General features: G+C 36.0%; 4 protein-coding genes and 1 long non-coding RNA gene across 8 annotated transcripts; 2 read left to right on the top strand and 3 right to left on the bottom strand.

Annotated features, from left to right (window-relative positions):
* The first annotated feature begins 7,009 nt into the window (after nucleotides 1-7,009).
* Nucleotides 7,010-16,998, top strand: LOC123566572 (uncharacterized). Its single transcript, XM_045360802.2, has 3 exons — nucleotides 7,010-7,648; nucleotides 14,394-14,540; nucleotides 15,062-16,998. The coding sequence occupies exons 1-3, from the start codon at nucleotides 7,438-7,440 to the stop codon at nucleotides 15,238-15,240; spliced, it is 537 nt and encodes a 178-aa protein (XP_045216737.2). The 5' UTR covers nucleotides 7,010-7,437; the 3' UTR covers nucleotides 15,241-16,998.
* A 494-nt stretch (nucleotides 16,999-17,492) lies between these two features.
* LOC123566571 (cartilage oligomeric matrix protein-like) lies at nucleotides 17,493-98,313 on the bottom strand. Its single transcript, XM_045360801.2, has 23 exons — nucleotides 97,878-98,313; nucleotides 96,795-96,965; nucleotides 95,596-95,807; nucleotides 94,526-94,751; nucleotides 93,760-93,909; nucleotides 93,247-93,417; nucleotides 91,925-92,148; nucleotides 91,409-91,549; nucleotides 89,727-89,807; nucleotides 89,015-89,167; nucleotides 86,578-86,682; nucleotides 51,177-51,284; nucleotides 35,792-35,957; nucleotides 33,718-33,836; nucleotides 33,323-33,375; nucleotides 32,848-33,029; nucleotides 29,640-29,818; nucleotides 29,333-29,381; nucleotides 20,574-20,661; nucleotides 20,087-20,270; nucleotides 18,801-18,898; nucleotides 18,272-18,411; nucleotides 17,493-17,888 (listed from the first exon to the last, which is right to left on the bottom strand). Exons 1-23 carry the CDS (start codon nucleotides 97,945-97,947, stop codon nucleotides 17,659-17,661), a joined length of 3,300 nt encoding a protein of 1,099 aa, XP_045216736.1. The 5' UTR covers nucleotides 97,948-98,313; the 3' UTR covers nucleotides 17,493-17,658.
* A 17,227-nt stretch (nucleotides 98,314-115,540) lies between these two features.
* Nucleotides 115,541-166,572, bottom strand: LOC123566573 (neuronal acetylcholine receptor subunit alpha-5-like). 4 transcript variants are annotated; one of them, XM_045360803.2, is made up of 7 exons: nucleotides 166,279-166,572; nucleotides 129,611-129,776; nucleotides 123,667-123,800; nucleotides 122,253-122,297; nucleotides 120,515-120,624; nucleotides 119,668-120,209; nucleotides 115,541-117,728 (listed from the first exon to the last, which is right to left on the bottom strand). In XM_045360803.2, exons 2-7 carry the CDS (start codon nucleotides 129,696-129,698, stop codon nucleotides 116,896-116,898), a joined length of 1,752 nt encoding a protein of 583 aa, XP_045216738.2. In that variant the 5' UTR covers nucleotides 129,699-129,776; nucleotides 166,279-166,572; the 3' UTR covers nucleotides 115,541-116,895. The 4 variants fall into 4 exon arrangements, with proteins under 4 accessions (XP_045216738.2, XP_045216740.2, XP_045216739.2 ...); XM_045360805.2 differs by lacking the exon at nucleotides 166,279-166,572 and adding an exon at nucleotides 166,108-166,127; XM_045360804.2 differs by lacking the exon at nucleotides 166,279-166,572 and adding an exon at nucleotides 141,961-142,594.
* Nucleotides 166,573-171,277: 4,705 nt separating this feature from the next.
* On the bottom strand, nucleotides 171,278-172,186 carry LOC128558873 (ring-infected erythrocyte surface antigen-like). The gene has a single exon (XM_053549114.1). The coding sequence runs from the start codon at nucleotides 172,184-172,186 to the stop codon at nucleotides 171,278-171,280; it is 909 nt and encodes a 302-aa protein (XP_053405089.1).
* A 24,548-nt stretch (nucleotides 172,187-196,734) lies between these two features.
* On the top strand, nucleotides 196,735-197,345 carry LOC128559170 (uncharacterized). The gene is made up of 2 exons (XR_008372233.1): nucleotides 196,735-197,031; nucleotides 197,305-197,345. It is a non-coding gene; the product is annotated as an uncharacterized LOC128559170 (long non-coding RNA).
* The last annotated feature ends 16,844 nt before the right edge of the window (nucleotides 197,346-214,189 follow it).

Raw genomic sequence — 214,189 nt, 5'->3', positions numbered from 1 at the left:
CTTACACACAACTTGTATTGACCTAATATCTCGGTTACTTTCGAAAACTGACCTAATCACATCATGGGTTCCAGAGTTATGGCCCCTTAATGGGCCAAAATTTGCTATTTTGGTTTGAGAACACGATAGAGACCACATTCTGCAATTAATTTTAATGAAACTTGTACACAACTTGTATTGGCATGATGTCTTGGTTTCTTTCGAAAACTGGTCAGATCCTATTATTGGTACCAGAGTTATGGTCCCTTAAAGGGCCAAAATTTGCTTTTTTGGCTTTTGCAGCCATAGCGAGACTTCATTTTTGGTTTGATTTAATACAAATTTGCAAGATACCTTTAACAACAATAGATCTTGGATCCCATGATGAATCCGTCAGATTCAATCATAGGTTCCGGAGTTACGGCCCCTAATTGACCCATGAAAGAACCAAAATTTGTTAATTTTTACCTTGAACACGATAGAAGTGATATTTCACTTTTGATTTTAACCACACTTACGCACAACTTAAATCACAATAAGATTTCGGTTCTATTTTGGACCTTTCAGCCATACAGATGTTTTATTTATGTTTTGATTTGATACAAACTTGCACAGAATATTTATCTTGATGATCTCTAGTCAAATTCACAACTGGGTCATATGGGGTCAAAAACTAAGTCACCATGTCAAATCAAAGGAAAAGCTTGTTAACACCCTAGAGTCTACATTTATTACTCTATCTTCATGAAACTTAGTCAGAATGTTTATCTTGTATTGATAATCCTAAGCCAAGTTTGAAACTGGGTCATGTGGGTTCAAAAATTAGGTCAACCGCTCAAATCAAAGGAAAAGCTTGTTAACACTCTAGAGGCCACATTTGTGATCCTATCTTCATGAAACTTGGTAAGAATGTTAATCTTGATGATTCATACTGTGACATTTGGGATCAAAAACTATTCATCACTCAGATCAAAGGAAAAGCTTGTAAACACTCTTGATGCCACATTTATTACCCTATCTTCATGAAACTTGGTCAGAATGTTTATCTTGATGATTCCCAGGCCAACTTTGAAACTAGGTCATGTGGGGTCAAAAACTAGGTCACCTGCTCAAATCAAAGGAAAAGCTTGTTATCATTCTAGAGGCCATGTTTATGACCCTATCTTCAAGAAACTTGATCAGAATGTTTATCTTGATGATTTTTAGGCCAAGTGTAACAGGTTAGCGATATAGGGTCATCATGACCCTCTTGTGTAATATTTGATCATAATGCATATTTTAAAAATTTTCAGTTGCACTAAAGAGAGGTAAGACAAATCAATTACTTTATATCACTGCATTTTTGCGTGATGCAGTTATTATATTGATTTACTTGCACCATGTTTACACGTCTTTATATTATTACCGATACAAGGGCAATGACGTTAAGTGATTCTTGGAAATTGCCAATCCATCCCATTACAGCAACTACATACCTTTAGGTTGGACAAGTTTTTAGAAAATTGTTTCAGATTGAGAGCGGCAGTGTATAGACTTAACGACCTATAACTGTTTCGTAACAGTATTTTGTCACTGACTGCTGTATAAGAAATGCATCTGCACTTTGGCTCTGTTGAGTGTTAATAGTTTCATATTTTGACAATGTAATTGTTGTCTTTGTATGACGGATGTTAAACATAACCTGAACAGTGCTCTAAAGTCTCTACGTGTTGACCTTTTATACTGAATTAATGAGAGCGATAAAGAAAGGTATACTTACCCTAAAGTGAATATTTAATCATGTTAGGGGTTTTCTGTACTATAAGTTGTTCCAAGAAGTAGAAGAGGCTTTTATGAAATGATGTTCTGTGTGTGGAACAACAAACATCGTCATATAACGCATGTCCATTTAACTCTCCTCGTTCTATTTTGTAGAACATTTCTTTTTCATAGAATTTAATGTTTATTCTATAACTTTGTTTTAATTGTTTGTATAACAATTATCTAGGTATTCTTGTTATGGACACTGACTGACATTATTTTTTTTTAAATAAAACAGTATTTTGAAACTTTGACAGGCTGTTTAAATGTGCATGTTTTGTAACAATTTTAACTCCTGGAATTCCTGGAAAAATATGTTAAACCCAACAGTGTACCTTACATTACAAATTTCTGAACGTAAACACTCTTTTAACAGTATTAATACTTATAAAGCAACATGGCTGTTGTCAACTCGGTTGAACGTGCCTTTTTTCACGAAAGTCATTATTTTATTCCTCCGCATAGCTGTTTCCTTTAAAAACTGCACATGGAGAACTCGTAGAAAAATATTAAATCAACGAAAATGAAAACAAAACATATTTCTTTAAATTATGGTAAGGTCATTATTGCAAATACTTAAATTGTACACTTTGTGCAGTTCTGTAAGACTATAGTATCATATTTAAGCTTTGAAAAATCTGAAAGTGTGTCCTCTTTCTGTAGTCTTATTCTGGGTTCTAAGACAAATGTCAATAAAATGACATTTCTTCAGTAACAAAATTCTGTGGTTACCTGATATTCTGCTTAGCCTTGAAATGAGAACAACAGAAACGATTTTTTCCTTATTCAGTTGCATGATATATAGTACTTAATGTTAGTCGAAGGAAGTACTTCATCAAACTGAAAGCAAAGCAACCGAGTAAAGCTGACAATTGCGTGCATTGCCATTATTATGTACCGGTATTGACCATGATAGGAATTACAGTGCAACGAACTATATGCATGTCCCTGATTTCACATCAGATATTTCCAGCCTTTTAAACTTGTAATTAACAAGATGATTATTTCGTTTGTATGTGTGTCGGTTCGCAGCCAAACTTTATAAAAGTGCTCTTTGCCACTTTATCCACGAATCACACAGCATCAAGCTATCTTATAATGACATGAATAACTAGTATGCAGAAAAGTGCTACTCAAATATTCCAAAATAAATGTAACCACAAAGTCACCGTGTCCGAAAGTTCAAATGGAATATGGGTAATTTTATATAGGTTGAGCGTTATCACACTCAAGCATCAAGCATCACCACAATCCGACATCTCTACAATCGAAAAAAATGAACACAAAATTTCATTCAGCCTTTTTCAATAAGACGATCGTTAGTGAGTTCTGTTTATCGCTCAAGATCAATTACTCGTCAAATGCATTCATTAATAACTGTCTTTATTGAAATAATGAAAAACACACAGTATGCAATACTGGCTATTAAACTGATTCACAAATAGCACCAGATGAACAACATAATTTTATAAAGAAAATTTTACATATCTATAACTGTGTTGGTATTGATAGCAATCTGACTACGTGGCGGGATGGTTAAGGTCGCTGGCTTTGAATTACTTGTCCCTAGACTTGGGGCGTGGAATTATTCATGTAAGGAGGCCATCGAACTGGCTTTACGGAGTACCTGTGGTTCTACCCAGGTGCCGCCCGTGATTGAATCATACACGGAGAGACGCCTTGAGTCTTTCTTCACCACTAAAAGCTCGATAGTCGCCATATGACCTATAATTGTGTAGGTTTGACCCAGCAACAACAAATTCAACAACATAGAGGAAAAGACTTTTGTCACATAAGGCTTTAACAAATCATTTTCGTTCGAATGTTTGGTAGATACATCTTTCGAAAATTATCTTTGTTCCTTTTAGTGTTGTTTTCCACACCACAATCCCCCAACTGCACGTGCAAATATGCCAGCCCACTGATCACTCTTTGTGTATTTTACTCTTTTATATCCTGGTTCACATTCTTTCTAAATTTCAGACTTTTAACTTTAAAGAAAACGGGTGCAGCTATAGTTCTGAGGTCAAATATGACGTTAAAAACGACGTAATGATGGCGTCTTAGCGTTCCATGCGTAAGAAAATTTTCTGTTTTAAACGATTTTTTAGTCTTATTTAACTATAACACTATCCTTAATTGCGGCTGAGGTAACACTAGAAAAAGATATTTGTATAAAAGGGCCGTTTTTTAAACAGTACCTTTTATTGCAATAATGCATTCGGATCGACTATATGACATTGTAATAACATTGCAGATTAGGGTCTACTGTTATAATAACTCTATTTCATAGTGGGACTAAATCGCTAATTAAATATCAAATATTTTGTGCAGATCTATCACAAGTTTTTTTTTAAAATTTTTATGACAACTATAGAATTAATGTTCTCTTTGGAATGTTTGGAAAAAAAAAACTCAGAAGTACAACATTATTTGTTACACTGGTATTGTATAAAACCTGTTTTTTTCCTTATACAAAAGCTTAATATTTTGTGCTGGATGTACTTTCACGAAGACCTCTGTTTTCTTATTACATTCATAGTACCACATCCTTATCCACAAAGTACTGAATATTACAGGTGTCCATGAGTATTATATCGATTTATGAATATTTTTTTATCTTCCCACCATCAATTTCTTAAAAATCCACCCCTTCCTCATTTCTGCATGAAGTGTGAAAGTAGCAATATGCGTCCCTTTAAAGGTTCTGAAGCTAAGCATACCTTACTGTCAATTATCACATTGCTGCAATCAGTTTCATCAACAAACTAAATAACCTGGCGGACAACACACAAACATTTATTGTAAAAATGTTAGATAGGATGAATCAAGTGCACAAAACATATCTATTGTCCTTCTTTGGCCTGCTACGAGTGAGTGAAATATCATTAAATAATCGTGAAATCATGTTATTTGAAGATTTCGTGCAACTGCATTTCAAAACATCAAAACTGACCAATAGGCAAAGGTAGCTCAGCGAGAATCTATTTCACTGTACAGGATGTTGCCGTACTCAAATTGAGTTTACAGGAATACACGCGATGCAGATTGAATGGCAATTTCTATGCCACGAAAATGGAATATCTTTAACACAATATTAGTTTAAGCAGATGTTGCGTACTTGTTTGGGCCCATAGCTTTCAAAGCCACTCATTGAGGATGTAGCCATCACGCAATATGCGGGACCATCCTAGCGAAAGTCGGGTGTCCGAATTCCGGAGCCACCTCCGCCGTTCCGGAGAAAGAGGCAGCTGGTTGTTAATGGGCCCAATATATAACAACATTTCAATCAAAATCGCAATTTGGACCTTATATTAGTTTCTATGAAAAAATGCCTAGTCCTTGGCAGGGCTTGGTCTTCAATTTGCTCTCCTCCCGGCGCTTTGGCAATCTAGCGTATTTTATCTATTTACAATTGCGTCTTCGCAAAAACCACCGGCACTATAGATGAAAGCGATCTATTGATACTTATGACGTCTGCTTGCATATTTTAACTTTTTCTCAAATCTTACATTTTCGTGAAATAAATCTACGCAGGTGTATGGTGCCTTGTTTTTCGTGTCAGTCAGTCATAGCCAAAGCAATGACATCTCTTTACTATAATAATAAACAGATTATACTATTAAATGTAAACTTGTTAAGATATTGTCTCATTAAATCGGCAACTTGTAAATGAGTTTTTCATCTGTTTTTCATAATTATATCTTATAACTTTGTGTTTAGATATGTAGTTTGTCAGTGACTAAATTAAAGTGTTAATCATTTGTAAAGATCAAGCTGTCATTACATTGTATACTCGGGTTATTCCCTCCAATGTTATTTGCTGTTTTTCGGAAAAGCGATAAACATGATGACTGTGATTATATGAGAACCTTAAATAAATGATTATCAAAATTAGGGAAATTCATTCCACATGCCTTTATGTACTGAACACACGTGGAAAATCGTTGGATACAGCTGTTTTCTCCTTTTTTTGCTTATAACTGATTCATTTGGCTACTTGGTGGAATTTGATGAAATATCGCGCGGCTACAAGATAATAACTCTTGGAATTTAAACAATGTCTCTTGCACATGGTAACTATCCAGTTCTCACGCTATAAAAAATTTACATTTCTTGGAAAATTTTATAAAGTCTTATACGTTGAATGATGCAAAATTTCCAGATATATCCTTAGGATACCGGGCGCATTTTTATGCAATCTCGCAGGCATTTTGACAACTAGGAAAATGACGTCACTCGACATTAGTAAAGAAAATGAAAGTAGACATGTTTAACTTGAAAACGAAAGTCGCCTTTGCATTGGCCGATAGTCAGGGGTCACAGGGGTCACTCCGTCAAAATGTATGCGCGTGGACTTCTTTATTTTTTATTTATTTATTTATTTTGATAATGGGGAGTCAATTTTCTGCATTTTCTAACGATTTGAAAATACCTGGACTTAAGCACGACATATCAGCCTTTCGTCTATGAAAACATATGTTTTAACTCGGAATAGACACAAATCCGATAGGGGTCCGTAACAGAGTAAGGGTACATAAGAGATTTTTGGAACTTTCTCAAATCGCTCAAAAGGTCCTTTTTGATGTTGTCTGAAAGTGTCAGTATATGCCTCGGATGTAAGATATTTCCGTATTTGAGAGCTGCAGACCTAGACATTTCAGAAATATTTTCAAAATGAATTTCGTGTAATAAATGTTGATTTTACGGAAGCGTGAGAAGTTTTAACAGTTTTCTTTTCTTTTGACAATGAACATCTGACATCTTATTTTACATGCGTTATTTCACCAAACATTGAAAAGGAAATGAAAAGGGACGTCTTAAGTATCTGTAAACGAAACTCATAACTTATGTACTATTTAAGGTTTTAAACTTTTCATATCTGAGAAAAATAGTTTTATTTAAATCGGCAGAATTAAGCATGCATAGTGTTTACAAGTAGAATATAAAGATGTATACATTCCATTTCGTAGGTACCAGTGATAATGTTTATTTTCTTTGATCAGATCAGTTTGATCGTTAAAAATGAACACAACATTTGACGATACGGTAACGGACGTTTTATTCTCACGTCATAAAATTTGATTTATCTATTCAACACTGGTATCATCTTCCGATTGAATAGTTCGGATCAATAATCATTTCATTGAATATCAATAGCGATTTTATTCAGGGAGCTTCGATTTTTCTTTCGCATCTAAATAATGGTCGCTATTCATGCAATTGAATGAAATAAATATTGATGAATTAAAAGTAAATAAACATAAACAAACATCTGTTATTTACGTTCAGAGTGTTCATTGATTTTGTTAATAAGAGTTCAACGCGAATTTAGGTATAGAAAAGGAATTATTTGAAGGGTTTAAATTATTATAGCATTATATAGTTATGCGAGTGTTATTTAATAAGTTTTCATACGGAATGGTTTAATTGGTGATATGTACTTCAAACGTTCCAAAATGTAGGTAGTAAAAACTTTGAATATAAAAAAGCGATAAAAAAAGACAAAAAAATGTTGTTGACATAACTATATAAAATTAATATCAGTGTTGGCTTAAAAAGTAACTGTTTTTATTTATATAAATCATAAACGAGAGGATTAGTTATTGCAGTAAATCAGCCGATAAAAACATATTGAACTTGCCAGTCTTCGAAAAAATGGGGATGTGTGGAAATGCGTCATTTTGGGCCATTACTGCCTTGGTGGTGGTTATAATAGCAATGGTACTGGATATCGTTGGTTTTGCCACAATATCATGGATGGTCTATCAAATAACTACAAACAGTATTCGAGTCGGACTGTGGAAAATGAAATCCTGTGTGGCTGACGCATGCACGGAAGGAAGTGTGAGTTCAAGTCTCAAAAATGGTAAGACCTTTGTTGTTGTTTTTTTTGTTTATATATGAATAGATATACATTTTGTGTATATATTATTATATATGTAAACAAAATCAGTGAATATAATAAATAAAGCGAATTAAGTAAAACCTATTTTTGTCTTTGATTTAATGTGAAATGCAAGTTACAGCGTTCCAACAATGAAAATGAAATAGTTGAGAACGACTGACAAATGCAATTCATTATTACTTACATTGGCATGGAAGTGATTTCAAGGTTCGGGGAGTTTTCCTTATATACCCCTGCAAATGTTAGGCATTAACACAGACACGTACCTTAGCATGAAACAACTAATGTTTTATGTGGGCGTAGAACTGCGTGGAACTTGATCTAGTATATCTAACAGCGGTATGCATCCTTTAGGGTTAAACCCTACAACGCTTGTCCATAGTTTTACCAAAGTCTTTACGGGTGTGTCTTTTGGAACAATTATGCTTTTTTCGGATATGGCGATATGAGTGTAAAACAGTTGCTTGGTCAACTATGTCATCTTCCATAATATTTTCTTGCTAAAACGACTTGTACATTTATAATTGATTACGACAACCAAATGCAAGGACTTGTTTCGGATATATAACGAGTCATGCAAAAGTATGATCTTACAGATGTTATAACCATATACCTGTTGTATTCACACCCTATAAACGACAGTATTCCCCCTCTTCCTCTTGCGAGTGATCAAAACAATAAACAGACACGCAAAAGGTAAGAATCATCTTCCAATTCATTATTTGGCTTTACACTGTATGTGTATTTAAGTTAAAACGATAAGTCTAACATAAATGTGTGTATATGGTGATATGATAGATGAAACTGACAGGTGATGTTTAGAAAATGTCGACTGATCACACTCATTGCATGAAAATTAACTCGACCAAGTCACAAAAGTGATAAAAATTACGCCAAATTGATCTGTAATCGAATTATCCATGATGTTTTCTGTAATAAGTATGCATACTCCATAAATATATGTAAATAAAATGTTTCGTTTCTGTTGCGTTTTTGAATGAAATTATTTTTTATCTAGTCAGTGGAAAAACATTGACTGTATGCCGACTTGCCAATTTTGATATTTGATCTGAACGCGTATTTGCGAGTGATACTGTATTCCATCTTGCGAGTACAATAGGCGATTTATGTCCTTAAAAGGCGTAAATGAAATAAAAATATGCATACAAAGTTGTTTCTTTTGATCAGTCGTCATGTTTATAATGTCATTTAATGTCGAATCCCCCGTGCGATGCTTGTACTAATCCACTGGGATTGGGGTGGAGTGTCTGTGACTCGCTATCCTACTTAATTAAATAATTAATTGAATGCTTCAGCGTCGTTTACATGCAAGTAATCAGTGTTGGTTTTACACACATATACTATGATAAAATACGAATTAGAAACTGAATGTAGACACGGGGTCCCTACTATGTCATGCAAGAAATTAACCGTCGATTCCCTATGGAATTCACAGAAAGAAATGTTACCTTACGATTTCTAAATATCGATGAGATGAGACCGGAGAGGACTATAGGTTGACCTCCGTCTGTCTGTCCGTCTGCAACAAAATGATCCTCTGATTTAAAAAAAACTATTTCACCCGCAAGTATCTTGCGAATGGACGTATAAATAGAAAAAGATAACGAAAACATTATCGGAAAAGTCGATTAAGTCCTTATTAGTAATTCAGAGTTTACTTCATGGTAAGTCAGTCAACAAGATTCAAAAGTAGTACAATTATTTTGTCACGAATACCCGATTCCCCCTTCCTCAATAATAACATAAACATGTTATCGTTACAAATACCGTGCGCGAATAGAACAGCCGTTGTGTTTACTACCTGTCAAGATTTACCTCTATTTCTCATGTTAGAAATAATTTACATTTGATAGTGATAACGCACACACGCCGGGAATCTGTCCTTGCGGATTTGGCCGTTTTCATTGCTAGGCCTTGCTCAATCCACTTCCGTTGTTTTAAAAATGGCGTGAGTTGTACCTCGTCTTTGTTTCAGTATGATCGGCAAATTCCGACATTTATATCGAAAGCTGTATGTTATTTGGTAAGAATGAATATATTAGAAATGATTATCAAATCACAGCAGGTAGTCGTGGGTAGGCATTAGAGATATTGCCATATTTATGGCCGATAGAGAGTTAACAGGCTTTTCCTTTGATTTTATCTGGTGACCTAGTTTTTGTTCCCAATTGACTAAGATTTAAACATCACCTATAGATTATCAAGATCAATATTCTGACAAAGTTTCATTACGATATGGTCATAGGTGTGGCCTCTAGAGTGTTAACTCGCTTTTCCTTTGATTTGATTTGGTGACCAAGTTTTTGACCCATCTGACCCAGATTTGAACTCGACCTAAATATCATCAAAAACACATGTTGAAAAAAAAGTTTCATTAATAAATGGTCACAAATGTGGCCTCTAGAGTGTTAACTAGGTTTTCCTTTGATTTGACCTGGTGACCTAGTTTTTTAACCCAGATGACCCAATGTCAAACTGCACCAAGATTTTATTGAGGGTAATATTCGGACCAAGTTACATTAAGATTGGACCAAATTGTAATCTCTAGACTGTTAACAACCTTTTCCTTTGATTTGACCTAGTGACCAAATTTTTGAGCTCTGATGATCTAATATCGAACTCGTCCAAGATGCTACTGAGGGTAACATTCTGACCAAGTTTCATTAAGATTGGACCAAAAGTGTGACTTCTCAGTGTTAACCGTCAAATTGTTGACGACAGACGACAACGACAGACGACGGACACAGGGTGATCACAAAAGCTCACCTTGAGCACTTCTTGCTCAGGGGAGGTAATAAACTCTCATTTTCCCCTCTAATGGCACTCCTGCTTGTAAAATGGGAACTTATATAATTCGCAGAATGTATTTTCAGTAAAATAAGACAAGTTTCGTGTTAAAGTTCATGTGTTTATGGCAAATACAAAGACAAAACTAAAATAGGGCTGTTTACTGTGCGACGCTGTCAAGAAAGCTATCCACAAACGATTAGTGGATTCAGTCTGGCGCCGTTTCACTCCAAATCACCCCATTTACTGTTCATATTTTCACACCTTATTAATTGCAGTTGCGATTATATATTTGTTTCAATGGTTTGAAATTCTAGAAAATATAGTCTTGTTATGCGACACATCGTCGCATTACGGTCTCATGATGGTGAACATTTGTGCCAAGTTATTTCAAAATCCCTAAAAATGCATAAAGAAGTTATGGCACTGACACGAAAAACAGACCATGTTTTCACCTTTAGGTGTCACTTTAAAAAGATAAAGGAAAATGATAAGATGGACATTAACTGCATATGGCCGATATTTGTATGTAAACTTTGAGATAGGTGCAATAACATTGAAGTAAATGCACGACCAAATATATGAGGACACATATACAAACAGATCGAACAGACAGACCGCATGGTGACTGTTTTATACCACCCTCCTTCAAACATTGTTTGCGGGTTCTAAATATGAAGAAATACTACAGGAGCATAGGAAACGCCGATATTTTATAACGAAGTCACTCACAAACAGGCATACAGTCTTTTTACCAAACTCGCAAGCACTTGTACAGTAATTAAGCAAGCGTGCATACAGTCAGGAAATAACACCGAATCTTCTTTCATTTACGGTTATAAACAAATTGGAGAATTTATCAATGATTTTATTTTATTTTATCGAACTAGTATTGTTTCTTTATCCACGAAACAGTGGAATTTACATGTAGGTCATTCTTCAAGCAAGAAAATAAGTACTTTTGACGTCGACAATGTACAATTTCTGGACAAAATCAGTGATCAATCGAGTTTATTGTTATAATTCTACCTGTCATCAGACTAACACATTATATACAGAAACAAATCATGTTTAGCTTCCAATAAAATGTAAATATACATACCTTCAAAGCAAATCAGTCACTTTAAAATGCTGTTTTTCAACTTTTAGCTATAAGTTTATTGTTTTAATCACTCACAAGAGGAAGAGGGGGAATACAGTCGTTTATAGGGTGTGGTATTGGATATAGACAGAAAAAAGACGAACATGTCAAGACGTTAAATAACGCAGTTTCTAGCAGACAAATGTACAGATTTTAGTGAATTAATGCTATGCGATAATGGGCCTTGTGAACTTTGGAAATTAGGTAAAGATACTCAGTTATTAGACCGGTGCTGTATATCAGTAATAAGAGCGATGGGGATGTCCTTTTCATACAGATACGGTCATGTACTATCTATCTATCTTCCGTATAGTCAAACCCCTGCTGGGGACCTAGACTTTGCGCGTCAACTAGCAAGAATGTTAAAATGAGTAAAAAAAGTAGTAGTAAAAAGAAAGGAGAATGGTTAAAAACAGGTTAAAAATAGGGCAGGTGTATTTAAGGTGAGATGTGCTCAATCTGGCTTACAGCCTGACTGAACACTGGCCCAGACGAGTTGACAACATCTGAGGGCAAGGCATTCCAATGATATACTGTTCTAGGGAAGAATGAAAATTTATGATAGTTGGATGAGGGTGAAACTTGAACGAATGCCTGGGAATGAGTGGTTCTGGTTCTGGAAGATCTAGTGTTGGGTGTTAGTTAGTCCGGTAGTGGGATGGCGACAACCAAATGCAAGGACTTATTCCGGATATATAACGAGTCATGCAAAAGTATGATCTTACAGATGTAAGGGTGTGTAGTTCGTCCATCGATGTTCGATGATGATTATGACATTTTCTAAGCTGGCTGACGGGTCCAGGTTTGGCTCCCCTGCTGATACCGGTGCGACATTGACATCTTTTCAGAACAGTTTTTCCAGGTGTCTGTTTCTATGTCGAAACTTTTAAGCGACACTTTCAGATTGTCTTCGAACCGCTTCCTTTGGCCGCCCACTTGTTTCCCCCCAGATTTTAGTTCTCCGTAGAGGAGCTGTTTTGGAAGACATTCATCCGACATGCGAAAGACATGACCAGCCAAACGCACTTGGTGGTTCTGTAGAATCTCTCTGTATCTGGAACTTTGTCCTACATTATTACGTGTAGAAGTTTGCGCAAGCATGTGATGTGGAAGTTATTCAGTTTGCCTGCATGTCCACTGTAGACTGTCCATGATTCACAGACGTGCAGAAGCGTAGGGAGAACAAAGGCTCTGTAAATGTTGAGCTTTCCTCTACACTCCCGTACATTGGAATGGAGTCTACCAAAAGCTGAGCTGACTTTTATCATTCTGTAGTTGACCTCGTCAGCTGTGTGAACTTCTCTGGATAGGGTGCTACTTAAGTATGTAAATATTGGTGTAATTTATATGCAGTGATCACAAATCATAACGTGTCCAGGTACGAATCTACAAGTGCTATAGAAGATGTATTCAGCTAATGGTTCAGCCATATGTTTCAGGCCTTTGAAGAGACGACATTATCATACAGACCAAACTCGGTCATTATCAAATGCGTATAATATTTTCTCCAAGCGTCGAGTTATTTGTATTTACCTTAAGGAACTTCTATACAGAATATTTACAAGTGGTGACACTCCTGCCCACCCCATACATATACGCGCCCCGCTCCCTAACACACACACACGCACACGCACACGCACACACGCACACACACACCCCTAACCAACACAGAAAATGTACGCTGTAATTATTTGTTGGAAACAAATAAAATGTCAACTCCAAGATAATATTATTGTCAGATATATACTATTGCAGGTTCTATAATCGACTCTTACCATGCAAATGTGGAAGTGCGTATCAAAGGCCAATTAATTAGAAATACAACTCTTTGGAATTGTGAAAAATGATCAATTTGATACTATAATTTAATGCGTTAAGATCACAGCGGGAACACTCACTAGTTCACACTAATACACTTTCCATGTAATAACCTTAGGCAATAAAATCTATGATATGATCCTTTTGAAGCATAGAACGCAACCCAGCAACATAATAGCAGGTTTGATTGAAATAACAATAACAGCCCTCACGCCCCCTACCACCGGCTTAAGCGGAATTCAATCACAATAAAAACAAAATATAACCAAACTGAGTCCTGCCATTAATCTAATTTCTTTTTAAAACAAAACTTCAGACGAATATCTTTTTTCACTGCCGATTTATCAGACAGTATGATAAAAAAACACATCGCTCCAGAGTAAATTATATCAGGAACGCGTTGAAAAATCTAGCTCAAGTTGAAGTGGTTTACCACTTCAAGCGCTATAGTTTTTAATTTTCTAATTCAGTAAAGGCGTTCAATAGGCTTGCCTACTTGAACCATTAGCCTGATTAAGCGCAACATTTTCTCATGTAGCAAATAAAGTTAATGACATCTACTTTCATTACTGGTCACATTTCTACTTTTTTGAATTGTGTAGAAACTGAGAAAAGAAGGGGACTCCGTGACAGAGTGGTTAAGTTTACTGACTTTGGATTGCTTGCCTGTCACTGCTTGCCTGTCACTGCTTTGGTTCAAAACCTCGATTGAGGTGCATAATTCAACATTCAGCTGGTTTACAGAAGATCGGTGGCTCTACCAAGGGCTCGTCCGTGCTTGAAATAATGCCAAGAGGGGCCTCTGGGCTCTGCTTCCAGCACGAATAGATGGAAAGTGGCCACGTTATCTATTGTATCGGTGTTACTTGAGCCCAAACACAAAAAATAAATAAAATAAAAATAAAGGTAGCGTACGTTTTAAATTCATTGTTTTTCCAGGCAATTTCACAGCAACACAAGGATTTGAGATCATGACATTTATACTTCTTTTGCTTGCACCTATAGCCATAGGTGTTTATGTGTTCGTGCGGTCTATAAGAGGGACGTGTTTGGCATATACTGCAATGGTTTTATGTTTCTCTGCAGGTACGTTATTTAAACTCCTCGCATCATTATTCCCCACGAAAGCGGTGTAATTAGGATATGGTGGAAACAGTGTCTGGTTGACTGTTATAAAGGAATGTCCGACTATATTTTAATGCATATTTATGGTTCAAAGTCACTCATATATAAAAACCTTACCTGCAAACACATGCCATTGTCTTAACTTAATTCAACGGTAATAGTTTTTTCGTATAATGTGTTACATACAGTATCTTACCTCAATGCCTTAAACTGTTATTTTCATCTTAAACACTTAAAAGTCATTTTGGTAATGCAAGCAATAATTATAAGCAGCATATGAGGGCTTCATATAGGATGGTACAAACATATTTGGTGAAAAATATTTTGGAAGGATGACGACGTTCACAGTTCACATATATCATACTAGTGTGGTCAGATATGAAACCAAAAAGAGAATATCTTGATTATCACTCCATTAAATTGTATTTACTTACAAAACGTATACGTTTGTATATATATATATATCTAACATTCTGTTTCAGCATTTTTCGGTTTTGTGGGTATGGTATGCTGGCTGGCTTACGTACCGGATCCGTATGTTGTCTCATACTCTTTTGGACTTACGGTGCTGGCGTCTATACTCGCCTGTATCGCTGGGCTACTGCTCATACCGGATGTCCTAGATGACGGTAGACAGGTCACGCCTAACAGACGTTTCTGATAATGTCATGCAACACTAGTGGCAGACGTTACACTCAAAACTTTGTTAAGTTCCAAAAGTCACAAATCTAATGCATTTTCATTTACTATATAAAGATATTTATTTAAAATGTGCTGGTCATCAAATTAAGATTGATTGTTCTTTTCACGCTAAAGAACGACACACATCACAAAGCTACACAATTCACGATATTGAAAGTTTCAATTAGGACACAGTACGACATGACACTCGCAACAGTCGTGTTTTGTGTAGCGTCGTTATATGCCATTTTTCTTGTTTGAGGGATGTTCGGAAACAAATGCAACCAACAGGATTTCTGTGAAATGTGCAGGCTCGTTTGTGCTGCTATGCGCTTTGTCGTATGTACCTGGTATATTGTGGTGGTGATTTTTTTCGTATAAATGCTCTCAACTAATATAACAACGAACTTGTGTCCTAGTGGATCTCGCGTATTTATAATGTAAGATGAAACAATTTCAATACAGTGTATCTGGTGTCACTAACATCATTAAATCCTGAATAATTCAGTAAACCTAAGAATTTGACCTCAGAAATCTCTATAGCAACCATCGACGAACAGGCTGTTGAAAGTATTCACATCATATATTGCAAAATGCATATTGTCCATTTGTGGAAACATTTAAATGTATCATTATATAAGGAGTTAATATCTATCTCGGACGCCATCTCGTATAAATATTTTAACAGGAAAAATACATACTATTGAACCCGTTTTAAAGACTGTATCCGGAATAAAATCAAAGCTGTACAAGTTAAATTGACAGTAACCTTGTTATCAAACGTGGAATTTGACTTGCCTTAACACATGTTACATTAAATTACCATCTCTAATATTTTTGTTTAACAATTGTGTACATTGTATTTAATGTCAGCTCTATGGTTTAATTTTTATGTGAAGACTGACTGAAGACAATATGTCAAAAGTCATTTGTCTTCGACATCTTATTCATAAACGGAGTGTCATTTGTTGGCGTTTATTCTGTGTACAGAAAGTCAGAATTTTATACTTATCGCGATTGTCACATTTTATGTCATAATGCCACATGCAGGATTGTATAGACTAGCTCCTAGACTATGATATATCTTTTTACATTTTTATGATTGAATGTAGTGAACTGAGCCAGGCTATATCCTATATGCAATATCATAATTTTAACATCATTCCTCTGTGAATTTTTTTAAAATAGACTGGCTTTTGTCCCTACGAAATGGAATTAGACAAAAAAGGGGAAAAATGTAGAAATATATTATTATTAGTCTAGTGACTAGTCTAAGGATTGTGTTGTAGGCGTGTCCCGCACTAAGTATCAACAGAGACCCACACACATAATACCTGCTTAAATGTACCTGCTGGATACTGCTGTAAGCGATTCAAGCACCAAGTACCAGCAGGCCACTGATCTAGGCGATTCACACACCTAGACGCGAAAGGACACTCTTCTTGGCTCTGCATGAACCGTGTACCCGCAGGACATTATTCTGTGTAATTCATTCCAGTGGGACACTACTCTTGGTGTTTAAAGTATCCTCAGTACAATGGGCGCTTCACGTGCCAAGTACCAGCAAGACACTACTCTAGGCACTTCACGAGCTGGCTAAACGGAAGTAATACCTAAGAAACAGAAATATGCAATTGTATCAGACTTGGGCATATACTAAACAATTTAGTTGGGAGTTATTGTAATGTTTCCATAGTCTTTTTCGAAATATAATGACTATGTGTCGGTGGAAGAAAAATATCTTGTTGTTGTTGTTGTTGTCACTAAGTTTAAACACTTCTTCCAAGCATTTAGCATTCATGTTAATTTCAAAACAGAAACTTCTTTTGTTTTAAATATGGTGCTTATTTATTACCTCAAGCTATTAAAATATAAAAGCCTATTAATTTTAAAAAACTTGAATATTCTCATTACTTTTAACCTAAAACACTCACATCAACAGATAATACTATTTTTTTTCATTCGGATATTTAGATAAAAAATACATTTAAAGGGATATCATTTCCTCAATGTAACATGATGTATGTTGATAAGAAAGGTAATATTTCAGTAAAACATAAAGTGTTAATTGAAATGACGCTTTAACTGTATGCTTTATATGTTTTGAGGCTATACAATTTTCAAGGACAACTTATATCATTGTAAGTATGATAATAAAACATGTAATATGGACTTTTGTTGTAAATCAACAACTGTTACTCTTTCAGACAATAACCAGGATATTTCTATGGCTACTGATGCATCCTTCTCGGTGAATATTTATTCCGTACATATTTACATATATACATGCATATAATTTCAAAATATATAATGTTTTTCACACGACCGTATTCACTATGACATGGAAAAGACAACCTCTTCAACAAATACTCAAAAAAAGTAGCAAACTATATATAGACTACAAAGTTTCTGCCACTGTATCACCCTCTGTATCTCCTTTTCCTTCAACCGACTCTGGTTGTGCACGAGTCTTATTCTTTTTACGACGATTTTTCCTCTTTCCTCTTTCCTTTTTCGTGTTGTCTTGGATATCTTCCGTATATTCTGGTACATCTGTATCATCACTTGTGACAGGCTCGACCGGTAATGGTGCCGCTCCTTCTTCCAACATTGCTGGAGGCACGTATTCTGATAAATTCAACAATATAGATAGACTCTTTGCCGAAAAATACAAAAAAAATAAAATAAATATTAAAAGACGAAAATTAAATGGCCATTTTTAACTAAAATATTTTATCTTTAGATATTTACTTCAAATGTACAAAATCCTCAACAAATGTATTTTACAATTACAAAATATATCTTAAATTTGCATATAGAGCTAATCAAATTAACAGCTGATTGTTAAAAACAGCCAGTTTTTTTATTGGTAGTTTAAAATGCAATTCAACTAAGCGTGTGTGTTGATATTTCTAAATCGTAATAGTAATTGATTTGCTTCAAAGAAAGAAACGTTAGTAGATTAATCTTGAACTCGTCTTAGAGTGCAGACGAGAATCAAGAAAACTTACCATTGCACCTGTACACGAGATCAGACCAGATAATCATTTCTTGTGAGAAACAGAACACCCCTAAACGTCCACCGAGTAGTTCCGAGTTATATACGTTACCAGAGTCAGCTACCAGATTGGTCTCTTCAAACAGGAATACTCTAAAATGAGGGAAGTAATAGGCACACTAAGTGACATTTCATGACGCACACATCTACTCTGGTTTATGTGGTAAGTGCGTACTAATACATCATTTGCTGGCAAAACGCACAACACACGCAAGCGCACACGCACGCGCCCACGTACTCCCACACACGCAAGCACGCTACCGCCAGACTTATAGAATAATAATTTATTCAGACACGCGCACACACACGCGCACACACACTCATACGATAATAATTTCAAGAAGTTGCTATATCTTGCTTTAGCTCTTTTCAACGACACACAGTCTTTACTTCAACAACTTGTCAAAATAGTGAAGAAAAGTGATGAAAAAGCAAACTACGATTGAAATGCCCGTTATACAGCTAATATCAGGACATGTCACCTTATCAACCCCAGAGCTGGTCTATGTATGAGTTCCCATCTGTAAGCCACCCGCTCCTTCCATCCTACATTTCTTGGGTCTTGCCACAACAACTTCACCTACAACATCGTTTTAATCTCTGTTTCATTACTATACGATGTATTGTATGTATAATTACGTTAACAAAGTAGTGCACTGTATAATTATCCTCTGTTTTTTTCCATGATAAATTTTCATCACACTATATCAAATATGTTCTGACATCAACATGGAAAGGCCTTACAGTTCTGTGTGTGTACAGACCATTTAAATATTGGAACGTTATTCGTTGAAAAACTGGGAAAGCGATAGTTTATCATTACAGAATGTAAGCAATTAAAATCAAAAGTACATTTCAAGCGATTCTGCGAAGACGATAACATAGTACACTTAATCTTGGGGCGAAAAAAGCCTAAATTTGTATAACAGTAAACTACGCACTAAGTAACCGACGTTTAAAATCTGAAATATTTTAGATACTGTAATTTCTTTCTATCTTGTCATTGTTTGAATTAGCGTGGATTGTCATGAAACTTTGCGAAAGCAAGCCCTCTAAAGTGTAGTGCTAGGGTTTGAGAGATATTTGGGACCAGAACAGCTCGAGCTTCTTGCTCTGACCAAATGTACCTGTGTTTGGCTGCTTGCTGGTGATTTGGGACGGAAAAATGTTATTGTGCCAGAACTATGGGGAAATTAACAGACTGGATTTCAAGGGTAGTATATTATCTACATAATGTGTTTGCCAACCGATTCGATCATCGAGTACAGAAAATATCATACATCAGTTTGTTTCATCTTGTGTTTTACTTATGAAATAAAAGATTAAAGCGTCATTTAGTGTTGCGAAGCTATATTTGATTGCTTGCATGTTATTTTTTCAGTAAGTCCGAAACCAACTTTCAGTTATGTGTTTCACATGGGTTTGGACAATATTTTGTTATGAAAAACTTAACTGACACACTTTTGGTATTTTATTATTATAAGTTACATGCATATGACATAATACAGTGCAAATGATGCATTCAAAGACATAAATTGATCTCCAAATTATGGAACCGTTAAACTGTTATTATGTTACGTACAGTCGATATATTGTTTGATACATTTCATCTAGGCTACCTCCATGATAATTATTGTATGCAAATTTAAGGATTTCTTTATATAATCTACTGAGTATTAACAGATAAGAGAAAAAGATTTTAGTTTAAAGCAGTTTTAATGCATTGAAGCTTTATATGAGAAACGGAGCGTGCATGCAAGTACCAAACCTGGTTTGGTGTTGTTCCGGTATGCCAAAGAGCGTTGCGCATGACTTCACCCGGACCGGTATTGGATTTGACAAGTTTAAGCTGTATACCGGGTTCAGCTACTGCACGGAATGGTGTCGAGTGCCAGTAAGTTTGTCGTGCCTTCTTCCACATGACAACATAAAAGCTAGCACTGTCTTGGTAACTGTATATAGAAATATATAGTTTTTTTTTTTAAATAATTGGCGGATTTGTCATTCACGAAGAAATAATGATCCTTAGACCGAGATCACAGAAAAGTGGTGTCAGTTATAAGCAAGATTTATGGTATGTCTTTTTGCAGAATGGTAAATGGTTGTAAAGTCTAGTTCATTATAGCGTCGGCACGTTTTCGATGCCTGACTGCACTAAAAGTAGATTTTGATCAATAGTAAAAGTATTAGTTAACCTGGTGATATTATATGTGTAAGATAATTATTTTGTTATTTTACCGGTTATATAAGCTTACCTGAACAGAAATCCAGCGTAGTCATCATCGACGTCAGTGTTAACGAAAAACGTTCCGCTGAAATCTACACCATTGAATCCGCTATAGCCTTAATAAATAAAAATAGTAGATTAAAATTCAAAAATAAAACCAATACAAAATTGGAACACTTATAATTCTTTTTTCCAATTGTACGATTTGGTTAAACAAATACATGTAACTATGTTTCTATCAATATGTTTCTATCAAGTAACTAAAAATTTAATATCGAAAATACATAATGAAGCTATTTTTAACATATTTTATTGCCAATATATTCATGTATACCCTAGGGTAACCTCAAATCGTGATAATTTCATATCCTGATACCGGAAATGTTTACATGTAGGTCGAGCGCTGTTTTGTTTTCTGACGTTATAACCCGGAAGCCAACTTCTGAAGCGTCAAGTCATCTTCTGATCCCCACCCCCCACCACCACAAAAAATGCTCCGTGTAGTACTTGTAGGCGTAAGAAAACAGTCTTACTTCCCATACTAAGGTGAAGTAGTATAAAAATGTTAATGCAATAATGCACCTTAATTCTTTCATTCAATTTTATGGTATACACATGCCAGGATCCAGGGCCGGACCCAGGGGGTACCCGTGCCCACCCCTCCCCACTCCCAGTCGGCTGAGAAGTGAGTTTTAATAACCATCAAAGTTGCACCCAACTATTTTGGCAGAGGAATAAATTTATTTTTCAAAATTAAGACCAATAAATGCTCCAGAGGTCACAATTTCATACCTACATTTCAACCATTTCCAGAGGAAGATTCCATTGACACCTCTAAGACGGGGGAGATATCCACTCCTGTACCTCAAACTTTAGACCAAAATACATCAGAAGCCACCATTTCATACACATATTTCAAAAATGTCATGGGAGAAATTCCCGGAGGTACCCTCTCCTGTACTTCAAAATTTAGACCCAACACTGCATCAGACTAATAGAAAGGAGGTATCCCCTCCTCTACCACAAAATTAAGACCCCAAAAGGCACCAGGGGCCGCAATTTATACCTATATTTCAAAACTGTCCGAAGTAGGCTCCCCTGACCCTCCTTAATAGGAGGATTTGGGACCCTCTCCTGTACTCTAAAATTTAGACCAAAAACTGCAACAGAGGCCGCCATTTCATACCTATATTTAAAACAATCCAGAGGGGAACCCCCTGACCCCGCTAGCACAAGGGGGTGCCCCCTCCCGTACCTACCCCTACACGGCGCTTTGCGCCTCGCCGATGACGCATTCGTTCTAAACTGGTGGCCCCCCCCCCCCCCCCCCCATATTTTTTTCTGATCCGTGCCTGATACATCGAAGTTTCCAGCAGCCAGTTGTTTACATTTTTGATAAGAAGTCTCGACCTTGGAAGACTGGGTCCAAAGCTTATTAACGAAATAATTTAACGAAATGGAGAGAAAAGGTATTTCCTTATATGGCTAGAGACTCTAAAAAGACTTTTGTACAGTGTAATAAATCCTGAAGTATTGTTGTTTTATTAGAAGGTCGTGGTCATTTGTTTCAATTAAAGCATATTATCAATACACAGACAACGGTCATATTCATTGCTAGATAGATTCTTTATTATAAACTTCAGACCCAGATACTACCAACTTTAAAAACAATTAATAAGTAAAACATATTTGAATCAGATGTAATGAAATCTCAATTGATGCCAATTTGTTATGACGGTATTATGATTTGTTCTTAATACGATATATTCGCTACCTTTGCTTAATGAACTAGATTGAAGCTTGACTTGTTGAGCACAAACAGGACGGATATAGTTAGGTATCCCTACACAAGGGCTGAGTTAATAAATGAAGCCTCTGAATTTGTAACATGTCTTGGTAGGAGAGATAGAGGCAAACCCTTATCTTATAAGTGCTTTCATAGGTTGGAGGTCCCAGCTCAAAATTTCAACGACCAAAGATAGTACTAGTATCTGACATGAGTGAGGGCAGCTTCACAGTGAAGAGTCCAGGATTATTTCGCAGAGATACATAATATTCTCGTGAAGTACAATCTTATTTACAGTCCTGAATTAAAATAAATTGTCGACGAAAACGGTATTCAGAAAATTTTCAAGCCGTCCTTTGTTGTTGGTCCAACGACGAATGTCATCAACTCTGAGGTTGTTGGAATGCCATTGGACAGCAGATACCATATTTTGTATTCAGTTTAGCAGGTAAGCATTTTAAGGATACTCTCTCATAGAATGGCACTTTCCTTTTCACTTCATATGTGAATAGATTTCCTTAATATTTCAGGCGCAAGAAAAAAGTCAGAGTTACTGGAGGGTGCATCACCTTGCGCACGTGGGACAGTTTCTAAGAGTGGTTAGTCCGATTGGGAGGTGTTCAAAGCTATTAAGAAAAACTCATTTTATCAATTATGCTAATGGCAAACGTCCATTATTGTTACTTTATGACGGGCAACGTTCACACAGAGCAGGACAATATTTTGTCCGTTTGGCCTCCACATACATAGTTTAGTTTAAACATATTTTATTGCCAATATATACATATATAAACAGATTACTACGTCAATTGTACATATAATAGGCAAAAGGGTCGACCCACAAGTTCTCGCAACATTAGAAACGGGTATTCCCTAATGCAAATATTTACATATTTAATTTACAACAATGACAACTAATCAAGTACATGTGTGGTAATTAATTAATTTACAATATTACAGTTACAAAAAAAAAGGAAAGAAAAAAAAAGAGTTGAAATATAAGGTACAAGTACATGTGTACTTATATAAACAAACACATTTGTGACTAGTGGCAATGTATAGATAGATGTAAGAGTAAAAATGATGCAATTAATTTGCAATAACATGTACTACATTTGGGAAAAAGAACTTAAAAAAATGAGAAACGAGTACATGTGACTTATATAGACAAACATATTTGTGACTAGTCAGTGTACAAAAAGATGTAAAAGTACAAAAAACGATGCAATTCAATTGCATTAACATGTACAACATTTGGGGAAAAAGAACATAAAAAAGAAACAACTGGGGTCTTGTCAATAATAAACTTATATAATTATATATAAATAAATTGAATGATATTGCCTGCTAAATATGGTGAGTCTCAAAAGCGTTTGGTTGATTTTATGTAATGCTGGACTGAGCAAAATATGTTGCACTTGTCTACATATGACAATTCGTAATTACCAACTAAAAGAAGTTGGGTATTTAAAGGATAAAATTGCCTTAAATCGTGGAAAAGTTTAATCCTTTGATTTGTATATTTCGTACAAGTGAAAAGAAAATGTTTAACGTCTTCAATATCTTCTCCACAAGAACAGATTGAGTCCTGAGACAGATGGTTGCAAAATAAATGAAAATTCAAATTACTGCACGCGTTTCTGAGCCTTGCATGCATTAAAGAAAATTTTCTTTCTCCTCCAAGATACAATTTTGAAGTTTCTGTAGTTGGAAAAACGGTCGTTTTTAACAATCTTTTAAAGCTTGATAAGGTGTTTGTGGCTCTTAATTCAGGACTCAAATTGTTCCATATATCAATAGCAGAAGGCACAAAGGAATTAGAAAATATTTGCGTTCTTCGACTGAGGATTATGTAACTTTCATCGTTTCTTAAGTTGTGATGTGTAGAATTGCTGACAATGTTTGGAAAAATATTACTCAAATACTCGGGCGCATCACCGTTACGAATTCTAAATTTGATTAAAAGTTTTTGATATAATCGTCTGTCAGATAGTGAGAGCCAGTTAATTTCCTGATACAGTAAACCTCACTTACAAGGAACTCGGATATAAGGAACATTCGGTTATAAGGAACATTTTTCATTTCCCCGATCTAATTCCTTCTTTATTCAATGTAAAAATCCTCGGTTATAGGGAACTCGGTTATAAGGAACACTCGGTTATTAGGAACACTTTTTCCAGTCTCAAAGTATGAAATTCAGGGGAAAACCCCTCGGTTATAGCGAATAGACATAAAGAAAAAGAAATATTGAAGATCGGAAATAAATAAAAGAATCGCTGATGAGTAATCTCGGCACATTCCCTCGTTTTCATGCACTTGAATAAAAACAAAATTAAATGATGTCTATGATCTTTAGTTTGTTAATTCAAGGATGAAATAAAAAGAAAATATATAATATCATCATTAACATTTATCAAATACTACACAATAGTAGACTTGGGATTATAATATTGGTCATTATTAGTCTAGTTTAGTTACAATGGAAATATTCTTATAAATATGCTAATTACGCGTGATTAACAATGGCAAACAGTTCAGTTTACCTAATTTCCAATTGTAAAAATTATAGCAGGTGCTAAAATAGACAATGGCAAAACTGTAGGTATAATTTGCACTTTAATCCGTATTTAAGACGCTGTTGTCTAGTGTCTGCAAAATAGAAAATTGAACATTTATTTTATATTACTGTTGATGCCTATTCACATAACAAGCAGTAGAGCAAGGTAAGGGGCGTAACTGCAACTTTTCTTATAGTCATAATGTAGCGCTCTCTAAAAAAAAATAAAAATAAAATTCCCAATTTTGAGCAGTCGACCAAATAAATAAAAATAAAACGTCCAAAAGGATACATTGTTTTATTTTTTGTACGCCACAAGAAACAAAAGCTTGCAAGCTTAAATTGCATACACTCTCACAAATGTACTATTCTGAACTGGTTTATATCTCATCATCTCAGTATACTGTTATTTTCTTAATGTGTAGCTTGTATGAATATTGCCATTTTCAAAGTCACCAAGGATATGTATTATTTGTGTTTTTGTATGTATCTATTTTGTAATAAAAATAGACTTGTGGAAACATTTTTCATAATAAAATATACAGACACCACAGTTGACATATCATAAGAACATTGCCTAATGTTTATTATTTAAACATGATAAACATGAATAAAAACTGCTATTAAAATGGGGATATGCAAGGACAACTTTAGGTCTTCATACTGCATACATGCATATTAATTGGCCGGAGATGCAAAGTCTTAAAAGACAGGCACTGTCATACTAGAAAGCAAAAATTACAAATTGATAAAAATTATGCACACTGGCTTTAAAAATTTATGGCTTTGGTTAAGTTTCAATGACTTGGATATTGTTTTAAATAATTTTGCCGATTGTCAGTGCCACCTATATTGTACGACAAGTGGAAACAATCTGAATTTTGGTTCAGCTAAAATGTGTATAAAATAAAAACCTTATCGGCTGATGTTCAAACAACAGTATCGGAGATTTATAAGACTCTTCACTGAGATGGGACTTGGACTTAGTAAATTATGAGTCCGAAAAAAACATTTATTACTGGATATGTCATTATGTGTTCCTCAGTGTCAAAGGCACATGTGACATATAGTGTCTAAATGTCTGTCCCAAACATACTTTCAAAGGGTCTTCTTACAGAGTTTATCGACGTATACTTCAATTGAACATGTGAATGTTGCTGGGAGTTTCATGTTTGATAATTATCTTTTGAGTTACAGTACCTGGCTAGAACTTTAGTCAAACTAATTTGACGCGATCCTGATTAGATTGCCTGTCAAACATATTAAACAACCATTAATCTGACCAAAGAGCTATAAAAATAAAAATGTATTTTATATTTCTTTGATCTGACTGTCCAATTATTTTGACTACATCATGTACATGTAGTCTGAATTTTTATCACATGTATCTTTGTCAAGCATTTGTATGGACATGTGTCATTTTACATTGAAATTGCACTTTGTTTTGAACAGAACTACTGAAAATTGTGGTATTAGTTATTTTATCTTCTCTAACCCCCAAGACTTCAAAGTAAAAAAAAAATGTGTTTAGCAAGATGATACTCAGTTTTGCTCCTCCATTTTGCCATTTCTTTGGTTTCTTTCCTTTTTATCAATTGCGGTATTTTTCCGACAGTCCCACATGAATTTGATCGTCGTCCAGTTATAAATATACAGACAACAAATCTCGTACATGTGATACGCCAAAATTTTCAACATCTGGACGCTACGTTGATAGTGAAGGTCATTTTTCGTACGTGATTATTCCTAATGTTGAGCTTTAGGTGCTGTAATTTCTACTCAGATCCAATTTCTTTACAATACTTGTTATCTCTGCCAACTTATTCCAAAGATTATTGTCTGTTAACTTGTATATTTTTTCCTATTAATTTCACACAATTTACATTCATGGAGGCCGCCATTTTTCATGCGTCTGTTGATCTTGATTAAAAACCTCTACCTTACAGTTAAACTTTTATTTTTGGCAGCAGCAATTATGGACGGTCGGCGGGTAAAATGAAAATAAAAGTACTGAAAATGACTTTTATTTTTATTTTGTTTTGTCAAAAAATAGGGTCGGCGCTCCCTTAAACCAAAAAATTAAAAAATGCTGGCCCTATAGAAAAATATTCTAAAACAGGTCTTAAGAAAGATATATATATATATTTGGTAAAGAGTCTGTCTATTAAGAGTGTACTTTAATTTTCTCATCATGCCTAACAATTTTGAAGCTGATGTAGTTATTTGGTCAATGTGGTCATGCCATTTTCCATTTGAACTTAGTGTTAAACCTAAATGTTTATGACGTTCAACAAATCTAACAGGTACGTTATCAAATGTCAAATATGGTTTGTTGATATTTTGTTATAAAGTAAAAAGCATTGCTTCTGTTTTATTCGGATTAAAATCTACAAGCCATTTTTAGTCCAAGCATTTATCATAGCAATATCATGGTTAACAATTCCTTCAAGATCAGTCAAAGAAGATGTAGTACATGCTAAAGAAGTGTCTTCCGCAAAAAGACGTGCAATACATAACAAATTCTCAAGGATGTCATTAACATATACTAAAAAGGAAAGGGGCCCAAGGACTGAGCCTTGGAGCACCCCGGCATTGACGCTGAGAGGTTCAGATAAAGAAGAACCAACAAAAACTTTCTGGTTTCTGTTTTCAAGATAACCCTTGGTCCATTTTAACAAATTTCCTTTGATACCATTTAGTTGTAGTTTATAAAGGAGACCCTTGTGCCAAACTCTATCAATGGCCTTAGAGATGTCACAAAATACAATACAAGTATAAGTTTTGGTATCTAGAGATTGAACAATTTGATGGTACATATCTAATAATTGATAAACTGTAGAATGTCCTCCACATACATCACACATATTGCAGCCTACTGACTTTAAATGTTTTGTGCCTTTTTCTAAGGTTTATAGTAATGTATGAGGTAAATTTCAAAGGGAAACTGGCAAAATGGTTGACAGGTACCGTGTATGTATGATTGCGTGTAAGGCATATGCTACTGCATATTCAGTGAAAAATTTGCAGGGTGCTTTCAAAGAAGTATGCACTTATCTAGTTTGCCCAGATTCTGTTGGTACTGAACTCAGATGATAACTTCAGTCTAGTTTCGCTTAAGAGTTATGTCAGTCTGTAGCTCCTGATCATGTTCAACCCGAGTCGGATTCAGATGAAACCGTCCCATATGTTGATGAGGAATTTGTTGTTGTTCCGCTGATACAAGCTAGTGAGACTCAAAACAACAACAACAATAATTCTATTCCCACACAAGTTGATGATACAATTATCACTTTTTTTAAAAAAAGAAGACCAATATTCAAACCGTCATTAAGATAGAGTGAAGATCTATCAGCAAAATAATCGTTGGTAAGTAAATAACTGAGCTTGAAACGAGAAAAAAAGTAAAGAAGGAGTATTTAGAAGCTGTCATTACTCCAAAGAAATCGAAACCTGACCCAGTTAATAATAAAATGCCTTCATTCAATATCCCTGTCCGTGTAGAACTGTCTGTAAAAAGGCAACCAACCACTGTCTTAGAATACCAGTAGTATATAATGATTTGAATGCATCAGCTCAGTCAACCTCAGGTATTCAAAAGTCTGGTGGTCCTATTGATTTAAACACACCTTTGCAGTCTGAGGATATTTTACTGATGATGAGGACGATGAAAAATGTTGCATGTGCGGTAATTGCAGCCTGAAGAGTTTGCAAGCTGTCCTGGTATAGTGTTTGTTAAATGGGTACAGTGTGAGATTTGTAAACACTGGACACACTTGAATTATTACTCGAGTGTTAAAGTTGTAAAAACGGGTGATATTTTCAAGTGTCCACACTGTTAACAAAACTATTAACTTGTGAATGCTAATGAAATCATAACAACGAATGAATTTTGAGTGTTATTGCAGTACCTTTCATCCCGTTTGATTCAATCATTTCGTAAAGGTAACGGTAAACGGAAGTCAGTTCCGGTTGATGTCTAAATGGAGGCGCCCATCAGTTAGCAACACAAAATACATTTGGCACTGTTTGGATGAAACTAGGTAAGTTTCTCACTTTATTTCTAAGTAGAATAATTTTAGCTTAAACAACTATTATTCACGAAATGGCACGCTGTATCCTTACCGTCACGGAAACTGGTTACTCGAGGGTAGATAGATAGTTACATCATTTCTACAAATACCCGGCTAAGGGGTTGACCCACAAATTCTTTGCAACGGGTCTTTCCTATAGCAGCTATTTACAAATTTAATTTACAACAATGGCAACCAATTAAACATTATGTGAGGTAATTAATCAGTTAATAATATTTAAGCTACAAAAGATACAGTAACACGTATTCTTATGGAAACAAACACATTCGTTACTAATCGTAATATGCTGACAGATGTTTGAATAAAAAAGATGTCATTAACTTAGACTAACATGTACAATCTTTGGAACTTACTGACGGCGATTCCGGGATCACTGTTTAGCGTCTGTACTATTTCTGCACCCTGCAAGCGTAAGAGAAAGTCTGACTATATTCTATACGTAACTGTATATCTGACTAAATTCGGAAACGTGAGAGTTAAGCCTCAAAGTCTTAAACTAGCTTTAAACTTCAAATCAAAAGCACGCATATTATCATCCAGAGCGTTAATGTGTGCATGAAATTGAAAAAATGTATTAACATTTCTTATTACAAAAAATGTACTTGTATTAATGTTTTACTACAATGTGCGAATGCTAGAAAGTATCCCTTTAATACAAACGTCGTTCAGGATGACCCAGTTTGGATCGATCTGTGAGTCCCCAACAGGATCAAGTATAATGGTCTGGAAGGCCCGGAAGTCGGTTGCAAATAGATCACCATTATCAGGGCAGACATCAAAACTATCTGGATATCCGTCACCATCTGAATCATCCTCACATATGTCACCTCTCCCGTCAGCTGTTAAAAATATTTTATTTAGGAAGACAGACCTTATTTTAGACACACTTTATTGTTGACAAGGATTATGCTTATAGTAAAACTAGAAAATGAAAATTCTTATTTTGTTAATGTATATTAAACTTCTTTTGCACCGAATAGTTTCGTCTGGAACGAAACTGCACGGCACTTTCTATCTGTAAAGATCTGCACGTTTGATTAACTAGAAGTATTGGCATAGCGTCATTTAGCTGGATGACGTAGGATAAAGCCTGGACTCGGCATGCAGAAACGAAAATCAATTAATGAATAAATGGCAACCTGTGAGTAAAGTTATAAAAAAGGCAAAGTTACTATCTTTCCTATCTTAACATACAATATGATATTTATGCCCCCTCCCCCGCCCCCACGCCCCCTTCGAAGAAGAAGGGGTATATTGTTTTGCAGATGTCGGTCGGTCTGTCGGTCGGTCGCTGTCGGTCGGTAGGTCGGTATGTAGACCAATCCATTTCCGGATGATAACTCAAGAACTCTTGGGCCTAGGATCATGAAAGTTGATAGAGAGGTTGGTCATCACCAGCAGATGACCCCTATTGATTTTAAGATCTGTATGTCAAAGGTCAAGGTCAAAGTGACCCTGAACAGTTAAATGGTTTCCGGATGATAACTCAATTGATAGGAAGGTTGTTCATTTCCAGCAGATGACCCCTATTGATTTTGAGGTCAGTATGTCAAAGGTCAAGCTCACAGTGACCAAGAACAGTTAAACGGTTTCCTGATGATACCTCAAGATTGCTTGTGCCTAGGATCGTGAAAGTTGATAGGGAGGTTGGTCATCACCAGCAGATGACCCTTATTGATTTCGAGATCAGTAGGCCAAAGGTCAAGGTCCCAATGACCAGGAACAGTAAAACGGTTTATGGCGATAAGTCAAGAACGCTTGGGCCTTGGATCAGGAATATTGATAGGGAGATTGGTCATGCCAAGCAGATGACCCCTATTGATTTTGAGGTCAGTAGATCAAAGGTCAAGATTACACTGACCCGGAACATTTAAACCGTTTCCAGACAATTACTTGAGAACGCTTGAGCCTAGGATCATGAAACTTGATAGGGAGGTTGGCCGTGTCCAGTAGATAACCCTATAGATTTTGAGATCAGTAGGCCAAAGGTCAAGGTCACATTGACCCGGAACAGTTAAACTCTTTCCGGACCATACCTTGAGAATGCTTGGGCCTAGGATCACGAAACTTAATAGGGAGGTTGATCATGACCAGCAGATGATTTTGAGGTCAGTAGGTCAAGGGTCAAGGTCACATTGAACCAGAACAGTAAAATTTTTGTTTTGTTTACAGTGAGCATATAATTTCTGTTCCTTGTGCAATTACTGAATGCATCAAGGGGGGCATTTCTTGTTCGACGAGCTCTTGTTAAATGTTAAACATGTTACTTTAATAATTCGAAATAATGTCTCAAAATCGGCTTGAAATGTGCGAATCTCTTTCATCATGGTCAAATATCTTTAAAACAAACAAATTTACCTGTACATTTAATTTCACCACATTATAGCCCATTATATTAGTTTTTAATTGTGAAAAGTGTCATTGAAATCTACATTCTAGAAAAAAAATCGATTCGTGAAAATGTCATCAAATTTTATTTTTGCCATAAAAGCCGATTATGAAAACTTGTAACGCGTCCAACTTTTTCAAAGGAATCTAGCAAAACTCAACAGCACATGGCCCTATCTTTCTTATTATTATATTCTGAAGTTGTGAAAAATCATGATTAAATCAAATTCGACATTGTAGAAAAATCCACCCAAACCTGCCAAACTACCTTAAAGTAGACGCTTTAACGAAGGTAGAACACAATAACTCCGCAGACCAGACTTTTGGACATATCGCTTAAGGGATATGATTTAAAAACTAATAACACAGTCTGAAATGATTTAGGTTGCGACCTATCTTTGCGACAATTTAGGAAGTGACCTACTGTTATCATGGCGTTATAATGTTAGGTAGCGACCAACCGTTACGGCGATTTAGGTAGCGCCCTACCATTCAGTTGATTTAGGTATCGACCTACCCTTTAGGAAGATTTAGGCAGCGACCTACCGTTTTGGTATTTTAGGTAGCGCCCTACCTAAGGATGATTTAGCTAGCGACCTACCGTTTAGAATGATTCAGGTAGAGACCTACCGTTAAGATGCTTTAGGTAGCGACCTACCGTTAGGACGATTTAGGTACCGACTTACCGTTTGGGATGATTCAGGCAGAGACCTACCGTTAGGATGATTCAGGTAGCGACCTACCGTTAGGACGATTTAGGAATCGACCTACCATTAGGATGATTTAGGTAGCGACCTACCGTTTCTGGTAGTGAACAACCGTTTGGGGTGGATTAGGTAGCGACCTACTGTTATAGATAGCGCCCTACCGTTAGGATGATATAGGTATCGACCTACCGTTAGGATGATTTAGGTGGAGACTTACCATTAGGATGATTTAGATAGAGGTCTACCGGGAGGAAGACTTAGGTAGCGACCTACCGTTATGGTGATTAAGGCGGAGCCCTACCTGCATGGCGATTTAGGTAGCGCCCTACCGTTAGGATGATTTAGGTAGCGACCTATCGTTTGGGATGATTTAGGTAGCGACCTACCGTTATGGTGATTTAGGCGGAGCCCTACCTGCATGGTGATTTAGGTAGCGCCCTATCGTTAGGATGATTAAGGTAGCGACCTACCGTTTGTGATAATTTTGGTAAAGACCTACCGTTTGGGGTGATTTAGGTAGCACCCTACTGGTAGGATGATTTAGGTAGCGCCCTACCGTTAGAAAGATTTAAATAGCGACCTACCGTTAGGTTGATTTAGGTAGAGACCTATCGTTATGACGATTTAAAAAGAGACCTAACGTTATGGTGATTTAGGTCTCGACCTAAAGTCATTAAGTATCGCCCTACCGTTAGAATTATTTATGTGGCGCCCTACCGTTATGGTGATTTAGGTAGCGATCTACCGTTACGATGATTTGGGTAGCAACCTACCGTTATCATCTCTTTGATCAGAATTGGCCACATATGGGCAGTTATCTTCTACATCCGGGATACCATCATCGTCATCATCATCGTCACAAGCGTCTCCTTGACCGTCACGATCTGTGTCACGCTGATCGGCGTTCGTCATGTTTACACAATTATCTACTGTGTCTTCATGCCCATCTTTGTCTCTGTAAAATATTTACTGACTTTTTTCATATGTAGTAAGTGAGGATATTTCATGTAAAAACATATGAATTTCAAATCTGTTCTTGTTATGACTAATGTCGTTTGACAAGCACTTTTCTAAAATGTGTACTGGGATGCAACCATAGTATAAGAGAGTACAAAGTTGTTTTTTTTAAATTTCATTCCAGTACAGATGTAAATGATCTGTATTGTCATCCAAACATCAGTTTTAATAAAAGCTGAAGTTCCATTTTACTTTACTCCGACTTTGAGTGATTTCAGGATCTGAACTTACGTATCGCTGTTATTATCACAAACGTCTCCAAGAAGGTCATGGTCGGTGTCACGCTGTCAAACAAATAAAAGCACATACAATGACTTTTTTTTATAATTTTCAATTTTAAAGCTTGATAATTATTATAACTTTTGGTATAAAATATATAAGTGGTTCTAACAAAAGCTATGAATAGATATTATATGCTGTACTACTTTGATATTTGATATTTAATATTTCCACTTTTGTGTGTTTTCAAATCAAGTAAAGTTAAACGATTGAAAACGTTCGCAACTTCAGTGGAATCATTCTCTGCAAAAATAATGTAATCCAGCACGCTTTATAACTTTGGAATAATTAAGCAAAGTCAAACTGAGACGTGTACAATATAAAGCGAGACCAGTTGTTATTTTCACCTGATCTGGATTTTCTGTGCCAGGACAGTTATCACATATGTCACCGACTGAGTCTCCATCAAGATCAAGCTGGTCAGGATTTTGATCTTTAGGGCAGTTGTCCTCTTCATTTAGCACTCCTAAATTTATACAGATTGATTATGAAAGAGCATTATACCTGTTAAAAATCTTATGTTTGAGTAACGAAATATTTGTTAGACCTACCTTCAGCTAGTACCAGTTGTACTATTTACTCTAGTAGTGTTTATAGCTGACAGTGAAATGTCATTGTAAGTACTACGCACAGAGCTAGTTTGAATTAAGTGCTTGAACTGATCAATCTAGAGCACGCAATATATTTTGAATTATTGCAATTGATTCTTTCCCATCTTAATGAGCTTAAACTAGAGCTATCACTAAAGGTGATGAATGTACCCCCCGCATGCACTGACACAGTACATTGCAATTTGATGCACACAAGATTGCATAATTATGTGGACTGTATGTATATAGAATGTATGTATACAGTATAGTAACAAAAAACAAAGTCCCATAACTATGCAGAATATTTATCTAAAAGAATGTAACATGCACCATGCACAACTAGGGTTGGTACTGATCACTTTTGTGAAGTTTCATTAAATTGTGTCTAGGGGATGAGGAGATATGGTGCGCACAAGATTGTGTCTATGTATATAGTATAGTAACAAAAAAAACAAAGTCCCATAACTCTGCAAATTTTTTTTCTGAAAGAACCTAACATGCCCCATGCACAACTACTGTTGTTACTGATCACTTGTGTGAAGTTTCATTAAATTGTGTCAAGGGGATGAGGAGAGATGGTGTGCACAAGATTGTGTCTATGTATATAGCATAGTAACAAAAAAACAAAGTCCCATAACTCTGCAAATTTTTTTTTCTAAAAGAACCTAACATGCCCCATGCACAACTACTGTTGGTACTGATCACTTGTGTGAAGTTTCATTAAATTGTGTCAAGGGGATGAGGAGAGATGGTGCGCACAAGATTGTTTCTATGTATATAGTATAGTAACAAAAAAACAAAGTCCCATAACTCTGCAATTTTTTTTTCTAAAAGAACCTAACATGCCCCATGCACAACTAATGTTGGTACTGATCACTTGTGTGAAGTTTCATTAAATTGTGTCAAGGGGATGAGGAGAGATGGTGCGCACAAGGTTGTGTCTATGTATATAGTATAGTAACAAAAAAACAAAGTCCCATAACTCTGCAATTTTTTTTTCTAAAAGAACCTAACATGCCCCATGCACAACTACTGTTGGTACTGATCACCTGTGTGAAGTTTCATTAAATTCTGTCAAGGGGATAAGGAGAGATGGTGCGCACAAGATTGCGTCTACGGACAGACGGACAGACAGACAGACAGACAACCTGAAACCAGTATACCCCCCCTTACAACTTTGTTGTCGGGGGGTACAATAATAGGCTGTAATGAGGTTATCATCGTCCACTTTATAGTTTCAGCAAATATTATAAGATCTTTTACAAGATTGTTTGAAAACAATTTTCATGAAATGCAGCGTCGGAAACTTGGGGATTAGCAAGGTCAGTGAATTTATAACTATCATACTATGCACGAAATAATTTCTTACGACACATGCTTCCAATGCTATTAAAGAACACTCTTTGAATGGTTTATATTACATTTATTAAACCAGCGACGAAGCAAAAAGGCTGGTCTAAATGATATAGAGATATTTGTTTGTTTCAGTGTTAGACTGAAATATCTGCAATATTTTGACGAATGACATAGCCAAGAGTGAAATTATAAGATATTATGGTGTTCATGAGTGAAAGATATTTTGATCTTAAATGTAAACGAACAAATTTTCTTTTTTTTTCATGTTTTGACTAAGTTTACCCATTTTATAGTTTCTTACCAGTGGAAAATTCACTGTGAAAATAACAGATATATTTCACTCCAGTATTTCGATAATTCACTGAAAACATATGATAGAAGGTATTTTATCAATAATAACATATTATTTCATTTTCTGAAAGAATATTCAACAATAGAAGGCGATTCATAACTGTAACATGACAAAATAGTTTACCATCATTATCTATATCTGGGTCGCAAGCATCTCCTAGACCATCTTTGTCTGTATCCTCCTGGTTGGCGTTCGGTATATCAGGGCAGTTGTCGCAAGCATCACCAGAATCATCCGGTTCGTCCTCCGTATTGCTTTGGTCCGGGTTCACATGAAACGGACAGTTATCCTAAACATGATATTTAAGTATTAAGCCCTGATTATGTTATACACAATGTAATCCAATGCTACAGTGGCATAAAACTGTTATAAGGAGACAAGTATCTTCTATTTGACAGAAGCAGTAAGTTTCGGCTGGGAAAGTAATCAAATGACAAAACTGTCTGCTAACTGTTCTGCACGTTTGGTAAACACCGTTATTTAGCTGAATTACATAAAATACAGTTCCGACATACGAAAAGGAAAACATGCAACGACTGAACTGAAACCCGGTTGTCTGTCTACAAATTAGATTTATAATAAATATGTTGACTTTTACAATTATTTCGTATAATGTCATACAATCAGTTTTTACATGAATCAATCAATGCCGATAATATATTTATTTTGTCACGCGGCCGTAGCTGTATCGTCAATGAGTGTACTACACATATTGAAGTTACGAGTAATCCTGGAAACTTCTTCTAAATGGTATTCCTCTACTGTGTATGTTAATACAAATGTGACTGAAGTCGAAACGTGAAGAAAAATAATATCGATGACATGTAGTGAAACATTTATTGAATGACTTGCCGGTTAACAGTCACAAAACTTATAATCCTAGATTCTTCAGACCTCAAGCAATAATTTTTGACTATTGACCGGAAACCTTACAGTTGACTTCTTTGTTTACTGCTGTATACAAATAGCTACGCCCCTGAATGTATAGGATATTGCATGTTGTACTGTATGTCTAGCTACGCCCCTGAATGTATAGGATATTGCATGTTGTACTGTATGTCTAGCTACGCCCCTGAATGTATAGGATATTGCATGTTGTACTGTATGTCTAGCTACGCCCCTGAATGTATAGGATATTGCATGTTGTACTGTATGTCTAGCTACGCCCCTGAATGTATAGGATATTGCATGTTGTACTGTATGTCTAGCTACGCCCCTGAATGTATAGGATATTGCATGTTGTACTGTATGTCTAGCTACGCCCGTTTTACTTATGTTGGCTACTGTGCATACTGTTCTACACACACATGAAGCACTGATTCTTGCCTACCTATCGGGGAAAGTATACATTTAGCCAAGCACGCGCCGGGGATAGATATTCCTGTCTTTCCCTAGGGAAAAACCTTGTCTAAAAGAGCGTGCACTAAGGTGACGTCACATAGTACTGGTACCATTGTGACGTCATAAACTTTATAAATAATGTCAGGAAATACCAAAAACCTATTTGTCTCAACGATCTATTTTGAACATGATAGGCAAGAAAAATGATCTAACATGTCTGCCTGTGTAAGACAGCTGTTTTCCCTACCCGAGGGACAGTGTGGAATGGAAAACCGAGCGTTAGCAGGCCTCTTACACAGGCAGGCATGTAAGATCCTTATAATCTTCTGATATCCCTGTACGATGACTACTGTGTATGCTGCACTGCACGCTTATCTACGCTCCTGAATTTTGACTACTGTGTATGCTGCTCTACACATAAAGCTTCGCCCCTGTGCATGATGTAATGTACGAGTAGCTACGTCCCTGAATGTTGACTACTGTGCATGCTGCACTTCACGCTTATCTACGCCAATGAATGTTGACTGCTGTGTAAGCTGCTCTACACGTGTATTGACTACTGTGTATGCTGCTCTACACATGTATATACGCCCATGAATGTTGACTACTGTGTATGCTGCTCTACACATGTATATACGCCCATGAATGTTGACTACTGTGTATGCTGCTCTACACATGTAGCTACGCTCTGAAATGTTGACTACTGTGTATGCTGCTCTACACATGTAGCTACGCCTCTGAATGTTGACTACTCTGTGCCCTGCTCTACACATGAAGCTACGCTCCTGAATGTTGACTACTGTGTATGCTGCTCTACACATGAAACTACGCTCCTGAATGTTGATTACTGTGTATGCTGCTCAACACATGAAACTACGCTCCTGAATGTTGACTTCTGTGTATGCTGCTCTACACATGAAACTACGCTCCTGAATGTTGACTACTGTGTATGCTGCTCTACACATGTAGCTACGCCTCTGAATGTTGACTACTCTGTGCCTTGCTCTACACATGTAGCTACGCCTCTGAATGTTGACTACTCTGTGCCCTGCTCTACACATGTAGCTACGCTCCTGAATGTTGACTACTGTGTATGCTGCTCTACACATGAAACTACGCTCCTGAATGTTGACTACTGTGTATGCTGCTCTACACATGAAACTACGTTCCTGAATGTTGACTACTGTGTATGCTGCTCTACACATGAAACTACGCTCCTGAATGTTGACTACTGTGTATGCTGCTCTACACATGTAGCTACGCCTCTGAATGTTGACTACTCTGTGCCCTGCTCTACACATGTAGCTTCGCCTCTGAATGTTGACTACTCTGTGCCCTGCTCTACACATGTAGCTACGCTCCTGAATGTTGACTACTGTGTATGCTGCTCTACACATGAAAATACGCTCCTGAATGTTGACTACTGTGTATGCTGCTCTACACATGTAGCTACGTTCCTGAATGTTGACTACTGTGTATGCTGCTCTACACATGAAACTACGCTCCTGAATGTTGACTACTGTGTATGCTGCTCTACACATGTAGCTACGTTCCTGAATGTTGACTACTGTGTATGCTGCTCTACACATGAAACTACGCTCCTGAATGTTGACTACTGTGTATCCTGCTCTACACATGTAAATACGCCCCTAAATGTTGACTACTGTGCATGCTGCGCTACACGTCTAGCTGCGCTCTTCAATCTTGACTTATGTGCATGCTGCGCTGCACATCTAGCTGCGCCCCTAAATGTTGACTACTGTGCATGCTGCGCTGCTCATGTAGCTGCGCACCTAAATGATGGCTACTGTGCATGCTGCACTATACGTCTTGCTACGTCCCTAAACGTTGACTACTATGCATGCTGCGCTATACGTTTAGCTACGCCCTTAAATTATGTTGACTACTGTGCATGCTGCGCTAAACGTCTAGCTGCGCCCTTAAATGTTGACAACTGTGCATGCTGCGCTGCACATCTAGATACGCCCCTAAATGTTTACTACTATGCATGCTGCGCTATATGTCTAGCTACGCCCTTAAATGTTGACAACTGTGTATGCTGCGCTGCACGTCTAGCTACGTCCCTAAATGTTGACAACTGTGCATGCTGCGCTGCACGTCTAGCTACGCCCTTAAATTATGTTGACTACAGTGCGTGCTGCGCTACACGTCTAGCTACGCCCCTAAATGTTGACAACCGTGCATGCTGCGCTGCACGTCTAACTACGCCCTTAAATGTTGACAACTGTGCATGCTGCGCTGCACGTCTAGCTACGTCCCTAAATGTTGACAACCGTGCATGCTGCGCGGCACGTCTAGCTACGCCCTGAAATGTTTACAACTGTGCATGCTGCGCTATACGTCTAGCAACGTCCCTAAATGCTGATACTGTGCATTCTACACTATACGTCTAGCTACGAACTTAAATTATGTTGACTACTGTGCATGCTGCCCTGCACGTCTAGCTAAGCCCCTAAGGGTTGACTACTGTGCATGCTGCGCTATACGTCTAGCTACACCCCTAAATGTTGACTACTGTGCATGCTGCGCTATACGTCTAGCTACGCCCTTAAATGTTGGCAACTGTGCATGCTGCGCTTCACGTCTACACATGTAGCTCTACGCTCCTGAATGTTGACTACTGTTTATGCTGCTCTACACATGTAGCTACTCTCTAAAATGTTCACCACTGTGTTTGCTGAGCTACACATGTAGCTCTACGCTCCTGATTGTTGACTACTGTGTATGCTGCTCTACACATGTAGCTACGTTCCTGAATGTTGACTACTGTGAATGCTGTTCTACACATGTAGCGACGCTCTGAAATGTTGACTACTGTGTATGCTGCGCTGCACGTCTAGCTACGTCCCTAAATGTTGACAACCGTGCATGCTGCGCTGCACGTCTAGCTACGCCCTGAAATGTTTACAACTGTGCATGCTGCGCTATACGTCTAGCTACGTCCCTAAATGCTGATACTGTGCATTCTACACTATACGTCTATCTACGCCCTTAAATTATGTTGACTCTTGTGCATGCTGCCCTGCACGTCTAGCTACGCCCCTAAGGGTTGACTACTGTGCAGGATGCGCTATACGTCTAGCTACACCCCTAAATGTTGACTACTGTGCATGCTGCGCTATACGTCTAGCTACGCCCTTAAATGTTGGCAACTGTGCATGCTGCGCTTCACGTCTACACATGTAGCTCTACGCTCCTGAATGTTGACTACTGTTTATGTTGCTCTACACATGTAGCTACTCTCTAAAATGTTCACCACTGTGTTTGCTGAGCTACACATGTAGCTCTACGCTCCTGAAAGTTGACTACTGTGTATGCTGCTCTACACATGTAGCTACGCTCCTGAATGGTGACTACTGTGAATGCTGTTCTACACATGTAGCGACGCTCTGAAATGTTGACTACTGTGTATGCTGCGCTGCACGTCTATCTACGTCCCTAAATGTTGACTACTGTGTATGCTGCGCTATTCGTCTAGCTACGCCCTTAAATGTTGACAACTGTGCATGCTGCGCTATACGTCTAGCTACGTCCCTAAATGTTGACTACTGTGCATGCTGCGCTATAAGTTTAGCTGCGCCCCTAAATGTTGACTACTGTGCATGCTGCGCTATACGTTTAGCTGCGCCCCTAAATGTTGACTACTGTGCATGCTGCGCTATACGTCTTGCTACGTCCCTAAATGCTGATACTGTGCATGATGCGCTATACGTTTAGCTACGCCCTTAAATTATGTTGACTACTGTGCATGCTGCGTTGCACGTCTAGCTGCGCCCTTAAATGTTGACAACTGTGCATGCTTGCGCTGCATGTCTAGCTACGTCCCTAAATGTTGACAACTGTGCATGCTGCGCTACACGTCTGGCTACATCCCTAGATGTTGACAACTGTGCATGCTTTGCTATACGTCTAGCTACGTCCCTAAATGTTGACAACTGTGCATGCTGTGCTACACGTCTAGCTACGCCCCTAAATGTTAACTACTGTGCATGCTGCGCTATACGTCTAGCTACGTCCCAAAATGTTGACAACTGTGCATGCTGCGATACACGTCTGGCTACGTCCCTAAATGTTGACTACTGTGCATGCTGCGCTATACGTCTAGCTATGCCCTTAAATGTTGAAAACAGTGTATGCTGCGCTGCACGTATAGCTACGTCCCAAAATGTTGACAACTGTGCATGCTGCGATACACGTCTGGCTACGTCCCTAAATGTTGACTACTGTGCATGCTGCGCTATACGTCTAGCTACGCCCTTAAATGTTGAAAACAGTGTATGCTGCGCTGCACGTCTAGCTACGTCCCTAAATGTTAACTACTGTGCATGATGCGCTGTACGTCTAGCTACGCCCTTAAATGTTGACAACTGTGTGTGCTGCGCTGCACGTCTGGCTACGTCCCTAAATGTTGACAACTTTGCACGCATCTTCGCCCCTAAATGTTAACAACTTTGCATGCTGTTTTGACGTCTAGCTACGTTCCTAAATGTTGACAAATATGCATGCGGTGCTGTACGTCTGGCTACGCTCTTAAATATTAAGTACTGTGCATGCTGCGCTATACGTCTAGCTATGCCCCTAAATGTTTACTACTGTGCATGCTGCGCTATACGTCTAGCAAAGTTCCTAAATGTTGAACTGTGCATGCTGCCCTACACGTCTAGCTACGACCCTAAATGTTGACCACTGTGCATGCTGCGATATACGTCTAGTTACGTCCCTAAATGTTAACTACTATGCATGCTGCGCTAGACGTCTAGCTAAGTCTCTAAATGTTGAACTGTGCATGGTGCCCTACGCGTCTAGCTACATCCCTAAATCTTGACAACTGTGCATGCTGCGCTATACGCCAAGCTACGTCCCTAAATGTTGACTACTGTGCATGCTGCGCTATCCGTCTAGCTACGTCCCTAAATGTTGACTACTGTGCATGCTGCGCTATCCGTCTAGCTACGTCCCTAAATGTTGACTACTGTACATGCTGCGCTACACGTCTTGCTACGTCCCTAAATGTTGACAACTGTGCATGTTGCGCTAAATGTCTAGCTGCGCCCTTAAATGTTGACTACTGTGCATGCTGCTCTACACGTTTAGCTATGCCCTTAAATGTTGACTACTATACATGCTGCGCTACACGTCTAGCTACGTCCCTAAATGTTGACTAATGTGTATGCTGCGCTACACGTCTAGCTACGTCCCTAAATGTAAATTAATGTGTATGCTGCGCTACACGTCTTGCTACGTCCCTAAATGTTGACTACTGTGTATGCTGCGCTAAATGTCTAGCTGCGCCCTTAAATGTTGACTACAGTGCATGCTGCGCTAAACGTCTAGCTACGCACTTAAATGTTGACTACTGCGTATGCTGCGCTGCACGTCTAGCTACGTCCCTAAATGTTAACTACTGTGCATGATGCGCTATACGTCTAGCTACCTCCTTAAATGTTGACAACTGTGTATGCTGCGATGCATCAATGGCTATGTCCCTAAATGTTGACTACTTTTCACGCATCTTCGCTCCTAAATGTTAACAACTTTGCATGCTGTTTTCGGGTCTAGCTACGTCCCTAAATGTTGACTACAGTGCATGCTGCGCTATCCGTCTAGCTACGTCCCTAAATGTTGACTACTGTACATGCTGCGCTACACGTCTTGCTACGTCCCTAAATGTTGACAACTGTGCATGCTGCGCTAAATGTCTAGCTGCGCCCTTAAATGTTGACTACTGTGCATGCTGCTCTACACGTTTAGCTATGCCCTTAAATGTTGACTACTATACATGCTGCGCTACACGTCTAGCTACGTTCCTAAATGTTGACTAATGTGTATGCTGCGCTACACGTCTAGCTACGTCCCTAAATGTTGACTACTGTGCATGCTGCGCTACACGTCTAGCTACGTCACTAAATGTTGACAACTGTGCATGCTGCGCTAAATGTCTAGCTGTGCCCTTAAATGTTGACTACTGTGCATGCTGCTCTACACGTTTAGCCATGCCCTTAAATGTTGACTACTATACATGCTGCGCTACACGTCTAGCTACGTCCCTAAATGTTGACTAATGTGTATGCTGCGCTACACGTCTAGCTACGTCCCTAAATGTTGACTAATGTGTATGCTGCGCTACACGTCTTGCTACGTCCCTAAATGTTGACTACTGTGTATGCTGCGCTACACGTCTAGCTACGTCCCTAAACGTTGACTACTGTGCATGCTGCGCTACACGTCTAGCTACGTCACTAAATGTTGACAACTGTGCATGCTGCGCTAAATGTCTAGCTGTGCCCTTAAATGTTGACTACTGTGCATGCTGCGCTAAACGTCTAGCTACGCACTTAAATGTTGACTACTGCGTATGCTGCGCTGCACGTCTAGCTACGTCCCTAAATGTTAACTACTGTGCATGATGCGCTATACGTCTGGCTACCTCCTTAAATGTTGACAACTGTGTATGCTGCGCTGCATCAATGGCTATGTCCCTAAATGTTGACTACTTTGCACCCATCTTCGCTCCTAAATGTTAACAACTTTGCATGCTGCTTTCACGTCTAGCTACGTCCCTTAATGTGCATGCTGTGCTGTACGTCTGGCTACGCCCTTAAATATTTACTACTGTGCATGCTGCGCTATACATCTATCTACGCCCCTAAATGTTTACTACTGTGCATGCTGCGCTATACGTCTAGCTACGCCCTTAAATATTTACTACTGTGCATGCTGCGCTATACATCTAGCTACGCCCCTAAATGTTGACTACTGCATACTGCCCTACACGTCTAGCTACGTCCCTAAATGTTGACCACTGTGCATGCTGCGCTACACATCTAGCTGCGCCCCTAAATGTTGACTACAGTGCGTGCTTCGCTACACGCCTAGCTAAGTACCTAAATGTTGACAACTGTGCATGCTGCACTATACGTCTAGCTACGCTCTTAAATGTTGAAAAATGTGCATGCTGCGCTATACGTATAGCTGCGCCCTTAAATGATGACTACTGTGCATGCTGCGCAACAAGTCTAGCTATGCCCCTAAATGTTGACTACTGAGCATGCTGCGCTACACATATACCTACGCCCCTAAATGTTGACTACTGTACATGCTGCGTTACACGTCTAGCTGCGCCCTTAAATGTTGGCTACTGTACATGCTGCGCTACACGTCTATGTGCCCTTAAATGTTGACTTATGTGCATGCTGCGTTGCACATCTAGCTGTGCCCCTAAATGTTGACTACTGTGTATGCTGCGCTGCACCTCTAGCATCGACCCTAAATGATGACTACTGTGCATGCTTCACTGCACGTCTAGCTGCGCCACAAAATGTCGACTACTTTGCATGGTGCGCTGCACGTCTAGCTGTGCCCCAAAATGTTAACTACTGTGCTGCACGTCTAGCCGCGCCCCTAAATGTTGACTACTGTGCATGCTGCGCTATACGTCTAGCTGCGCCCTTAAATGTTGACTACTGTGCATGCTGCGCTGCACGTCTAGCTGCGCCCTCAAATGTTGATGTTAATGCGCATGCTGCGCTATACATCAAGCTACGTCCCTAAATGTTGACTACTGTGCATGCTGCGCTGCACGTCTAGCTGCGCCCTCAAATGTTGATGTTAATGCGCATGCTGCTCTATACATCAAGCTACGTCCCTAAATGTTGACAACTGTGCATGCTGCGCTACACGTCTAGCTACGTCCCTAAATGTTGACTACTGTGCATGCTGCGCTACACGTCTAGCTACGTCCCTAAATGTTGACTAATGTGTATGCTGCGCTGCACGTGTAGCTACGTCCCTAAATGTTGACTACTGCGTATGCTACGCTAAACGTCTAGCTACGCCCTTAAATGTTGACTACTGCGTATGCTGCGCTGGACGTCTAGCTACGTCCCTAAATGTTACCTACTATGCATGATGCGCTATACATCTAGCTACACCTTTAAATGTTGACTAATGTGTATGCTGCGCTGCACGTCTAGCTACGTCCCTAAATGTTGACTAATATGTATGCTGCGCTGCACGTCTAGCTACGTCCCTAAATGTTGACTACTGCGTATGCTACGCTAAACGTCTAGCTACGCCCTTAAATGTTGACTACTGCGTATGCTGCGCTGGACGTCTAGCTACGTGCCTAAATGTTACCTACTATGCATGATGCGCTATACGTCTAGCTACGCCCTTAAATGTTGACAACTGTGTATGCTGTGCTGCACGTCTGGCTACGTCCCTAAATGTTGACTACTTTGCACGCATTTTCGCCCCTAAATGTTAACAACTTTGCATGCGGCTTTGACGAAAGCTACCTCCCTAAATGTTGACAAATGTGCATGCTGTGCTGTACGTCTGGCTACGCCCTTAAATATTTAGTACTGTGCATGCTGCGCTATACGTCTAGCTACATCCCTAAATGTTGACCACTGTGCATGCTGCGATATACGTCTAGTTACTTCCCTAAATGTTAACTACTATGCATGCTGCGCTAGACGTCTAGCTAAGTCTCTAAATGTTGAACTGTGCATGGTGCCCTACGCGTCTAGCTACATCCCTAAATCTTGACAACTGTGCATGCTGCGCTATACGCCAAGCTACGTCCCTAAATGTTGACTACTGTGCATGCTGCGCTATCCGTCTAGCTACGTCCCTAAATGTTGACTACTGTGCATACTGCGCTATCCGTCTAGCTACGTCCCTAAATGTTGACTACTGTACATGCTGCGCTACACGTCTTGCTACGTCCCTAAATGTTGTCAACTGTGCATGCTGCGCTAAATGTCTAGTTGCGCCCTTAAATGTTGACTACTGTGCATGCTGCTCTACACGTTTAGCTATGCCCTTAAATGTTGACTACTATACATGCTGCGCTACACGTCTAGCTACGTCCCTAAATGTTGACTAATGTGTATGCTGCGCTACACGTCTAGCTACGTCCCTAAATGTAAATTAATGTGTATGCTGCGCTACACGTCTTGCTACGTCCCTAAATGTTGACTACTGTGTATGCTGCGCTACACGTCTAGCTACATCCCTAAATGTTGACTACTGTGCATGCTGCGCTACACGTCTAGCTACGTCACTAAATGTTGACAACTGTGCATGCTGCGCTAAATGTCTAGCTGCGCCCTTAAATGTTGACTACAGTGCATGCTGCGCTAAACGTCTAGCTACGCACTTAAATGTTGACTACTGCGTATGCTGCGCTGCACGTCTAGCTACGTCCCTAAATGTTAACTACTGTGCATGATGCGCTATACGTCTAGCTACCTCCTTAAATGTTGACAACTGTGTATGCTGCGCTGCATCAATGGCTATGTCCCTAAATGTTGACTACTTTGCACGCATCTTCGCTCCTAAATGTTAACAACTTTGCATGCTGCTTTCGGGTCTAGCTTCGTCCCTAAATGTTGACTACAGTGCATGCTGCGCTATCCGTCTAGCTACGTCCCTAAATGTTGACTACTGTACATGCTGCGCTACACGTCTTGCTACGTCCCTAAATGTTGACAACTGTGCATGCTGCGCTAAATGTCTAGCTGCGCCCTTAAATGTTGACTACTGTGCATGCTGCTCTACACGTTTAGCTATGCCCTTAAATGTTGACTACTATACATGCTGCGCTACACGTCTAGCTACGTTCCTAAATGTTGACTAATGTGTATGCTGCGCTACACGTCTAGCTACGTCCCTAAATGTTGACTACTGTGCATGCTGCGCTACACGTCTAGCTACGTCACTAAATGTTGACAACTGTGCATGCTGCGCTAAATGTCTAGCTGTGCCCTTAAATGTTGACTACTGTGCATGCTGCTCTACACGTTTAGCCATGCCCTTAAATGTTGACTACTATACATGCTGCGCTACACGTCTAGCTACGTCCCTAAATGTTGACTAATGTGTATGCTGCGCTACACGTCTAGCTACGTCCCTAAATGTTGACTAATGTGTATGCTGCGCTACACGTCTTGCTACGTCCCTAAATGTTGACTACTGTGTATGCTGCGCTACACGTCTAGCTACGTCCCTAAACGTTGACTACTGTGCATGCTGCGCTACACGTCTAGCTCCGTCACTAAATGTTGACAACTGTGCATGCTGCGCTAAATGTCTAGCTGCGCCCTTAAATGTTGACTACTGTGCATGCTGCGCTAAACGTCTAGCTACGCACTTAAATGTTGACTACTGCGTATGCTGCGCTGCACGTCTAGCTACGTCCCTAAATGTTAACTACTGTGCATGATGCGCTATACGTCTGGCTACCTCCTTAATGTTGAAACTGTGTATGCTGCGCTGCATCAATGGCTATGTCCTAAATGTGACTACTTTGCACCCATCTTCGCTCCTAAATGTTAAAACTTTGCATGCTGCTTTCACGTCTAGCTACGTCCCTTAATTGTGCATGCTGTGCTGTACGTCTGGCTATGCCCTTAAATATTTACTACTGTGCATGCTGCGCTATACATCTATCTACGCCCCTAAATGTTTACTACTGTGCATGCTGCGCTATACGTCTAGCTACGCTCTTAAATATTTACTACTGTGCATGCTGCGCTATACATCTAGCTACGCCCCTAAATGTTGACTACTGCATACTGCCCTACACGTCTAGCTACGTCCCTAAATGTTGACCACTGTGCATGCTGCGCTACACATCTAGCTGCGCCCCTAAATGTTGACTACAGTGCGTGCTTCGCTACACGCCTAGCTAAGTACCTAAATGTTGACAACTGTGCATGCTGCACTATACGTCTAGCTACGCTCTTAAATGTTGAAAAATGTGCATGCTGCGCTATACGTATAGCTGCGCCCTTAAATGATGACTACTGTGCATGCTGCGCAACAAGTCTAGCTATGCCCCTAAATGTTGACTACTGAGCATGCTGCGCTACACATATACCTACGCCCCTAAATGTTGACTACTGTACATGCTGCGTTACACGTCTAGCTGCGCCCTTAAATGTTGGCTACTGTACATGCTGCGCTACACGTCTATGTGCCCTTAAATGTTGACTTATGTGCATGCTGCGTTGCACATCTAGCTGCGCCCCTAAATGTTGACTACTGTGTATGCTGCGCTGCACCTCTAGCATCGACCCTAAATGATGACTACTGTGCATGCTGCACTGCACGTCTAGCTGCGCCACAAAATGTCGACTACTTTGCATGGTGCGCTGCACGTCTAGCTGTGCCCCAAAATGTTAACTACTGTGCTGCACGTCTAGCCGCGCCCCTAAATGTTGACTACTGTGCATGCTGCGCTATACGTCTAGCTGCGCCCTTAAATTGTTGACTACTGTGCATGCTGCGCTGCACGTCTAGCTGCGCCCTCAAATGTGATGTTAATTGCGCATGCTGCGCAATACATCAAGCTACGTCCCTAAATGTTGACTACTGTGCATGCTGCGCTGCACGTCTAGCTGCGCCCTCAAATGTTGATGTTAATGCGCATGCTGCTCTATACATCAAGCTACGTCCCTAAATGTTGACAACTGTGCATGCTGCGCTACACGTCTAGCTACGTCCCTAAATGTTGACTACTGTGCATGCTGCGCTACACGTCTAGCTACGTCCCTAAATGTTGACTAATGTGTATGCTGCGCTGCACGTCTAGCTACGTCCCTAAATGTTGACTACTGCGTATGCTACGCTAAACGTCTAGCTACGCCCTTAAATGTTGACTACTGCGTATGCTGCGCTGGACGTCTAGCTACGTCCCTAAATGTTACCTACTATGCATGATGCGCTATACGTCTAGCTACACCTTTAAATGTTGACTAATGTGTATGCTGCGCTGCACGTCTAGCTACGTCCCTAAATGTTGACTAATATGTATGCTGCGCTGCACGTCTAGCTACGTCCCTAAATGTTGACTACTGCGTTTGCTACGCTAAACGTCTAGCTACGCCCTTAAATGTTGACTACTGCGTATGCTGCGCTGGACGTCTAGCTACGTCCCTAAATGTTACCTACTATGCATGATGCGCTATACGTCTAGCTACGCCCTTAAATGTTGACAACTGTGTATGCTGTGCTGCACGTCTGGCTACGTCCCTAAATGTTGACTACTTTGCACGCATTTTCGCCCCTAAATTGTTAACAACTTTGCATGCGGCTTTGACGAAAGCTACCTCCCTAAATGTTGACAAATGTGCATGCTGTGCTGTACGTCTGGCTACGCCCTTAAATATTTAGTACTGTGCATGCTGCGCTATACGTTTAGCTACGCCCCTAAATGTTGACTACTGCATGCTGCGCTATACGTCTAGCTAAGTCCGTAAATTTTGAACTGTGCATGCTGCTCTACACGTCTAGTTACGTCCCTAAATGTTGACCACTGTGCATGCTGCGCTATTCGTCTAGCTACGTCCCTAAATTTTGAACTGTGCATGCTGCTCTACACGCCTAGCTACGTCCCTAAATGTTGACCACTGTACATGCTGCGCTATACGTCTAGCTAAGTCCCTAAATTTTGAACTGTGCATGCTGCTCTACACGTCTAGCTACGTCCCTAAATGTTGACCACTGTGCATGCTGCGCTATTCGTCTAGCTACGTCCCTAAATGTTTACTACTGTGCATGCTGCACTAGACGTCTAGCTAAGTCCCTAAATGTTGAACTGTGCATGGGGCCCTACACGTCTAGCTACGTTCCTAAATGTTGACCACTGTGCATGCTGCGCTACACATCTAGCTTCGCCCATAAATGTTGACTACAGTGCGTGCTGCGCTACACGCCTAGCTAAGTACCTAAATGTTGACAACTGTGCATGCTGCGCTATACGTCTAGCTACGCTCTTAAATGTTGACAACTGTGCATGCTGCGCTACACGTATAGCTGCGCCCTTAAATGTTGACTACTGTGCATGCTGCGCTACACGTCTAGCTATGCCCCTAAATGTTGACTACTGAGTATGCTGCGCTACACATCTACCTAGGCCCTAAATATTGACTACTGTGTATGCTGCGTTACACGTCTAGCTGCGCCCTTAATTGTTGGCTACTGTACATGCTGCGCTACACGCCTAGCTGCGCCCTTAAATGTTGACTTATGTGCATGCTCCTCTGTACATCTAGCTGCGCCCCTAAATGTCTAGCTAAGTCCCTAAATGTTAACTAATGTGCATGCTGCGCTATACATCTTGGTACCTCCCTAAATGTTGACTACTGTGCATGCTGCGCAACACGTATAGCTACGTCCCTAAATGTTGGTTACTGTGCATGCAGCGCTAAACGTCTAGCTACTTATGTGCATGCTGCGCTGCACATCTAGCTGCGCCCCTAAATGTTGACTGCTGTGCATGCTGCACTGTATACTCCTAGCCATGCCACTGAATGTTGACTACTGTACATGCTGCGCTACACGTCTAGCTACGTCACTAAATGTTGACAACTGTGCATGCAGCGCTAAACGTCTAGCTACTTATGTGCATGCTGCGCTGCACATCTAGCTGCGCCCCTAAATGTTGACTGCTGTGCATGCTGCACTGTATTCTCCTAGCCACGCCACTGAATGTTGACTACTGTGCATGCAGCGCTGCACGTCTAGCTACGTCTCTGGATGTTGACTACTGTGCATGCTGCACTGTATACTCCTAGCCACGCCATTGAATGTTGACTACTGTGCATGCTGCGCTACACGTCTAGCCACGCCATTGAATGTTGACTACTGTGCATGCTGCACTGTATACTCCTAGCCACGCCATTGAATGTTGACTACTGTGCATGCTGCACTGTACTCTTAGCTACGCCCCTGAATGGCATTGTGCATGTAGCGCATAACACATTAGCTAGACCCTGAATGTTGTCTATAGTGTATGCTGCACTGCACGCCGAGCCAACCCCCGAATGGCATGCTGTATTGCACGCCGAGCCAACCCCCGAATGGCATGCTGTATTGCACGCCGAGCTAACCCCCGAATGGCATGCTGTATTGCACGCCGAGCTAACCCCCGAATGGCATGCTGTATTGCACGCCGAGCTAACCCCCGAATGGCATGCTGTATTGCACGCCGAGCTAACCCCCGAATGGCATGCTGCACTGCACGCCGAGCTAACCCCCGAATGGCATGCTGTATTGCACGCCGAGCTAACCCCCGAATGGCATGCTGTATTGCACGCCGAGCTACCCCCCGAATGGCATGCTGTATTGCATTACATACCGGTGAATTTGGTATACCATCATTATCTTTGTCCGGGTCACAGGCATCACCTAAACCGTCATTATCTACATCTTCCTGTCCACTGTTTGGTACTTCAGGACAGTTGTCCTGAAAAAATATGAGAAGAACGTTATATTTTTTAAATTATAACTATAAAATATACACATTTGAATGAGTAAACAAATGCAAGAAAGAAGGATGCACTAACACATTATCGCTTTATACCTATCAAATTCTTTATCTACGGACTTTACACCCTGTGTTGATCGACCGAGCAACATCCTTCATTACATCATATACACAAAACTACATCCTATGTCCCTGTATATACCTAGACAAACCCTTAATCTCTCTGCACTGTACGTCTAGCTACGTCCCTACATCCTTTATTCTTTTATATTCCCTAACCACGCTTTTAACATCTGAATACTTTGCCTTGTTCTTTATACAGATAGGAAGGAAGTGACTAGGTGTTCGGGAATAAAGAACGTGACTGGGTATACAAAGATAAATAACGTGGGTGGTGGGGTATACAGTGATATTCCTAGGGATATCCTTCAGGAGCTGGAGGGGAGGTGGGGAGACTGGGAGGAGGAGGAGGGAATTAAAAAGCGCGTCCGTATTCGCTATATACCTTTGGTTACTTTGGCTGCGACAGAGCCTTTGGGACTTAAGATATTGACTTGTCTTGTTTAAAGATTTAAGATATTTTGTTGACAATATGCATACACAAAATTTGGTAGCGATATTTCATCGGATAGACTCCATGCACGATTTTGCCTATGTTAACTTTTTCAAAAAGGTTGTAGAATTTGAAGTTTGCCTTCTGTCGTTTGTGAAAATGATCAGTCTAAATTTTGCCTTAAATCAAGACACCAGATCTAGTAATAAATTCTGCTTCTGAATTAAAAGAATCAAGATTAACGATCTTCAGTTCTCTTACTATTTATGCAGGAAATTATACAAGCAACATACTTAACAAGAGCTGTCTGTATGACAGCACGATCGATTTTTCTTAGTGCTTGACTCTGAATTAGAGGCTTGCCAATTAAAGCGTCTTAACTCGATCAAATATATAATCAGAGTAATGGGAATTGTTTCTTCTGGTGTATAGTAGTAGACTCTGATAGTAAATAACTATTTTAAGTTTCACGTCAATAGCTTTGAAATTAACAGAGACTGGACGTTATATAAACTTTAACCAAAACATTCTAAGTTAAAAAGGGGCAATAACTCTGTCAAAATTCAAATCAGAGTTATGGGGATTGTTTCTCCTGGTGTTGAATTTGATAGTAAATAACTATTTTAAGTTTCAAGTCAAAAGCTTTGACAGTAACAGAGATATTTGACTATATCAAAAGCTTTAACAAAAAAAATTCTAAGTTTTAAAGGGGCATAATTCTGTCAAAATTTAATCAGAGTTATGGGGATTATTTCTCCTGGTGTAGACTTTGACAGTAAATAAGTGTTTTAAGCTTCAAGTCAAAAGCTTTGATAGTTTCAGAGATATTTGACTTTATCAAAAACTTTAACCAAAAAATTCTATGTTAAAAGGGGCATGATTCTGTCAAAACTCAAATCAGAGTTATGGAGATTGTTTCTTCTGGTGTAGACTTTGCTAGTAAATAACTATTTTAAGTTTCAAGTCAATAGCTTTGATAGTAACAGATTTTTGACTTGATCAAAAACTTTAACCAACGGCGACGCCGACGCTGGGGCGAGTGCAATTCTTCGAAATGTCGAGCTAAAAATGGTAGGCGTCGCCTCGAAAGGTCGATTTTGGAATGTTTCCTAAATCCCACCAAGAATGTTTTATTGTACTTTAACCCAAATTTATGGCAAGGTTAAAGAAATCCGAACTCATTTACTACTTTTCATTATTCCACAGGAGTTAGTCTTCAAAAGCCTAACATCTATATCTAATATCTAATTTGACACTATACACCAACTTTTGCGTGCAAGAAAATAATACAATTTTATGCTCATAACAAAAATATCGCAGCCACATTTTAATTAAAGGAATCATGACTCTTTAAAATAGTGTTTTTGCATAAATCAGACGTGTATATTGTAAATATTTCAATGATATTGATTTAACCAAAAAACTAATAAAGTGTATTTATGAGTTACTGATAAAACGTCCAAGTTCAGAACTGATAATGGTATTTGGAATAAAAATTATTTTCAAGTCAAGAGTTCGGACAATTGGTCAGCAGTGAAACCGCTGTGACTAAAACAGAAATCCAGTCATGAAAGCTCAACCGGCTGTTAGAAAATTATTTTTTGAAGAATCTCTCACAGGCTTTTGTAAATCATACAAAAGATAAAAGGTAAGGGTAGATTTCCCGGAAGCACGGATCACCCCAAACACAGTCATAGCCCCAAACACAGGAGGCCAACAACAAAAAGAATCTGTAACGAAAAAATATTGTAAACGGGTTGCTTAAAAAAATCCAACAAGTACATTTGAATTAAATTCAAAATACAGAAAAAGGGGGAGAGGTGAGGATTAGAAAAAAGCGGTCGGGTGAAGGGGGAAGTGGAGCAAGGATGAATATTCAAAAGGGTAAGCCACGTTCCTCAAAGGCAGCGACGTAAACTAAAACAGCACAGACACCCAAGTACAAAACACAAACACACACACAACTAACTTACACAGATAAATAAACAGACAAATAAGATAAACAACACTGGGTGGCACCGCCAAAGACAAACGCTCACACAAGCAGGAAACAAGAGGACCATGTTGGTCCTGAATCGCTTACATGTCAAAACGTAACCCAGTTCATTGGGGCTAAGTTTCATTGAAAACCACCAAGTAGTTTCAGAGCAGATGCCATAACAAAAATTGTTAACAGTCGGAAGGACAGACCATGGACAAAAGGCGATTTGACTAGTCCACCATCTGTAGATGGTTGGCTAATAAAGAGTAACCTCTCGGGTAATTTTGGGGCTCTGAGCCCAACAACTTCATAGTGATAACCACCAAGACCATTGCCCTCAGCGTTATCAATATGTCAGGACCAACAAGCCTGAAAAGTTTGGGAGACATAACGACTAATACTGATGTTTAAAGTTTTATTGACAAAATGTGTATTAGGAAAGTCATGTAAAGCAACATTGGACTAATCTTTGGTGACATCATTGTAATGTTACTTTTCACGGGTGTGACCTATCACTTTACTGTTGCATTTTATATTTGTGTTTTTATCAGCAGGTCACATGCTTTGTTTGGAAATAGATGACTAAAGTGAGATTATGGAAAGTGTGAAGTGTTAGTTCAAGGTTGCAAGACAAAAGATCGTCTTAAACAAAAGAAAACAAAAGATACTAAGACTACACCCAGTTTCGAACTTGAACTAGATATTATCAAGGTGAACATTCTGACCAATTTTCATGAAGATCCATTGAAAAATATGGCCTCTAGAGAGGTCACAAGGTTTTACTATTATTTGACCTAATGACCTAGTTTTTGAAGGCACGTGACCCAGTTTTAAACTTGACCTAGACATTATCAAGGTGAACATTCTCACCAATTTTCATGAAGATCTCCTAAAAAATATGGCCTCTAGAGAGGTCACAAGGTTTTTTCTATTTCTAGACCTACTGACCTAGAAAAAATATGGCCTCTAGAGAGGTCAAAGGGTTTTTCTATTTTTAGACCTACTGACCTAGTTTTTGACCGCAGTTGACCCAGTTTCGAACTGACCTAGATATCATCAAGATGAACATTCAGACCAACTTTCATACAGATCCCATGAAAAATATGGCCTCTAGAGAGGTCACAAGGTTTTTCTATTTTTAGACCTACTGACCTAGTTTTTGTCCGCAGTTGACCCAGTTTCGAACTTGACCTAGATATTATCAAGATAAACATTCTGACCAACTTTCATACAGATCCCATAAAAAATATGGCCTCTAGAGAGGTCACAAGGTTTTTATATTTTTACACCTACTGACCTAGTGTTTGATCGCACGTAACCCAGTTTCAAACATGACCTGGATATTATCAAGATGAACATTCTGACCAACTTTCATGAAGATCCATTGAAAAATATGGCCTCTAGAGAGGTCACAAGGTTTCTCTATTTTTAGACCTACTGACCTTGTTTTGGACCGCACGTAACCCAGTTTCGAACTTGACCTAGATATCATCAAGATAAACATTCTGACCAATTTTCATAAAGATCCCGTGAAAAATGTGACCTCTAGAGTGGTCACAAGCAAAAGTTTACGACGGATGACGGACGCCGCGCGATCACAAAAGCTTACCTTGTCACTTTGTGACAGGTGAGCTAAAAACAACAGTTGGGCACCGCCTAGAGACGGCCGACAACAAAAATTATGGTGCGTAGCCCTACTCATAGTAATAGGAGAGGGGGTGCAAATGCAAGGGAAAGGATGGGAGGGGTGGTGGGGGTAGTGAGGAGAAAGAGGAAAGAAACGCCAACGCCAAACAAGACAGCATACGCATCACAAAATACGAGACGGACAGAACACAAGTTGAAAATAGGGTCACAGCCTTGGAACGGTAAGTAGCCTATAGGAGACAGGCGGGGCGGGGGTTGGGGAGGGGGGTTAAACGCTTTTAGGGCAAGCCAATCTAGCACTTACCCTAATTTCGACATGTTAGACAACACAATGTAAATAAAATCACTCCCCGCCGAGAAAGGCTAACATTCGTGACAAAATACCAGATCATCAAGTAAAACATAAAATTAGGGTCAATCTAAAGCCCCCATCACACCAAACTAGTTCTCAAAACGTTCCAACCCGTCCTAAAATATTGTAAAACGGGCTGCGATCTGGCTAGAACGCTTGAAATTTGGCCGGAAAATATCCATAACGCGATCATAGTTAGTTCTTAAGCAGTTCTCGATACGTCCATTGCGTCTTTATCCTGTCTGAAGTACGTTTATAGTAAGTTCAGTTCGGAAATAATGCCCGTTCACCTCATGTGAACACCGTTTGTAGGCAGTCCAAGTCCGTCTGTTGTCAGATTAAAGAAGTTTGTAACTAGTCCTACTTCGTTCAGAGTATGTCGAAATACGTTCTAACTAGTTGTTAACTCGACCAACTCGTTCACAGACAGTTTAACTCGTTCTCGTTACGTCCTAATCTCTCCCTAGTACGTTCAGAACATAAATTGCAATCACGTTCTGGCCCGATGACTATTAAAAGCCATCACGTTTCGCCCAGTTCTCATTCTCGTTTTTCTTCAACCTCTCAAGCCAAAAAAATTTACAGAAATTTGGAGTAGTATAGAAAATGTTTGTGCGAAAACATTTAAACCCCAAAATTATTTTGCCCCGGGGCCAGGATGGTAAATCCCGGAAATTTTAAAAAAAAAAGGGTTTTTAAAAAAACCCGGGAAAAAAACCGATTTAAAAAAGTTTTAAATTTAAATTTAAACCCAAAATTATAATGAGTTTAAAAATAAAAAATATATTTTGAAAGAAAGAAAATTTATGATAATAAAAATTTCCTCACTATTTTAAAAGCAAAAATGGGAAAAGAATTTTAAAAGGCTCCCTTTCCCCTTCTTGTGGAAAAATAAAATAAAAAGTTTTTTTAAAGCTATAAGCGGGAAATTTTAAAGATTTTCATAAAAAAAATTTACCTTTATTCCCAAAAAAAGGGTTTAAACATTTCCCCGGATAAAAACTTTTTTTGGGGGGGGACCAGGAAACCCTTTAGAAAAGGCCCTCCTGCCCAACAAAAGGGATGCAGAAATGTAGGGGCCCTGATTTTTGCTATGACATTTGTGAAAAAAAGAGTCCCTTTTGAAAAGAAAAAGTTTTCCCAATTTAAATAAAAAAAAAAATAAAAAACATTTGGAGAAAAGTTTGCAAAACATTTTAGTTGAAAAACCTAAAATTAAAACAAAATTAAAAATTTTTGGGTTTTGGGGAAAAGGAAAAAACATTCCCCCAAATGGGTTAAACCCCCCCAGAAAAAAAACAAAGTCAAAAAGGGGAAAAAAGGGGGTAAAGTTTTAACCCCCGGAACACGGGGGAAAGTGATAAAATTAGCAAAAAATTTTACACAAACCAATTAAAAAAAAAAATTTAGGAAACGAAAAGGGGAAATTTAAAAGAAAATTAAAGAAATTTGGGTCCTTGATTTTTTGACTGCAAGCTTTTTCAAAAAACAATAAAGGAGAAAAAGAACTTTTTAAACCCCGTTATTGATAATTTAGTAAAAAAGCTTGGGTTTTTCCCATTGAAAACCCCTGGAGAATCTTTTACTGAAGCTTTTGAAAAAATAATTTTTAAAAGGGGCGATTCCCAAAAAAATTTATTTTTTGGATAAAGGGAAAAAAAATTTTTATAATAAAAAGTTTGAATCTTTTTTTGAATAAAAATAAGATTAATATGAAACATACATTTAATGAAAAAAAACCCTGTAGTAATTGAAAGATTCAATAGAACATTAAAAAGAATAATGGGGAAAAAATTTTTTCAAAAAAATCCCTTATAATTTTTTTTAAGGAAATTTTTAAGCAGGATATGGTTGAAAAATAAAACAAAAACAAAACAATCTGGATAAAAATTACCCCAAACCCCGAAGCCAGTAAAAAACTTAAAAAAAGGTACGTTTATTTTAAAATTTATAGGGTGATTAAAAGAAAACCAAAAGAGAAAAAGAAAAAATTTAAAAATTTGGGATCGAGTTGTTTAAAGGGCAAACTTAAAAGACATTCGAAAAAGGATATACCCCAAACGGGACAGAGGAAATTTTTTTAATTTTATAAAATTAATAAAAAAAACCCCAAACATACTCTTTTAAAAGATTAAAAAATAAAATAGTTCAAGGTTCATTTTACGGAAAAGGGAACTTTTACCTACTACACAAAAAGGGATTTTAAATTTTGAAAAAGTTATTTGACGAGACTAAAAGAAAAAAAAAAAAGCTTTAGTAAAAAAAAAGGGGTTTTATAGCGAAAAATTTTAAATTTGGGGTTTCCCCCTTTTAAAGCGATCTTAAAACAAATTTAATTTAGAAAAAAAAAAATTTTAAAATTAAAAAAATACAAAAAAAATCAAATTTTTTCTAATAAAAAGGGAAATAGAAAAAATAGATAAATTAATTTTTTCACTTAACTAAACTAGCGCTGCTTACAGAAAAATTTTAAAAATTTTTTTGTGGGAGAGTAAGTACTGGGTTTTATATTTACAGCGGGGTTCTTTGGTTTTTTCGGGCTTCATTAGCACTTTTTTTCCAGCTATTCCTGTATTTGTAGCATTGCTGGTCCCTGTTCCATCGAAATTTCCATTTTTAACTAAACAACAAAAATTGACGACAAAAAATTTTTTTTTTTAAAAAAAACACATCATCACAAAAAAAAACAACTTAAAACAAAAGCAGGGCGGGAAAAAGTAAAAAAGAAGCCCAAATAAAGTTATAAAGTTATTCAGGATATTTTTACAATACTATTAAAAAAGCAAAAAAAAAAAAATTTATTAAACCCCACCTTTTTAAAAGCATTGAAGGAATTTAAATTAAAAACGGTAAAAAAGAAAAAAAGAAGAAGAGCGGTATTAATTTTTAACTTTTAAAAAAAGATTTTTTCTATAAGTATTTTATATAAATGAGAAAAAAATTAAATTTAAAGGTAATATTGCATCGGGAAAAAAGGGTACTTTTTTTAGATATTTTTAAAGGGAATATAACCCCAAATTTTAAAAAAATTCCAGAACCAATTAAACGAATGGAAAAATGTTTTTTGGACCTAATTAAAATTTCAAAAAAACCCTTTTTTGAACTTGTCCCTCAAAACCTTCCAAATTTTTTTTTCCTTTTTTTCACAAACCCAACTTTAAATTCATAAAAAAAGTTATCTTCTGTAAACAGTTTGATGGTTTTTTCTGTTCTTGAACGTTTTAATTTAACAACAGAAACGTTTTTAAAAAAAAAAAACCCTCACGAAAAACGGTTTATAAAGGGGCCCCCGAGGGGGGGCGTATACAATCTTTTTTTAATTTAAAAATTAAAAAAAACCAAAAAGGAAAAAAACCCCCAATTTGAGGATTTGGGTTTTTTTTAAAACCGACCCAAAAAAAATTTTTTTAAAAACTTAAAAAAAGGAAACAGAAGGGAAAGGGGAAAACCAAAATTTGGGTTTTAAATTTAAATTTAGAAAAACAACACAAATTACCCGAAGAATGGTTAAACGAATTTTTCAAAAAGGTTTTAAAATTTTAACATTTTGAAAAAAAATTTAGAAAAAATGACTTTGAAATCTTATTCAAAAAAAAAAGGGGGAATAATAAAAAACAAATTCTAAAATTAAAAAAATTTTAAAATTAGGGCGTTTTAAAAAGATTTTTTTCAAAATAAGAAAATTATATTTAAAAGGTTAATAAAAAGGTAAGAAAAAAATGATTATCCCAAAAATTATCTAGCACTTTGGAGAAATAATAACCCAGAAAAAAATTTAAAATAAAAAAGTTCTTTAAAAGAAAAAATGTTTTTAAAATAAAACTTGAAAAAAATTGTTAGGATGAAAAAAAAAAACTTTGTAAATTAAAAAATTTCAAAATGTTATAGATCCTTCCCCTTTTTAAAAAAATTTTATTTGAAGGAAATGCGGTTTTTCTATTAACTGAAGGGGAAAAAGCTGAAAAATTATGTATTGCCCGGGCCAAAAATAATATTCGAAACAATCCAAAAAAAAGTTATTGTAACCGACTGTGTACTAATGGAAAAAAACATATAAAAGAAATTATGCAGCGTCAAAAGACTTGTTTTAAATTCGGGGTTAAAAACCCAATGTGCGAAAATGGAAAACCCCGAGTAAAATGTGGGAAATCAAAAAACAAATGGAAAAAGAAATAAGTTTAAATTTTTTAATTTTTTTAAAAAGAAAATTTTAAAAAACTTTATTTTTTTTATTTTTTTTTTTAATTTTTTTTTTTTTAATTTTTTTTTTTAACCCTTTTTTGTTTTAAAGGGAAATTTTTTTTTAAATTAATTTATAGATGGAAATCGAAAAAATTCCAAAAACAATTTTATAAAAAATTTTTGAAAAAAAAAAATTTAACATATAGACAAGATCCAAAGAACCCAAAATATATTTAACTAAAACGACTCTTATGAAATATTTTTAAATCTGAATTTAAAAACTTTAAAAGGAAATTAAAAAAAAAACGTTTTTTTTAAAAAAAAAATTTTGAAAAAAAATGGATAAAACGTTTCCAATATAAAAAACAGTTATTTTAAAATCAAGGCTTTAAAAAATTATTAACAAAAAAATGAAAAAAAAAAAAAATTTTAAACATCAAGTTTTTGTTTAAAAAAATTTTAAATAAAATTGGGTTTAAATTGGATTTCAAAAGGGAAAGGGGCCCTGGAAAAATGAGTCGGGTTGATGCCATTTATAAATAAAAAAATATTGCCCCTTTGGCTGCTTAAAGGTTTATTTAAATTACCAAATAAACAACAAAATTAAATTAAAAGGGTTTAATAAATATAAAAAAAACGTGAAAATAAAAATGTTTTAGAAGGTGTAAATTTAAGCTTAAAAAATTTCCCCTGTTAAAAAAAAACCCTATGGGAGTTTAAAAATAAAAAAAAATAAAAAACAAATCTTAAATTATACGGAAATTAAATTTCCTGTTACTTTTAAATAAAAATCCCCAAAAATAGAAGTTTTAAAAAAAATATCTTTTAAATTATTTGGAAATGAAAAACCCTAGGGGAATTTATCCATTGTACAAAATCAAAATATCAATACGAAGAACACTGTAAACATGTTGCAAAATTACAAATGTTTAAAATAACGATGATGACTTAAAAGGGGTTTAAAACCCCTGTAGGGCCAACATTTAATTTTGGGTAAAAGACTTTAATAAATTTAAAGAATAACAAAAAAAAAAAAATACAAACAAAAAAAAAAAATTTTTTTGTAGAACTTTTCCCGCAACATTTTAAATCAAGAAAGAAAATTTTAAAAGAAAACATACCCAAAAGTTTTGCTATTAATGGGATCCAAAGGTGAAAAAAACCAAAAGAGGGGGAAATAAAGTACAAATTTAAAAAAATTTTCAAAAAGGGGTTTGGGGTACCTTTTTTAATTTATGCTGATTTTGAATCAATAACAAAAAAATTTTTAAAATGCTTTACCTCAACTTAATCTTCATTTACTTTAACCTTTTCAAAAAAATTAGAAAATTTGGTTCGGGGTTTAAAGTTTTTTGTTTTCTATGACGATAAATATACTAAACCAACCCCGAAATTTTTAGAGGTCCTTTAAACAAATTTTTAAGTTTTTTTCAAAAGCTTGAGGGGAAAAAATATTGTAAAAAAATTTAAAGAACATTTTTAACAAAGAATTTAAAAATGGGCAAAAAAAAAGAAAGTGAAATTTAAAAAAAAAAAAGTTTTGTCATATTGTGAAAAAAAATATAAGGGAAAAAGAAAATCCCTTTCCGGGGGGATTGTTTAAATAACAGGAAAATTCAGGGGGAAAAAGGGGCCCCCTCAGAAAGTAATTTAAATTTTTGACTAACACAAAAAATTCCTGTTAAAAATTTTACAATTTAAGAGGTTATGCCCGGGCATTTTATTATGCAACAAATAGGGAAAAAATTTTAAAAAAAAAAAAATTAAAAGTTAAATTTCCAAAAATATGGAAAAAATAAAAGGCATTTATGATTTCTTTACTTGGCTTTAAAAAAATTTCCCGTTTAAAGTTCAAACATTGGATAACTTTGAAAAAAAAAATTCCTAAAATTTAAAAATTTAAACTCAAGAATTTATTTTGAAAGCATTAAAATTTTTTAAAAACAAAAAAGGGGTTAAAACCATATGAATACATGGATTTATTTAAAAAATTAAAAAAAACAAAAAAATTAACCCTTTTTAAAAAAAGATTTTTATTCATTTTTAAATAAACCCCCAAAAAAAAAAATATCAGGGCCCAAAGAATATGGCAACTAAAAAAAAACTGGGGAAAAAATTTTAAAAAAAAAACCCAAGGGAAAAATATCCTGAACTAATTTAAAAACTGAAAAGTATTACTTTTAAATGAAGTATTCGGGAAAAAATTTTTGAAAACTAAGTTTTGAGTACTACAAAAAAAATCCCCTTTTCATTATTTTATTTTCCCCGGGGTAGCTTGGGGTGCAATGTTTAAAAAAGAAATGGAAATTTAAAATAAAAATTTAATAACTGAAATTGATATGTATCTTTTTTGAAAAAGGGGCTGAAAAGGGGGAAAAGTTAAAAATTTTAAACAGATCAGTAAAGCAAACAATAAATAAATGAAAAATTATGATCCTAAAATTGACAGCAAATACATTTTTGGAAACCCCGAAAGCCCAAAAACCCCCTTCGGTTGGGCTAAGGTCAAACCTTTACCCCTGGAAACTTTTAAAATTTTTATCCGAAAAAAAAAATTTTTAAAAAAATTTTAAATTTCAAAAGGTAAAAGTAATTTTTTAAAATTAAAAGTGATCCCTTTAATATCCAAAAGAATTACTTAAAAAACCCCCAACGATTACCTTTAGCTCCTGAAAAAAAAATTAAAAATACCAGAAAGAATTTGGGTTTTCCCCAAATTTTAGAAAACTATTAAAGAAAATTTGAAATAGGGGGAAAATAATGTAAAAAAATTAGTTTTCCCAAATTTAAAAGAAAAAAAAAAAAAAAATGTAGTTTATTTAAAAATCTTGAAAATATATACACAATTGGGTTTTAAAAATAAAAAAATTTCATAAAATAAATTTAAATTTTTTACGAAAGTCCTTGGTTTAAAAAAATATATTGAAAATTTTTTTACTCAAAAAAGATCTAAAGCAAAAAATTTTATTTTAAAAAAAACTTTTTTAAGTTAATGAACCCAAGTATTCGGGAAGGGCGTGGAGAATTTACGAAAAAGGGTTAATATTAAAAAACTCAAGTTAAAAACCTTTTTTTAAAAATTTTATAGCCAAACCTTCAAAATTTTTAGTTCAACGAAGTTTAAAAAACCCCAAAACCCTTTTTGGGATTTATAGAATAAAAAAAAGTTTTTTTATTAAACAGGGCCTTGATGGGGGAAGTGCTTTTAGGGTTTTTCAAAAAAATTTAAAGTATGAATTTTTTTTTTAAAATTTCATTAAGGAAAAGTACGAGGGAAAAAGAAAATTTTTATTCCCCGACACGAAACATTTTGAAAAAAAATTTAAAAACCAAAAAATTTCATAGAGGTTTTTTTTTAAAGGGCAAAGGAAATTTTTTATAATATGATTAAAGAAAACAAAATCCCAAAAATTTTTTTTCGATAATAATAAAAAATTTAAATTTGGAAAAAAAAAAATGAAGCGCCGGCAATTCCCTTTTTGAAATTTGTCGGATTAAAAGTAAATGTATTTAATTTATTAGAAAAAGAAGTTAAAATTAAAAAAATTTTAAAAGGGAATTTAAAAAACCTTTTTGTTAAAAAAACAATAGTTCAAAAAAATTAAAAAAGTTTCTTTTTTTTAATTTTAACCCCCAAACTTTAATTCCCCCAACCCTTTTAAAAATTTTTCGTTCTGATAAACACAAATTTTTCCAGTTTATGTTAAAAAATAAAACAACCCTTTTTCATGTTAGACGATAAAAGATATATTCCTTTAAAATTGGGAAATTAAACCTTACTTATTCCTTTAAAATTTAAAAATTAAATTTGATCTTTAAAAATTAAAATTTTTAAATTAACTCTTTTAAAAAATAGAAAAACCCTAAAAATTTTTAAATGAATATTTTTTTGTTTTAAAGGGAAATTAAAAAAATAAAATCATTTTTTTTAAATTTTTTAAACAAAAATTAAAAAAAAAAATAGAATTTATTTTTTCTGTTATTTTTTACATCGTAACTTTTAAGGAAATTTCATTTTTTTTATTTTTTAATTGTAATTTAGCTTCTTTCCCTTTTTTAAAATTTAAAATTTCATCAACAAGAATAATTAAAAAAGCAATTAAAACAAAAAACTTACTTAAATTTCCATTTTGAACTTAAAAACCCGGGGCTACAAATTTTTGTTTTCCCCTTTTAAATCATCCCCTATCGGTATCTTCGGGATAAAATGTTTTAAAAACCAAAGGAGGTTTTCCCTTTTTAATTGTGCGGCTTCCAGCTCTCAAGGACGAGCCCTCTTTCTATTTTATTTACTTTTTAAATTTTTAAAATTTTTAAATATTCCCCCTTAAAAAAAATTATTCCAGTTAAAAAAAATGTCCTTAATTTGGGGGAAAAAAATTTTTTTTAAAATTTGTTCAATTTTTCTCTTGGATTAATTTAAATTTTTTGGATTTTATTTCAATAAAACATTTCAACGGCTTTTTCCCCGTAACAATTTAAAAAAAAAATAAACAATAATAACCCAAATGTATTGTTTTGTCTTGATAAAGAACAATTTTTTGTATTTTACAAATTTTGGGAAATACTTAATTACTTTTTTTCGGCGGGGGAAAAACCCCAAAAATTTGGATCGAAATACATTTTTATTTAAAATTTAAAAGACCCCAAAGTGTTCCAGGACCAAAAGATCTCCAGATTTTTAAAAAATTTCCCCACTCGTCCCTTTTTTTTTAATTTTTTTAAAAAATTATTTCTACTAAACACTCCCCCAAAGTTTTTAAAATTTTTTAAATTTTTTTACCCCTTGTTCCCCCCTTCCCCCCCCAAAATTTGAAAATTGGGTTTTTTATAAAAAATTTTTTTTTTTTTTTTTTACTATAGGGAAATTTGTCTGTAAGGTCTTTTCTGGAATCAATCTGTTGCCCTGGCCATTCCCTTACCATTTTTTCAAAAATGAAAACAAAGGTTTTCCCCCAGACTAGCAGCCAACAAAACCCAAATAAAGGCCTGAATGGCCGATTCGGTAATTATTTTATAATTCTGACGTTAAACTCCAGTTTTTAGGTTTTGTTTTTTTTTTTTTCTTAAAATTTTTATAAAAACAGCCATATTTACCGGTTTAAAATTTCCTCTTTTTTAAATTTTTCATAAAAAAATTGTTTCCCTTTTGCCAAACATAGCCATATACTTTCGATTTCAAAAACCCCAAGAAAAAAATTTTTAAAATTTAAAAAGTTTCGCCCATTTGTTTTTTTAACGAAAAATTTAAAATTAAAAAACATTTTTTTTATCAGTAGTAAATAAACAAACCAGTAAAGCTTCTTCTTCCGATAATTTAAAACCCTTTTAAATACTGAAAATTTAACCCACGGAAATTTTTTTTAGAAAACATACGAAGCGTTTTTACGTTTTAATGTTTTGGGGGAATTTTGGGGTGAACGGCAAAGTTTCCCCAACGCCCCCCCAAAACATTCAAATTTTTTTTTTAAAAAAACAAATTTTGGCGTTTTTTTGTAAATTTTTATATCGTTTTTAAAACGCTTAGAAAATTTTTAGACATGCTACTTGCATTATTTTTTATAAATAATTTAAAGCTAATACGCATTTTTTCTGGAGCCCCGCGGAACTATTTTTTGTCTTTCGCTGGATGTTACCCAAGCTTTTGAAAAACCTGCGCAAATTCTTAAAAGCAAAATTTATGCCCTTTAAAGAGTTACAAATTTGAGAATTGACAATTACAAGTAAAAAATTTGACAGTTTTCCCTTCGTTTTTATTGGGCAAAGCAAAGGGGAATTTACACAACCCTTAAAAATTCATTCCCCCGCAGTGGAAAATGTTTAAGTTTGGAAAAAAATCTAATGGAACCCCACTTTCCCTTTACTGTTTATTTGGTCCAATTTTTGAATTTGTTGGATAGCAAGGGGCTCGCAAAAGGCTTTCACCTTTAGCCGACCCCAAAAAAAACCCCCATTTTGTTTTTTTTTTTTTGTGTTAAAATTTTAAACACTCCCGATCCCCCCAAATTTTCTTTTTTTGATTGGTGTAAGATATGGGGAATCAAATTTCCTTATCATTAGCTACGAAATTTTTACCATTCCCCCAAGTAACTTACTGACAAACCCGTACAAACTAGTCCAGGGAAAAGGGGCCCCCAAAGCCTAGAGGGGGTAATAATTTTGGAGCTATTTTGTGCCATTGGGAAAAATTGGGTTTTTTCCCAACAAACCGCCAAAACTCCCAAAAATCCCCCATTTTGACCTTTACTGGACATTTGTTTTTTTTAAATTTTAATTTCAAATCCCTTTTTATTTGCAACAGCTTTTTAATTTGATTAATTTTTGTTTTTGTTAAAAGTAAAGGAAAGTTTCCATGTAATTGTTTCATGTTTTAATCTAAAAGTTTGTGGAATTTTATTATTATAAGCTTGTGCTAAATTTTTCTTTTGTCCATCTGTTAGGTTAACTTTATATTCAATATAATTTGATACCATTATATATAATTTATATTTATTTTATTTAAACAATAACAAGTTCATTTCCAAGTTTTTATTTCAACTGTTCCCTCATATAATACAATTGCGTAAATACAATCTTGCATGGGAAGTGTAGTTAACTTAATTGTTAATTTTAATCTGCTTAGGATCTTCTGTAGTTACTTTCCCTTTTTTTATTCCAAGTTAAAATGAACAATCCATACAAACTTTAAAATTTAAATCTATTTAAGAGACTTCCAGTAGTTTTGTTATTTTGTTTATAATAATAATTAATTACATCATCATATATTCTGATATACTTGTATATTCTGTTTCTAAAAAAAACCCCATTCCCAAATTTCAAGCGACAGGAGCTAAAAGTCAATTAAAATCATCATTTTCTGGCTTTAAATTTTTAAATGTTCTAAAAAAATGTGGATTATGTATTTTTTGCATTTTTTTTTATCGGGTCGTTGTAAAAAAAACCCCAAATACTGTTGGGGTTTTTTGTTACCCCACCCGTTATTCTAAAAGTTGTTTAAATTTGTTGTGTGTCCCCTTTTTTTGCTTCTCTTTTCCCAAGGTATAAACCATTTGCTTTTTTTAATCTATCAGAAATTTTTAATTAAGTCCAATTCTTTTAAAAAACCAAACGGGGAAACCCCCTAAAATTTAAATTTTTTGTTAAAATTTACCCTCCCTGGATCAGCCATTGCTCAAAAAATTTAAAACCCTTCATCACTGTCAGGGTAAGTGTTATTTAAATTTTTGATTTGGGAGGAAAAATTTTTGTTTCTCCCCCAAAAAAATTGAATAATTTTTTTAATGGAATTTTAGTTTTTACCTCAGCACCCACCTTCGTTTAAAAAATTTCCCTAGTAGAAAAACCTTCATTTTTATCCAGCTTGATCATTCCTACTCTCGGAAAACTTTGGGAATTATCAAAAGAGAAAATTTCCCATTTGTTCCAGTTGATTTTGCAAAATCTTAGATAGTTCCCCAAAACTTTTTACATTTACTCCTTATAAAAATTTTTTACAATCATAAAAAATTTTTCCATTTTTTTTAAACCTAATGATAAATTTAAAGGGAAGCTGCATTATTAATTAGAGAAATTTGGTCCCATCGCATAATTATTACCATTGGGAAAGCTTTTTTAACTTTAAAACTTACTTTAAAAATAACCTTTTAAACCAATAAAAAAATATGAATTCAATCATTATTTGTAAATGTTTTATCCGTTTTTTTTTTGTTTAAACCTTTTATTTCCCAGGACAGATTTTAAAGGCTGTTTAAATTTGAATAGGGAAAAATTCATTTCTTTCACAATATTTTTTTGTTCTAAAAAATGTTAAAATATTTTTTATTTTTTATTTTTTTTTTTAAAAATTTAAAAATTTAGTTTTTATAAATTAATTGTTAATACGTTTTTTCGCGTCCCCCATCCTGACATTAAACTAAATTTGTCTTTTATTAATATCCCCCCCCTCCCTTATTATTTTTATTTTTTTTTTTCTGTTATTTTTTTTGTAATTCCTTACAATTTAAAATTTTTTCCAAATGGGCCGGGCAGGGGTTTTTTTTTTAAATTTTTTCCCCCCAAAAAATTTTTTTCAGCAAATTTCCAACTTTTGTTCCAACCTTTTTTTTTTTCCCCTTTTTTAGTGGGGGTTTTCCTGCTTTTCTAATGCTTTTTTTCCAGCTGTGCCCAAATTTAAAGTGCAAATCCGCTTTTAAAAAAATTTCGTTTAAAAAAATGTCAAAAATACCTGTTCCCTGTATGAAATTTTTTCTTCGGGCTGAGCTAACAATAAATAAAAATTTCCCTTTTTTTTTGTCAATTTAAAATTTCTTGTACATTATATAAAACAAAATTTTTAAATTTTATAATTAATTAAATTTTTTTTAAAAAAATTTGTGGGAAAACTTTTTTTCAACCCCATTAAAATTAAAATTTTTCTACCCAAAAACATCTGTAATTATATTTCTTTTTAATTTATAATATATTTATTAATTTCAGAATATCCCCAAATCTTTTTGGTTTTTTTTGGGAAAGGAAAAACTCTTGTTAAATTGCAGTACTTTAAAACATAAAAAATCACTGAAAAAACCATCCAAAATTAATATCAAAAAGATCACAATAAAGTAATTTTTAAACCCAGAGTTTTTATATTTGGTGTTGGGAAATTCCCCATTTAGTATTTTCCAAATTTTTTTTTTTTAAATCCAAGCAATGTAATGAAAAATTTATTTTTTTTAAATCCAACATAAAAAATTTTTTTTAAATTTAAATCCCAAATTTTTTAAAACTACTTAAAAATTCCAAAAATTTCCCAAATTATTGGTGCAAAGTTGTTTTTCAAAATTTTAAACCCATTTCTTATTAATGTTTTTTTTTTTTTTTTTTTTTTTTTTTCCCCCAATTTTAATTATTAATTCTGTGTAACTTTAAAAACCATTTGTAAATATGATAAACTTTCCAATCCTTACAATTATAACCAAATTTTTTATTATCCTATTCATCACTAAATTATGCCAAGGTAGGTCAAAAGGTTTTTACTAAACCAAAACCCAAAATAATTTTTTTTTATTTTTAAATTTAAAAATTTAAAAAACCACTAAAAACCCAAATTTTAAAAACCTCGGAGTAAATTTTTTTTATCGTTTTTTAAAAAATGTTTTTGAAATTTTTACTATTTTTTGGGGTTTCCCTTTTTATATTTCCAAAAAAATTTTTTATTAACCCTTTTTATTTTTTTCTGGTAAGAGTTGTATTCAAATTTTTTTAATAATTTTATCCCACACCCTAATAACCCTTCAAAATTTTTTAAATTTTTTTTTCCCTTATTTTTAAAATTTTTTGCATCAATTTGAACCACAAAATTAAACCCCAAATCATTACCCCTTTTTTTGGATTACATGGAAAAAACGTTATAACCTTTGTCCCCCCTTTAAATTTTTTTTTAATTTCATTGAAACTTTTTTTTAAAAGGGAAAAACCCGACTTTTTTTTGTTTTTTAAATTCCCTTTTAAAAAAATTTTTTTTAGAATGAAATTTAATTTTTTTTTTTTTTATTAAAATTTTTATATCCCTTTTTTTTTTAAACAAATCAAACAAACATTAAACTATTCGTAAATTTAATTTCTTCTTTTTCAGTTCCCTTTTATCCTTTAGCAAAAAAAATTTTTTTTTTTGGGGACCATAAAGTTTTTTTTAAAATTTTTTAAATTAAATTTACCATATTGGGCCCCCTTTGGTGAAATTTTTTTAAAAATTTGGGTTTTTTTATGGTTTTTTTAAAATTTCCCTTTTCCCTTGTAGAAAATTTAAAAGATAAAATTTTAAAATGGAAAAAATTTAAAAAAATAATAAAAAAGAAAACCTTTGGGCTCGTAGTTTGGGAAAAATTTGCTAAACAAGGAGAATCCCAAACATGCTAATAACAGAATTTCTACTAAAAACCCAAGAAATTACAAAAAGGGAAAAAAAGCTTTTTTTTTAAAAAAAAAAGAAAAAAAAAATTAGCCCCAAAACAAAGGGAAAATGTTTAAAAAATCCCATCTGCTTTTTTAATTTTTGGGTACAACCAAAAAAGACCCTTTTATTTAAACTGAAAAAATTTTTCAAAATTAAAAAAAAGAAAGGAAAAAAAGAAGAAAGGGGTTTGAAAAAGTGGGGGGCATGAAATGTTTTTTTCTTCAATACTTAAAAAAACGTTTTTTTTTATTTACAAAAAAAGAAAAAGTTTTTTAAACCGTCATGGGGCCTGGAATTTATTCCCAAAATATGAAAAAACCCGAATTTGGTCTTGAAAAATATATAATTATTTTAAATTAAAAAACCCGGAATTTTTTTAGATTTTAAAGTTTTAAAAAAAATAAAAACCAAAAAAATAAAAATAAAATGTTTCCCCAAGTGCTTTTTTAGAGGTGGGGTTTTTTTTGGGCAAAAAAAACCCGGGAATTTTTTTATAATAAAAATTAGAATTTTATTAACGGGTTTTTGAACCCTTTGGCCCCAACCGTAAAAAAACCCACCCAAAAGGGCCCAAAAATCAAAAATTTATATTTTTTGGTGGTGGGGGTGATAAATGATGAATTTATCCAATTTTTGATTATTTCCCCCTTAACGTGTAAAAGGGAGCAGCCCCGGGGACCCAGGAACCAAAGGGTTCCCCTTAATATTTTATGTTAAGGGAAAAAAAATTTAAAAAATTTTAATTTTTTAAAACAAGGGGAAAAATTTTACATTTATCCTTTTTAAAAAATTTTAAAAATCTACAGAAAGTAAAAAATTTAAGCTTTTTTGAAAGGGTAGTTTTTAAACAGATTCCCCATATCGGATGTAAATTTTTTAAAAGAAACCTTTAATTTGTAAACCCAAAATTTTTTTAATTTAATTTTTTTTTTTTAAATTAAAAGGTTTTTTTATTTTTAAATGGAAAAATTAAAAATAATGGGAATATTCCATAAATACTTCAAAAAGGGGTATGTTTTTAAACATGTTAAAAAATTCCCCCTTTTGGTTAAAAAACTTTAAACGGGTTTTATTTATTTTTTATAAAAAAAAAGTATTTTTTGAAAAAATTTTAAAACCCTGTTTAAAACCCATTCCAAAAACTCCCCAAAAAGGTTTTTAAATGGGTGTTTTATTAAATCTTGGGGAATACTTGGGTTTAAAAAGGTTTTTTTAAAAAAACAAAAGCCGTTTTTCTGTACTTTTATTTTAAACCCCCACGCCAGGTTTTTAAATTTTTTTACGTTTCAAAACCCCACGGCCCCCGGGGGGAAAAAAATTTGGGCTTTTTTTCCCAATGACCTCATCTGTTGGGGTTTACCCTTCAAACTGGTTTTTTTTCCCAAAACCCTTTAAAACCCGGCCCCCGGTTTTTTGGGGAGCCCGAATCCCCCCCTTAACCCCAAATTTTTTCGTTGCCTCCCGAAACCCCTTTTTTAAACCCAGAGACAAGAAGAAAATAACCAAATTCCCGTGCTATTACAACTTTACGGAAAAAATTCTTTTTTGTGCAAAAACCATCAATGTATTAAAGCAGGCTGTAAACCCTTTAAAAAGAAAAAGGCGACCCCGTTAAAAACAACCATAAAGCAAGTACCTTTTTTTACAAAACAAGGAAAACGTCCCGATCGACTTCCGGGGAAATAAGCCCTAAAAAGAAAAAGACTCAATGATATTAAAGTTGAAACCGGTTATATATAGTGTATATTCTTTATTATAATAGTGTTATGGTTTTGAAATTATCATAATTTTATTTTCATGTGTTATAATTTATTCAATTACTTTTTGTTTTTAAATAACAACAACTCCTAAAGTAATTTTATTCTTCCAATATTAATTAAAATAATTTGTATGAATTTCAATTATCAAAGGGAGATATTACTTGTTTTTTTTTAATAAAAAGGGGGATAGATTTATAAATAACCTGACCTTGTTATATTTGTTATATTTAGCATTTGGTTTCCCGGTCTGTGTTATTTTTAGTTTGAAATTTTCTTGTTTCATGGATAATTATTAATGTATTTATTGGTATTGTGTACATTTTGTGTCATTTCTAATGTCTTTAACAGTTGTTTTATCTATGTAGAAGGATTACAAAACAAGGAAGTAAAAGAGTAATTTAAACAGAAAATAAATGTGGTCTAAATTCAACCACATTATATTTTACTTCCTGTATGTTATATAAGGCCAAACTTATTCTACATTTTGTCTCTCGGTGTAGTGTTTAAAGATTATTTAAAAGTTTTTAAGTGGAAACTATTTTTAAATAAAGACATATGTTTTCTTCATTTTAAATCATCTTTAGTTAAATCAGAGGTTTTTACCGGGTTTAAAACCTGTGGATTTTAAATTGTCCGGCATTGACCAGTCCTGACCAAGGGTCAAAAGGTCAAATGAGGTTATACTGTTTTCACACAAACAATTACTATACTACTAATAGGCGAGTATCAATATGACTCCAAAGAAAAGTGAAGCCAAACAGAGATAGGGTGTAAAGTGTTACAGCAGTAAAAGACCAATGCCGATACGGTCTCCTGAGTCAGACCCTGAACGTGTAAGCCGAGAGGATGAGTGTCGATATATATATTCCCTGCATCTTCTGACGACTCTGTCATCCAAGAGGATGAAGGAGGACAGAGTCAGAAACCAAAAGGCATAAACTTGGCTAAACCGTGTGCCCAAATCTTGAATCTGTACATCAACGGCATGTATTGATACCCTTACTTGTGTAATTGTACTACAGACGGGATCGACGTTGTAGGAACTGTGAATAAACGTACTAAACGTACTAAAAACGTGTGGAGCGTACTGAGAACGTATTGTAAACTCTTAGAACTGTTTTGAAACGTATTGCAAACATAGTATTTTATTTTGATCGTATTCAGATGGAATAACGACGCTCTAAGGATGTAATGCGGTCGAGTTAAGTCTTTCTGTGAACGGGTTAAACGAGCTACAAACGGATCCGGTCGGTGTGCACACGTACTTAAATTGACCCCCGATCGCATCACGTCATACCACGTCTCTAGTACGATCGAAGTACGGCGGTTCAGTCCTTAGTACGTCCATCTCGTTTTAAGTACGTTGTCAGTCCGTCTAACTGTAGGACCGAATGATCGGCAGAAATTTTTGAGTAGGCTCAAAGTTCTGGAGCACCATTCCCGTTCAGCTCCGTCCGAGCCAGTCCATAAAGTTCTTAGACAGACTGTAGAACGTCGCTACTACGTCTGCTCCGTTGCCACACAGTTTGAGCCCGTTCGGCTACATTTCTTAGAACGTACTGTAAACGAGCTTGGTGTGATGGGGGTAAAAGGTATAATTAAACCAATGTACTCAAATCAGAGTACCAAAGTCCTAACTTTTAAGGGCACGACTAAGCAAGCTGCTAGACAAAGTTCCACTCTTTTTATTAGTCATCGCACCATCAAATAGGAAAGCCACCAAACTTGCACTGTGCTGACCGATTTTCGCATTGTATCCTTTTTTGATAATGTTTAAGACATTTTACAAATATTTTATTAAAAAAGCATTATGTTGAATTTTCCGAATTTTATAAACAACATCTCTATAGTATACCGGGGTTTGTAAGACCAAGTTTTAAAAGTGTTTTAAGGTAAGTATTATATTTATAAGTTCGGACCATCTTTAGTAAAATTTAGTGAAAGCCTTCCGGAGTTTATGATATCGGTAACTCTTTTGTAAATTTTTGGTGATATGAAGATTTCTATCATTTAAATCCTCTCACTTTGAGCAAGCTCTTGCAAAACGAATATGTTGCTAAATATAGACACCTTATGATGTCGCTTGAGGTTGCGAAATTTTGAAGAAAGATTTATCAAAGTGTATGACCTTACAAACGAGTTTTGGTGTAAATACAGGTCATACATGTACATACTTGTAAAGATAAAACACAGGATATTCGTGTTAAGGCATACGTGTGTGGTTTATTTGCATTTGTGAAAAATCCTGCACTTGATTTAACATTTATTCTTTGGGACGATGTCAAATACGTTAAGACCAACCAGAATGTAAGTAAGTATTGTAATTATAAATTATATAAAACTTCCAATCTTATTCTGCTGTTAAATACTGTTTACGTTTTTGTTAGATTAGTCACATAATCCATTTACATTGTTCTATTGACATAAGATATTCAATTTAGTGAATTTATCTTATTTTTGACAGAGTCTGAAATGGACACTTTAGTAACATGGATAAGACTATTTCTGCTGACATTTGTCTGGCTCCCTGTAGAGGCGGTGAAACTGCTTCTAGCGAGATATGTATCGAAACGTTTGGATAGAGCTTACACAGAAGATACCGGCGTGATAATGAATGCGATTGGATGGGAAGAGAAAGATTATGAAGGAACGACATACTGTCTTGGATATTTAAACAATGGTACCGTTCAAGAACGTTAGACTTACTGAAAGAAGCTCAGTATGGACAAATGGCGCCAAATTCTCAAGTTATCTCCCTTGATGACCGGAAGACGCACAATATACTCAACTTTCAAACGGAGGGGAGACCACTTATTTTAAACTTTGGAAGCTGTACCTGACCTCCGTTTGTCGCGAAACTTTCCAAGTTTACACAACTTTTCGATGAGTTTAGCGACAAAGCAGACTTTCTTGTAATATATATAGAAGAAGCACATGCATCGGACGGTTGGAAATTTAGAAATAATTATGATATAGATATTCACCGGAGTATAGAAGACCGTCTTTCTGCTGCAAGAAAACTTGAAGAACTAGACCCACATTGCCGTGTTGTTGTTGATAAAATGGATGATAACGCAAATAAAGCTTATGGTGGATTATATGAGAGGTTATATATAGTTCTAAACGGGGTCATAGTGTACGAAGGTGGAAGAGGACCAATGTGGTATAAGGTCGAAGAAATTGAAGACTGGCTAAAAAGATACGTTAATTCGTAAGTCACACAATTCGAAGATCATTTTCTCTTTCCGTTTACCTACAAGCAGTACATTTTAAGAGAAAAGACATGTTTAAGCAACATGTTTTACTTTGCATAAATTGTTAACAGTGTGCGCGTCTACTCTATACACATGCGCATGATTACATTATACAAAGACTTATTGGGAGACAGGGATGTGGTATATACAGCATTTTATGACTAGATCGGCTCAAATTTAAAGGCGGATTTATGAAATACTTCTGTAACTACATTTCGGTTTCCTTATAGGTACAATTGTATTTTCGTTTCACATTCGAAGTTACTGTTTCTCAATTTTTGTATCATAATTCATCATTTTAAAGTATGTTTATGTTTTTAAAACATGTATTTACCTGTTTGTTTTTGTCTTATTATAAATGAAAGTTATGTAACTGACCTCATACTTGACAGTCATATTATTTTTATATTATTGTTATATTATTATCATCATCATTATTATTATTATATTATTATTCGTAAATAGAGAGCTTGAGCTTTGATTGGAGCAGTTTTGTTTAGAGCGGCTGTTACAAGTAGTGCTATGTGGCTGCGCACTGAACCATATGCGACAGTAAACTGTACATAAGGCTAGCCGTACTTGTGATGGCTGCTGCAGTACGCCATGCAGATTTTTTATATGGTGCTGCAGTAGTTAAAAACTGTCCAGGACATATGGCAGTATTATATTACTTGCTTTTTTACGCCTGTCTTGAAAAAAACAAACACACATATTATGTAATGGCGATTGCGTCTGTCCGCCTGTACGTCCGTCATAATTCGTGTCCGGAGTATGTAACTTCATAACCATTACAGGTATTGTCTTTAAACTTGGCATATAGATGGATGGCAATGAGGCAATGTGCAGTGCGCTTGAACCGGCTCTGTAGGTCAAAGGTCATTTTCAAAAATTGAGCTAAAAGGTCAAAACTGTCCATCATATTTTGTGTCCGAAGCATAATAAATAACCATGAAAGGTATCGACTTCAAACTTGGCATGTAGGTAGGTGGCGATAAGATGATGTGCAGAGCGTATAAACCGGGTCTGTAGATCAAAGGTCAAGGTCAAAAACTGAGCTCAAATGTCAAATATATCCGTCATATTTCGTGTCTGCAGCATAACGTATTAACTATTTAAGTTATTGACCTCAAACTTGGCATTTTGGGCTAGTAGTGACGAGATAATGTGCTTAGAACATGAACCTGATCTGTAAGTTTAAGGTCAAGGTAACAGATCGAGCTCAAATGTCAAATCTGTCCGTCATATTTAGTGTCCGGAGCATAACTTATTAACATTTCATGGAACTGACTTCCAACTTGTGATGTTAGTTGGTGGTGTTGAGACGATATCCAGAGTGCATGAACCAGGGTGGTAGGCCAAAGGTCAAGGTCACGACAAGGTCAAATCTGCCCATCATAGTTCGTGTCCACAACATACCTTAGTAAATACTAAAGGTATTGTCTTAAACTAGACTGTGGACAAAATGGTGATGGGACGATGTGCACACTGCAACAATCTACATTACAATCCCTTCCTCAAGCAAGGAGAAAACGGTGCACTGTTCATTTACGGTAGACAACAACAACATGACTTTTATTCACCCAGGTATTAAGAGATACAGCATTGGGTGTATAGAACAATATCAACATATATTACAGCCGGTACAAAGTTAAATCTTTTAAACAACAGGTTAGAAATAACTGAGAAACAGTTTTCTTAAAAAACTGATAACGAAGAATAATACAAAAATGACTTGATTCTAAAAACAATGCATATTCCGATAGGATGATTTTTCATGAATGAGTAATGTATGGTGGCCATTTTGTTTTCGTTTTTGTGTTTTTGCCCCGCAATCCCGCCAAGCGAAAACACTTGGTTTAAGAAGTTTAAATAGCGGGGTGCGGACAGAAAACTCACTTAACAGAGGGGCGCGCGATGAGAACACGCGAAATGTCGAGATTTTAAAATTAAAACTACGGGGCCGCGCAGTGAAAGGTCGACATAAATAGAAAGCTAATTAGCGGGGTTTTTTTTGTTTGCTCCGCGGCCCCGCCATAATGCTTCTTACATCTCGTCGTTTGACCCCGCGACCCTGATAGTTAGCGTCTTTTCGTCCCAAGCTCCCGCTGTTTAGCGAGTTCTCGCACCGCGACCCCGCCGTTTTATTCCATAAACCTCGACTTCCGCCCCGCGCCCCGCGCCCCGCCATTTAAACATCTTGTATCTCGTGTTTTCGCCCCGCGACTCTGTTGTTTAGCTGAGTCCCACAGCGAAAACCCGGTATCACAAAAAGTGTATAAATGGTAAAACAGTACCCCATAGGTCGCAATAAATATTGATTAGACACCGTAAGGAAATGTGACATCACTTGTAATACTATAAAAGCAGTCAATTTCGTGAGCATATAATTTTATGAATTGAGCAAAAACGACATTTTTTTCAGACATGGATTCATTGATTTAACGCAACCGATTTATGCAGAATCTGGCTGCTATCGCAAACTAAGGTTTACACATGTTTGTTTTCGTCTTTAAAATGCTGGTTTGCAAAGAAATATGTACGTTAAGCATATCATATTTTTTCTTAAACATTTTCACATCCATATACAACACATAGATGTATCGTAGCGCGTCCATATATTTACAGTAGCGTGTCTAAAAGTTACAATTATTTTCCAGTTCGTGAAAAGAAGATCTTGTGATGTATCAACCTATATTGAAACTTTGCCATACCAATGCAACGGTATGACCTTCTGGCAGAAAATAGATCTCCACCTGAAGCCTATCATCGTAGTTGTTCGGCTTCCCATGACAAATGACAAAAATAGTGATACTGTATATAATATAAAATCTCAGTCAATTATTCGACGAATGATTTATTATTTAATATTGATGTTTTATTTCATTTCGAATGTAAAGAGGCTATCCATGTCATTGGAGTAAATAATCGTTCATTTCATTTAGGAAGGATTTCATATAACTTATTACATATAAAATGGTCGAAATTACAGCCTATGTCTTGCAGTTTCAGGCAAGAAGATTTTTAAAGTTTTTTCCTATATAAGTCTACCTCCTGTGTGGGGCCTTTTCAACTACTGGGCATAATTTGAATAACTTTGGTAGAAGACCACTAGGCAATGCAACATACTAAATATCAAAAGCCTAGGCCTTGCAGTTTCAGAAAGGGGCACAATTTGAGCATTTTGCATAAAGGACCATTAGATGATGCGTCAAGCCAAATACCAAGGCTCTATGCCTTGCGGTTTTGAACAAGAAGATTTCCAATTTTTTCCGTTCAGTTGCCATGGCAACCAGAGTTCTGCATGGATTTCAATTCCTTGGGCAATTTTAAAAGGGGGCTACCCAAGAATCATTCCTGCGAAATATGGTGTAAATCTGCCTAGTGGTTTTCAAGAAGAAGACTGTTTTTAGAAATTGTTGACACACGACTGACGACGGACGACGGACATCGAGCGGTCACAAAAGCTCACCTTGAGCATTTGGCTCAAGTGATCTAATAAAACGACGGGGATGCGAGGCGAAAACTCGCTAAACAGCGGAGGCGCGGGACGAAACCACAAAATTGCACAAATCAGCCACCTTAGTAATGACGCGCCTAACTGTGCATAATCTCGGCACGTTCAGCTCCGGGTTATTTTTCTCAGAGTTTGTTTGTTCCGGCTTTGCTACAAAACTCCTTGCATTAGTTTAACGATTGCTATTACAAGAGTTACAAACTGTTACACATTTATCTAAACAATTGTACTGAAAATACTAAACGAGGCAAATAAAGGACCATAACTACAAAGTGACGTAGACAATCTAGTTCGTTAACGAACTTGTCCGAGATATTATGTCTATACACATTTTGACCAAAGAAGATCGAGTAAAGCCTTTAAACATGCTTTCAAGGTTAGACAGCGTATTATACAGACTAATTTGGCCAAATTTCGCAAATTAAAAGGTCATAACTTCCAACTATCTAGGGAGATCTAACCGGTTATCAAACTTGGCTGAGATATTATGGCTATAAACATTCTGATCATGTTTGGTGATAGGGTCAGACAACGTAATCAATTTACAGAAATATACAGAATATTCATGAGTGCCAAGTCAATACTTACTTAAAATTCTAAATTTGACCCTATCAATAAGCTCAATTCGTTTGTCTGCATAATCGACGCAGTGCAGTGAGCCACTAAAGTAGCCATATGAAAAATCCACTGAAAATTTCGCATGGCTTAATGCATCAGTAAATATTTAGAACTCACAAACCCTGAAATACAGAACTGAGGTAAATTAATATGAAAGAAAAGAATATCGACGAGATATACTTTATCATTATTTTAGTTAAAGAATAATACTATATACTTAAAGTTGAAAAAAAATAAATAAACGTTATCTTAAGCTAAAATTTCCAAATAATGAAATTATTTCTCGTTCTTTGCGAAGACAACTCAACAGCTTATGATTTTTTTAATATAACTACTGTCAAGTCTCCGTGCAGCATCATTTTGTTAACACATTGATGGAAATGTCGTAGCAACTGCTGCGCTAAGCCATACAAGTACCAGGCCCGGATCCAGAATTATTACATACGCCTGAATTTCATATCGGGTGCGTGACTTCATTTAATGTGTATCGTTGCATGGATTCTTTTATTTAGCTCAGTATTGTCAATCTTATTCCGACTATTGAACAAAATTTCATATATTTACATTATCTTTATACGCGTAGATTCGTATTATTATCTAAGTGTATGAAGTTGGCGAGAAATTCGACATTGAACATTGGATAACAGAACGACATTGGACATTTAAAGCGTGAATGAAGTTGGCGAGAAGTTAAACATTCGACACTGAACATTCGATTTCAGAACGGCATTGGACAATCAAACCAAGAACGACATTGGACATTCGAACCGAAAACGACGTTGGACATTCGAATCCAAAACGACATTGCACATTCGGTATCCAGGACGACATTGGACATTCGAACCCAGAACGACATTGGACATTCGAATCCAAAACGATATTGGACATTAGATATCAGAACGACATTGGACAATCAACCCAAGAACGACATTGGACATTCGATATCGGAACGATATCGGACATTAAATCCAAACGACATTGGACATTCGGTATCCAGAACAACATTGGACATTCGAACCCAGAACGAAATTGGACGTTCGAACCCAGAACGAAATTGGACAGTCGATTTCAGGACGACATTCGGACCAAGAACGAACATTTGACATTGGAATCCAAAACGGCATTGGACATTAGATATCAGAACGACATTGGACAATCAACCAAAGAACGATATTGGACATTCGATATCGGAACGATGTTGGACATTCGAACCCAAAACGACATTGGACATTCGAATCCAAAACAACATTGGACAATATTGGACATTCAAACCCTGAACGATATTGGACATTCGATTTTAAAGCGACATTTGACATTCGAACCCACAATGACACTGGACATTTGAATTCAGAACGACACTGGACATTCGAATCCAAACCGACATTGGACATTCGAACCCAGAGCGACATTGGATATTATATATCAGAACGACATTGGCAATTGATATCGGAACGATATTGGACATTCGAACCCAAAATGACATTGGACATTCGAATCCAAAACGACATTGGACATTCGAACCCAGAACGACATTGAATATTATATATCAGAACGACATTGGCAATTGATTGACATTCGAACCCAGAACGACATTGGATATTATATATCAGAACGACATTGGCAGTTGATATCGGAACGATATTGGACATTCGATACCAGAACGACATTGGATATTCAAACCTAGAACAACATAGGACATTTTCGATTTCAGAACGGTATTTGACATTCGAAACCAGAATGACACTGCACATTCGAATTCAGAACGACATTGGACATTCGAATCCAAACAGACATTGGACATTCGAACCCAGAACGACATTGGACATTATATATCAAAACGACATTAGACAATCAAACCAAGAACGACATTGGACATTCGATATCAAAACGACATTGGACATTCGATACGACATTGGACTTTCGAACACAGAACGAAATTGGACAATCGATTTCAGAACGACATTTGACGTTCGAACCCAGAACGACTATTGACATTTAAATTCAGAACGACACTGGACATTTGAATCTAAACCAACATTGGACATTCGAACCCAGAACGACATTGGACATTCGAATCCAAAACGACACTGGACATTAGATATCAGAACGACATTGGACAATCAACCAAAGAACGACATTAGACATTTGATATCGGAACGATATTGGACATTCGAACCCAAAACGACATTGGACATTCGAATCCAAAACGACATTGGACATTCGATACCAGAACGACATTGGACATTCAAACCTAGAACAACACTGGACATTCGATTTCAGAACAACATTTGACATTCGAAACCAGAATGACACTGCACATTCGAATTCAGAACGACATTGGACATTCGAGTCCAAACCGACATTGGACATTCGAACCCAGAACGACATTGAACATTATATATAAGAACGACATTGGACATTCGATATCAAAACGACATTGGACATTCGATACCAGAACGACATTGAACATTCGAACCCAAGACGATATTGGACATTTGAATCCAAAACGACATTTGACATTCGATACCAGAAGGACATTGGACATTCGAATCCAAAACGACATTGGACATTCGAATTCAAAACGACATTGGACACTCGATACCAGAACAACATTGGACATTCGAATCCAAAAAGAAATTGGACATTCGACAACAGAACGACATTGGACATTCGAATCCGTTCTGGTATCGAGTGCCTAATTTCGTTCTGAATTCGAATGTCCAATGTCGTTTTGGATTCGAATGTTCAACGTCGTTCTAGGTTCGAATGTCCAATGTCGTTCTGGTATCGAATGTCTAATGTCGTGCTTGATTCAAATGTCCAATGTCGTTCTGAAATCAAATGTCCAATGTCGTTCTGTTATTGAATGTCCAAGGTCGTTCTGGATTCAAATGTCCAATATCGTTCTGGGTTCAAATGCCCAATATCGTTCTGAAATCGAATGTCCAATGTCGTTTTGGGTTCGAATGTCCAATGTCGTTCTGGTATCGAATGTCCAATGTCGTTTTGGATTCGAAAGTCCAATGTCGTTTTGGGTTCGAATGTCCAATGTTGATCTAGGTTCGAATGTCCAATGTTGTTCTGGGTTCAAATGTTCAATATCTTTCCAGATTCGAAATTCCAGTGTCGTTTTGGGTTCGAATGTCCAATGTCGTTTAGAAATCGAATATCAAATGTCGTTCTGGTATTGAATGCCCAATGTCATTCTGGGTTCGAATGCTTAATGTCGTTCTAGGTTCGAATGTCCAATGTCGTTCTGGGTTCGAATGTTCAATGTCGTTCTAGGTTCGAATGTCCAATGTCGTTCTAGGTTCGAATGTCCAATGTCGTACTGGTATCGAATGTCCAATGTCGTTTTGGATTCGAAAGTCCAAAGTCGTTCTAATTCGAATGTCCAATATCGTTCTGAAATCGAATGTCCAATGTCGTTTTGGGTTCGAATGTCCAATGCCCTTCTGGTATCGAATGTCCAATGTCGTTTTGGATTCGAATGTCCAATGTCGTTTTGGGTTCGAATGTCCAATAATGTTCTAGGTTCGAATGTCCAATGTTGTTCTGGGTTCAAATGTTCAATGTCTTTCCAGGTTCGAAATTCCAGTGTCGTTTTGGGTTCGAATGTCCAATGTCGTTTAGAAATCGAATATCAAATGTCGTTCTGGTATTGAATGTCCAATGTCATTCTGGGTTCGAATGCTTAATGTCGTTCTAGGTTCGAATGTCCAATGTCGTTCTGGGTTCGAATGTTCAATGTCGTTCTAGGTTCGAATGTCCAATGTCGTTCTAGGTTCGAATGTCCAATGTCGTACTGGTATCGAATGTCCAATGTCGTTTTCGATTCGAAAGTCCAAAGTCGTTCTCATTCGAATGTCCAATGTCGTTCTGAGTTCGAATGTTTAATCTCGTTCTAGGTAAGAATGTCCAGTTTCGTTTTGGGTTCGAATGTCCAATGTCGTTGTAGGTTCGGATGTCCAATGTCGTTCTGGGTTCGAATGTTCAATGTCGTTCTACGTTCGAATGTCCAGTGTCGTTCTGGGATCGGATGTCCAATGTCGTTCTGAAATCGAATGTTGAGTGTTTAACTTCTCGCCAGCTTCACGCTTTAAATGTCCAATGTCGTTCTCTTATCAAATGATCAATGTCGAATGTTGAACTTCTCGCCAACTTCACACACTTATATCTTTGCGTCGGGAAATATGCACTCGTTCTTTAGCGGAAGGATATTGCGCTCCTAAAATCGTGCAATATTTCCGCTGCAGAACTCGTGCATATTTCCCGATACAACGCTAATAACCTATAAATATTTGACTGGGGCCACCAATGCCTACCAGTCTAGAAAGAAGATATCACCACCGAGGCGCATAGTGACATTAGCTGGTAGGTATGAGGAGTGGGTCAGGGGTCTCTCCCCCCGAGACAGTTTTGAAATACAGGTATGAAATGGTGGCCTCTGGTGCATTTTTGTGCGCGCCCCCCCCCCCCCCCCCCCCCAATGAGTGGTGAGGGCATATAGATTTGCTCTTGTCCGTGCATCCGTCCGTCCGTCCGAAGTTCGTGACGCGCCTAGCTCAAAAAGTATTTGATATAAATTGATGAAACCATGCATGAGTCTTTATCATGTTATGAACTAGCGCACCTTCTATTTTTCGTCTGGCTCCGCCCCCTAATTTTAGTGTTATGGCCACTGAAATAGTCAAAAATGCACATTTTCACTTTGTGACACGCCTAGCTCAAAAAGTATTTGATATAAATTGATGAAACCTTGCATGAGTCTAAACGGCCACCTTTACAGCTAAAGGCTTTAGTTTACACGATAAATTTGATTTCATGATTGAATTGTATAGTATGTACAAACACATATCTGAATGACATATTTGGCTTATGTATAATCAAGTAACTTCGACACTATAAATAAGCAGACAGGATGAATCAGAGCTAATTGTTTAAAGAATTAGTTAGGATCTTTATGATACACACACACCAATGCTGATCAGGATAAATAAGAAACTTGATTCATAATTCAATAAATTCTTTCTTTCTTTGATTCTATGAAAAACCTTGGATCAAGACCAGTTAATAAAACATGTGTGTGCGTGTTTTAGTAACATGTATGCTTTTTTAAGTTTGTTAAATTGCTCGGGTTTTTCTTTCCCATTGCCTGTCAAATACAGTATTGCTTAGTTTATTACTTTATTTTATCACGTTATAAAGAGTAAACTTCTAGACATGAAAGTTAAACAAAAGTACCGTTATGTGGACAAGAACAATCAGTCAAAATGGGAATTCATGTATCTTCACACAATTTTTGTTTTTCTCGAGGAAAATTATTATATATACATGTGTTTGTGGGAAAGCTCGTTTATGAAATAATTTTCGGATTTCAATGTTTGACGGAATTCAAAGTTTCAAAAGAAAATAAATTTATTTATATGTTTTCAGTTTCTGTTACGTGTCAACACGAATTTCGCAATGTCATAAGCTAACATAATGTTTTTTACAGAAATGTTTTACATCTTTACATGAATAATACTTCTATATGAATCTATAAAACAACATGATTTATATCAAAAACTGGCTACATGTTTTGTTGCTTTCTATGGAGTAACATGCGAGCTTAATTTCCGTGTATTACCTAAAGCAAAATATTAGATAAAATTCATGACAAAGAATTATTGACTTAGGTCATGAATGACACGACCTTAGCTAATGTAAGGGAGGCAATCCAGTTTGAAGGGAATTGCTTTAACACGGTCAATAATTAAGGGAGAGAATTCTTGCAAATTCTCGTTAAAAGCTGACCATGTTTTCATCTTGTGACACGCCTAGCTCAAAAAGTATTTGATATAGATTCATGAAACCTTGCATGAGTCTTAATCATGATATGAACTTGCGCATCTCCTATTTTTAATCTGGGTCCGCGCCCTATTCCTAGTGTTATGGCCCCTGAAATAGTCAAAAATGCACATTTTCACCTTGTGACTCGCCTAGCTCAAAAAGTATTTGATATAAATTGATGAAACCTTGCATGAGTCTTTATCATGATATGAACTTGCGCACCTACTATTCTTCATCTGGATCTGTTATGGCCCCTGAAGTAGTCAGAAAATGCACATTTTCACCTAATTATGTGCCTCACTCAGAAAGTATTTAATGTAAATTCATGAAACCTTGCTTGCGTCTTTATCATAATGTGACCTTGCACACTTGGCATTCTTCTTGAGAATTTAGCGTTTATTACAGAGTTATGGCCCTTGAAATAGCCAAAATAGTGGATTGTAACATGATTGTTTGTTTGTCATGCTCATAGCTCAAAATGTATATGGTATAGAATAATGAGTCCTTTTCATAATTTTTCTTTAGGCTATAAGACTGCAAACATTTGAATTATTTCCCCTTATTTGTGACAAATGTACCAGTTGGGGGCACACCCTGTGTCCTACAGACACATTCTAGTTAGGTTTATATTTTGAGGTTATGGAGGGGTTACTCCCCTCTTGATTTGGGGGTGGGGTCAGGGGGCTGAAAGGTTTGAAATACAGGTATGAAACGGTGGCCTCTGGTGCGTTTCTGGGTCGAAATTTTGAGAACATTTTATTCCTTTGCCTAAATAGTAGGGTGCATCTTTGATGATTATAGGTCACTTCTCAGCCAATGGGGTGCGATTGTGCACATAAAGGTAGTTCTACAACTATATTTTAGGTCACTCTGAAGGTGACACCTCATTCCTGATGGAAACCATCGCCACGAGGGTATGAGAGAAGAGGCCAGTTTCTGCCCTTTTAATGCTGAGCGCCAAGCAAGGGAGCCATTGGTACCATTTTTACGTCTTTGGTATGACGCGGCCGGGGATCGAACCCACGACCTCCCGCACTCGAAGCGGACGCTCTACCACTAGGCTATCGAGGCGGTAATAGCCTAGTGCATAATATGTACCTGCAGTACACAGAAAATGACGTCAGACGAGTTTCAGCTATTCCCGGAAGTAAAGAAAAAGTAAACTTGGAAAAGAAAGTCGCATTTGTACTGGTCTACATTCAAGGTTCACGCGCTGGAGTCACACTGTCTAAATGACTTTCATTAAATATTGATTCTACGGAAGCGTGAAAGGGCAATCAGACACTAATACGTTTTATCACGTTATAGGTACGGAAATAATATAACACACGTGTAAATACAATTATATCCTGGGTTAAGTGTGTTTTAACTCTATAGTGTCTGCCATTACATGAAATTTTGACATCCGGGGTAGTGCAAATGTCTGCGGTTTCCACTTGTATATACACACTCACAGTTTTACAACTCCTGTCTGCACATTGCGTAGCGAAATCAAGAGTTCAGTCAATACCTGTAACCGAGTTTAAGCTATAAACCTTTCTATAGCGCTCTTTTCAGTAAATGGAATGAAAGGGTATAGTATCAATGCTTGTATGCTTGTGTAATGTCTAATATATTCCGAGGTATATTGATGTCTGTATCTTACCTTTCGACAACGTTTGTCTGTACACGGGATAGCGTCATCTGGTGTACCATCAATATCTGTATCCCGGCTACATATCTTCCCGTCACCGGCGTATCCAACTGAGCACTGTACAAAGAAAATGGTGTTTTAATCAAACAATCAAAATTGACCACTACCATTCAAATGGGCTTCTGTCGCTAAATGAAATTTGAACTTACTACATAAGATTAATAGACCATTCGTTCATTTAAAAAAGATTACACAGTTCTGTGAATAGCAACTGTGTTAAACAAGAACCTTTACTTATTTAAAGCGCCCCTGGGGCGTTACTTTTTGCACCCAGAGTGCGTTCTGTACCAAAATACAAAAAAAACACTAAAATTTTGAAAAAGGACTTTGTTGTTTTATACTAAAAATGTCAAGTAAGTATTGTCCGTAAGTACTGACCTGGCACTCATGAATATTCCGTATACTTCCGTAAACTAACTCTCAGTGACCGAACATAATTAGCGAAAGAACTATTTCATATATACTTCTTAAATGATATACTGTCGCATGCGAACACAGTGTTTAGCTTCCAATATCATGGATGTGGGTTCGAGTCATACGTCTGCCATATCCTTTACCCTCAAATTTTGTATGAAGACTTACCACTTATTTGATCTAACGTATCATGATATTAAATTATTTATCTTTCATTTATTAAAAGTTTTCATATTTACCCGTTGTAAAAAAAAGTGTAATAAAATTGTTTTAAAAGTATCTTAGGTAAAAAGACTAATTACCTGTCACCAACGTTCCAGAAAATAAATACTGCAAGAGAATCATGAAATATGATACATAAAATAATGTAAAAATAAAACAGGTATCGATAACATTACATTAAAAATGATCTAGTAAGTGATTTCGAACCCGTGGTAACGTTCGTGGAAGTCAGACATCGTACCACTACGCCACCGTATCACTGGTTAACTTAGTTTACTAATATAGATATTTATTGCGTAAAATAACGAAAACGGCCGAAAATATTGGCAAATATTAATGAGTGCATAGTATGGTGGCTGATTTCTGCTATTTCGCGTTTTCGCCCCGCGTCCCCGCCGAGCGAAAAACACGAAAATTAACAAGTTAAAATGGCAAGGGCGCGGGGCGAAAACTCGCTAATTAGCGGGGGCCCGGAGCGGAAACACGATAATTAGCGGGGTCGCGGTGTGAGATTTAGTATCTGGTATGTCGGGGCGCGGGGCGAAAACACGATAATTAGCGCTGCTTAAACGTCGAGATGTCGCATTGCGCCCCCGACATTCCAGTTACTAAATATCGCCCCGCGACCTCGCTAATTATCGTGTTTTCGCTCGGCGCCCCCGATAACTAGCGAGTTTTCGCCCCGCGCCCAGCCATTTTAATTTGTTAATTCTCGTGTTTTCACTCGGCGGGGTCGCGGGGCGAAAACTCACTATTTAGCGGGGGCGCGGAGCGAAAACACGATAATTAGCGGGGTCGCGGGGCGAGATTTAGTAACTGGAATGTCGGGGTCGCGGTGCGAAAACTCGACGTTTAAACAGCGATAATAATCGTATTTTCGTCCCGCGCCCCCGACATACCAGATACTAAATCTCGCCCCACCATCCCGCTAATTAACGTGTTTTCGCTTCTCGACCCCGCTAAATAGCGAGTTTTCGCCCCGCACTCCCGCCAGTTTAACTTGTTAATTCTCGTGTTTTCGCTCGGCGGGGTCGCTAGGCGAAAACGCGAAATGGCAGAAATCAGCCACCATAGCCAGATCAATACTTACGGACAATATTTACGCTCCAACAACACAGTAAATCCGCTACCACTTTCAGTTGTTTCAGTTGAGTAAATACGGCAATAAGAATACACTGGCTATACATTGACCAGGTCGATCAATTTTCCACATGTACTGTACCATTCGATGCGTGAAATTGTTGCGCATAATTCCAGGGTCGCAGTGGGGTTTTATTTCACATATTGACCATGCATTGGAAGATATCGATAACTGTTAGTCGTTAACATGTAAATTTGCTGATATATGTCTATCTGTTTGTACATATGTTATGCTCGTAAGTAAAAGAATCAACCAATCATCCTCGGTTAGTAATATGTAATCTGCGGAGCGCGTTCAGTCAGAGAGTCGCCTTAATTAGGAAAGAATAAGTTTAACGTCAGAGGTTATTTCTAAGGTCACATACTTTGATTGGCCAGCTTGTAATTACAACAGATTTTTTAGGTCAGTTGCTCAGCCAAGTGTGACTTACCAATTCAAAGTGTTCCTTTTCAAGAGAAGGAACAATGATTACCAGGTACCATTTGTTCATATAACTTGCGTGAAGTCTTACGGGTTTGTCTTCGCGCACACACCGCATCAGCATATATCACCTGTTACTGTAGTTTATTCAGACAAGTTATGAATTTAATAATTAAAATATATCATATTTACCTGACATACGAAACCGTTAGATCCGGCTTTTGGTAAACATCTTGCGAATTCGCTACATTCGGTAAGGTCCGGACATAACGTTACTCGCCGGAGACACCCGATGGTTTGGTTTCCGGCAAATCCAATGAAACATTTTCCACAGTCGTAAGATCCCTAAAAATTAAATATGAAACACGTATCTTTTCTGAATTATATTGCAATATGACAGAAGAGAACAGCTTTATTATGGATCGAGTCGACAGGTCACTGCTCCATAGTCATTTCAGATAGATTGGAACATTATCATCAGACCAGACTTTTTTGGTATTTAACGTAGTCTTTTTTCTTTGTCTCTATATCTTTTGCCCAGTGAAAATAAAGTTTTTAGGTCAAAATTTGGAGGCCTACCGCCCATCCTGCTTCTACGTCTACCTTCAACTCAGATCTGTATATTTGGGACAATCATTAAGAAACAAGTTCTATGGAAGCTGGGACCGGCGATTTGGTTTCGGCAAAATTGCGTAGAGTAAAAAAAGATTTGTGCAAGGTTCATGATTATTTGACTGAAATACTCAGATGTAAGCGAAAATTGTCAGTCAAATGCAAGTACTTCATTAAAAACAGTTTGCGGTAATATATCTCACATGTTCTGGCTCGACGCTCTACATGCGTATTAAAGGAAATGTAGTCATGCGGATATACTTTTTGCATACATTTTATATTCTGTACTTACAATAGTGTTAAAGCACTCCGAATTTTCGACACATGGGCCACTCGGTGGAGACAACGCACATTCGTCCAAATCATTACATATCTGAAATAACAAACTTTCATATAAGTAAATTAATTGCACAAAGTTATTGAAAAAAATTGTGGATTAAGTGATGCATGTCGTTTAGTAGTTTACCTACTGTAAACATCATCATGTTATGTTGTGGACAAACAAGTCAAACGGTAAGCAAACTAATGACAAAATTACAAAATGTTACAAACGTATTGATCTAATTTGTATACGCCTATATGAAAAATTGATGGCAACTTTACTTCAGATAATAAATAGTACTACATGTACACCTAGGAGTAAAATCCATATACTATTATTGTTGTTAGACATTTGTATGATACATTAGTAGATGGATGCAATCGTGGTGTAACCAACTGGGCCAGTAAAGTGAAATCACTGTTAGAAAATTACGGTTTCGGTTATGTATGGAGAAACCCAGAGAGTGTTTCTTTACACAGCTTCCATTTACAATTTAAACAGAGGGTTATTGATGTATTTATTCAGTCTTGGAATAATAGCATATCAGAGAGTCAGAGTCTTTGTTTGTATAAATATTTTAAACGTATGTTTTGTTATGAAACATATCTGGACTTTGTACCTGTGAAATATAGAATTGCCTTGTCTAGATTACGATTATCGTCACACCAACTACGAATTGCTAATGTTAGATTACAGTAGTTATTTAGTTCATCCTCTTTATTTAAGATATTAACGAACATTCTTTGTTTCTCTATGCTATAATCAATAACATTTATATGTATTTTTTATGTTTTGTGTGCGAGTGTAACTATCTGTATGTGTATATATGTGTGTGTGTGTGTGTGTGTGTGTGTGTGTACGCGCGCGCGTGCGTACGTACGTGTTATTTGAATGTGTCACGTTGTATTTGTATTTGTTAATACATCTGTTTGTAACAAGATACTTCATGTATACGTTACAAGAAATAAACTTTGAATCTTGAACCTTGAATCTTGAAACTATTATTAGGCGACTCCTCCAAAAACGTGTGTGCGTGCGTATAGGCGTACGTGCGTGTGTGTGTTCCGGTTTAACGTCTTTGTTAACATTTTTTTCAGTCATATAAACGACGGTATCTACTTGTAGCAGTGAATACAATGCCCAACTTTATAGCGCTTTGCGCCTCACTGGTATATCAACCCGTAGACACATGACATGATAGCCCACCCAATTACATTATACTAACACCGGGCTGACCAGTCCTAGCACTATCCTCTTAATGCTGAGCACAAAGCGAGGAAGATATTAGTGTCATTTTTACGTCTTTGGTATGGTTATGACGCGGCCATTGATCGAATCCACGACCTCCACTCTCAAAGCGCTCACTCTAGTATTTGGCTACCGGGGCGGTCTCCTCCAAATAATTCCAGGATATTGAATATTCTCAAATTCTAGAAGCCTACCCTGCTATGTTGGCGTAGATCTGTAAAGCTACCTACATGGAACCTCGATTAAAAATCATGCCCCCCCTCCCCACCACCTCCCAAAAAAACATATGTGTAATTGTAATTGAAGGAACATTGAAGGAACATTGGCTACTGGTTTCGTAACTCGGAGTCTTTTCACACATGTATAACGTAATGAATCATGTTTTTAATGTAGCAAAGTTTTACCTGTTTCATTGTCTTGGCCTCTCCTAGCCCGACTCCCTCTATGTCCTCGCCGATATATCCTACAGGACAATCACCACACCGGAAACCACCAACAAAGTTGAAGCACGCGCTTTTATTGTAGCAAGGATCATGGAACATACACTGTAAGTACGTATTTAAACAAACACGTAGAAAACCATTTTTAAAACTTTTCTCCTACTTTTCAATCACAGTAACTTGATTTCTTGTCTTGAAAGGTAAACATACTTAAAGATGACTGTATACACTAGGCTGGTCACTCAATCACATGTTCGTATTAAAGACTAGGAGTACCGAATATTGTAACTAAGTTATTATCTGGCGAAATTTCTTTTAGTCCCTTCGAAAAAGTACTTGACGGAACTCAAAATACACACGTAACACTATAAAATGCACATGTATTTTATGGCCGCCGTAGTACGATATTCTTAGACGTAAAACTAGGATGCATTGTTTCAGAAATGCATTGCAGGCGAATATTGATATAGGTCATCTTACCTCATTAATATCATTACAATTTGTTCCATTTCCTGTATATCCTCTGGGACAGGGACCACACTGGAATCCGTCTGCGGTGTCGAGACATTTTACATCCCTGAAACAAGGGTTGCTTTCACAGCCAACCCTTGCAACTCTGCAATTGCCACGTCTTCCATCACCCGTCAGTCCGGGCGGACACGGACCACAGCGGTAACTACCGCCAACATTGAAACACTTTACTCCTGAAACAAGAAATCACTAGAATTGTTATATTGCGCCGAATTTTGACATGGAGCGAAGTTATAGTATTAGCAATACTTTAACGAAGTTTTTTCATTTATACTGATGTCATGTTTTGCGGACGTATAGACTTATTTACAGTCATACAGTTGTTGATTGATATAATACCTTGATTAATTGACACACTGGTGTTATGGAAAGTACGTTTCTTACACCGTTTTCTGCATGTATACGTAAGTGTTTTTCAGGGCCTCAAGTTGAAAAAGGGCGGTAGGTTATTATTTCGCGGATATATTTTCCTCGTGCTTTCCTCTGCTTTCTTCCTGGTTCACGATGATTTCTTACTTGTATTATTTACAATGTTTAATTAGACTCATCTGATGAGAATACAATATCATTTACAACTCCTGCTCGTGATGGCTATGATCAAGCAATGCACATCTAAAATTGTAGGAAACTGCTGAATATTTATATGTAAAATATATTACATTTGAATATTCATATTTAAAATTTTGTTGGACTAATTGTTTTTATTAATACGTGTTTGTCATTTTCGAATGACTGACCTACTTTTGAGTGTAACTTGAGAAAGTACTTATTGTTATAATAACTGCTGTACTGTATTTAGAGTCACACCAACACAATTTAAGTCATATTACGGCTTTCCCAGCTTTTAAGTTATACTAAATCGTTTTAGCTCGATTGCGATGAAAGCTTCAAGCCTATTAGAACCACTCTCGAGTCCACTTCCTGGAAAAAACCAGTACTGGTGTCATATGAGAAGTCATGGTCGTGACCCCAGTTGGGCTCGAACCCACGACTAATGGATTTAGCGGCCGGCACCTTATCCACTAGACCACCGTTCCCAGCTTTTGGTGATTGAGGAAGACCCCGAGATGCCCCTCTGGGCATTGTTTCGTCGCATGGGCTGACATCTAGGCAGATCAATAGTTTTTCCATAAACGAGCTACATGGCTTCCTCACATGAAAAATTCTACACCCATGTGACGTTTCGAACCCGCAATGGCGGAGAACAATCGACCGTGACCACTCGGCCATTGAGGTCCCTTTAAAGAGAGTAAATAATATTAGCTCGATACCTCTGTAGCATGGATTGTCTGCACATGTCGGTATTTTTGCGCATCTTGCACCATCACCATAATAACCACGTGGACATTCCCCGCAACGATAGCCTCGATCTGTATCTTGACACGTGACCCCCGCGAAGCACGGGTTGTCACGACACGTGGTAACCTTTCGGACTGGGGCAGCTAAAAGCAATTATCAAAACGTAGCTTTAGATATTATTGATTCAGAATAAACAAACGATGTATCACTGACACGTGTACATTAAACGAACTTTAAATTTTGTAGTGGTTCCGATGGTCGTTATAGCCATTTCAGTTGTTTGTTTAATAGTTACATTTTATCATAATGTTTACTAGTCTTATTTCTTTGAGATTTTTCCCTTTCAAATCCTAAAACGACAGTGTCAGGAAGCGGCTGAGGTAGGACTAGGTTTTGCAACGGGGCAAGTGTTCTACCATGTTACTCTAGAGTCAATACTTAGCACTTTCTAGGTTGAAGCGTATCTAGAGAGTGGAGATACCTACGTCTTTCTTGTCTTCTGCACATTTCACACTGCCTAAGAACCTCGTGCAGTTGTCTTGTTTCTCGTGCTTGCAATTGCATGTCTCTCTGCATCACTCGGATGGCCTGTGTCAGTTCTCGAAGAGACTGACTCAGTGTATAAAACATCGGATCTGTAATACAGTGGCACATGATCATGTTAACAGTAATATTGCAGATATGTTCAGTGAGTAACAAGAGTGGCCCAGAATTTATGGTTCCATTGATGCGGTATTGAGTGAAGACATGCTCGACACCTATTCACTTTCAGAGTCCGGAGGTCGGAACTTTATTTAACGGGGTATGTTTGAAGTGATACGCAACAACTCACAAAAAATATCTAACGTAAGTGTGATGGAAATAGTATCAGTTAAACCAATGCCACCTTGTCTAAGAGTGGGGGCGGGGCAAGAATGCGTATATACCAGTTGTGTCAGCTAATGAACTGAAAAAAAAATACTAAAAGGTACCGCTCTGAATCCAATGAGTAAGTGTCCAGTCTATGAAAAAAAAAACACTTTTTGTTGGCCTGGTATCCCAATCTGACACATTTTAACATGCCCATTCATTGAAAAATTCATTTGAAAATTGACAGGTTCACAATATCAGAAACTCAGATATTAGGTATGTTTGTAGACGAAGTATACATAACCAACGATTTTCCTGTCTTCAAGTTATGTCATTTTCGAGTTTAAGATCATGTTAGAATAACAAGGTTTCATTATTAAAGAGAACGAAGACATAATTTACCCGACTGGGGAATCCGGTTGTCCCTAGTTTCTTCTCGTATGCGGTTTCCGGCAGGAGAAATTCGAACGTTCGTGCCGCCAAGGTTCTGAAGATTTCTATCTCGTATCCAGTCTGGGAGGACTGGAAGTGTAGAAATAGGGATAGCTTCAATCGGGTCACAGTCCATGAATTGCAACATGGCCTGAAGATCCACGCGTGAATATAATCTGTATTTTTCATGGTTTTCCTGAAATTTACACAAAGATTTTTGAAACCGACTATTTCATTATCAAATACATTCATAAGTAATTTGTGTGCGTTCAGACGTTTGTAGAAAACGTATGATGGTATTGCTAAAAGAATAATGTTATGTAGATACGTCGGTGACTTACTAAACACAAACGGATACTTGTATCGTTATGACTTGTACTTGTTCAGATTTTTATGTTATTTAACGAAACAAAACATCATCACGGCATACTTTTACAGGAGCAGCAACATTCTGAGACGACTTTGTGAAAAAAGCATTTCATCCATTTCATCAATGTGTTATACTATGTTATATATCAAAACGACCCTATTTTCAAAGAAGCTGCATTTAGGACTAGCGTTGAATTCCATCCAGTTTGAAGATCTCGGTTAAAGTTTCAATAATAACTCGAAAATCAATAATATCAAAATAAGTATGAATTTCGATCTTCGAACTGGCTTTTATTTTAATTCCAGCTCGAAATTCGATTTGAATTTCTTTCTTCGAGTTCGCACGGAATTCAATGTCAGCTATCGATATTCCTTTGAAAATTAAATTTTGACCAGCTTAAAAAGTTTTGTGCCGGTCCGAAAGTCAGTTTTAAATAGCGGGGTGCTTTCGTCAACTTCTTTCATAAATTCAGTTTCTTTTTGTTGAGAAGATAACAGTTACTTTTCGTTCATGCTACTACAGGCAAATACATACCGGTAGGACCCAAACTGCGTCTACCCGACCACAGTAACGGTGAAAACAGTTGCGCAAGCGTTTCTTTTTTTTTTTTTTTTTCTTTTCTTTTTGTTTTTTGTTTGTTTTCAAGGGAATATGAAAGAAATGAAATTACCACAACGATTCTTCCTGTTAGTGCATCTCTGATGGGAACTTCCGTACTTTCTTCTCCAATAAGCTGACAGTCTATAAATAGCCGCAACCTGTTCGTTTCCCTGTTCAAATCCGCCATTTGTATGATGAGATCATGTTCACCCACCCCTAGGGGGCGCAGTTTAAAAGACGTTTGATAATTCCTTTGATCGCGCGTCCAAATAATCAAAAGTACTGGAAGATTGAAAAACTTTGTCAATACGACATATGGTAAAACAATCATCTTAATATTGTCACCAGAAACTAATTTAAAGTTAAAGTAAAGATCGTTTCCTAATTGCATTTACATCAACATAGATCTAGCATTTTCATGCGAAAACAGTTTTCATTTACCTTTTTACTGAAAAATTTTACGAGTCAAAATTTTTTTATTTCACTAAAATTGCCTTTTCTGTTCATTAAAGACCCTAATTCAAATTACATTTTCAATAACACAACGTGAATCTTGTCGCCATTGACTGAATGTCTGATTGATACATAGATTGACAGTCTAATACGATTTTTGAGAGGCAGGCACACACACATTACTTGTAAGTGTCAGCCGTCCCGTTCATTTTCTATGCAAGTGGTGTTTCATTTCTATCAACCCTGACAATCTTATCTTTGTAAACTGTCAGGCAAAAGGGTTATCAATGGCAAAGTGTTATTATGTTTCAACCAAATTTGCATTGTGTTTTGGTTAAATCTATACAAGCAATATCGAGGTTTACAACAAATTGCCAGTTTATGGTTTTAACTATTGACAGATCTATAGTTCAACACATGTTTAATAGGTGAAGTCAAAACTTGAGAAAGTGAGACATATAATTACGTCTGATGTCATATAGTAAAACACTAATTAGATAGCTTGAAAGTCAAAAGAATACACCTATTGATTAGCCTGTCGCCAAAAGTAAAACCATTTGCCTGAGGCATTAAATCAGAGTATTATAACTCTAACAGGACATACGTAATAAATTTCAAGTTTTATTTATCAAGTATTGACTTTACCCCGACAAACCTGTGCTGGTGCCTTGGTCGATATTCATATATCTCGCAGTGAACATTTTTCATATCACCCTCTCAGAAATGCAATATTTATATAATATACAGGCGGTAAGAAGAATATATGTGTCGAATTCCTAATATTCAATTCGTAAGGTTAAATATATATAAACTTACATGTTGCTGCCTGTGCGTCCCATCTAACCAAAAACGAGTTGTCTGGAGTTATTTGGTTTCGCCAGAAGTTTCTGACCTGGATCAGTGTATCGGACCTCTCACCTAGTATGGCACCGACCAAGTAGAGTTCTGGGTTCAATACGAAAGCATCAGGATAATCAGCTACAAGGACTGAGGAATAAATACAATCACGTACAATTATTGTACTTAACACAAAAAAGGTAAAATGCTCACTCAGTGATTCTAGTAACTTTTCAGGTACAGTAATGTTTGACAAGCTATTACCTGATAAGTGAATAATTAGGCAAAAATCACAACTACTGTTCGCATATTGTCTAAAATATAATGCTATGCTCCTTTTTTTTTTCTTAGAACGTAATTAATTAATGTTTTGTAAACTGTCTGATTAAGTCCGAGGAATAAGTTTTGGGACAACAGAGATGTGTGGATTGAAGATAGCAACCTTAACTGCCTTAAACTTGGTACACAGCAAATGAGCATTGCACCCTCAGGCGGTGCTCAATCTAGTTTGTGCAGTTAATTGAATACTGGAATCGATATGCTACTGACACCTCTCAGCTGTTTCATTAAAAAAATACATGTAGAATGAAAACATTACGACTAGCATTATTTCTAGTATTGTGTCCGAATTTTCTATCCTTGGCGTTTACTTAACAAATAGATAAGGCCCTCGCGTGGTTTGTCGTCTAATTTACCACGGTTCAGAGTTCAGATGCGTAGGACTTGAACCACGAGGGCGTTAGCTCCACTGAAGCATTTGATGAACCATAACAAACTAAACGATAAATCACAAGAAGGCCTTGACTGTTTTCATTCTGACATGCTGATTGACATATTTTAATAAATATTATGCTGGTCCGCGCGTCAACCGTTTTTTATCGCAGAACATACAGCGCTTGATTTCCTTCTTTGTTTAATAGGAATCAAATCGAGCCATGTTAGAATTCAATGTTATTTAGGATGAAGACGCATATTTTATATTGTTTACTTTTAATAAATTTCACCGGTCACGCAATAATAAAAAAAAATCTTTAATTGAAATAAAATGAAATCATCACTTACCCTGTTCAGGATCCTGTCCGCTTGATAAATTAACAAGAACAACAAAAAATATCACAGATAAAATATACATAGCTCCTTTTTAACTTAACGAATGTTTACAACAAATTTTCTTTGATATGTTTAAGAGAATAACGACGCATTTTGCTTGATTTCACTAAGGATAATCTCTAAATGCCGCGGTGTGTTTGGCCCTGTGAGGGGTCTACAGAATATAACATATATTTATTTAGGATAATGTTGTATTACTTGATTATATCCGTATTTGATACAAAAAGCATAAACTGTCAAATCAGAGCGTTTAAATAAGTATTATTCGTAAAGTATTTTCATCCAATTTGAAATATCTTTTTGAACTCATCAACTCATGTCGGTGAGATTCAATACAAATTCAATTGTCCGCTTCATGAATTTTCCCTCTCAGATCGTTAAAAAGAGAACACAAATACACTACACCCAGACTCGAATTTAAATGCAAAATCCGACAGATCAAAAGGGTTGGGACATGTGTTTTCAAAATAAACAACACATGTTTCAATTTCCCGTAAATTACACATAATGGACTTCGTGATAAACGGACTGGGAAAACTGAAACTGATACTTTATATTTGCAAGGTTTTATTTCTTTCACAAATATAAAGTGGATGGCAAATGTAGCATCGAGAAGATGGCACTGACATCGAAGATCGAAAATCGAAATTAAATTTCTAGCCAGCTTTAAATTTCGAGCCAGCTCGAAGATCGAAATTCAACATTGAATATCAATTTCGTGCTAGCTTTTAACTTCTAGCCAGCTCGAAGATCGAAATTCAACACAGAATTTCGAGCTGAAATTGAATTTCGAGCCAGCTCGAAGATCGAAATTCAGATTTTCTAAAACTTGAATATCGAGCTGGGGTTGAACTTCGAGCCAGCTCGAAGATCGAAATTCAGATTTAAAGAAAAAGTTGAATTTCAAGCTAGGGTTGAATTTCGAGCCAGCTCGAAGATCGAAATTCAGATTTAAAGAAAAAGTTGAATTTCGAGCTAGGGTTGAATTTCGAGCCAGCTCGAAGATCGAAATTCAGATTTTTTCAAAAAGTTGAATTTAGAGCTAGGGTTGAATTTCGAGCCAGCTCGAAGATCGAAATTCAGATTTTGAAAAAGTTGAATTTCGAGCTGGGGTTGAATTTCGAGCCAGCTCGAAGATCGAAATTCAAATGATCAAAAAGTTGAATTTCGAGCTGGGGTTGAATTTCGAGCCAGCTCGAAGATCGAAATTCAAATGATCAAAAAGTTGAATTTCGAGCTGAGGTTGAATTTCGAGCCAGCTCGAAGATCGAAATTCAGATTTTGAAAAAGTTGAATTTCGAGCTGGGGTTGAATTTCGAGCCAGCTCGAAAATCGAAATTCAAATTATCAAAAAGTTGAATTTCGAGCTGGGGTTGAATTTCGAGCCAGCTCGAAGATCGAAATTCAGATTTTGAAAAAGTTGAATTTCTTGCTGGGGTTGAATTTCGAGCCAGCTCGAAGATCGAAATTCAAATTATCTAAAAGTTGAATTTCGAGCTGGGGTTGAATTTCGAGCTAGCTCGAAGATCGAAATTCAGATTTTGAAAAAGTTGAATTTCTTGCTGGGGTTGAATTTCGAGCCAGCTCGAAGATCGAAATTCAAATTATCTAAAAGTTGAATTTCGAGCTGGGGTTGAATTTCGAGCCAGCTTGAAGATCGAAATTCAGATTTTGTAAAAGTTGAATTTCGAGCTGGGGTTGAATTTCGAGCAAGCTCGAAGATCGAAATTCAAATTATCAAAAAGTTGAATTTCGAGCTGGGGTTGAATTTCCAGCCAGCTCGAAGATCGAAATTCAGATTTTGAAAAAGTTGAATTTCGAGCTGGGGTGGAATTTCGAGCCAGCTCGAAGATCGAAATTCAAATTATCAAAAAGTTGAATTTCGAGCTGGGGTTGAATTTCGAGCCAGCTCGAAGATCGAAATTCAGATTTTCAAAAAGTTGAATTTCGAGCTGGGGTTGAATTTCGAGCCAGCTCGAAGATCGAAATTCAAATTTTGTAAAAGTTGAATTTCTTGCTGGGGTTGAATTTCGAGCCAGCTCGAAGATCGAAATTCAAATTATCAAAAAGTTGAATTTCGAGCTGGGGTTGAATTTCCAGCCAGCTCGAAGATCGAAATTCAGATTTTGAAAAAGTTGAATTTCTTGCTGGGGTTGAATTTCGAGCCAGCTCGAAGATCGAAATTCAAATTATCTTAAAGTTGAATTTCGAGCTGGGTTGAATTTCGAGCCAGCTCGAAGATCGAAATTCAGATTTTGTAAAAGTTGAATTTCGAGCTGGGGTTGAATTTCGAGCCAGCTCGAAGATCGAAATTCAAATTATCAAAAAGTTGAATTTCGAGCTGGGGTTGAATTTCGAGCCAGCTCGAAGATCGAAATTCAGATTTTCAAAAAGTTGAATTTCGAGCTGGGGTTGAATTTCAAGCCAGCTCGAAGATCGAAATTCAAATTATCAAAAAGTTGAATTTCGAGCTGGGGTTGAATTTCGAGCCAGCTCGAAGATCGAAATTCAGATTTTGAAAAAGTTGAATTTCGAGCCAGCTCGAAGATCGAAATTCAGATTTTGTTTAATCGAAATTCAGATTTTGAAAAAGTTGAATTTCGAGATGGGGTTGAATTTCGAGCCAGCTCGAAGATCGAAATTCAAATTATCAAAAAGTTGAATTTCGAGCTGGGGTTGAATTTCGAGCCAGCTCGAAGATCGAAATTCAGATTTTCAAAAAGTTGAATTTCGAGCTGGGGTTGAATTTCGAGCCAGCTCGAAGATCGAAATTCAGATTTTGAAAAAGTTGAATTTCGAGCTGGGGTTGAATTTCGAGCCAGCTCGAAGATCGAAATTCAAATTATCAAAAGGTTGAATTTCGAGCTGGGGTTGAATTTCGAGCCAGCTCGAAGATCGATATTCAGATTTTGTAAAAGTTGAATTTCGAGCTGGGGTTGAATTTCGAGCCAGCTCGAAGATCGAAATTCAGATTTTGAAAAAGTTGAATTTCGAGCCAGCTCGAAGATCGAAATTCAGATTTTCAAAAAGTTGAATTTCGAGCTGGGGTTGAATTTCGAGCCAGCTCGAAGATCGATATTCAGATTTTGTAAAAGTTGAATTTCGAGCTGGGGTTGAATTTCGAGCCAGCTCAAAGATCGAAATTCAGATTGTTTTGATAAAATTGAATTTCGTGCAGGGTTTGAATTTCGAGCCAGGTGGAAATTCGAAATTCGGATCTTTTTTTACAAAGTTGAATTTCGAGCTGGGGTTGGATTTCTTTCGAGACAATCATGAAACACCAGGCCAGTGTATGTCCTCCACAATATGTACTTTTCACTTGTAGAACAGTCTTGACATGCCCGTTACTTTTTCTAATGATAGACTGATACCTTTTTAGTGGTATGTGTACAACTGATACCTTACTGGAAAACTAGAATAGTCAGATTTTAAAAAATTTTCAAGGTTGATAGGTATAGAAATTCCTAGTAACATGTTTCTTGCGTCGTAAAGTAATCCATTCTAATTTATTCATGTTTTGTACATCTTGATAATTAGAGCAAAATGTTTATATACAGCGAAAATACACAGAAAAGTAGAGCTATAACACTGAAGGTGATGGATTACCCCGGCGCGAACTGACAGTACATTGCAACAAGATTGCATAATTATGTGGATTGTATGTATATAGTATAGTAACAAAAAACAAAGTCCCAACACTTTGCAGATTTTTTTTTCTAGAAGAACATAACATGCACTATGCACAAACAGGGTTAGTACTGAATACTACTGATCATTTGTGCTAAGTTTCAGTAAGTTGTATGTATGGGTTCATGAGATTAAGCGTGCACAAGATGGCATATGCAGACTATGTATAAAGTATAGTGACACAAAACAAAGTCCCGTAGCTCTGCAAAAAATACCATAAGAACCAACCACTACTGTAGTTACTGATCATTTGTGTGAAGTTTCATTACATTTTGTCAAGATTGAGTGCGCAAAAGACTGTGTCTACGGACAGACAGACGGACGGATGGAGACAGATAACACGAAAACATTATACCCCCTTATTCGTTGTTCGGGGGTACAAAAATACAACCAGATATTCAAAATAGATGGTGTTTGGACGTAATGTAGTATATGGATAAACTGTTATAATTATGAAACATGAAGAAACTGAGATCAGTTGAACCTTTCGCATGAAAAGACTGATCTTTCCTTTATAATGATTAAAATAAAAATTTCTCAAAAGTAACATTTTGTATTATGGCAATTTAAAGAGCTTTAGTAATCACTGAAGAATACTAATTTTGATTTCTTCACAATTTCATAGATTTAAAATTATAAATGTGTATTGCAATTCTGGCAAAGCAATGTATATAAATATACTGGCTGTACGTTACTACGATGTCAATAGAGGACGCAGTGTTCAGTTCTAACACTTTCAGTCTCCGAAACCAAGGATCATAAGTTCGAACTTTCGCTTCTTAAGCTGATAATTACCCCAATTCGGATGAAAGTCCAATTTACACCTGGTACGCTAAACAGTATACGGAGAATCTTCGTTATAGCTCGTTATCGTCCCTTTAAAATTACTAATAGTTTCTAGAGGACTTCCTTTTCATAGGAAATGAGTAAGTCTTACTACAAACAAACTCTGCAACACCACAATGAAGCCAGTGAATGAAGGCGTTCCCGACACTCTATACGTGAATAATTTGTGTGCATGTACAATTATGTAATGGATATTATGCCACGTGAATTTATTGAATGTTGTAAGTATTGCTATTAACCTATTGCACACTTGTTGGATCCTGATTTATATAGAGAAGACTTCGAAATTTTCATTTTAGTAATGTTTTGAACATGCACAATCTTCTTTAATGTATATCCTCTCAACATAAAAGATAACAGGCTCGCCTAAGACACCATACCTTAAAGCGGCTAACCCACACATCGTGGTGTGAGAACTTAGGAAATCAAACGTACTAGTAGTCTATAGTCAGCTGTTGTCTAAATAAGGTTAGTAAATCATGCTGATTTCCGTAATCGACAGACGAGTCTATAAGTAAAATTTTCAAACGTCAAAATAAAACTTTTATATAATGCTCTCTTAATTTTGAAATACAGAAACTGATCAACCATCAAATTTCATGTAAATGTATGAGACAGTGCACTTAGCCTTTCGGTGAAAACCTTTTCTTTATTATTGTAGAAATCACGAATTACAATGTATGGGTTAGTCGCTTTAAAGTTAATGCAGTTTATTTACAACGGGATTTAAAATTCAAAGGGTCTCGTGATATTATTGTGCTATTTTTAACCTGTCAAATGTGCATACATTATACGCTCTGTGCATTCCATGTTATAATATTCGGCCCAACTTCAGTGCTATCAGTATGTTTACGGAAAAATTTGTTTGGTTAAGTGTCTAAATATCATTATTAGTATAGTAAGTGAAACATGTACTCGTCGTTGGTATCGGTGGCTCAGTGGTTACAGAACATGGCTTGTATGCGGAGATATATGAGAAATAGAAAAAGAGATAAAAATAAAAAAAAATACTTGTGAAAATACAATAAAGGAAATATTGCATAAAATGTACATGTTCAAATTGCTTTTTGAAATTTGTGGAATAAAAACACAGACACAGAACGGTTTCGATCTTACGACCTCCAGATTTCAAGCTATAGACGATGACTATTGAGCTATCGTGATTTGCATACATCCATATACACGCTTTAAATATAAACCACTTTAATTGCTGGTTTCTTTCCGTATACTATACGGAATGTACCGAAAATCAACCGAAGATTAAAATAGTCTGTGCACCGCCCATGTGATTAATATGCATTTGACAGTTCAATCAAATAGGACAATGTAAGTATTGCACAGTATTGTATTATGGCGCTTTTGGGAAGCGTTGCCTTCCCGAAGTCGCTAAACTATACAAATTTATGCCGTTACTACATTTCTCCATACATGCGCTATAAAAGTAGTTCACTACTTCTATGAAATTCAAGGGTTTGAGAGTAAATAGATCGATACCATTTATTTAGCATATGCAATAAACGTGAACACATGATTTATAAATGAAAAATATGGCAAGGATTATAAGTTCGTGTAAAGAACTTTGTCTAAGCGTTCAACTCCTTTACGACGTAAGTATTTATCACGTGAGCAAGACCAAGAACACATGGTTCCGGTTCAGCGCTACCTTTCTCAATGCATGCGCCGTAAAAGTAGTTCGATACTTAAAAGGATTATTAGAGTAAACATACTGCCATGATCCTGCCATGATTGTCGAACATGCTTTCAGTCCAGTCCGTTTGATTTTCTTAGAACCTTGCCAAAAACATAAACAATTGACCTACTGATTTTGGTGTCGATGTCACAGCGACCTTTAAAGCCTTCGTCGGTTTTTACTGAAGATCAGATTTCATACATACATATAGACACTGGTTCCCTATTAGATCTCAAGTCAAGTCAAAGATTATGATTTGAGTAACTTTATTGACTTTGGTGCGGATATGGATTACTTTTTGGGTTCAATGATGTAAAAAAAATGGAAGCATTTAGTGAAATAATGCAATGGTGGAATCTTTTCATGCCTGGCTTCTTCTCGATTAAAATGCATACCAGTTCAGCTACACTTCCCCACCGTCCTCTCAGGGCTTTGTTTATTTATAGCAATTTGTTAATAAACAATCAGCAGTCAAAGAAATCTGAATTTCGATCTTCGAGCTGGCTCGAAATTCAACCCCAGCTCGAAATTCAACTTTTTGATAATTTGAATTTCGATCTTCGAGCTGGCTCGAAATTCAACCCCAGCTCGAAATTCAACCTTTTGAAAAAATCTGAATATCGATCTTCGAGCTGGCTCGAAATTCAACCCCAGCTCGAAATTCAACTTTTTCAAAATCTGAATATCGATCTTCGAGTTGGCTCGAAATTCAACCCCAGCTCGAAATTCAACTTTTTCAAAATCTGAATTTCGATCTTCGAGCTGGCTCGAAATTCAACCCCAGCTCGAAATTCAACTTTTACAAAATCTGAATTTCGATCTTCGAGCTGGCTCGAAATCCAACCCCAGCTCGAAATTCAACTTTTTCAAAATCTGAATTTCGATCTTCGAGCTGGCTCGAAATTCAACCCCAGCTCGAAATTCAACTTTTTGATAATTTGAATTTCGATCTACGAGCTGGCTCGAAATTCAACCCCAGCTCGAAATTCAACTTTTTGAAAAAATCTGAATATCGATCTTCGAGCTGGCTCGAAATTCAACCCCAGCTTGAAATTCAACTTTTTGAAAAAATCTGAATTTCGATCTTCGAGCTGGCTCGAAATTCAACCTCAGCTCGAAATTCAACTTTTTGATAATTTGAATTTCGATCTTCGAGCTGGCTCGAAATTCAACCCAAGCTCGAAATTCAACTTTTTCAAAATCTGAATTTCGATCTACGAGCTGGCTCGAAATTCAACCCCAGCTCGAAATTCAACTTTTTCAAAATCTGAATTTCGATCTTCGAGCTGGCTCGAAATTCAACCCCAGCTCGAAATTCAACTTTTACAAAATCTGAATTTCGATCTTCGAGCTGGCTCGAAATTCAACCCCAGCTCGAAAATCAACTTTTTCAAAATCTGAATTTCGATCTTCGAGCTGGCTCGAAATTCAACCCCAGCTCGAAATTCAACTTTTACAAAATTTGAATTTCGATCTTCGAGCTGGCTCGAAATTCAACCCAAGCTCGAAATTCAACTTTTTGAAAAAATCTGAATTTCGATCTTCGAGCTGGCTCGAAATTCAACCACAGCTCGAAATTCAACTTTTTGAAAAAATCTGAATTTCGATCTTCGAGCTGGCTCGAAATTCAACCCCAGCTCGAAATTCAACTTTTTGAAAAAATCTGAATTTCGATCTTCGAGCTGGCTCGAAATTCAACCCCAGCTCGAAATTCAACTTTTGAAAAAAATCTGAATTTCGATCTTCGAGCTGGCTCGAAATTCAACCCCAGCTCGAAATTCAACTTTTTGATAATTTGAATTTCGATCTTCGAGCTGGCTCGAAATTCAACCCAAGCTCGAAATTCACTTTTTCAAAATCTGAATTTCGAGCTGGCTCGAAATTCAACCCAGCTGGAAATTGAACTTTTTGATAATTTGAATTTCGATCTTCGAGCTGGCTCGAAATTCAACCCCAGCTCGAAATTCAACTTTTTGAAAAAATCTGAATTTCGATCTTCGAGCTGGCTCGAAATTCAACCACAGCTCGAAATTCAACTTTTTGAAAAAATCTGAATTTCGATCTACGAGCTGGCTCGGAATTCAACCCCAGCTCGAAATTCAACTTTTTGAAAAAATCTGAATTTCGATCTTCAAGCTGGCTCGAAATTCAACCCCAGCTCGAAATTCAACTTTTTGATAATTTGAATTTCGATCTTCGAGCTGGCTCGAAATTCAACCCCAGCTCGAAATTCAACTTTTTCAAAATCTGAATTTCGATCTTCGAGCTGGCTCGAAATCCAACCCCAGCTCGAAATTTCAACTTTTGAAAATCTGAATTTCGATCTTCGAGCTGGCTCGAAATTCAACACCAGCTCGAAATTCAACTTTTTGATAATTTGAATTTCGATCTTCGAGCTGGCTCGAAATTGAACCCCAGCTCGAAATTCAACCTTTTGAAAAAATCTGAATATCGATCTTCGAGCTGGCTCGAAATTCAACCCAAGCTCGAAATTCAACTTTTTCAAAATCTGAATATCGATCTTCAAGCTGGCTCGAAATTCAACCCCAGCTCGAAATTCAGCTTTTTCAAAATCTGAATTTCGATCTTCGAGCTGGCTCGAAATTCAACCCCAGCTCGAAATTCAACTTTTACAAAATCTGAATTTCGATCTTCGAGCTGGCTCGAAATTCAACCCCAGCTCGAAATTCAACTTTTTGATAATTTGAATTTCGATCTTCGAGCTGGCTCGAAATTCAGCCCCAGCTCGAAATTCAACTTTTTGAAAAAATCTGAATATCGATCTTCGAGCTGGCTCGAAATTCAACCACAGCTTGAAATTCAACTTTTTGAAAAAATCTGAATTTCGATCTTCGAGCTGGCTCGAAATTCAACCCCAGCTCGAAATTCAACTTTTACAAAATCTGAATTTCGATCTTCGAGCTGGCTCGAAATTCAACCCCAGCTCGAAATTCAACTTTTTCAAAATCTGAATTTCGATCTTCGAGCTGGCTCGAAATTCAACCCCAGCTCGAAATTCAATTTTTTCAAAATCTGAATTTCGATCTTCGAGCTGGCTCGAAATTCAACCCCAGCTCGAAATTCAACTTTTACAAAATTTGAATTTCGATCTTCGAGCTGGCTCGAAATTCAACCCCAGCTCGAAATTCAACTTTTTGAAAAAATCTGAATTTCGATCTTCGAGCTGGCTCGAAATTCAACCCCAGCTCGAAATTCAACTTTTTGAAAAAATCTGAATTTCGATCTTCGAGCTGGCTCGAAATTCAACCCCAGCTCGAAATTCAACTTTTGAAAAAATCTGAATTTCGATCTTCGAGCTGGCTCGAAATTCAACCCCAGCTCGAAATTCAACTTTTTGATAATTTGAATTTCGATCTTCGAGCTGGCTCGAAATTCAACCCAAGCTCGAAATTCAACTTTTTCAAAATCTGAATTTCGAGCTGGCTCGAAATTCAACCCCAGCTGGAAATTGAACTTTTTGATAATTTGAATTTCGATCTTCGAGCTGGCTCGAAATTCAACCCCAGCTCGAAATTCAACTTTTTGAAAAAATCTGAATTTCGATCTTCGAGCTGGCTCGAAATTCAACCACAGCTCGAAATTCAACTTTTTGAAAAAATCTGAATTTCGATCTACGAGCTGGCTCGGAATTCAACCCCAGCTCGAAATTCAACTTTTTGAAAAAATCTGAATTTCGATCTTCAAGCTGGCTCGAAATTCAACCCCAGCTCGAAATTCGACTTTTTGATAATTTGAATTTCGATCTTCGAGCTGGCTCGAAATTCAACCCCAGCTCGAAATTCAACTTTTTCAAAATCTGAATTTCGATCTTCGAGCTGGCTCGAAATCCAACCCCAGCTCGAAATTCAACTTTTTGAAAATCTGAATTTCGATCTTCGAGCTGGCTCGAAATTCAACACCAGCTCGAAATTCAACTTTTTGATAATTTGAATTTCGATCTTCGAGCTGGCTCGAAATTGAACCCCAGCTCGAAATTCAACCTTTTGAAAAAATCTGAATATCGATCTTCGAGCTGGCTCGAAATTCAACCCAAGCTCGAAATTCAACTTTTTCAAAATCTGAATATCGATCTTCAAGCTGGCTCGAAATTCAACCCCAGCTCGAAATTCAGCTTTTTCAAAATCTGAATTTCGATCTTCGAGCTGGCTCGAAATTCAACCCCAGCTCGAAATTCAACTTTTACAAAATCTGAATTTCGATCTTCGAGCTGGCTCGAAATTCAACCCCAGCTCGAAATTCAACTTTTTGATAATTTGAATTTCGATCTTCGAGCTGGCTCGAAATTCAGCCCCAGCTCGAAATTCAACTTTTTGAAAAAATCTGAATATCGATCTTCGAGCTGGCTCGAAATTCAACCACAGCTTGAAATTCAACTTTTTGAAAAAATCTGAATTTCGATCTTCGAGCTGGCTCGAAATTCAACCCCAGCTCGAAATTCAACTTTTACAAAATCTGAATTTCGATCTTCGAGCTGGCTCGAAATTCAACCCCAGCTCGAAATTCAACTTTTTCAAAATCTGAATTTCGATCTTCGAGCTGGCTCGAAATTCAACCCCAGCTCGAAATTCAATTTTTTCAAAATCTGAATTTCGATCTTCGAGCTGGCTCGAAATTCAACCCCAGCTCGAAATTCAACTTTTACAAAATTTGAATTTCGATCTTCGAGCTGGCTCGAAATTCAACCCCAGCTCGAAATTCAACTTTTTGAAAAAATCTGAATTTCGATCTTCGAGCTGGCTCGAAATTCAACCCCAGCTCGAAATTCAACTTTTTTGAAAAAATCTGAATATCGATCTTCGAGCTGGCTCGAAATTCAACCACAGCTCGAAATTCAACTTTTTGAAAAAATCTGAATTTCGATCTTCGAGCTGGCTCGAAATTCAACCCCAGCTCGAAATTCAACTTTTACAAAATTTGAATTTCGATCTTCGAGCTGGCTCGAAATTCAACCCAGCTCGAAATTCAACTTTTTGAAAAAATCTGAATTTCGATCTTCGAGCTGGCTCGAAATTCAACCCCAGCTCGAAATTCAACTTTTGAAAAAATCTGAATATCGATCTTCGAGCTGGCTCGAAATTCCAACCCCAGCTCGAAATTCAACTTTTTGAAAAAAATCTGAATTTCGATCTTCGAGCTGGCTCGAAATTCAACCCCAGCTCGAAATTCAACTTTTGAAAAAGTCTGAATTTCGATCTTCGAGCTGGCTCGAAATTCAACCCCAGCTCGAAATTCAACTTTTTGATAATTTGAATTTCGATCTTCGAGCTGGCTCGAAATTCAACCCAAGCTTGAAATTCAACTTTTTCAAAATCTGAATTTCGATCTTCGAGCTGGCTCGAAATTCAACCCCAGCTCGAAATTCAACTTTTACAAAATCTGAATTTCGATCTTCGAGCTGGCTCGAAATCCAACCCCAGCTCGAAATTCAACATTTTCAAAATCTGAATTTCGATCTCCGAGCTGGCTCGAAATCCAACCCCAGCTCGAAATTCAACTTTTTCAAAATCTGAATTTCGATGTTCGAGCTGGCTCGAAATTCAACCCCAGCTGGAAATTGAACTTTTTGATAATTTGAATTTCGATCTTCGAGCTGGCTCGAAATTCAACCCCAGCTCGAAATTCAACTTTTTGAAAAAATCTGAATATCAATCTTCGAGCTGGCTCGAAATTCAACCCCAGCTCGAAATTCAACTTTTTGAAAAAATCTGAATTTCGATCTTCGAGCTGGCTCGAAATTCAACCCCAGCTCGAAATTCAACTTTTTGAAAAAATCTGAATATCGATCTTCGAGCTGGCTCGAAATTCAACCCCAGCTCGAAATTCAACTTTTTGAAAAAATCTGAATTTCGATCTTCGAGCTGGCTCGAAATTCAACCCCAGCTCGAAATTCAACTTTTTGATAATTTGAATTTCGATCTTCGAGCTGGCTCGAAATTCAACCCCAGCTCGAAATTCAACTTTTTCAAAATCTGAATTTCGATCTTCGAGCTGGCTCGAAATTCAACCTCAGCTCGAAATTCAACTTTTTGATAATTTGAATTTCGATCTTCGAGCTGGCTCGAAATTCAACCCCAGCTCGAAATTAAGCTTTTTCAAAATCTGAATTTCGATCTTCGAGCTGGCTCGAAATTCAACCCTAGCTCTAAATTCAACTTTTTCTTTAAATCTGAATTTCGATCTTCGAGCTGGCTCGAAATTCAACCCCACCTCGATATTCAAGTTGTAGAAAATCTGAATTTCGATCTTCGAGCTGGCTCGAAATTCAACCCTAGCTCGAAATTCAACTTTTTCTTTAAATCTGAATTTCGATCTTCGAGCTGGCTCGAAATTCAACCCCAGCTCGATATTCAAGTTTTAGAAAGTCTGAATTTCGATCTTCGAGCTGGCTCGAAATTCAATTTCAGCTCGAAATTCTGTGTTGAATTTCGATCTTCGAGCTGGCTAGAAGTAAAAAGCTAGCACGAAATTGATATTCAATGTTGAATTTCGATCTTCGAGCTGGCTCGAAATTTAAAGCTGGCTAGAAATTTAATTTCGATTTTCGATCTTCGATGTCAGTGCCAACTTCTCGATGCTGGCAAATGTAAACAATATGCAATCTGCTATAATAGTGTAGTTTTTTATTAATAAAAAGTAGATTGCTTTATTATAAATCGACGGGCATGACTTTCCTAAAAATAGTTTCCGTAAAATTTGATACTGATGTTGTGCATCTTGGATTTTGATTTTGTTTGACTCAGCTCTACCAGAGTTATGGCGCTTTGTCGGAGTCAACATAACGGGCCTATAAGTTTGTGTCGCATGTTTCTAAAAAAGTATTTGATGTAGAGTCATGAAACTATATACTATAGTAGGAATATTATTCAGCATGTAAAGTTTAACTTTTGGCGTTTGTTTGCGATTTTAAAAGGCTAAAACTTAACGTCGCATGTATCTTGAAGAGTCATGAAGCTTTATAGAAATGTTGTTCAGCATTTAGCACTTGGGGTTTGGTTTTGTTTTGTTTGAGATTGCACTTAGTTGGACCAGAGTGATGGCCTTTGGCTTAAAAATATACATTACGGCCTAAAAGTTTGTGTTGCATTTATCTAAAAAGTATTTGATCTAGTCATGAAACTGTATTGGAATATCATTTAGCATGCGAGTTTAGTTGTGTTTCTTGTGTTTTGTTTGGGATTCCACTCTGCAAGACCAGAGTCTAAGGCTTTGACTTTGTCAATAATGCATTTTAGGCCTAAAAGTTTGTGTCACAAGTATCTTGAAAAGTATGTGACCTGCAGCCATGAAACTTTATATGAATGTTGTTCTGCATTAGAAGTTTTTGCACCCTTTGTTTTATTACCCCCGTCAAAGGCGGAGGGATATAGTTTTGGCGTTGTCAGTCCGTCCTTCCGTCAGTCTTTCCGTCCGTCCGTTCGGTGCCATATCTAGGAAGTGGTTAGGAATATTCAAATAAAACTTCATGTACATGTTTACCACTTATGAGATCATGCGGCCAGTCAAGTTTCAATCAGATTGCCCAAGTAACACCAGAGTTATAACCCTTAGAAGTTTCTAGTGTTAACTATATTTAAACTGAATTTAGATCACCATAATGTGGTTGTGCACACACAATTTCGTCAGGATCTCTTTAGTAACTTCAGAGTTATTGCCCTTTAATTTTTAAAAATCCACATATTTGTACATAACAAACTTACCATTTGGTAGAATTCCATTAAACTTCTTTCATTCTTTTCCATGAACATTTATTTTAAACATGTGAAGTTGTATATCCACAACTGGTCACCCCCTTGCCTTGGTCACACCCCCCCCCCCCCCACTATTTTTTTTTTCATCATTCCTTATTTTAATTTTTTTTTCAAACGTTCTATGAATATTCATCAACTTGCAAAGTTGTACCCTTCTCCCACCTGGCTCCTCCACCCAGTCAGCCCCATTCCCCCCCACCCCGCCCCCACACACCAAAAATATATTTTTCTACATTTATTATTCCTTTTTGTTTATTTTTTCCATGAATATTTATCAGCATGTTAAGTTGTAACCACACACGCACACCCACCCCTCACCCATGCTCTCTTCAAAGGACATTTGTTTTTTAAGTTCAGATGTACATGTTAAACAGCGACACTTGGTGCCAAACTACTCAAACTTCGTTCTAGTTACACTTCAAGGTCACATTTCAAATAACTCCATATACTTCTAAAAGCAAGCTTATTACAGAAAACATATTCCATTCAAAATAATATCATTAGTCAGGACCAAAACGTAACACACATTTAATTATTATGTACACTTAAAACATTTGTTTTCTGTTAAATTAATCCTGACTAATGGAATTATTTGCTTCTTAGTAACATCCTTAACTTTTTTCGGATATATTTCTTTGCCATTCTTCACCACAAACCCATTCGGCGGGAGATACCAATTAATCGAATTTGCTTGTTTAAGAAATATTTTATAGCAAAACCGTATTTTAACACTATTTATACACGATGGGCGTTATACGTCGGGCGTAATAGCCTCTTGAAATTATTTTGTACGACGTATAACCGTCCGAATGTATAAATAGTGTTCAAACACGGTTTTGCTTTAAATTAATTCGATTCTAATATATCTTTTGTTGTAAAATTTAGATAAAATAGAACTATTTATTGGCGCAAGTATAGCGAATGGTTTGAATGGTTTGAAATTTATTGGAAAACAAGCAAAAATAACTGTGAAATAAGAACATATCAAAGACAATACACTTGTTTGTAAGTAGGTACGGCTATGATGCCATGTCGTGCAGTGGGACGTGGGGTGTACTTCAAATATAAACTGATCCAGCTGAAGAGGTGATACTTTTCTAAGTTTTGAACATTTTTATTTAAAGGAAAAAAACAATGAATACCTTTTACTTGTCTTATCGGCCTAGTTGGAAAGTGTGGGAACAGCCAGATTATTGTTTATGTGCTTTCGAAGAAACTAAATAGAAAAACGACCACCCGCATACCAGTGTTCGAATTCATGAAGCTGCAGGTTCATGCTGAGAATCAGTCCGGTATTCTTGCATAAAAGCTTTCTTTTAGCCGATTTCGGATATGCACAAACAAGGAAAAAACGTGTACAAACAAGGAGATTCTCGTGAGCACGCGCTGTTGGAGAACGTTGTCCAACGTAGACAAAAAATGGACACCGAATCAGTTTTAGTCGAAGCCGGAAGATCCGGGACTAATAAAGTTTGAATTATTACGCATTTTTGACTCATAGTCGCAATTTAATCCCTGAAAATGATAGACAAACAACATGTAGAAAATATAGTTTCGTTTTTTAATTAATTTGAACGAGAAAGTTGACATGCCTACTTTATATCTTTCACTAAAAATTTAAAAAAGGTTTCTGTCCACTTTAGATATCTACACAGCATACTGACGGATGATGTGTAATGACTAATGTAAAGCATAAACAAGACGAAGCTGAAAACCAGAGTGAAGGATTTTTCCATAATCATTGAACATTTGATGAACAGCAGACATTTATATTATAATTTTCCAACCACGTTTGAGTTGATCAATCCAATCTGAGTTGATTATATCAATGTTGAAAAAATTCAATTTTTATTGTGTTTATCAAATTTTTATGGCGATGGGGCGGGATGCAACCTAAAGCAAATTTTTCTACGTTGCGTTATAAAATAAATAGGCTTAGAGATTTCATCTTTAAGGATATGAAGAATATGAGTATCGATTTCTGTTACATTTAGAAATGCGTAAGGGACTGGATGAACCAGGCAGAATTGTGTTCTGTCGGTACCTCACTAGACCTGCACGTTGTGTAAAGACAGGGTACCGTGTAAAGCTAAAGTTTTCTTTGTATACCGATATATTGTGACTGTAAGCCCCGGAAATGAATAAATAAAGCATGTGTTCATAACAACCTGAAACGGCCGACTTCGACAGGTGTAATGAAGTATTTCGACCCCCATAGAATAATGACCCCCGGTCATTATTCTATAGAAAAAGTGACCCCCCCGGTCATAGTATTATGACCTCCAGATCATAGTGCTATGACTCCCCCACGAGAAGTAAACTGAACCTCATGAAGAATATTGACTCCCATAAAAAAACGATCCCCGGTCATTTGGTCAAATTTAGTGATAACTCATGTATCTAAGGCCTAATTGCTGCATTTTATGCCCCCACTCGGGGGAGGGGGGCATATAGATTTGCCCTTGTCCGTCTGTCCTTCCGTTTGACCATTAGCCCCAGATAACATCACTTGACACAGAAATCAGAGCATTCCGCAACGGGAAAAGGGATTCTATTTCTAGACGCTGTATCTTGATGTATACATTTTTTTTTCAGGAAAATAACAATTCACAATACGTTCACAAAACACACCAGTGTCAATAATCCCTTTTAATAGCAATAGAAGTAGCGGCACTAGTAGTAGTAGTACAATCAAAATGTTAACTATTGGCAATGGAGGGTATTAGAGTTGTAGATCTAGTAAAAGTGTCCGTTAGGTTTGGTGGGGATCACTTTTTAATAGATATTATCGTCGAAAGTCTTTTTAGGAGCCGGTGTTTTACACGGAAAGAGTGACTTTTTTAAATAGAATAATGTCCGGGAATCGGTATTGTATGAGAGTTCGAATGTAGTAATTTCGGCAGTGAGTATTTTACATGGAAGAAGTCACTTTTTGTATAGAATAATAACCGGGGTCGTTATTCTATGAGATTCGAAGGGAGTCATCTTTAGGGAGTCAGTATTTTACTTGGAGGGGTCAGTTTTTCTATAGAATAATGACGGGGGGTCGTTATTCTATAGAGTTTTCAAAGGGAGTCAGTTTTTTATAAGGGGAGTCAATATTTTACAGGAAAGGAGTCACATTTTCGATAGAATAATGACCGGGGGTCGTTATTCTATGGGGGTCGAAATACTTCATTACACCGGCTCATGTCAGCTTAATAGTCTTTTTTTATATATTGCCAGCATGTTTTATGCAAGAACAGCGACAACACGCGTTTGTTTCGTGAAGCAACAATTGCAGAATCCCTCGGGCTATCTTGTTGCACTCGCCCTCCGGGTTCGTGCACCAGCCAATCCCTCGGGATTCTGCAGATGTTGTTACACGAAAAAACGTGCGTTAACCCTACATTTTTAATTTCATAACAACAGTGAAAAATTGCAGAACATTTTTCTGCTGACTTAATTGAGTATGTGTACAAAGCTGCAAACTTGTTACTGTATCTTGATTTTAACATTCAACCAATGAAAACGTTTCTAAAATATGCTCTTCGAAGGCAAACGTGCTTGTCGACATGGTTGTAACTATAGGAAATGCATGTGGCTTTTCAACTGTATGGAGTCGTAAACAAATAAGACCGATATACTGTCTATTTTTTATTCATTTATTTATTTATTTAGTTAGTTAGTTAGTTAGTTATTTCCTGTTTATCTAGCTCAACACGGAGTACTTCATCTTGTTTTTGCTTTGAGAAGACATTGTGAAGAATAAATAGTCCTGTTCGTTTTGGAAAAATGTTAGCTTAACTGAAACAGTCTTTACTTTATTTTTGGGGCGATTTTAGAGCACCAGAGTGAACAACACGGTTCAGATTCTCTTAATACCGCATGCCTAAGACCACAGTAAACAACTGCCCCCGAAATAGTCCTAACATTTCCGCAGAACAGTAATAACATGTACGGCATATAAATACATGTATGTATAGCCAAAATAAATAGAATACTATAATTTCTACGTAATTCTGTATATGATTATGTCATGCAGCTCTCTGTTTTCCTTTCAGATAATATTAGAAAATATTAAATAATGAAGGTAAGTTAATTCGCCCCCTATGAATGAAGTATCCGTATGAATGGAACTTTTTCGTCTTTGGTAAGGTAAACCTCAGTGACATAATACACACACTGTGTAATATGCAGAGATAAAGTAATAAATCATGCGAAATGTAAGACCTATTTAACAAAATATACAATACATATAATTAAAATTTTATCGAAACACTTAGATAATGTTTATGTTGTTTAAATGGAAGCGGGATTCCAGCGACAACTTCGTTATAACTTATGACCTCGGTCTATAAATAGCTCATCAAACAAGCACAGTTTCTTATTAATAAGTTCTTTGTTTACCATATAATGTATTTATTCATTTAGTCATAGATAAATTCATATGATTATTAATTAAACATAATTAATCTATAGTTTTTGTTTTCATGTTATCTCCCCGTCTAAGGCTGAGCACCTGACCCTCAATGTGCGCGATCACGCCCTAGATAGTATATAAGTCAGCTCAATCTACTTCAGGAAGATATAAATAGCAGAGTGAGGTCATTCCTTAAACTAAAACGTTTCTCATAAATACGTCAGTCTAAAATTAGAATCCAATATGGCCGCCGCACATGTCTACAGAGTTCATTTCTTATATGCAAATGAGTTACTATTTATAGTAACTAGGTCATCCAAGATGGCGCCCGTTTGTTTACACACAAAGAGCTGCCTATACTAATTATATGAATCTTTTAAGTAACAGAAGTTATAGCTTTATTTCAATGTTTTGCCAAAGCAATACCCTTTAATTTGTATTTGCTAAGATGTCTGCCTATTTTCGGAGGGGAACAGAAAAATTTCAAAGCCATATAAATATATAACTATATTACGACAGTATATAATGACCTGATACTTTCAGTGTTGTCGTGATAAATATTTTCTCCTGACTGCTTTATGCATATAAAGGAGTGACAACAAGAACTGAAAATATGGCAAGAAACATGATAATTATATAGAATAGAAATGTTATAGTATCTATAACATCAGCCACAAAATACCACTGGTATTTCTTAGAAATAGAAGCAATTACAGACTGTTCAGTAGTACTATTTTCAGGTTCTGTCTTCTCCATTACAGGACAGTACTGTTGTCCGAATCGAATAGCTTTCCGATAAGACGGCCTGTGTCCTGAGAAACCTTGACTGAACGACGTTTCTACAGAATCGCTGTCTTCATCCTGAAATGAATGGTTAATTTTCTCTAGCTTGCTTAGTACAGATAATTCGCTAGGTCTGTTTTTTAACAGCTTGTCAGTATAACTTGCTTCTTCAATAAAATTATCGTTATTGTTTGCAAAAGAAAATGAAGATTCCGTAGTTTTTGATCTAGCGAGGAAATAACGTTGGTGTTTGGCTTTTCTTCTTTCCTCGGGCGAGTATGACACTTCTATGGAAGTGTCGGAAGGAAGTTCCTTTAACTGAACATACTGCGTATTTGCAGAATCTGTTCTGTCCGTCATTACGAAACTGTCCACTGTAGAAAGTAACTGTACCCGGTTAGACTTATTTTCATGTATCAAACGATCTTCAGGATTTGAAGCGATCCGTTTCCAGTCCGATAGCCGCGCGCATATAAGTTTGCTAAGATAATTTTCACAAAGATTCAGAAGACGTTTTGGTACTTCCGGTGGGGGTTCAAGGTAGGATAGACGCTTGATGTTCATCACAATTGTAGCGGTGATCAGAGAAATACAGTTTAAAGACATCACAAGAAGCAGGAAAACGCCTGAAACATGAAATAATGGAACAGTGTTAAACAATCACTTATACAAGTAATGACTTTATTCAAGCTCTTTGTTAAATGAAAAGCTATCAATAAATAGGCAAAATGTGTAGTAAAAAGATTTCTCATTACATTAAATTGCGATTATAGAATGTGAATGAAATATTACCATGCAATACAAAGTCCCTTACTGGAAGGCCTCTAATTTTCTCTACTGTAGTATAGCATAATGATCTGATATCTGTCAATGATGTATAAACGCTATTATGCTATATAGCACAAAACTTGGATTAAAATTTACATGTACAAAGATCTACAGTTGTTGAATGTTTCATAATATCTATTTTGATAATATTTTGAAAAGTGGTGTGAAAATATTAGTACGAGAAAAAATGTAAGAAATCATCATATTAAAAGGAAGTAATTCGGAAGAAAATACACCATTTTTTTTCAATTGGGTCACATGAAACATGAGCTTATATAAAAATATTTTACAGACTGGACAGGAAAAGATCAATGTTGACTTTTGACCTTCAGGTGTAAGTTTGACCTTTCCACTAGGGGTCTGGGTATTGCACATGGCACATTGTCTCATTATGGTGAACATTTATTTCAAGTAATATTAAAATTCCTTAAATAAACCAGAAAGGAAAAACGTCCTATCGACCTTTGACCTCTGACAGTGACCTTGACCTTTGAGGTAATGATAAAGGGTTGCGTAAGACAAGTTTTCTCATTATGGAAGACCTTTGCGCTAAGTAATATTAAAATCCCTTCATGAATGTGTTATTGGTCATACACGAAAAAACCTATCGACCTTTGACCTCCAAGTGTGACCTTGACCTTTGAGTTAACGTTCTAGGTGTTGCGCTGGACAGATTGCCTTATCACATGGTACATTTATGCCAAGTAATATTAAAATCCCTTTAAGGATTGTTGAGTTACAGACCGGATAGGAAAAAAGTCATTTTAACCTTACAGCTAAGGGTGTGGGTTTTGCGCACGACATGCTGTCTCACTCAGGGGAAAATTTGTGCCAGCTGATATTTAAATCCTGTTTTGCATGACAAAGTTATAGACCGGATAGGGAAAAAAACACTGACCTCCAAATGTGACCTTGACCTTTAAGCTAGGGATCTGGGTTTGCGCATTACACGTTGTCTCATCATGTGGAACATTTGTGCCAAGTAATATTGTAATCTCTTGATGGATGACAGAGTTCTGGACCGGACACGAAACAGACCCTGTTCATGTTATGTTAACATTTAATTGCCAAGTGTGACCTTTACCTTTGAGCTAGGGGTGTAACGTTGTTCTTGACACATCGTCTTATTATGGGGTAGATTTGAGCCAAGTAATATTAAAATACCTTTAAGGATGGCAGTGTTATGGACCAGACAGGAAAAGGCCCTGTTGTCATTTGACCTCCAATTGTGACCTCGACCTTTAAGCTAGGGGTCAGGGTTTTGCGCTCGACATGCTGTCTTATCAAAGTGAACATTTGTGACAACTAATATTAAAATCCCTTGATGAATGACAGAGTTCTCGACCGGACATGAAACACACCCTGTTCATGTCATGTTACAATTTGACTACCATGTGACACCTTGACCTTTGGGCCAGGAATCTGAAATATTGTGCATGACAATTGTCTTATTATTGGGTACATTTGTGCCAAGTAATATTAAAATCCCTTCATGGATGGCAGAGTTATGGACAGGACAGTAAAAAGCCCTGTTGATCTTTGACCTCCAATTGTGACATTGACCTTTAAGCTAGGGGTCAGGGTTTTGCGCATAACACGTCGCCTCATCTTTGGAAACATTTATGCTAAGTAATATTAAAATCCCTTGATAAATGATAGTGTTATGGACCAGACACGAAATCGCGGACGGACGGAATGACGGAAGTGCTATCCTATAGTCTTGATAAGCATACTTACTTATTAAAGGCGTTGAACTTGTATCAGGAACATTTTCTGCAATCAATAGTTGTAGAACGTACAATGTCAGAAATACTGTAAGACCAATTGCTATCTTCCAGCCGCACTCGCAAGGTAACAGAAATGTAGCCAAAGTCAAAACACACAGATTCAGGGTAGGTGCTATTACAATGTAATCGTAATAGTTTGTTTTTCGTTTCAACCGGATATTTAGATGCACCATTGGATGTTTACAACCATGCAAGGAACTATTTATAACTCTCCGAGTCAGACTGGCTGAATCAATGTCAAATTCATTGTTGAGAACGTAGTTTGAAAGATCTGGTTTCCGACTTTGCAGTAATATATCTATTTGCGATATATCATAAATCCAGGAACCAAAGCGAATGTCACAAGTTTGTTTGTCGTATGGAAAAAAGGTCGCATCCACTGGGCATGCGCTTTTTATATGTAGCGGAACTGGCCACGTCACATTGCCGTCAGAGCGCACTAGCACATTCGTTCCGTTAGCGTTCACAAAACCGTCTAACGATTTTCCTGCGCTGAAATTAGAACAACAATAAATAAAAGGTATTTATCGAAAACTTACAAGTCGTGTTCGATTTCAATTTCAAAATGAACATTTGTTCTCGTAAAGAATCAGTCTTATATGTACATTTATAAACATTTTATATAGATCTTACTTGATTAAGTTCGAAAAAAAGCTGTGGACATTTTATTTTTGAAATCTATGGCGTATTTAATCAGACAAAATACTGTTAAAGAAATACTGGGGGTCCTTTTTGAAGAGAAATAAAGTTTAGTTAATTCTGATGATACATTTCAATTTCTAAGTGAATCTACTCACATGTTGAATATGTAAATGTCCGGGAGCCAGATATTATGAGCAGAAAACATTATTTTGTCTATTCCCTGGAAATCTTCTGGTTTCCATTTCAAATTCTCGTCATACCATGTCTGAAATGATTTGCTGATCTATCAAATTTGAAACACTCCCTGATTCCCATTAATTCTGCTTGAACGGTTTAACATCATTTCCCATTTTTGTTAGATTGTTTTTAAATGCGATATCTGAGATAGACAGTTCTGTGCTAAAATACTCCATCACATGTAAATGTGACTGATATTGTACAAAATTTAATTAATGCTTGTTGTTTTAGGACAGAGCGTAAGAGTTCCTTTCATACCATTTGGAAAGAACAGACAAAACAAGGAGTATTAAAAATGTACATGCAGACACAGACACTCGGGGGTCAGCACCCCTCCCCCTCCCATGCCGCCCCTGAAAACCCTCTGTCAATATATTTTTTGTTTTTTTAAAACAAACTGAGCACATGTTTTGATCATCCAACGACTTCTGTTACCATTTCAACATGTTTGAAAAATTCCCATACTCTATCAATGCTCAAAAAAACTAAAGACAACTTGCTTCGCAATGTAAACACTATTTTCTTGTCCAAGGAATAGGAGAATAGATGTTGCGCAGTCAAATTTACTATACAGAGCCGGGACACAGACGATATCGTTAGCGGTTAAAATAAAAATACTTGCTTAGAAAGTCAGTTGCTGCGATGATCGAAATAGTACAGACGCTGGTTCTAAAAGAAATTTTTTGGGCAGGGCCACGGGTTCGCTCCGCGCTTCGGGCATTTTTTTTTTAATATAATATTTTCATTTTCTTTTAAAACATTATATTCTCAAGATATAAAAAAAATATGTAAAAATAAAGATCGCCCATAGCGCGGAGCGAACCCGCTATGCGGCCCTGCCCAAATATAAGCTCATAGAACCAGCGTCTGTACTATTTCTGCCACCGCGGCAGTTGACGTCTTGAGCGAGTATTTTTATTTTAACCACTAACGATATTGTCTGTGTCCCGGCTCTGTGTAGTAAATTTGACTGCGCAACATCAAGCTGGGATCTATTCTCCTATTCCTTGGATGTTGAAAACGCTCGGAGTAAGTTGTCTTTAGTTTTTCTGAGCATTGATAGTATATGGGAGATTTTTTAAACATATTGAAATGGTAACAGAAGTTGTTGTATGATCGAGACATGTGCTCAGTTTGATTTAAAAAGCGAAAATATACTGGTGGAAGGTTGGCAGGGGCGGATTGGGAGGGAGGACAGGTTCTGACCCCCAAGTGTCTGTGCATGCAGATACAATATAAAGTGTTCAGGTATGTTTTTGTCTCAGCTGATACCTCATAGATACTGCTAGAAAATCGACGCAGTGTCTAATGTTCTCAATAGGTCATGGAGAATCAATAACAGAATCCGCTTATGAACAAAACAGAAATTACGAAATTAATAAGAGGAAATTTTATGTATATTATGAAATTAAGGGATGTTAAATACGCTTAGACAATGTAGTATGGACACTGGTATCCTTTCAAAATAGAAACAAGAAATTTCTTCATTCCTGGTTAAACTCCTGTATTTGTGTGATTTTAATATTTTTAATATTTGTATAATGACTTGTAAATTTACATGTACTATCATATATCAGCTGTTCATATTTCAAAATGTGCGACACCGTAGTAAGCATTAGTGAGATTGCAGATACAACGTGTAGATTAAAAACTTACTTCGTAAATCCAAACATAGGTTGACAGGACTTCATGTTTTGCGTCCTGCAAAATAAATGAAAAACATTGTGAGTTATGGCCAATAACACGAAAACAGCAAGAATTACTTTCCAGTTGCTCTCATGATTATAGTGTAACTAACTCGTGCAGGTATGGAGAACAGTGCAAAGGTTGTCAAGTATCACTGAAAGTTTTCCACAGGAAATCGAACGATACTTACAACGAGGCCGGAAAGTCTTGAATTGTTATACGGTATTTTCAATTTACACTGTACAGATAACGGCAACCGTTGACTCAGTACCACTACGGAGTCCCATTGTGCGATATATATATCGTCAGTTGGTATGTATTTATATATGTTTTAATAGAGTAACAGTGCAATTACTGTTACAGAGGGAAGTTAACTTTATAAGCTTTAACTACGAAGATGTGGTGCTATTTCCCTTTTTTATTCATAATAAATTAGCAACTTAATACAGGCTGCTGCTTTTGAATATCAATAACCGTTTTAGTAATGTTCAATAAATAATTGATTATGTTTCCTAATTGGAATAATCAAAATACTTAATTTTCAAATTTACATAATAACATGCGTGTTTTATATCACATTCTAACGTGGCTGGATTTGCTTAATAGATAAACAAAGAAGAAAGCCAAGTTCTGTATATTCTGCTATATACCAGGTTGACGTGCGAACCGGTAAGCAATCCTTATGTCGTCAAATTGCAGCAAGACGACCAGCTAATTATTACAAGCAAACTTTTTATTAAAATACTTCAATGATCATGTAAGAATGAAAACAATAATGGTCTTCTTGGTGTTTGTCGTCTAATTTACCACACACTTAATTCCTGCGCATGTAAACTATGAAAAAAACTGTCAATTTGAATTTCTGTAAATTTCGAAAAAAAATACTATTTCGCGTACTGTCTGTTTTCCAAGGAATTTATGAGTATATATATATGACCATCTTACATAGTGCCACGACAGACTGTAGATGAACAGTGTCTTATGTATGGAAGCTACATATTTTGGACCAGATGCATTAATAAACTAGGATATGATCAGTATTGTTACAGGGATCCGAGAGACCGATCGCCTGTCGGGCATGGACCTCGAACCAGTCACTGGTATTTTTCTTTTGAAGGATATTGCTTACTTGTCTACCTAGTGCATTTGTCAGCATTATTAATATTTTTCTTTAAACTTACAGGGCATTGGCTGTATTACAGGGAATTACATGGAGATTTGCTTCAATGGGACAAGATGTTGGTGTTGTTGTTGTTGATGATGTATCATTTTATTTATTTTGTTTTTCAATTTTATAACATATTTCAAGCTTTCCGTTTCGGCCGTCTATAGGGACAACACTCGTACATTACTTGAACAACACAAAGATTGAAAAGTAACAAACCAGTTCTAATATTTGGTTCAGGGCTATCGCAAACTGCAACTCTACATGCATCCAGGCGTGCCTCACTGGACGGGAAATAGAATTGTAACCGGATGTAAGGTTCTGAAAAAGCATCCTTTCACCTCCAGTTAGATCTGAAAAAAAGATGAAGATTCAAGAAGGAACAATTTATACGATGTGACTCCACGGTAAAAATAATCCATAACTCACATTCGTTGCACAAAGCAAGCATTTAAACTTAATTCCGACCGTCAGCCACAGCTAGATTGAGAAGAATTACTGGATTAAAAAAATCAACAGCTAAAAAATAGGAAAACGCTTGAAGAAAGAAAGTTATTAACGATCTGTTAAATATTTTTATTTATACAATTAATGTATGTATTACATAGAACTCTACTCTTTTTAAACACCGTTAAGTTAAAATGGAAACTCCAACGTCAATATTTTCCTTATTAGACAACTGACTATAAGCAGGCACTATAACCAGATATTTGCATGACATCTGTAGGTCCCCCAATGTAAAAATGGTTACAAATATGAAAACAGTCAGATTTGTAAAATAATTTAACAACATATGCAAAAACTATCCAACAGCGTGAAACCTAGTTTTTCTAAATGTGAAATAGACGCTGGTCACATGTATCATAAAAACGTCACAAATGTAAAAACATCGTACTGGTTACAAATTAAAAAATATATATATTCCTACAAATGTAAAAACGATTTTGAAATGTAAAAAATACAGCAGAGCAAAAACGTGCTTTAAAACAACAAGTCTTCAAATACACCATGTCTTCGCCACTGACGTGAACGTTGTTTACCGGATTTTGTATAATTATGTCTTGTTCTTTAATAGCTAAAGTCTGTACAGTTTAGCATTTTGGACGTCGCTTGTGTCATTCTTTTGTTACAAGATGTCTGTATCAATTTCATAAGGTGCTTTTCATACTATTGTGACAAACATTATACATTAAAGAGCCACCACTACAGAAGTGACATACTAATAGTACAGTCACAAAACAGGTATACTACAAAATGGCAGATGGAAAATTTAAGGCCCTGACTTAGTAATTATATCTTCACAACTTAATCTGCTTTTCTTTTTTAGCTGTTTTTATTTAGTGAATCTTTTTAAGGTTTTAAAACAATGTTACATAAATGTTTCACATCGTAGAGAAACGGCATATGACGTAAACTTGACTAGATAAACCAAGCACTGTACATACTGTTACATTACTTCCATAAAATGGTTAGATAGTGAAAGCACCCAAGTAGCACAGATCAACGGATATGACGGAACAAGGGTTATGGCTCCGCTGGGAATAATTTAATCAGAACATGACGATAATATGCACAACTACGCTTCACACTAATCACTTGTGAGATTTGGTGAAATTCAGCCTAATTGTTTACAGCAAGTAGGGTAAACACGGTAAAATATGACAAATCAAGGGCCACACCTCTGCCTAAAATGACTGAACCAGAACATACCGTGTGATATGTATAACTAGGATTAGCACTTATAAGTTATGTAAGCCTTAGTGGATATCTGCCCAGTGGTGTAAGAGAAGTTGAAAAAATATCATAAAATTTGACAAATGAAGGGCAATAACTCAACCTTAAAATCACATAACCGGAACATGCCAATAATAGGCATAATAAGAATTGTCATTGATCACTCCTGTAAGATTTGGTGGTAATCCGACCTATTGTATAAGAGAAGTGGCTAAACATCATAAAACTGACTAAATCAAGGGGCACAACTCTTCTGAAAAATATCGAACAGGAACATGCCTAGAATACGCAAAACTAGGCTTTGCAATAATCACTGTGAAGTTTAGTATAATTCCTCCTAGTAGTATCAAAGTAGTTGTCCGAACAAGGTAAATACAACAAACCATGGTCAAAACTCCACCGAAAATCACTGAACCCACATGTCAATAATATACTCAATGAGGCTTGGCACTGATCACTTCTGTAAGGTTTGGTGGATATCCACCCAATTATATAAGAGAAGTGACCAGAACATTACAAATTTTATGAATCAAATGCCATAACTTCGCTAAAATCATCAAATCGGAATATGCCGACGATATGCACAACTAGGCTAGGCTTCACTCTTGTGAAGTATGAATCTGTCCTGACAGACAGACGAAAAGCACTAAATTAATATGTCTCCCACATACCTCTGAATATGCATGCCAGTTTTCAAAGTAATGTAGCAGAAAATTGTCACTAGAATTGTTAAGGCTCTTCTTTATTAGTTTATTAGAGGGGTTCCACTGTTAATAATGATATAACTATTGCACAATACATAGAGCTAATTTATAATTGTTTCTACTTACTGCCGAGGAAGGAAATGCTTTTATTAAAGTAAAGATGGGAGAGAAAAGTTAATAAGTTTGATTCTCAGAATTCTGGTTCATGCACTTTGAATCCATCTCATTGCCGTTGTTTCAATTTTAACTTGTGTTGAACGGATGTACCATTACAATATCCCCTCCCGTTCCAAGAATCGTCCTCTGTTTCAGTAAATAAACAACACAGTATTTGGTGGAGACAAAACTTTCAAGGTGACTGCGAAAAACTGTTGCTACATTTGTTGGAATATGTTTTTACATTTTGACCAAAACAATGTTTTTACACTTGTGACGTTTTTATAACATGATGTGACAGCATCATTTTTACATTTAGAACCACTAGGTCTCACGTTTGTGGAAAGTTTTTACATATGTTGTTAAATTATTTTATGTTTGTGACTGCTTTCACACTTTACATCATTACAGACTTGATTAGGCCTGTGTCCTTTATATAAATTCGTAAACGACGATATTTTATAAGCAATGGAGTAATCCTCATTGTGTTTAGGTATATAATAAACAACACATTGAATGGCAATGTCGTTTCGTAAGTGGTTATTATAAGCACTCCTAAACCAATATTGGCAAATCGTGCAAACCTATCTTTTAAGTCGGGTCCGCCGTTGCCAAAAAAAGTGCATATTATAAAATATGCTGTAATATCATATATGTAACAAAACTGCATAGGACAGAATCCTGGTTTCCGGATTTTCATCGGTGCTAGAAAAACTCCGTCTTACGCCCTAGTAGAATAGGTATTAACTTAAATTTTTATGTAATGCAGGATAAAATGCCTTGATATTTGCGTTTTAATCATTATTAAAGTAGAATTATCGTTTGAGAGTATTATGCAAGATTACGGAAGAACTCTTAAGTTGTTGTGCATCTTAGAAACGCGATGCCAACATGTCTGTGTAAGGACGTATGTTGTCTGAAATACTAATTAAAATTTCCTTCCAATATTTCTAGAGAATGATATGGAATAACAAGGGGTTAATCATGTTGGTCCAAACTGTTTGTATTAAAATGTAATGAGATTATATTTCTTTATGGGAATAAATAACCTGATGTTTGCAGTATCCATTTTCTGCAGTTGTCTTATATCAATGGCATCCTTAAGCTGTTTGAGACGAACCTCAGAGCTAGTAAAATCTTCAATTCTGAGAATTATTTGAGTTACATTTGATCGCCACATTTAGCCCATGTAGGGCTTGATTAAGCAGACAATCTCACTGTCATTACACACCTCTTGATATTGCAAACATTCCAAAATAACTATTGAAGGATCATTCAAATTATTTCTTAAAACTTTAACATGTACGTAACGTGATATGTCATGTTAATTTAAAATGTTTTACGTATTTCATGCAATGATACCGTTTAAATTTGATAGAGATTGAATGAATACTAGGTATTTTCAAATTTATTCCGCAGCTGATTATGATGATGATGATGATGATGAAGATGCCACTTATGCTTGTGGATGATAGGCGATGATGATAACGATGCCGCTAATGTATGTGGTTGATTGGTGATAATGACGATGCTGCTAATGCTGATGGTTGATTGGTGATAATGATGATGATAATGACGATGCCGCTAATGCTGATGGTTGATTGGTGACGATGTTGATGACGATGCCGCTAATGCTGATGGTTGATTGGTGATAATGATGATGATAATGACGATGCCGCTAATGCGGATGGTTGATTTGTGACTATGATGTTGATGACGATGCCGCTAATGCTGATGGTTGATTGGTGATAATGATGATGATGACGACGATGCCGCTAATGCTGATGGTTGATTGGTGATAATGATGATGATGACGACGATGCAGCTAATGCGGATGGTTGTTTGGTGACAATGATGATAACGATGTTGCTAATGCGGATGGTTGATTGGTGATAATAATGATGATAATGACGATGCCGCTAATGCGGATGGTTGATTGGTGACGATGTTGATAACGATGCCGCTAATGCTGATGGTTGATTGGTGATAATGATGATGATGACGACGATGCAGCTAATGCGGATGGTTGTTTGGTGACGATGATGATAACGATGTTGCTAATGCGGATGGTTGATTGGTGATAATAATGACGATAATGACGATGCCGCTAATGCGGATGGTTGATTGGTGACGATGTTGATAACGATGCCGCTAATGCTGATGGTTGATTGGTGATAATGATGATGATGACGACGATGCCGCTAATGCGGATGGTTGATTTGTGACTATGATGATGATGACGATGCCGCTAATGCGGATGGTTGATTTGTGATAATGATGATGATGACGACGATGCCGCTAATGCGGATGGTTGATTTGTGACTATGATGTTGATGACGATGCCGCTAATGCTGATGGTTGATTGGTGATAATGATGATGATGACGACGATGCCGCTAATCCTGATGGTTGATTGGTGACGAAGATGATAACGATGCCGCTAATGCTGATGCTTGATTGGTGATAATGATGATGATGATGACGACGATGCCGCTAATGCTGATGGTTGACTGGTGACGATGTTGATGATGATGCCGCTAATGCTGATGGTTGATTGGTGATAATGATGATGATGACGACGATGCTGCCAATGCGGATGGTTGATTTGTGACTATGATGATGATGACGATGCCGCTAAATTAAATGCTGATGGTTGATTGGTGATAATGATGATGACGACGACGATGCCACTAATGCTGATGGTTGATTGGTGACGATGATGATAACGATGCCGATATTGCTGATGGTTGATTGGTGATAATGATGATGATGATGATGATGACGATGCCGCTAATGCTGATGGTTGATTGGTGACGATGATGATAATGACGATGCCGCTAATGCTGGTAGTTGATTGGTGATGACATGATCAAACATAACACTTATCAGATGATGACGTGTTTTGTTCTGTTGTGGTGGAAATGTTCTGGAAGAAAAAGATGATGGTGTTGATGACGATGTTGATGTTATTTGTCAAAGTAAATGACATGTTTGTAAATGTTATGTATGTGCTTTCAAAGCGTTCATGTTATCACAATGAAAGCACAATGAAGGTAAAACAAATTCGGTATCAGCATAATATTTTCATTACTTGTGCCTGACATTCTGAATTTTCTGAAATTTGACGTGTTTTGTATGTATTGTACATGTACCTTACTCATTCTCCGAAATACGAATCAGTCTTTGTTCACGCGTGCACAAGTAAATTCCTGTGTTTTAGCAATACCTATTTTATTTCTTACAAATGGTTTCGCGCAAACTTCTGCGGACAAAAATATGTTATGTAAGTGTTCTGACGATGACAATTTACATGTAATTTGTCAGAAGAATTGTCTAATATGCTTTGTCATAGTTACATACGTGCCCAATGTAGTTACATATATAATATGGTTACATAATTACGTGCCCAGACTTGTTCAAATGTAGCTCTGTTTGTTTAGTATCTGTTGCCGTGGTCATTTGTAAAATGTTGCATTTTACACCTAATGCTAGGTCTATGACTGCAATGAGGAAATATCTACAATTCATTAAAAAAAATTATGTTATGTACAAAAATATACAGTGCCTCACCATTAATTGTGTTTCCTTTCAAGCAAATGGCAAAATATGACAATATTCCCATTGTTATCCATGGTATATTTGTTTTGTCAGCCGCCATTGTCTGTCAAAGTGGACGATTTCGCATTTTATTTCCTACTGTCTACACAAGAAGACTATCCAGTTTGTCTCTGCCTCCCTGGAATAGTAACAAACCAAAATGAAAAACATCAATGTTACAGTTGTTATGTGCATATCTTTCCCCATTATGCTTCATTTTATTGTTTTATACTGATGACTCTTGAGACATCATAAGGCATCCGTGGCCGAGTGCTAAGGTCTCTGACTTCGAGCCTCACTCGGGGCGTTGAATTCTTCATGTGAGGAAGCCATCCAGCCGGCTTACGAAGGTCGGTGATTCTACCTAGGTGCCCGCCCGTGATGAAATAATGCACGAAGGGGCACCTGGTGTCTTCCTCTACCATCAAAGCTGGAAAGTCGGTGCAATGTTAAACCAAGCAAAATAAATAAATAAATCTTAAGACATCACGTATGTCAATAAGTTACTTATCTTCTATGGTTTTCTAGAAGGTTCCATCAACAGAGTGTTAACATTATTTCCAATTTTGGTATTTGCAGAATCTTCCTTTTATTCTTGGTGATACATGAAAGTGCTGAAACCTTCCATGATGCTGTCTGAGGACAAGGCAGAACCTAAATAAGATCTTATTGAAAAATCTTCCTGTATTTCTTCATAATAAAATATTACCAGCTTGGACATTTAACATTTGATTTACATTAACAGTGTGGATTTTGAAATCTATCTTTAAATAGGATTTATGTTCTTTGGATATACTAAATTCAGTTTGGATTCTGTGAGGAATCTGGAATTAATAGTGATTGGATTTAAATTGACCAGTTCAGGATTTGGACTTGCACTTTAGGATTGGACTTTACGACTAGTAAATATTATTAAGGTATTTGAATTGCTACTTTTCATAATAAACTTTGTTATTGTGAATAGTTGCTGGTTCGTTTTTCCGTTACCTTTAGCTATTGCTATCCTTAACACAGTTAAATCATTAGGAGCATTTTAAAGAGGGCGGACAGACTTCGGCGATTTATTCTGGTAGTGTTCTAACGGGGGAAATAGAGATTTTTACATTTTTATATTCATCTCAATAGCTGCCTGTGTAAACAGATAAATCATTTCATGCAGTTAGATTGGTGAGATTTTCAATAACACTATGTTCTGTTTGTACGATAAATGTGCTCGTGGTAAACTCATAATAAAGTTATCCGGCTCTGTAACTCACTTTCTCGAAAACATTGTAAGAGCATTATATCGAAACGTGTAATAAGATTAATTTAGTTTCTTATTTTTTTATTTGAAAGCACATACATGTACACACACATGCACGCACGCACGTACGCACACATACACCTTTTACTGTGATATATTTCAAGACAGACACGCCTGATCTGAGGATACACAAAGCAAAACAAAATTCCTTCTTGAATAAAGACATTATTTTACTAACAAGAACATATGTTTTAGCGGCAAGGTGGTATTATTGGCATTTAGGTTACAGATCATTAAAAAGTTCGGCGAAAGACAATTATTTTCTTTCATCAAGGGATGTAAGTCTGTATTTTCCTCTGATATAAGACTGATTAACTAATTGTTATTTGTGTTTCTCCCTAAATCAACACATTGTATCTCTTCTCAAACTATCGGGCTACATGGAGCTTTAGATTAACCGAAGAATCACGCAGCATAATGCTATATATTGTCATCTCATATTTTGTCAGCGTATCATTTTCTTCACCTAAATAATAATAATAACGATAATGATAATGCTAATAATAATAATTGTTATTATTATTATGTTGATGATGATGATAATGGATGTAATAACTGTTACAGTAATAGAAACAGTAACAGATTTTTACAAAATTAACATAAGAACAACGTTGCCTTTTCCTTTAATCCACAAAAATAATTATGTTAAAATGTAAACCCATTGAATGTTAGTTCCAAACTTGTAATATTTTGTTTTGAAGAAATACAGGGACGTTTTTCAATGTTAACACCTTATTTATCAGCACTTAAGAAGGAACATTCTAAAAAAAAACATAGAATATAAATAACTTATTGACACACATGATGTCTCAAAACTAGAACAGGTTAACAGTAAACAATGAGTCGTCAATATAAATAAATAATAAATTGAGCATAATTCTATTTTCTATAAAAACATTAAATATTACAAAACCAACACCACAAATAAACTGGATTAAAGAGAACTCTGTAGAAAAATAACAAAACAAACATCTGTTTTAAAATAAATATTATTTACGGTATGAGGAAATGAAAACTGCGGGTTGTCAGTATTGCTGATATGTATGCTAAACATGTTTCCCTAATTACCTAGTATCTAGTTAACAAATGAGATCTCGATAGCTCTGATTTGTTTTTACCCTAAAAAAGTGATATGGAACGAAAGCTGAAGTGAAACTACTATTAAACAAACCGGAATAGTAATCAAACATTAAAATGGGGGTTGGCAGTTTTTGACAATGATATTTTGACAATTTCTACTTGGACAAATCAGTGCCACCAAAGTAACATTTGTATTTCTTTCAAACTTTATTGTCCAACTAAGGTTTACATCAAGTAAACAACATAAGCATCATTTTCATAGTTATACATTGGATAACGGCGGCATATCATATTAACAAATTGCAGTTCAGTGGAGAACGACAAACATAATATATATAGCAGTCTGATAAATGTATGCAATACTACATAGCATATCAAATGGTGATAATGTATGTGTTCTACCAATGTTCCAATAAATATATTAGCGTAAAAAGTTCTTAATAATTACATCGACATATATACTTAATTTGTTCAGTACAGTTATATTTGTGCTAGAAAACAATTCTTCCAATTTGAAAAAGTTCGGATTAACATAGTAATAGCGTTTCAAATACATTTTTCTTTCATTAATCAATTTTTGGCAAATAAAAAGATAGTGAAATTCATCTCCTACATCATTATTACAAAAAGTACATTTTCTTTTAGAAGATGATATTCCCTGCCATCCTCCCCTTTTCTACGGGTAATCTATGGTTTCTAGTAAAAAAACGCATAATCGATAGACTACGTCTAGATGACAAAAGATTGATGTAAGCGCTTCTATGAAAATTAGTTTTAATAGTTTTGTAAATATTAGTGCTTGGTGTACTTTGTATATCAGAATTCCATTTCTGTATAAAGTTGTCTCTACATTTTTGACAAATTGACTCAATCAACCATTTGTCATTTAAAAAACTCTGACTATACCATACACCCGAACATAATAAATATTTAATATTGTCGATCCACTGGGACCTTACAGTACCTGAAATATTCTGACGAGAAGGCTTTCTTTAACGGTTTCAACTAAAGGCATACATGAATAACGAAAAGAGTCCGCGCCCTCTGCCGGACTTCCCTTTTTGACGAATCGGAATTATTTCATTATCTTGGTATAGATTCCTTAAGGGTCAATTGAGTGATCGGGCCAACCGCTTCAGATAAGAAGGCTTTTAAAGTTTATTTTTTCCGTTAGCATGGCAACCAGAGTTCCAAATAGAACTCATTTCTTTGAGAAAAAAAAATGGAATGAAGACTACAGAGGAACATTATTGTGAAGTTTAGACGAAATCGTCCTAGTGGTTTGGGAGAAGATTTTGTTAAAAGAAAATGTGTACGACAGACGGTGAGTACCACTGGTACTTTGCCCCCAGCTGAACTAAAGCAGTGCCTTTTCTCCCGTTGACCTTTTTTAACCCATTCTGACCGTATGGAATGTTCATTACAAGACCACTAAAACTCTGACTAGGGTTATGTATATTAAGTAAAAAACGCTTTTAGATTTGGCACAGTGACGTTTTTACTCTAGATATCCTAATTTCGAACTGATTAAGCTAAAAATAAAAAATAAAAAAGATTTATAACAATATTCTTTCTTATCATTTGAATAACCACAGTCTAATTATAAATAAAGTTTAAGAATGCCTACTAACTGAGGGAGTCAGAGTTCAATTAATAACCTTTAGTTATATAAAAAAAGGATCAAATTGTTAAAACATTTTTTTTTACTGTAACAGTTATTTGTTACTGTTTGAGATCCTTGCATAGTTATACTTCAACGAAATTATGAACATTGATAATATATTAAGTTTAACCAGCAATGACATTTCATCTTCACCATAATTATGATTATGTGACCAAGTATTTTAGATACTATATAAAGGGCCGTTTCTGCATTGTTTTGCCTTTTCGATATTGATATCTCGGGAAAAGGTAAATAATTCCATAAACTTTTAACCTTAATAAGAATTTTATATAAAATACCCATTCATCCTAAGGCTGTTTTTCTCGTGCTTGCTTTTTTATATTTCTAGGATATCGGGGACATGACAAGACAAAAACACAAGATTACATGAATACACAGACGTCCACCTTTAAACAATGTGCCACCTTTGCAGGGCAAAGATTCTGGAGCTATCTGTCGTTTTCATTATCATTAAACGCTTGCTGTCGTTGCCGGGGCAAGAAAATTCAGTTCAATTTATATGTAATAAGTATTTTAAAATTTTAATTAACATTTAAATTTATCTTAATCCAGCCATTATAATTATACATATAAAATAAATTAATTAAACAGTTAATGGTGTAATCATTTTTGTTGAATAAATGTTTATATGTATCAGAAACAAATGCTTAAAAGTACACAATGTTTCCATTATGAGATAAAGGATGTAAGAATATTGTAAGACTACAAAGGTGAATCGCCAGCATTCACAAACATTCTCGCTCAAGAAAATAATGCATTGTCGCCTATGGTAATACTTTTTCTGCCTGATCAAATTTGAATTTAGTGCAATCTTCCTGCGGTTTTAATTCTGTCTGAAACACGTATAGAACTCTAATCAGGCATAGCAAGCCTCCAGATATGTAGAACACTTGATAGGAAAATCTAAGTAGAGACGGAAAATAAAAATGATTTTGACCGATTTGTAACATATATTTCCAGTAAAACTAAATGGCATATTACTGGCTGTTTGAAGCTCGCAACTGTGTATACATTTTAAATGGTGAACCATAAGTTCAACTAAAATCATTTTCAAAAATACAAACATGTTTTCAAACAAGAGCGCCAGAATGGTTCTATATCGCTCACCTGACTCAAATAGGTAACAACATCTTGGTACAGGAACTCATTACAATGCTACATGCCAAATATGTAAGTTCGAGGCCTTGAATTTTAGAGAGGAAGATCAGAGGCAATATTTGAACGAATGTACAAACTTTCCTAATTTAAGCAGCATATTTTGTTTTAGTTGTTTCTGTCTTATCTTTACTACGAAATTGTGTCATTATATTTTGTTGAAATGGCAACAAATCTAATAAAACCCGTGCTTTTTCAATATTAAATGATGCTCATGTTAAGAAACAAAGTGATCTGGCCCTGTGTTCACAAAACATTTTCAGTCTCAGCTGAGTTTGATAACGAAACTTTGTTTGTCATTTATATATAAATGGCATGATTAAAACTAAATTTCAAGTTCATAACCATTTTCAAGCAACTATTCAGAAAGGATGGTCAGTCTCAGTTGGAATTAAACCTTGAAGTTTTAGTAAAATTGATATTAAAATTACAAACTCAAACTCAGCTGAGACCGAAAAATGTTTTGTGAACACGCGGCCAAGCCGTTGTTTTTTCTTTTCTTTTTTTTTTACATCTACGTCTTTTACTTTACATCTGTGGAGAATTGCACTTTAAATAAACATGAAAAAGAAAAAAAATCTGGAAAGCTACAGTTTCTTTTATCGTTACTTTAAAATGCAAACATTTAGGTTTTATTTCGTATATTTTAACGCTTTTACGTTTGTGTTCAATGTCGTTCTTGTACATAGTCTATTTCTTTATACATACACACATACACATACTCTGCTGTATGATTTTGTTCGGGGAGGGCTGTGACACACACACACGCGCGCGCGCGCACACACACACACACACACACACTCTCTCTCTCTCTCTACTGTATGATTTTGTTTGAGGAAGGATGTGACACACATACATACTCTGCTGTATGAATTTGTTTGGGGAAGGCTGTGACACATCTGTATGATTTTGTTTGGGGAAGGCTGTGACACACACACGCACGCACGCACGCACGCACGCACGCACACACACACACACACTTTGCAGTATGATTTTGTTCGGGGAAGGCTGGGACACACATACATACTCTGCTGTAAGATTTTGTTTGGGGAAGGCTGTGACACACATACACACTCTGCTGTATGATTTTGTTTGGGGAAGGCTGTGACACACATACACACTCTGCTGTATGATTTTGTTTGGGGAAGGCTGTGACACACATACACACTCTGCTGTATGATTTTGTTTGGGGAAGGCTGTGACACACATACACACTCTGCTGTATGATTTTGTTCGGGGAAGGCTGTGACATACATACACACTCTGCTGTATGATTTTGTTCGGGGAAGGCTGTGACATACATACACACTCTGCTGTATGATTTTGTTTGGGGAAGGCTGTGACATACATACACACTCTGCTGTATGATTTTGTTTGGGGAAGGCTGTGACACACATACACACTCTGCTGTATGATTTTGTTTGGGGAAGGCTGTGACACACATACACACTCTGCTGTATGATTTTGTTTGGGGAAGGCTGTGACATACATACACACTCTGCTGTATGATTTTGTTTGGGGAAGGCTGTGACACACATACATACTCTGCTGTATGATTTTGTTTGGGGAAGGCTGTGACACACATACACACTCTGCTGTATGATTTTGTTTGGAGAAGGCTGTGACACACATACACACTCTGCTGTATGATTTTGTTTGGGGAAGGCTGTGACACACATACACACTCTGCTGTATGATTTTGTTTGGGGAAGGCTGTGACATACATACACACTCTGCTGTATGATTTTGTTTGGGGAAGGCTGTGACACACATACACACTCTGCTGTATGATTTTGTTTGGAGAAGGCTGTGACACACATACACACTCTGCTGTATGATTTTGTTCGGGGAAGGCTGTGGGAAGGCTGTGACACACATACACACTCTGCTGTAAGATTTTGTTTGGGGAAGGCTGTGACACAAATACACACTCTGCTGTATGACTTTGTTCGGGGAAGGCTGTAACACACATACACACTCTGCTGTATGATTTTGTTTGGGGAAGGCTGTGACACACATACACACTCTGCTGTATGATTTTGTTTGGGGAAGGCTGTGACACACATACACACTCTGCTGTATGACTTTGTTTGGGGAAGACTGTGACATACATACACACTTTGCAGTATGATTTTGTTTGGGGAAGAGGAAAGGGGAAGGGGACAAATATCATAAGTCGAGAAATAGAACAATCCTAAATGTTCTCACCCGAGGGAATTGTAGTTTGGTTTGCCGATAGCAACGATATCTGCGACTAATCAAATCTAGAGAAACTTCCTTACTAATCAGGCAAGAGAAATATTTCTTGTTAGATAAATATGTAGATTAAAGGAAAGGAAATTTGATCCGGACATTGACCTGCATAGAGACGGATGAGGCACTTAAACTGGAACGTGCGTTTTTCATTGTTTTCTGTGACCTGATACTCCTTAGAATTTTGGCTTAAGGAGGTAGGTTACATTGTTACCAGGGTAAATTCAAATTAGTTCAACCGCAGCAATTTTTTGTATTTCGTGTAATTTAATGTTTTGACTGTTATAATCTCAATTTCTTTTATCTCTGGCCCTTCAAGTACAATTTTTATACAGGTTTGAAGAACATGACCCTCTAAAGGTATTTTATATAGAAAGTAGAAGGAAAATACGTATATTTAACAGTTTTCAGTGCATTTTGGTTTTATTGTTATCCGTAGAAGTCTGCATTATTAATATTTTTTATAGTATGCGCGTGAGCTTTCTAATATAAGCTTGAAATACATATGTCGCGGGGCTCGTGTTTCCGTGGTAACGCATTTTCTCTCATTTTTAAACAACTGTGTATGAAAACGTGTTTTTCGACGGCTTCACTGCCATTCTGTTAATGACCAACATGGAATATTTGGGTAATATTATTAGAAAAATACCAAGCACTTTACATGGTACCCTATTTTTCTTAAAGTTTAAAGTAACCATGGCAACAAAGACGTTTAAAATAATTTATATCTTGCTTTTCATCATACTTTCTTATAAAAAATATTAAATAAGATATCTTTCTTGTTAATGTAGCTTTAAAACATTTTAATTCTAACTTTAGTAATATTTTCGTGTTATTTACATTTATTTAAACAAATTCCACAGCTTAAGATACTTACAGCAGCACCCCTCGTCTGACATTTTTTATGGAAAAATCGTTCTGCATGCAGCTATTGTTATTATGGACATTGTTGAAATGAAAATAAAATGCCGAAGCCGTGTTCCTTAAATAGATCAGTATCAACGCTTTTGAATTTTACATTTAGATATATAGGTCATGGGCTTCGTTTCCATGGTAACATCATTTTAATTCAAGAAACCACAATTTTCTAGTGAAATTTGGACAATTTTAGGGCTTAGTTTTAATATGTAAGTAACTAATTATCAACGGAAACTGAAAAATAGGTATTAGAAATCAGACTGCCCAATTTTTATTTGAAAATGGCCGTATTAAGTAACCTTTCACCCAGCTATATTCCCAATAACATTGGTTACCATCATCCATTTTCTTACATTCCGCATAACATTTCAATATAACTATATAAAAGAAGCAAAATACTGATTATTATTCAGAGCGAAAGACACATAAAAATATTTCAGTAAATAATGGCTGTTTAAAAAATAGTTCAAATAAAGAAAATGCACAGAATTACGTACTTTCAAAATAAAACCTTTTTATTTTGCGCGGTAACTGACACGTAACGTTATGACGTCAATGACATCATTTTAAAGCAACAATGTTTTGAAGCGTTTCTGCGACAATTTATTAATTATTTCTGCATTATTAAACAATTAAGCATCAGATCGAGGACAGGTTCATGATTTTTTTTCTAAAGAATGGTTATACAAACACATTTGGTTTGTCGTAAACGTCGTCGTAAATCATCACATTAGCTTCCGGTTGGACATGCGCACATACACATATGAAGGTAACCTACCTCCTTAATGTCTAATATCGGTTTTGTTACTTTTTTACATTTTTGACGTCTTGAAATGAAAATATTAAAGTGCAACTAACTGTAACAAAAAATCCAGTCAGTCTTATCTTTGTTCTTGTTCTCACAGAAGTTGAAAGTGAAGTTACTCCAAAATAATCTACTACTTCGTAGAACTACTCCAAAATTTACAATCAAATCAATTACGCAGTAAAGAAATTTTCTCTATATCAAATTAACCGAGACCAAAATGTTGTTAGCGTTAAATACAATTGTAATGGATGATAACGACAATAACTTTTTGCTGGTATTCGTTGTTTATATCCCTATCTCACAATGACGGCAATTCACTTACGTAAATACATTTAGCAGAAATATCTGAATGCTTAACAGTCAGCAAAAAAGCAGGTCAAAAGACATATACTGAACATGGTCAGGTCTACAGACAACGGTCATTTCTAGCCAGCCTCAATAACGGATTTCTTAGTAAAGTGTCACGGCTTTCCGGATTAATTATATATTTGATGTCATCAAAAACGAAAGTGTCATTTCACACAGTTTAATTGTCTGTTCAGTATTTTTGGTAATATAATGTTGTTTATTTTTGCCTCAAATAAGTGACTAGTATCATTAAATAGATTATGTAACTAGCAAGATAAACCTAGTGCAATCTTATCTTTTAAACGTCAGATTCTATGACAAGCCATTATTGAATGCCATGGATTTCTGTCTCCAGCATGACAAATTTATGACATTGAAATATGATATGAAGTAATGAAATGGGATCAATGGACATAAAACATGTTTTTGTGAATAAAAATCCCTCGGGATTTGAAGGATTTTTGCCGCAATCGTCAGGTTTTCTCGTGCGGCCGAATATCAATTATTCTACTGCAATACGATATTGTTTATTTCATGTCGCAATTGCCAAAGGTTCTTTATTTTGTAGATTTACGGAAAAATCCACATATTTCTAGAATAACACAGGTCTCTGGAACGTTTCTACGGTGTTCCGTTAGGGCCAGCGCCTGTTCTCTGTGAACGAGAAACGCGAATTTACGATCGTATGAAAGCGTAACAGTACGATTGCGGAGTGTAGCGTGGCCGCCGTATAAATTAAAGCCAACAACAAGTCTATATTTTCTACAATTTTATTTCATAAGTTTTTCTATATAGTTCTACGACATAAATTCATCTAAATTCAATATAATAAATTCGACATGCGGCATCTCTCTCGTGCCTCAGACCGCTCCCTTCGCAGCTCAAAAGAGCCATTTCACCGGCTCAACTCTACTCCAAGGCTTTATATACACACTGATGGCTGTGTAGAAAAATTAATGATACGACGATAGAATTACTAGATTTTATGTTTTCTTTTAGAATTATAAAGAATAACGGCAATTATTAAGTTGTTAACCAGTACCCTCATTTCATACAGGTACAATAGTACTAAATAGGTAATGAAGCAGCACTTTCGCGCAAGTCGAAAAATCTTCATTTTTTTCCAAGTTAATGTGGAATTTTCATGTTTTATGTAAGCCAGTTCCTGTTTTATTTATTGACATTTTGGTAGCATTTTCAAGGGGCTTTTTTTTTGCATTTATAGAAATGTAAACAAACATTATTATTCATGCGTTCATACCCATATCTTAGCTGTTAGTTTGGAAAATATTCCATAGTGTTGACCTGCCAGACAAAAAAATTATCTTAGAAGATACATTACCTGCACTTTTCTTGGAGTTTATTTTTGTGATTTATAGGTCATTTAAGAACAAGGCTAGTAATTCTTTTTTTAAAACGGACCTGGCTATGTGGTAGAGCTCTCAAAAGATTGTTAATTCTATATAGAACGTATAGCAAATTTATTTACAACAGTATACCCTATAGACAATATTTTTATTTTAATAAGCAACACGCATTTATGGATCATCCAATTAGCATGGCAAATTACGTCAATAAAATAAATGGACCCCCTACATTTTCAATATCTTATTGCATTTAACCTTAGATGGGAGGTTTAGACAAACACTAGAAGTAGCGTGCACGGACGTAACAAAGAGCACCAATCAGTCAAAGTCTTTTCATGCTAAAACAGTGCACTTGACTACACTACTTATACTACAACCACAAACAGGAAGTTTCACAGAATGTGGATATTCGGAGTTTTAAAGTCTTAACAATTTTTATTGTTGTTACATTTTATCCAAGTATTTTAAGATATTAAAATTTAAGATTTTAGAATTTCAGTAGGATCTAATGTCTATAGGCGTCTGTATGATGTTTATCGATCGCTTTCTTTGTGCGAATAGTGTCTAATGTGTAAAAAAAAAATTTTGTGCAAACTTTTTTGTTAACTTCTCAATATCTATTAATGTCGTTAAATCTGTTTGTAAACGGAGAATGTCTGATATATATCTGTATAAAACTATGGAAGCAGTTCTTTAACGTAATCACCACTTAATCGTCAGATCGTCATAAAGCAGGTTTAATTAAAGTGCAGTAAGTATTCATTGATGGAATTCAGGAAACTTTCCAAAATTAATCCGCTGTGAAAACACCTATGGTAATTAAGAAGTCGCTGCTATGATCTACCATATCAGGCTACCGACATAATTAATGCCATCCAGCGTAGTAGTTTCTCTCTAAACATTTGAGCGTGTCAGTTTTCTAAAATTAGACGGCAAAGTTACTGAAATTGCACGGTTCGCGATCGTTATTTAACTGGGACCTATGGATATGGGACTTTGTGCTAAGAAAGAAAACGAGTAAGTCATACTAAAGGCACTGGTCTCCGGATCGTACTACAACAAAAGAAAATAGAAATTGCTAGGTTTCAGAAAATTAATGCTATATTTCTTAAAAGAAACTTAATTACTGACAGACTATATTACGGACACACGTGAGATTTAGTCGTTTTTACTAATTTTTACATTGAAAATTGAAACGCGATTATAACGCTTTACGCGAGGTGAACTGCCTTAATCAGCTTTGGAAGATGAAGCCAAGGCTTCAAAATCTTCGTAAAACTTTATTTACTTCCAAAAAATAAATGTAATTGATATTGACGAACAATCTACTAAAATGTAATACGTTTGTCAATGTCTCAGTCAAACATACATGTCTGTGGAGTGATACTTTTATGTGTTTCTACTTACGTTAGGTAATATATGCCTTTCAATCATGTTACTGTTCACACTGAAAACGTTTGTTATCAAATCGTAAACCATCTTCCTGATCACATTGCAGATTATGGTATTAAATTATAAATCACTCGTTCTGGTCACAACAATACACAGTATGTAACTCATCTGTTCAAATTGCAAAATATGGACAAATGTACTGTTCACAAAGTGCATCGTAAATCACTCGAATTACGTGTATCATAAAAAGCACAAACCACGCTCAATTGTAATCATAAAAACTAGTAATAAGTTCAGAAAAATATCCATTTCTTAAAAATAATTATTGCGTCCAATGCTGAATTCAAATCAATGCTAACAATACGGAATAGCGCCGATCTCTTTCACAATAACATGACAACTATTCAATTCAGGTCATATATAATAATGGATCCTATACCATTAGCGTAAGGCAGATTTGGTAACGGCTCAATCTTGCTTTGATTTCCTTAGACGCTGGTGATCATTTATTTTCTCCAATATATCTCTCTGCCTGTAATGATTATCCAGATATATCCTCTGCCAAGAGGATTGATTACAAACAGTCACTTGCTTACACTAAACCTTTTGTTGCTCCAAGTATATAAAATGGGATAACAAGTCTTATTCTTTACTGTTTGCGTTTGGTTTACTGTAACTTATTTCTTAGACTAGCATCAGTCGTTAGAGTCATTAAATGTAAAGCACTTGGCCATAAAATCAATCCTCTTTGATAGCACTTTCTGAAAAAAATTTACAATATCTCCAACCTCTGACTCTAACTGTTAACATGAGCCTAGAGAGAAAATGGTTTTCTTAGAAAATGTTAGTGTCAGTATGAAGAAAGGAGAAACTTTATTACAGATGACTTCATCTCAACAGACTTTGTAAGTCTACTAATTTCTGTGTTGTTTTGAATGTCGAAAGTGTTTTACCTTCCAGAGCATCTTTTATCCGCAAAATGAAAACTATTATTGTCTTTTTCAATGATGGTCACTGATATTTTGTCATAAATAAATTAATTAATATACTTATTTTCTTCCCCGTGGGCATCAAAAGTTGTAGTGTGTAAATTTTTAATGTATAAAGCATTTGGTTTGGTTGTGTTTTACATGTTTTAGATTCTATATTCTATTCAGTGTTGTTATATTTTCTGGATCTTTGGGCTCACGGAGTCCATTCAACATACATGTATGTGTAATAGTGTTCCGCTTAAGCCGGTGCTAGGGGTTGTGAGAGGTGTTGCACATTTCATTACCTCTCATGAACAGACTCAATCAAACCGAGTCTGCTATTATTTTTCTTGGTTGCATTCTTTGCTTCCAAAGGATCTTTTTTACAGATTTTATTATAAATTTTATGGGTTAGTCGTGCTAGACCATTTCTTTCATATCAAACGTAGTTATTAAAAGACGCTTATTACAAAAAATAAAAAAAATAAAAAATAAATAACATATTAAGAATATGTATACTGTATTCATCGTGAATAAAAACATAGAAATTTGAAGCAATTTTAAGACATGTTTATCCGTGGTACCGAAATTGTGAAATGCCTGAAAACATTGGTAAAAGAACTGAAGCTTATTTCATCGTTGGTATTTATCAGAAGTTAAACGAACATGTGGAATCATTACGGATTATCTTGCAATATCTTGAGAACTTCATTACCGTCTTTTTTTTTATAATCATGCTGGTTATTGCAGACAGCTAGGTTATCGCTGTATAGATGGTGATCTGTTCATGTTCACCTTGAAGGGAAATTGAATTTACACTATCATGCTATTCTTTGATACGTTTCTTCAGGTATGATAATTGGGAATATGTAACAAAATCATGTACACACAAACTGTACTTGATAACAGCACATGTTCTTGATTGTTGTTAAGAGTCTCATCAGAATTCAGTGCAACTGCTAAATTAAATCTTCTTCCTTTATAAAACCCTGAGTACCGGTATCTGAATATTTTCAGACAAGTACACAGATTGTTGGTTAAAGGTAATATAACGTAATTTGTAATTAATACAAAGATTAAGGCACGCCTACTATCAACGGTGATTTGGGCATGCAACAGAAAGATCAAGTTCATCTTGATGTTTGTGAGTCCTTCATCTTTATGGTACTTGTGGAAACAGCTTATTGGGAAGAATGATCGAGTTTGATAGTATATTTCGGACATTAAATATATACTTTAGCTTGTAATTGCTAAATGCAAGCCAAAAATATAATTTTCCAATAATTGATGATGACCCTTTATTTACTCATTATATAATGCAACATTTTCTGTAATTTCTTTAGCGTCTGAGATAAAAGATTGTGGTAATCTTTCTTAAGTTGTTTCTGTAGTATCAGCGATTCGCAAACGGCTTTTCTGTTTTGAATACTTTAACATCCTACCTTGCCGTATGAGATTTAAGAAAAACAGTGGTAGTTCCAGCACATTTTGATAAATAATTTCTTTCTCTCTCAAATTGTGACGGCAGCACCATTTTAGAAGTGAGTATTAGATCATTTACAAAAGTTACAAGATTTTAGAATTGAGAACTTCGGTGAAAGTTCTTATCTCGTCATCTCTGAAACATATCTTTATGCCCATACTGACGCCTTACAACTAAGAAATAAGTACAGTTATTGTATCTGATTTCGTGACACACTTCTGTTATAAACCTTTCCTTAAAGATATCCAATATGCATCTTTCACAAAAACAGTAAATTTTCAGATACTAACTTTTAATGTAGAACATACGGTGTTCCGTTTGGACAATCGTGACATTTTATTTAATACTAAACCGCGATGCACGATGGTACGATGACAAAAACGCGATGGCACGATGATGAAACAACGATGGTACGATGGTAAAAACGCGATGGCACGATGATGAAAACGCGATGGTGCGATGGTACAATGTCGATGTAATATCGCGTTTTCATCATTGTACCATCGCGTTGTCACCATCGCACCATCTCGTCATCGCGTTTTCATCATCGCACCATCGCGTTTTCACCATCGTGCCATCGCGTTATCATCATCGTACCATCGTGGTTTCATCGTCGTACCATCGCGATTTCGCCATCGTACCATCGCGTTTTCATCGTCGTGCCATCGCGTTATTGTCATCGTACCATCGTGGTTTCACCAATGTACCATCTCGTTTTCACCATCGTACCATCGCCTTCCGGTTAGAAATGCGTAGTCCCATGCACTTGTATTTTTGTCAACAATAGATGGGTGTATCTCAATATATTTTGTGAGAATAAATTTACCATTTAGTCTCTGCTGTTTTGTAAAATGTTTTACAAAATGTTCGGTGCTCAGTTCATTAAAACTATAAAGTCTTCAAGGCCACGTCATTTATATTTTATGTATGCATGAAAGTAAATAAAAAGCTGGGTGTAATAGTCACATGGAATTATTATAACTCAGCTTATTCTTGTTAGGATGTAGAAGGTACATAGTGCAATGTGAAAATGAGATTGTATCAAGCCTGTATTTTACTGACACATATACTGTACCACTGCGCATGACCAACGGAAGACGATGGTACGATGGTGAAAACGCAATGGTACGATGGTGATAACGCGATGGTACGATGGTGAAAATGCGATGGTACGATGAGGAAAACGCGATGACACGATGGTGAAAACGCGATGGTACGATGATACGATGGTGAAAACGCTATGGTACGATGATGAAAACGCGATATTACATCGACATTTCACCATCGTACCATCGCGATTTCATCATCGTGACATCGCGTTTTCACCATCGTACCATCGTTGTTTCATCATCGTGCCATCGCACCATCTCGTTTTCGTCATCGTACCTTTTTGCATCGCGGTTTAGTATTAAATAAAAAGTCACGATTGTCCAAACGGAACACCGTAAGAACATCCTTATTTACCTATATCACGGGTGGTAAACGCGCAATCCAATTCCCACTGGGAATACGCTAAAAATGGGAAGCACGAGTTCCGGTGCTGGTGTTGCGCATCAATATATACAAAATCGAGGTAGGTGGGTTTTTGTTTTTGTAAATAATGACACATTTACGAGTGCTTTCGAAAAAAGCAAAATGCTATTCGACACAAGAATGAATAAAGATCATATGTGTGAAATTCCAACTTATTAATTTAAGAATCAGCTCTGTTATCACGAAAACTCTGCTGGTTCGAGCTGTCAAAAAAGCATGGAATCATGAAAAATGCAAATTTTTCTAACTCTTGTGCCTTCTTTCTGGAAATGTGATGCTTCTAATGATCAAACGCGTGTAAAACAGCTTTTGGGGGAAAGATTGGCAAAAAATAATCGGGAATGGGGTTGCGCCCCGAAAATGGAGTTGCGCGTATACATTATATACATTATGATGTATACGAGCAACTCCATTCCCGGTGCGCAACCCCATTCCCGATGATTGTTTTGTCAATTATGTCCCCGTAAGCAGGGCTTGAAGCAAATAATTTTGATATTCGTTACTTCAAAACAGTCGAGTTATCATAAAAAGCATCAGATGTCCTCAATTTAGGCATATGAGGTCAGAAACTTCCATTTTCGTTGATTTCATACTTTTTTCACGCTTCTTGTCGCCTGAGGTTTCGTGATAATAGAACCGAATCATAAATTACAAACCAGATATTTTACACATATGATGTATTATCATATTTGTGTCGAATAGCATTTTGCTTTTTTCGAGAAAATTTATTCTTGTCTCATACTAAGCAAAAACATAACTTCACATACCTCAATTTCGACTTTTTTTTACACGCAACACCAGCACCGGACGTTGCGCAACCCAATTTAAGCGTATTCCCGGCGGGAATTGGATTGCGCGTTTACCACCCGTGTATATCCTTACTACATATATTGACTACTTGTGTTCACAACTAATTGTCGTATTATTACGGCGTTCCGTTTGGACAATCGTGACTTTTCATTGAATCCTAAACCGCGATGTACGATGGTACGATGACGAAAACGCGATGGTGCGATGGCACGATGATGAAACAACGATGGTACGATGGTGAAAACGCGATGGTACGATGATGAAATCGCGATAATGCGATGGTACGATGGTGAAATGTCGATGTAATATCGCGTTTTCACCATTGTACCATCGCGTTTTCACCATCGTATCATCGTACCATTGAGTTTTCATCGTACCATCGCGTTTTCACCATCGTGTCATCGCGTTTTCATCATCGTACCATCGCATTATCACCATCGTACCATCGCGTTTTCACCATCGTACCATCGCGTTATCACCATCGTACCATCGCGTTTTCACCATCGTACCATCGCGTTATCACCATCGTACCATCGCATTATCACCATCGTATCATCGCCTTCCGGTGGTCATGCACAGTGGTACAGTATATGTGTCAGTAATACAGGCTTGATAAATTTCATTTTTACATTGCACTATGTACTTCTACATCCTAACAAGAATAACTATTACACCCAGCATTTTATTTACTTTCATGCATACATGAATACAAAGGGCGTGACCTTGAAGATTTTACACAGTTTTAATGAGTTGAGCACTGAACATTTTGAAAAACATTTTGCAAAACAGCAGAATCTAAATGGTAAATTTCTTCTCACAAAATACATTGAGAAACATTTATCTATTGTTGACAAAAATTCAAGTGCACGGAACTACGCATTTCTAACCGTTAGGCGATGGTACGATGGTGAAAACGCGATGGTACGATGGTGAAACCGCGATGGTACGATGGTGATAACGCGATGGCACGATGGTGAAAACGCGATGGTACGATGGTGATAACGCGATGGCAAGATGGTGGAAACGCGATGATACGTTGATGAAAACGCGATAGCACGATGGTGCGATGGTGAAAACGCGATGGTACGATGATGAAAAACGCGATATTACATCGACATTTCACCAATATACCATCGCACCATCGCGATTTCATCATCGTGCCATCGTTGTTTCATCATCGTGCCATGCCATCACGCCATCGCGTTTTCGTCATGTACCATCGTGCATCGCGGTTTAGTATTATATAAAATGTCACGATTGTCCAAAAGGAATACCGTATATTATAGTTTGATTTTGAAGTCAGCGATGTTTTTGTACTTTTAATAATGGATCAGTCCGTTATTCTGGTTATCTTCATATTTAGTACGATAGTGGTTCTTACATAAAGAAGGCAAAGTAAATTATGCTGATTTCCCTAATCGGCAGATGAGTATATTTATTGAATTCTAATGCGTCAAAATCCAAAAACAATGTTATAGTTGTAGTAATACTGTGCTTGCTTAGTGATACATGTTTTATTAATCGCAAGACATAGTTCTGTTAATTTTATATTTACATAGACACTGTCAAGTTCATATTTTCAAATATTATCTTTGGTTATATATTACTACGACAAGTTTCTCATGAATGCTTACTTTCACACTTCAACATCTTTGAGATGTCTTTCAGCGATAGAAGGATTAGAAGAAGTTATAATAGAATATTTCAAACATGTTTTGCATTGTTAAGCAATGAAAAAGAAACTGCACATAATTTCTGATAGAATGATATCATTTTTAATCATAGGAATGGTCTCCGTCCGTCCTTCTGTCCTTCCGTCCTTCGTAACATTTTGTGTCCGCTCCGTATCTCCTAAACCCCTTGAAGGATTTTCATGAAACTTGGGTCAAATGATCATCTCATCAAGACGATGTGCAGAACCCATGAGTCAGCCATGTCAGCTCAAGGTCAAGGTCACATCTCCAGGTCAAATGTTTGAGCCTACCATTTCGTGTCCACTCTGTATCTCTTAAACCTCTTGAAGGATAATTATGAAACTTGGATTAAATGATCACCTCATCAAGACGATGTGCAGAACTTATGAGTCAGCCATGTCGGCTCAACGTCAAGATCACAACTCAAGGTCAAAGATTTCAGCCTTCCATTTTGTGTCCGCTCTGTATCTCCTAAACCCCTTGAAGGATTTTCATCAAATCTGGGTCAAATGATCATCTCATCAAAACAATGTGCAAAATTGATGAGTCAGCCATGCCGGCTCAAGGTCAAGGTCACAACTTAGAGTCAAAGGTTTGAGCCTTCCATTTTGTGTCAATTCTGTTTCTCTTAAACCCCTTGAAGGATTTACATTAAACTTTGGTCAAATGATCACCTCATCAAGAACTCATGAGTCAGCCATGTCAACTCAAGGTCAAGTCACAACTCAAGGTCAAAGGTTTGAGCTCTGTATCTCCTAAACCCCTTTTAGGATTTTCATGAAAGTTGGGTCAAATGATCACCTCATCTAGACGATGTGCAGAATTCATGAGTCAGCCATGTCAGTTCATGGTCAAGGTCACAGCTCAAGGTCAAAGGTTTACCCTTTCACTACCCATACCAGTGACGGGGGATTTAGCTGTCTTTCAGACTGCCTTGTTATTTTAAGCTTACCCCAAGATGGAAATGAACACGCCATTTTTGTGACCACTTGATGTTCGTCGTCCGTTGTCCGTTCGTCAACAATTTCTAAAAGAATCTTCTTCTTCAAAACTACTGGGCGGATTTACACCACCCTTCACAGGAAAGATCTTTGGGTGGCCCCCTTTCAAAATTGCCCAAAGAATTAAAATCCATTCAGAGCTGTGGTTGACATGGCAACTGAAAGGAAAATCTTGTGATAAGTTATTAAACATAACTTCAATGTTAACAATAGCCGTGTGCACATGTTTCTTATAATGCATATTTTGAGTAAGAAAAGGGCTACACTACGAAAGACCCGTGGTGACATTTCAACAAAGTTGAAATCGTGAAATCGTGAAGTGGAAATCGTGAAATAGTGAATTCATGAAGTAGAATTCGTGAATTCGTGAAGTAGAAATCGTGAATTCGTGAAGTGAAAATCGTGAATTCGTGAAGTAGAAATCGTGAATTCGTGAAGTAGAAATCGTGAATTCGTGAAGTGAAAATCGTGAAATCGTGAATTCGTGAATTCGTGAAGTAGAAATCGTGAATTCGTGAAGTGGAAATCGTGAATTCAGGAAGCAGAAATCGTGAAATCGTGAATTCATGAAGTGGAAATCGTGAAATCAAGAAATCGTGAAGTTTTTTTCGTGAAATCGTGAATTCATGAAGTGGAAATCGTGTATTCAGGAAGCGGAAATCGTGAAATCCTGAATTCATGAAGTGGAAATCGTGAAATCAAGAAATCGTGAAATCATGAAATTGTGAAATCAAGAAATCGTGAAGTTTTTTCGTGAAATCGTGAATTCGTGAAATCGTGAATTCATGAAGTGGAAATCGTGAAATCAGGAAGCAGTAATCGTGAATTCGTGAATTCATGAAGTGGAAATCGTGAAATCATGAAGCAGAAATCGTAAAATAATGAAGTTGAAATGTCACCACGGGTCTTACTACACCTCTTGTATGTGAATTCCACACAAAAACCCCAGCTACACAACTTCACATGCCGAATAATATTCCAATATGGTCTCATGACTTTAGGTGGAATACTTGTTGACGCATATACGATACCAAAATGTTAAGCACATTGTGCATATTTTTGCTAAGTCAAAAGCTTTAGCTCTGGTCTGGCCGAATAAAATTCCAAGTGAACACGAGTTCACTTTCGAGCATAACAGTGCTATGATGGCTGATTACTCTAGGTCAAATATGTTGTGAGATATGCAATTGAATAGAACTCTCTAATTCTGTTAGACATTCTATTTAGAAACAGTTTAAGTGTAACTTAACGAAAACGATTGATTGATAAATTAGCAGGGAATAATTTTCCCTTATTTCTCAAGAGAGAAAATCCAAGCTTTCTTTTCGATTAAGAACAAAATTGCAGACAGGCCTATATGAAGTTATAGAATAAAGACTCGTTGATGCATAGTTTGTATTTTATATTTTCTGAATAATCCGCTTTATATTGGAAGCTACAGAATAAGCGGTGACATTCCACTGCACTGAAAAGATTCTAATCGAGTAAGACGTTGCCTCCGTGAGCAGGATAACAATACAAATGTTCTGTTGTAATTTCATTCAAACTTTATTACTGTCAATTTATCTTTCCTTCTCGAAGAACCATGAGCAATCTTGTGGTGTGCTCATAGATCTCTAAATATGTTGCTATAAGTCCACAACGAGCATCTAATATAGAAAAGAACATGTACTCTACTGTGCATTGTACAAAGTACATTATTGTCGGCACGTACATAGCACATTACTAATACCAATACCAAAGGTTTTATTCGCATAAAACATTATACAATGTTTATAGCAATACAAAGAAAACGTAAAAAATAACATTTTCTGAAGAGTGAGATGGTTATTTGTTTAATTAACAGTTGCCAGAGGTTAAAGTAATTAACATCCGAGTAAGCAATTACAGAAGTGTAAAGCGAGGTGCAACAAACACTTGGAAATATAATCTTAAAGTCTATTTAAATAGCTATTCTAGCTTTGTTTGCAAGGTAAGTATATTTTGAGAGGTTAATAAGAACCGTGTTGGAAGTAGAATTCAACACTAAATCAGATTTTGTCAGGGTAGGCCGATGATAAAAATATGGTTTGAAGAATTCTTAAATATTAACATTTCGGACAAACTAGTAGGCAATGGAATTCAATTTGGTTCATTTTACAGGATTTACCGAGTCTTTGAGTCTCAAGTGTGTTATCATATCTACCAGTTTCTGTGAACAGATTATGCGCAGATACACGGAAGTAAACACTTCCTGTCTTTTATACTATCAAGATATTGTTCGCGTTCGAACTTACGCTTAAAACTGCAAAACGTCTGGAGATGTGGCGAATTATTTACTTCAGCATACCATGATTGATAATAGCTATCAAAAAATTTATTGTTTAATGGATAAAAATGTACTTCTATTTTTATCCTGGGCCTGCCATATAAAACCGAAGCCATGTTCTTCTAGTATGTTTTTAAGTGGCCCTGTTTTTTGTTTGTATATGATATTTTATTATCCGCGCCGTTTTTCAGCATCGCATATACTTTGAAAATCAGTGAAGAATTTTCCCCGGATATCCGTTTTTCCCAGTATTTCAGAATAATATTTATTTTCGGAATACATACAACGGTACTCGGCCGAATTCTCCGTAGGGCAGAGGTATTAGTTGATTTCTTTACGACTAGCATACGTCAGAGAAATTTTAGGTGTATCAATTCAATATCAGTTCCATTATGTGACCCAACATTTCTGAATAAAAGTTTGGACCCTACTATCGTGTCAAAAAATTGAATTCGTTTAGATATTGGAAGTTCAATTGCTTGGAATATTGAAAACAAATTATGCAATGAAAATGCCTTATGCTAAGCAATCAGTTTTTGGATTCGAGCCCAGTTTCCATTTTTGAACAAATTAACGCCTAAGTATTTAAATAAATTTACGTTCTCTAACTTAACTCCTTATTTGTAAAAATTAGCTGTTGTGGGACGACCTAGTTCGAAAATCATTGCTTTATATTTTTATGCCCCGGTGGTGGGCATATTGAAATTGAACCGTCCGTCCGTGCGTCCAAATTCTTGTCCGGGCTGTAACTCTGCCATCCATAAAGGGATTTTAAAATAACTTAAGTAGATGACCAGGCCCATAGCTCCAAAGTCAAGGTCACACTTAGAGGTCAAAGGTTAACAGGGTCTGTTTCGTGTCCGGTCTAGAACTCTGCCATCCATGAAGGGATTTTGAAATAACTTGGCATAAATATTTATCATAATGAGACGATGTGACGATGTGTCATGCGCTAGACCTAGACCCCTAGCTCCAATGTCAAGGTCACACTTAGAAGTCAAATGTCAACAGGTTTTCGGTTCATATCTCTGTCATTCATTAAGAGATTTTGAAATTACTTGGCATACATGTTCCCCATAAAGTGACGATGTGTCATGCGCAAGATTCAGACCCCTAGCTGTAAGGTCAATGTCACGGTTAGAGGTTAAAAGTTAACATTGTTTGTTTCTTGTCCGATCCGTAGTGTGCCGTCGATGAAGGGATTTACCTAGCATAAATGTTCTCTGTAATGATATGACATGTCATGCGCAAGATCCAGACCCCCAGCTCCAAGGTCAACATCACAATTAGAAGTCAAAGGTTAACATGGTCTTTTTCTTGTCTGGTTCATAACTCTGCCATTTATCAAGGGATTTGAACATAATTTGACACAAATGTTAACCATATTGAGAAGGTGTGTTCCGCTTATGTCTCAGGTCAAGGTCAAGGTCACGAAATGATTCATACCTAAACTGTTCTGGCATATTTTGCGCAGACAACTATGGCATTCTTGGGCACGCTTCGGGGGCATTTGTCACTAATAGTGACAGCCCTTTTTCTACATTAATTTTCAAACCACATATGTTGCAATATTTTTCTGCATCATTTAGCATTGACTGCAAAGATTCTGGTTCGAAAGTGTACAAATAAGCTCATATTATATTCAATGACAAATTTATTATTTTCACGACAATGAAACAAATCGTATCCCTGGCAATTATGTGCCATATTTCTTTCTTTCTTTTTTTTTTTTTTTTTTTTGTGGAAACCTTGTCCAGAGCATATATTCCCACCATTTTGTAAAAATAATTTGTTTGATACTTTTGATATTACTTTTACAAACAATTATTTTTAAAGTATTTTTGTGTTAGAACAGGTTTTTTTTGCCTTTTTCCATACGTGAGTTACTTTCCCCAAGTTTCTTCAAGGGCGATTGAAGTTCAGTTGTATTATGACAATTTGCTTGCTATTGTGTCTGAGTACCAAAACTGTGGACTACTGTTTTGTAAGTCATTATGAGATGTCTTTTTATGAAGACTTTATTGTAACAAAAATGTCTGAAATGGTGAATACTTTTGATCTAGTTCCAGTGTCAATGCGTGATCATTCTATACTTACATTGGATATTGATTAATCAGTCTATAAATGTGGCATGAATCTAGCATAGATGATTACCAAGATGATGATGTTCCAAAATATAACATTAAGAAAATGTCTGGTAACTTTTTGACAGATCAAACTTTTGTTCGTAAACATCATGACACTATATTCCAGCTAGTATGAAGTACGCAAAATTAAGCAGATGTAGATAAAGTATATGAGAATATATAGTTCTTAATATCACGTTTAATAAGTCTGTCCAGGAGACATAAGGGATATACGGATTTAGTGTTCTGAATGAACTCCTTAAAAGTGTAGAACCAGATCCTCAAACATTTTGAAAATCAATTGGTTGGATTGGTTTAGGTTTTCAAAAGAAAAGGTCCATGGTGATTATTGATCTAGATAGTACAGTTGTCACTGTTGAAAAATAAGTCTTAGACAAGTGGAAAAAGTTTTTCTGGTCTTTTAAATTGCCCATATAAAACGGATGATACCAGCACTATTGTGTCTGTGAATAAATCAATCTTATTTAGAAAAGAATTAAACAGAAAGTTTCAACATTTACTGCTTTTGTGAATTTTACGAAAAGCTATGACTATCCATAGAGGTCATCCCTGGCAGAAGCTTAGCAATATGGAAATTGATGGCAGTAAAATCTTTTCTGTATAATCATACATCAGCGTGTGTCAAAGTCAATTCAAGTTTGTCTGAATTTTTTAACGTAAAATCTGGTCTGAGAGAAGGATTTGTCTTGTCACCAATTTCGTTTAATTTCTTTGTACATGATCAAAGTACATAAATCCATGTAAAAGTAATATGATGCCTCTCGATTCAACAATGTTAGTCGTACTCAATACCCTCTTTTATGTGGAGAAACACATTTAGAAATAGTAGATAGTTATGTGTATTTAGGTCTAATGTCTAGAGTTTCTGAACTGTAAAGTAACAACCAGCGGCGTTACAGAGTCTACAAAGTAAAGCTCTAGGTCGGATAAAGTACTTGCAAAATGCAGTACAATGTGTTCATTACGTTGTTTGACTCAATGTTGTGGCCAGTCATTTCATACGGGCAGTCATTTAGGGTACACAGAATTTAAAAGGTATAGAATCTGTTATACACAGGGCCATGTGCCTTTTCCTGTAAACGCGTAAGCATGCCGGTGCAGCTCGGGTAGCAGGTGACATGGCTTTGAACCCAGCATCAGTGCGACAAACTACCTGTTTATCTGCATATTGGTTTTGAGTTTGTAATATGCCTACATCTAGCATACTAGAATTTTTATGTATTGTATGACTAAAAGCGGTTCTTGATGTAAGAACTGGAATTACAAATTTTTGCAGTCATTTGATAAGTAGGAATGTGTTGATATAGGTGAAAATATTACTATTTTCTAGGCTGTATGTATTGATAAGATCGAAAAGCTTAGTACGAGTAGACATGTTACATCTTTGAAAAATTTAGTAAATGATCCCATTGGACCCAGTACAAATTGGGGGAACAAACTGCGTATATGTAAAAAGGTTAAGAATGAATATTTGTTTGAGAATTATTGTAAAATGATGCTCCCTCGCATTCATAGAGCTGCATTTGCAAATTTTAGAATTGGAACTTCCCGAAACAGAATAGAAACCAGACGATATAAAAGGTTACATGTTGATCAAAGGGTTGAAAATCAGGTTGAAAATGACTTTCATGTTTTGATGAACTGTCATTTATATGATGATTTGCGTGAAAATCTATTTACATGCTCTTCAAATAATCTTGAAAATTTCACAGCCTTAATAAAGAAAGATAAATTTAAAGTATTTTATACAAATAAGAGTATTGTATGGTTGTCTGTCAAAACTGGCTTCGATATTTTTGAACTGATATACGTAGCACATTTTGTTGGGATTTTCAATCGAGTAATGTACATTTGTAACATAAGCTTAGCTGACACTTTACAGAATCTGATGTTAAATATATTCTAATAGATTTAAAGTACCAGAATTTGCAGGTGTTTTTTTTTGTTACTAGGTACGCAAATATAGTGTAATTATAGTGGTTGTATTGATCTTTCCAATTTACATCTGATGTTAGATGATAGGAGTTTTAGCTGTGTTTTAATAATATACATTGCAAAGTCTAAAAGCAAGAAAATTTCAGTAAAAGGGATTCTTAATTTTGGTAGACTAACACTGTTTTTATCTGTTATACTTAAGAAATCATTTATAGCAAAATCGTGTTATAACATTATTTATGCACGCGTACGACTGGCGGTTATACATGTACATGTTAGTCAGGCACCTGCCCGAGTGAAATTATTACGTACGACGTATAACCGCCGAGTGTATATAGTGTTCATATTCTAAATTGTCTTTTATTTAGCAAAACCGTCTTTTAACACTATTGGGTGGTTATACGTATGGCGTAATAATTAAATCATTTTATACGAGTTAACTGCACGAATGTATGTATAGTGTTTAAATATGGTTTTGCTATCAATTATTTCGATTCTAATATATCTTTTATTGTAAAATTTATTAAAAAAGAATATTATTGCGAATATCATAAGGGTTCATATGACTCGAAGTCGAATGGTAAGTTTTATTCTTCAAAAATGTTTCTAACTTATCATTACCTTTCTTTCTTTTCTTATCACCTGTTTTAGCTGAAATATATTTTTGAAAATGATTCGTTTTCTGTAACGGATCAAAACATTTGAAATGTGCTTTTTTTCTGTTTTCGGCTGCTTCTGTATCGGTATACATGCCTTATTTTCTTTGCATGTACGCTCAGGAATGCGCTGTTTAGAAGGTAGAAGTCATATTTTCAGCTGTAAGCACTGAATTCCAATAAAAACGCAACACGGTTTGCCCTTTGGAGTAATGCACTTTAACCTGGTCACAACTTGGTCACAAGCCGAGATAACCGAGGGAATTAGCACTAGCTTTAAATATAATTATCTACGAACTACATACGTCTAATACGGACAACATACGTCTAATACGAACTACATACGTCTAATACGGACATCATATGTCTAATACGGGCAACATACGTCTAATACGGACTACATACGTCTAATACGGACAACATACGTCTAATACGGACATCATATGTCTAATATGTTTCAGTATTAGATGGTTCAGAACATAACTATTAATTCATCAAAAATTTAAGAAATGGTGCAATCAATTACGTAAACTGTGTTAACAAATAAAAGTATGGAAAGCATGAAAATATGAACATCAGATTTGCAGGATGTGATGTGGACAAAGACTTTGCTTGTGTACACTTATATTTAAAGCATCAATATATGACAGTAAATGTTTAATTGGTCAAATACCGAGCAAAAGTAATTGTAATACTAATACTAGCCTACATAGCATGACAATATCTGGTTTTATTAAGTGTTATTCTAAATAATTATGTATTTATTTCTATATTTAACCTTGTTTTGCACCAGAGAACACAGTCTCTTTTAGAAACTACTGAATAATATGCAACGAAATGGTTGTAACTGAGTAAGATATTGTCTTTGCTTCAAAAGATGTCAATATCACTTTGCAGTTGTAATTTCATTCAAATGTCATTACTATCAAATTTAGAACGTACCGGGCATAGTTGATTTAAATACGATAGTATAAGTGCCTACAGACAATCCAATTATGGTGATTATGTAAAACTGTTTATTGTAGGGTAATTGGCAATGGACCATGAAAACATAACAGAAGTATCTTTCTTCATGATTAAAATTCTGTTCGATTTTAGATTTTAATTTAATCAAAAGAGTATAAGTTAATTTTTAACCAAAAGCATCATTTTTAAACAGCAAAACCCTACATCAATTCACAAATACATACAAGGTTCTTTTGGAGCAAAACGTTTGTTATGTTTTTAAGTAGTTTGAAATGTACCAGTCAAACTACGAGGGAAATTCAGACAATTTTGAGACTGTTGATATAAATTATGGAAAACTCAGTATTTAAGCATCTTGCTTATACTAGTCCCTCAAAAAATTTAACCTTAACAGAAACGCACTTTTTCACTCGGGCTATCCATTACCTGAAAGCCAAAGAGTAGTCTGCCCTTGCCATGCTATGCGGACACTGATTCACTGTACTACCAAGGGCGCTTCTGGAATGTAGGGACGCCCAGCGAAGAAATATTTATAACACTTAGGTGGAACGGATATGGTGGGTGCGGCAATACTGCTGTACCATTAATACACTGGTGTGCAAAATGAGACAGATGTTCGTAAACCAATTTAACGTATTGTTTTCCAACTGATTTTAGAACCTTATCCCTATAAAACTTTCCAGCCATGGATTTGCCGTGTACACTGGGCATTTGCACAACCGGGTCTTTGAAAGTGATGAAAAATGGATCGGTGATGCTGATATTAAAAAGTTTCGGTTTTTGTGCCCTCATGAGTGGTGGGGGCAGATAGATTTGCTCTTGTCCGTGCGTCCGTCCGAAGTTCGTGACGCGCCTAGCTCAAAAAGTATTTGATATAAATTGATGAAACCTTGCGCGAGTCTTTATTATGATATGAACTTGCGCACCTACTATCTTTCGTTTGGCTCCGCCCCCTATTTTTAGAGTTATGGCCCCTGAAATAGACAAAAAATGCAGATTTTCACTTTGTGACACGCCTAGCTAAAAAGTATTTGATATAAATGGATGAAGCCTTGCATGAGTCTTTATCATGATATGAACTTGCGCACCTACTATTTTTCATCTGGGTCATCCCCCTATTTTTAGAGTTATGGCCCCTGAAATAGTAAAAAAATGCACATTTTCACCTAATTATGTGCCTCACTCAGAAAGTATTTAATGTAAATTCATGAAACCCTTCTTGAGTCTTTATCATAATGTGACCTTGCACACTTGGCATTCTTCTTGAGAATTTTAGCATTTATTACAGAGTTACGGCCCTTGAAATAGCCAAAATAGTGGATTTTTTGTTTGTGATGCTCATAGCTCAAAAAGTGTATGGTATAGAATAATGAATCCTTTTCATATTTTTTTTGAGGCTATACCCCATTAAGACTGCAAACATTTGAATTATTTCCCCTTATTTGTGACAAATGTACCAGTGGTGGGGCACACCCTGTGTCCTACAGGCACATTCTAGTTTTCAAATCAGTCTAGCAAAAAATCAAGCAGACGTCCCAATCTTTTTTATTTGCTGAATTTTCTAGGTATATTTTGAAGTTTTGACAAATCAAGAGTTTAATCAAATTCTACATTGTAGAAAACAATTCGATCCAAACGTGCAGAACTACCTTAATGACAACTAAGCTGTGAAATTTCTAGTATCAAATACACTTACTTATTTCTGCCACTGCCAACAGGCCCAAAATGGCATTGTTGCTTTTAGATAATCTTAGTAGCAATTGTAGAAATATAAACTTATAAGGAAAAAAAACATACAAATTAGAAACAGTCAAATGTTGGCTGATGATAAGGTTATGAAAATGAATAGTAGTTTGGCAACTTGTCACAGGGAACTTAGGCTCATATTCATCCAATATGTGTAAGTATGAAACCTAGACGTCAGAAGGCTCCATTTTTCTTTCTGTTCTGTGAACACAGATTGTTATCTAAAATCTAGAGCTCGACAGAATTTCAATAATTTATCTTAGCCGTCAAGAAATTATGTCAAATTAAATCTTTGCAGTTTTTAATTAAGTCTAAATCAAGTTTCATACTTTTCAATGATGATGAATCTGGGCCCTGCAGCTTAGTTCTGCACATCATCTGAAGTGGGGATCAACCTTCCTTTTTGCTTGTATTGCAATAACATGCAAAGTATCTCAAGAACGAAGAGTTTGAGTGACAGCATCCATATCCGCCTTTGAACGATATGTGCTGATCTTTCAGTGGCTGATGATGCACTGATTTAAGACAGCTTTATGAATTCTTGAACAGTGGCTTTCAGCGGTGGTCCAAGTGGTTGAGGTTGCTGACTTGGAATCATTTACCACTCACAGATATTGGTTTGAGCCTTACTTGGGTGGTAGAATTCTTATGTGAGGAAGCCATTCAGCTGGTTTTTAATAGGTCGGTGGTTCTACCCAGGTGCCAGATGTAATGAAATAATGCAGGCACCTAGCTTATAAATGTGACGCTGCAAAGTTAAACCTAACAAAAATAAAAACAAATGGACAGTGGCTTTTAAATAAAATTGACTTATGATTTTATACATTTCTTCCTCTTTAATGTTTAATTTTTGGTCATGAATACAGGTCTTATCAATCGATGTCCCAGATTTCATTTATTTTTAGCAGCTTGTCCTAAATATAACAAACTTTCAATTCAGAAACTGTTAAGGTCACACCAAATTAAAAAGTTGTGCATCGGATTTGCCGCTCGTATATTTTCAGAAACACTAAAAAAAAATGTTTTTGTTTGTTTTTGAGTTGGGCTCGCCCCATTGAAAAAAATCAAGGCAAAATTCTTTGGTGCGCTACTTTTTACGGACGTAACAGTGTACAAATGCTTATAAAGTCCAGTCCCAGATTGTTCTAAAATGTAATTTAATCACAACTGCATTCCTGTTTTCTGTTCATGATCAGTATTTTTATAATAAAGTGGGTGGGGTAAGGAATTTACATTATGAGTTGTGTTCAGACCAATTTAGAGCTTCAGTTTTTTTTTCAGTCCTCGAGTAGAATAATGTTAATGCATGTTCACCACCATTTCAGACCTAAATTGAGACTTTGTCTCAACAAATTTATTCTGTTAAGAAAGTTTAAATTTAGAACAAGAGGGAGCTGTCTGTAAGACAGCATGCTCGACTTTTCTCAGTGACTTTTCTCAGTGATTGACTCTGAATAAAAGCTTTGCCAGTAAAGGGGCATAATAGGAAAGATCGTGTTTGTATACAAATCTGTTGTATTTTCTATTTTTGATAAGACGGTGATCGGATGGGCAAACGCAAAACGTACATTGTTTTTGTAAACAGTGATGCTTTCCTAACGGCCTAAACTTTCTTAAAGCACAAATTAAATCAATAATTCTTTGATCAATGGAAAGGTTATAAACAAGAAATTTATTAATTACTTTAAATCATTATTTCGAAATAAAATGGATTAATTATGAAAGCTTAACTTACAGTGTTTTTCTAAAAGTTTTAAACTACGCCACTATTAAAATTATATGTCATTTAAAACGGTTAGTCATTTGAAAAAGATATTTAAATACGAAAATATGAAAATTATAAGTATTTCAAAACTTTCTGAATTTTGAAAAAGGGGCCTCCATGGCCGAGTGGCTAAGGTCGCTGACTTCAAATCACTTGCCCCTCATCGATGTGGGTTCGAGCCTCACTCGGGGGGTTCGAGCCTCACTCGGGGCGTTGAATTCTTCATGTGTGGAAGCCATCAAGCTGACTTACGGAAGGCCGGTGGTTCTACCCAGGTGCCTGTTCGTGATGAAATAATGCACGGAGGGGCACCTGGGGTCTTCCTCCACCATCAAAGCTGGAATGGCGCCATATGACCTACAATTGTATCGGTGCGACGTTAAATACAACCCCCCCCCCCCCCCCCCCAAAAAAAAAAAAAAAAATGAAAATCCATTAATGAGCGAAAAAGTTACTAAAATTTTAAAATTCATATACCATACACAAACTGCCCACCACCAGATAAACAGATGTTAATGCGTGTCGTCACGGCGATCTCCCCTATAGTCAATAGCTTTGAATGTAACAGAGATATTGGACATTATTTAAAACTTTAACCAAAAAAAATGTAAGTTAAAAAGTGGCATAACTTTGTAAAAATTCAAATCAAGAGTTATGGGGATTGTTTCTTCTGGTGTAGACTTATGCGTTGTTGTATTTTCTAGCAGCATTTACAAACGCATACATTATTTGATTACATTGAAAACCCATGTTTTCTCCATTCTTTTTGTGCCCCCCCCCCCCCCCCATGAGTGGTGGGGACATATAGATTTGGTCTTGTCCGTGCGTCCGTCCGTCCGTCCGAAGTTCGTGACGCGTCTAGCTTGAAAAGTATTTGATATAAATTGATGAAACCTTGCACGAGTCTTTATCATGATGAACTTGCGCACCTCCTATTTTTTATCTGGCTCCGCGCCCTATTTTCAGAGTTATGGCCCCTGAAATAGTCAAAAATGCACATTTTTACCTTGTGACACGCCTAGCTCAAAAAGTATTTGATATAGATTCATGAAGCCTTGCATGAGTCTTAATCATGATATGAACTTGCGCACCTCCTATTTTTCATTTGGGTCCGCCCCCTATTTTTAGAGTTATGGCCCCTGAAATAGTCAAAAATGTACATTTTCACCTTGTGGCGCACCTAGCTCAAAAAGTATTTAATATAAATGGTTGAAAACTAACATAAGTCTTAAGCATGATATTAGCTTGCACACCACTAAATTTTTGGCTGGCTCCACCCCCATTTTTTAAAGTTATGGCCCCTGAAATAGTAAAAAGCATGCACTTTTTCACCTAATTATGTGCCTAGCTCAAAAAGTATTAGATGTAAATTCAGGAAACCTTGCTGGAGTCTTTATCGTGATGTGACCTTGCACACTTGGCATTCTTCTTGAGAATCTTAGCCCTTATTACAGAGTTATGGCCCTTGAAATAGCCAAAATAGTGGATTTTTTTGTTTGTGATGCTCATAGCTCAAAAAGTGTATGGCCTAGAATAATGAATCTTTTTCATAAAATGTTAGTTGAGGCTATACCCCATTAAGACTGCAAACATCTGAATAATTGCCCCTTATTTGTGACAAATGTACCAGTGGGGGGCACACCCTGTGTCCTACAGACACATTCTAGTTAAGACTGGAAGGCTATAAGATAACAAAAATGAGACCTCACGGGTCAACGAATGTTCTGAGGGACCCTATAAAGCCATTTTTACAATGCAAGTACATTTTGTAAAAGGAAAAATTAAAAGCAGTGTCTGACCATTTGAAACATTCAGAACGTCGCGAAAACATATTATTATTATCATTATTATTATACCAGATTTATATAGCGCCCTTTTCATGATCAATTTCACGTTCAAAGGCGCTTTACATAGTTCATATTACACTGATACAAAATCCTTATGCTTAGTTATCATAAAAAAAGAAACAGGGACATAACTCTCTTTAATGGGTATTTTATTCCACAACTTAATTACTAATGGAATATATAGAAAGCAAATAATGTCATGAAGAATAGCTTAAATGTGATCGACTTCCTTTAAAAAAGTTTCCAATATGTTTCCGTAGTTTTTACTGTCTGTCCAATGTCAATTTGAATGCAGATAATTTGTCTTTGAGTGTTATTTTAATATTCTAGCTTGGAAGAGGCGAGATTTTATAGAAAATCAATGGAACTAAAACGTACAGTTTTGCGCAGTGTTCAAACCTCACTGTGTCTGACTAATTGTTTAGTCGTTTATTAGAATCTGTCTGAGTACTACAAACATTCAAATAAAGTGTTAAGAAGGTAAATTTTATGATTTTGCCAAGTTGACCCGTGTACTCGGCTGAAATATTTTTATCTGTTCTTTATGATTTTGATTTTCAACGTTAAATAGCGGCGTCGGATTGATTGAACAAAAACAAAAGTTTCTACTGAATAAATACAGGCGGGTGTATGTGTGTTTTGTGTTATATATATATATAACTATATTGGTCGGGATGGGGTTGTTGAGGTTGGGTAAGACATTGGGGAACTGATGTGATATGACAATATCAAAGATGATGATTTTTAAAGTTTCCATTACATAAATAAGAGGTAAAGTGACCACAACCCCTGGTGACAATCGCTTCTGATGAAACAAAATAATCTCTACAATCTTTGTAAAGGGTCACCCAAGTCACATTTGTGTAAAATTATTTTAAAATTGGGCCTGCTGCTCCTGATAAGAATATAATTAAAGTCTCCAATATATACAAGCAGGGGAAAAGTGGTCACACCCGCTGGAAACCATGTTTTAGTCGAAACGAAATAACTTGAATAATCTTGGTAGAGGGTCACACCATTTGTGTGCAATTATTTTAAAAATCGGACCAGCAGTTTCACACAAGAATAAGTTTTAAATTTTCACTAAATACATATAGGGAAAATGGCCACGCCATCCTGGCTGTCATGTTTTCTTTTTTGAGGAATCGAAATAATACGAACAATCTTGGCAGATTATCACACAAGGACCATTTGTGTGAAGTTATATCAAAATCGGGCCAGCAGTTTCATACAAGAAGATTTTTTTAACGGTAATGTAAAATGAAGTCAAAATAATTAAAACAATGATTTTTGTTTCAAATATCAGGGAATTAAATACATAGTTTGGCCTTTACTAGCTCAGATGAGTAATGATGTTTGAAGATGCTGCCCATTGGGAAATCCAAATAAAAATCCCAAAGGACAGACGTTGATGTCATTCAACTCAAACAGTGGCGGAACCCGATATAACAAAATGGTGATTTTGTGTTTAACAAAGTGTTGTCTGCAAAAATAAGTGCATTTCAAAACTGTATGATTGCTTGGTAGTCACAGTGACTCAAAACATCAAACATTTAAAAATGCCGTAATATAGGTTTAAAGGACCCAACCAGAAGCGATATATCTATGAAAGTAGCAAAACAACTCTAAAAAATCCTCCAAATTTTACCTTAACGAAGAAAACTAGATATTGTAGAAGTTACTATTTTTTAACTTACTTGTAGCGGCCACATATACAAGGCATTGTTCTACAATGCAACTTAAAATATTATATAAGTTCAGTTACTTGTTCAGCTTAATCCATCATATGCAAAGCATTCTAATGTTTGGTTTGTAAACTAGATTGCATAAAAACTTGGTACTTGGATACATTTTATTATATTGCGGTTTTAATTCGATGAACGATGAAATTAGAATGACGTCCCTTGATACGGAAGTAATGTTTCATTATTAACGTTTTATAGATGATGCGTGGAATGTTGCCAAAATCTTGATTAAGCAAGGGAGGAACTATATGTTATTTATTAGATAGTTACATCATATCTCAGGGATACAATTATTTTTTCCTGTATTGCTTCGTGGGAATGTAGTTTATTTCCTCCAGTGTATCAAAATCGGTATAGCTCAAAGTTTGCTTCTCACTCGTTGACTCATTTGCTGAATTACCACATTTTACTGGCTTCAGACATAGTTAAAAATACAATAAAAATCAAATGTAACAGACTGAAACTATTTCTGACGTGACCAGTGGTTCACACATAGGAAGACAGGCCGGAATTCGAAAAAGGGACCGCTCACACATACGGCGGAGTGATCAGAACTCAAACTAGAGACCGCTAACAACCAGGACTTGAACCTGGGGCCGCTAAAAATACGGCGGACTGACTTTAACCCGAACCAGGGACCGCTTACACATAAGTCGGAATGACTGTAGGTCTCGAACCTGAGAGTTTTTGTGTCAAGTTTTTCATTGTTCATTGCATATCATTTGATGCCAATAAAACGATTTTTCAGTAATTTCGTTTCTATGTAATGGGCCACGATTTCATATTACAAGTCGATTCCCGGGAATAAAATGCAAAATTATTATCCTTATCTTTTGTCACGAAGATGGCGATCGTGGAAAACTTTATTATGTTTTGGCTGCTTAAAATGGCATGTACAAAACTAAATTGCCGATCTTAATGTTACCGTAGCTTTACACGTTCGGTTAAATTTATCTTATAATGAAGATTTTGATTTTTCGAAACTTAAGAATATACCATGAATATCTGGCAAATAAAAAAGATTGGTTCATGTGTTTGAGATTTTGCTTTACTAATTTGAAAAAATTAGACTTCACGCAAGTTTTCATAATGGATGTCTGTGGGAAAATTTCAAATTTGTTGACATTTTTACAGCAGAAATGTTTCTAAAATGTGAATTTTAATGAAATATTTTCACAAATGAGAATCAACATACTGTCTATTATACAGCCAAATAAAATAGTTAGTTTGCGGGGTTTTTTTTTTGTTGTTGTTGTTTTTTTTTTTTAGATATTTACACATTATTATTTGTAAGTTCCTTAAATTTCATACAGATCTGGCATTATTTAGAATAATCTCAAGTGTCAAATTTTTGATATCTAAAAGAAAAAAATGCCGTTTTTACAAATATACACAAGAGATGACTTCGAAATGTATGATTCAGGCTTAATCCAATGTTATTCGGGTAAATGACTTTTGGTTAAAATGCAGAACTGTCAAAAGTGCAGTGGACGTGCAATGTGAACTGCATTATTTTTTTATATATATGATAAAGTTGCATATAAATAATACGCACGATAAAGACAGTTTTCTTCCCATAACCCCGCCTGTTCTTAAGATTTGGTATCAGTTTATCTGGAAAAGACGTCATCCTGCAGTAAATCAGTACGCACACTATAAAATATATATCGGAAACAAAATGCCAGACACTTACTTATATTGATTTTAAGTAAAATAAGACATTTACCTGAATGAAGTCAGCCTGTTCACTGTATATTTACACCGATATATCCTTTTAAAACAATTACGAAATATATTCCAAGTTGTTAAACGAGTTTAATCGATTTTGTACGGTAAAAGTACAACTGCAGCGTTTTGTATCAACAATGGCTTTTTCTTTTACAGCAGAATAATTTAGCCAATACAAAAACCATGATAGTCTCTGCCATTGCCTATGGATATCCTGTTGGATAGTATATTATTGTAGACTCATATCATCTAACATGTCTAACTTGCAGTGTTTTAATGCCTAATCAAATTTTCATTTCTTTGATTCAGATGCAAAGACAGCAATATCAACTTCAAGAAACGAAATTAAATGAACTTTATATAAGCTGTAGTTCCGGACTTGTTTGCTAAAATAATGCAAAATTTAAAGGTCCAATACTAAGGAAAGTGAACATTTTAATTTCTTTTAAAAAGCACAGAAACTTATTCATTTTATTGGAAAATGAAAGTTGGTATGTAGAAATTCGAAATAAATCGCAGTATATGTACAATTATTTTTCTATGAAGTATGAAGAAAGTTAAAAAGACCTGGGGGGTCATTCTGTCGATTCATTGAAATTTCAATATAATACACATACATTTCTTTGAGTTCAAAAGACCTTCTGTAAATTTTGACATGCCAATCTTCATTATTTAGTGTCTTGCAGAAGTTTATGCACTGGCTATGAAAAAAATTGCCAACTCACTTTCCCTTAGTAATGGACCTTTAAGTGTTAAAGTAGTAGGCAAGGAAAAGTTTTAAGACTGTTGGTGTTATAGCACCACTTTCATATTGTACATATATGTATTAAAGTAATGGTGTCATGGCTGCTGCAACCTGGCATGGTTATATGTGTGACTGGAAGCACCAGAACAACATGGGTTGTTTATCAAGTTATAAATGCCTTCGGGATTTCTCAATGTTCAGAGTTCAGATGCGCATAATGCTCTCTTACCTGTCCGTGCGTTGGCCATTGTTTACCATAGTTTAAAAGGCAGTCAAATTGTGTCTTGGTTAAAGGAGTATAAAAAGACGTTTTAGCTCACCTGTCACGTAGTGACAGGGTGAGCTTTTATGATCGCCCTTCGTCCGTTGTCCGTCCATCCGTCGTCCGTCCGTTCACAATTTCCTTGTGAACACGATAGAGACCACATTTTGTAATTGATTTTAATCAAACTTGCACAAAACTTGTATGGGTATAATATCTCGGTTTCTTTCGAAAACTGGTCAGATCCCTTCATTTGTTCTAGAGTTATGGCCCCTTAAAGAGCCAAAATTTGCCATTTTTGGCTTGTGAACATGATAGAGACCACATTTTGCAATCAACTTTAACAAAACTTACACGCAACTTGTTTTGGCATAATATCTCGGTTCCTTTCGAAAACTGGCCTGGTCCCATCATGGGTTCTAGAGTTATGGCACCTTTTTTCATATTTTCTTATGCAATTACCTTTTTAATATGAATTACCATTTTAGATGACATATGATTTTAATAGCGGCGTAGCGATGTTCAAAACTTTTAGAAAAACACTGTAAGATAAGCGTTCATAATTAATCCATTTTACTTCGAAATAAGAATTAAATGTTATTAATAAATTGCTTGTTTTATAACCTTTCTATTGATCAAAAAATATTTGTATTTATATAATTTGTGTTTTAAGGAAGTTTAAGCCGTTAGAAAAACATCACTGTTTACAAAAAGAAAAAAAGCATGTACGCTCGGCGTCTGCCCACCGATCTCTGTCTTATCAGTGCTAAAAATAGAAAATACAACGGATTTAATTTGTATACAAACACGATCTCTCCTACTGGCATAATATCTCGGTTCCTTTCGAAAACTGGCCAGATCCCGTCATAGGTTCCAGAGTTGTGGCCCCTTAAAGGGCCAAAATTTGCTATTTTTGGCTTGTGAACACGATAGAGACAATATTTTGCAATCAACTTTAATCAAACTTGCACACAACTTGTACTGGCGTAATATCTAAGTTCCTTTCGAAAACTGGCCAGATCCCACCATTGGTTCCAGAGTTATGGCTCCTTAAAGGGCCAAAATTTGCTATTACGGCTTTCGCAGCCATATAGAGACTTCATTGATGGTTTTATTTGATACAAACTTGCAAAATATCTCAGCAACAATAAATCTTGGATTCCATGATGAATGTCAGAACTAATTATAGGTTCCGGAGTTATCTTATATCTGATCACCTCCCCTGATTTTAATCAAAATGGGTTTATATCAGTAAATACTTATAGGACTCATTTGAAATTTCATTATTATCATTAGTTGGACTGAAACAATCAGTGTAGGCAACTTTGAACTGATTTTATGTCAAATTACCTCCCTTTATTTCAAACAAAAGTGGGTATATCTCCGTAACTAATGAAGATACTGATCTGAAATTTCATTCATGCCATCAGATTGACTTGGACAATCAATGAAAATACATATTTGCTGAATTTATGACAAATTACCTCCCTTTATTTTGTCCGTAAATGAATATACATAGCAGCTTCTGAGATTGGTTTGAAACGTTATTTATATCTTCCATGGTAAGAAACAGTCATGTTAGATAACTCTTGACTGAATATCGATATCAATACTTTTCTTATATATTGTTGTAAAGGCTTGTACTCTGTATCATCTATATGCATATACCAATGCATGATTACCTCACCTGATTTTAATAAAATTGGATTTATCTCAGTAAGTATTTATAGGACTCATTTGAAATTTCATTATGGTCATAAGTTGGACTGAGACAATCAGGGCAGATAACTACGGACTGATTTTATGTCAAATTACCTTTGTTTCAAATTAAAATAGGTGTATCTCAGTAACCAATGCATGAAGATACTGATTTGAAATGTCATTTATGTTATTAGATGGACTCGGACGACCAGGGTAGATAACCTTTTACTGAATTTATGACAAATTACCTCCCTTTATTTTATGTAAATGAATATACTTCAGCAGCATCTAATGAGATTGGTTTTAAATGTTTTAAATGTTGTTAAAAGAGAATATATTTGTCCTGATTATATATAGTGTGATCTATGTCAACACTTGATCAGTGATGCTGCTCAGGTGAGCGATATAGGGCCATCATGGCCCTCTTGTTATTAATGTAGTTTTAAGAAAATCTAATTTTACGTAGTGCAAACTGAAAATTTCACGTCAATGAGAAATAATCTCTTTGATTTTTTTTACTGAATTATGTAGGAGTATGTTTTAAAATATATACTTAAAAGTCGTTTCTCTAAAAAACAGTAAATACATCACTCTCTTCCGTATAATGCCCCGCTTGGTGGATCTCTTGTTTTCAAATATTTTACTCAGGAACTTTTTTCAGCTCAATATTTTTTTCAGAAAATGATACTTAATTTTTTTTTCAGACTATGTATTTTGGTGCAGTTAAATATTTATATATCTTAAATAGGTAGTGCCTATTTAAAGTTTTCACGAACGTGGCATCTATTACATTCATTGAATATTCTAGTATCTGCACTTGCAGTCATATCGCCTCAGCAAGAACTGCCATGAGGTGAAAGATATCATGATTTTGGAATATGTCTGGGTGACATCTTTATGCAAGGATTTGGTATCATGATAAAATATATTCAATATTTGCCTTGATACTAGGAGATTTATAATGGACACTACACTATTACACTGATATATTTCATTCTTTACAACTGATGGTCATTGATTTCGTTTCTTTACTTAAGAGTAAATTGGACCAAGATAGACATCAATTACTTTGGTTACATTTCCCGATTGATCTGTTCTGAAAAAGGAACACAGTAAAGCATACCTTTTTACATCTAACATTAAAACTTACACTTTACCATCAATGAATTGATAATGCCAAAAGTGTAAATGGCATTACGGGGAGTTCAGGGCATGAAAAGACCATATTTAATCATCATCAATATGTTCAGTTATCATCATGTCAGCCGTTGCCTTGCAAGAAAGAGATCCCACTTAGTCAAGCAAAAGGTTATGTACAGGCATATAATACTACATTACTTCGAAAACCACAATCACCTAGTCAACATGTCTGATTATTATCAAAACAATAATTATTACATATATAACATTATAAAAGTGAACCATTTGGAAGGTCTGAAGGATTCTGAAGAATCATTATGATTTGAATTTAATGAAAATAACTAGATATTTTAGTTTACATGATGCACGAAAAATCAAAAACAAATTAATCATCTGTTACAATTGTAATATAACTCTCTTGCCTAAGGTGTATAAAAAGCTGACACGTTTTACAAAAATATCTGTACTAAAATGAAAGTCAGTTTTTTGTTTTTTACAAATCTAAATCAGTGAACACTAAAACAGAATATCATCCTCTGATTATTAACGTTTTATAGATTAAACGTGAGCTATTTCTAAAGTTTAAGAAAGGAAGGAACTACACGTTATTTATTAGACAGATTAATTCACAATCTAACTTCAGAACCCCGGGAGGCAATTATAAGTTTCCTATTCTGCTAGGCGGGAATATATTGTATTCCCAGGCGGGAATATATTGTATTACCTGTTACGTTGAAAGACATTGTTTGAGTTGTATTCTTTTCATGTTGGAAGACATTGTTTGCTCTGTATTCCCTGTTACGTCGGAAGACATTGTTTGAGCTGTATTCTTTTCATGTTGGAAGACATTATTTGCTGTGTATTCCCTGTTACGTCGGAAGACATTGTTTGAGTTGTATTCTTTTCATGTTGGAAGACATAATTTGCTGTGTATTCCCTGTTACGTCGGAAGACATTGTTTGAGTTGTATTCTTTTCATGCTGGAAGACATTATTTGCTGTGTATTCCGTGATCGGAAGACATTGTTTGTGCTGTATTTTTGTTATGCGGGATGACATTGTTTGCTGTGTATTCCCTGTCACGTCGGAAGACATTGTTTGTGCTGTATTCTTGTCATGCCGTAAGACAATGTTTGCTGTGTATTGCTAGTCACATCGGAAGACATTGTTTGTGCTGTGTTCTTGTCATGTGAAAGACATTGTTTGTGCTATATTCTCTATCACGTTGGAAGACATTGTTTGTACTATATTCTCTGTCAAGTTGGAAGACATTGTTTATATTCTCTATCACGTTGGAAGACATTGTTTGTACTATATTCTCTGTCAAGTTTGAAGACATTGTTTGTCCTGTATTCTCTGTCACGTTAGAAGACATTGTTTGTGCTGTATTCTCTGTCACGTTGGAAGACATTGTTTGTGCTGTATTCTCTGTCACGTTGGAAGACATTGTTTGTGCTGTATTCTCTGTCAAGTTGGAAGACATTGTTTGTGCTGTATTGTCTGACACGTTGGAAGACATTGTTTGTGCTGTATTCTCTGTCACGTTGGAAGACATTGTTTGTGCTATATTCTCTGTCACGTTGGAAGACATTGTTTGTGCTGTATTCTCTGTCACGTTGGAAGACATTGTTTGTGCTGTATTCTCTGTCACGTTGGAAGATAGTGTTTGTGTTATATTCTCTAACACGTTGGAAGACATTGTTTGTGCTATATTCTCTGTCACGTTGGAAGACATTGTTTGTGCTGTATTCTCTGTCACGTTGGAAGATAGTGTTTGTGTTATATTCTCTGTCACGTTGGAAGATATTGTTTGTGCTATATTCTCTGCCACGTTGGAAGACATTGTTTGTGCTGTATTCTCTGCCACGTTGGAAGACATTGTTTGTGCTGTATTCTCTGTCACGTTGGAAGATAGTGTTTGTGTTATATTCTCTGCCACTTTGGAAGACATTGTTTGTGCTGTATTCTCTGTCACGTTGGAAGACATTGTTTGTGATATATTCTCTGTCACGTTGGAAGATAGTGTTTGTGCTATATTCTCTGTCACGTTGGAAGACATTGTTTGTGGAAGACATTGTTTTTACTGTATTCGCTGTCACTTTGGAAGACATTGTTTGTACTATATTTTCTCTGTCACCTCGGAAGACATTGTTTGTACTATATTTTCTCTGTCACGTTGGAAGACACTGTTTGTGCTGTATTCTCTGTCACGTTGAAAGACATTGTTTGTGCTGTATTCTCTGTCACGTTGGAAGACATTGTTTGTGCTGTATTCTCTGTCACGTTGGAAGACATTGTTTGTGCTGTATTCTCTGTCACGTTGGAAGACATTGTTTGTATTGTATTCGCTGTCACTTCGGAAGACATTGTTTGTCTTAGATTCAAGTACAAAGTTCATGATGTTTTCGTTATCAGAAAAACATAAAGTCTGTATGTATGTACGCTATATATAAATTCTTTTCATTATGTAAAATACGCCGTATCTCAATAAATCTCTCATTATCAAGTGAATTTACAATTTTCCTGACTTTTGAATTGTTGATAGAAACATAGTTTTCATAATCTAAGTTGGGGACAATCACTAAATTCCTGTCTCCAAAATGAAACGCTTTTATTCCCAATATCGTGAATTTTTCGTAAACATTTTAATAAAATAATATGTTATCATCATTCGGGACATATAGATTTACTATAGTTAGTCTAATTTGAAAAATACATTGTATATCAATCTAAAATAAGAATTTTCCATTCTCACCTTTGAGAACATTTTAAACATTTTTATTCAAATTATTGAGCAGAAGGTTCAAAACTCACCGGATGATGCTTTTAAATGGGCAAATGAATATTTCATTTCCTCACTCACACTTGTTTTGTTATTTGAATATATTGCAAACATATTGTATTATATTTTTACCTCTATTCTCTTTTGGATATTCTCTCTCTTTATTGACTATTTCCACACTGACAGTTTTGTGAACAAATCTATCTGATAATTTTCAAGACATATAAAATAAAGCTATAACAATGTGAGTAATATATAGAGTATAACAACAAGAAAGAAGTAGATACTTGCGTGAAAGTAATTCAAAAATAAACACAAAAGACAGTAGACAGAGAACAGTTTGCATTCATAATGCTACGGAAGCCTATTAGGGACATTTTGTCTTAGTTTTTATGCATAACCTCTTATGTATGACCTATTATGTGTTACGTGTTATCAGTTACCTCTTACATGTTACGTATTACCTCTTAGGTGTTATATCTTGTGTGTTACTTATCAAAAGTTAGATTTGCCTAGTTCTCAATAGGGAAACAAAATTGGCGGACGTTAACAATTACTGCTTGTGGCACTTTACCCCTTTTGGTGACCACTAGAGCTAAAACTAGAAAAAAAACTTTAAACGACCTATGCTATGAACAGCATGATGGATCTTGATTAACCTTGGTCTGTACCACCATTATAAGGTCATTTCCAAATTTGTTTCAAATTGCGCAATGGTCCCCTTTTAGGGTCCTCTAGAGCTAAACACAGAAAAACCTTTAAAAAAAATTTTCATGAACATTCGCATACAATTCCATATCTTTCTACAATGCTTGATATATAACTTCGAAACACTTACTTACCATCATGGCCACACATATCCATATAGTGCAAGATATATCCAGATCCACAAATACAAGTAATACAAATACAAATTCGTTTGTCTTATCTATTTCTTTTTTATCTTTTTTTCAGATATTTTGAATCCAAACTTCCATCAATTCTTCGAATAGTCGAGTGCGCTGTCAACAGACAGCTGTTGTATACCTAAAATTGTTTTTGTCAGTACGTCTGTCCGAATGTACGTCATGTATATCTCAAAAAGTATTTAACCTTGAGTCACTAGACCTAGGATTGTTATTAAACATGTTACGTTGTACTTCTGGTGTTGTGGTTTGAGTTTTCAAAGCCAGACCAGGGCCACGACTTAAATAAAATATACTTATTGTAAAAGGAAGTCGGGGTTTGGCTGTTCCTAAAAAATGAGAATGGCTTAAACTGGCGCAAATGGGCATATTTACTCGATGAAAACCCATTTCTTATTTCCTAGTGATTACTGCCCATAACCAGGCTAAGTAAACCCATTTCTTATTTTCTGTGTTTTACCTCGGTTTGTTATCTTGTTGCATTATATATTTTATTACAGATCCTGTGCGTCTTGTTAACTGCGCAGTTAGTAATTGCTGAACTAACTTACGTCTGTAACTGAACACTGTATTTATACAAACTATATACTTTATCTATTATAAAGTACGATAGCCAAAATAGAGAGTATATAAGTCCTTAGACATAAGATGAAATACATAATTCCTAACACCTTTGACGTAAGATGAAATACCTAATGCCTAATACCTCAGACATAAGATGTAAGATGGAATACCTAATGGATAATTAGTACATTTTATAAATGGAAGATCTGATAAATAAGAATTTAGTAGGAATTCGTAGTTCGCGCCGCACTGAAGGACTGAAGTTTTCTTCCAGCGTATTTATAACTTCACCAGCATTAAAAGCATCAATACTGCGCATGCGTAATGGCTAACAGCTGATCTCAAAACCGATCTCCGATTTTCCAACATTTCATAAGATTTTTGACTGAGATCATACCAGTTTTTTGGTTTTATACTGGAAAATACGAATATTGGGATCATATCCTCCATTTTCAGAGAACACTGTTCGGAAATTACCACAAAATCACATTTTCTGCACTTGTTGTCAGTTTGGCACCTGAAACCAGAACGAGGCTCAAGATGGCGGCGCCCATGTACTAAAGTTGTAGAATGAACATTCATCTGTCATTTGTCTTTCTACTCACGTTTTGGCGTTCTGATACTTATTTTACCAAGAAATTCCACCATGTAAGTCTCACTTATACGCCCAAGGTTACAAATGGACCTTTCTTCATTCCATCTAGACGATATTCCCCACTTCCCCACCCACCGTCATTACAATGGCTTTTCAAGATGTCAAGTCTGCAGATTTGTATCCAAGCAAGACATGTACATTTCATCTCTGAACTAGACAGATCAACATGTAGTAGAGGCCTCTTAATACGTAGTGGTATAGAACCTAACCCAGGTCCAAGACGTCGACCAAGGTACCCTTGCGCCATTTGTACTGAAGAATGTAAGACCAAATGTATTGCCTGTGATGATTGCGATCAGTGGATGCACAAGACCTGCATTGGACTAACTTCGACAGAATTGCTAGAACTCGGCGAAAGCGAAGAAACATGGAGCTGCCCTCAATGCTCCAAACCTAACAATTCTAGTGTCCTGTATTCAGTTCCAATGGCAGAAGACACAAACATTTCCACAAATCCGTTATTACTAGATAGTGTCTCCGACATAACACAATCAACCAGAACAAGCACTAGTTCAGAACAAGACATATCTACATCATTTGGTAACTTTACAGGCAACCAAGTTCAAACATCGTCACCAAAACCAATTCCACCTACCAGACGCAATAAATTATCAACAAGTGCAAATCTTCGTTTCCTAAACATAAACTTTCAAAGCGTCAGAAGGAAAGGTAAAATGCTAGAACGCATAATAGATGACTCAAAATCAGACGTCATATTCGGGACTGAAACCTGGTTAGATCCAAACATCCGGTCTGCAGAGATTCTTCCAATGGATCTTTGACCACAGAGATTGACCCAATGTCCCTCACGGTGGTATCCTCATACCAGCAAAGAAGCATCTCCACCTGACAGACATCAAGGTAAGCAGCCACTTGGAAATGATGAGCGCCACCTTCAAAGCTGACAAGAAGACGGTGCACATCGCAGTGTTCTACAGACCACAAAACAAAGTAGATGAAGAGTACCTCAGGCATGTACGAGAGGAATTCAATACTCTTAACTCTCATGGCCAAAAAGAATATCCTCATCATTGCAGGCGACTTCAACTTACCAGATAAAGATTGGAAACATCTTTCCATAAGCAGCAACCAATACTCCTCAGGGGTAAATCAGACATTTCTAGACATAGTCTCTGATATCAGCGTTGAACAAATGGTAGACTTTCCAACACGTAAACATAACACTCTGGACCTGATACTAACCACACATCCAAGCTTCAAACAGAGATGCAAACCCATGCCTTTGATTGGTTGCAGTGACCACGACATCGTCTTATTTGACACAACCATATCAGCCCGAAGACCAAAATCTCCTAGAAGAGAAATCAAACTCTGGAAGAAAGCGGACATCCAGGGCATAAAGGAAGACCTGGCCAACCTAGCAGAGACAGTTGATACCTCAGACCCTGATATCAACAACTCCTGGGGTAGGCTCAAGACGACCATACTTGACTGCATCAAGAAGAGGGTCCCTACCAAACTTTCGTCTTCAAGGTACACAAATCCCTGGATGAACACAGAAATCAGACGAGCAATCCGGCGAAAACAGCGAGCCTACCATAAAGCAAGGAAAACCAACCTTAAGAAGGATCTAGACAGATACAAACGTCTCCAGAAGGAGGTCCAATACTTAACAAGAAAAGCAGACAAGACATATCTGGCAAAGGATCTGAGTGGCAACTTCAGAGAAGATTCCAAGAAGTTCTACTCTCACATTAAGAGCAAAGGCCAGGAATCCTCCGGAGTAGCCCCACTAAAGAACAAAGATGGCTTCCTGCAGAGCAACAGCAAAGCAAAAGCCAACATCCTCAATGACCAGTTTGTTTCGGTATTTACCAGAGAAGATGAGACTAACATGCCAGATAAAGGTCCAAGCCTCACTCCAACCATGGACGAAATAAAAGTTGACTAGAAAGGGGTACACAAACTATTATTAAATCTCAACACACACAAGGCATGCGGACCAGATGAAATTCCATCATTCATCCTCAGAACAGCAGCAAATGAATTAGCACCAGCCCTTGCAAAATTATTTCAACATTCACTTAACACTGGAGAAGTACCCGCCGACTGGAGAGAAGCATCGTAGTGCCACTATTCAAGAAAGGCGACAGACACCAGGCAGCAAACTACAGGCCAGTGTCCCTCACATCAATAACGTGCAAGCTACTTGAGCACATAGTCCATAGCAGTGTGATGACCCACTTCGACAAGCACGATGTCCTATGCGACAACCAGCACGGCTTTAGGAAACGACGCTCCTGTGAAAGTCAACTCCTTACAGCAATACAAGAGATAGCCTTCACCGCTGCAAAAGGGAAACAGGTCGATATCATCCTTCCTGATTTCGCCAAGGCCATCGACAAGGTCCCACATCAACGCCTGCTACAGAAGCTTGATCACTATGGGGTCAGAGGTAAAACCAAGATGTGGATCAAGTCATTTCTTAGTCATCGCACTCAACAAGTAGTCCTGGACGGCGCCAAGTCAGAAACAGCAGATATTCTATCCGGCGTTCCATAAGGCACAGTCCTCGGCCCTTTGTTGTTTCTGGCATATATTAATGACCTCCCAGAATCTATCAAGACATCACCCACCAAATTATTTGCTGATGATAGTATGCTGTTCAATGCCATTAGTAACGATAGTGACAGACAGCAACTCCAGGAGGACTTAACAGCCCTGGAAAAATGGGAAAAAACTTGGCAGATGAGTTTTCACCCAGCCAAATGCACTGTCATACGCATTGCCCCACACAGCCGGACTACCTCCACGGCCACCAAATCGAAGTTGTCGACGCCAGCAAGTACCTGGGAGTGACAATAACAAACACACTTTCCTGGGAGACCCACATAAACAACACGGCAAACAAGGCTAACCGTACTATTGGCTTCTTCAGAAGGAACCTAAAGGACTGCACACGACTGGTTAGGGACGCCTCATACAAGACCATGGTACGACCGACACTAGAATACGCGTCAACCGTCTGGGACCCCTACACAAGATCCAGTATCCAAACACTTGAAAATGTATAGAGGAGAGCTGCCCGTTATGTCTGCAATGATTACCACACAAAGACCCCAGGATGCGTCACGAATATGCTATCGGACCTAGGCTGGGAGTCACTCGAATGTCGGCGCAGACAGATCAGGCTAGTAATGATGTTCAGGATAGAGAACAATCTTGCTGACATCCCCTCAGACAGGTACCTACAACGCAGCGATGCACGCACTCGAGGCCAACACAGGTTCTTCCAAGACCGCATCAGTGACAACAGATATGCCAATATGGAGTGACCTGCCACCACACCACTGAACTGACAACATTGTAGATAATTTTAAAGAATTTTAAATGACACTTTTAAACGTTTGGAGACTGAAGGCCATTACGCATACTCAGTCTTGCAGAGCTAATTACGGTCTGCAAAGATCCCAGCTCTTAACGGGAAGAAGAAGAAGAAGAAGCTATTTAACACCTCACACTAACGGAGTTCTGTGTAAACCCAAGTTAAATTTACATAAAACTTCCCTAAGGCAAAAGAATAGGTTCAAACGTCATAGAAGTGTCTCCTAACCAAATCTGTATCATATCCAATAGTATCTTTATTTTCACAGATGCAATGAAAACTGATATGATGAAATGAAAGATATTTTCATTATTTTAATAAGTGTTAATAAGTGATTAAATCAAGCTTTTCTTCAACAAGTGTTAATAGCTCTCTATATAGCATCTTGTACATGTTTGGAAATTTGAACACTATAGGTTTGAGCAGTCTTACTAGACATTCTGAGTCTTGGCTATATATCTTCCTATGGGAACCACACATTTCACAGCATATATTGACATCTTCTTGGCGTACTTTCTTGCTAAAATCATACTGATCAAATACTTTGGTAACAAAGTACATTAGACTTTGCGGAATGTAGATACAAGTTAACAGAGCTATTCGGTCGAGCTTTGTGAAAGAGAACTTTATACATTCCACATATCAGTAAAGGATTCAGTTCATGTTTCCCGTACGTGTATAATCTAAGAGGTAATACGTAACGCATAATACATCAAACATGAGAGGTAATGTATAAAAACTAAGACAAAATGTCCCTAATAGGCTTCCGTATAATGCAATATAAAGCACATCGTAAACAAAAGTGCTGCTTATTTTATTGTCGTCTCAGATCTTCAGTATCTGTAGTTATTGATTTGGTTGCCTGACATTTTTATTTATTTGATTCAGCGGCGGATAGCAATCAAGTACATCAAACCGGTACTAATTAAACTTCAGTACTACAACAGCTCTAGGCAAACCTGCCTCTAAAACAGAAAGAATGGATAATTCGATTTTTAAGAAGAATTGCTCTCAATCTCTGGGGAGGAAATTAAATTAAAAAAGCTTTTACAAAATCCTACTATAACAAGGTCATGACGTTTTTACGAACAAAGAATGTAAGCGTAAAATACAGCGGATAGCAAAAACAGTATTCTTGAACAAGTATTTAATATAGGGACAGGAACAACTTCAGCGTCTGCAGTTTTTATAAGCCTTATTTTTTAAGTATTGATACAGCGCCACATCTTTTTTCTTGATGGTGCATTTTCATGGGAATAATTTTTAATTAATACATATATGTTTCTGTTTTGTCAGTTCACTAGAAGCAACATTTTATATAATTATTTATAAATATCTAAAAGCAATCTGAAGTCGTAGATTTCCAAATATATTAGCAGTTTCAAATACACATGAAAATCTGTATATTGAAAACACTACATCATTGTATCTATAAATATTCCCACAATGGCTTAGATAGGAGAAGAATCGACCCTCCATGAATTTTCATTACGCACATTACCTTTAGGGAATTCAAAGTTCTTACTTGTATCACAAGAGCCATTTCCTAGGATTGGGACAAACCACAAGAGCCATCTCCTAGGATTGGGACAAACCAAAATAGATGAGCCTGCGCCACTGACTGAACTATATCGTAAATAATGGTGAACATTCAGTACACAATCTTCATATTTTCCCATAAAGCATATCGTTAAGTAGGAACATCACGATAAATATCGTGCCCACGATAAATAGTGTGCCTCTTTGTCCCGACCAAAGATATCATTAAAAATACATTATTTTCTCAGCTATTTGCCATCAATCTATTGTAACAGCAGAATCTTAGGTATATATCCTAACATATAGATAGCACTCGGCATGACTGAAATACTTTCTAAAAATATATAATACAAGAAGATAATGTAACTGTATTTTGCACTATCATGGAGAGATGTGTATCACTGATGTTGCTAGAAGAACACGCTAGCTATAACAAATAACTTTGCGATGGTTAATTACATTTAAAACTTTAAAAAGTAAATGATAGAAATAAGCTTAACGTTATTCCTAGCGAAATAGCTAAAAGTTTCCAATGCGCTGACATTTTATTGATATAAGGCTGTACATTTTGAAAAGCCTATTGTGTCATTGACATAACACTTAAAAATGTTAAGGTCAATTAACTGTCACTGAATGTATTTCAACGAAACTACATGTATAATCGATTGTTGACATTTCAATTCCTTCGGAACCATAGAACACTGTAATAATTGTAGGACTGTGTGGGCGTTGTTAAATATATTTTAAGTGTCAGTTTTACACTAAGTAAATGTATTACGTAACTTTAAATTTTTTAGTATGCTACATTCTATTAGCATGAAAATGTTGTTACTATATAACTTTATTATAGGTTGTTACTACATGTTCTTGCAATAGGTTGTAAATATAGGTTGTTACCATAAGCTATTACTAAGAATATGTTGTTATTACAGGCTGTTACTCTATGTTGTTACTATAGGCTGTTACTCTATGTTGTTATTACAGGCTGTTACTCTATGTTGTTACTATAGGTTGTTACTCTATGTTGTTATTACAGGCTGTTATTCTATGTTGTTACTATAGGTTGTTACTCTATGTTATTATTACAGGCTGTTACTCTATGTTGTTACTATAGGTTGTTACTCTATGTTGTTATTACAGGCTGTTACTCTACGTTGTTACTATAGGTTGTTACTCTATGTTATTATTACAGGCTGTTACTCTATGTTGTTACTCTATGTTGTTATTACAGGCTGTTACTCTATGTTGTTACTATAGGTTGTTACCCGCTGTTACCATAAGCTACATTGTATTACTCTATGTTGTTGCTTTATGTTATTACTACATAATTTTGCTAAAGGGTGTTACTATATGTTTTTATAATAGGTTATTACTTTAGGCTGTTACTATAGGTTTTACTATAGGTTGTTGCTATAGGTGTTACTATAGGTTGTTACTCTAGGTTAACACCACAGTGTGTATTACAGTAGGTTGTTACTGTAAGTTGTTACCATATGTTGTTCCTTTATGGTGTTACTATAGAGTGTTACTATAGGCTGTTGCTATAGGTGTTACTATAGGTTGTTACTCTAGGATAAAACCACAGTGTGTTACAGTAGGTTGTTACTGTAAGTAAGTTGTTACCATATTGTTCCTTGATTGTGTCACTATATAGTATATTGCTATATGTTGTTATTATAGTCTGTTACCTTTATACGAGTAATAACCAGGCAAACATGAACACGAGCATAACGTTTGACTTAGAGGTGCTTTTAAAGAAAATTCCTATATTTTTTTCCCTTTCATAGTTTTTGTTTTCAAATTCACATATATGATAGGAAAATTTGTGCTGAAAACAATGAACAAGTAAAAACAATGTGTCACCAGGCTTGTTTTTGTGAAAAAAAATTATGAACACACCCACTGTTGCAGAAACTGCCAGCGATTTTCCAACATTTTCATAATTTTCTGCTTTTTTATAAATACAAACCAAAACATACATCAAGACAGCATAGTAAGGTTTATTCTTTTTACAGATTTTAATATATACTTATTTGATATCATAGTTATATTTGTAATACTATATCCTTACAATAATGGGTACAAATGAAAAAAAAAATTGTTTCATATTCACTTTTGCGAACTTTTTTCAATGAAAAATACCCATAGTGAAGAATATTTTTTTTTTTTAATTTTGAAAAAACTGTTTCATAGAATTTTTCCCTGTTTTTCTTGTGTATAAATAATAGTATTGTGAGCATAAAAATGGCTAAAAATGTATGGGTCACCAGGCTAAATTTTATGTTAAGACCGCTAGAATACAACACCTGTTCGGACGAAAAATGGCTTCAACCTGACCAAATTAATTACATGTATATCTGCTAGAAGTTAAAAAAAAGTTTTAGAAATTCTTAATTCTTTCAATGATTGAATACTAAATAATCTGAAATGTGATATTGTCTTATCAGTACTAAGTCAATTGTCTTACATTATATGAACAACACTGTCTTTGTACTAAAATGCGATGTGAAAACACAACCACAAAAATGGCAAGATACCTGTCAGGCATGATACTTATCAATACAATATAAACCAGTATCAACATTTGATTACTGATAAAACTTATCAAAAATGCTATTTCATTCAAGGTTCCTCGTATTTAAGATTGTCTGTCACATGTTTCAACAAATGTTGACTTCACTTCTGTTTTCCATAGAAAGTGTCGGCTGCGCAAAAAGATGCGCATAAAAAAACTATAGGAATTCCCTTTAAACACACCCAAAGGACAAAAAGTTGACAATATTCATATTTTACAAAAACACAAACTCTGCCAATGGCGTCATTCAAACGGAGTAAATTTCTTGGAAAACTGACTTCCAAAAACTATGCTAAAAAATCTAAAATTTAACTGGATAGCTCCGCCTTGTGCTTTCAATACTTCATGTACTACGTAGGCTTTGAGTTCTGCCGGGGACGGTATAAGTTCTGTCGTAAAAGAAAACAATTACTGAAACAGAATAAACTACAGCAACTTTTAATAAATGTACTTAAAATGTTATCCCGTTGTGCTAAAATGCATTGAATGTTACTCTTTTACACCACTGTCTTAGGACAAAATAATGACTACCTCAAAATTATCTTCTGTCTGTGATGAACGGAATGTCAAATTATTCCGAAGGGCGTGTTGATTAGCAAGGTGCTCGTTCTTTCATGTTGTTTAAGTACTAAAACTACTGAACAATTAAAGTCTTGCCAGAGATTAGCATTGCATCATTTTAATCTACTTGTTTAATGAATTCAATATTGGTATAGTGTTAGAATATTTGTCAAAAATGTTAAAACCAGATTCAAAGGTAGCATTGTCAATACGACTTATAAAAATAGCATCTATCAGAAGTTCTCTATTTTTAGTTCCTCAATAATTTAGGTTAATCTTAAATATTCATAACTATTTCCTCAAAATGTCTACTCTTATCGCGTATAACAATGTATGTCCATTCTGGCTTATTTAACCTGCCAGTATTATGTTTAATATCTTTTAGTTCTGCAAGGTACCTCTCTGTTTTATATTAAAACCGAAAAAAAAAAAAACAACAAATAAATCATTTGAAACAAAAATCTATTTTTGAAAACATGACTGAAAATGAGACTTTAGGATGAAAAGAATGCTTCTCTTGTTAGAGAAAGCTAAGAGATTAGCTTTTATAAATGATAGAACATGCATCATGTGAAAATCGGTCTTTAATAATAAAGAATGGTTATCTTCTTAAATGCCTAAAAATATCATTTCGTGAAGAAACAACAGATTTACAACAACTGATCCAGTCATGATCAGTTAACTCCTCTCTTTTATTCTGATATTTCGTTCATTTATTAGCTATTTTATAAATTTACTCACACAGATATGTGTCTTTAACGCCTGCTTATAGTTAACTGGTAAACCAAAAATTGTCATGTTTGAAATTATAGTGGTAAAACACAAACGTTTGCCACTTAATGGCCGTATATTTTGTGTAAAGTATGCAAGATACAATTTTTGGTTGCGGGTTTATCCCGCTACCAAAGTTAAGTGTATTTCTGACAATCATGTAGCATCTTTATTTGATTCCAAATCACATCCAAAGGATATGTTCATGTGCTACACAAAGTAGTCCCATTCATTAACAATGCGGATGAATTATCAATGATCAAGCAGTTCTTATTCATCCTCTATCCATTCACACTGGCCATTTAGATTATATAATACCTGTCAATGATTAGGTATTCCAGCCTATGGTTACATCACTGACTTCCAGCTGTTCATGTAAGGTCAGGCAGAGTTTATCTTAGATATGAGGCACATTAGTATTTGTTTCTTATACATGTATATTTAGAGATTGGCATTTAAAATGAAAATAAATCTAGCAAAACCCGCAACCACCAGACATCTCAAGGCTTTGATTTATTTATAGTCTGGTGTCAACAATTACAACATTAGCTATGAATAGCTAGTGGCCTTTGAGGGCATGAAAATACGCCCGGTTTTCAGAATTCAGAGTTTTCGATACTTAGCATGTTTTTTAAACTGAATGTATAACAGAAAAACTGGTGACTTTGTAAATCGTCCGATTCTCATAGGATTCCGGTTTTCAGAGGGTCCGGTTTCCGGAGATTTTACATAGTCCTGTATCACTCGCCTGGTTAATAATGTTAACTTAAATTTAGTAGTATAACTTTAATTTTGTATAAAGTCGTGTAAAATTATTATATGCATATTCTGATGGTAGAAAATCGAATTGACGGATGTAAAATATAGTTCAGTTCATTCAAAAAATAAGCGCCAATTTCCTACTCTTCCTTCTAGTGAAGTTATATAGAACAGACTAGCTTTTCAGTACATTTTCCCGGTAAATGTCCCGACAGCGTGTCAGTGGTCATTGTGTTCAATGTCTTTACTCATCTCAATATACTAAACGATCGTTTAGCAGTAGCCATTGATACTGGAATACTAACACAGAGTACAATATAGATAGAGGATATAGGTCTTGCAGTGCTGCTTTAAATAATGGTATCTGGCAAGCTGAATGGAATATCTGTCTCAATGGCGCCCGCCCACCTATGGCAAATCAGGTGGCAACAGTGTTTGATTAAATATTTCAACGAGATTATTATGTTTCCAGTTAATACACTGAACCGCTTTCAAAACGCCCCACTTATATAGAATTGTATACATTATAAGTAAAACACACTACAAACAATGAAAGTCACAAGATGACACAAAATTCGTAAAAGTAAGAAACTTTGCCTTAAATGCTGATCAAATCAGCGAATATTTTTCATCAAAATGGTTTTAAATGCATTTGTCATTAACTATTAAACATTAACATAGAATTTCAGGTGTAAACCAAAAGGCTCTCTTTACGCAGCGGCTATTTCTTTTTAGATTTGGAAAACATCGTAAAATTTTGAATCATTTGAAATGTTTTACCAAAATTAAATATCATTTCATTTTAAATAAAATCAACCGTCCTGTAGAATGTTGTATTTCGAAATTTCTACTGTCGTAAATTAACCTCGTATCACTTAACTTTACTTACGTTACCGATATAGCCTTTTCGCAATAACTTTAAACCTACCAAAAAGAACTGAATACATTTTCCAGGGAATTTAGAACAATGTATAAGATAACGTTTGATACAAAATGAACAATGAAATAAGGCATCATATAGCAGATTTTATCACTTATCCTATGAAACCCTAGTTTTCTCAAAGGCGCAGATAGCCAATAATTATGCTACAGTAGTTACTAGCGCGAATGTTAACGGTTTTCATTAGAACTATTCTTGCAAATTTAAAATAAATTGAATCCTGATAGTACGTGACTGAAACACTGGAGATTTTTGAATATTCAAATATGCGTTGATAATTTTAATACACACACGACACCGTTTCACGAGACAGAACATCAAAGTGTCATGTGGTTGAAAATTTTATATTTCCTAAAAATATAATGTCCAAAGATAATGATAACAATTTACATGTTTATTTAATGTACTGAGAACTATATTGGTAGCAATCAAATGAATTTAATTATATTAGGAATGTTGACTTTCACGTCATGGCTCATGAGTTGTATTTATTGGAAATAATTGCAACTTTGCAAATCATCGGGGCTTCCTCAAATAAAATACAAAAGGTTCAAATTACGGAAATGTTTGTTGTTAGTTAGTTTTCCTTCAAACAATGCCTGATACCCCCTCCCCCTTCAGTTTTTATTGCATTTTTAGACTGCTTCAAATTTTTGAGGACCATGTGTACGCAACTGCGTTTTTTTGCGTTAGGTACGTAGCTACGCGCCTGTCCGCCCATGTGTTAAGGTAGTTCTGTACGTTCGGGTCGAATTTTTTCTACAATGTAGACTTTGATTAAACTCTTAATTTTCAAAACGTCAGAATATACTTAGGATATTCAGCAAATAAAAAAGGTAGGGTTGTGTGCTTGATTTTTTTTGCTAGACTGATTTAAAAATTTGACCTCACACAACTTTTCATAAAGGAAGCCTATGAGAACATCATTTCTTCCATAACATTTTCGCGAATAGAAATTTTTCTACAATGTAGGTATTTAATTTCTTACAGAATTCATGCAAATCTTGAAAGCGTGACTCATCCGTTCATAAAAGAAGTGCTCGTACTTTAAATAACTCGAATGTAAAATTAAATTATTCTTGAAATTGTGTTCCTGTTTACCTAATTTTAAATAATATGCAAAAGTTGGCTATGTGTAATGTCATGTTTGTAATAACGAGCAATGAGAAAACCCGTTTAAAAACCTTCAATACATGCTTTTGGTAGTGCTGTTGATTTGTGGGCCCAGGTTATGGATATCTAATATTGACAGTTTCCAAGAACAACAGAATGATCATTAAAAATTGTAACGGAATCGTGAAGTCATCACATATAAGAACGATACATTTAGTCTTCGTGTCATGTTTATTGCAAGAATAGCGACAATACACATTTGTTTTGTATAACTTTAGGACGGCCAGCACATATTTATGCGATCCTGCCAGGCATATATATGTTTTTGACAACACATAAAATGACGTCACTCGACCGTCAACTATTTCCTGAAGTAAAGAAAATGAAAGTAGAAATGCTAAACTTGAAGACTGTGACTAAATGCAGAGTTGTAGCGCCGGTATAAATTACAGTATATACCGGATTAACTAAATTGAACGAAAAATATCTTAAATATATATATTTTGTAACCATGGTGATACTAACCCTAACCTTTAGTCAGTATATTATGCATATTATACACTAAATGCGTGCGGACATGCAAAAACATGCATATTTTTGCCGCGCGCTATAATTGATAATCATTTTCGGGCATGCGCAGACGACCACTCCAACTCTGCAATGAGTTACATCGAAACTTGAAAACGAAAGCCGTATTTTGATTCGTAGATAGTCAGGCGTCACGCGCATGGGTCACCCCGTCTAAATGTATGCGCGTGGACTTTTTTGTTGTTGCTATCACAGGTGCCCGTCCAGTCTTGGTGCCCATATGGGTGCCGCCCCCTCAAAAAAAAAAAAATAAAAAATAAAAACACTGTTTTAAGTCTAAAACGAAAATAATATTTTTTTTGGAAATTTTTTCCCTATATATACTCTTATATGGAAAAGGTGCTTATATTGCCGTAACGCTATGGAGGTTTACTAGGACATGCTGTGGAACAACCAAAATGTCCGGTTCAGTACCAATGCAAGCTACCCTGCTGCCATTTACACATCGGACATTTAGAAAACAGTAAACAACCATATTATACATAGTATACAACCTTAAATAACTTACATTTAAATTCTAAGACGCCAACAACGGAATAGGTTTTCTACTTTCGTTTTGAAACAAAATGGCCGGTCGTCACTGTTATTTTGCAAGTGTCTAGACAATTTGGCTTGTTTGAATTTAAATGTAAGTTATTTAATGCTGTTTACTAGGCAGAACAAGATTGTTTACTATTTTATAAATGCATGATGGGTAAATTGCAGCAAGGTAGCCTCAGCTGTTACTGAACTAGACATTTTGGTTGTTCCACTGCGTGTCCTAGTAAACCTCCATAGCGTTACGGCAACATAAGCACCTTTTCCATATAAGAGTATATATAGGGAAAAAATGCGTTACGGCAACATAAGCACCTTTTCCATATAAGAGTATATATAGGAAAAAAAATGTTTTTCAAAAAGATTTTTTTTTTTCGTTTTAGGCTTAAAACCGTGTTTTTAATATTTTTTTTTTTTTTTTTTTTTTTTTTTTTTGGGGGGGGGGGGGCGGCACCCATATGGGCAACAAGACTGGACGGGCACCTGTGGTTGCTATTAGTCAATTTTCAGCATTTTCTAACGAAATGAAATTACCTGGGCATTAGTACTTACTGCATGTCAGCTTTTCATCTACAAACTCGGAATAAACACAAGTCCCACAGGGGTTCGTAACGGACCAAGGGTATATTGATAATTTTGGAACTTCATCAAATCGCTCGAAAGGTCGTTTTTGATGTTGTCTGAGAGTGTCAGTATGCCTCGGATGTACGATGTAAACGTATTTGAGAGCTGCAGACCAAGACATTTCAGAAATATTTTCAAAATAAATTTCGTCTAATAAATGTTGATTCTACGGAAGCGTGAAAGGGCCATAACAGACGCTAATACGTTTTAATACGTTAAGGCTGCGGAAAGGATATGAACGTCTGCAGGAGCCCATGGCACAAAATACACAAAAACGCGTATTATCCCTGTACAGCAATTTACAGTGACAGAAACAGGTATGAAATATTATGTTTATTATATGTATGTGTTACTATAAGCTGCCTAATAAATCGCCTGGACTATCTTTATATATATATATATATTTTAGATTTATTATATTATATATTATATTATATATTCGTATCAAACCTATGGGTGAACATGTGGGCGGGTTCTGAAACACTGAATCTGTATAGGATAAAATTTCAGAATATATTGACGGATTAAAAAAAAACCTAACATGTCTGGTGGGAATTGCTGTACAATTTTCACTATCGTAGAATTGAAAGAGTAAATATAAAAATAATGGCAAATCATTCAATTCCCGTATATACCTCAATATTTAAGTAGGCAACACAGTTGGGCATACCCAGTTTTCCCCGTGAGCCTCAAATGTGCATGTATACAGTAAATAAAAATAAACAAAAGTAATAAAATCTGTAAAGACATTAAGAGGAAAACAGTACAAAATAGCAAACGTTAACAAAAGATGTTAATGTTAAAAGAATGGATTAAATGGTATTTACATAAGGATACATGTATATTGAAAGCAAAAGTAATGGAATAAACAACATAGTTTTTACATAAGGATACACTGAAAACAACTGCAATGAACGAAACAGTATATAGGCATATGCTAATTATTTACTTCTTTTCAAATATGACTCTCATGTGGTTGATAAGCGTTGTTGCCCAATATAGAGAACCACCACCTTAAATAATTACATTTGAACGTGTTTAAGTTTGCTGATTTTCTTATATCATAAGAAAGTGAGTTCCATAATTTTGCAGGTATTCAAGTCGAATTTTTGGAACAAAAAGTAATCTTTGGCCATATGATCTCAATGACCTATTTTCAGTATAAGTTAATAGTTGCTTCATTTTTAACTAGGGAGAAGGTTGTTAAGAGACTTGTAAACTAAAATGGCTTTTTTATAATTACCTCTATCTTGAAATTTCATCCAGTTAAATTGAATAAATAAATCATCTGTTTGTGTGTCAATGTTTTTTATCCAAAATGATACGAACTGCACGTTTTAGGAATTTGTGTCATTCAAAAGCTCAGTGTTACAGTTTCCCTAAATAGTGCAACAGTAATCTAGACGAGGAAGAAAGTATGCATTGAAGAACATTTTTCTGGTGTGGTGATTTAAAAATTGTTTAATTCTTATAAGCAAGTACAACAAGGAGTTGCATTTATTCATTGTCATTTGAACATGCATTTTCCAGTTTTGGGTATGTTTAATATGAACTTCCAGGAGTTTTTCTGTGGTTGAAAACTATATAGTTTTATCTTTGAGAGAAATGTTTGTGCCACTGGAATCTTTGATAGTATTATCTGTGTGATTCGAAGTTGAAATGAACATTGCTTTTGTTTTTCAGCATTCGTAATCACTGAACATTTTTCACACCAGTTTTTTATGGGGATGTGGTTTACAAACTTCGTAAGATCTTGGGTCATGGTAATTTTCCAAATGTATTTGGTAAAATTATAAAACGTTTTATTAAATGAGGTTACGACCCATCTGTTTTGAGACATACCGCATGTTTAGTGTTCAACCCGTTTACAGCTGGACACTACGCTTCCCTCTTTGATTGTGTCTGACGGAAGAGGGGGAGGACTCTATGATAAGCAGTTTTTAAATCCTACCAGGACTGAACTGTTTTGATATCTGTCTTCTGGCCTGTTTCGTCGGGCCCTTAAGGGTGTTTCTCTTGTTGCTCTGTCTTCTGAAAAGGCATTGAGTACATACGTTTTTGGTTCTAAAGGTTTGCTTTTTATATTTTTATACACGAGCATTTTTGTGTTTTACATGCCATGCCTTTTTGTTTCCATTACGTGTGTTAGAGATTCACTTGGAGGGGATTACTTTTATTTACACTGTCCCGTGTCTTTGGAACATGGTGGGGGTAAGAGTGAGGTTGGGTGCGCACCATAAACCGGTTTAAGCTCCCCAGTGGTGTTTTTGCCACTGACCGTTCCAAGGCGGTGCCCCACTGTGTTCCTTTGTTTGTTCGTTTTGTCCTCTTGTGTAGGCTTTGGGTGTGTGCGCGTGTATGTGTGTGTGATCCTTTGTTTGTTCGTTTTGTCCTCGTGTGTTGGCTTTGTGTGTGTGCACGTGTATATGTATGTGTGTGTGTGTTTGTGGTGTGCACGTCGGCGTGCTGTGGGTTTCGTTTTGGGGAGGCTGCGATTTTGGTGCGTGACATTCCCTGTTTGATATTTGTCTTTTTTTTTTTCTTTTGTACAGAATCAAGATCAGATTGAAAATTGTTACTATCGGAGATGAGAGTATTTCCATGAGATGATATAGTGGCAATATCTGCAAACATATCTGATGTTGAACTGGATAGGTGTAGCGGCATATCATTTATGTAAAATGAATGAAGATTTATTAATTGCTTGGCTACTCCGATGACCCGAGTCGAACGAAGCTGTAATAGTTATGTCAGAACATTAAATCGAGGTAGCATTTTTCGAAAATGTGTAGTTCTTTGCTATGAAAAAAAAAAACGCGGCGAAAATCTTTACTTACTAGGAGATTTCAGACCAACATGAAAGTATGAAGTATAATATTCAAACTTATCGCGTGCACAGAAAATTAAATACGAGTTAATCAACATAATGTTACTGGAATTACTCGCATAGAATTTGGCTGTTGGACCCGCTGTTCAATCAGACAGGCTTGGAGATGTAGCTAGTTGGATCAAGCTTAGATGGATCAAGCTATGAGCATCAGGCTGGTGAGTAATGCGGCAGATCAGGCTGGCTGAATGAGGCTTGGTTGACAAGGTTCGGAGGATAGAGCAGGTTGGGCCAGGCTTAGCGGATGTGGCGGATAGATTAAGCGGTAGGACTCGGCTAAATGGATGTTCAAAGCGGAATTACCGTGCATGATCGCTCAGTAAGGGCGGGCCGGGCTTGGTGATTCAAGCTTGGTGGATTTAGGTTTGATATGCAGGTACTCGTATTCTTTGGCTCTGTTAAATACTTTATTCAGTTCCATTCAAACTGTTTCAACTTTAATTGGAAACATTTCTGCTGCATTTTCGCTGTCTGCTCCAAAAAGATAAATTCCCCAATTAATTATCCACAAGCAATGTCGTATATAATCCAAGAAACACGTCTCAGGCAGTCAATAATTCAATATGATATGTTTCATTGAAGTGAAAGATTACAGACAAAGATCATGTTCTGACCCATACATGTTTCTATTTAATCAAACTCTCATGTTGTGGTATCAGGCTAGATGTAAAAAGTTTCCTTATTGATGCTTTATTGTCTGGCTTAATGTAAAAAAAAAATGTGTTCTCATGAATAAAATGTAAATGTTTGTTTTAGGTCATGTATCATCATTTTTAAAGGACTTCGGTGCATGTTTTTGATCGCGGCCGATGTATATGCGCGCTGGGGAAAATATTTCATGATGGACCTGTGAATTCTTTACTTGTGGGTGAAACAGGTCTCATAAGCGTAAATACGACTAGCTTCTACTGATTATAAAACATACCGTACGATTAGTTGTGAATTAACTGTTGTTGTACTTTTAGTAGTTCAACCGCCACCCTTGTTTAAGAGCAACATCTAAAAAACATCCTCAAGTAATAAGTAAGTAGACACGCCCAGTTTAATCAATCTAGACGCATAATCTAAACTCTATACATAGAGCGCTTACTTCACCCGATTTACATTCGGAACATTTTCACGCGTTTCGGGCTTTATCGTATGTTTAACATGGGATTTTTGAACCGTCCAAAGATGTTGGAAATGTTTGTCTCATTGATTTTGTTTTTTTAATAAAAATGTTACTGCTTTCATTGTCTACCACTTTTTCCACCCTTGCCTGAAAAAACAGTAATGAGTTTGTACACTGTTCAGACAATTGTGCTCTGTTGAAATTTAACCAAACACAAGTTTACCTGCATAAACAGAAAAGCATGATATGTCACCATGCGCGGTTCCAGAAGGTGGTGGTGGTGGTGGGGGGTGGGACCGGGGGTCCGGACCCCCTCTGGAAAATCTTTAAAAAAGGAAAGAACACAAGAAGGAAAGAAAATGTTTTTCGAAAAAGGCAACATTAGGACTGTATGTAAAGTATATGCGGCTGCTGCTACATACGACCTCGACATAATTCATATTATTTATCTAAAGAAAACTAAGAATTTTACCTTCAAGAAAGCTTGATTTTATCATTTTCCCAAATTTAACAGGTTAGTCCATAAAACTGTCCCAGAATGCAAAAAATGAAGTGCTAAATTTCGGGGGGGGGGGGGGGGGGGGGGGGGGGGGGGGGGGGGGGGGGCAGGGGATCGGACCCCCTCTGAGAAAATTGGCCGTGTCCTTGCATGGTCACTATACCTGTCCAGTACTGGACATTATGGTAAACGCTTCTTTTCTGCACAAATGACAATTTCGTAACTTCTGTCCGGTTTGTATGAATTTCTGGCCGCGATAAACCATTTGACTTGTCCAATACTGCAATACTGGAATTATTTTATCTTTATTGTCTTCCGCCATTCTCGAAGAAAAAATGGGGACAGAGAAGTGGACTGCGTCCTTCCGTTTGACCGCCCGACCTCCCGCCTGTCCGTCCATTACATTTCGTGTCCGGTTCACAATGAGACATAAAAAGACGTTAAACCCGAGCACACACACACACACACACACACACACACACACACACACACACACACAATGAGACATGTTATGCCCATGCCACAGACTCTAAGAGTTCAAGGTCACACTTGGAGGTCGCCGGTTTATCACTGGATTCGAAAATAATTTTATACAAATGTACCCACAATGAGACGACGTGTCGCGTGCAAGACCCAGGCCACTATCTCAAAGGTTATGATGACACTTAGATGTCAAAAAACATAGGTATTTCTTTCTGTCTATTCAATAACTTTACTTTGCATGGATGGATATTCAAGTTACTTGGCACGAAAAGTCAGCAAAAACAAACTGATTTGTCACAGGTAAGACCGGACCTCTAGCTCAAGGTCAATGTCATACTTCGAGATCCTTTTGGTAACTTATACATGGATGTATATAAAATAGCTTAGCAAGACAATGTGACACGTGCAGTGGTCTATCTCACCGACGGGGCCTCCGTGGCCGAGTGGCTAAGGTCACTGACTTCAAATGACTTGCACCTAACCCATGTGAGTTCGAGTCTCACTGGCTTACGGAAAGTCGGTGGTTCTACCAAAGTGCCCGCTCGTGATGAAATAATGCACGGATGGGGACCTGGGGTCTTCCTCCACCATTTAAGCTGGAAAGGCGCCATATGGTCTATAATTGTGTCGGTGCGACGTAATCCCCCCCCCCCCACCGCCACACACACACACAAAAAAAAAGCTCACAGGCACCAAAATTAACTTTTTTTGTTGGTACATGAAATTACTTCCCTTATATAAAAGTACATTCCATGCGTTTTCCATTAGTTTTTCCACTAATTAAAAATGAAGTTATGTTTAATGTAAGAGGATAGGTATTGACAGATATATTTTAAAAAAGCTATTAACAATAATAATTTCCAGAATGCAAACCAAGGCACAAGTTATAACTTTACTGTGTATATAGGTAAAAGATGTTATAATTATCGCAATTGCAGCGCAGTTCTAATTCTAGTTCTGCAACACTGGTCTAATTTAAAGGCAAGTTTTATAAGTAACATATGAATGTCATACATTTTGTTCATTAATTACTTTCATTTAATTGGTTAACTGGATAAAATATTTCATTTCAAATTCTATTTCTTTTCTCTCTCCAATTTAAAGATGAAATCACATTAAATCTTCCAAACACCCATTTACTTTGAAGAGGATGTTGCATTGACTTGCAATATGTGTTATGAAAAATCTCCCTAAGCGTTACAATTTTAAAATGGCTTATACTTCTAACCGATTCTAACGAATTTGACTTTCAAATTTCAGACGAATTTTTGGAATTTGCTACCACATAACGTGACAGTATTGGCTACTTTAAAGTATCGCTATCCGAAAGAATATTACCTTGTAGAAAAGAATCTATAATCAAGCTGTCAAGATATGTCAGAACAGGGGGTAAAGTTTCGCTTGTACTTGCAAACAAGAGCTGTCCGTAAGACAGCCAAGCTCGACTATTCGAAATATTGACCCAGAAGCAGGAAAATATTACCCAAAAAAGTTAAATATCAAAAGAGTTTTAAGTTCAAAAGTGGGAATAATTTGACCAAAATGCATATCAGTTATGGGACTTGCTGCTATCAACTAGTTTTATAACCCCGAAGGCACATGAGAAGTTTCAATTCAATATCTGCATTAGTTTTGGAGATAGAAACTTGCATGTAAAACTTTAACCAGAATTTTCAAAGTCCAAAAGGGGGCATAATTTGCCCAAAATACATGCCAGAGTTATGGGACTTGATCCAGTGAGGTTAGTAATTGATCTAGAAAAAGAAAAAATAAGTTTCAAATCTATATGCATTTTAGTAATAGCTGTATGTACTTGCACGCAAAACTTTAACCAGAATTTGCTAAGTCCAAAAGGGGGCATAATTTGGCCAAAATGAAGGTCAGAGTTATGGGACTTGATCCTATCAACTAGTTTTATAACCCCGAAGACACATGTGAAGTTTCAAATCAATATCTGTATTAGTTTTGGAGATAATAACTTGCATGTAAAACTTTAACCAAAATTTTCTAAGTCTAAAAGAGGGCATAATTTGCTCAAAAAACATGTCAGAGTTATGGGACTTGACCCAGTGAGGTTGGTAATTGATGTAGAAGAAGAAAAAATAAGTTTCAAATCTATATGCCTTTTAGAAATAGTTGTATGTACTTGCACGCAAAACTTTAACCAGAATTTTCTAAGTCCAAAAGGGGGCATAATTTGGCCAAAATGAAAGTCAGAGTTATGGGACTTGCTGCTATCAACTAGTTTTATAACCCCGAAGACACATGTGAAGTTTCAAATCAATATCTGCATTAGTTTTGGAGATAGTAACTTGCATGTAAAACTTTAACCAAAATTTTCTAAGTCCAAAAGGGGGCATAATTTGCTCAAAATACATGTCAGAGTTATGGGACTTGACCCAGAGAGGTTGGTAATTGACCTAGAAAAAGAAGAAATAAGTTTCAAAGCTATATGCCTTTCATTGATGACTGTATGTACTTGCATGCAAAAACTTAACCAAGGTGTGACGCCGACGCCGACGCCGACGCCGACGCCAGGGTGAGTAGAATAGCTAGACTATTCTTCGAATAGTCGAGCTAAAAAGCACACACACACCAGCCTAATTAACAATAAGTACTCCATACAGTTATACGCTGTTTCTCAATGAAAGAAGCCAGTTCCAAAGAATATCTCTATGACTGAAAGGTAAAAATAGGAACATGTATCACAAGATTATACTATTGTACATACCGATGTTAGTAAACAGGTTGATTTAACATGCCTAAAAGTAATCTAAAATGTAACATACGTTACTGCCGCCAACCAATATTACAACTTTGAAACCAAAACAGCACGCTAACTGTGGCATTTTCTTGCTTCAAGATAAAAATGATTACTGAAAAAGCATACTCATTTGTTCGACTAAATTATGTCGCCAAGATGAATAATTTGTTTTGGCATCACTGTAAAGATTACCCAGACCAGTACTTTTACAGGTCACTGTCAAAACAGCGTCTTATCATAGTTGTGAACTATTTTTCTTTAATATATCAGAAAATCATGAAGATGCAAGTTTGGAAAGTATGAAAATATTTCCTTACTGAACTGACACTTAAATGTTTACATTATCGTTTGTCTTACTTAACTTTACAGTTACCTCTTTTCCCTTCAACCTGAAATGTTAACAGTTAATTTACCGATACCTTATCCCTTACATACCTGATCGTTTAACATAACATTACTTTTATCTGACTTACCTTACCATTTTTCCTTACTGAGCTCACCTTTAAATATGAACTTCAAGGTATTACCTTCTTTTTTTCTGACCACTTGAGTGGCTTTTGTTAATACTGTACAACTATAGTGTTCCTCTCTCGTCACACAGGAGGCAGTAAACAGTTTTGAGCTGTTAGTGTCGAATTGGCCGGGTGAAATTTACAAATAAGAGGCAATTTACGGAATGAAGTGCATATTTGAACTTCTAAATAATAATAATTGCTAGAATTGAAGTTTCAGCGGCTAGAATTGAGTTTCACTTATTTAAAAAAAATCAGTTGAGTAGCCTTGATCTTGATAGTATGACGTAATGACTTGCAGGAGCGTATACGTGCTTCCTCTGAGCTAGCTTAAAGTGGGGTTGTCATTTTAGCAGGGACCTCAGGAAAACTGGAACAGTGAAGAAACGGTACGGATGGCACATATATTTGAGCTTATTTTCAGATTTTACAGTGTTACTGGAGTATGGAACAGTGTAGCAGTTGGGGCTATCATTTTCAGGAAATTTTCTGCAGCGATTTAAAAATTGGCAAATTTAGCTTTTTTCGTCATCAGTTTCCGCGACCGGGAGAGCACAAAATTCAGGTCTTGTAAACAGAAAACTAGATATTAGAGATGTATTGTAGATGGTTTGTAACGATAGACATACAGTGGTGTTAATGTTGCAATATCTTTATTTCAGGTGTGTGGTTACAGACTTTTGTGTGAGGTTTTGAAAGTTAGGTAGGCGACTCTAAGCCGAGAAGCTCAGGAAACTGTTTACTGCCTCCACAATGACTACTACTACTATTTTATGACGCTAGAGAACAATCTCATATTGTAGACTTAATTGTTGTCCGATATATGTCCCTGCTGGTGTTTTAATGGCAACCGAATAACGAATAAACTGAGGGCATTAGCCTACAAATTATGATACGTACAAAGCGTGGAGGAATTTTTACGATTAACATGAGCTGTCTGTTGACAGCACGCTCGGCTATTTGAAGAATTGGTGTAAGTATGGCGTTAAAATATTACAAGAGATTTTCAGACAAAAGAAGGAAAATAGATAAGCCAATGTACCTCTATTTGTGGAACTGGATAAATCTTGCACTATATGGCAAAGTGTAATGATATTGTAGTGATCCTGCAGAAGCACTGAAGGATTTCAACATGTAGGAACAGGCATATCACTCATAAAAGTTGCTCGTTTCATGAAATTTCCTATATAAATTAAATATACAGATTTCCAAATCGAAACATGGCAAACATTCAGCCAAATCTTTGACATAGTTACATACCCTTGACTATAGACGGAGATCATGACGATGAAACAAGTAGCCACATATCAAATATTTTCGACAAAACGTGAACATGTACTCTTGCCTACAGATAGAAACTGTATAAACTATAAAAATCAAGTGATATAAGTTTCAAAGCCGAATGTCACAACAATTTGCACAAAATACGAACTGGTACGAAAAACTTAACCAGGATTTGTAAGTTAAAAGGGACCATAACTCAGCCAAAATCCTTGGTGGAGTTATGTACAATTGCCATAAACTAGACATGGTGATGGTACACACGTGTTGAAGGTTTCAAAGGTTTTGTCAAAATGTGGACTGGTACGAAAAAAAACTTAACCAAAATGTGACGCCGGCGCCATGGTGAGTAGGATAGCTCTACTTATTCTTCGAATAGTCGAGCTAAAAATGAGTCAGCAGTATCTGATAAGAAGATTTTAAAGCTTCCTTTATCCACAGGCGACCATGTTTTTTGACAGACCAAACGGTTTGAATTCTTGGTAGATGGTTATCTAAGAAACATATCTGTAACAGTCTAGCGGCTTAAGAGATATTGTTTGAAGAGCTTTGGTTAAGTGTTGTGCACACCAGACGGACCCGTTTGAACAGTTTGATATAGTATTGTCAGCCAAGTTCCATTAACTTCTATCAGATAGGTGTAGAAGTTATGTAATTTGAGAAATGTGTAGGCGATGGAAAGACGACGAACGAAGTGATCAACATAAGCTCACTTATGCTCGGGTGAGCTTAAAGGCATGTACAAGGACGTTCTTGCAGAATTGTACGGACATTTTTGTTCTTTTCTAAACATGTGTGTTATAAAAGACTTTACATATCAGTTCTCTTTGAAAGCTCTTTGAACATTAACATAGTTTTCTTTTACTGAAATAACAAATCATTTCCCCACGACGTTCTTGGAGAATTGTACATACTTAAATTCCATGCTTTATTCTTATCTAAACAGGAATGTTGTTTTGTACACAACAAATCAGTTTTCCATGAACATTCTTGATAAATGTTCCGGATTTGTTCATGCAGACATCTAAACTCTACAATCACGTTCTGAGGCTGCCGTCTGAAGCTTTTTTTTCTGTAAAAGTACACGAATGATTTATGTCTCTTAAGAATCTCGCACGGCTAGAGATGTTAATGACAGGCAACTATCTTTGCCTATAGCTCATAAAGTAGTACAATTCTCTGACATAAGCCGCGGACTCTTGAAACATCTATGTAGAAATATTTCCCGGAAGCTTCTAGCACTATTTTACCTGGAAATATCAGTGACAGATAAGCTATCTAACTAAATACTTCAGAAATTAACGGCTTCTTTATTCCTGGAATTAACGGCATTGAAACAACAAACACATCCCATACAAAGACTCAATATTAGGTTTTGTCTAACGATCTTGTGAATGTAAAATTAAATAGTACTGCGATAAATGTACTATCAGGGCTACAACATAGCATATGCAGTTACAACAGCATTAACAAATGGATTGTGAAGCGATATATCATCTCGCACAATTATTTTCCAAGTACAAAGAAATCTACGTAATACTATATACATTTTTGTTAATCGCAGCTTCTCGGCACGAGTAACCCAAACAAAAAAAAGGCCCAATAAACACTGTCAATAAACGCCACTAAAACCATGATCCGCAAGCGAGTTATTAATCCATTAAACACCATCAAAACCATGTTCCAATTTCACATGCAAATGAGCTAATGGACTGCTAATTAACATAAATGTGTCATTTAACAACACGCTAATGGAGCGCACAATAGATCGCTCAATGGAACGCATAACAGATCGTATAATGGAACGCATAATAGATCGTATAATGGATCGCATAATGGATCGCTTAACGGAACGCATATAATAGATCGCTCAATGGAATGCGTTTCATCAAACTGATACATTCCTAACTACAGGCTGTATTTAATTGAAACCTGATGCATTCAGTTTTGGCAAATCGTTAATGTGATTGGGTATAGCCTGGCTTTGCAGAGATATGCAGTAACTGTTGAAAAGGTCTTTCTATTAAAATTATATTATTCAAATATATTATTTGTTAAATTATATAGATTATATGTAATACAAATTTAGCAATCATTCAACATTTTCATGATCATTTGGATGCAGTCTTATACAAATCGTTTGATAAATCAGGCAGCTAACAGAAATTCCATCTTAAATTTTGTAAACTATGGATAGACAAAAAGAAACATATATTTATTAACTAGTTTCCATATAAGAAAGTATACAGGTCATTTGAATCAGCATTTCAAAAACTATTGTGTTATGCATTTAATAAATCTTTGAATTCTAACATATACTTATTTTATTGAAATCTATAAAGAATCACAATCTAAACATGCATTCATTTATACTAAATTGTAAGTACATGTTTTAAGAAAATACCTTTAGTTGTAAATCACAGAAATTAAATGATTCAGAAATAACAACCACCATTTTCTCTTCAGTAAATCCATATCATATGTCCAACCTCTACACTTACTACCTAAAAATGCACTAATTTCTGTCCCTCAATATTATACCTTAGATGAGATTACATAACATAACCTAGCAACTAGAAGATCTGCTGTTATATGGTACATTGGATGGATTAAAACCATATGTTTCCTGTTAAAAGAGGAGGAAGCCTTCTGAATGGCTCTGTAAAGTTAATAACTCGCTTCAATGTTTTTAACACTCAAGCTTGTTAATTTGGCAATTATCTGCTAAAACATTGTATAAAACAAAGATATTGTCCCCTAAGATATGATGAATGTCTTGTATGAAGTTCCTAAAAAATCACTGGGGGACAAAAACATTGGGGGGCAAATGTCCATTTCAGAAATAAGCACTGGGGGGCAAATGTCTTGTCTATCATTTCAACTGGGGGGCAAATGTCCAGCAGTCCACTTTTTCATTGGGGGGCAAATGTCCTGGGGGGCAAATGTCCGGATCCCCGATCCATTTAATGGAACACGTTCCGTTTGCGATCCATTGCAACCATTTCTTGATTGTTTCAATGGATCACTAATGGAACACACTAATAAACACCAAAAAAAAAAAAAAACGGTTTTGATAGTGTTTATAAGGTGTTTTTATAGTGTTTATTAGAAAAAAAAATTGTTTGGGAAGTGCTAATTCGTCTGATAAATATTCATACCAAACACTGGTTTCTGCATGGATAAAACTATACGTTTGAACACTTGTTAATGTTACGTACATTTTAAATGATCGGAGCGTGTCTTTCTGAAAATATAGGAGATGGCCTATTGACACGTGAAGTACCGAATCAGGCCTTTTCCGCGAGAATTACCATATCTTTGTCTTTTTATTTCCTGCTTATTAATTTAAAACTGTGTAGATCTAACTGAAAAACATAAAGAACGGTGAAAAGGAAATATTCTTCGACACTTACTGCAATTCTACCACTCCCATATACTTGATGGAATATAGTTTTATTTACAAATACCCCAAATAAAATGAATTAGTTTTTTAATTAACACATCCTATGCTTTGAAAGCACAATCTAGGGAAAATTTAAGGAATGTAATTAACGATATTTAAAAAAGGGGTAACATGCAGTTTAATAAGGTTTCTGTCGTAGACATTCTGAGCCAAAGATTCAAGAAATATATTTAGGTAAATGATGCTGTTTAATGTTAGCTCAAAAATAACAATGCTCAGACTACTTTCCAGACAAAAGTTGTCTGCGGTTACTGACCCGTAATACTACGGTGTCTATGACGTCATTTCAACGCAATAATGTTTTGTAGCGTTCTTCTAGTAATTTATTCATTATTCTAGTATGAAAAAACATGCACATTTCCGTTAAAACATGGAAAGTTGATGTCACGTTGACATTATTTTGCACCAATCAAGCGCCGAGATGGAGTGCTACTACATTTGATCTACTATTTTATATAAAAGACGTTCCAGAATCGAAAAGATATAACAGAATGGTGTCACACTTAATTCTACTTGTAAACATTAAAGACATGTTAGAATTGAAATAATATACAGCAAAACAATAATTTATATTTAATATATCTTAACCATGCGAATCGCCGCGTGTATAATTCATAATTCACTCGGAGATGAGTAAATTCAAATTTTACATCCTCGTACCCTTACACAAAGAAGGCTAAAAATTGTGTGTTATTTAAAAAATAAGATATCTCATTTAGTGATTTGTCACTGAATAAAATCATTGTTTTGAGTTCTGATGCGAAGGAATGATATCACGAAGGCGCAGCCATGCAGAGTGGTATAATAATACACATCTGAACGACAATGATTTTATTCAAGAGCAAATCATTAAATGAGATATATTATGTATTTCATTAAATATTTGCCTGTTTCCTGTTGGTTTCTTTTCCAGCGCGCCTCTATGCCGTTTGACGCTATGACGTAATAATTGTGACGTCAGAAAATAAATTGTTGTACAATAACACAGTTTTTAGCCTTCTTTGTTTAATAGGAAAATGTATAGGGTCGTGTTGGAATGTACATTCTAACATGGCTCGATTTGATTTCTAGTCGAACAAAGAAGTAAATCAAGCTCTGTATATTCTGCGATAAACAATGGTTGATGCGCGGACCGGTAAGAGAGCATTATGACGTCATATTGCCGCATGGCGTCCGATACATTACTCCTTGCGTTAATGAAGTCCAGTATGATATTTATTAAAGTATATCAATGAGCATGTCAGAATGGAAACAATCAAGGCCTTCTTGTTATTTATCGTCTAATTTACCATGGTTCATCGTTCAGATGCTTCAGTATTCAACCACTCAGGCTAACGTCCTCGTGGTTCAATTCCTATGCATCTAAACTCTGAACCGTGGTAAATCAGACGATAAACAACTCAAAGGCCTTGATTATTTGTTAAACAATTCATTTTACTGATGTCACAATTATTACGTCATAGCGTCAAACGGCATAGATCTAGCTGCGCGCTGGAAAAGAAACCAACAGAAAACAGGCAAATATTTAATGGATGTCGTCAAGGATGTACTTTAGAATCCTTGGTAACTAGTTAGAATTGAAATAATATATCCCATTTAATGATTTGCTCTTGAATAAACTCATTGTCATTAAGATTCGTATTATTAGATTCTATATGAGGGCGCATCCTTTGCATCTGAACTCCAACCAATGATTTTATTCAGCGACAAATTCACAAAATGAGATTATATATTATTTCTTAAATAAACAATGTATGATTTCTTATTTTCGCAATTATTTTGTAACCTAATTTGACGCAGACTGAACTGAAATCTAGTTAGTATTAGACATTTATAACGGACACGGACAATGTAATTGTACAATGTACTATGGTCAAAGTCTGGGGAATTTCTCAAACCACAAAAATTGAAACATGAAACCACAGGGACTCGTTTTATTTTTAAGACGTTTTCGCCTAATTATCAAGGCACAACATATCTTTATAATTCTTGGCAGTGTTATCCTCTGCTGCAAATAAATCTTGTCTCTAATGAGAACACAGACGAACACTTTATATCTACGCATACAGCTGACAAAAATACCATGTTCAGTTTAATAAAACGTCACACACCTGTAGTTTTATTTATTGTCTGCCATTTGATAAAGTACCTTTTTTACTTCTGTAAATTTATGAGAATATTTTCCCAGTCTATCAGCAAGCAACTCAATCAAAACTATTGTAGTGGCAGAAAATATATTCTGAACTAAATTCATTGGACGGTAGCTGTTTCTTTGCATAGGTAAAACAATTCTGACTTCAACTCAAATAGCCCATAGCTATAGTATATGTCTCTTCACTCAAATAAGTATAATTTATGACAAAACATTATCTATTAATTCAGATACAGCGACTTTGACCCAAACAGCTGTTATGCAATCGCAAGCTGGATTTTTATAACCATATTATTTCTCAAGTTAGGTGACAAACTAGTTATTGACAGAAAACATTTCTATTGTTTCTATTTTCAGTAACAAACAAGTTGAAATTAGCTGCATGCCCTATATATATCCAAGCCTTTCTATCTTGGAAAGCTACCTATAAACAAAGTTTTGTCGTAACATCTCGTTGTTATTTGAAGTAATTGAGCTCAATTTAAGCGAATAAGGATGGCTATATTGTACTCACACCGACATCGGTGTCGGTGTTACTCTTTGCTCTCGGGTCAAAGTTGGCTACCTAAATTTCTCTATTAACGTCCCCTATAATGATTTAACCTCATACATGTATTTAGTTTTAGTGTTGGTTAAATGTTTATGTCTACCTTCTCAATGCCAGTCCCTATAATAACATCATTTCTTACAGCTAGATCTTGTTAAACGAAAAATATCTCATATGCTCCACCTCTTTACGCCTGTACAAGTGGCAATGGCTGGGGGCGTGGGCAGTGTTGCATTTTCCATTACTGCTCATGAACAGACTCAATCAAACCGAGTCTGCAATTTTCACTGTTTGCCTTGTTCTCGGTGCTTCCGAGGGATCTACTTTCCAGATTTTATTCATCTGGTACCTTAAAAGTGTAAATGGACAAGTAAGAATAAACAGTAAACCACATTATTTATTTTGTAATAAAGTAAGCTTCTCTAATAAATAGGTACTATTTTTGTGAAATACTAATGTTGTACAAACCGGAGCAGAATATATTGCAAAACATAACTTTGAACAGGCTGTATATCACTACTCTCGAAAGTGCTAACGTAAAACAGTAAAACTCTGAAAATCGATCTTCATAAATGTAAGTTACAGTCATTTACGATGATTAGAACTATATTGCACGTTAAATTGAAATAAGGTTCCAAATTGTTACAGAAAGTAGTCTTTTTTACTACTTCGAACCTCCTCAGAAGTATCATTAGCTCGTTTCTCCACTAACCTTACTATGTAAATCCAATGTTTACAGGCTGTGTTATAGCTGATATTGTTTCTAAGTATCTATTTTCCTCAATCCCATTGACCTTTACACCCTGACCACCAAAAACATGAGACAACAAATAAATAAGTTTTATGTTCTTCTAATATTTTAGTATTCTCCTAAACACACCCAGACCCTTAAACCCCCCTATTACACTCCTACACCAACCGTCAGTTAGTTTTGTAATTTCTTTTTATATTCCTTTCTCTTTCAGTTCCTTGTGTATCTTTTCACATGTAATTGTTTTAGAACACCCCACCCTTTCCCAAACAATTTCAATTACGTCAAAGATCAGTGTTTTTGTAAGCATATACAGCATGCAACTTTGCAGGGTTAAACTTTACCTCTACACAATTTACAAGAAAATTCGCTATAATTATAATTATACATATTCTCAATACACACTAAGTAAAATTAGTTCCCATGATTCCTAAAACATGTTTGAGAAAACCCCTCAAATTTGACCAAAGTACAGAGTACGTTTACATTTATATTTCCATGTCCGTGTCCGTGATAAAGGTCTATTGTCAGCCAATTATTTTTCGTACATGACATCGTATTTATAATGACTGTGTTCCTTAGGATTGGGGCATTCATACCGAGGTATACACTTGATAAACCATACTAGGTATGCGGGAGTACATGTATTATATTGACAATAATGAAAAAGAGAGGCTAGAAGTCCAGGGATGTATCTCAGACTTGTGTAAGGGGAACATTTTACCGCGGTATACGGCAGTTACTGTACATGTTTATCTATGACGTACCGTTTGGGTCAAAAGTCTGAAATCGCTTGAGCGATACCACAGTATACGGTTAGCGTGGCAATTTACACGCTTCCCGTGTATTTCAATCGGTAGATCTATAAAAGTGCACACTTACCGTGTATTTTTACGCGTTTACCGGGTAAAATATACGCTTAGCGTACAAGTTTATACGCTTAGTGCAAAACGCTCGCTTGAGTTACACTTTTAAATAAATTAGCCAATCAAAATCGAGTTACAAAGAAAGATATTTATAAAGTTTATGATTGAATTATTACTGTTAAGGAAACATACATAATATTTTCATTATATCATACTACTGGTCCGCGATGAATGCAGTCATTTTTGCAGTTCTATCCTGAATTTTGATTGGTCTATTCGCTCGAATTCTAAATTTAGAATCGGGTCAACAAAAATACACAGCGTGTAAATTTACACGGTTATAGCGTGTAATTTATACGCTAAGCGTGTAAAAACACGCTTAACGTATAAATTTACACGGTTAGCGTGTAAATTTACACGCTTACAGTGTATTATGGTACCGCTCGAGCAATTTCAGACTTTTGACCCAAATGGTACGTCATATTTATCATGGTGACTCGATCAATAGCAATGCATTTACAACTGTTGTTTGGACTGGTTCCCTTGCATTATATCGTGGAGTTATAGAGCATTTGGTATATACAGGAAGGTCTAATACGTATCAGTTGTTCCAGGTATATATAAATGGTCATATAAACCCTTGAATAAGGCATGGTTCAAATATATTATGAAAATATGCGTAAGATCGCAATGATTCGCTTCATTTCTATATAAATTTCCGTAAGTTAGGATTATATTCCTTTGAAAACTGTAACATGCGTTATCCAGACAAGTTTTCATTAATATTAAAATTAAAGTATTTTGTACAACTTCAAAAGACCAAAGTTTGTAACATATAAACCAGGAAGGATACATATTAGTCCTGATTATATGCACCATTTCGGTTCATGGTGATACTATTCAGGTTTTGGTCAAATCCTTTGAAAACTGTAAAAGGAGCTATTTGGACAAGGCTAATAATAATAAGTATTCTCTAATATAAAGCAATAGATGTAAAATTCAAAGGCCATAATGGCAAATTTTCATCCTGACGATATCCTTGCATTCGCTCTACAATATTTTTGTAAGTTTGAAAATTGTTGGGAAGCCTAAAAACTGTAAAGATAATTAAACCTTTTTTCCTTCTGACGTTACGGATACTGTTCCTGTAACAGAACAATGGTAAACTAGCAATTTCCATGCTGGTGAGAACAGGCATATTAGAACATTTATATTCAAATGTAGCAGACAAGCATATCCTGCAAGTAAACAGTGGGATAGTTTCATCATATTTAAGACATCTAGCTATGAATATCAATGAGATACCATCAGTATTTTCACTACATCTGTTACAAACGTTTCTTATATTGCGAATTCACTGCTCAATCTTTAGAGGAATGTCTCAGATTACAAGCGGGACACAGTGGCCCTGAAGACTTTAAATATGGATTTTGTATATCTATACAAACTATTGTGAAATGCAAAAATGTTAAATCCCTATATACAGTCAGGGGTGTAACTGTTTTAAGTTATCGCAGTTTATAACCCATCTGAATTATTGCTTAAACTTTCATAACTTGTTTCAGTTATCATAAAATATTTCAAAGCCCTCCTGTGTCAATCCCTCATTTTGAATGAGACTAATGCAATTATTTCCTGAATCAATGACCTTTTGTCTTTCCAGCTATGCAGTAAAAATTTTTACGCATGGCTGATAAAGTTTTATGCAAACGTCTTAAAGCTATAAAACTCTTAATATCCCATTATGCTTATCAGGTCATGCTCAGGCTAAAAGAGAATTTGATTAACCACAGTTTGCTACTAATTTCACTTTACAGGTCACTCTGTGAGAACAGCAAAAATACTTTTTTTGAATAACTAACCTGAGATAACTATATTTTATAACTTATACAGGTTATAAAATGCTTGAAAAAGTAACTGAAATAGGTTACATAACTTAAAACAGTTACACCCCTGACTGATATATGATGATATGAACCAGGGGGAAAAAATTGCAGTCAAGTTTTTGGGCAAACTTGAGAAATTTCCTTACAAAGCTAATTCTGATGAAGTTGTTTAAAGGACTTTTTTGGCTACTAAAAGCAATCAAGCAAAACAAACCTGAGAGAGATTGATCTATACAAGGATGCTACAGACCGCATTTGGAGAATATCCATAAACAGAATGGGTTCAGAAGTTGTTTGAAGGTTTTTACTATTTCTAACTCTGGCGGTCCCTAAATGCGGTTGGTTGAAACAATGTACACACACTTGGGAGAGGTTCGAACACACACTTTAGAGAGGTTCGTATAAGTTTGCTTCAGATCAAGTTTTGAATCAAATAGTTAAAGTGAAGTTTTTCTATTTTTAGCTCCAGTAAACCCTAGAGGAAGAAACTTGAATATCGTCCAATACAAGAATGCTACAAACCAAGTTTGGTGAAGAACCATCAAGCACTCACGAGAAGAAATTGTTTATATCAAGCGATTCATTCAAGGCAACTAATGGTGAAATTCTGGTGGAGATTCATGAAGGGTCTGATAAGAAGAAGTAATTCAAAGTTTTTTTTCTATTTTTGAGTTCTGGTGGCCCTTCTGAGAAGTCAAATGAAACTTTTTGAACAAAACTGGAAGAATTTCATACTACAATCTTACTAAACAAGCGGGTGAAGATCCATTTACAGTGGTTTTTGAAAAGAGGCTGTTTAAAACTCCAACCTCCATATGTAAAGTTAAGATTCAGAACATCAGGTGCTAGTTTTATTAAAATACATAATTCATAAGTTACTTACACTCAAATTATTACCAGAATATTTTTACTGAAGCAACAACTTTTTGTTTATATAGACAAGTAAATTTACAATATTTTTACATTTAAATATGACCTTTCAGCAAAGGTTGTACACATATGTATTGGAGATTGAATAAAGTGAACAATAGGTAGAGCATGTGATTACAGGATTAGGCGTAATATTGATGCACACAAAAACACATCTGATGTACTCCAAAGTTTTGTTTATAGAAACCCCTTATGGGTCAGTCACACTACACCGTATAGTGTTAACGGACGTGTAACTTATAACAAAATTTTCAATTCGTTCGTGTCCATTCGCATGCATTTCTTTTCCGTTTCTCATGTGTCGCCTGCGCTCCTTGTCCTGTGATGTTTGTTTCATCCGGTGGAAGGTTTTGAGCATGTTCAAAATTTGGAACGCACACCAACGGACAAGATTGTCTGTTAGATGTATGGTAGCAATGCGCTGGTATGCGTTACACGTGCGTTCCTTATTCTGTACTTGTCCGGTTCGCATCCGTTCTTGTCCGGTATACCTGATTCATGCCCGGACTACTACCGTACATGCAACGGATGTAACGTATGTTTAATGGACAGTAACTGATAATACATTAGTCAAACATTCAAAGAACGTTTTATCAGTTTCTTATGCATTGCACTTACATTTTACGCGGAACAAGTCCGTTACTAGTACGGTGATGTCCGTTAACTGAACGTTGTTCATCTTGCGGTCATTGTGCGTTTTGTCCGTGACGCAAGAGCACTGAGAAGCAGCGGGGGATGCCTTTCATCACCGGATAACCTTCTGCTGCAATTTTTCTATACGTTGGGCGTCCGTTAACGCTATACGGTGTAGTGTGACTGACACATAACTAATAGATAAATGACCAAAGGCCATTTTTGGAGTAAACAACAGGCTGAATAATTTGCCATAATTATCCATAATTAAAATTATTTAATTCATTACACTTATGGGTAGTGATCACTATGATTAATGAGATACGTATTTGACAGCATTTTTTGTGGGAAATGAAAATCTTATTCTGGAACTTTATTGTGGCTTTAAAGGTATTCTATTTTCAACTCTGGTGGGACTTAAATATGATCCTTAATACTGATTACAAGTGTATATAACAAAGTCAATAAACAAGAGCAGTGCGCTCAACTATTCGAAGACACCAAAATATGAACTGGTACGAAAAACTTGACAAAGATTTTTAAGTTGAAAGGGGCCATAATTCAGTCAAAATCCTTGACAGAATTATGTACTCTTGCCTAAAACTGGACATGGCGATGGTACACGAGTGTTGAAAGTTTCAAAGCTATATGACAGGTTTTGTCAAAATGTGGGCTGGTACGAAAATCTTAATCAAGGTGTGATGCTGATGCCGATACCAAGCCAACACTGACGCCGATACTGACACCAACTCCTGGAGAGTAGGATAGCTCTCTTTATTCTTCGAATAGTTGAGCTGAAAATACAAGTGTGAGTCTACAGAAAATACAGGAGTAAAATGCAATAGAATTCAAAACATATCTATTCAAATATCACAGACCAAAAATAACATACAAATATATCTAAACCTCACATATAAGGAACTCGGATAAAAGGAACACTCGGTTATAAGGAACAGTTTTCAATTCCCCGATCTAATTCCTTCTTTATTCAATGTAAAAATCCTCGGTTATAGGGAACTCGGTTATAAGGAACACTCGGTTATAAGGAACACTTTTTCCAGTCCTAAAGTACGAAATTCAATTGAAAACACCTCGGTTATAGCGAACAGACATAAAGATTAAAAATTATTGAAAACTGTAAATAAACAAGAGAATCACTGATGACGTCAGAGTAACGTCGGCACTTTCACGTGCCTTCATGCACAGGAATAAACACAAACTATTTCATTTCTATGATATTCACGGATACGTTAAAAAGAGGATATATATAATATCATTAAACATTAACATTCACCAATACTAGACGATAGTATATTCAAGATTATGTTCGAGAGCTACATGTATTAGGTATTTCATGTTAACAATAGTGAACGAAAATCAGTCACGGTCATACTATTCTGCTAATTACGCATGATTAACAATGGCTAACAGTCCAGTTTACCAAATTTCCAATCATGGTGCTAGAATGGACAATAGCCAATCTATAGGTATAATTTACACTTTAATCCGTATGTATGGCACCGTTGTCTAGTCGTAATACACTGTATGTCATAAACACCCTACATTTAAATTTTAATGGGTAGTCCAATTTAACATTTTGTAATGAATTAGTATTGATGCATATTCACATAACATGCAGTCGAGCAAGGTAAGGGTAGTAACTGCAACATCTTATAGACATAATGTAGATTTCTCTAAAAAAAGATAGAAATAACCGACAAAAAATAAACACAATTTACGGTCATTCTTATCGACGTACATTTTGGCTTAGTTTAGGTTTAACGCCGTGTTTCAACACTATTTCAGTCATATACATGCAAGCAGTTTACCTTACCATCATTCCAGGAAAGGACCTGTACTAGACTCGCAACTTTCTCACATAAAGATTCATGGTCGGCCCGGAGTGTGAACACATAACCATTTTCAAACGTCAGTCAAGTAGTGTTCGCTATACAAATTGTGTTCAACCCTTTTCAAACGTCAGTCAAGCAGGGTTCGCTAAACAAATTGTGTTCGTTATACAAACCTCGGTTACAAGGAACTAATTCGCTATACGGATATAAGGAACCTCGGTTATAAGAAACAATTTTAGAGGTCCCAAGCTGTTCCTTATAAGCGAGGTTTACTGTATATATAACATAAAATTGACTGATAATTCACAGGTGTAAAAACAATGATTATTTTCTAAAGCATAAAGTAAGAACAAGATGGCCCTATATCGCTCACCTAATTCAAACGGATAGATGCTGCTTATAGTTCAATTGGTGGTTTTGAAGTTAACCTTCCATGAAATTGCAAGCATTTATATCTTTTATTTACACTTTCCAACATAGGAATTTTTTATATATTTAAATTCCAGTTTGTTACTTTGTAACAGCTGATTTTTCATGAAGTTCCAAAACTTATTTTTAGAACATGAAATTGAAAGTATAGTATTTTTGTCAGTTCTCTCATGTGTGAAAAAAATCCCCGGATGTAAACATCCAACAAAGGTGACTGCAAGAAGTTTGAGGTTTCAGTAAAATAATTTGACCATAACTTGTGTGTTTTGGTTTACTAAGTGTTATTTTGCACATAACCATTAATCATTTCCGTCTCCATTTCTTACCACCTAACATTGACATAGTTTATTCTAGAGTTAGATGTCTGCCCTTTTGTGCCAAGGTTAACTGTGCTATTTTTATAACTGCATAAAGTTAGTGGTTTTGTGGTATTTCCCATCAAAATCTTTGAAAGTAGGCCAATTCTAACAACTTTCACTGCTTCAGCATTGAAAAAAAATTATTTGACCATGTACAAGTAGAACAATTTTTTTCTGTAATGAAATTTAATTGTCCTGTGGAAAGTAGCTCAGACAGTAACATGTGCAAGGCAAACGTTCATGTTTTTATGCATTCCTGGCTGTGACAGTATAATGCAACACATACTAGTAATCAAACTTTCATTTTTAAAGTATTTTTTAGGTACCTAGCATACAGTTATAGGTCTATGAGCCATATACACTTAAATTTATTACAACGATAATGTTTTCGGAGAAAAAAATGCCAACAAGAGCGCCACCAAGCGGGGTAATATACGTCCGAAGGGTTATTCAGAGGATGGGAGTAAAATTTCAAGAACTTGACTGTTGAAGCCCAAAGGACAGGAACAACAAAAAGAAAAAATTCCAATAATAAAAATTCTAAGTCCCCAAAAAAATTCTTACCAGGTAAAGTTATGTCAAAATACATCTAAAAACTGGAAGTACCATCCATGTTGTACCACAGAAAAGTGGTCTCGGTTTTTCCCTACTGCTAATAATAAAAAATTTCAATATAAGCTATTTATAGTAACAAAAAAAGGGAAGTAATTCAAGAAAATTTTGTGTAAGAGAACAAAAAGGGATCTGCCAAATAAAAATAAGAGCACTGCAATGCATAGCAATATACACAAAGCAAAGTCATATATGACCTTTGACCCCTAAGTGTGACCTTGACCTTGAAGCGAGTCATCCAAAACATGCGCTCTGCACGTCGCCTCAGTGTGGTGAACATTTGTGCCAAGTTTCTTTGAAATCCCTCTGGCAGTTCAAGAGTTACAGAGCGGACACAGCAAAGTCATATATGACCTTTCACTCCTAAGTGTGACCTTGAACTTGAAGCTAGTTATCCGAAACAAGCACTCTGCACGTCGTCTCAGTGTGGTGAACATAAGTGCCAAGTTTCTTTGAAATCCTTCAAGCAGTTCAAGAGTTACAGAGCGGACACGAAACACACTCATATGACCTTTGACCCCTAAGTGTGACCTTGACCTTGAAATGAGACATCAAAAGCATGCGCTCTGCACGTCATCTCAGTGTGGTGAACATTTGTGTCAAGTTTCCTTGAAATCCTTCAAGGGGTTCAAGAGTTACAGAGCGGACACGAAATTGCTAACGGACGGACGGACGGATGGACGGACAGATGGACACCGAGACCATAACATAATATGCCCTTCGGGTGTATAAAAAGTCATTTTGAAAATTTTTTACCCTTGTGACAATGTGCCATTAGCAAGATGAAAATGAGCATTTTGACATGTGCATTGCTTTCAGGTCCGCAATTTTTGTTTGAAAAAATATTTCATTATCAATGATTGGCCGTCTTTTGGGCAAGTAAATAATCTTTCAGAAAAACTTTACTTCAAAGCCCAGTTGTAAACCGTTTATGCACAAAAAGCGAGCAACCACATACTGTATATATACATACAACAACTCTGTAGTTTTCTCTCTAATCAAATAAATCTCACACATTTTTCGCACAGAGTTCTTCCCCCTTAAACATCAAATACACCGAGCCAGTTAAAAATAACGTTACAAGTGGTCAGAACAGTCTGAATGCAAACTAACAAGACTAGAAATTAGGTTCAATCCTACTAATATACTTACAGGTTTGTTATTTTATTTTGCTTTCATAAATTATCTTAAAGTGTGGCAGGACAGATGACGGCTGAACTGAGAGTGCTTGCAATAGCTTAACACAAGCACTTCATGCTCAGAATGGTGCACTAAAAACATACCAAATTCAGTTGAATTAAAACTATTTTTAACAGTCTCAGACATGTACATGAAATATATATTAAGTACAATAGACTAAGAACAGTACAGTGGTAATAAGATCAATGGTGAAGACAAAATGCCAGTTAGTGAATTTCCAGGAAACCTTTCTTAATCCACTATTTAACATGGTTAACAAATTTACCAGTTGTTAACTCTAAAACTATTACTCATTTAATCATAGATGTTGTCCCTACTTGCTTTCGTACTAGATCAAATTCACATTGCATGGTTTGGTATATCCGTTTCATATTTCATGTCTTAACAAAACTATATACTTATTCATTTATTTTGTACAGTTTCCAAACATTCCATCCTTGAATGACAATAGTTGGATCAATATTTCCAGGATTAATCAAAGGCTTCTATTCAGAATAATTTGGCTAGACTGTCACTGTCAGTTCCTTAATATTTACTTGCAAATGTACTGCCTACAGCTCCACAGAGAAATATGACACTTTGAAA

Source organism: Mercenaria mercenaria, chromosome 8 (genome assembly GCF_021730395.1).
Source record: "Mercenaria mercenaria strain notata chromosome 8, MADL_Memer_1, whole genome shotgun sequence".
NCBI lineage: Eukaryota > Metazoa > Mollusca > Bivalvia > Venerida > Veneridae > Mercenaria > Mercenaria mercenaria.
This window is presented reverse-complemented; position numbering and strand designations above follow the sequence as displayed.

What these genes read in the sequence shown, in the direction of transcription:
- LOC123566573 (XM_045360803.2), bottom strand. Translation starts at nt 129,698, where the DNA reads ATGGCGGCTGACAAAACAAATATACCATGGATAACAATGGGAATATTG. An exon ending in TGAACCAAATATTAGAACTG is followed by an intron (nt 122,298 to 123,666) that starts GTTTGTTACTTT and finishes TTTATTTTGCAG; the next exon opens with GACGCAAAACATGAAGTCCT. An exon ending in CCTATGTTTGGATTTACGAA is followed by an intron (nt 120,625 to 122,252) that starts GTAAGTTTTTAA and finishes AAATCATTTCAG; the next exon opens with ACATGGTATGACGAGAATTT.
- LOC123566572 (XM_045360802.2), top strand. Translation starts at nt 7,438, where the DNA reads ATGGGGATGTGTGGAAATGCGTCATTTTGGGCCATTACTGCCTTGGTG. An exon ending in GAGTTCAAGTCTCAAAAATG is followed by an intron (nt 7,649 to 14,393) that starts GTAAGACCTTTG and finishes TTGTTTTTCCAG; the next exon opens with GCAATTTCACAGCAACACAA. An exon ending in GGTTTTATGTTTCTCTGCAG is followed by an intron (nt 14,541 to 15,061) that starts GTACGTTATTTA and finishes ATTCTGTTTCAG; the next exon opens with CATTTTTCGGTTTTGTGGGT.
- LOC123566571 (XM_045360801.2), bottom strand. Translation starts at nt 97,947, where the DNA reads ATGTATATTTTATCTGTGATATTTTTTGTTGTTCTTGTTAATTTATCA. An exon ending in GGACGCACAGGCAGCAACAT is followed by an intron (nt 95,808 to 96,794) that starts GTAAGTTTATAT and finishes TCAATCTTCCAG; the next exon opens with TACTTTTGATTATTTGGACG. An exon ending in TGATCCCGGAATCGCCGTCA is followed by an intron (nt 20,662 to 29,332) that starts GTAAGTTCCAAA and finishes TTATTTATTAAG; the next exon opens with GCTATAGCGGATTCAATGGT.
- LOC128558873 (XM_053549114.1), bottom strand. Translation starts at nt 172,186, where the DNA reads ATGTCTTCCAACGTGACAGAGAATATAGCACAAACACTATCTTCCAAC.